Below are 288,358 nucleotides of genomic sequence, written 5' to 3'. Positions count from 1 at the left end.
CTGTGTCTTGTTTGTTCTTGTTCATGGATTGCTTCATTGGATTTTGACCTTTTGCCTGGACTAGATTGTGAGTATAGATTATCCCAAATAAACGGCAAATTGGATCTTTCCCTTGTTTCCAGTGTGTGTGGATCGTGACATTACTACAATGTTACAGGCACACAGCAAAGTCCCCAGTGTTAAATCAACACTGCTCAGAGTACATATAGTCCCAATCTAAAGAGTGTTGAAAGTGTTAAAGTAAATGAGATAATTGATTAATTAAGAGATGATTGAGCATTAGTGATGAACACCCGCTTCAGCCACAGCCTTAGTGTCTGTTTACACCACACCGTTTTCAACTAAAAACGTAAAACTTTTTATAAGTTTTGGCTGTTCGTTTCCACGACAACAAAGAGTCAGTTTGGGTGCCTTAAAATGCAAAGTTTGGAAAACTCAAAGAAAACACTTCTGAGTATTAAGCGTATTGTTGTCGTGTAAATGTAGGGGAGACCGGGGACAGTTGCAACACTTTTGCATTTCTCTCAATTACTCAGAGATTATTGGGTCTAGATCAACCAAATTTGTATATATTAAACTTGCATCTGTCTGCTAATTACCCATATTTAAAGATGATTATATATGACATATCGTTCACAGTATTATTTAAATGGAAGAAGCCAGATGTTGCAACTGACCCTAACCCAGGGGACAGTTGCAACACAACCATGGGACGGTTGCAACATGCTAAAAATACCTTAAATTTCACTAATTAACTTTAGCTTTTTGTCTCAATGAGCATATAGAATTCTGAAAATATCAACTGTTTTAGGCCTACTATAATATTATAGTATTATTATACTATTATTCATATGTTGAATATGTCTACTGTCGTCTTGGTGGGGGGAGGGTCTAAGGGGTCTAACTGTGCATATGCAGTATGAGTGTCATCACTCTAGCTTTTGTCTGATTGGAGAAAAATGACATGTTGCAACCATCCCCTATTGCAACACTCCCCAGTCTCCCCTACCCTAAGATGAATCAACTAAAGATAAAAGAAGACATTACATCTCTCAAGATCTCTGCAGAAGAGGATTAAACTCTGGGGATTTTGCTGTGTACAAAGTTAACTGATTAGTTCAAGCTAGTAATTAGATTAACTAGTTATTTTATTTTAGTCTTTTTATTGTTTTGTTTTTTGCACATTTGTGCAAATTTAAACAACTTTAATAAAAAAAAAAAAAAAAAAAACCATAACTGCTTATTTTCTAAATCAGAGGTTGAAATCTTCATGGTTGGATCCAGTGTCACCTTAGATAAAATCCCTCGACTTGTCACAACAAATTGTTCTGTGGACATCGATCTCATTGGGATCGCCAAGAACAACAATGAAACAAGTATGTGAGATGTGTTTTAATACAACATTTTAAATTTTTAAATTTTTAGAAGATGTATCACTAAACCACATTTAACTAAAGGTTTGTGTTGAATACAAGTTTCTTCTGTTTCTGTCACACAGGATCAGCTGCTGTGGCTTTCATGAGTTATAACACAATGGAGAATCTACTGAAGCCAGACTTCTTCAACACATCAGCTGACACGATTAAAACCATGATGTCCACTGTGATCTCAATTACTCTTCTCAATACCACCAACACTAAACTCACCAAACCAGTCAACATCACCATCAAACACATCAGAGTGAGAGACTGAAATGTGTTTTTGACCATTAGGTCACCTGATGGAGTTTTAGGACACCATTAGGTCACTTGATGGAGTTTTTCGTTTCCTTGCCACTGTTGCCTTTGGCTTGCTCAGTTAGGGATATTTTGGGGATATTTAATTTTATTTTATCAATCAATAAATTCCACTAGAAACAAACCTTGTTGTATTATTTTAATTTAATTCTGTGAAGCTGCTTTGATACAATCTGTATTGTGAAAAGCGCTATACAAATACACTTGACTTGACTTGACTTGTTTTTGTCCAACCTGAGAACTGATGAACATCTGAAAACATTTAATATTCAGTGTTATACTATTTTCTGCATGTTCTTTCTTCTTTTTGCAGAAGTTTGACCCCGACGGTTCTCTGTACTGTGTGTACTGGAATATCAGTGAGTGGATTGTAGATGGTTGTTCTGTTTTAAAGACCAACATCAGCCACACTGTGTGTTCCTGTGTTCATCTGTCCACATTCGCTCTCATCATGCAAACCAACCGAGGTACATCATGCAAACCATCAGAGGTACGAGAATTATAGTACGAGATTTATAGTGAGCATTGAAGAACAGCACAGATTTGGCACTCATGTACTCTGACATGTTTCCTCAGAGCGACTCACTGCTGGACGTGTTGAATTTGGTGTGTGTGATTGTGGGGCTGGTGTTCTTCAGTTTGACCCTGTTGACCTTTGCCCTTTGTCAGTGGAGTCCTGGAGTGAATAATGTGGCTCGAATCAACCTCTGTGTGAGTCTTCTGTTGGCTCACCTTCTGTTCCTGCTCACACAACAGTTCCTGAGCCTCATACGCCGTCATCAGGTGAGAATGATGAAGGAGCCCTACAGCTCAGCACAGTCTCACTGAGAATCATCATAACCATCTCTCATGATCTCCAGGTGTTGTGTGCCGTGATATCAGGTGTGCTGCACTTCCTCTTTCTCTCCGGCTTTGTGTGGATGTTCATTGAAGCTGTGCTGCTCTTCATGTGTGTGAAGAAGCTATCACAGATCAACTCCAAAAGGAGGGGCGTGCTTAGGAGTGGATTCCTGTGTGTGATTGGATATACGGTTGCTCTGGTTGTGGTGGCTGTGTCTGCTGGGGTGCATCCTAAAGGCTACGGAAGTGAAAAGTGAGTTTAGTTTGAATGACTCAGAGATCAACACCTTCATCCTTCATGTTTGTTCATTTTAATTATTTTTCTTCCTCTAAACAGGTGCTGGATTGAAATGGATAAAGGCTTTATCTGGAGTTTTCAGGGACCTGTTTGCGTCATACTAGCAGTAAGCACATTTCTCATCATGACTTTGGATTAAAGGGAAAAGTGATTAAAGATTAATGACTGTTGTTTCTCTTACTGTGCAGTTAAACATGATTCTCTTCATCTACATCATCATCAGTCTGACCTCCACCTTGAAAAATCTGAACGCTGAAGTTTCACATATGAAACGAACCAAGTAACAAACAATATGATTTGAACACTCCATGAAATGTGTATATTGTTATATGCTGCATATTTCTAGACACCTTTAACCTTATTTTGATTCAGGTTAGGTAAAGTCAAATGTGTCCTAAATCATAAGCATCTGAATTTTCATACTCACAATCCATAGGTCAGAAGACTTCTTTGTGGTCTGTTCAGCTCATTTTTTTTAGAAATCAAAAACAGGTTCTCAATACCAAGTACGCAAACTTCGGACTTGAGTCCTTGGTACTTGACAAGTTCGACTCAGGAGAACGAACTCCCGAGGACGGGAGGACGCAAGTCCGATAATTCTGCAAATGGAACAGCGGCGTACTTGATAGCGTCACTCAGCTCGCTCTGGCTACTACGGTTATCTCTTTATATCAAGGCTACAAATAAAACAAAATATGTTATAAACCACCACTCTTCCTCTTATTTTCATTTTCATTTAAAAAAAATCTTAAACATATTGGCCACACAAATGTGGTTCAGGCAGCGCAATTGATTAGCCTGACTTCGTCATACTCATATTCTAGTCAGAATGTGAGTCTGATACTGCTCCATAGAGATTTGATTATGGGGCGTGTCTCAACCGAACCAGGAAAAAAAAATCCTCTGCACTCAATTGGATAGACCTACAACCAATCAGATCAACGCAGTAAATGACGCATGTTCTTCATTCATATTTTCAACCAACAAAATGTCACGGCTCTCTGTTCCTCTTTTAAAATGAATGCGCTGTGGATATCTTGTTCTATAAAAGACGCGATGGCGGAATTTACACATGATGTTTCATAAACAAAGTTTGGGAGGATCACGTACAAATAATCAATCCAATATCAACTTGTCATCAAACAATACCATGTCTAACGTTACAGAGGAAGCATATTCACTCTGTCAACTTACCTAACACTCCTTGACAGTTTTTCAGCATCCCTCCACCACTCGTGTGAACTCGTGAAATCTCATATACGCATTTATTCTATCTGACTTATTTGTAAATGTGAACTTGTGAAATCTCAATTCTCCAGCTGCAGTCGTCTTTGTTGTAAACTAATTCAAATCAAGCGCTCTTTGGTGACGTGGGTGATTACGTAACCGCAGATCATCTGTCCATCATCGATTAAAGCCTGCCCTGGCAATTTGATTGGCTCGGCCTTCTAGGAGCCGAGCATAATTACTCCTCAATGGATCGAGTCCAGACTGAACTTCCCGACCAAAAAATGTTGTGGGCGGGGTTCGGGCTGGCACCCAGGCTAGCAATTGATTATCTTCACTGCATATATTTATAAAAACACAACATATAAAACACAACCCTGACTCTTTTTGTTTTCATTTTAAAAATGATACATAAAAAAACATTATAATATTGATCATTAAAACTAATATTTAGCAAAACGAGACAGGGTTGTGTCATTTTATTTTATTATATGTAGGCCTACAAATAAAATAAAATAAATAAATAAATAAAATCGCCCGTTAGGTATACACAAGACGATTTATATCTCATGTTAAACCACTAGACTAGAGACATCCGAGCCAGCGGCAAACGTCAGCAGCACAAACCGAGGAAAGGCTGTTCTCGGTGGGGTACATGAGCACAGAGCGTCCAATTGCCTGGTTCTCACAACTCAAAAAACGTCAGATCGTTCTGGTGCTATCTTTATAAATAAAATATTTCAGCTTTAAACAACTACATTCTCGCCTGAAATACTCTTAAAACTACATTTCATGACACAATTACAGCAGTATTTTTAAATTACGCGGGGTTTCTCCTCTGCTATAGACGCTTGCTGGTTGGTGTGAGAGGCATTCTGGGATACCTGTTTGTCTCAAGTCCGCACAAGTCACCTCTCGATGCATCCTCGGTAAAAGGGACGGATCAAGAACATATCCGGGGATTTGAACTGGACTTGGCTAGATGTGAACTTTGAATTGAAACAGTACTTGGTCAGCGACTGATGACGTTTCACAAGTCCACAAGAACACAAGTACAGACAAGAATGCATATTGAGAAATGGCAGGCGAAACTTTTGGCAGGCGAGAGTAGCAAAAGAGTTTCTTAGTTTCAATTAAATATAGTTCCCTGAGAACAGGGAACTCGACATTACGTCATTGACGCTTTGGGGAACGCCTCAGGCGTGACAGGTGTCTGAAATCAAATATCAACTCACGGCAATCATGTTGACCGGCGACAGCCTGTGAATCATTAGTGTGAATGATTAACGCGCGACCTGGATGTATAAAGGGGAGCCTTGAAAACATCTTTTTTTGTCTTCAGGGACTGTTTTGTCTGGTTTAACATAAAGCAAAGTTAAAGGCAATTGAGAGAAAATGAAGCGCACACTTAAGGCAAGTCCTAAGTGGCTTCCTCCCCTAGATTTCAACCTCCTCCCATAAATGGAGTTGTTGACCAAGGCCTGCCCCTTTCACTACATTCAGGGGTGAATGAGTAATGCAGGTTGGTAGTTGAGGTATGGTCCTTCGGGCAGGGTAAGGCCATCTTTCGCTCTGCGATGTGATAGTTTGCCAGACCCTGCCGAACAGAGCTAACATATGATTGGGCCTCTAGAGCTGGCTTCACTCAGCCCGTTGAGCTAAACTGCTCAAAGGATGGGTGGAAGTTGGTTGGCTTGCAAGCAAGCCCCCGCTCCCCTAGGCTGGGCGCAGGATAAATCCCTGTCACCCTTTGGAGCCACTTGCAGGCCTGCTCCGTGTCTAAATTTTTCAGGGGCATATGGTTGTTACTCCCCTGTTAACTCAGGGTAGTTTTGAGTACTCCTTTCTCAGCTCTGTATCTATCTACCTCACACCACGATGGCTCCGGTTGAGCGGGGAGTTCCAAACTTATTTCATTCAGGTTTTTGAACTCCACTCCCTTGAAGCCAGAGCATTGCCATGAGCTGACGCCCATGCATATAGTAGGCAGGCCCTTAACCCTCTGGGGTCTGGGCTGTTTTTGGGGCCCTTGAGATGTTCTCTCAGGTGCTAGGAAGGTGGGATGTGTTCACGTTTTTTTAAGGTGATAATTATGTGTAATAATTCATGTTATGTGTAGTAAATCATGTTATGTGTTATGTATGTTGTGCTGCATCTGTTGTCCCGAATGCCCAAGATGAATTTCTCCGCTAGGAGACAATAAAGGCTAATCAAATCAAATGTTCTGACATGCCCTGACATTTGTGCTTTTTTCAGTTGCTTATAAACATATTAATGGCAAAGGTGTAAATTCACTCTATAAAGCACAAACAGGGCTACCATAATATGTGAGCCACGTGTATGTACATGTTTTCATTTTTGAGAGAATAATGTTTATGTATGGTTATTGAAAAAACTAAAAACTAAAATTTCTGAAATAAGGCCACAAAACACATAGTAAATATGTGTCAATAAGACTTTTGACTAATGGATGTCCTCGCCTAGAGTTTTTTCTTCAAAATTATGTGAAAATAGTCTTGCTTTATCGTTCACATAAAACCATACATTGATTTAAATTGATGTAAAACAGGTTTTGTTTGGAAAGCCAATATGCGAGGGGGCGTGAACGAGGAGCGGTTTACACCTTAGAATACAATGTCCCACCCACTCTGCATAATGACTCTGCATAATTAGCCATTCATTCAGGTGTGACACTGACTGAGCCACAATGCAAGGACAAAAGATATATTTAGAAGAAGACTTATATTGACCATTTAAGATTTTGCTTACATCTATCTTGTAAATATGTTTTGCTATTTTATTAAAAAGGTTACAATTACAACAATAATTACAATTTCAACAATATTTCAAGTGTACTCTTTCTTTGTAAAAAAAAAATTATTATAGGCCTACATTTTATCTATGTATTCATTAGTTTGAATATAGTCAACATTGAAACAGCTAACATCTTAGTTGATGACTTTATTTTTGACAAAAATAGTATTTTATATATAGAAATTGCTAAACAAAAGCTTATTTGACGTGGCAGTATTCTACAGTAAAAACTGTACCCAAATCTAGTCAACAAGATGTTGTCTTTCATATTTCGCCTGACTGTAACGTTGTTTTCATGAAATATTAGGGCATATTGTTAATTTGCAGTTTAATACGTTGCTTATACAAAAAGCCTACATTTTATTTCAACATATTTCAGTCGATTTTTACTCATCTCAGTATAGCAATACAGTTTGCTAAAACATCATCATTCATTCACACACGCGATTTAAATTTAAACTGTCTTTGCCAGCTGTGGTAAACAGCGCGCATCTCTGCCGTTCATTCATTCATAAACAGAAACCCACGTGAAGAAATTCACGTGAGAAGGAAAAAACTTACTAGTATTCCTCAGCTCGCTCCTCGATATACCCGCACTTCTGAGGGACATTTTCCATTATTATTATTCCTCACAGCGCTGCAAGACGGTGTAAACAAGTAATGATCTGAATAAACTTGTGTTTTGGTTTTCTCGAGCTGATATGGGGGGCGTTCACAGGTTTGCGTGGATTGCCTCAGCCATTTGCGTTTGAATAGCGTGTGCTCTCTGTGGGTGGAGTCACATTACATCTGAATCAGCTGTAATTAGCTCGACTGGAATCGCTCTCTTTTAATTCAGATTTCACAAGATGAGTATTTATTTTTTATATAAATTACTTAATTTAAAAGAAGAGAATTCAAGCTTCATGCTTGTGTGTCTGTATGCCTGATTGACTGAGTATTCGCTGAGTTATTGTTCATTTTCGAACGCGTTTCAGAATGGACTACACTGGCAGAGAGAAGGCAGAAATCACCTCGTGTTTATTTTTCTTTATTTGGCAAAAAGCACAGCACTTTGTTTTTATTGTGAGTATACAAAAAAATAATACACATTTAACAGAATCGATTGATGTATGAAACTTGTTTTGTAAAATCAAAGTCAAGAGTATTTCGGGTCTCATTTCAACTCCTAAGGAAAAAAGCGAGCAGATCACGCCGGCGTGATTGCCGACCTCTGAGGGTTAATGGGGCCTCCACTAGGCAGAGTGGCGTATGTTGTACTCCCCTGCTATAAGGGTATTGCTTTTTGCTGAGTACGCTGCCTTTGGCAATGTGATTAGATACCAGGATGCTGTAAGCGCTGTAGTAACAGCTTTCTGCCACGAAGGCTGCATGGTTAGGTAGTAGGCTTCAGCAGGCCTCCTTGACCGGGTAGCCCCCAATAGGACTCTTAGGCTAGCTCACCTTTGGTGGTTGGCCTTGGTAGTTCGGGCAGTAGGCTCACTGATGGCTCACTCTAAGTTGGATCCCAACATTGTGGAACTTACACTAGGATAAAACTATAGGAAAGTTTTTTTTTTTTAATAGTATGGTTCCAGCAGTCTTAGTTAAAGTAGCAGAATAGACTCGCTATCAGCTAGTAGGCCTGACCAGGCCTCCCTGTTAGGCGAGTCCCCTGCAGCAGTCACCATGTAGCCCAGTCTGGCGGACCTTAGCAGGCCGCCCTGGGATTGTAATCACCCAGATTTAGAGCTCTTTGAATCCAGCTGTTAGATTGTTTTCAGGTAGTAGGCCTCTTCAGGCCTCCCTGAAGGTGAGCTCCCACATTTTGTGGTGGTCAGCTAGTAGGCCTCACCAGGCCTCCCTGAAGTTGAGCTCCCACATGTCTTGGCTGTCAGATAGTAGGCCTCACCAGTCCTCTCTGAAGGAGAGCTCCCATATAATGTGGTTGTCAGGTAGCAGGCCTCACCAGGCCTCCCTGAAAGATAAGTTGCACATCCCATAAGGCGAGTTTCCAGTTAGGTAGTAGGCCTCTCTAGGCCTCCCTGAGGGTGAGCTCCCACATATTGTGGTTGTCAGGTAGTAGGCCTCACCAGGCCTCCCTAGAAGCGAGCTCCCACATACTGTGAGTTTCCAGGTATGGTGGTTATCAGGTTGTAGGCCTCTCCAGGCCTCCCTGAAGGTAAGCTCCCACACTTTGTGGTTGTTAGGTAGTAGGCCTCACCAGGCCTCCCTGTAAGTGAGCCACCACATACTGTGAGTGTAGGATCACTATCAGGTAGTAGGCCTCTCCAGGCCTCCCTGAAGGTGTGCTCCCACTTATTATGGTTGTCAGGTAGTAGGCCTCACCAGGCCTCCCTGAAGGTGTGCTTCCACATGTTGTGGTTATCAGGTAGTAGGCCTCACCAGAGCTCCCACATACTGTGCGTTTCCACTTAGTATGGTTTTCAGGTAGTAGGCCTCTCCAGGCCTCCCTTAAAGTGAGCTCCCTCATGTCATGGTTGTCAGGTAGTAGGCCTCACCAGGCCTCCCTGGAGGTGAGTTCCAACATATTTTGAGTTTCCACTTAAGGTGGTTTTCTGGTAACAGGTAGTAAGCCTCTCCAGGCCTCTCTGTAAGTGAACTCCCATGTACTATGTTTTATCAGGTAGTAGGCCTCACCAGGCCTCCCTGAAGGTGAGCTCCCACATACTGTGGTTGTCAGGTAGTAGGCCTCTCCAGGTCTCCCTGAGAGTAGTTTCACAGTGGTGCTGGGTTTTGTAAGCTAGTGGCCGCTAACTATCAGTTTAGCAGTCCTTATAAGGTAGCTACCGAAGGTGAGATTGCACCCTGGCTCGACTCAAGTTTTTATTCTCTGTTACGGGTTCCCTCCTGAAACCTCTTTATCCTGCTACAGCCTGGTTGCCTACCAGGTAGATCTCATGCTCCCCTCACTGAGGGTCAATATGATTATGTGGTCTCCTGAGTCTGGTCAGTTGGTCGTAGGCCTCTCATGAGGCCTCCCAGTTAGATCAGTCCTTAGGCCCTCACAGGCCTTCTCAGTGTTTTGAAACACAAACACTGGGAAGATCAATGGATCGAGTAGAGAAACTCCCCTCGCTGGCTAAGGTTGTAAAGCACTATGCTGAGTCATACTCTCCAGGATATCCCGTCTCTGAGATCCGGTTGAGTGGTTCACTGCCTGCTTCGTAATCCCTCGGTTTGGAAGCCTTACCTAAAGGCAAGTGTCCAGAGGCCTGTCTTCAGACAGACAGGAAGTAGCCAGACTGTACTGTCTTATGTAGTGAAACCAGGTCAGGCCTGCCTGGTGGAATTTCAGGTGGCACGTTCCCCTGAATAGTGACTGGCTGGGGTTCCCTCGGGTTCCCTAGCCACATTCCCTAGAAGGGACCCCTTCTAAGTTGAAGTTGTGGTCCTAGGCCCTTGAGCAGGCCCAGGTAGACCTTTCACTAAACTATGTTTGTGGAGGTTTTCTGTGGTATCATATAGCTTGGGCTCTGACCGTAGGGAGTGCTGTCACTGACAGCCCAGTGTGACCTGAGGGTGAGTGGTTCTAGCGTTCATTTGAATTGCTGGTTCTGACAGTTGTCACTGCCTTTGGGCATGCACTCCCCTTAGCATGGTGGCGTGGGTATATCGTTCCCCAAAGCGCCAATGACGTAGTGTCGAGTTCCCTTCGAAAGGGAACGTCTCAGGTTACGATTGTAACCTATGTTCCCTGAGAACAGGGAACGAGACACTACACCTACCTGCCATGCCTCGGGGCCTGCCTACCAACAGTCCCTTCAGACGATAGGATGTTGTCATGTTTTCAAGGCTCCCCTTTATACATCCAGATCGCGCGTTAATCATTCACGCTAATGATTCAAAGGATGTCGCCGAGTTGATATTTGATTTCAGACACCTGTCACACCTGAGGCGTTCCCCAAAGCGTCAATGATGTAGTGTCTCGTTCCCTGTTCTCAGGGAACATAGGTTACAGTTGTAACCTGAGAAATTTAATCTACAGGTTAATTAGTTTACATATAAAGTACTAATATAAAAAACAAGACAAAACAACATCAAGAGTAAACCATTTACAAGCGTTGTAACACCAGAGAGGCCATTAATATTCAGCGTCTGCCTTCATCTTCCCCTTTCAGCCTTTTATAGACCATCTGTTTTCTTGAGGTCATCTTTGGAAATCCCCTCATAAATTATCAGTCTCTTACAGACAATCTATCCAATCCTAACGCCGGTTTCACACTGCACGCATTAGCAGAGTGTAAGCAGTGCATATGGTGAGCAGGAGCAGGACACGAGCGTTTTGCTTTCACACTGGCAGCGTTTGTCACGCGCGCCTGAACCGCAGCGTGTGTATAGACAGAGTACTCTATAATCAGGGTAAGTTGGCATTGCTTTATTTAGTTTTCAAATACATTTAAGAGAAAAGACTTGTCAAGAAGCTTATTTTATTAATCATTTCATTTATAACTTTTGATTCGTCTTTGTTTTTATTGTTCGGGCAAGAAGTTTGTTTTTGGACATTTGTTTTCTTTTTAAATTGCTGTTGGTCATATGAGTGACTGTTTAAAACACAATAGATATCATCAATGTGCTTTTGGGGTAAAACTGCGGTGTATTTTGGCCTTGATCAATGCGTGTCACTTTAATTCAGTGTAAGCGGCGCGTTAAAAATAGACCGGGCGCCGAAACTATCGCGGCACTGCTGTTCCTGCTCTGCTCCTGCTACGCGCCGCTTCTGCATGCGGTGTGAATGCACTCATTGATTAACATGGACGCCGGGAAAAATACGCGCTGCTCACGCGCCGCTGACGCTTGCGGTGTGAAACCGGCGTAAGTCTTGAGGTGTAATGAGTTCTGGGAATTCATTTCGGACCTGTCTTTATAAAGCCTTTCGCCTCTTAGACTTCCTTCTTTAGACTTTTCTTCTTTGTTGCATTCTGCACTTCATCCGCAACACATCCGACGGTAATGCTTGCATTTATCTTCTTTCTTTAGAAAAGCTCTTTCTAATATATGTTTTGTTCCTCTCTATGCTTTTTAATTAATGCTTAAAACATTATGGGCCCTATCTTGCACCCAGCGCAACTGACTTTGTACACCGACGCATGTATCATTCCTATTTTGCACCCGCGCAAAGCGTGCTTTTCCCTCCACAGAAACACGTCGCTAAACTAGGGAATGAACTTGCGCTCCCTGGGCGGTTCAGCGCAAAAAAGGAGGCGTGTTCCGGCGCAAACAATCCCTGGTGCTATTTTGCTGTTCCATAAAACAATTGCTCCACTGACCAGAAAAAAACTAGTCTAAAGTCAGTGGCGCGTTATGCATGTTATTCATATGCTATTTTAAGGGCGCATGCTTGGCCATAATCAATGTAGCGTGTGCACAACGCGCATGCACTTTGTTTCTCTCATCTACACAGAAGCAGCAGTTTTCATTTATGTAAATCATACATTATTACGATAGATAGACAGATATATATGTAACCCGTCTTGTCTGTCTGCGTTGTGTTCTGGGTTGTTCTCAAGTAGACACAGAGGCACGGGCTGTCTCAATGCAGTTTATTATCTGCGGTCATAAACAAAATGACAATGAGTGTTGCGTGACATCAGATTGGCATCCCAGTCAAATCCAGCATTGCTCTGACTGAGGTCAGCCTTGCGCGGCGCAAGTCCCCGATCTGATGACGTCACACGCACGCACTGCACTAAACCGACGCGCAGGCAGAATGAACACAAAACGAAACTCCCAGTAATACAAAAAGAAATATTTTTGGTGGAATTCATAAGTATACAAATAAACCTGCTACATTCACCCCCCCCCCCCCTGAATTCCACCAAAATAATGACACCCCTCCCTGAATTCTATAATAGCACCAAAGATGCATTAATGTAAACACACTCATACCCGGACCAAATAACAATGAGATCTAATCCCAAAGTTCAGTAAAAAACTATCCGTAAAACGGATCAAGGAAAAAAATTAAGGTTGATCAGGCCCTCATCCTCTCAGGAACATAAAGGTGCAGCCTACACCCCTAAACATCTGGTCCCCTGGCTTGAAAAACCCCACAGTACGGTTTCACATTCAAGGAAGAAGAAGAAGAAAAAAAAAATTTAATAAAAAAAAACTGTTTGAAAAGAGAAAAACTTAACGGTGTGCACTCTAAATCAAACTTTCTGAGGCAAGGAAAGGCCCCATTTAACAGGTCTCTGAACCATACTCTCAATAAGTCTATTGACAGACCTAACCACCCTCCCAGTTCTAGTTACAACCCTGCCTTGAATTCTGTTATCAACTACAGCAGTCTGAGTCACAGTAGAGTCAGCAGGTGAGCAGGCTTGAGTGGGGGTTGAGTCAGTCGGAGTCGTATCAACGTCAATAGGTGCATTTGACTGAACAAGGTCTGGGTCAGACAGGGCCGCTTCAGGTGAACTGGCCATGTCTTCATGAGCGTGAGACTCATCCTCAAGTTCTGGAATAGAAACTTCTTCGTCTGCTGAAGCCTCAGCAGCTCGATCTGGGTCTGACAGAACCCATGAGGACGTCCGTGCCAAGGACGACTCTCGCTCCAGATTGCTCAGGCTATCCACATCTCCACAGACACTTGTGCCTTCAACTTCTGATGAGCTGACAAAAGACTGATTCTCCAGGGTGTCTTGGATAGGAAGGAAGCTCACGTCAAGCAAAAGGTTCCTGTGCACAACCTTGGTCTGGCCAGAGACATCGCTGATCTTGTAGATGTGAGTCTTGGGGTTCCGCTCCACTACCGTATACACTGCAGGTTCCCACTTGTCGGCTAACTTTTTTTTTCCTTTCTCTCCCTTGTTCGCGAGCAGCACTCGGGCTCCAACAGGTAAGGAAACCCCTCTGACCTTTTTATTGTACTGACGAGCCTGCTGTTCCTGCTCTTTAGTGGCATGCTGCTGGGCGATGTTGGCTGCCTCAGACAGGTAAGATAGCAGAGTCCTCGAGTAGCTGCTGAAGTCTGTCACAGTGAGGTCGTGCAGAACAGACTGAAAGACAACATCAACTGGGAGCCTTGGAACGCGGCCAAACATTAAGTGGAAGGGTGCATAGCCGGTTGTTTCGTGAGCAGTCGCATTGTATGCAAATGTCAACGTCTGGATCTGCTGTGGCCATTCTTGCTTGGCTCTCAGAGGAAGACTCCGTATCATGTTGCCCAGTGTGCGGTTAAAACGCTCTGTGCCCCCGTTGCCCATTGGGTGATATGCCGTTGTATGAGACTTTGCCACCCCCGACAGCTGCAGCAACTCAGACACCAGCTCACTCTCAAAACTAGGGCCCTGGTCAGAGTGGATGCGCTCAGGGAACCCGTAGACACAAAAGACACAATTCCATAACTTTCTGGCCACTTGTTTGGCAGTCTGGTTCCTGCAAGGAAAGGCAAAAGCCATTTTCGTAAAGTGGTCAGTCGCCACCAGCACATCAACAGAGTTCTTGTTCTTATCCTCTGCTGACCAAAAATCAATGCAGACCAGTTCCATGGCAGCGGAAGTTTTAATACTTTCCAAGGGGGCTCGTGCTGAGGGCTCCGGGGATTTTGCAAGTACACACCTCTCACAGCATCGCACATGCTCTCTCGTATCTCTCTCCATACTGGGCCAGAAGAAACGTTGTCTCGCCAGATGGAGCGTCCTCGCCTGTCCTTGATGCCCTGCCAAGTCATGAACTCCCTTCAAGGCATCACCCTTCAAACTGGCTGGCAGTAGCAACTGGAATCTTTTCATCCTACTCAATGGGTCCTTCGTTTCTCGGTACAAGACACCATTCCGAATGACTAGCCTCTCCCAGTGTTTCAGTAACGCCAACGAACTGGGGCCCATACTGTGCCTTTCTCGTCTAGATGGGCGACGTCTGCGGACCACAAATGGAAGAACCGAAGATATAGTGGGGTCCTGAAGCTGCTTATCTGCCAATTCGCACAGAGTGAGTGAGGGCAGGGTACACTGGCCTGCAGGTTGCAGCTGTTGGACATGTTGGCCAAGACAAAGAGCCCTGTTCTCCACACCACTCCTCCAGGAACTGTGAGAGGCTAGAGCAGCTTTGACTTCAGCTGCACTGTAGGAGCCTGCGGTGCCATGTGGTGGCTCGTGCTGTTGAACCACTTGGAGGTGTTGGACGCCCAGTCTGAATGTCTGTTGCACCTCCTCAGCCTCCGCACCTTCAGCCTCCTGCACTAGGCTACCATATGGCTCTTGGATCAGACGCCTGCTAACTGAAGTGGTAAAGGGATCTCGACTGAGTGCATCTGCTACAACATTTTTTGGGCCTGGGATGTATTTCAGGTCGAAGTTGTATGAAGACAGTTTGGCTACCCATCTCTGTTCGTATGCATCGAGCTTGGGCTTGGTCATGATGTGGGTCAGCGGGTTGTTGTCTGTCCACACGGTAAAGTCATGTCCCTTCAGCCAGTGACTGAACTTCTCAGAGACGCTCCATTTCAGTGCCATAAACTCAAGACGATGAGCGGGATATCTTTGCTGTGACTTGCTGAGGGTCTTACTGGCAAAAGCAATGGGGCGAGCCTTGTCTTCCCCTACTGGCAATTGTGACAACACAGCCCCAAGCCCGTCCAGGGATGCATCAACAGACAGGATGAATGGTCTGGAGAAATCAGGATGGGCCAATACAGCACAGTTGAGCAGATCTGTCTTGAGCTTCTGGAAAGCCTTCTCGCATTCAGGAGTCCAATCCGCTGCAGTCAGTTTCCTGTACATACCCGCACCTCCACCACTCCGACCAGTCCGGCCTCTCCTCTTCTGGCCTGCCGTCAAAGCAAACAGGGGCTTTGCAATGGCTGAGCAGCCAAGAATGAAAGACTGGTAGAAGAACACCATGCCAAGAAATGACTTCAGCCTCTTTACAGATGGGGTATGACCATCCTCCTCCATCAGAGCCTCCTTTGGCATCTTGCAGATGACATCAACTTTGGTGGGATCCACCGCAACCCCACTTTGGTCGATGACGTGACCAAGGAACCTCACTGACCTCATCAGAAGGTGGCATTTCTTGGGGCTCAGCTTGAGGTTGTTGTCTCTGAGCTTACCGAAGACCACTTGGAGCCTGTTTAGTGCTTCCTCTTCAGTGGGCGCAAAGACAAGTAGGTCGTCTAAGTAGCAGAGCAGGCTTGTGAAGTTAAGGCTGCCAAAGATGCTCAGCATCATACGCATGAATGATGCTGGGCTGTTACAAAGCCCCTGCGGCATCCTGTTGTACTCGTACAAACCAACAGGTGTCGTGAAGGCTGTATACTTCTTGTGGTCTTCACACATCGGAACATTATAGAAGCCCGAGGTCAGATCCATTGTACTGAAAACAGCATTACCTCCCAGTGCTGCTAGACAGTCGGCCTGATGAGGCAGAGGGTGAGCATCTTTTAAAGTCTGTGCATTCAGCCACCTGAAGTCTGTGCAGATTCTGAGCCCACCATCTTTCTTCCACACCATGACGAGAGGGGATGCATACTCACTGATGGACTTGCGGATGATCCCCCTCTCCTCCATGTCAGAGAGCACTCGTCGTAGCTGTTGGTAATGTGCAGGAGGGACTCTCCTATATGGCATGCGAAATGGGCGATCGTCTGTCAGGCGAATGCTGTGCACAAACTCTCTCGCCTCGCCACAATCAAGTGAGTGTCTGGAGAAGATGTCTTCATACTCTCCAACCAGTTCGACAAGACGTTTCTTCGCCCAAAAGCTGGCTTGGCATGAGTCAATGTCCAAATCGCTCAACCCCAGGTTGGACAGGCGTTCTTTGAGGTCAGCATCCGTGGCAGGTGAAACCATAACACTCTCTGGCTCCAAGCCCTCCATCTCACACAGACCTTGCTGAACGTTGAAGTCCTCCACAGCAAGACACGGGAACACATCAGCGATGATGGCATTACGTCTCAATGTGATTGGCTTCGGCGAAAGATTCGTCATCTTCAAGGGCACCCACCTGTCAGCCCACATCGCAGTGATGACACGACCCACAAGGACATCCCGTGGACTTGACCTGGAACCACATGGCTCCACAATGACTGTGCTGCCTGGAGACATCGGCACCTTGCTGGACAGCCTACCCCACACCAGGTGTTCGTGCTGCGGTTCCAGTGTGACAGCATGAGGCAGCTTCAAAGGTCCGATCTTGTCTGGGACATCCTCACTCTTCCATCTTGTGGTGCAGGACAGCATATCAAGGAACTGGTCACAGTCTGACGGTACTCTCTTGCCTCCAGCTGATATGAGTCTCCAGTAGTTTTCATCGCTCTTCATGGTACGTGCGAGGTGCTTGAGGACGTTTGAACCGATGATGAGCTCATCACGCTGGCCCGGCACAAGCAGAACAGGAACAGCGCACTTCACTCCATACACAGACAGCGTCAAGTCATACACTCCTTTGGGACGTGTCTGCTTTCCCCCACAACCGACAAGCACAATTCTTTCGGCTGATTCAGGCTCTTTAAGAAGGACTCCCGCCACCTTGAGTAATGCTTCAGCCCCCTCACTCATCGTACAAGCCATGGATCCTGATCAATCATGTCCTTCAGCTTCACCTTGTCATTAACCACAACCTGGACGTAGAATAATTCACTGAAAGCTGGCACCTCTCCAGACCCTTGAACCACGTTAACAGGCATTAACGTAAAGTAGCTCCAAGTCCTCGTCTCCAATGAGGGTGTTGTGTCGATCCCCCACACTGCCCCTCTCCAAGTGTGGGCTCTCTAGTTTCCCGCCGGCGGCCCTCGTCTGGCATCAGCCTGGCCCACCCGCTTCCGTCCATACTTGTCACAGTCCTTCTTCCAGTGACCAGGAGTAAAACACGCGAGACACAGGTTTTCTCTCCTGCAATGTGCGAGCGTGGAATGTCTGACTCTACAACTCCTCCTCTGAAAGGACATTGGAGCATATGACGGCTCTATTGCAGGGGCTTGGACGTTCTGACGCACCACCAAGTGATCTAGAAGACTGATCAGTGCATTCATGCTATTCACACCAACAGTGGCAGTGGCTGGAGTGGCGTGACTGGACTGGGGTGCTTGATAGCATGCTGGTGACTGTGCATATTGTGGAACAGACTGTGCATGGGATGGTTGAGGCAAGTGAACAGCTGGGGAATTGGGCACAAACTGTTCTGCTAAAGGTGAAAGCTGTGATGTTGGTGTCTGAACTGATGCGTTGGCAAACATAGTGGCTTGAGGCGGAACGAACCCCTGGGAAAAAGGCAGCTGAAACTGGGGCTCTGCTGGCGCTGGTTGAGACAGCTCTGGCTCTCGTGACATGGCTGACTGTGTGTGAGTGACTATGTGTCTCTGTGGAGTATGAGAACTGGTCAGCGTGCGCATCCTGAGTTCCCTCTGGTAGGCGTCAATGCGTTCCTGGACCTCGCTCGTGGTCCACTCCTCAGCCGCCTTGAAGCTAAGTCTGTTAGAGAGTATGGGGTCTGGGCAAAACTTGATGAACATCATGCATACCTCCCGTCCCGGATCTTCAACACTTCGTTTCTGTCTCTTTAGGCACTCGTCAGCGATATCAATGGCGTTATTCAACCTGATCCAGTAGTCCATCACCCCTTCGTCTCGCAGTGGCCTGGTGTTGTAAAAGTCAGCCATTGGCATGGATGAGTAGGTCAACTCACTAAAGTGTTGTTTCAGTATGTCATAGACAAAGTCGGGGGTCGCGTCAGTAGAGTTATGTCGTAGAGTAACCCGCACTACATCTCTAGCCTTCCCCCTTAGCTTAGCTAATATCTCCTGTAGCTGCAGGTGTACTGGAACATTACTCTTACGAAAATATGCCCCAACCATTTCCACCCACTCCCGGACAGAACACTTATCACTGCTATCACCCCTATAAATAGGCGGCTCCTTAGCATCAGATTGCATTACTAGCCTAACACCGGACAAATTAAACTCCGTCGGTTGCTGTTCAGGCTGTGAACCCCCCTTTTTTACAGATGTGTCGTGTGCTGTTACATCACTATTACGTTGCAGCTGGTCTGCAATAGACTGGCCAATTTGGCTGGCTAACTCTGTAATAAGGGCTCTTACATCATCACTAGAGGCTGATGTGGTACGCTGCTCACTTGGGGAAAGACTGGGGGGAAACTGGACACGACTGGAACATGCCCTGGGTGTTCTCAACCCTCCCACATCAGGCGACTGAACCTCGTCCTTGAATAACCTCCCCCTCCCAAACCCCACAGTAGCATACATATCTCGATCAAAAACACCCGTACCCACTGGTGTATTTACTGAGTCCATTGTGCAATACTTGGGTGAAACAATGCAGTCCCCACGGCGATCGAAGTGGCGTCGATACTCGAAGAATCCAAAAGGTCACGGCACCAATGTAACCCGTCTTGTCTGTCTGCGTTGTGTTCTGGGTTGTTCTCAAGTAGACACAGAGGCACGGGCTGTCTCAATGCAGTTTATTATCTGCGGTCATAAACAAAATGACAATGAGTGTTGCGTGACATCAGATTGGCATCCCAGTCAAATCCAGCATTGCTCTGACTGAGGTCAGCCTTGCGCGGCGCAAGTCCCCGATCTGATGACGTCACACGCACGCACTGCACTAAAAAGACGCGCAGGCAGAATGAACACAAAACGAAACTCCCAGTAATACAAAAAGAAATATTTTTGGTGGAATTCATAAGTATACAAATAAACCTGCTACAGATAGATACGTTGAAACGTTGCATTTCTTGTTATTTCAGGTTTATTACCTGGTTATCTTTGTGAACCAAAAAATAAATAAACAAACAAATGTGGAATACCGAGTAATATCCTCTTTGTACACTGGGTTGCCCTTTCCGTGGGAATAAAACGGAACAGTAGGGAGACTGTTTCAAATGTTGGCGCGCGGCCGCGGCGAGCGCGCTCATAATGGAAGCAACGTGGTGCGCTAGTTTTTTCAGGCGGGTTTTTCCTTCTCATCTCCAGAAATAGGCTATATCTAGTAGTAAAGATAATGCAAGGGCTAGAAATCAATTAATCATTTGCTGATACTTCTTCGTCGTCATCATTGAGAGCGCAGTTAATAGTTGCATAGCAACGACAGACGTCATGGGCGTGCAAGCGCTTGTAGGAGACAGCGGCACGGCCGCGCTTTCCACAAGTTCTTAGACGCAATATTTGAACGGCCTCTTGCAGAGTTGGCCAATTACAATATTTTTGTCATCCTTGATGAAATACTTCCACACATCTGACGTGTGGTGTCTGTTGGTGACGTTCGCCATTTTTAATTCATTTAATGGACGCTCGAGTAGTCGATTGTTTCCGACAGCATCGACTAGTGGTTGAAGTAGTCGATCTATAGACTACTCGACTAGTCTATGCAAGCCCTAATAGATAGATAGATAGATAGATAGATAGATAGTTTATTAAAGCATTATACAAAGCATTATATTATATTATATAAAGCATTATAGCTTACACATTTACCCAAATTATCATAGGCCTGTTTAACCGAAGTTAATTCGGGTGTGTTTCTCCATCCCCAAAATCACTTCTCTGTGTTTTACGGCCCTGATGAGAAAGTCCGTCTCCTCGGCTGTGAACCGCTCCTGGCAAATCCGCCGTTACGATAGGAATCCGCTATAGAATAAGCGCGCCTGCTCTTAAAGGGAATGTGAGATGACGCTCTGATTGGTTTATTTCACGTTACGCCCAAACCACACCTATGAGTAATGAAGCTACTTCAGACCAACCCCTTTTAGATTTGCGCCAGGCGCAAGAGTCATTTATCCCGCCGGGAAAATAGCAACAGTGCCCAAGACCCGCCCACAAAGTTACTTGCGCTTTGCGCTTGACACTTGTGTTTCAGATCGTTAAAATAGGGCCCTAAGTATGGTATGTTTTTCTTTATAAACCACTTTCTTAATAAACAAGTATCAAATGTGGTTGATTACAATACTTCTTCTTCTACAGACAAAAGTCATACTTATAACAGGACAATTGCAGATTTTCCACAACAATATAATCAATAAATATATATTAACTCTCCATCTTTCTCTGCAGGAATATGACATTTAAAACACTGGCTCAGTTTGTGGTTCTTGGTTGCTCCTGGATTCTGGGTTTCTGGAAGGAGCTGGAGATCCTCTTCGTGATCTTGAACTCCCAGCAGGGAACCTTCATGTTCCTGGTCTATTGTGTCCTCAATAATCAGGTCAGACATCAGTACAGACAATCTACCAGAAAATCATCTCTCACCTACTTTATATTAATGGTTAGTTCCCAAAAATGAAAATTAGCCATGATTTACTCACCCTCAAGTCATCCTAGGTGTATAAGACATTCTTCTTTCAGACGAATAAAATCAGAGATATATTTAAAAATGTCCTGGGCCTGGTTTTTCAAAAGGTTTAATCCGGATAAAATTGATCCGGATTTAGTAATCCTTTTTTTTTTTGCGATCCGTGATCAAGTAATCCAGCTTACTTTTGAGCCAGTTTTTCAAAGCAACATTGGATTGCATCAATCTGATCCGGATAGGAACTTTTCAGGATTACCAAATCCTGTTTACTAGAGCCTTAAATGGAACCAACAGTGTAGCCTACTGGCTTAGCAAAGAACTACAGTTGGCAAAATACTGGTGGCCACAAATAACCATTGTTTATTTTAATTTTAAGAAACAGAAACACTGTAATAAACAGAAACATTTTTACTTTCCTTATTTTGTTATAATGTTAAATTGCAGATTTCTCATCTCATTAGATGTGACATGCTTCATATATGCTTCAAATATGAAGAAATGTATATATCATCAGTAAACATTGATTTTGTGATCATTCACTTAAAAAAAAAACCTCTCTGGTTTTATTTGGTTCGAAAAATCACAACTGAATCCACCCTTCTGATGGGATCAGGATAATCCTATTTTTTTGGATCAAATAGATCCCAAACCGAGTTCAAAGTTCTGAAAAACCCAAAGGGCAGGTTTGATCCAGATCGAATTTAAGATCGGATTACATGATCTGATCTTTGTTCAGAATCCCTCTTTTGCTTTTGAAAAACCCATTTCCAAGATTTGATCCAATCCGTGATCCGAAATCCCACTGGATTACTTTTGAAAAACTGGGCCCTGGCTCTGAGAGAAGGGGCCGGGGAGCAGCTGGCCTGTACGGTTAACTAATCAATGCAATCGGTTGATGTGCGTTTTAACATTGCTAAGAAAATTCCCACTCCTCCGTGAGAGATGCGAGACCGGTGCGTCTCAGTAATGACGCCACCGGCCTCGTGCCGTTCTCCCGCGCCCCTCAGCCTCGTCCTGCTCGCCACAGTAAACATGATGAATGCCGACTGTAGAACGCAAAAGCCGAATTCTGGACATTTTGGGCGATCTCCAAATCCAGGTCAAACTCATCACGGAGACTCGCTAGTAGCTTAGCTTTGTTGTTGTCAACTGCCCTCTCTTACTAGTAGGCGTGGCTTGGGAGTGGCCTCCTAGGGCAGCGAAGCAAGTGCATTCTGGGAGTTGTTGTCTTTCATCGACATAAGCCACATAAAATACATTTTCTGGCTTTTCTTAGTCTAGAAAGCTCCAAATTCAAAAATAATTTCACATTTCTTCTACATAAATGACCTATTTTAAATACACATTCATCTTTCCAGAGGTAAAGTGTCCCTTTAAGTCATCCTAGGTGTATATGACATTCTTCTTTCAGACGAATACAATCAGAGTTATATTAAAAAACGTCCTGGCTCTTCCAAGCTTTATAATGGCAGTGAATGGCCGTTTCGGTGAAAGAGTGACCCTTGACCTGATGCACAACATAATGACGAACACGGGGATAGAGCAAAACAAAACACCAGTCACAAATTACTTTAAAAAGACAATTTTTTTGAGAGAAAATATGAGAGTTGAAAAAATTACGATTTTTGCGTCATTGTGGGAGGAAGTGTTAAGAGGTAAATACGGATTTCTCCCGTCTCAGGGGAAAATGAGAGAGTGTTGCACGACCATTCAATAGTATGACTGGGTTTCTAACAATGCAAAGCTTAATGCAAATGGGTGGAGTGTTCCTTTAAGGGCGAGTAAATCATGGGCTAATTTTCATTTTGGGGTGAACTAACCCTTTAACCCTTTAGAACCGGCTGTGTCGTGGCCGACACATATCAGCAAGCTGTATTCATTTAACCCGTAACCCTTCAACAATTTGCACTATCAAAACCATTCAAATTGCCCCTGACAGTAGACAACATACGTTTTTCGGCAATATACGGCTTGTTACGGTAATTTCATGCTTTCCGTCTGCAAATTACAGCAGCGCGGGAAGGAAGGATTTTAACATAGAGATACGAAGCGCGGCAGGTTAGAGTGTTTTGGATTGCATAAAATAATAAAAGAAATGGACAAATACATGGCGAAAGAAGTATTAGACAGCAGAAGAGGGGAAGTATTTTTAATGAAACTTGGGAAGCGGATGGCCGTTACTCTTTCACGTATCTAAGCATGTAGTGAGTGAATGTGTATGTGTACGTGCCTATGAATGCGTGCATTTGTATGTGTGCGTGTATGAAAAAAAAGTGTCCTAAATTAAAACTGTGCCACCCAATGTCACAAAAAAGACTTGTATGTATTATAGTTCGTTTTTCAACTTTAAAGTGTTAGTTTCTTTCGTTCATGATTTCAGTTTTTTTTCTAAATAAAAATCAGTACATCTATTCTCGTTTTTTTGTCTATTTAAATTCTATTTAAATTCTATTTACAAACTCACCACACACACAATGATGGTCAATAGCTGTAATTTGTTGAAAGCTAATCTTTTTTCTGAAAAAGATGACACCTTGCACATTAAGATTAAGCACATTGTTTTAGAATTGTACAGTCAAAAAATCAAAATATGTGAAAACGTCTCAGGTTACTCATGTAATCATGGTTCCCTGAGAAGGGAACGAGATGCTGCGTCACTATGATGACACTTTGGGGAATCCCTTCAGCGCCTGCATCCCTGAAGTCACATGTACAACTTAGTCCAATCCTGATTGGTGCAATGTCATCCCTTGCGGAAGCTATAAAGGGAGCCGGCATCACAGCTTCTGTCAGCCTTCTGATGACTGAAGCAAGCCGCTCTCAGGTGTAGGGAGGCATGGCAGAGGGACGCAGCGTCTTGTTCCCTTCTCAGGGAACCATGGTTACATGGTTACCTTTCGAGGGAACTCGCGCTGCGTCTCTATGACGACACTTTGGGGAACGATATGCCCACTTCACCATACTAATGGAAGTCTGTCCCGGTGTGAAATGAGGCACACCTCAGGACATGATTGCTTGAGACCCCGGAGTCGCCAGAAGGTCCAAGCTGTAAAATCTTACAAAGGTGTGTGGTGAGGACCACCCCACCGCATCACATACATCTTGGAGTGATGCCCCCGACCACAGAGCCTTTGAAGAAGCCATGCTTCGGGTGAAATGAGCTCTAACTGACAGAGGTGAGGGCAGCCCGCTCACCTCATAAGCCATAGAGATGGCCTCAACGATCCATCTACTTACGGTCGGTTTTGTTACTTCTTAGGGGGCCCGAAGCATACCAAGAGCTGGTCAGTTTTTTTGCCACTGGGATGTCTTCCTAACATACATCTCAAGGGCCCTAACTCGCCAAAGCAACCTGAGCTTCTCTTGTTCCGCCTACACTTAAGGAGGATGGAAGGCCTGAAGGACAACTGGCCAGACCACGTTAGTGGGCACCTTAGGTACATAGCCGGGTCTTCGGTAAAGGATAGCTTTAACTTTTAGACAGGAGGGAGCAACAGACAAAGCCTGTAAATCTCCTATTCTTTTGAGAGATAATATAGCCAGCAGAAACACCATCTTTAATGGTAGGCACTTGTCTGATGCCGTGTCCAGAGGCTCGAAGGGTGCCAAGGATAACCCATCTAAAACTACGGCTAGATCCCACGTGGGGACTCTAACCTGAGCCGGAGGCCTCATCCTCTGAGTACCACGAAGAAAACAAGTAATAAGATAATGCCTTCACAGTGACCTGCCATCCAGAGGGACATGGAAAGCAGCCACTGCTGCCACGTACACCTTTAGTGTAGAGGGGGAAAGGCCGGCCGAGAAACGACCCTGCAGGAACTCCAGCACTGAAGCCACTGGGCAGTTGGTGTTCTGTACACCATGAAATTAATATGAAATTAACTATGAAATTAATTTCAGAGCATATAGTTTCCTTGTGGAGGGAGCTCTAGAGTTTAAGATGGTCTCTCTACTGAGGTAGTGGAGACCAGCATTCAAGAACTGATCCCCCTCAGGGGCCAGACCCACAATTTCCACATCTCTGGCCGGGGGTGAAATATTGTGCCCCCGGCCTGAGTTAGAAGGTCCCTCCTAATGGGAATCTCCCATGGGGGGCCGTCCAGGAGGGCTATCAGGTCTGGGAATTCCCCAAAGTGTCATCATAGCGACGCAGCGCGAGTTCCCTCGAAAGGGAAACACCTATTTTAGCTTCAGGTTCTAAAGGGTTAAGTTAATTTTTCATTTCCCATCCTCTAAAATTAAATTCTTGAAAAATAACCTGGAAATGTTCTGTGTTTTTTTTTTTTTTGTTTGTTTGTTTGTTTTTTAACCAGAGTTTAAAACTATTTCTCTTCTCATTCTTGTCCAGGTCAGGCAGCAGTACAGGAAGTTCTTTAGCTGTCTTTCCTGTGGACTCAAATTAACACCATCAAGAAACATTGAAGACACAAGCATCCATATTCAGCAAAGGAAGTCCCATTATTATAAAATAGATTCTGTCATGACCGACTCAGTTACAAATTTCACTAGTTAACCTGCTATATATTTACAGCGGTCAATGCACTTATGTGAATCTATACATTTCATTAAGTGCAACATTTCTTTGGTAGAGGAACTACCATGATTTTTAGAGGCTTGTATACTGGGTTTCACTTTTAATATGCTAACAAAAATAATAAGATAAAGCAATTGTTTTTCAGCTTAAAGTGTTTTATTAAAGCAGTGTGATATCTGTAACATTTCAAATCTTATTTTCTTTTAAACAATCTATTCAAAACTCAAAACATATTCATAACTCATAATCTCACAATCCAAAAAGATTCCACAGATGTTTCCCACAGAATTTGTGAATAAACAAATTTAGTTCCACAATTAAAAACAATAACATAAATTACCTGTAATAAAACAGAAAAAAGGTTCCATGTGAATTTGCATAAGAAATGAACCACAATATCAGTAGTTTGAATCATTTATTTTAAATAAATCTAGTATTTGTTACAAATTTGTCCTCTATCTGACTTTGAGCTTTTGAGTTTCTCACCATATAACTTTTGCATCAAATGTTGTTTTACATACTTAGAAATGAGAGGATCCAAGCATCACTTTGAGCCACCACTATATTGGAAATGACTTTTAGTGGCATCAGTAAATGGTCACATTAGACCGTATTAGCAGAAAAAGTACAGGCTGCTTTCATAGAAATACTTCCCCGAGGTGTCCAAAGGATCAGGCTGCTGATAAGAAACTATATTATTGTAGTCCCGCAACACCACAACATGCTCTACTGTCCATCTTTGGAATAATAAGTAAACTTAGATGTGTTAGATGTGTGTAGTTGACAACAAAACACTGGCCAAGAGTTCGCAGCTGGAGACTTTCTGCTGGACTTGACCCAAAGGAAACTAAAATGGGGGGAAACTAAAAATTTAGGAAGCGAAAAATGTACATGACAAACACATAAACCAGTCTAGTCCAGCAATGTTTTTGGTTCAGATAGTCTCTCATTGGCAGTACATTACAGAATAACAGTTCGACAACTTCAGCAGCCCCTTATATTTATCCTTTAAATATTATGAAACCAAAAATTCCCAATGGCAATGTCTCCAGCATTGCAGTTTACATGGCTAACGAAGCCGGCAAAACATTAGCAATAGTGTCCTTGGCACTCTGGCTTAATCTTTCAGGAAACTTGACCTCATACTCGACAATCAAGTCCCCACGATGATCTGAGGATTTCGGAAGAGGAAGACTCTCCCCTGGTGACATGCCGTTTCATCCTGGGACAGACAATGTCTTGAGTTGTTAAGTTAACCGTGCGATTATCCAGTGTTGGAACGTTAACTGTGCAACCCAAAGTGCCTGAGAAAGTAGACAAGAACAGGATAAGAAAAATACAGACGGAAGAAAAGAGTTTGTAAGCAAACTCTTAAAATATGAGCCCATCTTACCTCTTTGAGTGTAATTTTTGCAAAATAAATAATGTCCAATCCATCTCTTCTGTACACTGGATATGGCTTATCCTTCACCACAAAGGCGCCTCATCCTCTTCCTTAGGGAAAGTAATATTGGTTCCTTCTTTCCAGCCTTTCTTAACTTCCACTGTAAAGATCTTGTCATCAGTACGCGTTGTTCTTCCATCGGGATTTAGGCGTTTGTGGGAGATCTTCATCTTCTTGGTGCAGCCAGTGAACATGGCTTCTTCTAGACTGACCCTCAGATCGTTGGTCACGGGAGGATCCTGTTTTTTGGCCAGTGCCTTGCTGGGACCTTGCGTATTAAAGGACCGTGGGAAACCACCCATTCCACCCATGCCAAAACTCGCAAATGGGTCATCAGTTTCCATTCCCTCGTCCATGCCACCGTTACGGCAAACGTGTTAGAAAGGGTAAACAAAAAGGGCACATATTAAAAATTATAGACAACTCATAAAAACTGCACCAAGGGACAAAAATGAATGAATTAAGATGAATTTATGAAATGTTTATTATTTTACATGGAACTGTTCATTACCTTAATTACCCAACGACTACACACTCTTCCTAACTCAAATTCACAGAAACTGAACTTTTTTTTTTGGCAAAATATTTTTATTAAGATTTTCTTCATGTAGCCTAAATACAATCACAATCTTGTTAAGACAAATTTGTCCATGTGAACATAATGACTGCATTACATGTATTTAAACCCATTAAAAGGCAGGAATTAAGCAGGAAAGAACTAATACAGTGAACAATGCTTCTTTCTTCAACATAGGTCATTAAGCATAGAAAATAAAAACATAGTATAGCCTAACATATAATCTTATCTCAAATTGTACATTCTTCCTCTTTTATTTAAAGTGGAATTTAAACTTAAGCTTAAATTGTGGAACTACAGGTTTCCTTGTCTCAAAAGTCCAAAAAATAATCTGTCAAATCTAAGTCCTTAATAAAGTCTATGAAAGGTCCCCAAATCCATCGAATAAATGTTGTTTAGATTTCCTAATGTATGTTATAGAGGGAGGCTGGACATCATCTGCTTTAACCACTGGGTGGCGCTGGGTCTGTTCACATTCTTCCAAGACAAAGCTATACATTTCTTTGCAGACAACAAACTTATATTTATAAAAGTACATTCAGTTTTGCTATAATTATGTTTGTTTGGGTATAAAGCTAATAAAAACAATTTTTGGTCCAATACTATGGGGTTATTATTGTTGCAATATTCCAAATAAATAGATTAATATTCACAAATAAATGTAAAGTGATTCACAAAAATGTATCGAATTCACAAATAAATAGATTATGATCCACAAATAAATGTAAAGAGTTTCACAAAAAATATAAAATACACAAATAAATAAAATGAGATTTGCAAATAAATAAAATATTTACAAATGTTTTATTATTTTACAAGCACAACTCTGCCTGGCATTTATTTGTGAACCGCTTTCTGTGCATTTGTAAATCGCTGCACACATTTGTGAATCGGTTCCTGTGCATTTGTGAATCCCCTCAAGCATTTGTGGATTTTGAAACACTTCTAGCCTCCACATGCAGACAAATCCACAAATAAGTGGACTCCACCCACTGCCTACTCAAGCCAATCAGATAACGGCCACATCGAGCTAGCCAATCGTAGCACGTTCTCGCTTCAACCAATCACGTTTGGCTTTACACTCGGGGCGGGAACTGATTCTTGACTGTCTTGAAAGAAGCAGTAGTAGCGCTGAACTGTTTGTGTGGTAAAAACACTCTGTTTTCAAAAGATTGTTGGAGTTTAAGGCCTCTTTATATTTCCATCAGGATACACTCAGGGAATTATGATAATCAGAGATGCCGAGCATCATGAACAGTCTCTACACCGGCAAGAGGCGCGACACAGCGCGTCAAAAGCAAATAGGCACTATCTATTCACTGCTACTGTAACGTTAGCAGTTTCAAATAATGTAACACTAGCACATTTGAACTGTTAACACATATTCCCTATGTGACGTCTGCTTAGCTGCAGACATGTCTGCATAATCGTACTCTTAACGGCTCTGATCGTAGCCTACTTATTGACTAGTGCTGGTTACTTGAAAAATCATATTTCGTGATAGTGTCCTGGACGCGGGGCATTCATTGATAGTAAACGGATGCCTGCACTTCTTCTGATGTAGCGGCTACTTCACACAATTAGGACAAATGTTTTGCACATTCAGTTTGCTCAGTGTAGATAGCCTCGCACGGGGTAGACACGATGCAAGAAATTACAGAACATACGATTTTACCTTTTGAAGCACAATCGCGGTGACAAATAGCAATAGGACATCAATAAATGTCATGTAGAATACCAAATATGAGCCCAAATGACCACCCAATATGTAACAGTACGAGCCTCAGCATCAGCGTGTAGTAGGCTACTGGGGTCGATGCTGCAAATAAAAATCTTGCAATGCAAATTAAAAACTCGTGTAGCTATTTATGGGTTGAAACCAGTTATTCATTAGTCAGCTTGCTTGATGCTTTTCTGTTCTATCTTGAATAACGTGACGCGTCCATAACGCGTTGTTCCCATAACAGAGATGTAAAGTGCTGTTTCTGTGGCTTTTTTCAAGGCTCATAAAAATTGTGGCTTGGCTTGACAAGCAGTCTAATGCTGTAATTCTAACAAAATACAAATTTTAAACATATTTTATGGGCCTTTACGCGTACACATCCTATTTGAGCAAACGAAGATGAATGATGAATGAGCAGTTATTTCAGAGCAAGATCGCCCAGTGTAAAGCCAAACGTGATTGGTTGAAGTGAGAACGTGCTACGATTGGCTAGCTCGATGTGGCTGTTATCTGATTGGCCTGAGTACACGGTGGGTGGAGTCTACTTATTTGTGGATTTGTCTGCATGTGGACGCTAGAACTGTTTCAAAATTCACAAATGCTTGAGGGGATTCACAAATGCAGAGGAACTGATTCACAAATGTGTGCAGCGATTTACAAATGCACAAAAAGCGGTTCACAAATAAATGCCAGGCAGAGTTGTGTTAGTAAAATTATAAAACATTTGTAAATATTTTATTTATTTGCAAATCTCATTTTATTTATTTGTGTATTTTATATTTTTTGTGAAACTCTTTACATTTATTTGTGGATCTTAATCTATTTATTTGTGAATTCGATAAATTTTTAGGAATCTCTTTACATTTATTTGTGAATATTAATCTATTTATTTGGAATATTGCAACAATAATACCCCCATACAATACTATCTGTTTAGAAGTAATTTTTTCAATTAATTTTTTTACCTCCTCCCAGAAGATTTTTATTTGCCTGCATTCCCACATGCAATGTATTAGAGTCCCTCTAGAGCCACACTTTATGCATATATCCGGTATATTATTATTATATTTATTTAATTGTACAGGTGTAATATATACGCGCATGAGCCATTTATATTGTATAAATGGCTAAGATGGCTATTTACAGACATGGTATGGGTTTTAACACAAGCCCTTTCCCACTCCTGCTCTCCAAGCGATAATGACAGATCCACATTCCATGACATAAGTTTATCCCTCAAATTCTCTGCTACAGTGGAGATCAACCATAGGAGATCAACAGATTATAAAAATCAGAAATAATGCCTTTTCTCAATTTATTTTTAACCAACAACTTTTCCAGCGATGTAAGGGGAGGTTTACTTAGATTACTATGATTTACTTTCACGAAACTTCTCAACTGAAGATATTTAAAATAGTGTTTTTTATCAAGCTTAAATTTGGATTGTAACTCTTCAAAGGACATAAATATATCAGACTCTGATGGATAAAGGTCATTAATTGTTTTAAGTCCTACAGATGCCCATCGTTTGAAAGTTGCATCTGCCCTTCCTGGTATAAAAAGCTGGTTGCCCCACATTGGGCTAAATTGTGACAAAATGTTTGATTCTTTGAACGATTTACTTACATCATACCAGACTTTAATCATATTTTTAAGTATTGGATTTCTAGTTTGTTTACGTAGGTTTTTTGCCCTGTCAGAATACATGAATAATGGGAGAGATAATTTTAAATCATGAGACTCCATTTCGACCCAATGTGGATTGTTTTTGCTTGAAAAGTAAAAGATGATAGTCCTTAACTGTGTGGCCCAATAGAAGAATTTAAAGTGGGGACACTTTAGCCCTCCACCATCGAATGGTAAATAGAGTAAGGAAAGACGAATCTTAGGCCTCCCATTATTCCATATAAAGCCCACAGTAATTTTTTTCAACCATATAAAAAATTCAGGAGGAGGTGGCAGCGGAACGTTTTGAAAAAGGTAAAGTAACTTTGGCAGTACATTCATTTTTAGAATATTGACTCTTCCTATTATGGATATAGGCATGGCTGTCCATCTGTTAATTGAATCATTTATTGTTTTCATTAGATTCTCATAGTTAGTTTTAACAACCTGATTCAATACTGGAAAAATCTGGACACCTAAATAGGTAAAATTTCCCACTACTTTAAATTGAGTAATCTCACAAATAGGATTGTTCCTTTCAGCTACATTCAATAAGAGAATGGAGGATTTAGTATTGTTTACTTAATAACCTGATATTTTCCCAAAATCCTGAATCACTTTCACCACCGCCGGGATTGACGTCTTGAGGTTTGTCAAAAATAAGATGACATCATCCGCAAACAAAGAGATTCTGTGCTCCATGGGTCCCACTGTTATTCCCGAAATTTGTGGATGGATGCGAATGGCTGTTGCCAAAGGCTCTATTGCTAGTGTAAATAGCAAGGGAGAGAGCAGACATCCCTGCCTACAACCCTTTGTAGCGACAATGCCTGACATGCGGTCACATGCTGTTCCAATTAGTAATTCCTTGTTTCCAAACACATCCTTCGTTGTCTTTTTAGACAACGGGTCTGTCCACGGGGTCACTAAGTCTGCTTGGACATGTCAAAATGGCAATTTGGGGCTCCCCAGAGGGACATTTTTAGTCACAAAAGGAAACCTGTTCTGGACAATCTCCTCTAAAACCCCCATTTCAGCATGGACTTCCTGTGACTTTTACAGCCTCGTGACATTCCACACACTCACACACACTCGTGGACTTTCAACCAGAAACCCACCACGAGATGCAACTGAAGCACATTTCCATATATGGACTTCCACATAGTAAAATTTCATTTTACCATTCATTACAAATTTAAAATAGAGGTGTGACTTGCTAGAGTAAAATCTTTAATTCTGAAGGTTCATGAAAGAAGTTCCTCAATAGTGTCTTGTGGTAACCCTACCTCAGACCATAAAACCTTGCAACCCAGGAAAACTAACATTCCAGCGAGTCACGTCCCAAACGCACCACACACACACGTCCAGATTTTCCATTGACTTACCCACATAGGACATTACCAAAATGTTGATATGTATTCCTATGTTTCTCAAGTGTCTTCACATGCCATAACGGAAATACTGACCATTTCATTGTGTTTAATCAAACTTTATTTGTGTGTAATTATGCATATAAATGTAACGTTATGTTTCCCCAATCTTTACCTGTCATAATGGATATCTATGCAATCCTCTCCATCTCACGGAGACGAATCTTGACTGCAAAGTACAATAATATGCATTTGTTCCAGGAAATATCATATTTCTAAGTATGAATCCTTTCCCTCATGAAACATATGGTAAAAGGGGGCGTGTTTTTCTTCACACAAAGAAGACGTCTTCCCGCTACAGATCAGAAGTTTTGATTCGCTCTGTCACAAAACAAGGCGTAAACAGATTGTCTGTTAAAAGGAAGAGACCCCCACTCTTCACTCTCTTCTCTCATCGATCCCGCTGATCTCTCCTCTTCTTCCTCCGGTCCCTGACCTCCTCCTCCTTTTCCACATGCAGCGCTGCTCCAGCTGAACGGGCCTGGACTTGGCCTCTGGGACACATGGCCCGCGTCATGTAAAAGCCTGCCGTCGCTGCAACAAAGACTTTAAACCTCTCCCATCCCGGGAGATGAATCTTATTTTCCGGTAACGTTAAATTCAAGTGAGCCTTTACATCGTCTTGCGAAACGACCCAGAAGACGAAGCCAGACGCAAACCAGCCGGACACGCGCACGTGCGCGTCCCCTTTTCCAGCATCGCACTGAAAGAGTACAACAGCTCGCAAGTACTATCTATCAACCTAAAAGTTGATTTCCTGGTCTCTCTCTCTGAGGTCTGTGAATTAAGTTACCCTTCTTCCTCTTCTCTTCTCTTTTTTTTCCCTTTTTCTTTCTTTCATTTCATTCTGATCACTTATGTTATTGTTTGGTTATATGTTGTTTGTTTATTGTTTGCATTTTTACGTACGTTTATATTCGTAGCTCATATAATCTCTAGTTTTGCATTTATTAAAATTCATAAATACTTTTCACTGCCTCTGTGTTTGAAAAATCCACCTTATAAGTCAATGAATCTAAAAAGATCTAAGCTACAAGCTCGATATTAGACTACATCCATTAGTTTTAATTAATAAACTCAGGAAGTTGGATGTCCGTGGCCAGGACATGAAACTCTCCTGAAGTTTGTGAATACCTCTTTTTGACTGTAATGATTTTACATTTGTTTCGCTGGACGAATCAAATGTTGGTCAGATAGTTATAGAACAAGGTAATCTCGATAATTGATAAAATAAATGTACATGCGACTTATGAATTATGACCATGAGTCATAAATATTAATATTCCCAAGATTCCCCATATTCTTGAGCTAATTCATATTTACCCAGAGTCATAAACGCTACACCTTTTTAATTTTAATTGGCTCTAAAAAATAACTTGTTTGACATGATTTCCGCAGTCGGGTTATTACAGAGTATTTCGACCCATTTAATAAAGTTAGTTCCACATCCAAACCTTTCCAGAACATGAAGAAGATAGGGCCATTCGACCCTATCAAAGGCCTTTTCTGCGTCCAACGATAGGAGCGTAGTATCTTGGGTATTTTCCTTAGAGCAAATAATATTCAAAACCCTTCTTACATTATGATAACCTTGTCTTCCGATTATAAACCCATTCCGATCCCTATTTATTATGTCCGGCAGAATTTTTTTAAGCCTTATCGCTAAAAGTTTACAAATGATCTTGAGATCAGAATTTAGTAAACTGATAGGTCTTAAGTTTTCACATTTATCAGGGGGTTTAACAGGCTTTGGCAGCAAAGTAATTAGGGCATGATTCATGGAAGATGGAAATTCGCCTTTTTCAAATGCCTCTGTAAACATATCTAATAGAGGTATTAGCAATTTATCTTTACATTTTTTATAAAGATCAATGGGAATACCATCTGGTCTTGCTTGCTTACCAGAATTCATTCCATCAATTGCCCGTGTTATTTCCACTTTATTTATTCCTATATTTAAATTAACCCTCGAATCATCTGAAATAGCTGGAATATTTAGCGCATTCAAAAAAATGTTTAAGTCGTTACCATCATGATTTTCTTTGGGAATCATATAACTTCTGATAGTAGTCTTTAAATGCATTATTAATATCTCTAGGATCTGTGAGCGTTTTTTCCTGTGTTCTAATAGATGTAATTGGTGTTGATGATTCAAGCTGTTTAATTTGCCAGGCTAATCATTTTCCTGCTTTATATCCTTGTTCATAAAATGACTGTTTTAATCTTAAAAGACTAGACGCAGCCCTAAAACTAGATATGTTTATCATATTCAGCTCTTAGTAACAGCAATTCTTTTTCAAATCTGTGTCATTTGTTTGATAAACCCTTTCCTGAATGGTCCTGATTTTAGTTTCTAATTCCAACCTATCCCTTCTAGCTTTCTTAGATTTGTTGCCCGTGTAGCTAATAATATGCCCCCTAAGAAACGCTTTAAAAGCATCCCATCTCACGCACGCTGACGTTTGATTTGTATTTATTTGAAAAAAGTCTTCAATCTGTTGTCCAATATACTTAAACTCTTCATCCTGCAGCCATTTATGCTGGAAGCGCCATCTAGGTGGTTCACATGTAAGTTTGTCGTCTCTATATATAAGACAACAAGGTGCATGATCTGAGACTACTATGCATGAATAGACTTTGGTTTGTTGGTGCAATTCCCCAAAGATGTCCAGCAATCTAAAATCTTTTATAAAGCTTTGTAAAGTCATCCTACAGTTGTTATGTGATTGGTCTGTTCCTGCGGATCTATCTATGTCTGGGTAAAGGGTACAATTAAAATCCCCTGCAATCACATAGCGCCCTGGCAGTGCTGAAAGTAAAAGGAATAAATCTTGATAAAACCCCGAGTCATCTAGATTAGGACCATATACATTAACCAAGTTTAAGTTCTCTAATAATAAAGATCACTGAACTATTAAATATCTGCCCTTCTTATCTTTAATAACATGTTTTACATGAAATGGAATGGAATCATGTAAACATTAAGCCCCGCCTTCTTTGATTTGATTGGTCATCTCAAACATTTTGACATTGGCGAGCGCTGTTAGACAGCATTTTAAACTTTTCTAATTACATTATGGCCATTTCTAATTATTGCGGGGGACTTATGGTAATTATTATGGTGGTTACGGCATAATTTAAACTACAATAACTGATTGTATTTATGATAAGACAAGTGCAAATTCCAACCAAAGTCCCTTTCAAGTCCCTTTCCAGTTTTTGCATTGAAAGATTGTGGGGTGAGGTATAACTTGATGTAAATATTTGACAACTGATTTACTATAGAAATGTTCAATGGCCGGCAATAGGCAAATATCAGTGATGCAAAAAACTAAAATTTTGTGTAGGGGAGACCGGGGACACTTGCATCAGGGGATGGTTGCAACATGTAATTTTTCTCCAATCAGAAACAAGCTACACAGCAAAAAGTCCAGTGTTAAATTAACTCTCCTGGGAGTTTATATGGCTCTAGAGTCAGTGTTAAAAGATGAGTGTTAAATTAACACTCAAGAGTGTTAAAGGTAATGAGCTCATTAAGTGATTCATTGAGTGATAATTGACCAATATTGAAGACACCTGATGTTAGCAAGCAGAATCACCAAAGGAGAAAATCTAATTTTTTAAGACACCGTTATGGAGATCAGTGTTTGCTTTAGTTGGGCTCTTGACCCATAAAGCTTTAACTTTAAATTTTGGTTTACTGTTGTATCTGAGTTATAACTCTCAGATGAACAAAGAGAAAAGGTGATCAGGTGGTGTTGGTTATGATTTGATAATCATAAATTGACCTGAATATCAACTCTCATTTAGAGAGTCAGATTTACCTTGTTGATTATAGCAGCCTGTGATTCTACAGCAAATGATTTTTATCATTATCAATATAATCCAAAATATTTCTTAAAAATTGTTATTATAAAAATACTTAGAAAATTACTTTATTTAGACACACTGACATCAAGAATCAGCCTGTGAATCTCAACAATGGTGACAATAATAAAGCATGTTGCAGTGCATTCTGGGTGACACCAATCAAAACTCATCCATGGCTCCCATCATGCATTGCGGTATGAATAAATTATGATCTGAATTGTCTTACTAATTTCCTTTTCCTAATTGAATATTCTGTTTGTCACCATAGTTGAGATTCATACACTGATTCTTGATGTCTGTGTGTGCCTAAAAGAGAGATTTTGTTTTATCAGAACAACTTTTAAGAAATCCTTTAGACTAGTTAGAAAAAAATATCTTATGCTGTAGAATCACAGTGATGCTGTAATCAACAATATACATTTAAATCAGAGTTTAGACTCTAAATGAGATCAGTGATTCAGGTCAAATTATGATTAGGCTATGTCAAAACATAACCAACAAAACCTGATCAACTTTCTCTTTGTTCATCTGCGAGTTATAACTCAGATACAACAGGCAAAGACAATCTAATGTTTACAGTTTATGGGCCAAGAGCCCAACTAAAGCAAACACTGATCTACATAACGGTGTCTTAAAAAATTTGATTTTCTCCTTCAGTGATTCTGCTTGTTAACATCAGGTGTCTTCAATAATGCTCAATCATCACTCAATTAATCACTTAATGAGCTCATTAACTTTAACACTCTTGAGTGTTAATTTAACACTCATATTTTAACACTGACTCTGGAGCCATATAAACTCCCAGGAGAGTTAATTTAACACTGGACTTTTTGCTGTGTAGAGTGATAACACTCATACTGCACATGCACAGTTAGACCCTCCCCCCACCAAGTAGACAGTAGACATATTCAACATCTGCTGCTGCATTTATTGAACGTATGAAAGTAATTTTTTTCATTAGATGTAATTTTGTCATAGAGTCCTGACATTTTGTATGAATTAATCAAAACTTAGTTTGAATTATTGTTTTGTTAACTTCTAACCATGTCACTTAGATTCTAAGTGACATGGTTAGCATGTGTCAAAGTCAGTGTGTCATATGATGTCTGTCATGGCTGATAGGGTTGGGGACGGTTGCAACAAGTTATAAATTGCATATTTAATAAAAGTTTGTTGCATTGCAAATTGTTAAATTCTTCCTGTCTGGCACTGAAATATGGAGAGATTGAATAGCATCTGTAACACCTGCACACTGAATATATGCAGGCCTATGTTCTACACATAAACAAACAAAACTCAATAACTGTTATTTGATAAAAATCACTAAATAAATAAATAATAGGCTACAATAATATTATTATAGAAATAAATAATACTATAATATTATAGTAGGCCTAAAACAGTTAATATTTTCAGAACTCTATATGCTCATTGAGACAAAAAGCTAAAGTTAATTAGTGAAATTTAAGGTATTTTTAACATGTTGCAACCATCCCATGGTTGTGTTGCAACTGTCCCCTGGGTTGGGGTCAGTTGCAACATCTGGCTTCTTCCATTTAAATGAATCCTGTGAACGATATGTCATATGTAATCATCTTTAAATGATATGGGTAATTAGCAGACAGATGCAAGTTTAATACAGTATATACAAATTTGGTAACTGAGAGAAAAAAAGTGTTGCAACTGTCCCCGGTCTCCCCTACATATATGACTAATATGAAAAATTTGAAAAATAAAATATTTGCAAAGTTTAAATATTTTTCTTCCCAGAAATTAATTTTAATTCCTTTAATAATAATACCAATAACACTCCCCTCCCACAAAAAAAAATAAAATAAATAAATTAATTAAAATTGATCATGCTTGAGTCACTCACAGACTTCAACATTTAGCATGGAAAATACAACAATGGTAACAATTACATTTTATTTAAAGTAAATGATCAAGTACTCTCAGTTCTTTTTTTAGTTACTAGAACTCTTGTGTAAGTGTACTATTAAAAAATAAGCATGTGTCAGTACAACATGCTATTCCTATTTCACTTGTTGTTGTTTTTTTAAGGCAATCGGTCTAAAATTAGATCTAGCTAAAAGCCTAACTAATTCGATTTAACAGTGTACCTAAAAAGTCTCGGGTTATGCCTGTAACCCTTGTTCCCTGAGAAAGGGAACAAGAACTGTGTTGAATGACACTTTGGGGGAACGCCCCTCAGCGTAGCACCTTTGAAGTATGAATTAAACTAAGCCAATCCTGATTGGTGTTGCGTCATGACGTAATGCTTATGCGGAAGCTACAAAAGGATGCCGGCACAAAACAGAGACAGCTTCTGTGATGATGCAAGCGCTCCCAGGCAGGGTTAGGGTTAGGGGCCCCTGAGAGGAGGGCTCTAGAGGACGCCATGCCTCTGGTAGAGTGAGCCCTCACGGCCAGAGGTGAAGGCAAATTGCGCACCTGGTAGGCCATAGATATAGCTTGGACAGTTGCTAATGGTCTGTTTGGAAGTGGGAAGCCCTTTCTTGGACGACCCGAAACACACTAACAACTGGTCTGACTTCCGCCATGAGGAGGACCTCTGGATATATATTTTGAGAGCTCTGACAGGGCAGAGCAGGTGAAGTCTCTCCTCATCCGCCATCACGTGAGGTGGAGGATGAAAAGCCTGCAGAACCGTAGGCCGTGTCACATTAGATGGCACCTAGGGCAAATAGCCCGGCCTAGGATGTAGGATGGCTATGATGTTGCCTGGAGCAAACTCCAGGCACCCGTTGGATATAGAGAGTGCCTGGAGATCTCCTACCCTCCTCAGAGAAGTAATGGACAACAAGAAAGCCACCTTTAGGGAAGGGTTTTTGGCCTCAGCTGAATCCAGCGGTTCGAAGGGGGCTTCAACCAACCCTTCGAGAACCACCGCCAGGTCCCAAGTGAGAACCCTGGTATGAGCCGCAGGTCTCATCCTCCAATCCCCACGGAGGAAACGTACAACCAACTGCCGTCTCCTCAGAGGCCCATCACTCAGAGGAGCGTGGAAAGCAGAAATGGCAGCCATGTACACCTTGAGAGTGGACAGGGTAAGACCCGCCTCGGCCACGTCTGTACCATGGCATCCAACCCTAGCGGCACTGGATGTTTGAGGGAGGACCACAGTGGACAATGAGTCGTCTCTCGAGACGCGAATAGATCCACTTCCACTGGGCCGAACCTCTGACATATTGACTCCACCACCTCGGGATGGAGTCTCCATTCCCCGGGCCTCAGCCCCTGCCTCGACAGGATGTCTGCTCCCTGATTCTGAATCCCCGGGATGTATGTTGCTCTGAGAGACAACAATTTCCCCTGGGACCACAGGAGAATCTGATGCGCCAGTCTGCATATAGGGCGAGACCTCAGACCCCCCCTGATGGTTTATATAGGCCACCACCGACATATTGTCTGCTCTCACAAGGACGTGATGACCCTTGAGGTCCTGCAGGAAGCTCCTCAAAGCTCGGGACATCGCCAACATTTCCAGGCAGTTTATATGCCAGGAGGAATGATGGTCCTGCCGTAGGCCTCTAATAAAGCGGCTGTCCATGACTGCGCCCCAGCCCGTGAGGGAGGCGTCTGTCGAGTCAGCTTTCCGGCGACATGACGCTCCCAGCACGGGACCTTGGGACAGAAACCAAGCTTTCTTCCACATAGATAGGGAACGAAGGCATCTGTGCGTAACCGTGATCATGCGAAATGGGTTTCCCCCCAGGGAGAACCCCTTGGTTTTCAACCACCACTGCAGGGGCCTCATGTGCAGGAGACCGAATGGAATGATGTTGGATGCTGCTGTCATGAGCCCTAACACTCTCTGAAAATGTGTTTACAGTGATGGGCTGGCCTAGCTTTATCCTGGTCACCATGGCCACACTGTAAAAAAAAATCCCGTAAAAAAACGGTAAATCTCTGGCAGCAAAGTTTCCAGACGGGTTCTGTTAAATTACAGCAAATTACCATTTCACAAAATTACAGGCAAAAACCGTAAAAATACAGAATTGACTTTACGGTCAAAATTAATTAAATTACAGTACATTACTGTTAATAATGGCTTATTAAACCGTGGAAAAACAGATAAATTATGTCAAATTACATAAAAAGAACATTTAACTTTAACCCTCAGAGGTCGGAGATCACGCCGGCGTGATCTGCTCGCTTTTTTCCTTATGAGTTGAATTGAGACCCAAAATACTCTTTTGACTTTGATTTTACAAAACAAGTTTCATACATCAATCGATTCTGTTAAATGTGTATTATTTTTGTGTATACTCACAATAAAAACAAAGTGTTGTGCTTTTTGCCAAATAAAGAAAAATAAACGTGATGCGAGTTCTGCCTTCTATCTGCCAGTGTCGTCCATTCTGAAACGCGTCCGAAAATGAACAATAACTCAGCGAATACTCAGTCAAACAGGCAAACAGACATACAGGCATGAAGCTTGAATTCTCTTCTCTTAAATGAAGTAATTTATATAAAAAACAAATATTCTCATGTTGTGAAATCTGTATTAAAAGAGAGCGATTCCAGTCGACCTCATTAGAGCTAATTCAAATGTAATGTGACTCCGCCTACGGAGAGCGCGCACTATTCAAACGCAAATGAATGAGGCAATCCAAGCAAACCTGTGAACGCCCACATATCAGTTTATTCAGATCATTACTTTAACACCGTCTCAGCAGCGCTGTGAGCAATAACAATAATGAAAAAAGTACCTCAGAAGTGCGGGTATATCGAGGAGCGAGCTGATCGAGGAATACTGTAAGTTTTTTTTTCTTCTCACGTGAATCGGGTTTCTGTTTTTGATGAATGAACGGCAGAGATGCGCGCTGTTTACCACAGCTCGCAAAAAGACAGTTTAAATTTAAATCGCGTGTGTGAATGAATGAGGATGTTTTAGCAAACTGTATTACTATGAGTAAAAATCGACTTAAATATGTTGAAATAAAATGTAGGCTATTTGTACGTAGCAATACGTATTAAACTGCAATTTTATATGCCCTAATATTTCATAAAAACAACGCTACAGTCAGGCGAAATATGAAAGACAACATTTTGTTGACTAGATTTGAGTACAGTTTTTACTGTAGAATATACTGCCACATAAGCTTTTGATGAAAAAAGTAGCCTACCTCAGAAGTGCGGGTATATCGAGGAGCGAGCTGAGGAATACTGTAAGTTTTTTTTTCTTCTCACGTGAATCGGGTTTCTGTTTTTGATGAATGAACGGCAGAGATGCGCGCTGTTTACCACAGCTCGCAAAAAGACAGTTTAAATTTAAATCGCGTGTGTGAATGAATGATGATGTTTTAGCAAACTGTATTACTATACTGAGATGAGTAAAAATCGACTGAAATATGTTGAAATAAAATGTAGGCTATTTGTATAAGCAATACGTATTAAACTGCAAATTAACATTTATATGCCCTAATATTTCATAAAAACAACGTTACAGTCAGGCGAAATATGAAAGACAACATTTTGTTGACTAGATTTGAGTACAGTTTTTACTGTAGAATATACTGAATATATATATCAAATAAGCTTTTGTTTAGCAATTTTTATATATATATATATAAAAAATAAAGTCATCAACTAAGATGTTAGCTGTTCCAATTTTGGCTATATTCAAACTAATGAATACATAGATAGGCCTAAAATGTAGGCCTATAATCTTTTTTTTTTTTACAAAGAAAGAGTACACTTGAAATATTGTTGAAATTTTAATTATTGTTGTAATTGTAACCTTTTTAATAAAATAGCAAAACATATTTACAAGATAGATGTAAGCAAAATCTTAAATGGTCAATATAAGTCTTCTAATTTTTTGTCCTTGCATTGTGGCTCAGTCAGTCAGAGTCACACCTGAATGAATGGCTAATTATGCAGAGTCATTATGCATAATGGGTGGGACATTTTGTATTCCAAGGTGTAAACCACTCCTCGTTCACGCCCACTCGCATAATGGCTTTCCAAGCAAAACATGTTTTACATCAATTTAAATCAATGTATTGTTTTAGCTGAACGATAAAGCAAGACTATTTTCACATAATTTTGAAGCCAGAACTCGAAGGAAGAACATCCATTTCTCAAAAGTCTTATTCATGCATATTTATTATGAGTTTTGAGGTCTTCTTTCAGCAACTTTCATTTTTAATTTTTTCAATAACCACGCATAAGCATTATTCTCTTAAAAATAAAAAAATATACATGCATGGTGATCACATATTTTGGTAGCCCTGTTTGTGCTATATAGAGTGAATTTACACCTTTGCCATTAACATGTTTATAAATAACTGAAAAAAGCACAAATGTCAGAGCATGTCAGAACACCTCCAGTGCCCAGAAAACACCTCAGACTCCAGAGGGTTAAGGTTAAACTGTAAATTTAGGGTTTTATAAAGTTATTTTATAATAATGCTCTGTCTATCTACAGTAATTATCTTTTAATATATAGTTTTTCTGTGTAAAATAACTATGAAGTTATGTATAAAAATGTAATAAGTCCATAAATTCAAATACAAAGTTTGTATATTTACAGTTTTTATTTTTTTGCAGATCCAGTTTCACAACTTTGACCAATCTCTAATTAAGCACTTAATAATAGCAAATGGACAGTCAATTTCTGTTAAATTAACTAAATGTACAAGTACGGAATACCTGCACATTTACAGTATTACTCATTAAACAAACACTGAACATCAAGATACGTGAATGATAGGAAATACAGGCTTAGTATATCATTTAGAACATGTAAAAATATCCACATTAAAAGACTTTATATTTATATTAAGAGAACAATAGAAGCAACAAGTGCAGTGACAAGTCCCAGTTAGTGTAGCACAGTGCACAATTTTTTTTTTTTTTTTAATAAAACAAAGATTTAGTATTATTGGGTCAAGTGTTTATGAAAAGATGGATCTTTAGCAGTTTCTTGAAAATGTGTTGAGTTGGGCAGGTCATCCCACCAGCAGGGAACAGTCCAGGGAAAGGTCAGTGAAAGTGATTTTGTCTCTTTGGAATGATGGCACCACAAGGCGCCGTTCACTTGCAGAATACAAGCTTCTGGAGACACACAGATCTGAAGCAGTGAGTTTAGGTCTTGCTGCAGCATCTGGATCAGTTGTCCAGCATCTGGATCTGGATAGTCAAGTCAAGTCAAGTCAACTTTATTTATATAGCGCTTTTCACAATACAGATTGTATCAAAGCAGCTTCACAGTATTAAATAAAATAGTACATCAGTGTTTGTTTCTGGTGTAAAACATCCACGTTTGGTAATGCAGATCAATAGCACTGTTGAATCGATTAATCAAATTAAGTATCCCCAACTGAGCAAGCCAAAGGCAACAGTGGCAAGGAACCGAAAAACTCCATTAGGTGACCTAATGGAGAAAAAAAAACCTTGGGAGAACCCAGGCTCAGTCGGGGGCCAGTTCTCCTCTGGCGTTTATGAAGTAGAGACCGGATTTAACTGTAAGATTAAAATATTATATGAATGCCTGGCTGAAGAGATGCGTCTTTAATCTAGTTTTAAACTGGGAGAGCGAATCTGAGCAACGAACAGTATCAGGAAGGCTATTCCAGAGTTTTGGTGCTAAATGTGAAAATGCTCTCCCTCCTTTGGTGGATCTGGATATCCTAGGTATGACCAGAAGCCTCGAATTTATTGATCTTAAAGAGCGCGATGGATTATAGGGCGATAGAAGATCCGTTAAATAAACTGGAGCTAAGCCGTTTAGGGCTTTATAAGTCAGTAGCAATACCTTGTAATTAATACGGAACTTTATAGGTAACCAATGTAGTGATGATAAAATTGGTGTTATATGGTCAAACTTTCTTGATCTAGTAAGAACTCTAGCGGCGGCATTTTGGACTAACTGTAGCTTGTTTATTGAGGATGCAGGACAACCAGCTAATAAAGCATTACAGTAATCTAGTCTCGAGGTCATGAATGCATGAACTAGCTTTTCTGCATCAGAGACAGATAGCATGTTACGTAATTTAGCAATATTTCTAAGGTGAAAAAATGCTGTTTTTGTAACATATGAAATATGATTTTCAAAAGACAAGTTACAATCTAATATAACACCCAGGTCTTTTACTGTAGAGGATAAAGTAACAGGACACCCTACTATGTTAAAGTTGTATTGTGAGAGGTTTTGTGGGCGGTTTTTTGAACCGATAAGTATTACCTCTGTCTTATCTGGATTTAATAAAAGAAAATTGTGCGTCATCCAATCTTTTATATCTTTAACACACTCTGTCAATTTGGATAATTTAGCGTTTTCATCCGGCCGTGATGAAATATATAGTTGAGTGTCATCAGCATAACAATGGAAACTAATTCCATGTTTCCTTATAATATTTCCAAGTGGCAGCATATATATTGAGAATAATAGAGGGCCTAACACAGATCCTTGCGGCACTCCATAGTTTACTGGAGTTATGATCGATTTTTCTCCGTTTAAATAGACAAAATGGTAGCGGTCAGATAGGTATGATCTGAACCAGCTTAATGCTTGTCCTTGAACACCGGTATAGTTTTGTAGCCGATCTAAGAGTATTGTGTGATCTATAGTATCGAACGCAGCACTAAGATCAAGTAAAACTAGTATTGAGATACAGCCTTGGTCAGAAGCTAAGAGTAAATCATTTGTGATTTTAACGAGCGCAGTTTCAGTGCTATGATGCGGCCTGAACCCAGACTGAAACTTTTCATAGGTGTCATTTTCTTGCAAGAAAGAGCCCAGTTGGGCAGACACAACTTTTTCTAATATTTTGGACATAAAAGGAAGATTTGAAATGGGTCTATAATTTGCTAGGTTATTTGGGTCTAATTGTGGTTTCTTAATTAGTGGTTTTATAACTGCCAATTTAAATGTTCTTGGAACATGACCTAAAGATAAAGACGAGTTAATAATATTGATGAGAGGCTCTTCCACTATAGGTAACACTTCTTTCAATAGTTTAGTTGGTATGGGATCTAATAAACATGTTGTTGTTTTAGAAGAAATGATAAATTTATTTAACTCTTTTTGTTCTATAGTTGTAAAGCACTGTAATTGTTCTTGCGGGGTGATAATCGAGGCTGAATTATAAGGCGCGATTGAAGATTGAACGTTTACAATTGTGGATCTGATGTTTTCTATTTTCTCAGTGAAAAAATTCATGAAATCATTACTACTAAACTGTAACGGAATATTTTGTTCAGGTGACGCTTGTTTATTTGTTAGTCTAGCCACGGTGTTAAATAAGAACCTAGGATTGTTTTGGTTATTTTCTATTAGTTTGCGGAGATGCTCAGCCCTGGCCGCTTTTAGGGCCTTTTTATAGCGTGACGTACTGTCTTTCCAAGCGATTCTAAAAACCTCTAAATTAGTTTGTTTCCATTTACGCTCTAAATTACGGGTTTCTCTCTTTAGAACACGAGTAGTATTATTGTACCATGGTGCTTTAATTTTCTCTCTGACCTTTTTTAGTCTCATAGGTGCAACAATATCCCATTTTCCAGAGAGAACGGTGTTCATAGTGCTGGTTAGTTCGTCTAGTTCATCTGTTTGTTTAGGTTCAGGCAGCAGCTGAGACAGATCCGATAAGCAATTTGAAAAATTATCTATGGTGGATGGAAGGATTGTTCTGCCTAATCGATAACGCGGCGCAGCATGATATATTACCGGGGTACGTAATATGCAAGTTACCATGTAATGGTCAGTTACATCATCACTTTGCGGAATGATATCTATATCGGTTGGATCGGTTCCATGTGATATAATTAAATCGAGTGTATGATTAAAACGATGAGTTGGTCCGGTAACGTTTTGCTTAACCCCAAAGGAGTTTAATAAGTCTATAAACGCAGCCCCTAACGTATCATTTTGATTATCTACGTGTATGTTAAAATCTCCAACAATTAATATTTTATCGACATTGACCAATAGATCTGAGAGAAAATTTGCAAATTCTTTTAGGAAATCAGCGTAAGGCCCTGGTGGTCTATATACGGTAGCCAAGGCTAAAGATAATAGGGATGTTTTTCTATCATCTAAGAGCGTAACATTTAGTACAAGTACTTCAAATGAAATAAACTTATAACCCGTTTTCTGAGTAACATTGAGAATATCTCTATAGATAGTTGCAATACCGCCGCCACGACCAATCAGACGGGGCTCGTGCTTATAGGAGTATCCTGATGGAGTAGACTCATTTAGACCGAAATAATCATTTGGTTTAAGCCAGGTTTCAGTAAGGCAAAGTACATCTATGCTATTATCTGTGACTATTTCATTTACAATAACTGCCTTAGGTGTGAGTGATCTAATGTTTAAAAGACCTAGCTTTAGAAATTGTTTTTGTTTACTAATAGCAACATTTTCTGTTTTAATAACAATTAGATTTTTCCTAGATCCTGCAGTAGATTTATTATTTGATCGCACTAAACGAGGAATAGGCACAGTTTCTATGCAATGTTCTACACTACTATTTATATCAGTTAATTTGGTGCAGCAGAGACTATGATTTGGACTTTTGGTTACTAGTCAAAAGGTATTTAACATTTTGGAGATGTTATCTGACAGAAGATCCGATCCGAATCTGTTTGGGTGTAAGCCATCAGCACGGTATAGCCTAGGACGCTCCCAAAACAGATTCCAATTATTTACAAAGAGCAGTTTCTGCTCATTGCACCATGACGTTAACCATTCATTTAGCGCGAATAATCTACTAAACTTGTCATGTCCTAGACGGTACGTGGGAAGCGGTCCTGACACAATGATCGTTATATCAGGCGATGTGCTGCGTACCGTATCGATCAGATTCCTGAAGTCTTTCTTCAGAACTTCCGTCTGGCGCAGCCTGATGTCGTTCACTCCCGCGTGCAATACCAAAGTTCCGACGCGCTCGTTATCGTTCAGAATCTCGGGAACGCGAGCAGCGATTTCAGAAACACGAGCACCAGGAAAGCAGTGACTGTGCACCTTATTTTTACCTGATGTAGCATGGACGTGCCGAACAATGGAATCACCGATGATCAAAGCATCGCGTTCTGTTTCGCGAAGAGCGGAGAAGCGGTTTTGTGTGGATAACTCGAAAACCGGGAGGGTCGGAGAGGGTCTTGGTCTAGACCTGACTCGCGTCTTCCGCTGCGGAAATATCCAGGCTTCGTGGTGGCGTGTTGGAGCCGGAGTGAACGAGACCATGGCTGATCGCGACCTTGGCGCTCGGGACCGATGCCGAGTAACGCACGGAGTAGACGAGGTCGGAGTCAGCCGGTTAGTAACATTAATCTCTGATTTGTGAGCATCAGCGCGTGATGTTTCAAGAGCCAAACGCCGGTCTCTCAGCTCGGCCTGTCTCACTAAAAGGTCGTGGATCTGTTTCTCAACAGCTTCCAGCTCAGACTGTACCGCGTGCAGCTCAAATGTGTCCTCACCTGCACCAAAAGGTAGACTACTTGCATCTGATATATTCGCCATTTTAACAGATGGACAGTAAGTTAGCAACGACACTACCAGTGATGCTATCAATTAATACTAATTTCTGACAAGCGTCTTAGATATAATCCGTCTTTTAAGTGGTACGGGTGTAGAGTAGACGCACGATAGGTGAAAAATGTTTGTAAGTGAGTGTTGAGAAGACGCGTTCAGCCGTGATCCCCGGGAGTAACCTATAAGAGTATCCAGCGTAGAATCACTAACAGGCTTGAGACACGTCTGCTCAACAGTCCGCGTTGTAACTATGAGGTTTGAGCAGTAGTGCTTCTCAGTGAGGAAAAGTAGAAAATGTTTGTTGTAAGTAAGTTTAAAGAGTAAAATCAAGAATTATAAATCAAATCGATAGAGCTCCAAAGACAACAAGAGCTAGATAGAACAAGAGCTTAGACAAGGAGTTGTGTGGCTCCGATAGGAAGGGCCGGATCTTTCTGGTGTTGTATGAGGCAAATCAGCAGGATCACACAGCAAGGATGGTTTGGCTGAAACCATAAGCAGTTCTGTCTTGGCAAGGTTGAGTTGAAGGTGAAGGTCATTCATCCAGCAAGAATTTTCCATCAGGTAGGCTGAGATGCGAGCAGCAACCGTCAGATCCTCTGGCAGGAATGAAAGGTAGAGATATATGTCATTAAGTGATAGGAAAAGTCATGTTTCTAAATGACAGAGCCTAGTTACACTACAAAAAAAAAAATTAAATAAATTAAATAGATGGGTGGATTCTAACACAATCGTGGTCTTACTGTAGTAAAACCAAACCTTGTGCAGCTCCAGTGGCCTCACAAGGATCAAATGAATATTCACATGGGAAAATACAGTATAAAACAAATTAAATGTTCTGCCACTTTTAGTGCAATCATATGGAATCAGATGACTCAGCCATAACAATATTTTAAATTACTTCTTCCCATACCTTGTTTGCCATGATCATTCTGCTTTCCACTTGACCTGACATCACAAAAAAAAAAAAAAAAAAAATTAACAACTCAGTATTACATTAACACATGTCAGAATATGTTCCACTGGGACAATGCAAAACCTCAACTGACTATGATCTGGAAGCTGAGCAGGAAAGGCTAATAGTGAAGGTTTGAGCTGAGACACCTAGGGGTGTAAGTTAACTTTCTGTTCATCTGGATCAATGCAATTTTCATAACCAATGATCAAAAGTATCCTATGAAAAAGGCTACTATGATGAACCCAGTTCATCCAAAATGTAGATAAGTTCATTTCTTCATCAGAACACAAACATTCTATCAACTTTTATTTTATAAGCCTAATATATGCACATGTATGCATTCTATAGCTAACGTTACGTGTTGGCAAGCAGATGCAGCCAGAATATGCAATTTATCATGTTGTGTTCATATTCTAGTCTCATGTGCTTTCCTGTATCATCAAGTACAGTATTTACTTAATTCGTTTTCTTAACAGTCTTGATAGCCACGTTAACCCTTACGAAAATTAACTATGGTTTAACCACAAAGAAACAAAAAAACATGGTAGGCCTATTTGTAGTATAACTGTGGTTATTAAAAATAGTAATAAAAATCCGCCAAAAACGTGGTTACTATAATTTTACTATAATTAAAACCAAGGATATTTTTTTAAGAGAAGAGTTTTCAGCTTTCAGGCAGTGTTTCAAAATGTCCCGCCATTTAAGAGATTGATTTACTGACAGAGAGTATCGCGTATTAACGAAGATTTTATATACAATTAAACAGACTTTGATATGTATAAGTTAACAAGTCTCGAAAGCTGGTTTTAGGTCTTTTGAGATGTGGGTTCAACTGATCTTTCTTAAAACAGATGGAAAATGTAAAGACGCATGCTACATTTTTAGTGTTTTGCCCTCCAGCTCTCGCCAGTTAACTGAACATCATTTAAGAATGCTAACGTTAGCTTGAAAACTGTAAACTTAACACAAATGTAATAAAAATATCGTTCACATGTAACTTAGTATAATGAGACTCTTACCTCAGCCGGTGATCGGTTGGCATGATGTCCGCTCGCTGTGACGAACAAGGCTCACTGAAAAGGGCGTTATTTCCGAAGAATCCAAACGGACTGACTAAAGACAGAGCTCCTGCTCACGGCTGCTCTTGACGAATACGATTGATTTGAACCACTGTTGATCTCACAATCCACTTCAAGAGAGTAGACTGAATTCAAATCTCCCGCTTGCCCAAACTCGACTGATCATCAGCTAACGTTAACCGTTGTGGGCGGGAGTAAACAGCGAAATGAATTTGAATCTGCGTCATCGCGCGCGCGCACTCAAACACACACACACACACACACACACACACACACAAACACACAAAGCCCTGAATGTGAAGCAACGGAGATTTGGAAAAATATTCATAAAATATACATGAAATTATGGGAGAATAAGACAATGAAATAATGATCAAAATGAGTATAAAATAAAATGTGAAATAAAAAATAATTCAGGCCTACTGTAGTCTATGTAGGGTACTGTATGTACAAATCATAGTCTATGGTACAAATAGGCCTACTTTTATTTAACCTTAAAAAAAACTCACTTTAGCCCCCACATGCTTAATAATCTGTAAGGAAAACATATTGAATAGATGCTGATTTCCGCAGTTATACCTTCTTTTCTTTGTTTTCTAATTTCACAGAAAAAATCTATAAAATATTACTTAATAATTTCTGTAAAATTACACATAACTCTGTAAAAATACAGACAAGTTCCTTTTAAAAAACGTAAAATTGCTGTAAAACCAAAATACAAGCAATTACCTGTAAATTTAACAATGGACCTTTAAATTACAGCAAATGCCTTTTATTTTACAGATATTTGCTGTATAATGAAAAAACGGTAAAATTCTGTAAAAAAAATACACACAATTACCTGTAAAATTACACTTTTTTTTACAGTGCAGGATGGATTCGATCCGTGCAGGAGACAATTGTGCCCGCATCGTGACCACCACTCTCAGGAACATGATTCTCTGGGCTGGTGCCAACACGCTCTTTTTCGTGTTGAGTCTCAACCCCAGGCTCTGGATGTGGGCAAGGATGACATCTCAAAGCCGAACTGCCAGCTCTTGTGACTGGGCCAGAATCAGCCAGTCGTCTATATATTTGAGGACCCTGATACCCTGAGGCCTCAGCGGTGCTAGAGCTGTGTCCATACATTTTGTAAATGTGTGAGGGGAGAGAGCTTGGCCGAATGGAAGAACCCGATATTGGTACGCTTCGCCCCCGAAAGTGAACCTCAGGAACTTCCTGTGAGATGGAAGGATGGAAATGTGGAAGTATGCGTCCTTCAGATCTATCGTGAAAAACCAACCCTCGGATTGAATTTGGTTCACGATGATGGGAATAATGAGCATCTTGAACCTGAATCTCCTCAGAGACCGATTCAAGTGCCTGAGATCTAATATCGGACGCAACCCCCCATCCTTCTTCGGAACTATGAAGTAGCGTCTGTAAAACCCAGACTCCCTGTCTGGAGGAGAAATACCTTCTATAGCCTCTTTTATCAGCAGCGAGTTTACTTCCTGTTCCAATACCTGACTCTGCTCTGGGTCGACTACAGTCCGGACCACCCCGTTGAACTTTGGTGGGCTGGAACCGAACTGTAGTCTGTACCCCTTTTGAATGGTGCACAGAGCCCGGGGTCTCGAGGCTGGCTTCGGGTATTAATCGGGATTCATTCTTGGCCCCCTGAAGCGGATCTGCGGCAGGGTTCAAACGAAAACGGTTCTCGATGTGCGGACGCGAGTGCTGCCTGGCCGCAAGCCTGTGGGGCAGACAGTGCAGGGCGTGTTCGCTGGAAACTGATGCGTCCCGAAGCGCACTTGTCGGCGGGAAGTCGACATCGATTTCCTGCGGGCTCCGCAGAGGAGGTGACCTAGGCTGGCTAGGACCTCTTTGTCAAAACCTTCTTCGCTTGCTGGACAGCCCTCAGGTCGCCCTGCTTAGGCTGAGGCTTCGGGCTGAGAGGCTTCCTTTTGTGCCTGTCTGTAGGCGGAGGAGCTGGCGGATGGATAATCGGACCAGATAATCACAAGAACGTGCCTCGGCAGTCTCGGGATCCCCCGCCAGATCCATCTGCGAGCCCCATATATATATATATATATATATATGTGTGTGTGTGATTGTGACAATACAACACCAAATAAAACAGACAAGAGACAGAGAGCGCTTTGCTAAAGAACAGAAAGCTATCTCTGTTGTGTGCCGGCATCCTTTTGTAGCTTCCGCATATGCCGTCACATATTACGTCATGACGCAACACCCGTCAGGATTGGCTTAGTTTCATTCATACTTAGGAGGCACTACGCTGAGAGGTGTTCCCCCAAAGTGTAATTCGACGCAGTTTGAGTTCCCTCGAAAGGGAACAATTTAATGCAGTTCAGGCGTTCCGCATCTTCCTCCTGCAGTTTTTTCAATGGCGTTTCAGGCCAGATTGGGGCTTTTTCTGCCACAAGGCTTTTTTATTTATTATTTACTACAAATACTATCCTTTTACCTACTGAAAAACTACAGATCAATCAAATACAAGTTTCTTTTTTCTCAAAATATATGCTCTGTATAAAAAAAAGGTTTCTGCTTTAAATTTTTAAAGGGATAGTTCACTTTGAAATTAAATTTTGGTATGTTTTAGCTTACCTCAAGGGCATCCAAGATGTAGGTGTCTTTTTATCCGCAGTAGTTTCAATTTTTATATTTTTAGGTCAAACCGTTCTTGTCTGTCAGTCATATAATGCAGGTCTATGGTCACGGTCTCAAAGAGCAAGCACAGAGTCCAAATTAAAACAATTCCCCATCGTCCAAATTAAACAATTTCCCATCGTAAGTACACATTGATGGCCTAAGACACGAAACGAGCGGTTGTTGTGAGAAAACGAACAGTATTTAAATCGTTTTTAGCTCTTATGCACAGCCACGTCCAAGTGATCTGAGGGCGTGCGCGCATCCTGGTGTGTGACGTGTACGCAGACTGGTGCATAGATATATACACTAGATGTCGCCTTGAAGACATTCGTTCCAATGAACTGCCGTAGACAAGGTGACATCTAGGGTATATATCTATGCACCAGTCTGCGTACACGTCACACACCAGGATGTTTTAATTTGGATTCTGTGCATGCTCTTTGAGACCGTGACCATAGACCTGCATTATATGACTGACAGACAAGAACGGTTTGACCTAAAAATATAAAAATTGAAACTACTGCGGAAAAAAAGACACCTACATCTTGGATGCCCTTGAGGTAAGCTAAAACATACCAAAATTGAATTTCAAAGTGAACTATCCCTTTAAGTACAATCAACTTGGATGCTTAAGTAATGTCATCTTAAATTACATTAAGCTGACTGAGTTGAATCTTGTATAACTAATAAAAAAGTGGAAAATTGCTTATCTTATTAATATATCTTAGAAATTTTCATTCACCAAAATGACATAAATGTAGTGTGAAAATAATACATTCAACATACAACTATTCACTTTTAATAAGTGAAATTCACACTCAAATCATAAACAGTTCAAATAATATCCCAACTAGGATCATAGGCGAAGAGTTAGACTCTGGGCCTTTTCAAACCCCTCCTAGTATTTGCTGCAAATAAGATTTTTACAATATAGAAACAATAGGTTCATATGAAACTATTCACAATGGGCACAGATATGCTTTATTTTACTACACTAAACACGTAATACGCGTGTGCATGCTGTCAACGTGTCATTTTCACAGATCCACATTTTTAAGTTTACTGTCGTGGAGACGATAACGTTATCGTTTTCAAAAATTTGCTCTTTGAAACCTGTTTTTAAAAGTTTGTTTTCAGTCCCCCAAAATGCATAGCCTACAATTTTGAAATCAGTTTTTTGTTTAAAACAGTGTTGTGTAAACGGTCATAATTAGACCAATAGTGATTTATTTGTGAATGGCTAGTTCTGACAGAAAACACATATTACATGATATTTGAAATATCAGTGAATGATGAGCAGGACGGTATAATTTAATCTCCACCATCAACCAAGGATTTATATCAGTAATATTTTACTGTATTTCACTGGAACTCGTTCCCCGTAAAAAGAGTCTAGCGACGGCCCTGCAATAAACACACACACAAACCTCTTCATTCCCTTTCACAAACAAAAGTAAGATAGAGTAGCTTAATGGCGCCATCGTGTGTCTCTAAATCATTACAGACACTCACTAAAGTCATGCAACAAACTAAAGTCATGCATGAATATCTCGGGTAATTTTTTTTTTCTCTCTCTCTCTCTCTCTCTAAAGTGTAAAGGAAACTCATCATCTGAACTGTTTTTATATAAAGAGAAATACACCGGTGCGACCAAACTGAAAATGGCTTCCTCTCTTCATAAAGGTGAGTATATTATAAAAGTGTTTCACTGCTGCAAAAACATTTATGACAGATGATGAATGTCCTTTTCTCAAACTCAAAATTGCAATTCAATCATATACATTTTCATTAGTTTTTATAGATTTTTTTTCTTCGTATTTCATACGACAGGTTTTATAAGAGCACAGACTATCATCTCCGTTATGCCTTGTACGTCAATAAGCAGTGTTTTTTGCTCATTATTTATCTTTGTGATAATAACACATGTAGGTCCACGTGTTTGGGCTAATTTTATTATGCGTTTCCAATCTGATTAAAACATTTCATCATGTTTAAATCCTCCCCAAGCTCAACACAGAAGATGCTAAATAAGACTTTATAAGATTGGGCCTTCATTGATCTAATGATGTGTGTTTGATGATCTTCGGAGAGCAGCCACTCAAAATGAATCCCTCTTAAAATGTGACACACACTTCTTTCATTGAGATGACTGAGCTGTGACATTATTAATGAGAGTTTAATAGAGTTCACCTAGAATGTTCTGGTTAAAATATTGCATCTTTTGTAACTTGTTGATTAATTTGTGTAGAAATTAATTTGGACCGGTATTACCATATAAATCTCGGGAAATCAATGTGTTTCTGGTGATTAGTCTTTTTTTCTACATTTTTGAAGGATACTGTGTGTGATCGGCTGCTATAATGTTCACTTGTGCTGTGTAACTTGAGCAGTCCTGCTTCCCCTTTATGAGGTAATATTGTGTTAATTGGAAATTAAAATAGATAGTTATGACTAAAGCTACACTTCTGAATAGATTTTATAACAATGACATTTTATTAACAATAACGTAATGATTTCTTAATATATTTTCATAACAGATAATCTATCAGACCCCTGCTACAACTACACTGTGCTGAACGATACGGAGATCCATCAATAATACACATTATTATGTCTATGAGCTGGTTAGAACAACTGTGCGCTATTCAGCATACTGTGCAGATAATTATGTGTTCATGAGCTCTTGGTATTATTTGTGTTTGTTGATTCATTGGTATTAACCATTAGTCATTATTTTTCAGCTGTTACTAACATCATCAGCTCCGATACAACAGTCACACCAGAGACGACCTCAGCTGGTAATGTACTCTGATGTTTCCTCTGTTGGATTGTGTTTTGACTGAATGTTTGTGGATCTGTTGAATTGAACAGATGTGTGAGTGTGTTTGTGTTTCAAGGTATAAAATAGGGGGACAATTATGTTGTCACGTCGACGTTATGTCAAATGTGAGCAACTGAAAGGGAACCTGAATTCTGTAAAATCTTATTGAATCCTGGAAAAAAATTGGTCACAGACAGATCCAGTCTTGCCTTAAAAATCAAGGGTTCATTCAGCAACCAAAAAATGGAATGAAAATGTTCATTCCTTTAAATATGTAAAAAAAAAAAAAAAAAAAATCTTTCCAAATCTTGAATAGATGCTGATATAAAGACGACAATTTTAAAATATCCAAGCACTTAGGGTCCATTAAAAAAAGAGATTTATCTATTCCAAAGTTTCCAACAGTCCTGAGTAAAAACACATCTGGAAAGCTGCACTCCTTCTCTGGAGATGAACCACTCCTTGGTCCCCTTCTTCTTTGGGCAAAAATAAAATACTCCCCAAAAAAGTCAACAAAATCCGCTTGAATCTCGGCCATCAATTTCACTGGAGGATCAATACAAACCAGTTTGCGCCATAAGAGTGAAGCGACCAAATTATTTACAATAAGTGTTCTTCCCCTATAAGACAGGTTGGGTAGAATCCACTTCCAATTGTCTAGACGACCTTTCACTATTTGTAATAAATCATCCCAATTTTTTTTTTGTAAGATATTATCATCTCCTAAAAAAATCTTTGCAACCCTACCTATTTCAACACAGACCTTCAGGAAGAATTGGTTTCCCTTCATTCCAATCCCCTAATAAAAATGACCCACTTTTTTTACAATTTACTTTAGCTGAAGACCATTTTCCAAAGTCTTCTATCAATTTAGATAAAACATATATGTCACTTTGTTTATTAATTATTATAAGGTTGTTGGCATAAGCTGATATACAAAACTTAACATCACAAAGTGGTATCCTAAAATCATCTAAATTCTTCCTAATTGTTTGTAGAAGTGGTTGAATAACAAGAGAATATAACATTCCTGATAATGAACATCCTTGTCTAATACCTCTAATGACCTCGAATGGAGCACATAACAGCAATATTAAACTTAATAACACTCTCAATCTCACATGTTTGAAAACTTTTCATTAAAACCAAAAGCTTCTAAAACATTCCATAGATAAGCGTGCTCAACCTGATCAAACGCTTTCTCTTGGTCTAAAGACAACACAACACAACTGATGGAAGCCTGTATAATATCTCTAATTAAGGATATATTGTCAAAGACTGACCTGTTTGGTACACAATAAGATTGATCTAGATGGATCACCTGTCCTATTACTTTAGTCAATCTATTAGCTAAAGTTTAAAGAGCATCTTGCAGGTAAAAAAAATCTAAATGAATATATATGAAAAGATAATGCAGGATTTAAAATGTTTTAAAACGACATAAGGACACACATTTAGTAGATAAAGTGATCGTTTCTTTGACTGCTAGTACAAACCGCTTTTTTTCAACACCGCGTCATTTTACGTCACACGAGGGAGACGTGTGCTGTGCTCTGCCGCAGCTCAGTGCAGAGTAGGGTGGTATTCAGTAAGAGCGGTCGTGAGTCAGTGTGTTTTCAGTAGTTTTTGTATTTCAATTTATCATCGTCATGGTACATTTATGTGTTTGTGGAGCTTGCAAAAACTCCAGCCTGTCAGGACATCGAGTCCACCGGTTTCCTAACAAGAAAAAGAGACGGTGCTATCTTTCGTGCCTGGGTGCGGGTTGTGCAGGTGAAGAGACGGGATTTCTCTTCCGCGTCGGCTTCGGAAAACCGGGTCATGTGTAGCGTTCACTTCAGATCAGAGGATTATCGTCCCGGCGATATGATGGAGTTCAACATGGGATACCGAAGTAAGAACCGGGTGAGACTCAGAGCTGGTGCGGTTCCTTCAGTGCACGCATCTTCGGGTTCTCCCGCCGGATGTAGGCGCGAGTGTAACTGGTGTGAATTATTCATTGATGTGTTTCTTTTATATATATTTTTTTTCTTTCATTTATTGTCTATATTGTTAATATATAAGTATTCTCTCTACTTTTATATTTAGTTAATGAACATCACAAAATTTTGTTCAGATCGTTGTTCATAAGACGACATAACAGTAAAATAGCAGAACTTTTTCTTTGGGTGTTTGTTGGGGAGGGAGCGTCATCAGTGGAACACCTCTGGGTTTTCCCTCGTGCGATCTGTAATAGCCTCAGTCAACCTGTGCGCGAGGCTCACGAGCACACGCAATGTTGCTTCTCTCCGTGATTATTACTGGTATGGTGATGTTTATTGTCTAAAAGCATAACTATCGCTTAATAAGTGTGATATGAGTGCATTTCATGATCTGAGTGTGTTAGTAGTGATGAGGTGTGTAGCAAAACGATTTTATGAAATTCATCATAGTGCTAACTGATTCATATTTTGCATTCATGCTTAGTTATATGAGAGAAAGAGAGAAGCTGATGTTCCATTGGTCCACTGATGACCTCTATTCGTTACAGGTATGTTTGTAATTAGTTCTGTTTAGTGAAATAATAGAGATCTGGTTTACTGTCAATGTGTACTGTATGAAGAGAATCATGAGGGGAATGAATCAGATTCATTGATTCACGTGTGAAGCACGTGGTGCGGCCTGCTCATGGTATGTTGTTAAATGCATGTTATGCTTTTCTTTTGGATTTATGTGTATAAATAGTATTATAATTGATATCTGTTTCATCATAGCATATGTTATAACATAAATATTTGTAGTAATGCATATGATTATACACTCTAGTATACAATTAATGTACTTTACACCATTGTAGTGTACTAATAACAGAATTGATGTGATGTATCACAAGGAAGATTATGAATGTATGGTAATCAGATTTATTATTTTATTTACATGTTTTATTTATTTTTGTTTAAGTTTTGTAATAGCCTCAGTCAACCTGTGCGCGAGGCTCACGAGCACACGCAATGTTGCTTCTCTCCATGATTATTACTGTTATATGAGAGAAAGAGAGAAGCTGATGTTCCATTGGTCCACTGATGACCTCTATTCGTTACAGATTAACCCTCTGGGGTCTGAGGGGTTTTTGGGGTCCTTGAGATGTTCTGACATGCCCTGACATTTGTGCTTTTTTCAGTTGCTTATAAACATATTAATGGCAAAGGTGTAAATTCACTCTATTTAGCACAAACAGGGCTACCATAATATATGAACAACTTGCATGTACATGTTTGTATTTTTGATAGAATAATGTTTATGCATGGTTTTTTCAAAAACAAAAAACTAAAGTTTCTGAAATAAGGCCATAAAACACATTCTAAATATATGTAAATAAGACTTTTGACAAATGGATGACGTTGCCTAGAATTTTTTCTTCAAAATTATGTGAAAATCATCCTGCCTAATCATTCACATAACACAATACATTGATTTAAATCTTGTAAAACACTTTTTGTTTGGAAAGGCCATATGCGGGTGGGCGTGATTCACACCTGTGGAGTCAATGGGGCCCGCATAATGAGGCTGCATACGTAATGAGCCTTTCATTCAGGTGTGTGAATGAGCCACAAAAATGCAAGGACAATATATAACTGGTTTGTTGTTTTTTTCCACAAATTTTGCTTGCAAATTGTACAATATTCAAGGTAAACATTTCTAGTAATTGTGCAGTTATTTGTTCTCATACTGTATTTTCAGTTTGGAATATATTCTCTTCCCAAATGTGTCACTAATAAAGCATAATAAAATTATTTAAAGAGAAGGCTTATAATGACCTTTTAAGATTTTGTTTACATCTATCCTTATATATATATATATATTTTTTTTTATATACAATTAAGGTTATACAATTACAACAACATTTAAAATTGTAACAATATTTCCAGTGTAATCTTTCTTTGTATTCGCGATTCATATTAAAACAGTATTTTTGCCAGCTGTAGTAGCTCCACAACAGCGCGCATCTGTGCATTCGTTCGTTCATTCATTCATACACAGAAACGCAATTCATATTTAAACAGTATTTTTGCCAGCTGTAGTAGCTCCACAACAGCACGCATCTGTGCGTTCGTTCGTTCATTCATTCATACACAGAAGCGCAATTCATATTTAAACAGTATTTTTGCCAGCTGTAGTAGCTCCACAACAGCACGCATCTTTGCGTTCATTCATTCAAACGCGATTCATATTATTTAAACAGTATTTTTGCCAGCTGTAGTAGCTCCACAACAGCGCGCATCTGTGCGTTCATTCATTCAAATGCGATTCATATTATTTAAACAGTATTTTTGCCAGCTGTAGTAGCTCCACAACAGCACGCATCTGTGCGTTCATTCATTCAGATTAGAACAAAGCAAACAGAACTGACCTAATTCCTCAGCGGGATCCGTTTGCTCCTCGAAATGATACTTCCAGAACTTCTGAGCTAAATTTTTGCAGGATTATTATCAAGATAGTATTATTCCTCACAGCATCGTAAAGAACATAAGTCTGAAAGTGAACTCGCGGTGTGTTATCCAGCTGATGTGGGAGTTTCACAGGTTTGTTTGGATCGCCTCTGACGTGGAAATTCTTTCTCCACTTTAAATAATAATTGGAAGACAGCTGGAGATTTCAAAAGTTATAAAGATCTTTATTTCTTGCAAGAAAGGCAGTTCACACATCAGTCAGAGTCTGATATGGAAGGGCGCTGACTTCTCCTTTTTGCCCAGCTATATACCCTTAACACATCCTGGTCTGTCTCAAAAGATCGCCTTGGTTTACCTTAAAAGGCAACATGTCTCTGTTCGAAATCTCTTCTAGCATAAATTCTATCTAGACAAAGCAATACATGTCTGCAAAAGTTTCCTGTTTTCAGCTGCTGCTCAAATTCACACATTTTGCTTATCTCTATTTCTATCAAAGCTGCGCACATACTTTTCACACTTGAAGTACAACAATAGGTCACTTTGAGTACACATAGTCTCTTTGCTACTAAGTCGTCTATCACCCAGAACATTTTGTTCCTGTAACCTTATATGATTATATTTCTTTAAATGCTTATGAGTAAAAATAAATGTTCAACGTTAACACAAGTTGTACACACAGAAGTAAAAAACACATCTAAATGTAAAATTTCCATAACACCTCACATTTGCGTTTGAATAGCGCGCGCTCTCCGTGGGCGGAGCACATTAAAACTTAATTAGCTGAGATGAGAACGACTGACATCTCTCTCTTTGCATACATATTACATAAACTGTGAATATTTGTTTTTCATAAAAATTACTTCATTTAAAAGAAGAAAATTCAAGCTTCATGCCTGTGTGACTGTATGCCTGTTTGACTGAGTATTCGCTGAGTTACAGTTCATTTTCGGACGCGTTTCAGAATTGACTTCACTGACGGAGAGTAGGCAGAACTCGCATCATGTTTATTTTTCTTTATTTGGCAAAAAGCACAACACTTTGTTTTTATTATGAGCATACACAAAAAAAATACACACTAAACAGGATCGATTGATGTATAACACAAGCATATAAGATAAAAATTATTATTTTTTATTTATTTTTTTTTTGCACTCATACGGAAAAAAAACGAGCCTATCGCGCCGGCGCGACAGCCGACCTCAGGGGGTTAAAAAGAAAACTTTGGATCTCATTGTTGAGTGGTGGTGTGGTCTTTTGATGAGCGAGAGTCCGTTCCAGACTTGCTACATAATTTGGTGCCGTGACCCGGATGCACCAGATCTGCTGCAGCTGATCGCTGGGGTTGGACAACGCAAAATCACAACGCTTCTGGAATCGACGACCAAAGAATCTTCATCGTTGACGTTTTGGTGGTAGTGTCTGGACACTGATAGTATTGAACTCTCGCTTCACACACCACGCACACGCTCATTGGACTGTTGCAGTTTTTTGTTGTTTCCTTTTTGTTTTCTTTACTTGAGAAGAATACAAAAACTGTAAAGTTAATTTTTGTTTATGATCTTCATTGGTGTCATTTTCCATTTCTAAAATGGCCGAAGGGGGATGGAACGAAGACCTGGTAACACCACATATTGGCAGGGGACGAGGATTTTTTGGGGTAGGCGTTCCTAAAGTCGGTAAACCACGTGTGTTGGCCTATGATTCTGTGACTGTTCCAACTGCGCTTCCAAATAACAAGCCGTGTAAACCAGAGTCTTCCACTCCTGCCAATACTGGTTGTGACAATGTTACACAGCAACTACGTGACCTTATTGGTGAGCTTGGAAGCCAGATAGGTGACTCCATTGTCACACGGTTGCTAACAAACCAGACTTCAGCATTATCCGGTTCCGCTCCGTCGTCTGAGCAGCAACCCTCTAGGACAATGCCTCCGTCCCCGAATCTTGATCTGTCCAAATTAAATCTCATAGTCAAAGCTGACATTAAGGAACCACAAGTGTTCAGAGGGGATGGTAGTGATAAGTTCACCATCCTGGAGTGGATTGAGCAGATGGAGGTATATTTGTCCAAAAAGGGTTGCGACAAAGCCGAAAGTGTGGAAGAGATATTGAATCATCTCTGCGGCCGGGCTAAGAGCATTGTTAAGGTCAAGCTGAAAAGCAGCCCGGCCGCAGTACTCTGTCCTGAGGTTGTCTATGAAGTACTACGGCGTTATTTTAGCGAAAGCCCTGGCTCTTGCCAGCCGTTAGCTGATTTTTATGCGACACAGCCAAAGCCTAACGAGCACCCTGTTGATTATTGGGTCAGGCTAAATGAGGCAGCCGAGCTAGCAGATGCTCACCTGCAAAGATGTGGTGGAAAGATGGAAAATATGAGCTCAGAGATTGCAATGATGTTTATCAGGAACTGTCCCAATCCTGACCTTTCCAGTGTTTTTAGGTGCAAGCCCATAAGCAAATGGTCAACTGAGGAGGTCCAAGAGGCTATCGACGAGCATGAGAGAGACTTTAAATCTCGGAGGCTGGTCCAGTCTGCACCTAAAGTTGTTGTGAATCAGGCTGTTGTTGCTGAAAAACCTGTCAGCACTCAGATAGCAGTAGGAAGCGAAAGTATGGGCATAACCTCTGCATCGTGTACTGCAGTCCTGCACCCTAAAACAAGTGAATCCGCAGAATTGGGTAGTTTAGAGCGTGTATTGAAAATGTTAGAAAGGGTGCTGGAGCGCACGACCCTACCTGCTTCAGAACCACATCCCCGAACATCACAGTGGTATCGATCCCCTTCATGTGAAGTATGTGGAGACAGATCTCACTCGACTCGCTCCCACTGTATGAGAGAAAAAAGATGTCTCGCTTGCCTAGAGATTGGGCATCAACGTAGGGAGTGTCGCAAGGTTGCTGGCCGAGCTGTGGCCCAGACTGGTGACGATCAGGGAAACTAGATCACTCACATTGGGGAGGGGGCAATGTGAGTGTTGAAAGTCAGCCTCTCATCAGTGAAGACGATCCAATGGTCATCTATAGCAACCATTGTCAGGTTGAGTCAAGTGACAGTATAAGGACATCGCGAAGCTGGAAAAAGCTGACAGTTTGTTTTATACCGATGTGTTGGTGAATGATACAGTCACTTGCCAAGGCCTGTTAGATACTGGTTCTATGGCATGCACTATTAATGAGGAAACTGAGCGTAAGCTGTTGGATGCATGCGGGACCCTTGAGCCTGTTCAGCCTCCCACTGATGTCTTGCTAGTCGGTTGTGGTGGTGTTCGGGTCAAGCCCAAGTGCATCCATCAGCTAAAGTTGCATGTGTATGGACATTCGGTTATTGTGCCTACCTTGGTCGTACCAGGGCAAAAAGACCAGTTCATTATTGGTACTAATGTGATCAAGTACGTTCTCAGTCAACTTAAACGGTCTCAAAGTTATTGGCGTGTCATGAATCAGCCAAATTCTACAGGGGAACCAGAGATTCAACGGTTTTTGAGTATGCTGTCTGGGCATAACAGATGGGAGGGTGGTAGTATCCCAAACATTGTCGGTACTGTTAAGCTCACTCAGGCTGTTACACTTTTGCCTCAGCACGAACACCTTGTGTGGGGCAGACTCCCAGCAAGTTCCACTATTTCTGTGGGCAGTACTGTCTTAGTTGAGCCGTCTAAGGCACAAACTCACCAGAAAGGTGTTTTAGTCGGGCGTGTTATAGCCACATTACCTGGTGACAGGTGGGTGCCGGTTAAGGTGATCAACCCATCTAGTAAGCCGGTCACTTTGAGGCAGAATGCTAAAATAGCCGATGTATCTCCTGTTTTAGCGGTCGAAGACCTGGACGTGCAACCTGAGTATGATAATGGAGAGACTGTGAGTGTTCAGAGCCAGTCTGTCTCCTCTGGTGTGGATACGGGTAGTTATCCCTTTGATTTTCACAGTGCGATGCAGAAGCTTGGGTTACGTGACCTTGATATCGAGTCTTGCGAAGTAACTCCGTACTGGAAAGAGCAGCTTGTGCAGTTGATTCAGGGATATCAAGATGTATTTTCTAAACACAAGCTAGACTGTGGTAAAGCCAAAGAGTTTGTCCATAGGATTCAGCTATCAGATAACCGTCCGTTCAGACTTCCATACCGGCGTGTTCCTCCAGCTCAGTATCAGGAACTGAGAAAAGTGCTCTCTGAGATGGAAGAGCAAGAGATTATTCGGAAGTCATGTAGTGAGTGGGCGTCTCCGCTGGTCCTGGTATGGAAGAAAAGCGGTGATCTTCGCGTTTGTGTTGATTACCGCTGGCTTAATGCCCGGACCATCAAGGACGCTCACCCCTTACCGCACCAAGCAGACTGTTTGGCGGCCTTGGGCGGAAACGTGATCTTTAGTGCGATGGATCTCACTTCCGGCTTTTATAATATCGCAATGGCGGAGGAAGACAAAAATCTTACGGCCTTCACGACACCGATGGGTCTTTACGAGTTTAATCGCTTACCGCAAGGGTTGTGCAATAGTCCCGCTAGCTTCATGCGCTTGATGACAAATATCTTTGGCAATCAAAACTTCTTGACGTTGCTTTGCTATTTGGATGACCTACTTGTATACGCGCCAGATGAGGGTGAGGCAATCAAGAGACTCGGTATGGTGTTCAGTAGGCTCAGAGAGCATGGGTTAAAGTTAGCCCCTAAAAAATGCCATTTCCTCCGGCGGTGTGTGCGATTCTTGGGGCACATTATTGACGGTTCAGGAGTAGCGACCGACCCAGACAAGGTTAGCGCTATAGGAGCAGTGACGGAGGCTGATTTGATGATGGAAGATGGGGTAACACCATCCCAAAGGAAGATTAAATCCTTCCTTGGAATGGTGTTGTATTACCAGAGGTTCATCCAAAATTGCTCTACCATCGCGAAACCCCTGTTTTCTTTGACAGCCGCGCCGAGGGGCAAGAAGCCTCCTGAGAAGGGTGCTGCTGTGTTCAAGAAGTTGAGTTCTGGTGACTGGAAAGAGGACCACAGTAGGGCCTTCCAGCAGCTAAAAGCCGCTCTGATAAATTCCGTGGTTCTGACACATCCTGATTTTAGCCGCCCATTTATTTTGTACAACGACGCGTCCATGGATGGGGTGGGCGCTGTGTTATCGCAGATCGCAGAGGGTGAGACTAGAGCTCGGCCGATTGCTTTCGCTAGCAAAGCCCTTTCTCGCGCTCAGGCAAAGTATCCTGCTCACCGCTTAGAGTTTTTGGCTTTGAAATGGTCCGTTTGCGACAAATTCAGCCATTGGCTGAAAGGCCATGAATTTGTTGTTTGGACGGACAACAATCCTTTAACTTACATCCTTACAAAGCCTAAACTCGACGCGTGTGAGCAGAGATGGGTTTCCAAGTTGGCGCCTTATCGTTTCAGCATCAAGTACATTCCAGGCAGTAAGAACATAGTGGCCGATGCTTTAAGTCGTCAACCCTTTGTCCACAACAGGGTTAGTCAGCGACTTTTGAATGAGCCTTACACTGCATTGCTTGAGGAAGCAGAACAGTTTGAGAAAGACACCGTGCAGGATGCATTCAGGCTTAGTGCTGGTGCCCAGAGTGCTGAATGTCCTCCTTATGTAACTCCTAGTTGTTGTCCGCTCTCCAGTACTGAGGTGTCTGCAGTGTTGGAGGGTCACAGTGACTGGGAAGCAGGAGTTGAGTCGAGAGCAGTCTCCTGGATCGCACAAGACACCCAGAATTTGTTGCCTCCTGGGCAGTGCCCGTTACCAGTCTTCTCGTTAGATGAACTCCGAGATAGGCAACAGTGTGATCCTTGTCTGTCCAGGGTCCTGTTTTACTTTAATAGAGGCAAGAGAGCCTCACGTCGTGAGCGTGCTGGTGAGACATATAAAGTGCTCAGAGTCTTGAAGCAATGGGACAAGTTGAAGGTACTTGATGGTGTACTGTATCGTACAAGCAAAGACAACCTTGCGGGAAAGAAGCGGTTACAGTATGTTGTCCCATCTTCTTTGATAAAACAAGCGATAACAGGCGTCCACGACGAAGCAGGGCACCAGGGCCAAGGTAGAACTATGCATCTGGCAAGGCAGAGGTTCTTCTGGGTCGGGTTGGAACGCGACATTCGTAGATACGTTAAGTGTTGCAAGCGCTGTGTTGTCAGTAAAACACTCGAACCTGAAGGCAGAGCCCCACTAGAGAGCGTTAAAACGTCAAGCCCAATGGAGCTAGTATGTATTGATTTTTGGACTGCAGAAAGCTCCAAAGGCCGCAATGTGGACGTGTTAGTCGTTACTGATCATTTTTCCCGTATGGCACATGCCTTTCCATGTCGTGACCAATCAGCAAAGCAGGTAGCCCGACAGTTGTGGGATCGATATTTCTGTGTGTACGGCTTTCCTGACAGGATCCACTCGGATCAAGGGGCTAATTTTGAGAGCCAACTGATCCGAGAGTTGCTGCAGGTTGCCGGGGTAAAAAAGTCCAGAACGACTGCCTATCACCCCATGGGTAATGGCCATGTTGAACGGTTCAATAGAACCTTGGGCAACATGGTCAGAGCACTGCCGCCAAGGTCTAAGGAAAAGTGGTCACAGCTGCTTCAGACACTGACTTTTGCGTACAATTGTACGGCGCACGAGTCCACAGGCTACGCTCCATTCTACCTAATGTTTGGTAGAATCCCGAAGCTACCCGTAGATGTGATGTTTGGTAGTGTTGAGAGAGACTGTGACGTTGTTGATTACGACAAATATGTGCAAAGGTTGAGAGATGACCTGAAAGAGGCTCTGACAGTCGCTCAGAGGAACATTGATTCAAGTCAGCAACGCCAGACCGAGTTTTACAACAGGAAGATGAAGGGCTGTAGCATTGACATGGGCGATCAAGTTCTCCTGGCCAACAAAGGTGAACGTGGGAAGAGAAAATTGGCAGACCGGTGGGAGTCCACACCCTATAGGGTAGTTGCGTTGAATCCCCAGTGCCATATTTATCGCATTCGTAACACCAAAACGGGCCAAGAGAAAACCGTTCATCGTAATTTGCTATTGCAAGCTAACTTCTTGCCGCTCGAGTTGGGAGGTCCTGACTCACCTGGGGATGGTGGTGAATCTGTCCTTGGAAGCAGGAGTGCATCATTGGATGACGTTGTTTCTGCATCTGAGATGTGTTCTGTGTCTGATCGAGTTGCTAGTTGGGTGGAAAGAACCACAATTTCTGAGGATCCTCAGCAGAGGTTGTCCTGCAGGTCTGATAGTGCTGCATCATTGGATGTAGTAGTCCCTGAGTCGTTGGGTCAAGAACAGTTGTCGTCAAAAGATGATTGTACCAAAAAGAACAGCAATGTAGTCATTCCAGATGAAGGACTGAGTTGTGATTCTCGCAGTTCGCTTCCTGAGGCGGTTTTCCATGATGGCTGTTGTGTTTCACCTGCTGGAGTTTTAGAGCCACCTCCTGGTCAAGGAGAAATGAGAGTTCGAACCAGAGTGGGTAGGATGGTGAAACCTGTCAATAGATTGATAGAGAACATGACTCAATCTATCAGAACGCTGAATCCAGTTGGGGGGGTTGTAAGATCTTTATTGAAATGAGAATTTATAGTATTAGAACATTGCATTGTATTACAATATTGTTTATCTTTAAGTTGTAAGGTTAAGTCTCTGTGAGTCAGTGCATTTCAGCACATTTGTTGTTCCAGATCCAAGATGAAGTTTCATTTGAGATGAATGGTGTTTAAGGCACCTTTTGCAGGTGATTGCAGTGGGCCTGATCAACCTGCTGTACTCACCTTCCCTGTGAGTGGGAAACATTTTGTTGCACCATGTTCTGGAAAACAGTTGGTCTAATAGCTCCAGTGTATATGATCCCTGTATAAGTCAAAATTTGTGAAGTTCAGGGTGGAGAATGTAACTGGTGTGAATTATTCATTGATGTGTTTCTTTTATATATATATATTTTTTCTTTCATTTATTGTCTATATTGTTAATATATAAGTATTCTCTCTACTTTTATATTTAGTTAATGAACATCACAAAATTTTGTTCAGATCGTTGTTCATAAGACGACATAACAGTAAAATAGCGGAACTTTTTCTTTGGGTGTTTGTTGGGGAGGGAGCGTCATCAGTGGAACACCTCTGGGTTTTCCCTCGTGCGATCTGTAATAGCCTCAGTCAACCTGTGCGCGAGGCTCACGAGCACACGCAATGTTGCTTCTCTCCGTGATTATTACTGGTATGGTGATGTTTATTGTCTAAAAGCATAACTATCGCTTAATAAGTGTGATATGAGTGCATTTCATGATCTGAGTGTGTTAGTAGTGATGAGGTGTGTAGCAAAACGATTTTATGAAATTCATCATAGTGCTAACTGATTCATATTTTGCATTCATGCTTAGTTATATGAGAGAAAGAGAGAAGCTGATGTTCCATTGGTCCACTGATGACCTCTATTCGTTACAGGTATGTTTGTAATTAGTTCTGTTTAGTGAAATAATAGAGATCTGGTTTACTGTCAATGTGTACTGTATGAAGAGAATCATGAGGGGAATGAATCAGATTCACGTGTGAAGCACGTGGTGCGGCCTGCTCATGGTATGTTGTTAAATGCATGTTATGCTTTTCTTTTGGATTTATGTGTATAAATAGTATTATAATTGATATCTGTTTCATCATAGCATATGTTATAACATAAATATTTGTAGTAATGCATATGATTATACACTCTAGTATACAATTAATGTACTTTACACCATTGTAGTGTACTAATAACAGAATTGATGTGATGTATCACAAGGAAGATTATGAATGTATGGTAATCAGATTTATTATTTTATTTACATGTTTTATTTATTTTTGTTTAAGTTTTGTAATAGCCTCAGTCAACCTGTGCGCGAGGCTCACGAGCACACGCAATGTTGCTTCTCTCCGTGATTATTACTGTTATATGAGAGAAAGAGAGAAGCTGATGTTCCATTGGTCCACTGATGACCTCTATTCGTTACAGATTAAAAAGAAAACTTTGGATCTCATTGTTGAGTGGTGGTGTGGTCTTTTGATGAGCGAGAGTCCGTTCCAGACTTGCTACACGAGCACAACATCTACTGGCAAACGCAATGTAAGCGGAACGAAACTGAGCTACTCGTTATTGTGTTTGTGTGGACCGTTTATCAGTTTGGACCAGTGCAGCGCGAGCCTGATCAAGCAACACTGTAACTGCGAGATCCAGTAAAGTAGTAGTTATTACCACTGAAGTAATAACATCGTTGCGAGATCTAGTGAGAAATATTCACATTTCTCCGTTATTAACGGATCAAACAGCGCTGACGTGGAAACCAGGAATAAACATTGTGCAATGAGTGAACGAACTATCCAGTGTCCACAGATCAGCAACATTCACCATGGCTTTACTGTAGTAACACTAACTGCAACCATGGAAGTTTGGCATTTTCCACTAAGGCCCAGTATGCATCCACCTCCCTGCAACACTGACTTTCCTCAGCTGTAAACATTGCCTCGCATTTCCCACACAAGCCCCTATGGAACAAAAAATGTATCAGGAATAAATATCTCTCTGTCTCTCGATGAGAAACCACTAAGTTATATCACGTAACGTTAGTCTGGGCGGATATTAATGAGCATGACAAACGCCTGATCAAAGCTTAGTTTCTGTTATTGTAAGTTCCAATATGTTCTGTCTAACATTGATCCTGGCCTGTCCCTGCTCTCTTGGCAGCCTAGCAGGCTCATAATTGTATGGCTATGGTCCGTCAACAATTTCCTCAGCGTCCGAAATGTCATTGCGATCCATTTTTCCCCGTTGTTTGAATCGACCGCTCTCCCTCGTGCTACGTCACGCCCGTCACGCCCATTTTCAGATGCGGAAGTAAAATTTTCTCACAAAAACGACTCCAGAAGCCACTGTAGCGTATTTATAAGTTTTTTTTTTTTTTTTTTTTTTTTAAATCTGGTTCCTACATTATTTTTCTATACATTGACTTGTTGGGTCTTCTAACCTGCAAGATGCTCTTTAAGAAAGTCATTTATAATCACTGCACAGAAGTGATGCTGGCCTTCAGTTCTTTATCTCATGAGTGTAACTAACTCTAAGGAAAGAGTAAATAAGTAATAATCACTTCTAAACTTTATTTTATTAGTTTCCTCTGTTAATATTATGAGTCCTTTATTTCCGCCTCCATAGTGGAACGTTAATTTCGCATCAAAAAGGGGTGGGACTAGTTAGTGAGACGCACCCACTGAAGTAAGGGGAAAATCTCATGTCACTCTGAAATCGTACAAAGTTTTAAAGAAAAGGAGGAAATATTTAAGCACCTAGCTGGAACGGGAACAAGGTATTGTGTTTAATTTGTTTAATGTTTATGTGCAGTAATATGTAGGTTCATTTATTCAACTTGAAGAAGTGTTTAAATGTGTTATCACCTTTGTCATGTGAAGTTATGTTAACATAAGCTTTTTAGCATTGTTAACAGGATCGATTGATGTATAACACAAGTATGTAAGATCAAAATTAACAGAGTATTTTTTATCACCCTAACTGTATGTATATAGGTTTACCATACATAGGCCTACTACTTTTTATTCTGGACATGGCCGTAAAACATCAGCTGGTCGGGATTTCTAAAATGTCTTGACACACATGAACAGAAGCCGCTGATAATAGACACTTTGACACGGAAGCACGTGAAATGAATCACTTTTAATCACATTTCATGTAAATGTGCTGGATGAGGCTGATAAGAGCTTGTGTTTATTGTCGATGAGACTCACACACCAGCTCAGAACGAGGAGAGAAACCAGCGAACATTTTTACTGAAGTCTATGCAAGCATATTGATCAATGCATTAGAAACGCGACTACAAATTACTCAATGACAAAGTTCATGACTGGTAAATAGTCTGTAGGTGCATTTTGAAATGTTTTAACTAGTAATCTTCTAATGAATGTCATTTCAGTTCTACTTTGAGTATGAATTATCAAATGCATTGAAAGACAACAATATACAAGCACTGTATGAGGTTTTGCCACAAACTCAACTGACTAGCTTTTCTCCTGTATGATTTCACATTAGTCTCTTCAGACCTTACTGTACATGAATTATGAGCTTCCAGAACTTCTGGTTGAGGCTGTGTGTGACGACCTGATTGACCTCCTTTCCACTAATTGAACATAGAAATAAAAACAGGATAAATAATACAAATAAATATAAGTTTTCTCTTAGTCTTATTAAGTGCAAACAATAAGTGCAAGTGCAACCATAATCAAAGTACTCTAGTGCACAGACTCTTAATAATTGTTGTGAAATTGCTGTTTTAAGGCGGTGAGTTCGTAAAAGGCCGGGTAGAGAGAAACGAGCGAGTGAGTTAAGCTGGTGTGATTTTGTACAGTTGTTGAGTTCCAGTTAAAAGTTCAGAAACAGAGCCTCCCTTGTCTTACGTTCTTCAGACGTTACAGTACTCTCTCAATATTCAAAGTGAAAACAGAGGCCAGAGCCACAACTACACAGTCCAGAGACAGGTTTGATATTTTGAGACAGGCTGTTGTATGTATGCAGCCTAATTTGTGCGCATCAGGGAGCTTGTGTTTTACTTTCACTTTGGGATTGGCGATCGCACGTACTCCACGTAGCGGCAGTGCTGAGCGCGCATTCTACAAGATAAGACATTTATCAGATGGTTTAGGCTCTGTTGGGCAACAAATCTTCCACCATCATCCCGCGATCAGTGAACTGTGGTTCGTGCTGCACTGTGTGCGACTGCAACTCGTGCTGGATGAGCAGAGCAGACGTTTACAATGGTGTTTGTGGGTGGGAGACATGACATGCAATTCTACCCGTCCATGATGTCATAACCTAATAAAAATGGGTATTTTTTAAAAATATAAATCTTCATGTTGTTCCTCAGACAAGATATTATTACAGCATACCATAGCTGTAGTTGGTGTATAAAGACCTCTACTTCAAATTTTTATCTAAACATCAAAATTGTCATGTGGTGTGACTGTCCGGGATATGTGTGACCTTACTAATATGACAATATATATCAGCAAAGTATAAATAATTGATAGATTTACAGTTTAAGTAACAGAATTAGGCCATTTCAACAGACACAGAAAGTGTTGATGTCTGTGTATGATTTTAAAGCAAGTTCTGGCCAAATACATTTTGTCCGTAAAATGGGCTTCATATGATGAGACACTGCAATCTATATTTTGAACGGGTAATAATTTGGATATCATTATGATGAAGAGGTCCACACTCAACCAGGAAGTTGCAGTTTCATCTCTGGAGTGGTTTGCAAGGTCAAGAGTTGAGTTCTGGCTTTTTAATTTTTAATTAAAAAGCTCTGTATCTGACATGCTCACTAGTGGTCAATGTTTTGTGTCTTATGGTGTGACATTATTTACATAAAAATGAAACACTTTTATACGAATTTTACTTATTAATTCTTAAAAATCATTCCTGCCATGTGGCAATTTACATGCTAAGTATAAGCTAGCTGTTTTTAGTTAACCAAAAGATTAGCCTAACTGAGCAAAACGTCATATGGTGTGACACTGTATCATATGGTTTGACTGTTTTTCTAAGTCACACCATATGATATTTTTGTCACACAATATTACATAAACCTTTTTTAATGATAAATAAATAACTATTCAAAACATATTCAATGATAATAGTGAATGTTTAATAGTGATCATTAAATTACCTATACAATGAATGTATTTCTTTTCAATTTTATACTTAATTTAATGTTCTTGAAGTGAGATGGTGTTTGATTTACTCATATTTATGAGTTTCTTATAATTTTAAAAGTTTTAAAACAATGTTAGTATGTTTTTTGATTAATGTTAACTGAATTGAATTAATTGAATGTTGAATGCAAATAAAATACAGTTTTTTGCATTGACAAATTGTGGAGTGGTGCAGTTCGTCATATAGCGTGACACTATATAATTTGGTGTGACATTCAGAATTGTGCCAGTAAAAATACTTTCTTAATTATAAATCATAAAAAGGTCAACAGAACACAAGAGAAATAGTATCAGCAAGAGTCACAAGCATTTTCATAGATTTATAACTGGGTTTAACATAATTAATCTAAAATATCTGGAAAGGCTGAGGAGAGATGACTTACTTTGCATGATGATTTAGAAAAACAATACAAAATCTAATGAATCTGCACAAAAGAAATGTTAAATCTTAAGATAGTAATGAAAACTATTTATGTTGAAGTTAGTTAATTAGGGAGAGTATATACCATTTTCATTTTATATAGAATAACTTTTATGTCACACCATATGACAATTTTAGGCACGAATGCAACAAATTGGTGAATAAATCCAATTACAAATACAAAATCTAAAAGACCACATATATTGTGGGAAAAGCAAGAGTCAGTACAACACAACTCAATATTTGTTATGCCTAATATTTGAAGTAAAAAATAAAAACTTTTTTCAGGCTTATATGTCTCCCACCCTTATTTAGAATAGATGAAAACAGTGGAGGCACGTATCTATGTGTGAATGTACTATTCTGTGCTCATTTCACCCTCACGCTCCGTCAGCTTTTAACTCGACGAGAAATCTCGTCACATTTTAGTCTCGCGAGTTCTCGTAGCACGAGATGCAGAGGAGCCATGGATGCATTTACACTGCAATTACAATTGAATAAATAATGTCATGAGATTAATGTTTTAAAGCAACACTAAGTAGGATTTTTTACCTTTAAATAATGTTTCCAAAATCGTTTCAGTGGTTCATCAAGTCGTAACAGGGTGAAAGGCACTTATGCCACCGTTTTGCGTTCCTTTATCTGGTATATCCACGCTATGTAAGATTGCCAGATCGGGTCGCGTTTCTGTAGTTCTAATGAGCCATAAGAAAACTACAAATTTGACTTGCTTTACGGCAAGCGTTACAATTGTTGATTCCAAAGCCGGTGCTGGATAAACAGTGAACGTGCATTTCGAACGTGCGACAGTAGGATGTGGTAGGCTAAATTATTTACGACAGCGGTAATGGACAATTCCGCTTCCAACCTGCAGGGCGACCGCAAAGGAAAAGTTCCTTGGTGTTGCTTTAAATGTAACATTTTTAATATTGAAATATGTAAAAAACAATTAACATGTACTGCTTTAGATTAAACTGAGAAGGGTCACAGCACTTGCATATTGTTGTCCTACTCTTAGTTTCACTGCTTCTGTTGTTCTCATTTGTAAGTCGTTTTGGATAAAAGCATCTGCTAAATGAATAGATGTAAATGAAATGATGGAAACAATGAAATGATGCATTTAAATATTAAACTGAAACAGCAATTCACTGTTTTAAGAAAATGTGGAATTAAGAAATTATTATATTAACATAATGCTATACTTCATTTAGAAATGATAAATTGATCATTAATAAAATATGAAAGTACAATTATTAAACACATTATAGATATGCTTATAAATCAAGAATAAATCATTTATAGCTGTATTTATAAAATGCTTATTAATGTCTATTAATGCTTTATAAATGATGAATTAACTGTTTAGTAATGCTTAACTAATGGTTAATAGCATGCAGTTATTATAAAGTGTTACCTGTAATTTTAAAGCCTGGTACAGTAAAATTGGTTTAGAATAATTAATATTGTTAAACCACTACCTCTAGTACGAAGCCCAAATTTGAGCTTTAAAGCATTATTTACGTGGCCATGAGAAAGAGCGTTGTGAAATGAATTCAACAGTAATAATGTGTGCAGGTTCTAATCATAAAAATAAAAATGTCTAGTTCAAGGGTCCAAAAAAACATTGGTATGGTAAAAACTATTAAAAATATGGATTTCAGTTATATTCAACTGTAACTTGGATACAGTTAATTTCCAGGCTGCACTGCAAAGGATATTTCTGGTTTCATCCACCTTCTCAGATATTTTAAACTGTCCTAAACGCGAACTACTATCTTCGCTCGGCCACTTAAACTTCAGATGTGCATAATCCTGCAAGGCTGCCCTCTAAGCTCTAAACCTACAAGCTCACCATATCCACCTTTCCCCACCGTTCCCGTAGGATCCCATTTGCTTCTCACATTGCCACAGCAGTGTCATCTCCTCCGCTCCCACAGCAGCTCCGTCTCTGCCGTTCCTCTGGTTAAACTTCTTCACTGTCACAGCAGTCCATTCTGCTCCCACTGGAGTCCAGTTTCTCTGGCTAACATTGATTTCACTGCCACAGCAGTGATGTCTCCTCACGCTCCTGCAGGAGCTCAGTTTCTCTAGTTAATGTTCTCCACTGCCGCAGCAGTGATGAAAAATCTGATTTCTCTCCCTGTGGATATCCAACTGTTCACCGACGCAGCTCCCTCTATCGATTTCGGGGGATTCTACCAAGGCCGTTGGTTCAAGTTTACATGGCCCGCCCAGCTGTTAGACTCACCGCAGTCATTAACATCCTCAGCGCTGTTCGAGTTGTATCCTTTAGTGGAAGCAGCTTTCCTGTGGGGTAAAGAATGGTCCTCTAACAGCATCATAGTACACTGCAACAACGAAGCATCCGTGCATTGCATCAACAAGGCTGCTCAAATTTCCCCTGCAGTAATGCCTCTCCTAAGATGCCTCATTTGGATTGCAGCCTGCGATCAGTTCATCATAACTGCAAAACATGTTCCCGGGTCACGTTTTGCTTTCCAGAAATTCAGGTTGCTGGCACCAGACACGGACCCATTCCTAACCTCAGTACCTCACTTCAGAGCTGATATCCACATTAACCACCCATAGAAACCACTTCTTGACGCCTCTCTTAATTCCATTCTTCAAGCCATTTCACCCTAGCCTGGTTCTACCAGACTCTCGTACATTTCATTTGTACAGAGAGTCTGGAATCTCTCCATTGAGAAACGTTTACTTCCTTGTAGGCGGGTTCTCTGTTAAAGTTCAAAACTATTGGATCTGCCCAGAGTCACTCAGGATCTGCCATAGCCAATCGCTAACGTGTGGTCGTGACGTATGTCATGCGCCGAAACCGGCCGGAAACATTTACAAATTCAAAATGTATAAGGACAGTGATGTATTCAGTCAACTGTCGAAGCTGGGTCTAATCATTAACAATACGCCGCTGCGGTCGTTTCGGATCTGCCGCAAATGCTGTACAGTGATCACCGGCTACTGCGTGATACGGAAACAACTTTTCTGCCTCCTTCACTTGGTCCTCCATTAGTGCAACAAGAGGGGAGAAGACAACAACTATCGGCTTTGCATCCCTATCGTTCGCCTTAGCTAACACATTCACCATTAGAACTGCCAGTCATTTTTACCGTTTTGAATTTTATATCTGCAATAACTTTGTTGAAAAAATAAATACAATCCTGCTGGTACCTGACTTTTCCTAAAAGTGTCTGTATTTTCATTTAAAATGTTTTTCATATAAATTACCTATGTAAATTACACATAAAGCAAAAAAAACAAAAAAACAAATGAACATATTTACCTATTTCGGCCATAAACGGTCATATTGACCGCACTGAATTTCGCGGTATTATTATACCAATATACGCAACAATAAAATGTGGTAAAAAATACACTAAACATATTCAACAACAAATCATTTAAATGTAATGATATTCAGAACAGAACAAGAATGAAAAAATAACTAAAGCCAAAATGAAATGCTTTATACGCGAAAGTGAAAGTAAGCGGCGTTGGGCTCACGTAACTCTCTAATTAGAATCAAAATGTTTCAACATTTGCGATGTATTTGGATGCTAAACTATTCTTTATCATATAGGCTTTGAACTTCACTCACGTTCCAATATCGACGGAAAAAATCATCCTCTTCACACGCATAAAATGGTACGAATTGTAGCCTACCAGTACTGAGAAACAGAGCAGTGGAATTTTTATATGTTAGGTTGACTATTTTATTATTATATTTTATTATGGCTATAATGAACATGCTGCAATGCTGGAATATGGTGTGTGTGTCGGCGGGCGCGATCGAACAGTGGAAACATGAAAACATCTCCGTCATTTTGTTCAGGGCATCTACGAATATTATTTATTTATAAATTATAATTAAACTTGTTTAAATGTACAGTTTGGTGTTGTTTTGTTTTTAAAAGACATCCTAATACAATAAATGCATTAATCTCTCAATTGGGGATTTATCATTAAAGATACAGAGTTTTGAATAGCGATCAAAATGACCGCTTGTGGCAGTTCTAGTAGTTATGGAATTCTGGCACTTCTAGTGCTGAGTGAGCTGGAAAATCAAACTTTTCCCGAACCCCGTGGGGAGGAGGGCCACAACATCATGGCCACCAACAAAACTTAGCAAACATTGTTCTTGCTCCGGCTTTAACTTCTGTATATTCGGCAGTTTTGCAACAACGGACCGAATAGCTTTTCTCACATCTTTCTCCGCAGCCATTACTCCAACTCAAACTGACGCACTACATCAACGTCATCGTTCTCAGCCAGCCACTCCCTCTGTTCGCTGATTGGTCCTACAAAAAATTGATTTCTGGAAACCTAAGAATATACAGCAGTCCCAGACGTAGTACTGAAGGAAAATGAAATTGAGCGGAAGTACATAGGAGGGCGGAGCCAGGCTAATTTCACCCAGCACCCTACAATCCTACTTAACCGCATAGAAGCTTTATAAGTCTTTCCATGTCCCATACAACCTGCCTTTTCCCAATTTCTCTGCTCGCCATCACTTCATTCATATCCTATCTCAACAGCATCAAGAACTGCCATGCTCTTCTAGCTGGACCTCCATCATGTGCAACTAAACATCTACAAAGGATTCAGAACACTGCAGCTCATCTTGTCTTCAACGAGCCCAAAGCGCCCACGTCACTCCTCTGTTCATCTCTCTGCACTGGCTACCTCTCGCATCAAGTTTAAGGCATTGACGCTTGCTCACAGATCTATCACAGGCTCAGCTCCCTCCTACTTTTACCCACTCCTACAAGCCTACATCCCTACCAGAAGCCTACGGTCAATCAACGAGGGACGTCTCGTGGTTCCATCACAGAGAGACACAAAATCACTTTCCAGAACATTATCATTCACAGTTCCATGCTGGTGGAATGCTCTCCCCACCCTCATCCGGAATGCAGAATCCCTGGCAACATTCAAAGAAAAATGAAAACCCATCTCTTCCATGAGCAATTAACCTCATAACCCAACCTACTCGCCCAGATGCCAGACAACCAATAACGTTAGACATACTTACTATATGCATCTCCACCCTCCGCCAAGGCTACCACTCCACCAACACTGCCCGCACACTGGACGCAATGTTCATAGTGGCTTTTTTCAGTTTCCTCAGATGCTCAGAACTCACCATCACTTCCAGCTTTAACCCAAAAGTCCACCCCACAATCACAGATCTATCAGTGCTAGACAATGAAACCATCTCCGACTTCATAAAGCAAAGTAAGACAGATCAAATTTTGCTCCATTCAGGCATCCCAGCAGACCACTTTTCCAGCCATTCATTTTGCATAGGCGCAGCAACAGCTGCCCAAAAAAAAGGCCTCTCTCAGCAGCAGATCCAAGCACTTGGCCGCTGGTTAGTGGAGGCTTTCGAGTTACATCCGCTCAAATCGCTTCCATATCAAAGAAGCCTAATGAACCCTCATCAATTCTTTGACAACTTCTCATACACCCAACCCTACAGACCACCACTCCTGCAGGAGCCACGTTCCCCATCCTAACTCGCTTTACTGCCACAGCCGTGCTATTTTCCGCTCCAGCAGGTGCTCAGATCTCTGTCCCACTCACCTTTCGGATCACAGTTTGAAAGCAAGTTGTTTCCAACACCACAACAGCAGCATCATCTCTTCTTCCAACAGGAGCCCATTCTCCACCCAACTGGCTCATCGGACAGTTAAAAGCAAGTCAACCAAGTCTACTACAGCTAACCTACTCCACTCCCGCAGAAGTTCCGTCACTCCGTCCAAACTTATTCCACTTCCGCAGCAATGTCTTGTACTCCGCTCCCACAGGAGCTCCATTACTCCATCCAAACATGCTCTACTGCCGCAGCAGTGTCATCTACTCTACTCCCGCAACCAGCTCCGTTACTCTGTCCAAAATAGTTTGGATATTTAAGAAAGCAAGTTTGGTCCACTGCCGCAGCAGTGTCATCTACTCCGCTCCCGCAGCCAGCTCTGTTACTCCGTCCAAAATAGTTTGGATATTTAAGAAAGCAAGTTTGGTCCACTGCCGCAGCAGTGTCAGCTACTCCGCTCCCTCTGGAGCTTCGTTACTCCGTCCAAACTTGCTCCACTGCCGCAGCAGTGTCATCTACTCCGCTCCCGCAGGAGCTCCGTTACTCCATCCAAACTTGCTCCACTGCCGTAGCAGTGTCATCTACTCCGCTCCCGCAGGAGCTCAGTTCTATATCCAAAATTGTTTTGGATATTTAAAAGCAAGCTTTGGTCCACTGCCGCAGCAGTGTCAGCTACTCCGCTCCCGCAGGAGCTCCGTTACTCCATCCAAATTTGCTCCATTGCTGCGGCAGTAGAGCAAGTTTGGATGGAGTAACGGAGCTCCTGCGGGAGCGGAGTAGATGACACTGCTGCGGCAGTGGACCAAACTTGCTTTTCAACTTGCTTTTAAATATCCAAAACAATTTTGGACATAGAACTGAGCTCCTGCGGGAGCGGAGTAGATGACACTGCCGCGGCAGTGGAGCAAATTTGGATGGAGTAACGGAGCTCCTGCGGGAGCGGAGTGGTCATCTACACCACTCCCGCAGGAGCTCAATTCTATGTCAAATTGTTTTGGATATTGAAAAGCAAGTTGAAAGCAAGTTTGGTCCACTGCCACAGCAGTGTCATCTACTCCGCTCCCTCAGGAGCTCCGTTACTCCGTCCAAACTTGCTCCACTGCGGCAGCAGTGTCATCTACTCCACTCCAGGAGGAGCTCAGTTCTATGTTCAAATTGTTTTGGATATTTAAAAGCAAGTTGAAAGCAAGTTTGGTCCACTGCCGCAGCAGTGTCATCTACTCCGCACCTGCAGGAGTTCCGTTACTCCGTCCAAACTTGCTCCACTGCCGCAGCAGTGTCATCTACTCCACTCCCGCAGGAGCTCAGTTCTATGTCCAAATTGTTTAATATTTAAAAGCAAGTTGAAAAGCAAGTTTGGTACATTGCCGCAGCATTGTCATCTCCTCCGCTCCCGCAGGAGCTCCGTTTCTCCATCCAACTCGCTTTCACTGCCGCAGCAGTGTTTCCTCTTCCGTTCCCACAAGTACTCAATTCTCCATCCTTCTGCATCAGATAGTTGGAAAGCAAGTCGAAATCAAGTTTGATCCACTGCCGCAGCAGTGTCATCTCCTCCGCTCCTGCAGGAACTAATTCACATCACACTTGCTCCATCACACTGCAGCGGTTATACCATTTTCTTCCGCAAAAGTACGTACCATCCCTAGCCTACTACCGGAGAGGCACAACCATCCAACGTCATGACAACCAACTCCCATCCGATGTTACAAGAAGCCTTCCAGCGACTAACCCTTTCCCACTTCTGATACCTTAAGCTTTGCACTCTGCAAGTTTTTGGGGGGTCATCAACATCAACATCATTCTGGTGGCTGTCCGGCATTTATTTGCAGCTTTTGGGGGGAGTACTCTGGGTTCGGGCCACATACCGAGCCCGGAGCCCTCTCCTCGGACAGCACGCCAAATACGCATTTATTCTATCTGACTTATTTGTAAGTGTGAACTCGTGAAATGATGTTTTATTAACAAAGTTCGGGAGGAGCACGTTCAAATAATCAATCAATCAATCAACTCATCAAACAAGTACCATGTCTACCCTATCAGCATGAGAGGAAGCATATATATATTCACTCTGTCAAATCACCTAACTTCCTTGACAGTTTTCAGCATCCCTCCACCACACCGACTCCTCACTTTTGGCTTGTTCTTTCACAGCCAGGAATACGGGGGGAGTACTCTGGGTTCGGGCCAAATACCGAGCCCGGAGCCCTCTCCTCGGACAGCACGCCAAATACGCATTTATTCTATCTGACTTATTTGTAAGTGTGAACTTGTGAATTTATTTTAAACTCAAATTCACGTAGAGCTGGAATATTTCTTCTCATGTTGCTCCATCAAGTCATGGTTTAGTCTGTAGTTGCAGCACAGTTTGTGTCTCCAGGAGCTTTTGTTCTGCTTTTGCACACGTTTCTCCTCCAGCGGCTCCTGGAAAACATCCACAGCACTGCAAGTGTTTGTCCGCGCAGGTTTTTATCTATTTATTAAAATGATCATCTGTAAAGATGCCTAACTTTAAAGTCTGGATTACAACAAAGCTTGTGCTCTTATTGCTTTGGAGAAAAGATGCTGTTCATTTCACACATTTGACCGCTGTGTTGTGATGAACACAATGATCTGTCATGAACTTCAGCATCAACTCTAGAGAAATGTGTCCAGTAGAGGAACATCTGTGACTGTTGTAGTTGAGAGAGTGTTTGGCATCATTGAGCTGATAGGAAAGAAACACACAGGACACATGAACTCTAGAGAGAGCGTAAGTCAGACGGGCCGCAAATGAAAGATCGATCGGACCGTTGAATCGATCAGACCGTTGAATCTCCAGACGGGCTTTTTTAAAATCAGTATTTGACATTGACAACACATTCACAACGCCACACTGAGAGCTCAAGCCCGTCACAGTGAGAATAGTGTGTGTGTTTATTCTGATCATTACACTAATCTGAAGACCAGTGGCGTAACTTTGTTTTAAAAAGTGGGTGGGACGTTTTTTTTTTTTTTAAACGGGGGGGGGGGGGGGGGTTATGAATGCTGAATCATAAATCGATGTATGTACAATAACATTACGATGTCCAGCAATCGATTGAAATAGTGCATGGGTTTAATTTGTCGTTTAATGAGGTTAGATATGTTGGTGTGAGTAAATCCATAACATAAACATGTATATTGAAATTGTCCAGTGGTAGAATTTTTGCCAAGCGTGTCAGAGGTTGTGGGTTCTAATCCACACTCGTATAGTTTTTTTTTTTTCTCTTCTCATTAAAACCGATTATGTTTATCAGTGGTTGTATATCAGGCAAGCATACGTTTGTATGCATTTTGTTTGGTAATTTCACCGGAACGAATAGAGAGTATCCACAACGGATTGAAGCGCGCGTCCGAGTGAAGACTGTGCGCGAGCCACAAGAGAACACAGTATCAGCGCCACTGATCGCAGCGGCAACGAGCACTTTGACCACTTGATTTCAAAAACAACACATTTCAGCGGTAGATCGCCTCTTACAAACGAACTAAATGAATGCTCTGCTAGTTAACTGGAGATGTTTTATTTATTTGTATTGGTACATTCGTGCCGCGAGATGTTTCAAAAGTGGTGGGGACAATATCGACCTTAGCAAAAAGTGGTGGGGACATGTCCCACCCGTCCCACCCGCAAATTACGCCTATGCTGAAGACAGAGCAGAAAGACGGCTTTCTGAATGTTAATAAATGCATTGATCTCCTTCATTTGTGTAACTATGGCGACTGACAGTATCGTTTATATAATTACACACTGTGTAGAGCTCTTATTATAGCATTGATCTTTACATTAGTTTCTATTTTACATTATTTCAACTGAATTTCAGTGTTTGGAGATTAACTCTAGACAACTAGAGTTATTGAGGAAATGTTTAGCACTTTATAGCAGGTTTTTGCAGGTCTTTTATGTGTCCTCTATTGAAGCGTAATAAACCAACAGTTGGAGAGTCTTTGTCCTATTCAACGTGTGCGGATCCTTTTCCTACTTTAGGACTTTTTTGGGCTGGATTTACGCACCCAGTGAAGGTTTGTGACGTTGGACTGTAAATACATTCTCTACACCAGTTTCTTCATCATTGTATTTAAGTGAACATTTATTTGGAGAAAGGAGAATGATTGATGTGAACTGAAATGATGGTGTTTTATCCTTTATTAGATCTCCACGAGCTTTACATGACAGGAGCGACACACACACACACACACACACACACACACACACACACACACACACACACACACACACCCACCAGCCTCTGTGCCTCAGCTCACACTGAAATATCTCTATAATGAACATGACAAAGTCAAGATCATATTTGTGTGTGTTTATAATCAAAGACACACAGAAGGTGTTCATGGTCACTATGACAGACTGAAGTGTGTGAAATATTTCTGATCGTATCGAATCCTCCTCAGATTAGACAGAATCATCTGGAAGGAAGACATCAGATATCAGCGAGTGTTTGTTTCAATCTCAACAAGCTTTGATTCTCAGTAGAGACTGTAGTTTCAGACTTGGCCTTATTTAGTCTTTCTTGGATTATGAGGCATTAGTGTTTTTCATTCTCTCAGTTATTAATTGTGTCTGTGCTGCTCTTTATTTCAGTGAATGGAGACAAAATGTCTCAGGTTACGTATGTAACCCTGGTTCCCTGAGAGGGAACGAGACACTGTGTTGAGACGCGGTGGGAACGCCCTGCGTGATTGTGTCGTGAAGCATGTGTATAATCAGTCCTATGGAAAGACGAGACTTCATAGGCGGGTGACATCATCGACCAGGAAACTATAAAGCACCCCTGATACCAGACCGCGCTAGCTTCTGAAAAGTAGGGGTTGAACCTACTTTTCAGAAACTAGGGGTTGAACGACTTGTCGACCTTAATGCAATGCTGTGACGCTTTAAGCTTAACGTCGACTAGTCGCGTTGATCATATGACACTATGATTATTTGTCACCATCAAGTGTGTGGAAAAGATTAAGCTTGTAAAAATGTCACTTGGAAAGTAAGTCTGTCCTAAAGTACAACAAAAGTACAAGTGCAATGCACACTCATCTGAAAAGGCATCCGCTAACGTTAAGTGAGGAATGCAAATCATCTCGACAGCAGTCAATTTACCCTTCTACCCAGTGAGTTTGATTGACAGGCGATCTGACCAATTATAATCCGCCGAATCCGCCATTTCTGTCCGACAAAGCAGTCAGGAGAGTTAGTAGATAAACGCTGGAGGATTTGAACTTGAATAACGACGTGTACTGACGTCTTTCCGCAGTTAAAACAACACTCCTTCTTATGTTCATTCATGTTTATTTGATGCTATAAATTAACTAGAAGGAAGAGATGATCGGTTCACGAGCAGCTTTAACTGAGACTATACAGCGATCTGTCACGACACATTAAAGAGCCACAAAACGGTATTGTTTAAATTTCTTTATAAAATGACCAAATATGAAAGTTGAGACTTTGTTTCATATTAAAAGTAGCCTGCCCTGTCCTGTCTGTCAGCACGTTGTCAGTGTCCTCTCTGCTCCGCGATGTATATTTAACTGTGTCGGACATAGCAACAGTAACTAAAGGGGGAGGGTCTTTGCGAACGGTCAGTTAGAAACTTCACTAAACATGCAAACCATGATTGAAAAGTAAAAACTGTGAATGAGCAGGACTGTGACAGTGAGTAGGCTTACAGCCTATCTTGCATAAATGACATTGCTATGCCAACATAATGCACTAAAAAATCTTTGCACTAAAACGGGAGTTATTGTTGCATTGTTACCATTAAGTTGCAACATATTATGAACTGTCTGTCAGCATCTGTATCATTTTCTGCTAATAAATTGCAAATTGGGGCATGCTGCAAAGCAGTCCATATCTCTTGTGTTTTTATGAATGATGTGAGTGACTAGTCAAAGTCGACTCGACTTTGATGTCATAACAGTCGACTTCAAAAAATCTGAAGTCGTTCAACCCCTACTGAAAAGCCGAAGCAAGTTGATCACAGGCATGCAGGGAGTATGGCAAGGCGACGCAGCGTCTCATTCCCTCTCAGGGAACCAGGGTTACATACGTAACCTGAGACGTTCCCTTTCAAGGGAACTCGAGCTGCGTCGAGACGCGGTGGGAACCCTATACCCACGACGCCATATGACAAATGTCTGTTCTGTATGAAGACCATGCACACTAGGAAACAAGCACCCTAGACCCTGGAGTGGAGCCTAGGTCCAAGTCATAAAATCACACAAATGTAAGCGGTGAGGACCAGCCTGCCGCATTACAGATGTCATAGAGTGAAACTCCTGATAAATAAAGCCTTCCTGGTAGAATGGTAGCTTCCTCAACTACTCACTTGCTCATTAGATGCAGGGCAACCTATCTTAGGGTGTATTCACACCAGGAAAGTCCGATAGTTCACTTGCTTTGGTCCGGACCAAATAGAATGTTGATTTTTTTTGTTTGGTACGGTTCGCTTTCACACTGCTCTTTTTGCAAGTGAACCAAAATGTGTAAACAAAACCACACGTGTGCTAAGGTCGTCCATTCATTGGACAGGAATTCTCAAGCAGGGAAAAGCAGGAAGTGCACAAACAGGCTCAGTATGGAGATATTTCGTAATGTAATATTTGTTATTTTACTGATTTGGTGTTATTCTCTACAAACGCAATATGAAGAAACTATATGGTATAGATAAAAGCCCGGCCGCACTGACAATTGATTGCTTGGGTCGTTACATGCGCTTCGTGAGGCACACTAGCGCGCGCACACACACACACACACACACACACACACACAAGGTCTCTCGCTCCCTCTCTCTGCCGTGCGCGCGCTCTAGCTCGCTCGCTTTAGACACCATTATGCCAAAATGTCAGTTTTGTTAAGTATCCTCATAAGAGCAGTCAAATAAAAAGGCGCAGTTTTCTGCAATTGGGGCGGTTCATGTTCACACCGTAAACAAACCATACCAGAGTTCGTTTGGAACCGTACCGAGACCACCTCTTCAGCTGGGTCTCGGTTCGATTGTTTGGTCCGCACCCGAGTTCGATTGCTGTATTCACACCTGCCCAAAAGGTCCGCACCAAGGGGGGAAACGAACTAGAGTTCGATTCAATCGAACCAAACGAGGCAGGTGTGAATACACCATTAGGTAACCCGAAGCAGACAAATAACTGCTCTTATATATATATGCCACAGGGCAGCTCTGTGGACATAAGCATCCAAAGGCCGGACAGGGCAAAACAGATTAAGTTTTTCCTGATCTGGGGTATTAAGGTGGAGGACAGAAGGCCTGCAGCACAAATGACCCGCAAATTTAGTAGGGACCTAGGAATACAACGAGGACGAGGAACCAAGGTTCTTCCACATGACCGAGGCACGTAGGCATAGCCGCATGACCTTGATCATGCGAAAACGGATTTCCCCTCGGAGAAAACCCCTTTGTCCTGAGCCACCACTGCAGGGGTCTCATGTACAGAAGGCCAAAAGTAATTACATTGGACGCAGCTGCCATGAGACCCAACAGTCTGAAACTGTTCCACAGTGAGTAAATGGCCTAGTTTTACCCCATTTACGGCGAAGCCGCAACCCAAACATCTTTAAATGAGACAGAACAACATCTCGATGCCGAACTGCTATCTGCTCAGATTGAGCTAGGATCAACCAATCGTCGATTAAGTATAATATGCGAATGCCCTGGAGTCTCAGAGGAGCCAGAGCTGCATCCACGCATATTGTAAAGGTGCGGGGTGATAAAACTAGGCCGAATGGAAGGACCCGATACTGGTATGCTTCGTCCCCGAAAGCGAACCTCGGGAACCTCCTGTGATGAGGATGGATAGATAAGTAAGCGTCCTTCAAGTCTATTGTGACAAACCAGTCCTCGGACTGAATCTGTGACACAATCATATTAGCAGGGGCGTAGCACCAAATTCTGGGCCCAGTATACTCTCAATGTCAGTGGGCCCCCTACACATGCCATTGTACGATGCGGGTTAGCAAAATGAAAATTCAATTTTGAATGAATTTTTTTTTTTTATTATTTGAATATAAACAAGTATAAATAGTGTTTAAATCTATAATCAAATCAGATTATAGTAATGACTGGTTCTTTCATTCACCACCTGAATTGATGCATTTGGCCTACTTGTGCTCAAATTCCTTTAAACCTTAGGCTACATCGGGTTTGTGTACTAACATTTTGATCCATGATACTGATGCAAGTTTTAAATTAAAAACATTTATTTTTGAACAGGAGAACACGAGACAACTGTACCCTCAGAAACCAATCAAATAAGCTAAGCCTGCCATAATGAAAAAAAAAAGTAAACTATAAAAAAATAAATAAAAGTCAAATGAGATGTAATCTACATCCCAGTAAATCCCCACTGACGAGTCTTTTTGTTTGCGAAATCAGTGATGAGATCTTTAAAGTCCAACTGTTTGGCCAATTGGCTTTCAATTGACAGAATGGCGAAGCTGTTTAGTCTATCCTGGCCCATTGTTGATCTCAGGTAGTTTTTTACCAGTTTTAACTTGCTGAAAGCCCGTAGTCACCGTAGACTGCCACAGTCACCTCCTGCAACTGTGACAGGAAGTGTGCAGAAAATCCTTAAAACAATGCAAAGCTCTCCAAAAAATGCTCTGCAGCTGCATCTTCCAGATGGCATTGAGGAGCTCAAGAGAGGACAGAGTTTTTGAAAATGTAGCATCAATAATGGTGCGGAAGTGTAGCACTTCATTTTCAAATTTTTCTGAGAGATCCGTGTCATACATTTTTGCCAGTGTCTGGCATGCTTCTTTTATCTGCTCTGCAGTCATATCTGTCAGCTTCAGAATGTCAAGTCAAATTTTTAGTCAAGTCAAATTTTATTTCTATAGCACATTTAAAAACAACAGAGTTGCGCCAAAGTGCTGTACAGAGCTACAGTGTGCAAATAAAAAGCATTAGAATAGACAAGACAAAATACAATTATAGACACGATTACACCCAATATAATCCATTTAATAGATCATATAAAATCAATCAAAAGAGACTTAATTAAAAGCCAGAGAGAATAAATAAGTTTTAAGAGCCGATTTAAAACTGGATAATGGCGGGGCAGACCTCACAGCGAAGGGCAAACTGTTCCAGAGTTTAGGTGCCGCAGCAGAGAAGGCCCGACCACCCTTGGTTTTGCAGCGAAAGCGCGGGACAGTTAAAAGAAGCTGATTACAAGACCTGAGAGTTCCTTGGGGAGTGTACAAAGTAAGAAGGTCAGATAGGTATTTTGGTGCAACACCGGATAACGCCTTGTACACAAAAACTGCTATTTTAAAATCGATTCTGAACTTCACCGGAAGCCAATGTAAAGTTTCTAGGATAGGTGAAATGTGATCTCTCTTTTTTGTACCGGTCAGAAGTCTCGCTGCAGCATTTTGAACAATTTGCAGGCGAGAGATTGTTGTTTGAGGCAGACCACAGTACAGGGAATTACAGTAGTCCAGCCGTGATGTAATGAAGGCGTGGATTACAATCTCTAAATCTTTCTGAGACAAGAAATGTTTTACCTTTGCAATCGATCTCAAGTGAAAGAAACTGCCTTTTACCACTGAGCTGACTTGTTTATCAAAGTTAAGTGCCGAATCAAATGTAAATCCGAGATTCCTTACATGAGGTCGAGCACTGACAGGGATCGAACCAGAATTAGAAGTAGATGAGAAGCTAGAGGGGCCTAAAGTCAAAATTTCGCTCTTACTTTCATTTAATTGTAAGAAATTATTTGCCATCCAACATTTGATCTCCTCAAAACAGTCACACAGTGCTTCCAGGGGATAAGACATATCAGTTTTTGCCGGTAGATAAAACTGTGTATCGTCAGCGTAACAGTGATAGGATATCCTATGTTTCTCAAAAATGGCACCCAGTGGCAACATATAGAGTGAAAAGAGGTTTCTTAAAATCGGGCTTAAAATGGACCCTTGGGGCACACCACAAATGAGGGGAACAGATGTAGAAGTAAACTTCCCCATATTTACTGAGAAGGTTCTGTTTTTGAGATACGAGGCTAACCACTGCAAGGCAACACCCTGAATGCCCACCACTTTTTCCAAACGATGCAGCAAGATACTATGGTCGATCGTATCAAAAGCAGCACTTAAATCTAATAAGACAAGCACTGCGTGCGATCCGGTGTCGAGGATTTGCAAAAGGTCATTGTTGACCTTCAACAAAGCAGTTTCTGTACTGTGCATAGATCTAAAACCAGACTGAAAAGTATCAGAAATATTGGATGTACTGAGATAGGCATTCAACTGGCTATGCACAACTCTCTCTAAAAGTTTAGAAATAAAAGGCAACTTAGATATAGGTCTAAAATTATTGAGGAGAGATGGATCCAAATGGGGTTTCTTAAGCAGAGGGTGAACTACAGTATGTTTAAAACTAGCAGGGACAATTCCGGTCGCTAGAGAACTATTAATAATATCTGTTACAGCTGGGCACAAAGTTTCGAACACTTCCTTAAAGAGACGAGTAGGAACAACATCAGACTCACAACTGGAACATTTTGCCCTAGAAACAATATCAGCCAGCTGAGAAGAGGAAACAGGGTGAAAACAAGTTAGTGAATCGATTGGTGAGCAGGTCAGAGGTGGAGTATATATTACTGGCTTAATGGAACCCTTGATCGTCAAAACTTTTTCATTAAAAAACTGTGAAAAGTTCTCACATGTTTCTCGAGATAGAACAAGAGTAGGGGCTGGTAATGGTTTTAGCACAGAATCAATTGTCTTAAACAGCATTCTCGGCCGGTTTGCATTTTCTGTGATGAGTTTTGAGAGGAATTTGGATTTTTCCTCTTTCACTGATTTTTGGTAAGTGATTAAGCATGCAGTTAAACATTCATATGAAATTTGAAGTTTATCTTTCTTCCACTTGCGCTCTGCCTTACGACACTCTTGTCTAAGAGAGCGAGTAAAATCATTTAACCAAGGCTGTGAGGGGCCCTTTCCCTTAGCTTTCCTGGGCTTAACCCTCTGGGCTTCTTCGCCCGAAAACGGGCGAAAACTTGAACGTTTCGAATTGTTTAATTTTTTTGCTTCATCGGATGGGGGTGAAACTTGGTGACTTTTCTTTTATTACCTATATGAACACACAAAAAAATCAAGGAGATGATTCTGATATGTTAAAGGGTCGTAAAAAAAAAAGTCACACTTAGCTTCCTCCCGCCCGAAAACGGGCGACATAGGAAATGAATGGGAAATACGAAAAAATAGGAAAACTCAGAGAAACTTTTGGTGGTACAAGCTACAGATCAGCCACTGTGCTGAAAAAAAGTGTACAGCAATGAAGGGGTGACACTCTAAAACATCAAGAGTGCAAAAAAGACACCCTCCCCCCCCCCCCACACACACACCCACACCCACACACACACACAAACACACACACACACACAGAGAAATGAACTGGTAAGACTGAAACAGCAAATTTTGCCCCAAACTATATAAAAATTATATAATCATAATAACTCCAAAACTATAGCAAGGAGAGTCAAAAGGTAGGTATCGTTTGAAAGAACTCTTTTTAAATTTTTTGAAAATATAAATTACATTACATTTGGACATTGTCCTGCCAAGAAACAGCGGATAAAAGACAATATATATATATAATTTTTATTATGATTTTGCATATCTTTCATATTTGTCATGGAATAACTCAGGAAGGAAATAAGGTAGGAGGAAAATTCTTTTTTAGTGAAGTCCCCCTACATGTTAGCTGCATCTGGATAAAAAAATAATAAATTTTGGATAAAGGAATCAAAAATTACAGCATTTTGAAAAGAGATAGCCTTTTTGTACAGTCTTTCACACCCCCTCATGGGCAATTTTTTCTCCATGAAGAATATCTTGTCATAAAAGCAATAGATTATGTTAATTTTGGGCTCATTTTAATTGTAATAATATGCTGTAAAAAATGAAGTGCCATTTTCAATTATCTGAGAATGTTTCATGAGCTGTATGATGTTTTTGACACATTGCAGTACATTATTTTATAGATTATGAAAAAAAGAGAAATTCTATGTATCAGCAAATAACTCAGCAATACTTAAGAGTTTTTCAAAGTGGATACATTCACTGTAAAGTTCAGACTCTAAGCTTTCAAATGACATCAACTTTGTGTTTATCAAGGCAAGATTTTTGAAAAATATGGTAATAAATATTTTCGCAGCTAGGTGGCGCCTGCTGGCGGCACACTTGGTTTTAGAGGGATTACTCAGCACTCGTTAGGAATTAATACATTTAATTAGATGCATTAAAAAGCTGAGATTCTAAGCTTTAAAATGATATATAATTTGTGTTGTTCCATTCAGTGGTTGATTAGTAATAAATTGTTTTCTTTCCGAATGGGAATAAATCAAATAAATAAATAAAAAAGCTATAGGCCGCCTATGGGCGGTTATAGGACATGACACAAATTAATACATTTTGAAGCCACTAGGTGGCGCTCTTCTCACTTGAAATATTTTTTTTTTTTAGGCCTGCACTCTAATTTGATGTGAAATGTTGCATTTATTGAAAAATAAAATAAAATAAATAAAATAAAAATATATATATTAATTCTAATGGAAAAAATAGCTCATAAAAATTACATAATTAATGCAAAGTATCATAAAAAATTCTAAAAATTCTATATAATAATCAGAAAACATTATAGAACAAAACAATATTTGATTGGTTATCCTAGGACAAAGTTAAGTACAATTTTAAGGCTTCGCCCGTTTTCGGGCGGGAGGAAGCTAAGTGTGACCCAATTATGAAGAAGCCCAGAGGGTTAAGGGGAGCAACAACGTCTAAAGAAATGGAGCAGGCTTTAGTAAAAACCTCCACCATCTCTTCAGTATTTAATTCGTCAGATGGGATGACATTCGCAAGGTTGGCCTGATAGTACTCAGAAAATAAGCTGGCAGTAGAAGGTTGGATAAAACGAGAGTAGTTCAAAGACTTTGAGCGAGTTGAGGTGGGAACAACACAAGCAGATTCAAACACAATTGGCATATGGTCTGAGATAGCAGCATCAACTACTCTCAGATTTGTTACGGGAAAACCATGTGACAACACCAGATCTAAAATGTGACCCAGATTATGAGTAGGGCTAAAGACTGATTGTGACAGGTTAAAAGATTCAATAAGACAAGAAAATTCTTTCACCAAAGGTTTAGATGGACAACAGATATGAATGTTAAAGTCTCCTAGAATCAACAGCCTATCACAACAGGATACAATATTAGAAAGAAACTCAGAGAATTGTTGGATGAAATCTTTGTTAAATTTAGGAGGCCTGTAAATCAATGCACATAATACAGGACTCCCTATGTTAATTCTCATTAACTGTACTTCAAAGCTTGAGTACACATCCGTTTGCAGTTGATTGTTTTTAAAATGATTTTTAAAAACAGTAGCAACACCCCCACCCTGACCGGAAAGTCTTGGGGTGGTAAAAAAGGCACAATCCGGGGGAGAAAGTTCACCAAGAGATGAGAATTCATCGGGTTTCAGCCAGGTTTCAGTCACAAATAGAAAGTCCAGTGAGTTTGTAGTGAAAAAGTCATTTAAAATGAACGATTTATTAGATAATGACCTCGCGTTTATCAAGGCCATCCTCAGTGTCTGAGATTCTGCTATTTCATGATTTGGAGATGAAATCTTGATAGAACAAAGATTTAGCAGGTTTACTGACCGTAACTTTGCGACTGGCTTGGAGGAAGACCGACAGGATGAAATTACTGGAATGACGTCATTTGCCAGAGAAGTGAACTGTGCGTCTTTATAGAAACTGCGCCGGGATCCTCGGTGGACATAACGAGGACGGCGCACAATTTTCAAGTGAGCACAGTAATTATAAATGTCCACAGGCAGACGATATGTTGAGTTTAGTTTATGCAGATCCAGGGATGAGTAGAAGATAGCCATACTTGTATGATAATCAAGAGTCGGAACAGCAGTGTAGAAAAGTACATTAAAACAGCTGTGACATGCCAGAACAGTGAGCAGGAAGGACAGCATCCTCTGAAGCGCCACCATCACCAGGTCTAAGTCCTAACACACGTCAGTGAAGCCGCTGTTGTAATAGATGGCCGGCGAGTAAATCGAGCAATATCCACATCAATACGATCCTCCGGCCGAAAGGCAGTAGCATCCCAGTCCGCAGCAGGACCGTCCGAGCGCAGAGCTGAGTCTATGCGACTCTTCCGCGACAGGCCGATGGTATAGATGAAGAGTATGCAGGTGGATCGGAAAATCCCGCGATTTACAGCCGATCATCCGGCGGAGACGGCCGATTCAATATTGCACTCACAAGACAAAGTCTTCCACGGCAAGCCAATGTTTATGGAGATGAAGTGTTGGCAGGAAGTTCGGGCGAACCCCGCGATTAACAGCTGATCGTCCAGCCGAGAGTAGTCGATCACACTCGCCAAAATCCTTCCTACACCAGCCAGTAAGAGCCAATCCTCATCAGAGGAAATATAATTTTAGCGGACGAAAGGCCTTCAAGTAGACAGGCGCTCCCTTGAATCCAAAACGGATAACTCAAAATTAAAATATAAGTTCACGCAAGAAAACTGAGCTGGTAGAGCAGCGGCAGTCAGACACGCCAGCGTGCGCTCCAACCGGAAGTGCGAATATGTATGGTGCAAATAGGTGCAAATGTTTCACATATCTTTGCTGTGGTCTGAAATCTGGCACTCAATGCACTGATGATGCTATCCATTACAACAAAAAATATTTTGTTCCTGAATGCATTTTCTGCACTTTCTTCAGTAGTTGCATCTTCTTGTGTCATCTCATCAGGCATGCGTTTCCTTTTGCGCTTCCGTCTCTCTTCAGTCCGAAAATGATCAGGGACACCCATTGTTTGCGCTACTAGGGAGGCCTCTGCAAGCAGTGAGTCCCATCTATCACGAAGAGCCTGCATTTCCTCTTGTAGTGCCTTGATGTTTGCAGCCTGAACATCCAGAGAAATATCTCCTGCCTGAAGAATTACATTTCGGTTTTCAATGCACTACAAAATCTTTACCCACACAGTGAGCAGGACGATAGCGTCAAAGGTCTTGGAATAACTTATCAAACCATTTGCCTCAGACTTGGCTTCACTTGCTAAACTGCAGGTGGCTAAGACACATTCCAGTGCCTCAAGGATGGAGGGCAAGTGCACTGCCACAACTTGCCACAATTGCACTGCAGCAATGCGGGCACTCCATCGAGTGTCAGAGAGACGATGAAGAGAGAACCCTGTCTTTTCTTTCAGGATTGCCCATCGCTCTGGGCTAGCACTGAAAAAAGATTATAGAGACGGTTTACAGAGCCAAAAAATGTTGCAACCTCTGGACATGACTCAGCTGCATGGACACCAACCAGGTTGAGGGTGTGGGAAGCACAGGGAGAGAATGTAGCAAGCGGATTGACTTTTAAAATCTGAGCTTGTACTCCTTTCACCTTTCCAGACATGTTAGCTCCATTATCATAGCCTTGTCCTCTACAGTCTTGTAAAGGTATGCCATTGGACTGCAACACTTCTAGAATCATTTCAGAAATTTCCTGGCCTGTCTTTTTGTGAAAATCTTTGAATTCAATAAACCTCTCAACTATCTTCCAAACACCGCTGTCTTCTTTGTCTTGATGTACTTATCGTATTAATAGCACATTCTGTTCTGTATGAGATATGTCTGGTGTTGAGTCACATATGACAGAGTAATATATTGCATCTTCTCTTTCTTTCAGGATAGTGTTGAGCACTCTCTTGCCACAGATCTCAATGAACTCGTTCTGGGTGTCTGGACTTAGGTAGTGAGTTAAACGTGACCCTTTCTTTTTTTGCCTTACTTTTTCTAAGTGTTCTTGTAAGAGGGGATCATAACGGGCCAACAACTCAAGTGTTCCAAGAAAATTGCCATTATGTACATCATCCAAATGTGAGGTTTTGCCTCTGAATGCAAGATTTCTTGAAGCTAAATAAAGAGTTACATCTAAAAGCCTCTCTAAGATCTTGGTATGCTTCTCTGCTTCTGCCTGGAACTGTTTTTGAAGGTGCCCATCAACTCCTGTAGCTACCAATAATGAGTGCTGAAGGCTTTTCCATTTTACATAGCACTGCTTATGGGGAGTGTGTGTCTCATGTTCAGGGAACTTTCTATACATTTTTTGCCATTTGATGTCTGCCAACTTAAGTCCATCCTTGCTGTTCAGTGCACTTTTAGATGGCATAGTCTGCTCATGTGAGAACAGAAGGCATGGGATACAGAATAGAGCATTTGCACTGTCACTGTGAATCAGCCAGTCCCTCCTAATCTTCTCCCGCCCATTGGCCGACTTAACGTATTGAAGATAGCTAGGGAATGCTTTGCCGTCCTTGTCTTTGGGTACCACTTTGGTCAGGTCTACACTTTGACACTACAGTCTGCAAACTATAGTATGTCTCTGCTGAGCAGTTAGCTTCCCTGGCCACAGTCCTGGGTCCTCTGACAACTCCTCTTCATTTCCCTCACTTTTCCTTTCCTTTTCTCTCTCCCCAGCCTCTTCATTTCCCTCACTTTGCCCTTCCTGTTCTCTCTCCCCAGCCTCCTCACTACTCTCAAATACATCTACAAGCATGAAATATACATTATTCATGTTAGCCTCAACCTTATTGTAGTCTCACATGTAATAATTCATCCTACTTGATAATAGTACTATAATAGTAGTATAATAATAGTAGTAGTATGTAATAGTATGATAGTAGTATGTAGGGCTGCAACTAACGATTATTTTGATAATCGATTAATCGGACGATTATTTTTTCGGTTAATCGATTAATCGGATAGGGGGTTTTTTTTATTCAATTTGATTTTTGTTTATAACTAAATAAAACCCTAAATCAGGGTATTTATGTGTAAAAGTGTACTTTAAAAAGTGCAAAAGCCACACATTGAGTTTTACTAATATAATCTTTAATTTTTACATTTTAAACCCCAAACACAAAAGTTTGTCCAGTTTTTAAACAGTAAAACTTCTTTAAATATCCAAAATATAAATAAACAAAACAAAATATTGAGTTGCGCTGCTCATATAAACTTCACATTATGAAATTAGGACACAAACATGTTTGTAATAAGATATTAAGCAGCAGATTTTGAATTCCAATGTAGAATGCGATCTGTTATTTCTTGATAACAGACCGCTGCGAAGTAAACACACCAGAAAAACAGAGCGTTGCTATGGACGCAGGATTCTAACCGTAGAGACGGAACGGACTATTTTCTTTAGCGGAAGCAATACAATCATTTTTAAATCAATAAACTCCTTTTTAAATCAATATTTTGTGTAAAATTATTGATTTATTTGGTGGGTAGCCATGTAATAAGCGGGATTATCCCTTACATAGTAGACAAATGCTATAAAAAGAGAGCGGAATGGAGCAGCTGACAACAGGCTTGATTAAAAGTACAGGAAAAATTATGTATTACTGCACAAGCATTCGCTGAAAACCACTGACTACTACAGTGACTAAAAAACAATATTTTACTGCTGCTGTTATTAACTGCCTTTATATTTAGTGCTTCACTTTGTAAACACCATTTAATTTAACCTATTTCTGCGGTAGCGCTATTTTAATCCATCACTTATGTTGCGAGCGACCTGATTGCGCAACCTGATGCTCGATTCAAAATAGATCTAGTGTGACTGTCCCGAAGTTAGTAAACAAAGCTGTTTACACAGTAGTATTGAATTAAACTAGACTATACCATTTTCACATCTTCATATAATGAGAATATACAGTTTTTGCTTGCCGTGCTGATGTTTCTCTCCGATTACTCTCTGCCATTTCGCGTGACTGCGTTGTCATGAAAGTGACGTCATCAGTAACGCTCCCCGTCACGTGAGCAGACCAACTAATCGACAATGACATTCGTTGACAACGATTTTCATAATCGATTATTATCGATTTTATCGATTAGTTGTTGCAGCCCTAGTAGTATGATAATAGTAGACTGCTGCTCATTTCAGTTGAAACTGCTACAGCACATGATTGCTGGTAATAACTTAAAGTTGCCTCTATGAGCTCACCTTCTCTCACATCATCAGACTCGCACCCTGCCTTGTCTTCTGCATCAAGTGCAGAACTATCTACATCAACAAGGACAACAAATAGGTATTAGCCTCTTAACGTACAAAAAAAACAACCTACTTGTTAAAGCAAGCTCACTTTGTATTCCAAGAGCCATTTCAGTGCAAGATAAAGCGCTAAAAATAATTAAACGTGATTAAGCATTGCGTATTATGTTGACAGTTTGGACTAAGCTTTAGGCTGTCAACCAAGTGTCCAAGTACCCACAATAGTACTTGGCGCTTAACAGAGCTTGAAATCTACCATTACGAACAAGTACAAAGATAACATAACTATTAATTGGCTTTGATAACATCATGAATTTATTGAGCATGCATTGACCATAGCTTTTAAGCACAGCACTGTGCTGCAATGCTAGGGCTTTTCACCAAACAAAAATGATAATTTGCTTTATTGCTCAAATCAATATTACCTGTGTGCACTTGAAAACACAGTGCTAGTGGTAGGCACATCTACATGTGCAGAAATATAGGCAGATAATTTATTAAGGAGTTTGAGAATATATCACATTATAAGCAAAAGTAGGGCTAGTAACTTTACACTGTGCTGCTACTCTTTCCACCACTCCAATAGCACTAGGCAATAGCACACACATTGAATCAAAGAGTGTCTGGAGTGTCTGGCACTGAGTTCATTCTTTCAGTTGGTGTTATCAATATATTTTGAAATGAATAATGACATCAATTGGAGGGCCCAATTAATTCGAATAAGGCTACAAAAAAAAAAAAAAATTGATGGGATTTCAAAGGGCCCTCTCCCTAGACGGGGCCCTGGGTAGTCAGATCCACTTTTCCCCCCACTACCACGCCCATGCATATTAGCGTAAGCATACTTTGAACTTGAGATTCTGAAACCTGCTGTTTAATTGACGCAGGTCTAGAATGGGACACAATCCCTCATCCTCTTTCGGAACAATGAAGTAACGACTGTAAAACCCTGACTGTCTGCTGGGAGGAGGAACCCCTTCTATAGCTCCTTTTGCAGAAGTGTCAGTACTTCCTGCTCCATAACCAGAGCCTGCTCTGGGTCCACCACTGTGGGGAGGACCCCTAGAAATCTGGGCGGACGAGAACCGAACTGAATTCTGAAACCCTTTTCTATAGTGTGCAGGACCCACTGAGAAATATATGGCAGTAGTTTCCACGCCAGGGGAACCAGTCTCTCGAGACTGGCCTCTGGATTTGGTTGAACAGTCACCTCGGTGCCCTGAACGGAGAACCGGCAGGGAACAACTGAACTGGCAGCGCTGCGACCCTCCTCAGAGAGTCACACCCCGGAGGGTGCCGAGGAGAATCGATTTCTCAAAACCGTCCCTGCCCCGGAGGAACCTTCAGAAGCCTGATAGCCTCAGCGTCAAGACTTCTTGTCTAAGCTTTATTAGAGATAACAACAGTCCTCAGACCTTGCCTACCTCTAACTATCCATCCTCTGAGGATCGTTGGAAAAAGCAGGCACCTCGGTGCCCTGAAACGGCAAACCGGCAGGGAAACCGAACTGACTGCTCTACGACCCTCCTCGGAGGATTGTTTGGGGACGCTGACACCTCTGTGTCCTGAAACGGCGAACTGGCAGGAAAACCGAACTGGCAGCATTGCCGGGAAACCGAACTGACTGCTCTACGACCCTCCTCGGAGGATTGTTTGGGGACGCTGACACCTCTGTGTCCTGAAACGGCGAACTGGCAGGAAAACCGAACTGGCAGCATTGCCACCCTTCTCAGAGAGTCGCACCCTAGAGGGCGCCGAGGAGAAACGATTTCTCAAAACCTTCCCTACCCCAGAGGGGACCACCCTCAGAAGCCTGCAGCCTCGGCATAAGGGCTTCTTCTTCCAAAGATATTTTAGAGATAAAACAGTCCTCAGATCTTGCACTGGCTAGACTGCGACCACCACCCAGGTCCCCCTCGATTGTGGATGAGCCCGAATGGCGAATCTCTGTTTTGCCACACTCTATGCTGCGAGGAGCTTTAGTAGGCTGAGACTACTCCCGCCCAGCAGTCTCAGGAACATTAGATCGGTGAGGAAGAAACCTCTGGAACGCCGCTGAAGAGTTTATTTCTTCTTTTTTTTAAAAGCAGAGCGTCCAGAAGAACAGACATATTTTATCTTTATTTTTCTTTACATCAAAAAAATTAAAAAATTAAAATAAATAAATAAATAAATATATATATATATATATATATATATATATATATATATATATATATATTGTCACGGGGTGAAGAATCACACGACAAGGCAGGTTTAGTGCAAAGGCCCCGGAGGGTGGATTTTATTTACAGTGAAATAAAAGGTGCAGGAAGACGGTGATCCGGTGCGTGATGGCTGGTGCTCCAAGTGCTCTTCAGTGTTTAATCCAAACGAAAGTGGGTGTCCAAACGTGCTCCAAAAGTGATGGGCTGTCGGTCACTCGCTGCTTTCTGGAGGAAAACGAGAGAAAGGTTAGACCAGCAATTCATTCAGCTCGAGACCAGAGTCTGTCTGTCTGCTCAGCGCGTGCTGCTTTTGTAGCAGTTAATTAATGAGCTGCAGCTGTGACCGATCAGCCCGCTGTGAGGATGTGCAGGTGTTCGGTGTTTGTTACCAGGGCGACGCTGATTTCCTTGAGGACGCTCGTCACATTCCCCCCACCTAAGCGTCGCTCTGGTCCTGTGAACGTATGGAGATAGTAGGAGTGAAATAAGGGGAGGGTGGGGAATGACCCCTGACAGACCTGCATAAGCTGTCCATATCCGTGAGAGGCCATCAGCGTTCGCGTTGGCGGCCCCGGCCCGATGTCGTACCTCGAAGTGGAAGTCCTGGAGTGCTAGGAACCAGCGAGTCACCCTGGCGTTGGTGTCCTTGGCGCGGGCCATCCACTGGAGAGGCTCATGGTCGGTGACCAGGGTGAACTTGCGGCCTAGGAGGTAGTACCGGAGCTCCAGGACTGCCCACTTGATGGCCAGGGCCTCCCTCTCGACGGCGGCGTACTTCCTCTCGGCCGGGGACAGCTTCCTGCTGATGTAGATGATCGGATGCTCCTCACCTTCCTGGACCTGGGACAGGACGGCTCCCAGTCCCGTGTCGGAGGCATCCGTCTGCAGCAGGAAGGGGCAGCTAAAGTCTGGAGCGCGGAGTACCGGTGACGACGTCAGTGCTTCTTTGACCCGGGCGAAGGCCTCCTCCACCTCTGGGGTCCAGCATACTTTCTCCGGCTGCCCCTTCCTTGTCAGGTCTGTCAGAGGGGCGGCTAAAGAGGAGAAGTTGGGGATAAAACACCGGTAATACCCTGCCAACCCCAAGAAAGCTCGTACCTGGGTCTTTGTCTGGGGTCTCGGGGCGGAGTGGATGGCCTCTACTTTCTTTTCCTGGGGTTGTATCAGGCCCCGTCCGACACGGAAACCCAGGTACTTGGCTTCAGAGAGAGCTAGATGACATTTTCGGGGGTTGGCGGTGAGTCCAGCCCGCCGGAGCTCCGAAAGCACCCTCCGCAGACGCTCCAGATGTTCTCCCCATGCCTCGGAGTGGATCACAACGTCATCGATGTAGGCGGCTGCGTAGGCTTGATGGGGCCGCAGGATGATGTCCATCATTCTTTGGAAGGTTGCGGGGGCCCCGTGCAGGCCGAAGGGAAGGGTCCGGTATTGCCAGTGGCCACTGGGGGTTGAGAAAGCAGTTTTGGGTTTAGCATTTTCAGAGAGTGGTACCTGCCAATAGCCTTTGGTGAGGTCCAAGGTGCTGATGTACCGGGCCCTTCCCAAACGGTCCAGCAGCTCATCGACCCGAGGCATGGGGTACCCGTCGAATTCGGAGACTTTGTTCAGGCGGCGGAAGTCGTTCCTTCTGGGCAGCCGAAAGATGGGGGTTGACGTCTACAACCACGGGATCGGTGAGACTGAGGGCCGCCACTTGGTCCCGGGTCCCCACCCACTTCTTTAGGAGGTTGATATGGTAGAGTTGCTCTGTCTGGCGTCGGCCAGGTTGCCTTAGACGGTAGGTGACTGGCCCGATTCTTTCTAACACCGTGTATGGACCCTTCCAAGAAGCCAGGAACTTGCAGGCAGAGCTGGGGACCAGGACCATGACGCGGTCTCCCGGCTGGAACTCCCGTGGTTGGGCTGCCCGGTCGTAATGGCGTTGCTGGGCTTGTTGGGCTTTACTGAGGTGTTCCCGGACTAATGGCATCACTCGATCGATTCTCTCTCTCATTTGTCGTACATGCTCGATGACGGTGCGATGAGGGGCAGGCTGCTGCTCCCAAGCTTCCCTGGCGATGTCGAGGAGCCCACGTGGTTGCCGGCCGAACAGGAGCTCAAAGGGGGTGAAGCCAGTTGAGGCCTGGGGTACTTCGCGGATCCCGAAGAGTACATAGGGAATCATAAGGTCCCAATCCCGCTTATCCTCCGCCGCCACGCGTCTCAGCATCTGCTTAAGGGTCTGGTTGAACCTCTCCACGAGCCCGTCCGTCTGGGGATGATAGACCGTGGTCCTCAACTGCTTCACCCGCAGCAGCCTGCAGAGATCTGCCATTAGCCGGGACATGAACGGTGTTCCCTGGTCAGTCAGTATCTCCGCGGGGATGCCGACTCGGCTGGCCAACAGAAACAGCTCCTGGGCGATGGACTTCGCGGTGGCTTTGCGTAAGGGAACTGCTTCTGGGTACCGGGTGGCATAGTCGACGATCACCAGGATGTGCTCGTGTCCCCGGGCAGACTTTGGCAACGGCCCCACTATGTCCATTCCGATCCGCTCGAAGGGCACCTCGATGATGGGCAGCGGGATGAGCGGGCTGGGGGGAGGAGTCCTGGGCGACGTGACCTGGCAGGTCGGGCAGGCTTGACAAAATCGTTTCACTTCGGCCTCCAGGCCAGGCCAGAGGAAACGGTCACGGATGCGCTGGGTGGTGTTGGCTGCCCCGAGGTGTCCTGCCATGGGGTGGGAATGGGCCAGCTCCAGGATGGTTTCGGTCTTGGCTCGGGGAACCACCAGTAGTTTTTTCTCTTCCCCCCTCCGCTGTGCGACACAGTACAGCAGGCCATTCTCGACGACAAAATGCGGGAGAGGATGGGGCCGTGGGAGGACGTCGTTTCCATCACCAATCCGGACCTGGGACCAACAGTGCTTCAAACGTTCGTCCTCCCGTTGTTCCTTGGCGAATGAGCCCCCTCCCGCAGCCTGTTGGTACACATCAAATAAAGGATTAGAAGATTGGGAGGGGGACTCACCATCTCTCCCGCTGTCGGAGGCAAGAAGGGCTGATCTGTGGCGAGGTCCACACGGCCGCTTCCGTCTTCGACGGTTTCCCTCTGGGCTGGCAGGCTGAGTAGCGGCGGTGAGCAGTCGTTCGAAGCCCGGCCAGTCTCTCCCAAGCAGTACGGCCACCGGCAGGTCCTTCATCAAGCCAGCCTCCACCGGCCAGGTGCCTTGTCGTGACGCTATGGTGATTCTGCGGGCCGGTACTTGGCGAGTGTCTCCGTGTACACAGGTAATCGGCAGAAAACTCTTCTCACCGCCTCGAAGGGGACACACCCGGGACTGGATAAGGGTGACCGCACTGCCTGAGTCCAGTAAGGCCCGGAAACGTCTCCCTTCCACCACCACGTCCGCTTCAGGGGCTCCCGATGGTACACGCTGATGGACGATGCAGCCTGCCAGCCACGCACGCGGTGGAGTTACGGGTTCGGCGCTGGGCATGGGCTCGTCTCGCGGCGGGGAAACCGTCGGCCTGCTGACTGGACGTGAGGTGCCTTCGAGCGGGCGCCGCTCCTGGACCACCCTCCGGGGAAACGGCAACGCTCGATCCCCAGCCTCGCGGTGATGGATGGCATCCGCCAGCTCGATCGCCTCCACTAGTTCCAGAGTGTTGCAGGGATTTCTCATTCCAACCGCTTGACGAATCGGACGGGGAAGAGCACGGAGGAAGCGATCGACCACCACCCGTTCCGCTACCTGAGCAGCCGAGGGATTTCCTTCGAATAGCCAGTGATGCGCGATGCGGCTGAGTTTAGCGGCTTGGGCACGGGCTGGCAAGCGGGACTTGAATTCCCACTCGTGAAACTGTTGGGCGGCACAGATGGATGAGAGGCCGAGTCTCGCCAGGATTTCACGCTTGACTTCATTATAATCTTCGGCGATCTCATGAGGAAGTGAAAAATAAGCCCGTTGGGCTTCTCCAGTTAGAAGAGGTGCCAGCGCGCATGCCCAATCGTCCTCTGGCCATGCTTCACATCGGGCTGTAGTTTCAAAGACTTGCAGAAAAACTTCTACATCATCATCAGCCGTCATCTTCGGCAGCAGGCGGGTGGCTTGAGCTCGAGGGTCAGGTAGCGGAACGCGCTGGGCGGCGGAGGCACGGATGGCGGTTAGTTCTTCCTACGTCCTACCCTGGCGGGTGGCGAGATGTTCCACAATTTGTTGCTGGCGGATGCTCACCTCCGCGAGGCGTTGTAGAACCTCCTCCATGACGGGGATCAAGCGTGACGCTTTCCGTGTCCTGCAGTGCACAAAGGGGAAAAAAAAAGAAAAAATTAGGGTATTGGGGCGGTTAGAAAGGTTAGACCAGCAATTCATTCAGCTCGAGACCAGAGTCTGTCTGTCTGCTCAGCGCGTGCTGCTTTTGTAGCAGTTAATTAATGAGCTGCAGCTGTGACCGATCAGCCCGCTGTGAGGATGTGCAGGTGTTCGGTGTTTGTTACCAGGGCGACGCTGATTTCCTTGAGGACGCTCGTCACAATATATATATCACTCCGTGGCCACCAGCAGGAAAACAACTGAACTGGCAGCGCCATGACCCTCCTCAGAGAGTCGCCCCCCAGAGGACGCCGAGGAGACAAGATTTCTCGAAACCGTCCCTCCCCGGTATAGTATATCTGTTGCGCAACGCAATTCTCGAAAAGCGTCAGTGGTGACATCCTCACATTCATCCATGTCCTTATATACGTTACCCACCAGTGCTGCCTAATAATATTTATCAATTATTTATGATGGCTGTTGGGTAACGTCAGGGTTATGATGATGCATACATTATCATTTACATTACCATAGTAGTAGTTTAGGGATTAAACACATAAATAGAAACCGGTTTATTCCACACTGTTAACCCTTGCTGTAAAAAAAGGCCAAATTCTGACAATATCATACCATTTTCCATTAAAACAGTAATATACCGTAGAAAACAAAACTAGCCTACAGGAATATACTGTGAATTAACATTGCTCAAAGTCAACACTGAGAGGCTGTTTTCACAATCACACCCTATACCCTCATTCACTATTCCCTACATTAGTTCAATAATAAAGTCCTCTTGACAAAGTGAATGAAAAGAAGTGAGTGAATTGAGAAACTGATGAACACCTGATAAGCAGAATCACTGAAGGACAGAGAAACAAGAACAGAAAAAAGAGAAACACAAGAACTACAATTGACTTCCAGGAACACTGAGTGTGAAACCAGTTTACGATTATTTCTTTCATACATGTACAAAAGTTCTTGTTGAGAATTAACAGAGATTTAGTTAATAATAAAGTTTGTTGTCACCATGATGGAGATCAGTATTTGCTTTAGTTGGTCACTTGTCCCTTCACTTCTTATCATTCATCTCTCTCTCTGACTGCTGTAACAGAGTTTATAAAACACAATTGTTATGGCAAGAAAAGCCAAGAGAAAGATGATCAGGTGTTTTTGGCTTTTGTGATAATGTCACAATCATCCTGGACATGTCTGATTCTCTGATCTTTTCTGTATTTATTCTTTGAATTTATGGGTATTCCATATTTAGCATATATCTGTAAATCTACAACATAAAATCAATACTATAATAAGGTCTTATGAAGAATATTATAATCAGATCAGTGCATTAAAACATTTTGCACTCCTGCTTGACTCAGACACATGAATCACTTGAATCAGCACATGAATCTCAACAATGGTGACAATCAAAAGTTTCATGTCGCAATGCATGCTGGGTTCCAGGATAATATAAAACTCCCAGCTTGCACTGCTGCATGAATAAAAAAATATATATTGCCACCGTTGTTGAGATTCATGTGCTAAATTGTGATATCTCTGTGTTTCTAAAAGACAGTGTAGCTCTGTTTCTCTGGTTATGCATGATGTGTTAAAAAATGAATCATTGTAATTTATTGTTGTGGTTTCACAGTGGTGGTAATGTAACACTTTTGATTGAGGATTAAACTCTGAATGAGTCAGAATGAATATCTTAGTGAATGAAGAGGCAATATGATGATTTTGTCATCATAATCATTATAACTGTAATCATGCATAAACTGTGGGTGTGCACAAGTGTGACTTGCAAAAACACAGCTCAAGCAGCAAAAGAAAATCTAGTGTTTTAGCATCAGCATCCCAACTAAAGCAAGCACTGATCTCTATAACGGTAACTTCAAACCAAACATTTTCAATTAAACATCTCAATAACAACTTCTGTAGATGTATGAAAGAAATAAAGTCATACTGGTTAATAATAAGTGTAATAATGTGTAATGGCTGGAAGTCAGTCATAGTTATTGTGTTTCTCTATTTTCTGTTCTAACAGCAGGTGTTCATCACTAATGCTCAACAATCACTTACATATCCCCTTAATTATCTCACTGCAACACTGTCTCAATGTTACTTTTACTCTTTGTAGTGTGGATTTCCCTGTGGGGTTGAAAGGGTTAACAGTGTAAGATAAAAAGTCACACCCACAAAATGTATTTTAACAGTAATAAACTGTAAGTTATAAAACAGGTATATACTGGCAACACTGTTGCCAGTAGTTTACTGTAAAATGTATTTTGTGGGTCACCATTGTGCAGAAGAGTAGAGCCTGTGCTTCAGTCCAGGAGAAGATCAACAAACATTGATGATTTGCTGCATGTTGCTTTATTTAACAGGCGGTGACTGTGTAGTTGCTGGTCCAGTGGAAATCTCTTTATTTACAAAAGTTTTGTTGTGGTTTCAAATGAAAATAAGTTCACAGTAATACTTTGCTCACGTTGTTAATGCATTATAAATTTTAGTTAATACATTTAAATGACAGTTGGTCAATTTAAGGCAGTCGGTTTCTGCAAGTGAAATTAGTTAACTCGAGTTTTAGTGCATTTTTACAGTAAAGAACTGCACAATGACTGGCAACAGTGTTGCCAGTATTTTACTGTAAAAAAACCCGGTAAGGTCTAACAGTGCACGATATCGACACCTCAGTGTGGAGATAGGGAAAAAACGGCATTCCCCGACAAGGAGGCTGAGATATAGAGTTTTCCTTATATTTTCAGAGTTTTCATTTGCGATCCCCAAGATGCGTGTCGACGCCGTGCCTCGGCAGCAGCGGAACCCGAGCCTCGGGGAGCGCGCACCGAACCATCCTCCTCGAAGAACGGCCGGCGGGAGCGGAGCGTCCTCACGGACAGTTTCTCGCAATGCTCACAGTCAGCCCCCTCGAGAACTGACTGTTGGCATGCTCCACCCCCAAACAAGCAACACAAAGCTGAAGTGTGTCCCCACCCATGATATAACGTGGGCAGGGAACAACACAACGCTTGCTTGCTCTCTTTTGCATAATATATATATATATATATATATATATATATATATATATATATATATATATATATATATATTGCAACTTTAACAGACAACAATAAATATGACAAGGACAGAATACACAGATCGCTTGAAGGCACAGAAGCTAGCGCAGTCTGGTATCAGGGGTGCTTTATGGTTTACTGGTCGATGATGTCACCCACCTATGACGTCTCGTCTTTCCATTGGACTGATTATACACGTGCTTCACGACGCAATCACGCAGGGCGTTCCCACCGCGTCTCGACTCAGCTCGAGTTCCCTTGAAAGGGAACCATTAAACGTCGATCACTCAGCGCTCACAAAGGGAGTCTGACAGGAGCTTTTCTGAGGGAAACTTTATCACTAACTGTGACAACTGACTTTCATGACGTTATGAACATATGAGAGAGTAATGGCATCATTTTTTGGTGTAGGTGGATAAAAATAAGAGTAAAGCTCTGGTAATGTGCGATTATTGAGATTTATATATTCTATATGAGCACACACTGGACTGTCCTGTTTAACACACAAGGTCCGTATAATTGACAATGAACAAAACGATTTAATGTAAAACACTTTTCAAATGATTCTTCCACCTTTAATTCTCTGCAGGAACAAGACAACCAATATCTGATGGAAACATTAATAACACAGAATCGTAGGTGAAATTCACAACATTGTATGTCACATGATGTCATTTCTGGAGAAACCTGAATCGATTAGAAGACCATATTTCCAGGGGCGGATCTAGAAAAATATTTATGGGGTGGCGAGAGGGGGGCAGGAATTTTTGAGGGGTGGCAACAAATGGCAGAAGTATATTGTAATGAGGACGCTGATGCAGCATTAGAATCCATATGCAGAAGTTTATTGCAAATATCAAACAAACACGTGGAAACGGGCAGAGGGTCGATAACAGCAAAGCAGTCCGATCTTTCAACAATCCAAGGGATAATCCAAGAGACGTTAGTGAGAAACCAGGCAGAGAAGTCAAACCTTGAGATCAGTCCACACAAGCAAACAATCCAGAAAGGGAAATCCGTAGAATCAATGGTCAGAGAACGAGTCAGAATCATACACATGCAGAAAATCAGAATATCAGGAAAAACGCTTGGTAAGGCAGGGTTAACTGGCAATACTTCGCGATGAGAAAGCACATGGTCCCAGCTTAAGTAGTCCCAAACAGGAAGTGAATGTAGAAGCAGCAGAGGGAGCGCTCAGTCAGTACTCGGGTGATGGCTCCCTCTGCTGGCTTGGCATTACAGAACCCCTCCCTCTAGGAGCGACTCCTGGAGCTCGGCGAGGACGTCCCCGCGGTCGGGGTGCTGGACGGTCAGGTCTGGCTCGATGGAATTCCTCCGTGAGCGATGGATCCAGAATGTCGTTGGCGGCCACCCATGACCTCTCCTCAGGTCCATAGCCTTCCCAGTCCACCAGATATTGGAGCTGACCCCCTCTACGCCGAGAGTCCAGTAACTCTTTTACCTGGTAGGCGGGCATACCACCTACATCCAGGGGTGGCGGTGGTTCTGGGATCATCTGGCCGGGGTCAGCCTCCGGGTGGACCGGTTTGAGAAGGGACACATGGAAAGAGGGAGAGATACGGTAGTTAGCAGGAAGCTCCAGCTGGTACGTTACCTCATTAATTCGTCTGAGAATCTTGAAAGGGCCTACGTACCTTGGGCTGAGCTTCCTGCTGGGCAGCCGCAGCTTGATGTCCCTCGTAGAGAGCCAGACCCGCTGTCCAGGTTCGTAGGGAGGGTGTGGACGTCGGCGTCTGTTGGCCTGGATCTCCTGATTCCTTACGGCCCGTTGAAGACGCACATGAGCACTGTCCCACACCCTCTCACTACGTTTAATCCAGTCGTCTACTGCCGGAACCGAGGAAGGTTCACCCGACCACGGGAACATAGGGGGCTGATACCCCAGGACACACTGGAAGGGGGTGAGGCCTGTAGATGCATGAGTGAGTGAATTCTGGGCATATTCGGCCCAGGGAAGAAACTCTGACCACCTATGTTGTTCCCTACTACAATAGGTTCGTAGATAACGGCCAATCTCCTGGTTGAGTCTCTCCACCTGGCCGTTGCTCTGAGGATGGTATCCAGATGTGAGGCTAACGTTAATATCCAATTGTTTGCAGAACGTTTTCCAGACTTGCGAGGTGAATTGTGTTCCTCTGTCGCTGACAATGTCCTCAGGTAAGCCATACATGCGGAATACATGGTTGAAGAGAGCTAAAGCTGTTTCCATGGCTGTAGGTAATCCCTTTAATGGAATTAACCGGCATGACTTTGAGAATCTGTCGATGATGACTAGAATGGTTGTGAATCCGTCAGATGGTGGCAGGTCAGTGATGAAGTCAATAGAGAGATGAGACCATGGTCGTTGTGGGATGGGTAATGGTTGAAGTAGGCCTGAGGGTAATTCCTTGGGGGTCTTGGATTGAGCACAGATCTGACAGGATTTGATGAAGATGGTTGTGTCTTTGGTCATTGAAGGCCACCAAAATGAGTTCTTTAACAGATGGAGGGTGCGTGATATACCTGGATGTCCTGAGCTGATGGATGTATGAACCCATTGGAGTACTTGGTGACGCATGTCTTGGGGTACGTATTGTTTGTTTGGTGGGCATTGTGGTGGTGGCGGATCTTGTTCTTGTCTGCGTTGAATTTCCTCCATGATGTCCCATGAGACTGGAGCCAGAATGACAGTGGGTGGTAGAATGGTTTCGGGTTTGAAATCCTCTATAGGAGGGTCATGCTTACGGGAGAGTGCGTCTGCCTTACTGTTCTTGCTGCCTGGTCAATAAGTAACGGTGAAATCAAAATGAGTGAAGAAGAGGGCCCATCGAGCTTGGCGAGGATTAAGTCTTTTTGCTCCCTTTATATAATCAAGGTTCTTGTGGTCGGTGATGACTTGGAATGGGTAGCGAGCGCCCTCTAGCCAATGTCTCCACTCCTCAATGGCTGCTTTCATGGATAATAATTCCTTATTACCAACATCGTAGTTCTTTTCTGCACTCGTGAGTTTTCTGGAGTAAAATGCACATGGATGAAGCTTGCCTGGTTGTCCATGACGTTGGGAGAGAACAGCTCCTATACCGCAGTCTGATGCATCCACTTCCAAGACAAACGGTAGATCAGGATCAGGATGTTTCAGGATGGGAGCTGAGGTGAAACTTGACTTGAGGGTGGCAAAAGCATGGCTTGTTTCTTCATTCCAACCGAGTTTCTTGGGTTTGTCCTTCAAGAGTGAGGTGAGAGGAGAGGCGATTGTGCTGTAATCTCTGATGAAACGGCGGTAGAAGTTGGCAAAGCCTAGAAATCTCTGAAGCTCCTTAATGGTAGTAGGTTGAGGCCAATCCGTGACTGCTTGAACTTTGATTGAGTCCATCCTCACTCCCTGGTGACTGACTTGATAGCCAAGAAAAGATGTCTGATGGACATGGAACTCACATTTCTCAGTTTTGACATAGAGTTGGTTCTCCAGTAGACGTGATAATACTGCACGCACATGAGTAACATGTTCAGTCTCTGTCTTGGAATAAATCAAAATGTCGTCGATGTAGGCAATAACAAATTTGTTCATGAAGTCCTTGAAAATTTCATTTATAAAGGATTGAAAGACAGCTGGGGAGTTAGCTAACCCATAGGGCATTACCTGGTACTCGAAGTGCCCCCTAGTGGTGAGAAATGCAGGAGATGTGGATGGACGAATGAACCCTGAGTCTAAAGCCTCCTCAATGTATTCCTCCATAGCCTGATCCTCAATCCTGGACAATGGGTAAACTCTGCTTTTGGGAGGCATGGCATTGGCAAGCAAATCAATGGCGCAATCCCATGGACGATGTGGAGGAAGTTGTGTGGCCTTAGTCTTGCTGAAAACTTCAGACAAATCTTGATATTGATTGGGGATGGATACTTTTACCTGGGTTTCGGGACTCTCAATGCTTGTGGTGAGACATGGTTGTGGCTGAATTGAAAGGCAGTTCATCAAACAGAAGGGAGACCAGTGAGTTAACTCCCCTTGGAACCAGGAAATGGAAGGATCGTGGATGGTGAGCCAAGGAAATCCTAAGATGACTTCGTATTTGGGTGAGTCAACGACATACAAGGTGATGTTTTCTTGATGGAACAAACCGGTTTGAAGTTTCAAGGTTTTTGTTTGACATTGGATACCTTGATTGATGAGAGTGTCGTCGATAGCTTTGATTTGAATGGGTGGAATGCATGGTTGGGTAGGAATATTAAACTTCTGAATTATGTCCTTGTTGATGATATTCAGAGCTGCTCCAGAGTCAATCAGCGCTGTGAGATCAAGAGACAGAGTATCAGTTCTTATGGTGACAGGTAGTGTAAGCGACTTATTTTTAAGGACAGAGAAATTGTGAATATTTACCCCTGTTGAAGACTTGGCCTTGAGTGGGCAACCGATACTGCGATGGCCTGGTTCACCGCAGTAGAAGCACAGATGATTTTGTCGACGTCTTGCTAGTTCCTCTTCCGTGATGGTGAGATTAACAAGTTCTGAAAATGATAACTCCTCTCTACGACAGGCGAGTTCAGTTTGCAGATCAACATTGAGGCTGTTGTAAAAGGTAGCTTTAAGAGAGACATCATTCCATCCACTCTGAGCTGCCAGTGTGCGAAACTCAATAGCATAATCAGCTGCGGTGCGGTTACCTTGTTTTGCATTAATAAGTTGTGTTGAAATATCCCTGCCCCCTGCGGGATATTCAAAAACTTCTTGAAGTTGAAGTAAAAAATACTCAGTGGATCTCCTGAGTTGTGTATCGCTATCCCACACCGCTGAAGCCCAATCGAGGGCTTTTCCCGTAAGCAAAGTCATGAGAAATGCACATCTCTTCTTCTCAGATTCAAATCGATCTTGTTGGAACTCAAAATATAGCTTTACTTGTCGAATGAATCCCTTGCATTGTTCAGCAGAGCCATCAAACTTATTAGGAAGAGCAAAGCTTACCGTTGAAGGCGTGGGAGGAGGAAGAGATCGTACGTAGTGCGTTAGGTGTTCGTTGATTGATTGTAGCTTTGCAAGTTGTTCCTGATAATTCTTCAGAACCTCGCTTTGGTAAGCGAATGCGGCTTGTAAGTTGGAAACCTCCGCTGGATTCACGGTAGGCGAAGTATTCTGTAATGAGGACGCTGATGCAGCATTAGAATCCATATGCAGAAGTTTATTGCAAATATCAAACAAACACGTGGAAACGGGCAGAGGGTCGATAACAGCAAAGCAGTCCGATCTTTCAACAATCCAAGGGATAATCCAAGAGACGTTAGTGAGAAACCAGGCAGAGAAGTCAAACCTTGAGATCAGTCCACACAAGCAAACAATCCAGAAAGGGAAATCCGTAGAATCAATGGTCAGAGAACGAGTCAGAATCATACACATGCAGACAATCAGAATATCAGGAAAAACGCTTGGTAAGGCAGGGTTAACTGGCAATACTTCGCGATGAGAAAGCACATGGTCCCAGCTTAAGTAGTCCCAAACAGGAAGTGAATGTAGAAGCAGCAGAGGGAGCGCTCAGTCAGTACTCGGGTGATGGCTCCCTCTGCTGGCTTGGTATTACATATATATACTGAATTTAAATCGCAGTTAAATTGGCCATAACTTTTAATTCGCTGCTGCCAATAGGGATGGGTATCGTTAAGGTTTTAACGGTATTTCTACTCTTACCAATACTCCTTATCGATCCGGTACTTTAACGGTATTCTTATCGGTTCTTTTTGTTATTTAAAAAAAAAAGGGGGGGGGGGAACTATTATGAACACATTTAATATTGCTTTATATTTTGAAATGTAAAATAAATATCTATAGCAAAAGAAAAAGCAATGCTTTAACAAAACAAATAAAACATGCATGTTGGGTGCAGGCTTTTGTGTTTTATATTCAGAAGACATAGGACACCAAAAACAAAGTACACACATGGTCAAACAAAAAAAGTATACAATTAAACAAATATACAAATTATATACCCAGTGCTTTAACTTCAGTAATGTCGGCAATACTGTTCAGGAGTAATATGGGCTAAAAAGACATCTAATAAAGTCAGATTTAAAATAACACTGCATAGGTTATCATAGATTAAAGTTATAAAAGCCAAAATTATTCATTCAAGAGCTGCGACAGATTTTCTCTTTGCCTTTTGTTGTTTGATTCACATTAATGGAGCAATCGTCAGCAGGTTTATTAGACTGCTGCCCCTTTAAGACCAAATGCAGATCTAATCATTATTACGCATCATATTTTCTCCCAACTATTAACGCCCATTTAAGACATAAACTGTATTTGTGAATAAACTGTTTAAGTGAATCTCCAAGACAGCCATTTTGACATATTTGATCGTTTAGATGTGCACACGAAGCCCAAAATATACGTTGCTTGTCTCGGTAGTTGAACTTTTCTATTGTAAAACAGTCAAATATAAAACAAAAAATTCTACTTACATTTTACCAGGCATTCGTTAACTTATTTAATCATTTTGACATTGATGAGCTAAACCGCTGAACTTTTAGTCTTCCTAACAACAAACAGAGCGTTGCGTAATGTAGTGCATCAGAGCAGCATCAATAATAATATCAAGTGAATCTCTTATTTGCATCTTAAGTTTATTGCCAATAATAATGACAGGTTTGCGAACGTGAACCTGACGTGAACTCGGTGAGCTCGCGCAAAACACATCTTCAGCACAGCGACTCATTTAAACGCCTCTGATTGGCCGATGTGATCAACAGACATGTCTGTGATTGGCTACAATGCTCAACGCTTCAAAGGCACGTTAAAAGTACCTTCAATGCAAAGGGAAAAATATAAATAAAAATGTAATATGCACTGGTCATGATTAGGTAATCGCGGCCGCTGTAATCTTATTCACATTTGTTTTTCTGATTAATTGCTTTGCTCTGTGAGAAAGACAATTGAACACCATATTCGGGGCTTTACTAAAAACATTCGGGGCTTAAGCCCCCTTAGCCCAGCCCTAGCGCTGCCCCTCAATATTTTATATTTTTTATTAAGCTGTTCTTGTCTTTACTAAAATCAAAATTAGGCTAATCAAAGGGAAGATTCCTCTTACAAATCACGAGGGAGCGATTTGACCGCTGATTTTGGCTAACGTAATAGACTCGCTGTTTTTGCTGATGCCGAATCGTCTTTAGCATACAATACATTCATTACAAAAGTAACTTTAAGTTAAACGTGTGTTTAAACTACACCTGGGGAAACTCACTTCACCTTCAGAGGCTCTGTCAGGGGCAGCTCAGTCTAGTCGGGTTGCAGGACCACCGCACTGCAGCAGACTCGCTGTCGCTGTGTGTGTGAGCCAGACTGAGCGCGAACGCCGCTCTGCACGTTTGAATCAGGGACGTAACTATTTGAGGGGCAGGGGGAGGGGCGAATAATACATTTAAAATTAAAAATTAAATTGTTCACTTTTGGTAAATGTATTGGACATAGTGGTGGGTTGTTTTTGTAAGTACAGTTTTTGGATCATCAAAGTTAGGGGGGCAGCTGGGGGGGCAAGGCTCTAGAGTGGGGGGGCACCTGCCCCCCTTGTCCCACTGTAGATCCGCCCATGCATATTTCAGACTCATAAGAATCAACACAAATGTCTGAAATTGAGCTTCTCCAAACACTGAATCAACTGAACTAATAGTTTGACAGAATGATCCGATTTCGTTCCTGATTAATCAAATACGTGTGTGTTTGTTCAGAGGAAAAAGACTTGAAGATAAAGAAGACCAAAGCAGAGAAGTGCAGTGATGAAGAAATGCATTTAAAGAGAATCCGTTACATTCAGACTGTGATTCATATGGACATTTCTGTGTAATGTCATTGATCTTAACTTGACTTATAATATTATGGCCAATATTTCTGGATAATTGAAGGTCTGAGAATGCTACTTCTCTTGAGTTTATAGAAAGCAGAAGACTTTACTGACTGACTGAATTCACAAACTCTCTACTTGTTATAGGTGGGGATTTCAGTGTTGTGGTTGACAGCGCTCTTGATAAATGATTGACAGGCCGTCTCTCATCACTTAATTCAGAATATAAACCATTCCTGGAGAGACTTGATGTGACTGATGTCTGGAGGACCAAATTCACTGATACTAAAGCTTTTACCTGGAGAAACAAGACCACTTCTCATTCCTCTCATATAGACTTTTAGCTGATCTCTGAATCTATTGATATTCACAATATTTTAGTTGATATTCTTCACTTCTCCTAACTGACTGTAAGGCTATCTATATAAAGACTAAGCTCTCTGTAAGCACTTCATATTGAAAGGTAAATATCTGTCTTATATAATACCATAAGCTTAAAGTTATATCATTTCTTAACCAGTATTGTAAAAAATCTGTAATGGAACGCTCTTTTAGTAATAATTGGGAGTTAGTAAAATATGATATTGGTAAATTAACTAGAAACTAAGTGAGTAAAACTGAGTAAAAGGCAGTAATTAATGAAACTTCTGCTCTTATAATCACAGACCCCTGGAAATCTCTCAGATGATCAAACTGTTCGCTTCATAAATGACAAAACCAGCTTGATGATATTTACAGATGTAAAGCTGAAGATGCTTCTGTGCAATCAGAGCAAGATGAACAAAACTCTGCATTATTCTTCAGGTCATGCCCGTTATTATAGCATTTCTTAACTTAGAGATTGAGGAAGTCGTACACTCCAGTATACAGTAGGAGGCACTAAACATCCTTCACGATATAACTAAATCCGCCAGAAAACTAAATGAAGAAGAAGAGAGATGGTTGGGGTTTATTGTTGATATCTGAGCCCTCTGGGCATGCGCATTCAGAAACTGAAAGTAACGGAAACTAAAGAAGATCCTTAGGAAATTATTCACCTTCAGAAGTCTTGAAACATACATAAATATCACATCACGGTATGTTCATTTATCTGTTTCAAATATCATGCCATATTATTGCACAATATTTTTGCGTCGCTATCATATTAAAATAATCTTCAATCTTTAACTAATCTTCAAGTATTAGCATATGTTAATACTCATTTTATGGTGTTGTGACGCATGTAAAAGTGAACAAGTTCATCTTCAGGATTATAATAATATCGAATTCTAGGGATTCTGCTTTTTGATCCTGAGATTCTTTACAATCTGAAATATACAGAGGTGGAAAGTAAACATGTAAAACTGAACACTTCATGGTTACTGTAGCCCAGGCGTCGACTCACAGACGATCAGCTTTAGCAAAGAACTTATATTGACAAGAAGTGAAAGCCAAGAACGTTCCATTGCAACACCAGCGCCCAGCAGCAGCGCTACACTTCCGCCGTTTTGGGGTGAAAGCGACTCTGCAGTCCACTAGCTTCTCGCTATCGCTATGGCAAAAAAAAAAAAAAAAAAAGTAGGCTGAAATCCAACCTGAATGATGACAACACCAAATAACGTACAACCACTTTGACTAGTGATCATCAAATTCTTTTAACAGTTTATTTGATAGATGTTATTTTTAAGTCTACCACTTTTTTCACAAAACCTTTGCTCTCTATAAACCATGTCAGTTTGGGTTGAAATTCTTTGAAGTTCAAGTATTAGCATTATAAACACTGAATTAATACTACCATATGAAATTAAATTAAGAACATGCATCAGAAAAATGATGAATGTTGGACAATAAATAACAGGAATTAACAGCTTGACAGTAAACTGTTTTTGCAGGATGTCTTCTATTAATGTCCATTAAAGCAACATTATTTTAAAAAAAAAGTAAAAAAAAAGAAGCCAATTCGGGAATAACAGACACGCTGTGAGCCAGAGCTTCACGTCAGTCCTGCCGAGCCAGAGCTTCACGTCAGTCCTGCCGATCCAGAGACTGTTCACGTCACGTCTGCCGATCCAGAGACTGTTCACGTCACGTCTGCCGATCCAGAGACTGTTCACGCCACGTCCGCCGATCCAGAGTCTGTTCAAGTCACGTCCACCGAGCCAGTTTTTTCCAGACAAGATGGCTGCCGCCGAGCCAGTTTTTTCCGGACAAGATGGCCGCCGCCGAGCCAGTGTCTCCGGACAAGATGGCCGCTGCCAAGTCGCGTGAGCCCTCAGCAGAGATGGCCGCCGACATGCCTGAACCTGAGCCCTCAGCAGAGATTGCCGCCGCCACACCTGAACCCTCAGCAGAGATGTCCGCTGACACGTCTGAACCTGAGCCTTCAGCAGAGATGGCCGCTGCCACGCCTGAACCTGAGCTCTCAGCAGAGATGGCCGCTGCCACGGTGTCTGTTCCTGTTCCTGAGCCGGTGTCTGTTCCTGTTCCTGAACTGGTGTCTGTTCCTGTGCCCTGGCCACCTGAAGGGTCGTCTCCGCCCTGGCCGCCTGAAGGGTCGTCTCCGCCCTGGTCGCCTGCTCCGCCCTGGTCGCCTGCACCGCCTGCTCCGCCCTGGTCGCCTGCACCGCTTGCTCCGCCCTGGTTGCCTGCTCCGCCCTTGTCGCCTGCACCGCCTGCTCCGTCCTGGTCACCTGCACCGCCTGCTCCGCCCTGGCCCCCCGTCTTGCCGCAGTCTCCAGGTCCTCTTCCGCTCCATGGGCCTGGCCCTCCATCCCGCCCCCGGGTCTGCCTCCGCTCCACATCCCTCCTGGACAATTATTTTTTAGAGCGTCTGGAAGCCGCTCCTTTGAGGGGGGGCTATGTCTGTCTACCTGTGTTTTGACCCATTGCCTGTAGTTTGGATTACGCCTTTGGATTGCCCATAATTAACAAAAGCTGCATTTGGATCTCACCTTCGAGTCTCGGAGCAGTTTGTGACATTGTGAAACATGATGGCTGAAATCTGAGTTGTTGTGATTCATAGTTGGGTGATTCTTAGACTGTGGGCACTTGTTACACTTATGTTCTTTGGTCATATTTTTAAAAATGCATATCATTTTGGACAAATTCCTCTTTCTTTGGCAAACTAACAATAGAACCATTTTAAAAAAACGTTTTACTACCTTTCTATTATGATTTATTTTTTTCATACTTTTCAACATCTTTATAAGTGTCAAAATCACTGTTTTCTCCTTGTTACACAACCAGACTTTTTAACTTCAACAATGAAAATACAGTTTTAAAATTTTCAACAACAAATGAAGAAAAATCAAGGTAAATACTGCTTGATCACTTAATATATTTATTCTACGTCATTTCCAAACATGCTGTACCTTCAAGGGTGTTTTTTAAAAGCTAAAAATTTTAAGTTAAAAAAAGAGTATTTTGCATACATGAAATGTTAAGTATTAATTCAAAGCTAATCAGTGAAGCTATCTTCCATTTTTTGTGAGTTTACGAGAGTAGATATGTGTAATACTTTTTATATTATAATATATTACAATACTTTTTATATTTATATTATGCTATTATTTTTATTTCTAAATTATACTTTTATATTAATTTATTTAATTTATCTATTTTTAAGTTGCCAGACAACAATTTATATGACAGGTAATGGGATAAGACAACAAAAGGTCAGAGGCCTATAGGGACAAAAAAAAAAAGGCTGAAATAATATGAAGAGAGACTTAAAAGAGACAGGGAGATATGCCACCGGAGTGTAGTGAACACACTTGAACTTGGACGGGTGCCGGACGAACTGAATCGTATAGCCAAGTCTGATGATATGGAGGAGTCAGCTGGACAGACTTGGAAGCGCTTTCCAGGCTTCCACAAACTAAGCCAGAAGACACGGGGCACCACAGATGTACCCGGCCCGCGGTGGGGCAGCGAGGTGGAAGACAGGGACTCGACTCGGAAGGCCCGGGGGCAGCCCAAAGCAGGATCTGAGTGTGCGGTGGGGCACTTACCTGTCTCCACGGGTCGGCAGGGGGTGGGTGAGAAGGTGTAGTTGGGTCCTTGAACCACACCTGGCTGCCGGCTGACGATACAAGAGGTGGCTGAGGGTGGCAAGGCATTGCAGGGTCACACACTGCCAGCCTGGCCCTCTTGGGACCCAGAGATAGTGAAGCTGCTCTTACTGAGAATTTGGGTACTGCTGACTGAGACGCCAGCGGTGGAACAGAATTGATTCAACAAAAAATTCTCTGGCCTGGCCCTCTCCAGGGAAGAGCAGCTGACTCTGGGTCGCCCGTCTCAGGGCTGCTGAGACGGGTGGTGCCGTCTTCCTGCGAAGGCTCGATGTAACAATAGAGCTGGCTGTGGTGGAGCATCCTCAGCATCCATCTCGACGACTGCAAGCAGATCGCGCGCGCGGTTATGAGGATTTTTTTTTTTTAAACTGAAAGTAGCCTAGGTAACGTTATAGATCCTGGGAGGGCGTGGCGCGTGGGCACAAATAAACTGATGTGTATTTCAAATAATTTTATCAACTTGAAATACAGGAATATTTTTGTAGATGTGTTCCTAAAAATATGCATATATTTTTTATACGTTTTACGTTTGCATGTGAGTGTTTTAAACCCTGTTTAGACCCGTGTTTCCCCCGTGTCCGACCCGACCCGCACCCGTATCCGACACAGTTGGATATTTTTCACCCGTTTGAGCAAAATTTGCGGGTCACCCGCAATCATCATCGTCACGGGTACCCGAACCCGTGCAGGACTCTAGTGTCAGTTATTTACAGTATGCACTGTAACCATTCATCTGTGAGACAAATCAGTTTTATACATCAAACTCGGCACTACACTAGAGTGTTTAATGACTTTGTGAATTGAGTTTAATGAAATGGAATGTCATTTCCACCACCACACACATTTTTAAAAAATATTTAAAAACTTCTCATCACACATTAAAAATGTATAAACAATTTATGAGATCATGGTCTACTTAATATAAAAATTAAAGTTATTTAATATAAAAATTAAAGTTATTTCTTTTCTAATAAGCTCTTACCCAAACCGATATTACATTTCAGAGTGTGACAGGTGTACAGTTCAGCATTTGGTCCTTGGGGCAGTTAATTTATCATATTGACAAATGTATAATTATTATACATTGTGGAAAAACTGATCAAATAAGTTACAAAATGTTATTCTGTTTTTAAATAACAGCTGTATATTGAGATGTGGTGGAAATGACATTCGTTCATTGCAGGTCGGAAAAAAACTACTAACAATTTCTCTTATAAGTTTGTCCTCTTACAGACCTTAAAACTAGACAAATTAATTAGACTTATGAGACTGTGTTACGTGACTTTTGAAGTTTTTTTTTATTCAACTTCACAAGGCTAAAAGTGCCCCTAGTTGAAGAAATGCCCAGTTATTGTATTTCTTGTATCTGATTATTTAACTGCATGAAAACGAATTATTGTGGAGGTTAAAAGTGTAACAGGCTCCATGTCGAAGCGTTCAGAGAGTTATTCATTAATGGTTTAGGTCAATCAGTTAGTGTGATATGAGCTCTAACACAGAGAAGCTGTCAGTGAGTCTCTCTACAGCAGCAGAAACACATGAACCTTCTGAACAGAGAGAGATTCAGGCTTGTCCTCCTGCTGTTTAAGTTCAATGTTCAATGAGACTCAAGAGCCACTGACGGTGGGTAATGGAGACTGAATCACTGATCCAGTTCATCTCAGAGGTTCAGATCTGGCCTTTGTGCAGTCAGACCAGTTCTTCCACAGTAAACCAGTACTTTATGGACTTCAGAAGAAAAGGATCCTCCACAATCTGCTGCAACTACACAGTTGGAAGCACATAAATCTCTAGAGAGTCATTGTGTGTGTGGTATTGGGATTTGATAGTACTGTACTGGCATAGTCTAAATGTTATGTATGATTTTCTTTTTCTCAGTGTTTTCAGGTGCAGGTCTGAAGTCAGTTTCTCATTATGGAGAACAGAGAGAGCAGGAAGAAATCTTCATCTCCAGATCCCAGCTGTGTGTCTGTGAAGAGTGATGATTCAATGACTTATCCTCCTAAATTCAGCGATGAACCAGTGACCTCTGACCCCAGTGATGAAGCAGTGACCTCTGACCCCAGTGATAAAGAAGTGACCTCTGACCCCAGGTGAGTGTAAACCATTAGTGGTGAATTAACTGTTTTATGGGAGTCACAAACAAACTGAATTCACACAGAGATATGAGATTTGCAGTAGGGCTGCAACTAATGATTATTTTGATTATGGATTAATTTGTTGATTTATTTTTTCAATGAATCAGATGAAAAATCCCCAAAAAATAAAATTAATTTGAATTCTTGAAGATGTATTTTATTTTATTTTTTTATTTAACCCCCTGGGGCCGGCGCGATAGGCTCGCTTTTTTTCTTATCAAAGCAAAAGAGACTCAAAATACTCTGTTGACTTTGATCTTGCATACAAGTTTCATACATCAATCGATCCTGTTAAGTGTGTATTTTTTTTGTGTATACTCACAATAAAAACAAAGTGTTGTGCTTTTCACCAAATAAAGCCTTCTCTCTGTCAGTGAAGTCCATTCTGAAACGCTTCCGAAAATGAACTGTAACTCAGCGAATACTCAGTCAAACAGTCACACGGGCACACAGGCATGAAGCTTGAATTCTCTTCTTTTAAAGCTCCAATATGTAGGAATTTTGTAATAAAATTTCCGAAAATAACTTGCACAGTGTGATATATTTCCTCCAGTTGTGTACTTACAATATCTTAAAAGTCTCCAAAGATTTTTTATTTCAGAGAAATTCCGATTTTAAATAACTGGCCGTCCCGGAAAAGAAATGTCGCACCTCAGTGACGCAATGTCCGCTCTATCCTTTTTTCCGGTGTGGACCATGTGATAGGATATTCCACCACACCGGATTTTTTTTTTACAACAACTTTATTGAGTTTTTTTTTTTCTTATCACAATAAACAATAAAGACGTCTGACAAAGAATAAAAAAAGAATAAAATAAAAAATATGACCCACCACACCGGAATATCGCATGGTCAAATGCGGAAGTGGTGGTTAAAGCATTATAGCCATAGTATGGTTATAGCTGTTATGGATCACAAACTCTTTGGCGAGTATTGAAGTGCCAACAAAACGAAAGCGTCCATATTCGGATACACGTGGAGTCGCGGACTGTGTGACAAACGGAGCAATAAAACCCGGATAAATATCGGCCAGGCGTTTTCGAGATGGAGAGAGCTGCGCGATAATCTTGGACTTGACAGAGACTCTGCTCTCGCGAGTGTATTGATAGACAGGTAAGACATGCAACTGTCAATAATAGCACTTATAAACAAAGTTATATTGCTCTTTGTACTTTGGTAAGGCTTTTTATCACGTGTGGTGACCGAGATTATGGCAGTACAATTAAATACAATCGGATATGTGTTGTTAAAAAAATATATTTAGTCATTACTTGCAAATTCGTTCAAATTTACTTTTAGATATTGGTTTGAACACGTTAAACAACACGGCATTAACCATAAAAACGTAAAACTGCACAACATTAACCAAACAAATCATTTGACAAATAGCTGCATGTTGTAACGGGATAATATAGCATAACATTTCACGTTCCTTGCAGTTCATTAATTATGATGACATAAAATAATACGATCAGACATACAGGTAATACAAAAACGAATAAAATTACCTCATCCGTGATCATGATTCATTAATTCCATGTAGATATATCGCTAGATGGTGAAAACGCATTATAAACGACATCTCCCATCGTCACCTCCTTCATAGCGTCATCAAGCTTCGCCTTTGTTATTGTTGGAAACTGCGCCCTCTTGTGGTCAAATACCAAAGTCGCATACTGGAGCTTTAAATGAAGTAATTTTTATAAAAAACAAATATTCTCAGTTTATGTAATATGTATGAAAAGAGAGAGATGACAGTCGTTCTCATCTCAGCTCATTATGTTTTAATGTGACCCCGCCCACGGAGAGCGCGCTAGGCAATTCATACAAACTTGTGAACGCCCACATCAGCTGGATAACACACACAGCAAGTAATCAGACTCATGTACTTTACGACGCTGTGAGGAATAATACTATCTTAGGCCCCGTTTACACGATGGGAAAACGCAGATATTTCCCTGCGTTTTGGCCTGTCATTTACACGAAAATGCAGATTTTATCCCAGAAAACGATTATTTCTAAAAACTCCGGCCAAAGTGGAGATTTCTGAAAACGCCGGTTATGTGTTGCCGTGTCAACTGGGAGAAACGGGGTTTTAGGTTCTCAAACGTCACATTATGCGCCAGAAAATGCTTACGTCATGTTAGCGCCCTATGTTTAGAGTTTGTTTGGCTACTATTTAATCATGGATGCTGTTAAAGTGGTACTCATTTTTACTTTTGTGCAAACGCTTTTGGCCTGTTTGCATTTGCTTCGCTGTCTGTCCACACGAACGAACCTCGCGCCATGTCTGTTGTTTTGAAAGGAACAGGAAGTCGCTCGTGCTATTCGTTGTTGTTGATTTTGAGGATTCTAATTGGCTTGCATGGCTTTATCCTTCTCCCTACACTGCCGCCCATTGTATTTATGCGGGTTGATGTAAACGACAACTTTTTTTGAAAACGATGTTGTGTGCACAATGTTATTTTTGAAAACGGAGGGGGAGAAATATTCGTTTCTCTAAATACCCGGCTATGTGTAAATGTGGCCTTAATAATAATCCTGGAAAATTTTAAAATTTAAAATTTAAAAATTGACTACAAAAATCGAATAGATTATAAAGTTTTTACTGTAAAATACTGCCACATCAAATAAGCTTATAATGTTGCCAAGTTCTGCTCATGTTAAATATATATATATATATATATATATATATATATATATATATATATATATATATATATATATATATATATATATATATATATTATGTTTTGTCAAAAATAAAGTAATCAACTAAGATGCTATTATAGTGTTTGTTTCAATGTAGGCTATATTCAAACTAATGAATCCTTAACTTTGAAATACGGATGATAAAATGTATACTTTAGTTTTTACAAAGAAAGATTACACTGGAAATATTCTTAAAATTTGAATTGTTGTTTTAATTGTATAACCTTTTTAATAAAATAGCAAAAAATATATATATATATACAAGGATAGATGTAAACAAATTCTTAAAAGGTCAATATAAACCTTCTCTTTAAATAATTTTTATTGTGTTTTATTAGTGACACATTTGGGTAGAGAATATATTCCAAAACTTTCTGAAAATACAGTATGAGAACAATTAACTGCACAATTACTAGAAATGTTTACCTGGGATATTATACAATTTGCAAGCACAATTTGTGAAAAAACAACAACAACTGTGTTTCCACCTGTGAACCAATTTTGTATATATATATTGTCCTTGCATTCTTTCCTGTGGCTCAGTGACACACCTGAATGAAAGGCTCATTATGCAAGTCGTTGTCTTCTCAGGTGTGAACCACTCAATTTTCATGATGGTGTTGGATTCACGCCCCTACGCATATTGCCTTTCCAAACAAAAAGTGTCTTACAAAATTTTAATCAATATATTGTTTTATGTGAATGATTAGGCAGGATGATTTTCACATCATTTTGAAGAATAAACTCTAGGCGACAAAATGCATTATTCAGAAGTCTTGTGGACACATATTTAGTATGTTTTGTGGCCTTATTTCAGAAACTTTCATTTTTAGTTTTTTTCAATAACCATGCACAAACATTATTCTCTCAAAAATACAAACATGTACATACATGTTGCTCACATATTATGGTAGCCCTGTTTGTGCTAAATAGAGTGTAATTACACCTTTGCCATTAATATGTTTATAAGCAACTGAAAAAAGCACAAATGTCAGGGCATGTCAGAACATCTCAAGGACCCCAAAAACACCTTAGGCCCCAGAGGGTTAAATCTACTATTTAAAAAAATGTTGTTCCACATCCTGCTCAATGTTGTCCTCCAAACATTGTGTAATATAAAGGCTATGTAAACAAATATATAGTGAATGAATCTTTGTAGGCTATGCTGTACATTATGTGCACAAAAAAAACGTTAAAATACAGAAATTAAGTTCTAAAAAAAAAAAAATACTGAAGTTGAAATGACAAAATTTATCCTAAAACAAAACATGATACTATGCTATCAGAAAGCATAGGCTATGAGAAACACATTCACTCATCTGAACAGTAATTATATTGCATTAATAGGTTATTCCAACAGTATCCCTGCTTTCATAAAAATATGATTACTTGTGTTACATGAAGAAAGTCTTGTGTTACGACTGTAATCCTCGTTACCTAACCCTAACCCTCACCCTTAGAAGGGAGCGAGACACGACACATTGGGAAACGCCTTCAGCGTGACGCGCTTGAAGCCTGTATGAAACTGCGTCATTAAGTCACTTGTGATCGCATCGCCGGATCACAACAGCATCAGCTTCTGATAGGTCGAAGCAAGTCGTTCTCAGGAGCACAGGAAGTGTGGAGTGATGCAGCATCACAGGAACGACTGTAATGAGGGTTACAGTCGTAACCCGAGATGTTCCCTCGTCGAGAATAAACACATCCTTGATCACTATTTTTCTCTGACTCGGTGCTCCCAACACAGGGCCTTGGGACAGGAACCATGGTTTCTTCCACATGACCAAAGAACGAAGGCATCCGAAGGCATTACTTTGATTGTGTGAAATGGGTTCCCCTTTGGGGAAAAGTCAAGTCAAGTCACCTTCATTTATACAGGGCTTTTAACAATATAGATTGTTTCAAAGCAGCTTTACAGTGATAATAGGAAATTAAAGTAACAGAGATTGTTTTAGCTTTAAAGCAGCTCTAGAATAAAGTTATTGTCTTTATTGAAAGTTACTTCCGTCGCAACGATCATTAGTTATTAACTTAGGGGCCGCTAAAATGACACCGTTCTAACAGAAAACTCCTAATGCGATCCGGCCGCTCATTTGCACAAAACAGTGCCTGGTGGCTTGAGAACGCAAACCATGAAATAGTTTCCAAGGTACAAGCCTTGAAAAATGTAGTAGACGGTTGCATAGTTATAATTGTCTCCCTGATATTATTAATCTTGTAAGTAAAGAAGTTTGTAAGAACTGATTTTCCTGCTAAGACAAAAGCTGAGATAAAACTCACCATAAAGCAATAAAACGCACCCTGGACACAAGATCGCAAAGAAAGATCACAGGACATTGTCTTGTCCAAACTTTTCTCCTTCCTTATCTCTGCATCCCCCTCTCCCTCCACCCTTCCTCTCCCCCTGAGTCAAGTCACCAAAAGTTCACTAAGAATGTCTATTTATCACATATAATGTGCCTTGTGGATCTATTGTTTTTCCTTTTCATGTTTGGTATCATTTTAAATGTCTCAGTGCAATTGGTAAAATGGTCTTAATTTCATTGCAGTCATTTGTATAATGAGAAAGATTGAGAACTTAGGAGAATCCTGTTCTCCTCTTTGGGTGATGTCTCTTCAAGATATCTCCCCTCTCCCCCGAAACCAGGTGCTACCTTTTGAATTGACCCAAAACAACTATACCAAATACCACTACCAAAATATTGGTATAACCCTTTTGTTCTGGTCTGGGTATTTAAGGGTTGGTGACAGAGCAGTCGGGGGAATCTGTAACCAGGATCATCCCCCATACAGTGCTGTTTCCCATTGGAAAACACTCACACACTGCTGTGTGTCTCTGTCAGGAATGCATTGCTTACTTTTAGAGTAATCTTTGAGTAATTTATGTCATGTATTTATTATTTCTGAATTGGCTTTTAATCATTTACTTGTGTAATTGGCACAATACATTTTTACCTGAAAATGAATTGTTATATTTGAATTATTCTGCAGTTTTCTGAAATCATTATTCCTAGTAGATTAACCAAAGGCACTAATGAATGGAGCATGGAGCACCTCATTAATTTGGCCACTGCCCTGGTCACAACCTCCAGCAGCTCCTCGAAAGCAGGAGAATGGGGTGGCAAATCTGCACATTCTCCTACCTCGATGCTCAAAATATCTAACTCCTCAGAGCCAGATAATTCACGCATCAGCACTCATTCATGTTGTCAAGTTTATGCAAAATGGAAATAACATTTCCTAACATTTCTAACTTTCTAACATTTACAGATAAAGATGTAGCTGTAAAATTATGCACTGAAAAAAGAAAATCTCAAAGGTAATAAACAGCACACACATCTGTCAAAGCACAACAGTGCTAGCCGCGATAAACACTTATGCTTTTGTTTGAAGTTGAAAGTTGACATAAGGGGCCCTATCTTGCACCCAGCGCAATTGACTTTGTACACCGACGCATGTATCATTCCTATTTTGCACCCTCGCAAAGCGGACTTTTCCCTCCACAGATGCACGTTGGTTAACTAAGAAATACACTTGCGCTGCCCGGGGCGGTTCAGCGCAAAGAGGAGGCGTGTTCCGGCGCAAACGTTCCCTCATGCTATTTTACAGGTTTAGAAAACAATTGCGCCACTGACCGAAAAAAAAAAAAGGTTAAATTCAGTGGCGCGTTGCGCATGTTATTCATATGCTATTTTAAGGGCGCATGCTTGGCCTTAATCAATGTAGCGTGTGCACAACGCGCATACACTTTGATTCTCTCATCTACACACAGATGCAGCAGTTATCATTTTTGCAAATCATACATTATTACGATAGATGGATGGATGGATGGATAGATAGACATTTTATTATTAAAGCATACATCTAGCTTACACATTTACCCAAATTATCATACGCCTGTTTAACCGAAGTTAATTTGGGTGTGTTTCTCCATCCCCAATGTCCCTGACGAGAACGTCGGTCTCCTCGCCTGTGAACCGCTCCTGTCGTGCGGCTGGCAAATCCGCCGTTATAATAGGAATCCGCTGTAGAATACGGGTGCCTGCTATTAAAGGGAATGTGATATGTCGCTCTGATTGGTTTATTTCACGTTACGCCCAAACCACACCTATGAATAATGAAGCTACTTCAGACCAACCCCTTTTAGATTTGCGCCAGGCGCAAGAGTCATTTATCCCGCCGGGAAAATAGCAACAGCGCCAAGACCCACCCTCAAAGTTACTTGCGCTTTGCGCTTTGACACTTGCGTTTCAGATCGTTAAAATAGGGCGCAAGATCTCTCTGTGTCCTCCGCTAATTTCCATATGTGTTTGATCCACAGCTATTCACTACTATAAAACGACAAGACTGGCTGATGGTTTCTGTGCACATTGTGCAGATGCGACTAATCCATAATAATCAAATTCATCATCAATTATTTTCATTATCTATTATCATCCATTTTATCAATTAGTTATTGCAGCCTAATTAAAATAAATGAAACGGCAGACAGGAAGAATTATTTCTTTGTGTTTTCTCAGGATCTGGAGTCAGAGAGCTATGCAATGCAAAAAGTGTTGAACTAAAACTGAAATGAAACGCATTAATTGTACAGAAAATACAAGATTGACAAGATTGAGTAGATTTAGATTTTAATTTATGTTATTTTTCATGTTCTTAAATCTCAGCAGAGTTTATAGAGATGATCAGACTGGAGACCAGGATTCTCCTCAACCAGTGAATGACAAACTACAGAGAGTCAAAGAGCAGCACAAAACCAGCATGAAGAACAAGTATTAGATATTATTTGAGGGACTGAAACTCCAAGAGAATGAAACCCTCCTGAACAGAATCTACACACAGCTCTACATCATAGAGGGAGAGAGTGAAGGAGTGAATAAACAACATGAGGTTTTACAGATGGAGAAAACAGCCAGAACACAACAATCACAAGACACTCCAATCTACTGCAATGACATCTTTAAAGCCTCTCCTGAACCAGGATGTGAGGAGAAAGACCAAATCAAGACTGTTCTTACTAAAGGCATGGCTGGAATTGGGAAAACCGTCTCTGTGCAGAAGTTCATTCTGGACTGGGCCGAGGGAAAAGACAATCAGGATGTAGATTTCATGTTTGTGCTTCCATTTCGAGAGCTGAACTTGATCCGAGATCATCAGTACAGTCTTCACAGACTTCTGCAGGACTTTCATCCTGAACTTCAAGATCTGGACTCAAAGATTTATGAGGAGTGTAAAGTTGTGTTCATCTTTGATGGTCTGGATGAAAGCAGAATCACACTGATGTTTTCAGACGCTCAGGAAGTTTCTGATGTGACTGAGACTTCATCAGTGGGTGTGTTGATGTCAAAGCTCATGGAAGGAGATCTGCTTCCCCCGGCTCTCATCTGGATCACCTCCAGACCAGCAGCAGCCAATCAGATCCCCTCCAAATACATCCACCGTCTGACAGAGATTCAGGGATTCAATGAGCCTCAGAAGGAGGAATATTTCAGGAAGAGAATCAGTGACGAGCATCAAGCCAGCAGAATCATCTCACACATTAGAAGAGCAAGAAGCCTCCACATCATGTGCCACATACCCGTCTTCTGCTGGATCTCCTCCACTGTGCTCCAGAAGCTCCTGGAAGAAGATCTGAGTGCAGAAATCCCTCAAACTCTGACTGAAATGTACATCCACTTCCTGCTGATTCAGATCAACATGAGGAATCAGAAGTATGAAGAGAGAGATCCAGAGAAACTCCTGCAGTCCAACAGAGAAGTGATTGTGAAACTTGCTGAAGTGGCTTTCCATCAGCTGATGAAGGGCAATGTGATGTTCTATGAGGAGGACCTGATTGAGAGCGGCATAGACGTCACTGACGCCTCAGTGTATTCTGGGATTTGCACTGAGATCTTTAAGGAGGAATCTGTGATTCATCAGAGGAAAGTCTACAGCTTCATTCATCTGAGCGTTCAGGAGTTTCTCGCTGCTTTCTATGTGTTTTACTGCTATTTAATCAAGAACAAGAAACCACTGCGGCTTCTGGGTGTATTCAGGTCTGATGAAGTCTCTCTGTGTGATCTACTAGCATCAGCAGTAAATAAAGCCCTCAAGAGTAAGAATGGACGGCTGGATCTGTTCCTGCGGTTCCTGCTGGGCGTCTCACTGGAGTCCAATCAGAGACTCTTACAGGATCTACTGACACACACAGAGAACAGCTCAGAGAGCATCAGAGAAACCGTACAGGACATTAAAGACATGATCAAAGATAAGCAGAATATTAATCGTCTCTCAGCTGATCAATCCATCAATCTCTTCCTCTGTCTGCTGGAAGTGAAAGATCAGACTCTGTCCAGAGAGATTCAGGAGTTTGTGAAATCAGGCAAACACTCAGAGGACCTTCTCTCTAATGCTCACTGCTCAACAATCTCCTACATGCTTCAGATCTCAGAGGAGGTGCTGGATGAACTGAACCTCAAGAAATACAACACATCAGCTGAGGGTAGAAGAAGATTGGTACCAGCTGTGATCAACTGCAGAAAAGCTCTGTGAGTGTTTAATCATTAATTGCTAAAGAATCCTTTTTAATAATGCAACTCACATCTTTACAGGGGTCATGACATGGATTTTTTTTACATTGTTTTAATATATTCCTCAAGGTTCACGTATACTAGGGGAGCCAAACTCAGTTCCCTAGAGCACAGGTTTTCAAACCCTGGATCGCCAGGATGATTTAAGGAAAATGTAGTTCCCTTTCGTTGTCACTCCGAGTTACGTTGGATGGCGACGAATGGGGTTTCGCTTAGAAATCCTATCATCTTCGAGTATATAAACCGAGCCAATGGCAGTGAAATGCCATGGGTCTGCGGAATTTGCATAGCGTAACTCCGCCCCACCCTGGGGGTATATAAGGAAGTGCGCTGGCAACATGCAGATATGTTTTCGCTTCGGAGCCAAGTTGATGTACTTCACTCCACAGCCAATCCTGAGATTCATCTCTTCACTTCTCTTCGAGACGAGCCTCTCTCCAAGTGTTGGTGTGACAGCGAGTTCCAGCGAGTGCACATTCCCTGCTTATCTGTGCAGTGATTTGCCAGTGTTTGTGTGTTCTCTCCCTGGTCGCTTCAGCATTTGTGGAGAAATCTCCTTTCTAAAAGAGCTTGCACGCGGCACGTCTTTTCAAAGATGCCTCGCCGTGCACTTCTGGTTGCGGTCTTCTCGTTTCGGACTCTGATGGGCACAATCGCTGTCTTGTGTGTCTGGGCTTAGAGCACGCTAAGGCAGCGTTTGTGTATGAGTCATGTTCCCATTGCGGGAACATGCCCATCGCACGGTTACGGTCGAGACTCAATGACCTTCATGGTAGAGTCCCCTCATCCGCACCCCGATCTACGGGCTCCGCGAGAGCTAGTACTTCGGCTGGCGGCCAGGGTGACCTGAGGATTACGGTGTGGGACAAAGCGCCGACTATTCCACGCTCCACACCGTCCTCTAGCGCCGTGCAACCCGCGAGTGTTTCAAATGAGCCCGCAGTACAGTCCTCTGACTTGCCGCGGGTCTCATTTGGCGCTACAGAGGAAGATTCGATGTCGATCGCTGCATCACAGGGTGGGCAAGAGTCCTTGGGAAGTGAGGATTCAGCTGTGCTGCCACCTTCGGGTGTGCCAGCATTGCCTGAGTCTGATCCCGAGATGACTGAAATGCTTTCCCGGGCAGCCGCGGCCATTGGGTTTGAGTGGTCCCCGCCACCTGGTCCGGTGCGCTCGCAGCTGGATGATTGGTTTTTGGGTGCCGCCGCTGATCCTCATCAGCGTGCGACCCCATTGCCTTTCTTCCCGGATGTGCATGAGGAGGTCACGAGGTCCTGGAAGGCAACATTGTCTTCTCGTGATCGCTCAGCGATCTCCTCCGGCCTGCCTCCTCTCGATCAGGTGGCCGCCAAAGGGTACACTGGGGTTCCCCAGGTTGAACGCTCTGTTGCGATGCAACTGTGTCATCAGAGTGCTTCTTCCCGCGGTGACCCAAAGCACCCCTCCAAAGCCTGTAGGTTCTCCTCCACCCTTATGGCGAAGGCCTATAGAGCTGCGGGGCTGGCGGCCTCCTCACTGCATGACATGGCGACACTCCGGGTCTACCAGGCCCAGATGTTGCTTGACATGCACGAGGGGAGGACTGACCAAGGACTCTTTGATGAGCTGCGTGCCGCCACCGACCTTGCTCTCCGAGCGACGAAGGTGACCGCACGCTCCCTGGGTCAGGTGATGTCCACTTGCGTGGTCCAGGAGAGACATCTGTGGCTCAACCTGGCCGATATGCGTGAGGCCGAGCGAACCCGTTTCCTCGACACTCCCATATCCCAGGCTGGCCTCTTCGGCGGGGCGGTTGAGGACTTTGCCCAGCAGTTCTCGACCGCCCAGAAGCAGACTGAGGCTCTCAAACACGTCCTGCCCCGACGGCCAGCTGCTGCCTCCACCCAGCCGTCGGCACAGGTGCCTCAGTCTGCTCGCCGCCGAGGGCGCCCTTCTATGGCTCCCGCCCCACCCGCACGGCCCCAGCAGCAGCCTCCATCCGGGTCACGTCGTGGAGGACGCCGTAGGAAGGCGCCACAGCCCTCTCCCGCCCCATGCCCCGCTAAACGCCAGGCCAAGCGGCGCTCCTGAGACGGGCTGCTCAGAGATGGCGTTGAGTTCTTCCCAGGAGACGGTAGCAGGGCCGCTCCTTCCACCGGTGGAGGGCCGGGGGAGAATCCTTGGTTTTCCCCACCCCGCAGCTCGTCCCACGACGGGCAGCACCCTAATGTGGTTAAAGAAAGAACTCACTCCCCCATCTCTGAGCACACAGAGTGTCCGGATGACAGTGCGCGCCGCTCACGAGCCTCGCCACTCTCGTCCCCCTCTGTCGCCAGATCCCTGCCAGAGCACGCCCCAGTGGGACGCTGGTCCTCCCCTGGCCTCCTCTGGCAGGACGCGGCTAATGACCGTGCCCCCGCACCGGGCCGCTATGCCACCCACGCCTGGGCCGGTTATTCCGCCTCGCTGCACCACAGAGGGTACGTCTGTGGTCCGTATGACCCCGCTGGTACAGTTCCTGGAAGCCTGGTTAGAGCTTCCCAGGCTGTCCCGCTGGGTCGCGAGGACCATCAGGCTCGGCTACGCGATTCAGTTCGCGCAGTCTCCTCCCAGCTTCAGGGGAGTCCACTTCACTATGGTCGGTGGCAATGCCCCAGTTATGAGAGTGGAGGTCGCTACCTTACTGGCGAAGGGTGCGATCGAGACTGTCCCTCCAGCCGAAATGAGGTCCGGCTTTTACAGCCCTTACTTCATTGTACCGAAGAAATCCGGTGGGTTACGGCCAATCCTCGACTTGCGCGTCTTGAACCGCTCCCTTCACAGGATGCCGTTCAAGATGCTCACGGCCAAGCGCATTTTCGAGTGCATACGGCCGCAGGATTGGTTTGCAGCGATCGACCTGAAGGACGCCTACTTTCATTTCTCCATTCTTCCTCGACACAGACCGTTTCTACGGTTTGCTTTCGAGGGGCAGGCATACCAGTACGCGGTTCTCCCTTTCGGGCTAGCCCTGTCTCCTCGCGTCTTTACGAAGGTCGTCGAGGCAGCCCTGGTTCCCCTTCGGGAACACGGGGTTCGCATCCTAAACTATCTCGACGACTGGCTGATCCTAGCTCACTCTCGAGACCAGGTTTGCGAACACAGGGACCTTGTGCTCCGGCACCTAGCTCGTCTGGGCCTTCGGGTAAACTGGGAGAAGAGCAAACTCTGTCCCGTGCAGAGGATTTCTTTCTCGGTATGGAGATCGACTCGGTCGCCATGTGCGCGCAGCTTACGAGCGAGCGCACGCAATCACTGCTGACTTGCCTTCGTCAGTTCGAGGGCAAGAGTGTGGTCCCACTGAAACTATTTCAGAGGCTCCTGGGGCATATGGCATCCGCAGCGGCTGTCACGCCGCTCGGGTTGCTTCATATGAGACCACTTCAGCTTTGGCTTCGCGATCGAGTCCCGAGGTGGGCATGGCACCACGGCACGCTCCGAGTTCCAGTGACTCCGACCTGCCGTCAGGCCTTCACCCGTGGTCGAACCTCAGTTTTCTTCGGGCCGGAGTGCCCTTGGAACGAGTGTCCAGGCATGTTGTTGTGTCAACAGATGCCTCCACCACGGGCTGGGGCGCCATGTGCGATGGACATGCTGCCGCACGCTCCTGGACAGGACCCCAGCGCCTTTGGCATGTCAATTGCCTCGAGTTGTTGGCTGTACGTCTTGCCCTGCACCGCTTCCATGCGTTGCTCAGGGGTCAACACGTACTAGTCCGATCGGACAATACCGCGACTGTAGCGTATATCAACTGTCAAGGTGGTCTGCGCTCCCATCGTATGTCACAACTCGCCCGCCACCTCCTCATATGGAGTCAGAAGCATCTGAGGTCGCTTCGTGCCATTTATATCCCGGGAGACCTGAACCAGGTGGCCGACGAGCTGTCTCGGCTTTGGCCTCTCACTGGAGATTGGCGACTCCATCCCCAGACGGTTCAGCTGATTTGGGATCAGTTCGGGGACGCTCAGGTAGACCTGTTTGCCTCCCACGACTCGTCCCACTGCGACCTGTATTATTCCCTGACCGAGGGCACGCTCGGCACGGATGCACTGGCGCACAGCTGGCCGCGGGGCCTCCGCAAGTATGCGTTTCCCCCAGTGAGCCTTCTTGCGCAGACCTTGCGCAAGATCAGGGAGGACGAGGAGCAGGTAATTTTGGTTGCCCCGTATTGGCCCAACCGCACCTGGTTCTCAGAACTAGTACTCCTTGCGACAGCACCTCCCTGGCCAATTCCTCTGAGGAAGGACCTGCTTTCTCAGGGACGGGCACCTTATGGCACCCTCGTCCCGATCTTTGGAACCTCCACGTGTGGCTCCTGGATGGGATGAGGCATGTTTGAGTACCCTACCACCAGCGGTGGTGGCTACCATCACTTCCGCTAGAGCATTGTCCAAGAGACATGCCTATGCGTTGAAGTGGAACCTCTTCGTCAACTGGTGTTCTTCTAAAAATCTAGAACCCACGAAATGCCCCATCAGTGTCGTGCTTTCCTTCCTGCAAGAAGGGTTGGAGCGAAGGCTGTCTCCCTCCACCCTGAAAGTGTATGTTGCCGCCATTGCCGCACATCACGACGCAGTTGATAGTAAGTCCTTAGGGAAGCACGACCTGATCGTCAGGTTCCCCTCGTACCCTCTTGGGACCTCTCAGTGGTTTTAACTGCCCTGCAGAGTGCTCCCTTTGAGCCTCTGCAATCAGTGGAGCTTAAGTTCCTGTCAATGAAGACAGCGCTCCTGGTTGCATTGGCCTCCATCAAGAGGGTAGGGGACCTGCAGGCATTTTCGGTTGACGAAGCGTGCCTGGAATTCGGACCGGCTAACTCTCACGTGATCCTGAGACCCCGGCCTGGATATGTGCCCAAGGTTCCCACCACTCCCTTTCGAGACCAGGTGGTGAACCTGCAAGCGCTGCCTTTGGAGGAGGCAGACCCAGCCTTGGCACTGCTCTGTCCAGTTTGCGCACTCCGTGCTTCAGGACGTGCTTCAGGACCTCAGACCAGCTCTTTGTCTGTCATTGTGGGAAGCTGAAGGGAAAGGCTCTCTCCAAGCAAAGGTTGTCTCACTGGATAGTGGACGCCATTGCTTTGGCATACCAGCAGCAAGGTCGACCATGCCCCCTTGGTGTGACGGCCCACTCTACCCGGAGTGTGGCATCCTTTTGGGCTCTAGCGCATGGCGCCTCGCTAACAGACATCTGCAGAGCTGCAGGCTGGGCGACACCTAACACATTCGCAAGATTCTATAATTTCCGAGTGGAGCCAGTTTCTTCTTATGTACTCGATTCAACTAGCCGGTAAGAGATTCTGCTCAGGTGTCTTCGCTTGCTCGCCATTCCTCTCCACGGATGGGATACGTGCGATATTTTCCTCAGGTGAGCCTAATAAGCCCTGAGTCTCCTCCAGCACTGAAGACGTCAACGCTAGAGTTATGTCATCGGCAGCTTTCGCACTTGGCTAGGTGCCTCCATGTGCATGGTTCCCCTCTGGGTGACCCCCACATGTGTATTTCCACTGTAAGCCTCTTGAGCATGTGTCTTTCCCTTGGCAAGCCACCTTGCCACCCCTGGGGTTCAAATATTCCACCTGCGGCTGGACACCCCAGTGTTATTCCGTATGCAGCCCTTCGGGGTCATATGTGTATTCCAAGTCCCCCCCTTCGGGTTGGGCATGATTGCATATTTCCACTGGATATGCTTCCCAGTGTACCTTGGTATTCCTGTGTTAAGTAGGACTCCTTCATCCGTGCTAGTCTCACGACAGGGAGCTCAGACTTACGCAGGGCACTGGAAGACAGTCGAGAGGTGGCGTGATTACACTGGGAACCCCATTCGTCGTCATCCGACGTAACTCGGAGTGACAACGAAAGGGAACGTCTCGGTTACGTATGTAACCCTCGTTCCCTGAGTAGGGAACGGAGACGTTACGTCTCCCTGCCACTTCCGCTGTACCGCTGGAGTTCAGTCTCGGCTCCTCAGCGAAGACATATCTGCATGTTGCCAGCGCACTTCCTTATATACCCCCAGGGTGGGGCGGAATTACGCTATGCAAATTCCGCAGACACATGGCATTTCATTGCCATTGGCTCGTTTTATATACTCGAAGATGATAGGATTTCTAAGCGAAACCCCATTCGTCGTCATCCGACGTAACGTCTCCATTCCCTACTCAGGGAACGAGGGTTACATACGTAACCGAGACGTTACATTTAAATTTAAAATAATAATTTGTTTAAAAAAAAATCATAGTCTATAAGCCTGTATAACAGAAATAAGTGTGCTATATATATTTGATTTAAATAATTAACAGATTAACAAAACAAAAGAAAAAAATGCTTGGTTTATTTTTGTGAGGTAATTTCACAAACAAGTTGACTGTAAGGAAACCGAGACGTCAGAAAACGCCTGTTTGTTTTATTTATCTTACAAAAGCACAATGTTCTTTTTTATTTTGAGTGTACTAGGGCTATGCAATTTGGAAAAAAATATGTAATTGCCATTTTTCTGACAGATATTGCAATTTAATTTGCGATACAATTTTGGAAAGTCAAGCTTCAGCTCAATATTCCCAATAGTGTGCAGCACACACTCTAAATTAAAGGAGTACACCATGCCTTTAACTTTAGACCCCTCCACTACCTTGTAGTCTAGCAGATGCAGTATGCCTTTCTATTAGTGTTCATTTTGTACTTTATCAGAATTTACTTTTTAGTTGTTATTATATTTTATCAACCACGTCCTGTATTTGTTTAGTCTAGTTTTCGCCATGCTGCATAATGGTTAAATTGAAAATCCCAATTATTTTGCTCAAAATTAAAATCATAACATTTGAAAAATGTATTTCATCAGAAGTATTGCACTTTCACCTTTAAACAGAAATCAAGGGAATGTCAACACATACACATGATTTATTTTACCTCATCTATTTTTCCTGGTTTATTATAGGGTATACGCCTACTGGTAAAACAAAAACAAAAAAAATCTCTCAAAAATTAAAACAGTGAAATTACTAGTAGTAATCCAATAAATCCAAATTACCTTAATGTTTTTCTATTAAAACAATAGCAAAAAAGACTTATTGTCAAACAGAGCTGCATACATGCAGTTATTCAGAAACCACAATCAATAGGCTATAGTTTAGTTGAGATCCATGTTTGGATTTATTGCAGTTCATCACAGAGAAGGCTTGATCGCAGATTTAGTCGCAGAAAACAGTGCAAGCAGCTCGTGACAGAACAGAGATGGAGATCGATCGCTAAACTGCAGGTTACTTGTTTGTCTGTGTTTTCAGATCATCCACTCTTCTTCAGCAGTGTAGAGAGAGTGCGTGCGCAGGGTTGCCAGATTGCAAAGATTAAGTAAAACTAAACCGGGTAGAAAGTGTGTTCTTTTACAGATGGTGGACAACCAGAATGAGACTTTTATCGCCACCGTTCCCGCGGCGGCAAAATTGGGATGTGTATTTGCTGGCTTTTACCGCTGAGTGGCGCTGTAATCACAGAATTTGAAAGGTGTCAGTTTATTCTCTTTATGACGTAATCTGCCGCGGCAGTAATCTGAGCTGAGGTCACAGATAAATTCAAGATAAATATTGTGGTTAAACGAATTCAAATTCATTAAATTTAAACAAAGTAGACACACGTTAACATTGTGTGCCCAGTTTTTCTATAATTTAGAAAGGCTATGTCAATAGGTTACTTGTCATTTACTTCGTGTTATTTTAATGTGTTTGTAGATTTATTAACTGAAACATAACAGTGAAATGAATTAAAATAATTTACCGTAAAATTAAAACATTTTCAGGACTTGCAGTTACTAACCGATGTTAGTCGGTTTAAGCATTCTTTGTTATATTCAGAATTAAATAGGCTTACATATTGTTATGATTATCAATTGAATTCTTTAATAAATAATCAACCACAATGCCTATTACTGCCGCAGCAAAAATAAACCAGTCGAATTTCAAAGTTGTTCGCGAAATGACTAGGCTATACCAGGTGGCGCAAGTGACAGGGCAAAACAGCAGCAACTGCGGCATTTTAAAAGGTAAGTTTCCTATCTGTTTATTAACCCTTTCACGCATAGTGGTCACTACAGTGGACAGCTATTAAAAATGCATTTTCTTGAATTTGCACGGGTTTTTATGGCAAAGTTGCACATCAATCTCTTCATTGGACCCTTGTGCATCATCCTATAAATTGCAACCAAGTGGCAAGCCTTTGTGTTTCGATTTTTTCCCCCTCCAAACCAAGATGGCCAAGGGTCAGTCAGACATGCCAAGTTGCTCCGGAATATCCACCCATTCCTTCTATCCTAGGAGACTCTTGTAGGTAAAAAAAATATTGCAGCATCAAGCAATATCTAATGAGTCATATCACAGTAAAATTTTCCAAGTTTTGATTTTAGATTGAGAGAAAGCTCTGATTAATCACATGTCCACTGTAGTGGACGTCATGCATCAACTGCAATATTTCAGCTACAATTCATAATTATAAAGTGAATATTGTTTTTGAAATTTAAAACATAAAAACTTAATCTGCAGTGACTTTTTTTACTGTAAATGTATTTGTATTATTAGAAAGTAATTTTCATTGACATCGAAAAAAGTCATGTGATTACATAATGTATGACACTTGTAATGCATTACTTTATTTGTTAGATCAAAAAGTAATCTGATTTCGTAATGCACGTTATTGTAATGCGTTTTTTTACTCATAACATCACAACGTAATCTGATTACGTAATGCATGTTACTTGTAATGCGTTTCTTTACTCATAACATCAAAAAGTAATCTGATTACATAATGCATGTTACTTGTAATGAGTTTCCTTACTCATAACATCAAAAAGTAATCTGATTATGTAATATGCGTTATTGTAATGCGTTTCTTTACTCATAACATCACAAAGTAATCTGATTAGGTAATGCATGTTACTGGTAACACATTACTTTACTTGTCACATCAAAAAAGTAATCTGAATGGGTTATGCATGTTACTTGTAATGCGTTACCCCCAACACTGATCTTTTCAGATGAGATTGAAAAAAACGTATCGCTAGGTTTTCTCAGAGGAGGGCTATGATAGAAATGTGCATGTCCATCTTGAACATAATCAGAATTATCAGCTAATAAGGGTAAATCTGTCATGATCTGGGTTCCTTCTTTCTCTGTCTCCCTCTTGTGGCCACATCTCACTTTTTCACTACACCATCACCCTGGTCTCATCAGTACCAGCTGTTCCCATTTATCCTTAATCTCCGCTCATTCATCTCACCTGTTTCCCCTTTCCCCCTGATGTTTCCTGCTATTTCTAACACTCTCTTTCTCTGCCTCTTTGTCAGTTTATTCAGATCTATCTAATGCTGAAGACGCTTCTCTTACCTCTCTTGTCAACGTATCGAGTCCTGTCCTGTCCTGTCGTGTCAAGTCCTGTGTGGTTCGTGAGGAGGCTTGTCCTCGAGACAGTTATCTCTTCCTTTCTCTTGCTGGCTCACTGTACTCTGCCCTGCCAATTCAGATGCTGAGTTCCTGATCTAGACGCGGTATCCAGCCTACGGTACCATCTCTCTCGGCGGACTTCGCCTCTCACTACAGTCTACTCGGTGCTCTACTTCGCCTGACGCCTCGCTGCGCATCCTGAGTTCCAGTAATTTCTGCCACCAGCGGTTAATGTTGATTTCTACAAAGCGAAGTTTTCCGTTGACTGTTTCCTGAGAATCCTGAGAAGATTTATGTTCTTTACTGTTTCAGTGATTCGCTTCTCATTTCCATTAAAGACTGTATAATTGTCAATCTCGCTTTTTGGTCCTCTATCTCTCATTATAACAGAATAAACTGACCAATTATGGACCAAGCGAGCAGCCATCCCTTTCAAGCGGCAGTCGAGCTTCAAGGTGCCATGTTGGGGAAACACGAGCAGGAGATATCCACCGCTCGCCAGGCTGTAGACTCCCTCGCTAGCCAGATGGCTGACCTCACACAGCGGGTTCATCAGATTCGGCACGAGCCGCCCGCCTCTGAGATCCGTGAAGTTTCCGAACCTCGTGTCAATAATCCTCCTGTGTACTCCGGTGAGCCTGCTCAGTGCCGTTCCTTCCTTACCCAGTGTGAGGTGGTTTTCTCGTTACAGCCTGCCACTTACGCTCGGGACCGAGCCAAGGTCGCCTACGTAATCTCCCTCCTCGCAGGACGAGCTCGGGAATGGGGTACGGCTCACTGGGAGGCAGAAGGTGAATGCGTCTTCGACTTCACAGTCTTCAAACAAGAGATGATCCGTGTCTTTGACCGGTCAGCCCACGGTGAGGAGGCTTCACGACTCCTTTCGTCTCTTCGCCAGGGAAGGCGTACTGTTACTGACTTTTCTATAGAGTTCCGCACCCTTTCCACTTCCTGCGGGTGGAACGAGCCGGCGCTGGTTGCGCGCTTTCTAGAGGCGTTGAATCCTGATCTCAAGGACGAAATTTTCATGCGCGAGGTGCCTGCTCGACTCGATGCCCTCATCGATCTGGCGATCCGAATTGAAAAGCGGTTTGACCTGTGCCACAGAGTCAAGTCAAGTCAAGTCAAGTTTATTTATATAGCGCTTTTCACAACATAGGTTGTATCAAAGCAGCTTCACAGTAATAAATTAAAACAATACATCAATGTTTGTTTCTAATGGAACGTCCATGTTTGGTAATGCTGATCAATAGTATCGTTGATTGATTAGTTAAATTAAATATCCAAAAATCCCCAACTGAGCAAGCCAAAGGCAACAGAGCACAGAGCACAGAGCACCGAGGTCTCTCGCTTTCCCACTTCTTCCTCTGCCATTTCTCCTCATGCTTCTGACACGGACTCTGAGCCCATGCAACTTGGTGGTCTTCGAATTTCCTCTGCAAACCACTTTGTCACTCATTGTCCGGTAAAAGCCAGAGCTCGTCAGTAGGCGGAGGGGTTACTGGCGAGCGCGGTGTCAAGGAACTCTCCATCCAGGTCCTGTACTACCCTTCCTGCACTTCTTCGGTGGCCCGTCTCATCTGTCTCCTGCATGGCTCTGGTTGACTCGGGGGCGGAGGGGAATTTCCTCGATGAGTTGTGGGCTCGGAAGCAAGGTATTCCCCTCATAGACTTAAAAGACTCCACCCCTCTCTATGCCCTTGATGGTAGCGTCCTTCCTAGAATAAAGCAGAAGACTGTGCCTCTGACGCTTACCGTCTCGGGAAATCATAAAGAGACAATTTCTTTTTTTATTTTTCATTCCCCCTTTACCCCTGTGGTACTCGGTCATCCTTGGCTAGTACTACACAATCCCCAGATTAACTGGTCTGATGGCTCTATTTTGTCGTGGAAATTGTCTTGTCATGTTGAGTGTTTAACCTCTGCTGTTCCACCTGTTTCATCTGTATCTGTTTTTCAGGAAGAACCCGGTGATTTGTCTGGAGTCCCGGAGGTTTATCACGATCTGCGGGAGGTCTTTAGTCGAGCCCGGGCCACTTCTCTCCCCCCCCATCGTCCTTACGATTGTAGTATCGACCTTCTCCCGGGGACCACGCCCCCGCGCGGCAGATTATATTCTCTATCGTCTCCTGAACGGGAGGCGCTGGAGAATTATCTGTCAGATTCCCTCAACGCCGGTACCATTGTGCACTCCTCGTCACCTGCCGGTGCAGGGTTCTTTTTTGTCAAAAAGAAAGACGGTTCGTTACGTCCCTGTATCGATTACCGAGGGCTGAACGAGATTACTGTCAAGAACCGTTATCCCTTGCCTTTAATGTCGTCAGCCTTTGAGATCCTACAGGGAGCTAAAGTCTTTACCAAACTCGATCTTCGTAACGCCTATCATTTAGTCCGCATCAAAGAGGGTGACGAATGGAAAACCGCCTTTAACACGCCCCTCGGTCACTTTGAATATAGGGTCCTCCCCTTCGGGCTGGTCAACGCCCCCGCCGTGTTCCAAGCTCTTATCAATGATGTCTTACGAGATATGCTAAATATTTTTGTCTTTGTCTATCTCGATGACATTCTCATTTTCTCTCCCTCACTCCAAGTCCATGTCCAACACGTTCGTCGTGTTCTCCAACGTCTGTTAGAAAATCGACTCTTTGTCAAAGCTGAGAAATGTTCGTTTCATGTTCCGTCGGTCACGTTTTTGGGCTCAGTCATCTCTGCAGAAGGAGTTAGTATGGACCCGGCTAAAGTCAGGGCGGTCACCGATTGGCCCATACCTGATTCTCGTGTTGCGCTTCAACGCTTTCTTGGCTTTGCCAACTTTTATCGTCGCTTCATACGAAATTCTAGCCAAGTTGCCGCCCCCCTCACTGCACTGACATCTGTCAAGTCCCGCTTTAGATGGTCAGAGACAGCTCAAGCTGCTTTTGATCAGCTAAAGACTCTTTTCACTTCCGCTCCTATCTTACTTTCTCCTGACGTCTCGAAACAATTTATTGTCGAAGTCGATGCCTCGGAGGTCGGGGTCGGGGCCGTACTTTCTCAACGCTCTTCTTCAGACGGGAAGGTACATCCCTGCGCCTTTTACTCTCACCGTCTCGCGCCCGCCGAACGAAATTACGATGTAGGCAATCGTGAACTGCTCGCCATCCGGTTGGCGCTCGGCGAATGGAGACATTGGTTAGAAGGCGCTTCCGTTCCTTTTATCGTATGGACGGATCATCGAAATTTAGAATACATACGTTCGGCTAAAAGACTCAACGCCCGCCAAGCCCGTTGGGCTCTGTTTTTTACACGTTTTGATTTTTCCATCTCTTTTCGCCCCGGTTCTAAAAATGTAAAGCCTGATGCTCTCTCTCGCCTCTTCGACTCCCCCACCACAGCCGTAACCCCTGAGGTTATTTTTCCTCCCGGTCGTGTTGTGGGAGCTACCGTGTGGGGAATCGAGAGGTTGGTCAGACGTGCATTATCTCAGGTTTCTGTGCCACGTAACTGCCCTAAGAGTCTCCTTTTTGTGCCCACGTCCGTTCGCCGCGCTGTCCTCCAGTGGGGACACTCATCCAAATTGTCTGCCCATCCCGGCGTGCGGGGCTCTCTTGCTTTCATTCGTCAACGTTTCTGGTGGCCCACTATTGAACGCGATACGCGTCGCTTTATCGCCTCGTGTGTTACTTGCGCACAAACCAAGACCGGCAACTCCCCTCCGGCTGGGTTACTTCGACCATTGCCTGTGCCAGCTCGCCCCTGGTCTCATATCGCGCTTGATTTTATTACCGGGCTTCCTTCGTCGGCTGGCAATACGGTCATTCTAACAGTTGTCGATCGTTTTTCTAAATCTGCTCGATTCATTCCTCTCGCTAAACTTCCTTCTGCCAAGGAGACCGCCCAAATTATGGTAGATCATGTTTTTAAGATACATGGTCTTCCCACTGACGTGGTTTCTGATAGAGGTCCGCAATTCTCCGCCTTTTTTTGGAAAGAGTTTTGCCGTCTAATTGGAGCTACCGCCAGTCTCTCGTCGGGTTTTCACCCTCAAACCAACGGGCAAGCCGAGCGTGCCAATCAAATTGTCGCCCGCATTCTTCGCAGCCTTGCTCACCGTTGTCCCGCTTCGTGGTCTGAGCAACTGGCCTGGGCAGAGTATGCACACAATTCCCTCCCATCCTCTGCTACAGGTCTTTCGCCTTTCCACTGCTGTCTCGGCTATCAACCTCCTTTGTTTTCGTCTCAGGAGGCTGTATCTAATTCATCGTCAGTTCAAGCCTATATTAACCGCTGTAAGCGCACTTGGAGGAGAGTGAGAATTGCACTTCGCCGCTCGAACACTCGCATGAGCATCACTGCCAATAAGCGTCGAGTCAAGAGTCCGCGCTACCTTCGTGGGCAGCGCGTTTGGCTTTCCACCGCAAATTTACCCTTACATTCCGATTCCCGCAAGTTGGCACCTCGCTTTATCGGGCCATTTCGTATTATTAAGGTCATTAATCCTGTCGCGGTACGCCTTCGCCTCCCATCCTATCTTCGTCGAGTCCATCCAGTTTTCCATGTTTCGCATATTAAGCCCGTCGTGCGTGTGCCTTCTCGTCCTGTCTGTCCGCCGGTTCGTATTGATAATTCTCCTGTCTACAGGGTTCGTCGTATCCTTGACATGCGCCGCCGGGGTCGTGGTCACCAATACTTAGTCGATTGGGAGGGGTATGGGCCGGAGGAGAGAAGCTGGATTCCCTCCCGGGACGTCCTGGACCCCTCGCTCATTGATGATTTCCTCCGCTCTCGCCAGCTCTCCTCCTCGGGGGGGGGGGGGGGGGTACTGTCATGATCTGGGTTCCTTCTTTCTCTGTCTCCCTCTTGTGGCCACATCTCACTTTTTCACTACACCATCACCCTGGTCTCATCAGTACCAGCTGTTCCCATTTATCCTTAATCTCCGCTCATTCATCTCACCTGTTTCCCCTTTCCCCCTGATGTTTCCTGCTATTTCTAACACTCTCTTTCTCTGCCTCTTTGTCAGTTTATTCAGATCTATCTAATGCTGAAGACGCTTCTCTTACCTCTCTTGTCAACGTATCGAGTCCTGTCCTGTCCTGTCCTGTCGTGTCAAGTCCTGTGTGGTTCGTGAGGAGGCTTGTCCTCGAGACAGTTATCTCTTCCTTTCTCTTGCTGGCTCACTGTACTCTGCCCTGCCAATTCAGACGCTGAGTTCCTGATCTAGACGCGGTATCCAGCCTACGGTACCATCTCTCTCGGCGGACTTCGCCTCTCACTACAGTCTACTCTGTGCTCTACTTCGCTTGACGCCTCGCTGCGCATCCTGAGTTCCAGTAATTTCTGCCACCAGCGGTTAATGTTGATTTCTACAAAGCGAAGTTTTCCGTTGACTGTTTCCTGAGAATCCTGAGAAGATTTATGTTCTTTACTGTTTCAGTGATTCGCTTCTCATTTCCATTAAAGACTGTATAATTGTCAATCTCGCTTTTTGGTCCTCTATCTCTCATTATAACAAAATCTCCATACTCTGGTGCACTGGAGGAAGCATCTGAGTGGTTTCCACAGTTGTACCTTGACAGGCTGTAGAAAATTCTGATGGAATCACGTCCTCATGTTCTGATATCATAGATACGCGAAGTGCAACTTGTATGAAGTTGTATGAAGCCTTTGCAATATTTTGCATTTATATTTTTTGTATATATTTTATAGTTTTCACATGATTTGATATAATTGTATTGATTAGTTCGTTAAATTCACATACTTTATCTTTTTGATTATTGTCTTATTTAATACAGTATATCTTCAGTTTAAACCATAAACGCTTGAAAAATTTGTAAAAAAATAAAATAAAAATCAATTCTTGTTTTTCATGCCCTAAGAGCAATAAAAACACATAGGGAAAAATCCTGACTGAGGATATCATAATTCATGCATGAAAGGGTAAAAAAAAAAAAAAACCATGGCGCAAGATCTTGTAAAAAAAAAAAAAAAAAAAAAAAAAAAAAAATTCATTATTTGAACAAAAATGAGACTGCTTGAATATGTAAAAATATAAACAAACAAAGTAGAGAATAAAACAAACTTTTAGGGAAAAAATATAGGCCTATTATGCTACAACAGAATTGGTTAACATTAACGAAAGCAAAATATGTAAAAATACATTTCAAACAAAATAAAACAAAACAAATATGGGCTACTTTTTTATTTTTAATGCAGAGAGATTTGATAGTTCTAAAATATTGCTACACCATATTGTTTTTTTTCTCCTATAGCCTATATTAAATATTTTATATTTATAAAATAAAATTACCATTCATTTCCATTTTACATTAGGGACAATTTTTATCCAACAGAATGGCTGAATTAACATCTGCATAATAATAATAACAACAACAGCAACAACAATAATAATAATAATAATAATAATAATAAATAAATAAACAGCACAATGTCTTGTAAAAACACTTTTTTTTCGATACATAATTTCGAGACAGTAAATAGCCAATGTAAAAAAAATAAAAAATAAAAAATAATAATAATAATATAAGAAACTTTTAAAACAGAGAAAATAGTAGACCTAGGCTATTCAGACGATAGCTCTGTGGTCAATGCATTAACTATAGCCTCTCGGAGCTTCAAACGATCTGAGATCGAATCTCAGTGTAGCCAACAGTGTTTATGTTTTTCCGTTCTTGATGCTTAAATATGCATCTGTTTATTAAAGTCAATCATCTTGTTTAATTATCAATTGTACATTACAACATACATTTGCTACATTCCAGTTGAGCCGCTGCAAAGACGACACATCTGATGAAGGAAGACTGTCAGCCGATTGCACCAGAAAATGAAGATGATGAAGCTCGTCTTTAATCTGCTAAATTATTTTTTTTTGTGTGTGTGAATCATTCACGAGATTGAGATGACTGACAGTGATACCCGGCCATAGCAACGGAAGACATTTTTCAAAACAGATCGAACAAATCAGAAAAATACTTTCAATACAGTATTGCTTTCAATTAAAAAATAAACAATGAAAATGTAAAAGAAAAAGAAAATTAATTAAGTTTGAAAACCCATCGCACATTTCAAGGTATGAATAAAGTGTCAGGACAGTTTATTTATTTAAACAGGGTTGCATCGATAGAGTTTATTCCCTTTGTGATGCAAAATAAGAAACACAGAATCTTATTCTTGCAACATTTTAAATTTCTATTGTCAAAGAAATTGCAGCTAAATTAAAAAAATAAAACGGTACAAAACGAAAAAAGTTCAAAGCAACATAAATTAAGAACAGGCGTTTTTCTTTGCCTCTCTCGCGCTGGTATTTTTTTTGTAAGTTTGGTCTCCCTCACTGCGCGTGGCGGGTCTTTCTCGAAATTAAGCATTTCAGCGTAAAAAAACACCATACAGCTGATAATACTGTATATGTCGCTGTGTGTCATCCACACAAATCACGAAAGAAAAAACTGTAACAAATAGCTTTTGTTCCTTCAAAGATACAACATGCTTTGCTGAATTCACCTTACAATAAAACGAGGTGGGTCGCGAATTAAAGAGCTCTGTATCTGCTAAATTGAAATTGTGTGTGGAAAACCTTTAAATACAATCAATAAAACTACAATATATAATTTAATAAGATATACAGATGGTGGTCAACCAGAATGAGACTTTTACCGCCGCCGTTCCCGCGGCGGCAAAATTGGGATGTGTATTTGCTGCCTTTTACCGCTGAGTGGCGCTGTAATCACAGACTTTGAAAAGTGTCAGTTTATTCTCTTTATGACGTAATCTGCCGCGGCAGTAATTTGAGCTGAGGTCACAGATAAATTCAAGATAAATATTGTAGTTAAATGAATTCAAATTCATTAAATTTAAACAAAGTAGACACACGTTAACATTGTGTGCCCAGTTTTTCTATAATTTAGAAAGGCTATGTCAATAGGTTACTTGTCATTTTCTTCGTGTTATTTTAATGTGTTTGTAGATTTATTAACTGAAACATAACAGTGAAATAACTTAAAATAATTTACCGTGAAATTAAAACATTTTCAGGACTTGCAGCTCCTAACCGATGTAGTCGGTTTAAGCATTCTTTGTTATATTCAGAACTAAATAGCCTTACATGTTACAAACTTTTAAAACAGAGAAAATAGTAGACGTTGGCGATTCAGACGGTAGCTCTGTGGTCAAAGCATTATCAATAGCCTCTCGAAGCTTCAAACGATCTGAGATCGAATCTCAGTGTAGCCGACAGTGTTTATGTTTTTCCGTTCTTGATGCTTAAATATGCATCTGTTTATTAAAGTCAATCATCTTGTTTAATTATCAATTGTACATTACAACATAAATTTGCTACATTCCCGCTGCAAAGACGACACATCTGATGAAGGAAGACTGTCAGCCGATTGCACCAGAAAATGAAGATGATTCGTCTTTAATCTGCTAAATAATTTTTTTGTGTGTGTGTGAATCATTCACGAGATTGAGATGACTGACAGTGAATTAAAAAATAAACAATGAAAATGTAAAAGAAAAATAAAATTAATTAAGTTTGAAAACCCATCGCACATTTTAAGATATGAATAAAGTGTCGGGACAGTTTATTTATTTAAACAGGGTTGCATCGATAGAGTTTATTCCCTTTGTGATGCAAAATAAGAAACACAGAATCTTAGGCCTATTCTTGCAACATTTTAAATTTCTATTGTCAAAGAAATTGCAGCTAAATTAAAAAATTAAAACGGTACAAAACGGAAAAAGTTCAAAGCAACATAAATTAAGAACAGGCGTTTTTCTTTGCCTCTCTCGCGATGGATATTTTTTTTGTAAGTTTGGTCTCCCTCACTGCGCGCGGCGGGTCTTTCTCGAAATTAAGCATTTCAGCGTAAAAAAACACCATACAGCTGATAATACTGTATATGTCGCTGTGTGTCATCCACACAAATCACGAAAGAAAAAACTGTAACAAATAGCTTTTGTTCCTTCAAAGATACAACATGCCTTGCTGAATTCACCTCACAATAAAACGAGGTGGGTCGCCAATAAAAGAGCTCTGTATCTGCTAAATTTAAATTGTTTGTGGAAAACCTATACAATCAATAAAACTACAATATATAATTTAATAAGATATAGGGCCTACTGTACATAGGCTATGGACTTTTGGAGATTTTGAGATTAATCCTTAAAAGAATTTTGCCTTTGCCTCATCAGGCTGGCTCCGACACTCTCCATATGAAAGACGGAACATTAACACCTCTGTCCTGCACCCCCACGATAAAGCAAAGTATTGCCTTCTCCAAACCCCCCACAGGCTAGCTGAGTTTGCAAAACAAAACAAAGAGTTTGCCACTCGTCGTGCCAAACAAATTATAAACTTCAATATTTAATTCAAAACAATCTCAAAACGCTTTGAGACATTTTGAAAAGCCGTGGATGCATTACTGCCACTGGAACCATGAACGCAACAGAATACTGGTTCTGATTTTATTGTTTGTCGTTTAAACGTCATATATATGAATTATTATAGGCTACAGAAGTAAAGTCATTGTATAATATTTGTTCCTTAGTGTAAAATGGAAATGCATGGCGATTTTATTTTGTAAATAGGCAAAAAAAAAAAGTTTTAGAAGACAAATCTCTCTGCATCAACAATAGACTATAAAATGCATTAATAGGCTAATATAAAAACACCAGTAGTCCAAGTTAGTTCGGGATTCGAACCCATGTCATCTAAATGATCGTAACGTACGTTCAACCACTCGGCCACTATTCACTCGTTGCGATACGGCCTAACGTTCCAGTGTGTGTTCGCTCGCACGAGCGAGAAACGCTCTTCATTCAAATGAACGCGCCGCCGCATTTGTTGAACACTAATTCAACATGCCAGAATAAAACCTGGCTTTAGAACAATGCATAGTGCCACTCGTCGTGGTGTGCCAAAAATTACAATAATTTAGTTTAATTTATTTCAGTGTTAATGTTTGAGTTAAAAAATCCTCTACAAATTAAATTAACCCAAAGTCGGCTATAAGAGTCCTTTAGGCTACGTAAAAAGCAAAGGGCTTACAGTCTTAACATTTAGGCTACTTTGCTTAAATTCGATACATTTATTTTCAGTAGGGCCTAATACATTTGTAGGGATGTAATTTCAGTATGCTTTACCAACGCTATGTATTCAATTAAAGTTCCAAGAGGTCTGGGGTGCATTTCCCGAAAGCATCGTTGGCCAACTATGGTCGCAAGTTCATCGCAATGTCCATTGAACTCTATTGGTAACGACGGAACTTGCGACCATAGTTGGCCAACGATGCTTTCGGGAAACGCACCCCTGGTCTCTATATTTCCTTCCCAGCTGACACTTATATGCAAGTGCACAGCAAAAATCACAACTTGTGTTTGCTGCGAACGCAGGTTATTTAAGGTGTCTCAACTGTACACAGTCTACCCTACAGTGTGAATTCGTTACAAGGTTTCATTTAATTACATTAACGTGCAGCAATTTGTACAAATAGAGTCTATAGGCCTACTGTTGTAGACATTAAATAATCTCATTTAGTATCATATTTGTTAAAATATTATAATGTTGTTTTTTCAATCTATGTTGAATATGAAAAGTGAACAGCATGAGTAAGATAAGATGCATTATATCGAGAAATGGATATGGAGTGGGTCAGACATGATTTTGACCACTTCATTAAGTTTTGTTTAGTAGAAACCTTTTTTTAAAGTGAATTTCGTTTTCTATAAATTGTATCTTAATTTTAATCATTTTTCATCGCCCAATTGTCTGGATTCAATAAGAGAAGCAAACAGACACTAATCATAGAGGCACCCGTGAGGTCACTTGCATTGCACGTCAGCTGGAGCGCATCTCATCCTCCTAACTTAACGAAACTCAGCGTATGCCTCACACAGACATGATAAATACATCAAATACACAAAGCTTGAAATGTCTTCAAACGAAATAATTCAAAACGAAAAAGAAAAAGGCTACTCTCTGATTATGTCTTTGTGCATTTCTCTCTAGGTGCGTTCACTACAAATATGGCGATCGTCAACTTCATCTTTGCAGTCGACACTGTCAGAAAACACTAGTTCATTGATAAAAATCATATGAAGACAAGGCATATATTAAGTTATTTTAGCTGTTATGAGAAAAATAAATCTAACAAAACCTAAAATCTAAATCTAATAAAAAAAAAAAAAAAATATTAACGCCAATTCAACATGCCAGAATAAAACCTGATTTTTGAACAATGCGTAACGCCACTCGGCCTGGTGTGCCAAAACACTACATTTTAAACTTCAATGTTTAATTCAAAACAATCTCAAAACGAGTTGTGATTTTTTTTTTAAAGCCTAGCCTATATACATTAAGGGCATTGAAACCAGGATCTTAACCAAAACGTGTTCCGCGTAATCTCTCAAAAATTATGCCACACTACTCCATGTAATTTTTTTTTTTTTAAGGACTGCTTTTGAAATCACTATAAATTGTATCGCTCACGAGAGCTCTTCGTTTATCTAATTCCTCAATAGAATAGTAAAAATATTCAGCATCATTGCTCCTAACATCGTCTCTATTTTTAACTTTTGATTCTATTTTTTCAGCTGTAAAATTGATTCTATCTTTGGTTCTATTCTGTTGTAGCCTAATAGGCCTATTTATATAAATGAAAAATATGCCTATTATTTAACCCACTTACATTTTAAAATACGGCAATTGCTGCTGTTTTGCACAATGTCCCTTTGCGCCACCTGGCGGTCATTTCGGGAACGACTTTGAAATGCGGCTGGTTTATTTTCGCCGCGGTAATTTCGCCGCGGCGGCTGGCGCGGCGGTAATAGGCATTCTGGTTGACCACCATCTGTAGGGCCTACTGTACATAGGCTATGGACTTTTGGAGATTTTGAGATTAATCCTTACAAGAATTTTGCCTTTGCCTGCTCATCAGGCTGGCTCCGACACTCTCCATATGAAAGACGGAACATTAACCCTCAGAGGTCGGCAATCACGCCGGCGTGATCTGCTCGCTTTTTTCCTTATGAGTTGAATTGAGACCCAAAATACTCTTTTGACTTTGATTTTACAAAACAAGTTTCATACATCAATCGATTCTGTTAAATGTGTATTATTTTTGTGTATACTCACAATAAAAACAAAGTGTTGTGCTTTTTGCCAAATAAAGAAAAATAAACGTGATGCGAGTTCTGCCTTCTCTCTGTCAGTGAAGTCCATTCTGAAACGCATCCGAAAATGAACAATAACTCAGCAAATACTCAGTCAAACAGGCATACAGACGCACAGGCATGAAGCTTGAATTCTCTTCTTTTAAATGAAGTAATTTATATAAAAAACAAATATTCTCATCTTGTGAAATCTGTATTAAAAGAGAGCGATTCTAGTCAAGCTTATTACAGCTGATTCAGATGTAATGTGACTCCGCCCACGGAGAGCATGCGCTATTCAAACGCAAATGGCTGAGGCAATCCACGCAATCCTGTGAACGCCCCCATATCAGCTCGAGAAAACACACAAGTTTATTCAGATCATTACTTGTTTACGCCGTCTTGCAGCTGTGAGGAATAATAATAATAATGGAAAATGTCCCTCAGAAGTGCGGGTATATCGAGGAGCGAGCTGAGGAATACTAGTAAGTTTTTTCCTTCTCACGTGAATTTCTTCACGTGGGTTTCTGTTTATGAATGAATGAACGGCAGAGATGCGTGCTGTTTACCACAGCTGGCAAAGACAGTTTAAATTTAAATTGCGTGTGTGAATGAATGATGATGTTTCAGCAAACTGTATTGCTATACTGAGATGAGTAAAAATCGACTGAAATATGTTGAAATAAAATGTAGGCTATTTGTATAAGCAACGTATTAAACTGCAAATTAACAATATGCCCTAATATTTCATGAAAACAACGTTACAGTCAGGCGAAATATGAAAGTAATGAATACATAGATAAAATGTAGGCCTATAATCATTTTTTTTTTTACAAAGAAAGAGTACACTTGAAATATTGTTGAAATTGTAATTATTGTTGTAATTGTAACCTTTTTAATAAAATAGCAAAACATATTTACAAGATAGATGTAAGCAAAATCTTAAATGGTCAATATAAGTCTTCTTCTAAATATATCTTTTGTCCTTGCATTGTGGCTCAGTCAGTGTCACACCTGAATGAATGGCTAATTATGCAGAGTCATTATGCAGAGTGGGTGGGACATTGTATTCTAAGGTGTAAACCACTCCTCGTTCACGCCCCCTCGCATATTGGCGATAATTTTGAAGAAAAAACATGGTGATGACATCCATTAGTCAAAAGTCTTATTGACACATATTTACTATGTGTTTTGTGGCCATATTTCAGAAATTTTAGTTTTTAGTTTTTTCAATAACCATGCCTAAACATTATAAAATGAAAACATGTACATACACGTGGCTCACATATTATGGTAGCCCTGTTTGTGCTATATAGAGTGAATTTACACCTTTGCCATTGATATGTTTATGAGCAAAAAAAAAAAGCACAGGGCATGTCAGAACATCTCAAGGGCCCCAAAAAAAGCCCAGACCCCAGAGGGTTAACACCTCTGTCCTGCACCCCCACGATAAAGCATTTAAAACAGATAAAACTATTGCCTTCTCCAAACCCCCCACAGGCTAGCTGAGTTTGCAAAACAAAACAAAGAGTTTGCCACTCGTCGTGGTGTGCCAAAACACTTAATTATAAACTTCAATATTTCATTCAAAACAATCTCAAAACGCTTTGTGACATTTTGAAAAGCCGTGGATGCATTACTGCCACTGGAACCATGAACGCAACAGAATACTGGTTCTGATTTTATTGTTTGTCGTTTAAACGTCATATATATATATATATATATATATATATATATATATATATATATATATATATATATATATATATATATATTTTTTTTTTTTTTTAATAGAACTGCTTTTGAGATTACGATTGGAATTATTATAGGCTACAGAAGTACAGTCATTGTATAATATTTGTTCCTTAGTGTAAAATGGAAATGCATGGTGATTTTATTTTGTAAATTGCTATAAGCAAAAAAAATATGTTTTAGAACTAGACAAATCTCTCATAACAAAAATCACAACTTGTGCTTGCTGCGAACGCAAGTTATTTAAGGTGTCTCAACTGTACACAGTCTACCCTACAGTGTTAATTTGTTACAAGGTTTCATTTAATTAAATTAATGTGCAGCAATTTGTACAAATAGAGTCTATATGCCTACTATACTGTTGTAGCCATTAAATAATCTCATTTAGTATCATATTTGTTAAAATATTATAATGTTATTTTTTTCCATCTATGTTGAATATGAAAAGTGAACAGCACGAGTAAGATAGGATGCATTATATCGAGAGATGGGTATGGAGTGGGACAGACATGATTTTGACCACTTCATTAAGTTTTGTTTAGTAGAAAACCTTTCTTTAAAGTGAATTTCGTTTTCTATAAATTGTATCTTAATTTTAATCAATTTTTCATCAACCAATTGCCTGGATTTAATAAGTAAGAGAAGCAAATATAACAGACACTAATCATGGAGTCGCCCGCGTGGTCACTTGCATTGCACGTCAGCTGGAGCGCATCTCATCCTCCTAACTTAACGAAACTCAGCGTATGCCTCACACAGACATGATAAATACATCAAATACACAAAGCTTGAAATGTCTTCAAACGAAATAATTCAAAACGAAAAGAAAAAGGCTACTCTCTGATTATGTCTTTATGTGCATTTATCTCTAGGTGCGTTCACTACAAATATGGCGATCGTCAACTTCATCTTTGCAGTCGACACTGTCAGAAAACACTAGTTTATTGATAAAAATCAATGTACGCATCACCAGATTTACAAATACACATCTTGCTTGTTGCACGCACACATATTATGTCGAAAAAACGAAATATTATGTTGAAATAACATTATTATTAATAATACATCTTTTAGAATATTTGATTAAATGCTGATTGTTGCGCTTGTTGAATTTAATAAACTTAAAACTTTAATTGTGATAATTAAAATAATTGAAAATTAAATATTTAGTGGCCAAGTTTAGCTAATTTATTATATAGGCTATTATATGCCTATTGCCTATATTAAGTAGGTCATATTAAGACAAGGCATATATTAAGTTATTTTAGCTGTTATGAGAAAAATAAATCTAACGAAATCTAAAATCTAAATCTAATAAATCTAAAAAAAAATTCTAACGCCAATTCAACATGCCAGAATAAAACCTGATTTTTGAACAATGCGTAACGCCATTCGGCCTGGTGTGCCAAAACACTACATTTTAAACTTCAATGTTTAATTCAAAACAATCTCAAAACGCTTTGTGACATTTTTTTAAAGCAGTAGCCTAGCCTATATACATTAAGGGCATTAAAACCAGGATCTTAACTAAAAAACATTCCGCGTAGGCTAATCTCTCAAAAATTATGCCACACTACTCCATGTTTTTTTTTTTTTTTTTTTTTTAAGGACTGCTTTTGAAATCACTATAAATTACTATGCAATTGTATCGCTCACGAGAGCTCTTCATTTATCTAATTCCTCAATAGAATAGTAATAATATTTAGCGTCATTGCTCCTAATATCGTCTTATTTTTAACTTTTGATTCTTTTTTTTCAGTACTAAAATTTATTCTATCTTTGGTTCTATTCTCTTGTAGCGTAATAGGCCTATTTATATATATGAAAAATATGCCTATTAGGCTTAGGGTTTTATATTTAACCCACTTACATTTTAAAATACGGCAATTGCTGCTGTTTTGCACAATGTCCCTTTGCGCCACCTGGCGGTCATTTCGGGAACAACTTTGAAATGCGGCTGGTTTATTTTCGCTGCGGTGATTTCGCCGCGGCAGCTGGCACGGCGGTAACAGGCATTCTGGTTGTCCACCATCTGTAAACAGAAAAGCTCTGATTGGGGTACTTAAATAGTTGAAATCTGGCAATTGCAAGCATGAATGCTCGTAGCGTTCATGCAACAAAAACAAAGACGTTTTTTTTTTTTAACTACATTTAATCTCATCTTTTTTGTCAACGATATTGCATGTTTATTTAGTCACAGTTATCATTTAATGAAGTTGGTGTTGCCTCATCTTCGTTGCGTCTTTGTTATTAGGGAAAAAAAGGTCGTCAATGAACATTTTTCGCCACATTAACGAAATAAACACTACTTTCTATCCAGTAGATGGTTAGCTTCTTTGGGGTGGAATGGAGGTGCGCTCACTCAGAGTAAGACCGCCAAACAAAGAGGGCAATCATGCTTTTGCTCTGGGACATATTCATATTGCATTCACATCGCAGCCTTTCGCGATTAGCTAATCGCAATGTTTCAAATCGCGATTTCGAATAAAATTAAATACTTAGTCGTTTCGAACAATCCTACTCTTATCTGTATGACCAAAATGACGGAGTATGTTTTTATGTTCGATCGTGTGCACGTGACCGGCCTTCATTTAGCTTTACATTGTGTGGGTAGATGAACGAGACTGGGCAACAGAAATTACTCAGGCCAGATTTTATTCTGCATGAATAAAAAGACAAATTAATCAAAACAAGCTTGAGTCTGTGGCCTTCTCTCGCATTTGTAACATCAGCCTCTCTTCATTCGCGCTTACCGGAACTGCAACACATTTACAGTTTTCATGTTTCTTATATTAATCAAAATCAATGGTGTTCAACATATTTAATCAAAAAAATTAAATGAAGCATTTTTTTCATAAATTCAAAAAATTATTAACAGAAGCATGAATGGGATCATACCTGCATGACTAAAAAGACAAATGAATCAAAACAAGTTCAAATCTGTGGCCTTCTCTTGCCATTGTAATATCAGCCTGTCAGTGATTATTTTAGTAAGGCATTATTTTAGCCAAAGCTTGCACACTCATGCTTAATGAACTCTCTTCAAAAATATATGCTTCACATCCTTTACACAAACTTCATACATATTTGAATAAGATTAAAGTGTATTAAACAACAAAATTACACGTTTTAGGACAATAAACAAAACTCAAATCAACTTTTTAGACGGAGCTTCAGCACAACTCGCCTCTCTTCAGTCACGCTTATCTGAACCGAAGGAGAACAACCAGAACCGGAACTTAAGTATTAAAGGAGCCACGCACTATATTTAACAATACTGAAAAAATATAAATCCATATAAGCATAGAAACATGACATCTCAAAGTAAAGAAATCAATATTAAAAGAATAAATTAAATGAAATATTAATAAAATAATTTCCAGAATAATAAATAATTATATAAAGAGGTAATAACAAAAGGAGAGATTTTGAGTGAAATTAATAAATAGAACCAAAAGAACCAAGGCCCAAGACAAAGCCCCCCGCTTCATTGGCTTCCTCAGGCCTGGGGAGAAGGCAGGTAGGGAGGACAGATGTTTAGGGATCCTAGGTACGGCAGAGGACTGGGAGATGAGAGTTGACCTCGGAAGGCAACTCAAGTTTCCAGAGGAGATTGCCGTAACCAGCCTCCGACCAGATATCATGCTCTGGTCCCAGGCAACAAGACAGATGGCCCTAATAGAGCTGACGGTACCCTGGGAGGAAAGGATCGAGGAGACACATGAAGGCAAGCAAGGGAAGTATAAGTCGCTCATCTCTGAGAGCCAGCAGAGGGGTTGGAGAGCCTGGAACCTACCGGTGGAGGTGGTTCCCGGGACAGTCACTTTGGAGAGCATTGGGGACTCTTGGGGTTAGAGGGGCAACCCGCAAGAATCTGGTGAACAATATATCAAAGCAGGCAGAGGCAGCATTCAGATGGCTGTGGTTGAAGAGGAGGGAGCGGTGGCTAAATGTGCAGAGGATTATTTTTCTGTCGATATTTGAATGCAAGTGCAGTACAAAGCCTATAATAAATAATAGTTTAGCATCCAGTTCTGAGGACGACATTTTAAACTATGAAACTTGCAGGATGTTTCAATGGTACAAAGACCTCTTATATGTCAAAAGAATTAGGAAAAATGTTGTTCAGTCTAATCACCTTCTCAATGGCATGTCTCCGGTCTGATTCGCCTGTTTTCTTTGTGCGTTGTCTGCGTGATTGTTGCCTTGGAGAACATGGCTTTGTTTTGACAGTTCGCTGTGTGCTCCACTGTCATTGTGGTTGATTTGTTTCCCCACCCTCTCGTTCGTTACTGCTCTGTCCCCGCACCTGTTATTAACCCTCTGGAGTCTGAGCTGTTTTCTGGGCCCTGGAGGTGTTCTGACATGCTCTGACATTTGTGCTTTTTTCAGTTATTTATAAACATATTAATGGCAAAGGTGTAAATTCACTCTATATAGCACAAACAGGGCTACCAAAATATCTGATCAACATGCATGTATATGTTTGAATTTTTAAGAGAATAATGTTTATGCGTGGTTATTGGAAAAAATAAAAATGAAAGTTGCAGAAATAAGACCTCAAAACACAAACTAAATATGTGTAAATAAGACTTTTGACTAATGAATTGTGTAGCTTTGAGTTCTGGCTTCAAAATGGCGTGAAAATCATCCTGCCTTATCGTTCTCATAAAACAGTACATTGATTTGAACTTTCTAAAACAGTTTTTTTGTCAGAAGAGGTTTATGCATCGGAGGGGTGGCCCATCAATATTAATGGGCCAATGGCCATCAATATTAATGAGATTCAGACCAGGGGTGTGACATACACTCTTTCAGTGGCTAATGGGCCATCAAGTGCCTGAACAAAGAAGACGAGATTCAAAGGTTTTGTTTTTCAATCTGTTTTATTGTAATTCCTCTATGTGGAGGAACTAAATGTTCTAAATTTGCTCTAAGCAAAATAAATGTGAGCAAAATTTATTAATCAGTCTGCTATAAAAAAAAACAACTGTGAGCGAAAAACAAAAGTAAAGGCAGGTATCTCACAGTAAATTCCTGTGCCCCGTTTATGCGGGCTACAAGTAATTCAAATGTGAGCAAAATAAAGAATCCTGAAAAAACTATCACAGGTTATAAAAAAAATATATTAAGCAGCACAACAGTTTCCAACATTGATTTAAAAAAATAGTCATCATATCAGAATGATTTCTGAAGGCTGATGGTTAGTGGAAGGTGGTCAGTAGAGCACACACATCTGAACACAGTCACACATCTTTATGCCACTCCTGAAAACAGTTCCCGTTTAACTGAAGACATAAGTGAACATTGCATGCCTTGCATTTCCATGGTGTTAACTGCTTTTTACCACACACTGCTTTGCAATGAACACATGAGCGGCGACCAACTGTGGCAACATCCCTGTCATCTGATGCCAGCTCAGCTCCTGGAACTGGCACATGGTCACTATTGGTCCGTTTTGGTGCCGTTTTCAGTGACACACCACATAGCTCTGTTATAAGCTGCTCCATAAACTCTTTATGGGACAAGTTACCATGTAGCTCTTTGTGCACAATGAAATGTGTCCCATGTGTTTGTTGTAGGCAGTCACAGGTGCAGGACATGGAAATGTCTTTGTCCTCCATGTATCTTGTGTTTTCACCCTCCTCTGTGCAGTGTCTCCTGAATAAGCAGGATGGATAGTAGAACAGACAGATACCTCTCGTGTGTCCATCCACTTTACAAATACAAGAGGTCCATCCCGAATCCACCTGATGGATCCCCTGGCAGATTTTTTAGAGAGTGAATTAGCTGCATTCCGAGGGCAGTCCTTCCTGTTGTCCCTGTAAGTCCCACATGCACCAAACTTCATTGCAAACAGGTCTTTGAGGAGCTTTGGACTTGTATAAAAATTGTCCATGTACACATGGTACCCAGAACCCAAAAATGTCTGGTCTAAAAGAGATGTTACAGCATCATATGACAGTCCATGGCCTGTGGGGAAATTGTTCTTTCCTGTGTACACAGAAAAGTCCACAGTGTATCCATTCAATGAGTCTGCAAGAACAAACAACTTGAAACCCCATCTGGTTGGCTTAGCTTTCATGTACTGTGTCATGCCTGTGTGTGCTTTGCATGCCACCATTCTTTCATCCACAGCTAAGTTTCTTCTAGGATGATAGATGGCTTTACAAGCCTGACGAATAGTGTCCATGAGAGGTTTGACCCCGAAGAGACGGTCATGTTCACGTGTGCCCCTCTTTCTGTCATTATCCATATCTGCATCTGGGTGACTCATGTGCACATTCCATGAAATGGTGCGGTATCTGTCCCGGGACATAACTGTAGCTGGAAAGGGTACAGAGAAAACACTGCTTTGCCGCCAGTAGTCGCTGATGGAGCTCACCTTCACCATGGCCATGTAGAACAGCAACCCAATGTAACGGTACATCTCACTGATGCTGATATCTGTCCATTTATATTTGCAGCCCTTTGCAGTTGCCTTGGCAGCTTGAGCATTTGTGTTGTGGCACAGAGTTGACACAGCACTTTCTGAAAAAAATTGTTTGAATAGACTCATAGGCGAATGTGAGTCAACAGAACTCGGTTGCGGTCCAGTTTCTCGTGCAGGACGGAATCGCACAGTCTGTGGAACCATGTCAACATCAGTCTCTGTTTTCCATGCCAGAGTGGACTGCCTGTTGCTTGTCTGCTGGTTAGCCTTGGCTCTCTTTGGGACAGGTGCTTGGACATGTTCATTGTCACATCTGTAAAAAACAAAACAAAACACACTGTGAGTATACTGATAACACAATCAAAGACACTGTATTATTATCATTATCGATCACTAATGGCCATGGGTAAAAAAAGACAACAGTTTTTGTAATATCACACAAGAATATGTACTTTTATATTATGATGATGTAAACAATTATATTTCCTCTGTAAATATTACGTCTGTGGACTTACTCGGGAAGATTCTCCATCACACTGAGAACTGAACTGCGTGCCCCTCTATGGGGTGCTGGAGAAGGAGAGCAAGCTGCAGCCATATTCCTAAAAAACAACAACAACAACAACAAAAACTGTTAGCATACATTATCCAAAGCAAACTGATGGGCAATTAATTGTTATGGACGCACAATCTATACATGTATATATCTGTTGATGGTCCATAGGACAGAGAAATATCACTGTGTCACCGCGAGTATCTGTTGATGAGCCATTTAGACCGCACGCATTTAGTGATGCTCGCAATGAACGGATCGTTCGCGAACGACACATCACTACATTTCAAACATTTACACCTGTATTCACAAACATGAAACATCTGTGCATAAGGCAGTACTGAAGCATGATAAGCAGTGTCATAGTCTAACCAAAACTATATATATATATATATATATATATATATATATATATATATATATATATATATATATATATATATATATATATATATATATTATACTAAATCACATATATCATATATATATTTAGACTAAATCACATTACACTTAAGCAGATATTCACAAATAAGGTACATAAGACATACGGCAGTAACGTTATTTCTGCATGATAATCAGTGTTATAAGCTAATCAAAACTGAGTGAAATATATTTAATATACAAATATGTTTAGAGAGTAATAGCCTATCACATTGAAAAAGTTTACACTTGAGCATATACACGAATGTTAAGGGATATTGTTATGCAATCTTTCATGTAAGATGCCAAAAGCTAGCCAACACTAAGCAGATATAGTCTGATATATCAGAAAAATAATTATATAACAGTAAAACTTACTCTGAAATTGTGTCCTCGGCGGGATCAATTCGCTCTTCAAAATGCTGCCGTTCGTCGTCCGAGTCTTCATCTTCCTCGGAGGAAAAGGTGCATTCTTCCTCGCTGTCCTGAATCATCTGAAGGGCGTCTTTACCGGAGAAACGAGCCATACTCAAAACGCGATGAACTATCAGTAAGTCTCATGAAGAAACTGTGTTTTTATGGCATTGATCGAGGGGCGTATGCGATGCATACTAGATCATCTAACTATTTACATGTGAATCGCGCCGAGGGCGGGGCGGCCGCAGCTGATTATAGAGCTAATGAGGGGAGAAGGAAAAACGGTACCTCTCCTTGCTTTCAGACAGATTACATGAGTTGAAAACATTTGTTTTTTATATAAATTACTTCATTTAAAAGAAGAGGTTTCAAGCTTCATAAAGACATAACTCACGTGTCTGTGTGAGAAGTGTTCGCTGAGTTATGATTCATTTTCGGACGCGTTTCAGAATGGACTACACGGACAGAGTGAAGGCAGAACTCGCTTCGTGTTTATTTTTCTTTATTTGGCGAAAAGCACAACACTTTGTTTTTATTGTGAGTATACACAAAAATAATACACATTTAACAGAATCGATTGATGTATGAAACTTGCTTGTAATATCAAAGTCCACAGAGCAAAATTAATTTCTTTTGAACTGAACTGAAAAAAAGTGAGCTGGTATCGCCGGCGATACCGTCGACCTGAGGGGGTTAATTACCACCCTCTCATTCATCATCACTGCTCAGCCCTGCACCTGTTATTGATTACCATCCTTGTTTATTTCCCTAATTATTTCTTGTGTCGTCTGTCTTGTGCCAGATCATTGTGTATGCTTCGACCTAGCCAGTTGATAGTTCTACAGTCGTGTCTTGTTCAGTCCTATTTTGAGGCTCCAGTGCTGTTTATTTTCCCTGTTTTTTTTTTTTGTGTGTGTGCATCTGTCAATCTCCCCCGGCCTTCTCTCTGCTGCCGGCCGGGTTCAGCCCTCTCATCACGTCTTCCTGCTCCAGTCGTTTGCCTCATCGGCGTGCGATTTCTCCGCTGCCTCAGTTGACTCGTGATACTCAAAGTTTAACTGCAGGTCACAAATATAATTTGATGTGGTACATTTGCAGATCAGAGTTCATTGCAATGCAAGTTAAACTCAGTTTTAAACTTGCAGTTTAGCAAAAGGAACTAGATTGCATTTAGTGTGCAAAAACTGCTATTGTAATTGTGGCAGTTTTCATATTGCATTGAACTGTACTTGCCAAGAGAACTGTGTGTCTGTTACCATTTTTCGCCACCGCTGCTGGCACAACATAATAAATCATATTTGGGGGCAAGGAATTGATCACTCCTTTTACAGCTTTGTTTTTGTAGACAAACGCACGCCTCAAAGAGTGGATGACTTGTTTATTCGGTTTTAGGCTGCGACCATATTCATCTGTATAAATTTCAAAACATATTTTTCTTCTCTTCAATTTGTCCTTCCATCTACACTGAGACAGTGTTTTTGTTCAGCAAAAACAGCTTTTAGAATATGTTCTTGCAAGTGGATAAACATTTACATGTTTAAAAATATCTTGTGGGTTAATGTACATCTAATTCTTGATAACAGGGAAATCCCAGGAAATTTGGTAATAATTTGCATTTTGATCTGGCACCATATTATTGAGCTTTTATGTCGTTTTATGCTGGTGCTGTAAAGGGGTTTAATTATTTGTAAATGATTTAGTGTAGACTGACAATTTTTAGAAACCGCTAGTGTGGACTGAGAACATATTGAAATGTAAATGCTGTTTTCAAATTGTGGCTTTTTCTATTTGACCACTGTCGGACATACAGTGTATTTTGACTAAAATAGGATTACTTTATGAATGTTATAATTCCATATCTATAAATCCGTAATGTTACTGTGAGTTGACCCCATCTTTGACCTCACGGCCCAACTCCATGTGAATACAGATTCAATCTACATTATATCTTGGCAATCTTTTATTTACTTGAAATTTAGATTTATTTATTTTGTTTATATTTACTTTTTTGTTATAAATACTACCTGAGTTTGTAATAACTATGCTATGGACAAGGGAACCCTATGGACAGTGAGTGCCAAGCTGTTCAGCCACCAATGTGGACTACTTCTCCACAACGACCACATATTTTACAATATTTGACTTTATTTTGTCTTTATATTGGCAACTATTTATTCATCAATTTTTTTCTAGTTTTTAAGGTGCTACTGCAACCCCTTTAAATAAAAATAGCCTGAACCCCAACTTACTGTGCTGTATTTACTCTCTTCTAGTCTTGTTGGCTGTAATCTCACTGGTCAGGATTGTGAAATTGTGTCATCAGCTCTACAATCCTCAAACTGTGTCCTAAGAGAGCTCGATCTGAGTAAAAATGACCTGAAGGATTCAGGAGTGAAGCTGCTTTCTGAAGGACTGAAAAACCCAAAATGTCAACTGCAGATACTGAGGTATTTAAGAACATATGAGAGATTATTTACAGTCTGCCAGTCATGTCAGTGTGTGTTTTTGTCAATGATCTGACTGACTGACTGACTGTGTGTGTGTGTGTGTGTGTGTGTGTGTGTGTGTGTGTGTGTGTGTGTGTGTGTGTGTGTGTGTGTGTGTGTGTGGCTGTGTCTGTGTCTGTAGGTTGTCTGGCTGTATGGTGACAGAGGAAGGCTGTGGTTATGTGTGTTCAGCTCTGAGTTCAAACCCCTCACACCTGAGAGAGCTGGATCTGAGTAACAATGACCTGCAAGATTCAGGAGTGAAGATTATTTCTGCAGGACTGAAGAGGGCAAACTGCCAGCTGCACATACTGAAGTATTAAGAACATATAAGAGATAATTTACAGTCTGCCATTCATAATGTAAATGTGTGTTTGTGGATGGTCTGACTGTGTGTGTCTGTAGGTTGTCTGGCTGTAAGGTGACAGAGGAAGGCTGTGGTTATGTTTCTTCAGCTCTGAGTTCAAACCCCTCACACCTGAGAGAGCTGAACCTGAGTAACAATGACCTGCAGGATTCAGGAGTGAAGATTATTTCTGAAGGACTGCAGAGGCCAAACTGTCAGCTGCAGATTCTGAGGTATTTAAGAACATATAAGAGATTCACCACACCATTACAGAAAAGATACAAAGCGACAGGTGCTAGCTGTTGGAGATTACGTGGGAAAAGGGAATCTAACCATTATCATATTTTTGGGGAGTGTCCGAAATTAACCCAGATTTGGCAAGGGATTGAAGGAAATTTGGAAGCTGTTTTTGAGGTGACGATTTCTTGTAATTGTGAATGTTTATATCTGGCTAATAGTTATTTTGATGGGTGAAATAACATCGATAAGAGACTGATGTTAATTCTTCTGGCAGCCAGTAAAAAAGTAATTACAAAGAAATGGCTAAAATCAGAGCCACTTACAGTTGATGATTGGATTGACATATTACACTATTGTAGCAACAATGGGTTGTACATTAATATTAGCTCAAATGATCTATAGGGAATTTTAATAATTAATCATGAATATGATTAATATTTTGTATGTTACAGTTACATTAATTTATCGCAGCTGAACTAGATTGATATATGAACGATTACCATAACGTGTTATGGTTCGTCATTAATACATCAATAGTTCTTATTTCATCTCGAAGTTATGGGATAACTTTAATGGAATTAATTTAGTTATCAAACAATCTGTTTGTCCAGCAAACATTGAACATAAGATTAACTTAACTCTCAAGGAAAATTATCCTTCTTACAAACACAAGAAAGAGTATCTTTTCCAGGCTTGGAAAGACATCTTTCTGTGTAAAATTAGGTTACTTAAATCGTACCAAGATAAAGCATATAGCTAAGATCGAACATTTCAGGGACTAAGTAACATGGGCAATTAAAACAGAGTCAGTCAAGGACATATGGAATTTAATAATTGGACTAATACATCGAACTAAGGAATATATCAAACTACGCAATACACACGGATTATATGTCTATGTACATAAAATACAGTTACACAGTTGCGTGTCGTCTGAGGGGAGGCGTGCGCGTGCTGTGTCTTCCATGCGAGCGCGAGCGCGGGAGGTTCAAAGAGTCTCTTCCTTTGAGGTAAAGTTGCCGGGAATGATTCAGGCTAAGTTCATTCAGCTCGTGAATGAACAGAGGCGAATGGGAAAACGAATAATATATAAACGAATATAACTAGACTATAGAAAAACATAAAAAGAAATAAAAGAGAAGAAAAGAGAAGCAGGCCGAAGCCGGTCCGGACTTGGGTTTCCAAAGTTTTTGAGGAGGGAGAAGAGGTAGGAATGAGAGTGAGAAGAAGGAGGGTTTGGACTTTTTATCAGTGTCCTGTGTACGCCTCCTTTTTCGTGGATGACGAATCAGTTTAGAGCATTCCGAGCAGGAAGATCGTCTGGGTGTGTTAATGCTTCCCGACCCTCTTGTGGAATCACGAGGGGGCAAAATATGATATTATGCTCGGGGAATTAGCATGGAACCATAACGTTTATCACAGTCTCTTATCAAAAATCTTCTTCCTTGTGCAAAGGGAATTTAAACAATACTAAGGACGAATATTGACAAAGATAGCAACATAGAGATACATTATTTTGTTGAACAAAGGCACTTAAAGATTACATTACTGTAATTCAAAAACACAACTATTCTAATATCACACTGGTGAACATGCAAATCACCTGGAACACTCTTTGTACATTTGTAATAGTTAGTAAAATGAAATTTTACTGGTGGAAGTCCATATATGTAAATGTGTGTGTGTATATCTGTGAGGTCGGCATCTGTTGCATCTCGTGGTGTATACCACGTGAGTGGTTGGGGGCTATTTGAGAATGTGTTACTCGGCAAAAACAAAGGTAGTTCTGTGGGCAGACTAACTTGACAGCCTGAGGCGTCATATAATTTTGCTGAGAGAAGCAAAATAGTCCTAGTTGTCCCAAAACAACTGAATGGGGTACGTCTTGTAATTTGCCTTCAGTACACAAAGAACAAACGTTAGACACAGTAAGGGAATTGTGGTCGCAGCACGTGATAGTTTGAGAAACAATCCGGGTTCTGTTCGTTGATTTCATTAAATCGTGTGAAACATTAACCAGGCCCTCCTTGTAGACACTTGTAGTCATTGTGTCAGAAAGCTAGTCATTTAGGGCTTGTATATGCTCATATGCGTTTTAGCATGAGAGAAACAATCAGGATTCGCTAATTCAGAGCATCTGGCCGGATGGACTGTCAGTGTCGTTACACTATATATATATATATATATATATATATATATATATGTGTGTGTGTGTGTGTGTGTGTGTGTGTGTGTGTGATGGAAAAGCTAACCCAGTTAGAATACATTTGTTCAATATGGAAAAAAAAATAAAGGGAATCTAACTAGCCTGGATGCCAGCCGAACTTAGCCCCGCCCACAACTTTTTTAGGTCGGGAAGTTCGGTCTGGACTTGATCCGCTGAGGAGCTATTATGCCCGAACAAAAGCTGTTCAGACCAAACAAATTGTCAGGACGGGCTTTATACGATGATAGACAGATGTTCAACAGTAACGTAATCATCCACGTCACCAACGAGCGATTGGGTTGAATTCGTTTACAACAAAGATGACTGCCGCTGGAGAATTGAGATTTCACGAGTTCACACTTAGAAATAAGTCAGATAGAATAAATGCATATTTGGCGTGTTGTCTGAGGAGAGGCTCCGGGCTCGGTATTCGGCCCGAACCCAAAGAACTCCCCCCGTATTCCAGGCTGTGGAAGAACAGGCCTAGAGTGAGTGGAGGGATGCTGAAAACTGTCAAGGAATGTTAGGTGAGTTGACAGAGTGAATATATATATATTCTTCCTCTCATGCTAATAGGGTAGACATGGTAATTGTTTGATGACAAGTTGATTGGATTGATAATTTGAACGTGCTCCTCCCGAACTTTGTTTATAAAACATCATGTGTAGATTCCGCCGTCGTGTCTGTTATAGAAGATATCGACAGCGCATTAATTTTAAAAGAGGAACAGAGAACCGCGATCAAGGAATTTGTCGATCGGAAACATGAATGAAGAGCATACGTCACTTACTCCGTTGCTCTGATTGGTTGTAGGTCTATCCAATTGAGTGCAGAGGCATTTTCTTTCATGGTTCGTTTGAAACACGCCCCATAATCACAGCCCAATGGAGCAGTATCAGACTCACATTCTGACTAGAATCTGAGTATGACGACATCAGGCTAGAATCTAACCATTATCATATTTTTGGGGAGTTTCAGAAATTAAGTTTTGGCAAGGGATTGAAAGAAATTTGGAAGCTGTTTTTGAGGTGACGATTCGTTTTAATTGAGAAAGTTTATATCTGGCTAATATTTCTTTTGATGAGTGGAATAACATCGATAAGAAACTGATGTTAATTTTTTCTGGCAGCCAGTAAAAAAGTAATTAGAAAGAAATGTCTAAAATCAGAGCCACCTACAGTTGATGATTGGATTCACATATTACACTATATATATATATACATACATATATATATATCGTTAGCCTCATAGCATAATTGCCTAAGTCATATTTCAATGTCTTTGGAAAACCAGAAGAAACAAAAAATGACTTAGGCAATTATGCTATATATATATATATATATATATATATATATATATATATATATATATATATATATATATATATATATAATTATGCGCTTCAGCCGCTTTCATTCATAAAAAAAAACTCTGTGCTGTCGTCATGACAGCGATACACAAAACAACGTCCCTCAGGGCTTTAGCTCAAAAAGGTGCATAAAAGGTGCATAAAAGGTGATGGAAAAGCTTTCCTTTTCTTTAAGAACCCAGATAGAATATATTTGTTCAATATGAAAAAAAATGACTGATTATAAAACCAATTCGCCCAGACTTTTCTTGTAGCATAAATGGTCTGCAAGGTAATGTTTTTTAAGAATGATAATAGCTCCCCTTGTTCTTGTACATAGTTGCTGTCAAAAAAAGGAAAACACAAAACATCCGTATAAGCTTGAGTATTTTTCCATGACCATTGGCAGACATGATGGGTTGTAATGCTGTCTCTGTATTGACGTATACGTTTTTGTCTTATTGTAAAGAAGCATTTCTGAAATGGAAAAAAAGTGCATATTAGAGATTATTGACAGTCTGCCAATCATTTGTGTTTTTGTAGAGGATCTGACTGTGTGTGTCTGTAGGTTGTCTGGCTGTATGGTGACAGAGGAAGGCTGTGGTTATGTGTCTTCAGCTCTGAGTTTAAACCCATCACACCTGAGAGAGCTGGATCTGAGCTACAATCACCCAGGAGAATCGGGAGTCAGGCTGCTCTCTTGCAAACTGAAGGATCCAAACTGCTCACTGCAGATACTCAAGTATGTGGGACAATAAGAGGCCTGGTTTACACCTGGTATGTAGATCTGCCTCAGGTGATCTGACCACAAGTCTGTTACTCTCATTTGGATGTAGAGCAAATCCAGCATTATGGACGTGATATTTACAGACAAAACTTGAAATATAAATTTTCATTGAATGTATTCATTGCCAATATATTGAATAGGGCTGTCAAGCAGTTAAAATGTTTAATCGAATTAATTACATGATGTGGCGATTAATTAATATATAGCACATCAAATTTATATACAAGCAAATGAGGAAAATTAAAGGAGCTGTATGTAAGAAATGTATTTCAATTAATAACAATAATAATAATAATAATATATTTTATTTATAACGCACTTTTCATTCCGAAGAATCTCAAAGTGCTACACAAAAGAACAACAACAATAATAACTACAGAATACTAAAAACCATAAAAACAATAAAACAATCAGCACATAAAAGCCTTTTTAAATAAAAAAGTCTTCAGTTCTTCCTTGAAAGTGTCCAAGCTCTGTACTTCTCTCAGCTCACTCGGGAGATGGTTCCAAAGCCGCGGTGCAGATGAACAGAAAGCTCGGTCCCCCATAGTACGAAGTCTGGTGGTCGGGACCTGAAGAAATAGGTGGCCTAAAGATGATCTGAAAGTGCGGGAGGAGGATTTCAAGGTGATGAGTTCTTGTAGATAAGGTGGTGCATGTCCAGTGATACATTTGTGTGTGTACAGCAGAATTTTGAAGTCGATCCGGAATGAAACAGGGAGCCAGTGGAGTGAGTGTAAGATGGGAGTTATGTGATCATATTTTCGGACTCTCATGAGGACTCTGGCAGCACTATTTTGGATGTATTGTAGCTTCTGCATGTTTCTGGCAGAAATCCCAATGAAGAGTCCGTTGCAATAATCCAACCTGGTGGAAATAAAAGCATGAACAAGTTTCTCTGCATTCGGAAGAGTTAAAAAAGGACGTAGTTTGGAGATATTTCGAAGATGGTGGAAGGAAGATTGCAAATATATTTAATGTGTTCGTTGAAGGTCAGCTGCGGGTCAAAGCTAACCCCTAGGTTTGTAACTGAGGAGGAGAAAGTGATAGCTTGGTCGTCCAAGATGAACTGAGATACGGGAGAGGAGTGGATCTGGTGCGGGGTTCCAACAAGTAGTGCCTCAGTTTTACCGGAGTTTAGCTGGAGGAAGTTGCTTTTCATCCATTCCTTTATCTCCAGAAGACATGTGTTGAGTCGCGACAAGGTTGTGGAGGGGCTTGGAGCAGTTTTAATATAAAGTTGCAAATCGTCCGCATAACAGTGGAAGGATAGTCCATGTCTGCTGATGACAGAACCGAGGGGAAGCAGGTATAGAATAAATAGGATAGGGCCGAGAACCGACCCCTGCGGAACACCACATGTAACAGGGAGCAACCTGGACTCACATTCTCCTAATATAACTCGTTCAGTCCTGCCAGAAAGGTAGGACTGAAACCACTGCAGTGCTGTTCCCGATAGTCCAATTGTATTGTGGACGCGGTCCTGAAGGATGGTATGGTCCACTGTGTCGAATGCGGCTGTTAGGTCGAGTAGAATGAGCAGCGATGGTGATCCTGAATCAGCTGCCATGAGAAGGTCATTTGTCACCCTTAGCAGAGCTGTTTCGGTGCTGTGGGCCGAACGAAAGCCTGATTGAAATACCTCATATAGGTTATTGTGTTCTAGATGGTTGTGAAACTGAATGGCGACTTTCTTCTCTAGAACCTTTGACAAAAAGGTGAGGTTGGAGATTGGCCTGTAATTTCCAAGGACCTCTGGGTCTAGGGTTGGTTTCTTAAGTATCGGACGAATGACAGCAGCTTTAAGGGCAGGAGGGACAACGCCTGTTTTTAGTGAGAGATTAATAAACTCAGTGATGATTGGGCTGACACTGGGAATGAGTGACTTGAGCAAAACAGTCGGGGTGGGATCCAAGATGCAGGCAGACGGCTTAATTTTATTGATGGTTTCCTCAACATGGCTCTGCTGAACCTCTGTAAAGTACGGAAGAATTGTCAATCCACCGGACAGGGGGTTGGAGGACGGTGGAGACAGTGATGGAGAGCCAGATATTGAAGAGCGGATGTTATTGACTTTAGATTTAAAAAAGTCAATCAAGCTGTTGCATCGCTCCACTGTGGTTTCAGTGGATAACGATGATTTCGGCTTCAGGAGATTGTTTAATGTAGATAAAAGCTGTTTAGAATTTCCAGTGTTCTTATTGATCAGGTTGGAATAAAATGTTGAGCGTGCACCCTTCAAGGACTTAAGATAAGCCTTTTGATGGTCGCGGAATGCAAGATTGTGAACAGTTAGACCAGTCTGTTTACAGCGGCGTTCCAGGATACGGCCCTTAGTTTTCATTTGCCGCAGTTCCTGTGTGAACCAGGGGGCAGAGCGTTCAAAGTTGACTTCCCGTGTCCTGACAGGGGCATGGAGGTCAAAAACACTGCTCAATGATGTATTGTAGTGATCCACTAGTCTGTCTACTGTTCTAGAGACTGGGCAGTTTATATTGGATTGAAGGTCTACAGTGAAGAAAGTTGGGTTTATTTGTTTCCAGCTCCGGAAAGATATTTGGCGCATAGGTCTGATGATGGGCAGTGAGAATGTAAGGGCCATAGAGACCAACTTGTGATCAGACACACCAAGATCTTTTACCTCCAGGCTGTTTATGGGGGCCGCGTCAGTAATGACAAGATCTAAGGTGTGGCCCTTGGTGTGCGTAGGAGCCTTCACATGTTGCTGGAGACCAAGACAATCAATTAGACTCATGAACTCTGTTGCAAGATGACAGGAGGGTTTGTCAATATGGATATTAAAATCACCAAGAATAACAATCCTTGTTGACATGGAACAGAGTGATGTGAGTAGATCATGTATTTCAGGGAGAAATGAGGAGTGTGGTTTGGGGGGACGGTATATGAGAAGCACTGTCATGGAGTATGGAGGTTTACATTTGAAGGCTAAGCATTCCACTGAGGTAAGATCAGGCAGTGGCAGAGGAGAGAGTTTCAGTTCATCTCGATGGATGACGGCCAAACCACCCCCACGTCCAGAGCTGCGTGATTTTTCCATATAGACATAACCCTCGGGGGACCTGTTTTGTGCCAAGTTTCCACTAGGCACATGAAGTCTAATCCTCTTTCCAGAATATGGTCATGGATAAGCAGGGATTTATTGGTAAGGATTGTGTGTTGAATAATTCCATAGTGGCAGGAGACAGAGCTGATGGTGAAAGTCTCTGTAAGCTCCGCAGTACACTGTGGTCCACTCCGTGTTTTATATATCTTCCACCGCTAGAGGCTCTCAGGAGCGGTGTAGGGTTACTACATACTCCAAGCTCTGCAGTGTTCTGATGACGCCGTTGTAGCGTGACACGCGCAGCTGAAGACCAGATGGAGGGGATCGTCGATGCAGCATGTAGGAGGTAAACAAAGTCTTTCTGAGCACTTCTGTGGCAGTACCAGGGTCGGCGCAAAAGTCCAAGCTGTCTTATGGCTGTGATGCAAGGTGGAGTAGTGTTCCAGTTGAGACTCAGCAGTTGAGAAATGGAATATTTCAACATCATGCCGGACGCTGGTGGCATTAGCACAGTGTTTACACTGAAGAGCAACAGCAGCAGGAACGTTGCTAAAGCACCCGGTCAGAAAATTGTTGCGGTACACAGAGGAAACTTGCAAGGGGCATAAAATAGTCCTAAAAACCACTCTCTTAAAATATGCTAAATTAATATCAGAAGTGGAGAAGCGGCGAACAGACAGCGCCAGCGTCCTCTCCCACCCCATAATCATAAAATGACCCTGATATGTCACTAGACATTAAGAAATCATGTTCATTTCAAATACTTATATCACTGACAACAGTAGTCCGGCCAGGATATTGTCATTTAAAAAGTGAAGTTGCAGCCCTCAACTGATGTTGATGTTGTCATCTTGTGTTTTGGCCTGATGCTCCACCCTCCACCTATCTACTAATCACGAAGTCAGTAGTGTTTCGGCATCCGGGTTGACAGCTCTGCTCTAGTTACCACAGCTACGTAGCAGCCGACTTTCCTGCTGGATCCTGCAGCCTATCTGGCAACCTCGAGTCAGGGGGGAGGGGGAGGGGATACACCACTCTACAGTAATTTGAAAGTGATTGCAGTACCAGTTTTGGCCACAATCTTACATATGGCTCCTTTAACAACACACACTTAAACTAAATTAGAACTAATCAGATAGGATGACAACTAACTCAACAGTGAAACTAACTAACTATCATTCACTCATTCATACACCGACAGCGGTGTCAGCCATGCAAGGCGCCATCTAGCTCGTCGGGAGCAGCTGGGGTTAGGTGTCTTGCTCATGGACACCTCGACACTTGGTCAGGTGGAACCGGGGATTGAACCACCAACCTTTCCAGTTTGTAGACAACCTACATGAACCACTGAGAAACTAGTGTTTTATGAGTCCAGGTCGGCTGCAAAGATGAAGCTGGTGACACTGACTCTGCAGTGGATGCGCCTTTAGAGAGAAATGCAACTTTCATATATGGATTACATAATCAGGGAGTATTTGATTTTGATTTAGATTGTTTTGTTTAAAATTTTACATTTCAAGCTTCCTATAGACATATTTCTCATGTCGGTGAAGCAAGCATATGGTGTTTGTAAGTGAAACACCATCCAATCCGTCCGGAGTCATTCAGTGTCACACGCAGATAAGGGTTACAGAAAGTAGCACGAGCCGACAGCGTCTTCAAAGCCTCCAAAGTCTGCTAAGCCTGCTGCAACACCTCCACGCCTTGTACCACTATTAAAATATAACATTAGGTTTAGGAAGTGATTGTCTCGTTAGCTTTGGCATAAGAAAAATGCATCACATACCTGCGGTAAATAACTCACGCCGTGCAATGCACTCGAGGACGTGCTAATAAAAGGCTCGCAATGATAAGCGTTCACTCCACGTTCTCCTCAGCCACACTGCAAGTTAAGCGAGTCCCAAATTACCCTTCCTGATCCAAACATTCAAGATGCACTTGCCACCAAAAGCCCTTACCTCCTGAACCTAAACCGGCGCCCCAGAATGATGTCACTTCCCGGACCCGGAATAGCACGCTTGCCTAGATGTCTGTCGCATCTCTTTTTATACTCGCGGAACACCATATTTGGGAATTAACCCTATGATGGCTGATTACATCACCACACAAATATGAAAGACAGGGAAAAACTGCACTCTGATGGAAGACAGACAGAAAGTGCAAGCTAGGATTTTTTGGTTGAACTAAAATTTGGTGAATTAATTAGCCCCCTTCCCTGTTTGTTTGCACATTTAGAGTGGCATGAAAACATCAGGCAATGCATGCCTGATGTTTTCCCGTTTAATTCAATACCACAGTCTTCATTCTAGCAGAAAAAGTGAGCTCACTACAACCTCTCATAATGATGTTTTATTAACCCTCTGAGGTCTGAGCTGTTTTCTGGGCCCTGGAGGTGTTCTGACATGCTCTGACATTTCTGGTTATTTCTGTTACTTGTGACATTTTCATGGCTAAGGTCTAATTACACCGTATTCAGCACAAACTCTGCTACAATAATATATCAGCAGCATGTATGTAAAAGTTTGTAGTTTTGAGATAATGACATTTATGCGTGGTTTGTGAAAATACAAAAAAAAAATTCTCACTGAAATAAGGTCATGAAACCCCTACTGATTATTTCTTCTCAAGACTTTTGAAAATCGTATGACGTAGCATAGAATATTTGCTGCAAAACTATGTGAAAATCACCCTGACTGCTCATTCAGATAAGACAATATATTGATTTAAAAATTTTACGACGTGTTTTGTGTGAAAAAGCTTTATGCGGGAGCTCATTAATATGTAAGCTTTTTACACCTGAGAAAGACAAAGAACCTCCCCTAACGGCCCTATTAGGAGCTATCAGGCCCTGTCATTCTGAGCAACCTTGCACAATACTGTAAATGAGGAGATTTAAAAAAGAATGGCTTTTAAATTGTTTGGATTTATTTACAACACAACATAATCCAAAGACACAAAACAAATGCCAAAAAAGCACTTCAAAGACAGAGACCTTTGTGACATTCCTAAAAACATTGTACATACCTTTCATTTCCAAGATTTTCACTTTACCATGTTCACGTACAGAGACTCATGTGAATGTTGAAGTCCTCAGTGGCATCTTGGCCCTGACAAAAAAAAGTGAACATACTGATATCAAGAGAAAGGCCTGCACGATTTTGTAAATAAATATTAGATTTTTCTTGTTAACCTTCTGACATGCTTTGACATTTGTGCTTTTTTCAGTTGCTTATAAACATATTAATGGCAAAGGTGTAAATTCACTCTATTTAGCACAAACAGGGCTACCATAATATGTGAACAACTTGCATGTACATGTTTGTATTTTTGATAGAATAATGTTTATGCATGGTTTTTTCAAAAACAAAAAACTAAAGTTTCTGAAATAAGGCCATAAAACACATTCTAAATATATGTAAATAAGACTTTTGACTAATGGATGACGTTCCCTAGAATTATTTCTTCAAAATTATGTGAAAATAGTCTTGCTTTATCGTTCACATAAAACCATACATTGATTCAAATTGATGTAAAACAGGTTTTGCTTGGAAAGCCAATATGCGAGGGGGAGTGGTTTTCACCTTAGATTACATTGTCCCACCTACTCTGCATAATGACTCTGCATAATTAGCCATTCATTCAGGTGTGAAACTGACTGAGCCACAATGCAATGACAAAAGATATATTTAGAAGAAGACTTATATTGACCATTTAAGATTTTGCTTACATCTATCTTGTAAATATGTTTTGTCTTTTTTATTAAAAAGGTTACAATTACAACAATAATTACAATTTCAACAATATTTCAAGTGTACTCTTTCTTTGTAAAAAGAAATGATTATAGGCCTACATTTTATCCATGTATTCATATTTCAGTCGATTTTACTCATCTCAGTAGCAATACAGTTTGCTAAAACATCATCATTCATTCACACACGCGATTTAAATTTAACTTCTGGCAAAGATGCAGTTGATGATAGGCTTTTGACTCGCGATCTTCGCAGTAGGCTAGTGAACGCACCGGAGAAATGCACATTTATTAGGCTACATAGTTTTTTTGTTTTGGATGGTTTTGTTTAGAACCAGCTTTCTGTAAATATATTTCAATTTATTTTTAGACATGTGAGGCGAGTAGGCTACGGCTCATGCTGATCTCCAGTTCAGAACTTATGTTGTGATTGCTAGCATATATATATTTAAAATCCAGGAAATTTGTAAATGAAAAAATTATTAAAATTAAGATACAATTGATACAAAACGAAATTCGTTTTAAAGAAAGGATTTGTAATTTGTTTTGAGGTCTCTGTGAATGTTTGAAAGTCTTTTAGTGCTTAGAGCGCTCGCGTCCATAATGGAGAACTGTCATAATATTGTTTTTTTCCTCATAAATGCGAACACGAAAAATAAAAGACAAAAGACTTTTAAGTAAAACTTACTCCGAAATTGAGTCCTCGGCGGAATTCGCTCTTCAAAATGCTGCCGTTCGTCGTCTGTTATAATCTTACATTACATACGGGGGGCGTATGCGATGATCACCTAAACTATTTACATGTGAATCGCGCCGGGGGCGGGGCGGACGCAGCTGATTATAAAGATAATGAGGCAGAAGGAAAAACGGTACCTCTCCTTGCTTTGAAACGGATTACATGAGTGTAACCCCCTGAGGTCGACGGTATCGCCGGCGATACCAGCTCGCTTTTTTTTTATCAGTGTAAAAGAAACTCATGAATACTCTGTTGACTTTGATTTTCCATAGGAGTTCCATACATCAATCGATTCTGTTAAATGTGTATTATTTTTGTGTATACTCACAATAAAAACATAGTGTTGTGCTTTTCGACAAATAAAGAAAAATAAACACGAAGCGAGTTCTGCCTTCTCTCTGTCCGTGTAGTCCATTCTGAAACGCGTCCGAAAATGAACCATAACTCATTGAATACTTCTCACACATACACGTGATATATGTCTTTATGAAGCTTGAAATCTCTTCTTTTAAATGAAGTAATTTATATAAAAAAACAAATATTCTCATCTTGTGAAATCTGTATTAAAAGAGAGCGATTCCAGTCGACCTAATTAGAGCTAATTCAAATGTAATGTGACTCCGCCCACGGAGAGCGCACGCTATTCAAACGCAAATGGCTGAGGTAATCCGCGCAATCCTGTGAACGCCCCCCCCCCCCCCCCCCCTTATCAGCTCGAGAAAACCAAAACACAAGTTTATTCAGAACATTACTTGCTTACACCGTCTGGCAGCGTTGTGAGGAATAATGAGGAATACGAGCTGAGGAATACTAGTAAGTTTTTCCTTCTCGGGTTTCTGTTTATGAATGAATGAACGGCACAGATGCGCGCTGTTTACCACAGCTGGCAAAAAACAATATTACGTGACAGTTCTCCATTATGGACGCGAGCTCTAAAAAAAAACACTAAAAGACTTTCAAACTTTCACAGAGACCTCAAAACAGAAAGTACAAATCCTTTCTTTAAAACGAATTTCGTTTTGTATCAATTGTATCTTAATTTTAATAATTTTTTCATTAACAAATTTCCTGGATTTAAAGTAAATAAGCCTATCGTCAACGAATGATGATGTTTTAGCAAACTGTATTGCTATACTGAGATGAGTAAAAATCGACTGAAATATGTTGAAATAAAATGTAGGCTATTTGTATAAGCAACGTAAACTGCAAATTAACATTTATATGCCCTAATATTTCATGAAAACAACTTTACAGTCAGGCGAAATATGAAAGACAACATTTTGTTTAGTAGATTTGGGTACAGTTTTTACTGTAAAATATACTGCCTCGTCAAATAAGCTTTTGTTTAGCAATTTCTAAAATAGCCTAATATTTTTGTCAAAAATAAAGTCATCAACTAAGATGTTCGCTGTTCCAATGTTGGCTATATTCAAAGTAATGAATACATTGATTAAATGTAGGCCTATAATCTTTCCTTTTTTTTACAAAGAAAGAGTACACTTGAAATATTGTTGAAATTGTAATTATTGTTGTAATTGTAACCTTTTTAATAAAATAGCACAACATATGTACAAGATAGATGTAAGCAAAATCTTAAATGGTCAATATAAGTCTTCTTCTAAATATCCTTTGTCCTTGCATTGTGGCTCAGCCAGTTTCACACCTGTGTGAATGGCTCATCATTATGCAGAGTGGGTGGTAATTCAGGTGTAAACCACTCCTCGTTAACGCCCCCTCGCATATTGGCTTTCCAAGCAAAACCTGTTTTACATCAATTTAAATCAATGTATGGTTTTATTTGAACGATAAAGCAAGACTATTTTCACATAATTTTGAAGAAAAAACTATAGGCGACGACATCCATTGGTCAAAAGTCTTATTGACACATATTTGCTATGTGTTTTGTGGCCTTATTTCAGAAATTTTAGTTTTTAGTTTTTTCAATATCCACGCATAAACATTATTCTCTCAAAAATTAAAACATGTACATACACGTGGCTCACATATTATGGTAGCCCTGTTTGTGCTTTATAGAGTGAATTTACACCTTAGCCATTAATATGTTTATAAGCAACTGAAAAAAGCACAAATGTCAGGGCATGTCAGAACATCTCAAGGGCCCAGAAAACCGCTCAGACTCCAGAGGGTTTACCTGTTAAGCTGCAACGCCACTTTTGAAAAATCCCCAGAAATGACATACCCAAACTAAAACAGATACAGTTCATGAACCCTTTGTACTAAAAGCACAAGTATGATCTCGTTTGAAAGCTGACACCTGGCAGTTTATTGTAAATGTAGAAATAATTATTGTCGTAATGACAAAAAATGTTATAAATAGCTTCAAAGTTTTGTAAAGTTATTAGAAATTATTTTTTATGAAACATCCTCATGAAAATAAAATTGAAATTGGCACTGGAGCAATCTAGAAATGCACTACAGCTAAAGCCACATGTCTAAACATTTTATGTTTAAAATCTGAAGATAATAAGCCCAAAACTCTGTATTTAGTTAAATGTTTTTCAAGACCATGTCATGTGACTAACAGTTAGGGCTAGCTAGCATGTTAGCTTAGCACACCATCAATACACGACAATATATGAGATTAAAACCATATTTATGCTCAAAACGTACTTTATAACTAAAGCCGAATGTTTTAAATAATCTTCTGTGATCTAATTTAGCTTCAGATAAAAAAATCAGACAGAAAATATATTATTTGATAGTATTATGCACAATGATGAAGTCTATATAGATTAGCATTACATTATAAATATAATCTATTATTATAAAAATACCTGGCATGGCTTGAAGAACACAGGCAAATCAGATATCATTGCAATCATGTTTATTGTCTTCAAAACATCTTTTATCTGCATGATTACAGCCAATCTCTGTTAGCTGTGTGTGTGTTCGAGGCTTCCTGGAATGTCACATGATCATGGCTCTTCTTCATGTGCCATATATGGACTATATTACTGTGCATATAGCGCCCTCAGGCTATTGGTATGAATTGAAAACACTGTGAATTAGAATACCAAACGCTCATAAAGATTACATTGACGCATTTGGGTATAAATTCAATAAATATTATTCCTGTCTATAGAAATATGATGTGAATCTAAAAGAATCTATCAATATTTCTCCAAATCTGCACATTTTTGAGCAGTAGCGTAGCCAGGAATCACAATGTGGGTGGGCCCAGAGAAAATCAGGTGGGCACAGCCTAAAATGCATCTGTTATCAAAATAGGCCAACACAACTACACCTGCTTGAATACACCACAGTTTAATCAGAGCACAAGCATGTAAGTCATCATAAGCAGTGTTAATAAAGAACAGAACGATAAGAACAGCATTTCCACTGCGCGCGGCCAGGCCACACCACACACACACGCGCATCTGACAGATGCGAAACAACATCATCAAATCAGCAGCAGGACAGTAGTGGACAGTGTGTAAAAACCAAAAACAATGCTTGGTCATAGTCTGGCTCAGCGGCCACATAAACCACGTTATATAAACAACATTGACTAGGCAACTACATAAACGTAGATTGGCTTACTTTTGATGACTAGCTTATAACAGGAGACGACGGGGCTGGGGGTCGCACACAGTTTTAAATTCGAACACATTATTCTCTGAGTGTACACACACCGGCGGTGTCTGTCCGCTGCGCCCAGCAACGGCTCAGGACCTTGTTCAAAATCTTGCCGCGTCACAGAGCGCTATTTACATAGTTTTATATTAAATTTACATTTATTTGTCTCAAATCGTAGTTAATGAATCTGACTTCACCCTGGGCTGCAATATACGTTTAGTTTTATATTCATGTACAGAAATCAGCTGCTTGAATTAAATTTGCTGACATTATCGGATTTTCAGGTGAGAGTTGTCCTAGACGCGGCGCTGCGCGTCCAGTGTGCGACCCCCTTAAGAGTTGAACACTGCAATGATTTCGTTATAGTCCAACGATTCAGTCAATTCTCCTGAACATCTGCATTATCTTCCTCCTGTGGTGGCTGGTGGCCGTGGTCTTTTTGACACAAACTTGTTGCTCTGTTTCATTTTAGTTTAACATAACGTTCCTTAGCTAAACTTCAGTGTCCCTCTGTGAAATGTGCTCGTCGTTGTGAAGGGGGGATGGGCTGTTCGCAATCATCCGAGTCTGCGCGCTACGCGGGCATTTCGTCATCACCATGACAACCAAACAAGAATCAAGAAACATTAAGATTTATTTTTATAGGTCAAAATTGTTATAATCGCAACATAATTTCCTAGGCTACCTTGTGAGGCCACTGAGTGACTAGATGGGCCTGACTGACAGGTGGGTGGGCCCAGGCCCACCCAGGCCCACCCGTAGCTACGCGAGTGTTTTTGAGCTAAAGCCCTGAGGGACGTTGTTTTGTGTATCGCTGTCATGACGACAGCACAGAGTTTTTTTATGAATGGGAGCGGCTAACGCGCATAATTCATATTAAAGGTATCGACTCATTTTTTCATTTCATAACTCCTGACACAAATTAAGACATAACTGTCACTATGAGTTTCTCAGAATACAATAGTGGTCAAATACTGAAACTTGAGTCTTATATATTTTTAATGATGTATAGTTTGTCAAGGTATAACATTAAATCTGATAGTAATTTTGAATTAAATAAATAAAAAACGCTTCAGTGCGCCGACGCACTGGTGAAGCTTAACAGGTTAAAACATTTGTTTTTTATATAAATTACTTCATTCAAAAGAAGAGATTTCAAGCTTCATAAAGACATATCTCACGTGCCTGTGTGAGAAGTATTCGCTGAGTTATGATTCATTTTCGGACGCGTTTCAGAATGGACTACACGGAGAGAGAGAAGGCAGAACTCGCTTCGTGTTTATTTTTCTTTATTTGGCGAAAAGCACAACACTTTGTTTTTATTGTGAGTATACACAAAAATAATACACATTTAACAGAATCGATTGATGTATGAAACTCCTATGGAAAATCAAAGTCAACAGAGTATTCATGAGTTTCTTTTACACTGATAAAAAAAAGCGAGCTGGTATCGCCGGCGATACCGTCGACCTCAGGGGGTTAAAATTGCTTTTTAAAATTCCTTTTTAAAATTCACAGAATACACACACACACACACACAAAAATGTTTCCAACAATATATAATATAATGAACACCAGGTTTGTTGTGCCTTGTAGGCATAAGGTATATGCGCAGTGCCGGATAAAATAATAATAACAATAAATAACCTATAGCAGTATAAATCTTCCAAAAGATTTCAATAACAACAACTAAGCTTGAGAAAAATATATTGATTATCATGTTACTTCAAATGTTTCCATCCGTTATGATGATATGAAATGAGATAATAAAAACATGAAGCCGTTTGGTGCGTTTTGCTTTCATCCAAAATATGATACAGTACATTCAAAAGCGATCGTGCTGCAAAATATGATACATTCAAATGCGACCGCGCTGCAAAATATGATACATTCAAACGCGATCGTGCTCAAATATAAAACATTATGGTTACCATATACATATCTACGTTTGAGCAGATATCCACAAACAAAGTAACAGTAAACATGGGTCTAAATATTATAATATTCCCCATGTATCTAGCAACAGTTCAACTGCAACGTGACATTTATGCAACAATAACAAACTAATATGTAAGAATTTTTTACCTTACATCTTTCTTGTCTTCATATCGCGTTCTTCTTCTTCTGAGGTAGCCTAAATCCAATGTAAGCTCAGGCGAGTCTTTCAAACTCGACGAAAAGTGAAGTGAAGTGTTTTGTTGTTGAGGTAATGAGCGAGTCCGCGTTCCATGTGGAGATTTGCATGTGAATATCTTTTGCACGAGTGGGCGGGGCCAAATTAACTGTAATGAGCAAGCGTTTGAGAAGCTGGACATCTTGTTGGTTTTATACAAATTACTTAAACAGAGAATATTTGTTTTCGTTTTGAATCCGATCATTTAAAGTACACACTTAAATGTTTATAAAGGTATATGGCTCATAAATGTGTGACAAGTATTCGCTGAGTTTTGTTTCAGTTTACAGACGTGCTCAAGAAAAAAAAGTTCACCTCGACGGAGAGGCAGAACGCACTCCCTATTTATTTTCTTTATTTTACAAAAGCACAATGTTTTGATTTGATTGTAAGTGGACACATACAAAAGGATAAATATCACAGATTCTTTTTTTATATTTCTTTTTTCTGTATAACCATAAATAACGGAGTAATTTAAGTTTATAGTGCTACAATGTGGAGAAAATCCAGCAAAACGCGCCCGCGCGTTTGTCGACCTCAGAGGGTTAACAAGGTTCGGGAGGAGCACGTTCAGATAATTAACACAAGTGGAGAGCACTCAGCAATCAATGGTAAGAGGTGTATATATACTCAGCAGTCTCACCTCATTCCATTGACAGTTTTTGCAGCATGTAGCCCGACAGTATCGTCCTAACAGGTCCGAATCGAGCAATTCCCGTCCGATGAATAATCTCTCGTCTTTGAGGAACCTCTGCCGCAATCGTCTGACCAATATCGCGGGCGTCAGGCTTAACAAACGGGATCATAACTGCGGGAGAAACATCCGCGATCTCCTTCCGCACATTTCTCTACACCGGTCCATACAATAATTCCCGCCATAGAGAAATGGTTAGTAAGGCAATGCCGCCCTCTTCACGCGTGGGAAAGGGTCTTCCTCCTTCTCAGGCCGCCACAGCAGGCCTTAAAGTGCGCCGCGCCGCACCGCGCCGCAGATTCAGTCCCGGACAGTCCATATTCAACGTTTGCCGGGTCAACTCAGTGAGTGCTCAGCTCGCCCTTCTCGAGTCTGTCTTGGTTGAGCTTGGCATTGCTTCAGTTGTTTGAGTCACGAGCCAGTCATGCCATCTGTATACAATTGTTGATCGGGGGAATGCACGTTTTAAATTGTTTCTGTACAAATGATTTACCGTCATACATAAACAGTAGGTCGCACGTTACGTACAGATTGCTCACAGAATCATTAAGAACCTATCGTTAACACTGTCCTGCAATTTATCTTCAAAATCGCGTAAAATCTATATATATTAAAAAAAAAAAGTGGATACAAGCAGTGTGTTTCATGCCAAGAGTTTAGTAATCCTTAATTGAAACACAGTTAAATAAATACAAGATGCCTATACATTTATGCAAGCTTCGTCTTTTACCAAAAACCGTCTCTTTTGTACTTAACTAAATAAACTTCAGACAATCAAAATTGTTCTAAACGCAAACTGTTATCTTTGCTCGGTCATTTAAACTTCAATGTGAATAATCCTGCAAGGATTTCATTTCGCCTCCTTTTCCTTGTGTCTTTAATCTAAAGCACAAGAAGACGAGCATCGGCCTGCTAAGCCCCACTCTCCTTCTCCCTTTGTTCAGCCACACACTGCAGGAGCTCAGTTTCTCCAGGTAAGTTTATCCACTGTTGCAGCAGTGATGTCTCCTCTGGTCCTGGAGGAGCTCAATTTCTCTGGCTAAGTTTTCTCTAATATTGCAGCAGTAATGTCTCCTCCGCTCCCACTGGAGCTCTGTTTCTCTGGCTAATCTTCTCCACTGTCGCAGCAGTGATGTCTCCTATGCTCCCACTGGAGCTCTTTTACTCTGGCTAATCTTCTCCACTGTCGCAGCAGTGATGTCTCCTCTGGTCCTGGAGGAGCTCAATTTCTCTGGCTAAGTTTTTTCTAATATTGCAAAATTAATGTCTCCTCCGCTCCCACTAGAGCTCTGTTTCTCTAGCTAATGTCTCCACTGTCACAGCAGTGATGTCTCATTTGCTCCCACTGGAGCTCTTTTACTCTGGCTAATCTTCTCCACTGTCGCAGCAGTGATGTCTCCTATGCTCCCACTGGAGCTCTTTTACTCTGGCTAATGTCTCCACTGCCACAGCAGTGATGTCTCCTATGCTCCTACTGGAGCTCTTTTACTCTGGCTAATGTCTCCACTGTCACAGCAGTGATGTCTCCTATGCTCCAGCAGGAGCTCTTTTACTCTGGCTAATCTTCTCCACTGTCGCAGCAGTGATGTCTCCTATGCTCCTACTGGAGCTCTTTTACTCTGGCTAATCTTCTCCACTGCCACAGCAGTGATGTCTCCTATGCTCCCACTGCAGCTCTTTTACTCTGGCTAATCTTCTCCACTGCAGCAGCAGTGATGTCTCCTCTGCTCCCACTGGAACTATTTTACTCTGACCAATCTTTTCCACTGCCGCAGCAGCGATGTCTCCTATGCTCCCACTGCAGCTCTTTTACTCTGGCTAATCTTCTCCACTGCCACAGCAGTGATGTCTCCTATGCTCCAGCAGGAGCTCTTTTACTCTGGCTAATCTTCTCCACTGCCACAGCAGTGATGTCTCCGATGCTCCCACAGCAGCTCTTTTACTCTGGCTAATCTTCTCCACTGCCACAGCAGTGATGTCTCCTATGCTCCCACTGCAGCTCTTTTACTCTGGCTAATTTTCTCCACTGCTACAGCAGTGATGTCTCCCATGCTCCCACTGGAGCTCTTTTACTCTGGCTATTCTTCTCCACTGCCACAGCAGTGATGTCTCCCATGCTCCCACTGGAGCTCTTTTACTCTGGCTAATATTCTCCACTGCTACAGCAGTGATGTCTCCCATGCTCCCACTGGAGCTCTTTTACTCCAGCTATTCTTCTCCACTGCCGCAGCAGTGATGTCTCCTCTGCTCCCACTGGAGCTCTTTTACTCTGGCTAATCTTCTCCACTGCCACAGCAGTGATGTCTCCTATGCTCCCACAGCAGCTCTTTTACTCTGGCTAATCTTCTCCACTGCCACAGCAGTGATGTCTCCTATGCTCCAGCAGGAGCTCTTTTACTCTGGCTAATCTTCTCCACTGCCGCAGCAGTGATGTCTCCTATGCTCCCACTGCAGCTCTTTTACTCTGGCTAATCTTCTCCACTGCCGCAGCTGTGATGTCTCCTCTACTCCTACTGGAGCTCTTTTACTCTGGCTAATCTTCTCCACTGTCACAGCAGTGATGTCTCCTCTGCTCCCACAGGAGCTCTGTTTCTCCAGCAAATTTTTTCTACTGCCACAGCAGTGATGTCTCTTCTGAAGTACTTCTCTATTCATAATTAAAGAGCACTCAATCTCCTCTTTCTCCTCTTTCCTGTATCCTCTTTCTGTCCAGCGAGTATTAGTCTCACAGCGGATGGAGTGAGAAGTTTTCCAGTAGAGCACTTACGTTTTCTCTTTCATCCAGCGATGCAGTGTGAGAAAATCTCCTGGGCAAGCACTCATTTTCCTGTTTCCTTTCCGTCCAGTGAGCATTGGTCTCACAGCGGACGGAGTGAGAACCTTCCCGGTAGAGCACTTATGTTTTCTCTTTCATCCAGCGATGCAGTGTGAGAAAATCTCCCGGGCAAGCGCTCATTTTTTCCGCTTCCTCTTTCCGTCCAGCGAGCATTGGTCTCCCAGTGGACGGAGTGAGAACTTTCCCGGTAGAGCACTTACGTTTTCTCTTTCATCCAGCGATGCAGTGTGAGAAAATCTCCCGGGCAAGCGCTCATTTTTTCCGCTTCCTCTTTCCGTCCAGCGAGCATTGGTCTCCCAGTGGACGGAGTGAGAACTTTCCCGGTAGAGCACTTACATTTTCTCTTTCATCCAGCGAGCATTTGGTCTCACAGCGGATGCAGTGTGAGAAAATCTCTCGGGAGAGCACTAATTTTTCCTCCTTTCTGTTTCCTCTCTGTCCAGCGAGCATTTGGGCTTAGCGGAAAAGCGCAAATCCTCCCGATCGGTCACTGTAAACTACAACCGCTCCTCGTTCGCAGACCAACAGGGGCCGTCAGTCCAGGCAGTGAGCCACCATTACGGGCCTTACGGGCCCCGGGCACCATTACGGGCCCCGGTCAAGCATCCAGGCCCCTTCTTGAGATGCCAGTCCGCCAAACTCGGCACTCATTTGGGGGGTCTTTAGTCCGGCGGCTGTCCTCTGCTCTTTAGCCTTTGGGGAGAGTACTCTGGGTTCGGGCCGAACTCTGAGCTCGGAGCCCTCCCTCCGGACAGCACGCCAAATACGCATTAAACTTTACCCCTTCAAATTATATGTAAGTGTGAACTCGTGAAATGATGTTTTATTAACAAGGTTCTGGAGGAGCACGTTCAGATAATTAACACAAGTGGAAAGCACTCAGCAATCAATGGTGAGAGGTATAAATACTCAGCAGTCTCACCTCATTCCATTGACAGTTTTTGCAGCATCCCTCCACCACCCATTCTCCACGCTTCTAGTCCTAAACACTTACATACGGGGGGAGTACTCTGGGTTCGGGCCGAACTCCGAGCTCGGAGCCCTCCCTCCGGACAGCACGCCAAATATGCATTAAACTTTACCCCTTCAAATTATATGTAAGTGTGAACTTGTCAAGTCAAGTCAAGTCAACTTTATTTATATAGCGCTTTTCACAATACAGATTGTATCAAAGCAGCTTCACAGTATTAAATAAAATAGTACATCAGTGTTTGTTTCTGGTGTAAAACATCCATGTTTGGTAATGCAGATCAATAGCACTGGTGAATCGATTAATCAATTTAAGCATCCCCAACTGAGCAAGCCAAAGGCAACAGTGGCAAGGAACCGAAAAACTCCATTAGGTGACCTAATGGAGAAAAAAAAACCTTGGGAGAACCCAGGCTCAGTCGGGGGCCAGTTCTCCTCTGGCGTTTATGAAGTAGAGACCGGATTTAACTGTAAGATTAAAATATTATATGAATGAATTTTGGTGCTAAATGTGAAAATGCTCTCCCTCCTTTGGTGGATCTGGATATCCTAGGTATGACCAGAAGCCTCGAATTTAGTGATCTTAAAGAGCGCGATGGATTATAGGGCGATAGAAGATCCGTTAAATAAACTGGAGCTAAGCCGTTTAGGGCTTTATAAGTCAGTAGCAATACCTTGTAATTAATACGGAACTTTATAGATAACCAATGTAGTGATGATAAAATTGGTGTTATATGGTCAAACTTTCTTGATCTAGTAAGAACTCTAGCGGCGGCATTTTGGACTAACTGTAGCTTGTTTATTGAGGATGCAGGACAACCAGCTAATAAAGCATTACAGTAATCTAGTCTCGAGGTCATGAATGCATGAACTAGCTTTTCTGCATCAGAAACAGATAGCATGTTACGTAATTTAGCAATATTTCTAAGGTGAAAAAATGCTGTTTTTGTAACATATGAAATATGATTTTCAAAAGACAAGTTACAATCTAATATAACACCCAGGTCTTTTACTGTAGAGGATAAAGTAACAGGACACCCTACTATGTTAAAGTTGTATTGTAAGAGGTTTTGTGGGCGGTTTTTTGAACCGATAAGTATTACCTCTGTCTTATCTGGATTTAATAAAAGAAAATTGTGCGTCATCCAATCTTTTATATCTTTAACACACTCTGTCAATTTGGATAATTTAGCGTTTTCATCCGGCCGTGATGAAATATATAGTTGAGTGTCATCAGCATAACAATGGAAACTAATTCCATGTTTCCTTATAATATTTCCAAGTGGCAGCATATATATTGAGAATAATAGAGGGCCTAACACAGATCCTTGCGGCACTCCATAGTTTACTGGAGTTATGATCGATTTTTCTCCGTTTAAATAGACAAAATGGTAGCGTTCAGATAGGTATGATCTGAACCAGCTTAATGCTTGTCCTTGAACACCGGTATAGTTTTGTAGCCGATCTAAGAGTATTGTGTGATCTATAGTATCGAACGCAGCACTAAGATCAAGTAAAACTAGTATTGAGATACAGCCTTGGTCAGAAGCTAAGAGTAAATCATTTGTGATTTTAACGAGCGCAGTTTCAGTGCTATGATGCGGCCTGAACCCAGACTGAAACTTTTCATAGGTGTCATTTTCTTGCAAGAAAGAGCCCAGTTGGGCAGACACAACTTTTTCTAATATTTTGGACATAAAAGGAAGATTTGAAATGGGTCTATAATTTGCTAGGTTATTTGGGTCTAATTGTGGTTTCTTAATGAGAGGTTTTATAACTGCCAATTTAAATGTTCTTGGAACATGACCTAAAGATAAAGACGAGTTAATAATATTGAATACAACGAACTTGTGAATACAACGAAGTGAAATCGCGGTCAACCCGCGATAAATTTCTAACGCGTTTAATGTTTCAAATTAACCTAACAGAAATGATTAAACATGTTAAGTTTGACAGCACTAAATGGCACGATAATTTTCATAATCGTGATGCATGTTGATAGCTGACTATGCAATTCGCTAAGATAGGGATAAAGGCAGCCTATTATAATGTGTCCTGCTACTGGCACTTACCTGGACCTCTTGCTGATGTGAAGTTAACTCTGTTGTCTGTCCCTCATCATGACCAGGCTGTGGATGCTCAGGCTCAGCTTCCACTTGCTGGTCCTCTACACTCTGGCTAAGTGATGCAGTGCTGCTGGCAGTTGCACTGCATGAGCTTTTTACATTTTGCTGCATCAGTCTCGAGAGACTTGGCCCTCTTTCTTTTACTTTTTCCCATCCACCTTTCTCTTTACGTCTTCTGCTAGCCATTCTGCCGGCGATTTGATTTCGCCCTGCAACTCAGGCTGGAAAACTGTAAATTTTTCTAACCTGACCTGCTGCTTCCATTACAAAACTGCGACTGCGGACGGGGACCAATCACAAACTGGCTAGAAGGCCGACTCTTCTTCCTCATTTGTTTTTTTAAACAAAGCATACAAGTGATCATATTAGTGCCTCTGCTGTTGGCTGTTCGTATTGCTTTATTAGACTTTTTTTGTGCCGACGGCCCTCGGCTGGATGGCCGTTCAGGACTTTTCCCGAACGCACAGATTGTCAGTCCGTCCCTGGCTATAATCTATTAATTAATCTAAATAATATCTAAAAGTGTAATAATTATCTGTCTGACAAACTCTGATAATTTGTGAAATATTATACTAATAGATTATCTAAATAATATAAAAAAACAATAGCTTCTATACCTTTAGAAGCACAGATGTGCTTTAAATCAGACAGTCTGAGCAAATGAAATGTTTCTCTGTAAAGTGTTCATCATTAGTTACTGGACAGACCCATTTATTCCTTTTCCTCATTCAGCCCTAAATCTGGAGAGACTCTAGCGTTCAAAGGGAGGATGATGACACACACACACACTCGTCGTGATCTCAACATGTTTTCAACAAACCGCACAGGTTCAATAGCGCAGGTTTAACAGCGCATGTTCTCAAGACTCCGTCGCTATGGAAACAAAGACGCTAAAATGCAATCATACGCAAATGAGCTTCTCTACTACTTATTGTAAAATTGATTTCATTATATTTGCTATTAGTATTATCTATACTGCAAAATCCTAATGTGTTTATTCACCTGTGTGAGTGTAATGTAAAATACAGGACAAATCCGACAAACCCATATTGATTTGATTCAGGATGCTTTATTTTACCTTATACGGGACGATCTAGTATTTTACGGAACGGATGTCAACCCTAGTCACAGAACAGATTGTGTGTGTGTGTTTCTTTCTTGTATTTCCTTTAGAAATGAATATGAATCATGTTTGTGTTTTATAGTGTGGATCATTGTGGAGAGTTCAGAATGACAGCAGGATTACGCAAATGTAGGTCTACACACAAAATCATTTAGTGATTTATTGTTGATTGTGTCATTTAGTGAAATGTTTCTCTTCTTGTGTTCAGATGCCTGTGATCTCACACTGGATCCAAACACAGCACACGCTCAGCTCATTCTGTCTGATGAGAACAGGACAGTGAAGAGTGTGTATGAGCATCAGTCGTATCCTGATCATCCAGAGAGATTTGATGTGTATGAACAGGTTCTGTGTGGAGAGAGTCTGACTGGACGCTGTTACTGGGAGGCTGAATGGAGCAGGAGAGGTGCTGATATATCAGTGACATATAAAGGAATCAGCAGGAAAGGAGAGAGTGACTGTGTGTTTGGATTCAATGACAAATCCTGGAGTCTGCTCTGCTCTGATAACAGATTCACTGTCCGTCACAATAATAACAGAACTGTTATTCCTCCTGTCCATTCAGCCTCTAAGAGAGCAGGAGTGTATGTGGATGTGTCGGCTGGCACTCTGTCCTTCTACAGCGTCTCTGACACACACACACTCACACACTTACACACACTGAACACCACATTCACTGAACCCGTTTATGCTGGATTTAGACTTTATTATAACTCCTCAGTGTCTCTGTGTGACATTAAACAGCGTTCTGAGAGAAACAACAGTGATACACACACAACCGGGTGAGTGAAATATACTGTGTCTTAGTGAAGAATTTTTCCAGACTGTGAATAATAGTTCAATCCTCTATTCCCTTTCAGTCGAGAACGTCAGACGTAGTTGAAGTCAACTGAATGGGATCACGCTAGGAAGCCCGTCTTCTTCGAGTACTATCGAATGAGCCAATGCAAATTGGCGTGCGTGATTCGTATCACACACTCCGCCCCCGCGGCACAGATATAAATACGGAAGTGGATGCATGCACTAGTTGCTTTTTGCTTCGGAGCCGATAGTTTTTGATGTCTCTGAAGAGTATTGTTGTATACAACGAGCAAATGTGTCGTTGTTCTTCTGGAAAAGACTCTCCCAGTGCTGGTGATTTCTACAGCGCAGTGCAGCGGTCGCAAGCTTTTGAACTCTCAACTGCTTATTTAACAGCATCAAATATCTGTGTTTGTTGACGGCTGGTTAGAGGGCGGAAAAATTTGTGCTTCACTGTTTCAGTTCACTGTACAGGTCATTACCCTATTTGCTCCGGCACAGGTGATGAGTCCCATTTCCTGAAAGAGCAACATGGGTGCGTTTGCATCTTTTTCAAGATGCCATTCCACCCGTGCATTTCTGGATGCAATCGTTCCCTGTCCTCCCAAATGAACGGTCACAATGGTTGTATCACGTGTTTGTAGAATGTATATATATATATATATATATATATATATATATATATATATATATATATATATATATATACATATGTATATACAGTACCAGTCAAAAGTTTGGAAACATTACTATTTTTAATGTTTTTAAAAGAAGTCTCTTATGCTCATCAAGCTTGCAGTTAAAACAAAACAAAAAAAAAACAGTAATATTATTACAATTTAAAATAATGGTTCTCTTTTTTAATATACTTTAAAATGTAATTTATTTTTGTGATGCAAAGCTGAATATTCATCAGCAAGTACTCCAGTCTTTGGTGTCTTATGATCCTTCAGATATCATTCTAATATGCTGATTTATGATCAATGTTGGAAATAGTTGTGCTGCTTAATATTTTTTTTTTATAACCTGAGATACTTTTTTCAGGATTATTTGATGAATAAAAAGTTAAAAAGAACTGTATTTATTTAGAATAGAAATATTTTGTAACAATATACACTACCGTTCAAAAGTTTGGGAACAATAACTTTTTTTTTTTTTAAGAAATTAGTACTTTAATTCAACAAGGATGCGTTGAATTGATAAAAGGTGATGGTAACGATTTATATTGTTAGAAATGTTTTTATTTTGAATAAATGCTGTTTTTATGAATAAATGCTGTTAACGTTTTACTCAATGAATCCTGAAAAAAGTATTCCAAAAAATATATTAAACAGCACAACTGTTTCCATCATTGATTATAACTGAGTATCAAATCATCATATTAGAAAGATTTCTGAAGGATCATAAGACACCAAAGACTGGAGTACTTGCTGATGAAAATTCAGCTTTGCATCACAAAAATAAATTACATTCTAAAATATATAAAAAAAGCGAACCATTATTTTAAATTGTAATAATATTTATTTATTATTATTTTTTTAACTGCAGGCTTGATGAGCATAAGAGACTTCTTTCAAAAACCTTAAAAATAGTAATGTTTCCAAACTTTTTACTGGTACTGTATGTATAATATATATGTGTATATAATGTATGTGTATATATGCAGCATGCTGAAGCAGCTTTTGTGGATAGTTCATGTTCTCATTGTGAGGATATGACTATTGTGGTGTTGAGATCGAGACTTGCCTTCATGCGTGAAGGTGGAGTCCCCATTACCACGCCCCGCTATGGCGCCGTGTGGGATGGGTGATCAGAGGATCATTGTGAGGCTTCCCCGCCCGGTAACCAATCCCTGTGGGCCCGTCACTCCTCTATCACATTGCAGCCGGTGGAGCCCCCCGTTGAGGGCGCTGGTCCCTCTGTAATGGACTGACCAGCCGTTTCATTCGGGCCTCTACAGGGGAGGGTGAGTTGACCTCTGAAAATGATGACTCGGCTGTGTTATCTCCCTCTGGGAGTGTAACTTTGCCCGAGTCAGATCCAGAAACGTTAGCTATGCTGAAGGTTTGGTTCCTGGTCTCCCCAATTTCCCAGGTTGGGCTGGTCGTTGATGCAGAGGAGAACTGCACCCATCAGTTTTCTGCCGCCCAAGTGCAGACTGAGGCCATTCGGCACATCCTGCCCCTGCAGCCCGCTGCTGCCACCCCGCCGCCGATGGCAGTTCCTTCACCTGCTTGTCTCTGAGGGTGTTCCCCTGCCGCTGCTCACGATGCCCAGCCTGACCCCAATCGGTACCTTCAGACTCGGCTTGCGATTCATTTAACTCGGCTGCCGCCCAGGCTCAAAGATATTCATCATACCTAGGTGTTGAGCAGAGATGCTCCTAAAAAATTTGTGAGGTTCATCAAACCTAGGTGTTGAGCAGAGCTCCTGTCCTGTGTGTGTATGCCGCAGTCTTACTGGTGAAGGATAGTGAAGGCTAGCCGTTCCCTCCAGCCGTTATGAAGTCTGGCTTACAAGAGCCCGTACTACATTGTACCCTTAATGTGTGGTGGGTTACGACCATCTTGGATCTGTGTCAACTGAAACTGGCCCTTTTTTGAAAGCCTCCGTTCACTTGAACACAGAATTGCATTTTCAATGCCCCGTCCCCAAGCTTCGTCTGCAGCGTTTGACCTGAAGACGTGTACTTCAGATCTCTATCCTTCCGCTCCACAGGCCTCCTGTGTCCACTAATGTCGGCTGAGGGGCCACAAATAAAGGGCATGCAGTAAAAGAGGTCTGGGCGCCCTCTGACTGCATTGTCATTCATTGCCTCGAATTGCTTACAGTTTCCTCACTTCGAGACACCACTGCTCAGCGAGCATGTACTGTTCTGACAACATTGAGTCCGTCGAGCTGCACTCCCCTCGCATGTTGCAACTCACCCGCCTCCTCCTCTTTGGAGTCAGAAGCTTCTAAGATCGCTCCATTCCACTTATTTCTGATGGCTTGCTCAATCGTGCCACTGACAAGCCTCACGCAACCTCTGGTTCAGATACAGTGGAGACTCCGTCCCCAGCTGGCCAGCTGTTTGGGACCACTTCGGGGCCGCACAGCCACGTCTGTTGCCCCTCCGGACTTATCCCTCCGCCAGTTGTTTCTTCTCCGTCTGAGTGGATATCCCTCAACACAGAAAGAACTCCCACGCAGAAATGCGTTCCTCAGTGAGTCTTGCACTACGGTGCTAAAATCAGGAAGAGATGGAGCAGGTCTTGCTAGTTGCCCCTTATTGGCCCAACCAACCTCTCCTCTCGACAGCCTTCCTGACTCCTTCCTCTGAGCACCTTCTCACCCGCGTCTAGACCTTGGAGAGTTCCAGGTCTGGTTCTAAAAAGAATGGGACGCGGAGGTTCTGGTTACTACCGCAATAACTTTTATGCCATAGAGACCATCACTTCTGTGAGAGCACCCTCTCAAAAAGAGGCTCGCTCCCCCTTCTCTCCGTGAGGAGATCCCAAAGGTGTTCGATCACTTCAGTGCTTCCTTCCTGCTAATGGTTGGAGTGAGGCTGTCTCTTCCACCTCAAAATGTTGTGGCCTCTGTACTGACGCACATCATGATGCAGTGCCTTGGGGAGTGCAAATTGATCGTCAGGTCCCTAAGGCGAGCAAGGGGAAAAAACTGAAATCTCTTTACCCTATTGGGACTTATCTCTGGTACTACTGCACTGCAGAGACCTCCCTTGAGCCCTACAGGCAGTGAGTTAAAAATTCTGTTCTTAAAGAAACAGTTCTCCTGCTTGTTTGGTCTCTTTCTAGAGGGTAGGGCATTTTCAGTCAACGAATCGTGCCTGGAATTCGGGCTGGCTAACTCTCATTACCATGAGACCCCGGCCTGGACATGTGCCCAAAGTTCCTACCTCTCCTACGGGACAAGGTGGTGAGCCTGCAAGCGTAAGCCTGCAAACCCCGGAGGAGGCAGACCCAGCCCTGGCTTTTCTCTGTCCGACAACTTCAGTACGGTTATACGTGATCAGAATGCAAAGCCTAGACCTTAGACCAGCTCTGTCTGTTACAAAAACCAGCAGAAGGGAAGGCTGTTTCCAAGCAGAGGTTGGCCCACTACAAGTGGTTGCCTTTGTCTTGGTGAGAAAGTTTCCCAAGTTGCACGTGCCCACCTGGGCGGTGAGCTCCTCCTAAGCGAGGGTATTGCTCCCCCCTAGGCGTTGACACAGAGTGCCTCACTGAACAGATGTTAAATAGAGTTTGGGGCTGGGTGACACCTAAATACTTTTGCTAGAGAACTAGCCTATGTGTCGAACCGTTGCTTCCCGTGGGCTCCCTTCACATAAAGCCAGTTTCAATGTAAGCACGGTTCGAAGTGTCATTCCCCTCCTATGGACTGGATATGTGTAGCCTGGCTAACATCAGACCTCTTCTCATTGACACGTGGTCTGGGAACCACATGTTCATTTTCTCGTATTTGAGGCGTGTTTTACGAATGCCCAGAGCCATTTATTGCGCCTGCACGTAGTTCATAGCCTATCGTTTCAATTATACCAGATGACGTATGTAGAGCGACATAAATTTGACGAGAAAGAAGACGAAATAAACTTGCGATAAACACTAGATAAACACTATCTAAGGCTGCATCTTTGCAGGTTTGCAGATGGTTGCAGCTCTAGATGGCGCTTTCCATAGTGGATCCCATTCAGTCGACTACGTCTGATGTTCTCGACTGAAAGGGAACGTCCTGGTTGCGTATGCAACCCACCATTCCCTGAAGGAGGGAACGGAGGACGTAGTCCCTTTAGCCACTATAGCTGGACCACCGCAGTTACTCTAGGCTCCTACTCTCAGCGTAAAGCAACTAGTGCGTGCATCCACTTCCGTATTTATACCCGTGCCGCGGGGGCTGAGTGTGTGATGTGAATCATGCACGCCAATTTGCATTGGCTCGTTCAATGGTACTCGGCTCTTTAGAGTGATCCCATTCAGTCGACGTCGACTACGTCCTCCGTTCCCTCCTTGAACACGCAACCAGGACGTTCTTCATACATCACTAAACACTAGAGATGCACCATATTGGATTTTTGCTGATAATCGTTATGCTGATATTTTACAACATAATGTATTTTGGCCAATACCAATATATAGATATTTTTGTTTTTCTTTGTTTATGTAACCAGAGCGGGATTTTAGTTATAATTAAATCCAAATAACAACGCCACCCTGGGATTTGCACCCAAGGAAATACAAGGAGGAACACAGTGGTGCAATGAAAAGACAGAGACATGTTGTCCAATTTATCAAATGAATAATTTTATTCAAAAAAATACATAAATAACTAGAATCATCTTAATCATGATATAAATCACTAGCAAGTTTATTATAACAATAATGTTAAAAATCACAACATTAAAAGAACATTTCTCCAGACATCCGTAATGCGGAGGCCAAATCAAGTCAAACCAACCTCACAAAACAAAAGAAAACACTATACCTTCCCCACCAAAAAATATAAAACAAAAATAGTTAATTTACCAAAAAGAAAGAAACTGTAAAGCTAGCTGGAAGAAATTCCGGCTAGCCCTAAGGGGGCGGGCATGACAAAGCCTACTTTCTAGTGCCTCCTGTCTAGGCAAGGCAAGGCAAGACAAGTTTATTTATATAGCACATTTCATACACAATGGCAATTCAAAGTGCTTTACATAGAAGAAATTAAAATAATAAAAATAAATAAGAATAATTAAAACAGTTCAGAAAAATAAAAAATAACATACAGTACAGTACAAACATTTGGCCGAACATTGGCACAGTGCTCATTCAGTAAATGCATAATTAAACAGATGTGTTTTGAGTCTGGATTTGAATGTGACTACAGTAGGAGCACATCTGATCTCCTCTGGAAGCTGGTTCCAGCTGCGGCTGGCATAATAGTTAAAAGCGGACTCGCCATGCTTTGAGTGAACCCTTGGTATTTCTAGCTGATATGATCCCACTGATCTGAGTGATCGGTTGGGTTTATATTCAGTGAGCATATCTGCAATGTATTGAGGTCCTAGGCCATTCAATGATTTATATACCAGTAATAATACTTTAAAATCAATCCTAAATTTAACTGGGAGCCAGTGTAAAGACCTGAGGACTGGTGTGATATGTTCATATTTTCTAGTTCTGCTCAGAATCCTGGCGGCAGCATTCTGTATGAGCTGCAATTGTCTTATGGTCTTTTTGGGAAGGCCAGTGAGGAGTCCGTTACAATAATCCACCCTGCTGGTGATGAAAGCATGCACAAGTTTCTCTAAGTCTTGTCTGGAAACAAAGCATCTAATTCTTGCAATATTTTTCAGATGATAGTATGCTGATTTAGTTATTGCTTTGACATGACTACTGAAACTAAGGTCTGACTCTAGTGTCACACCAAGATTCCTGGCTTGATTTTTAGTTGTTTGACCCCTAGTGTGAAGGTATGCATTCACCTTGAGAACTTCATCTTTGTTTCCAAATACAATGACTTTGTATTTGGAAACAGTTTTGTCTTTGTTTAACTGAAGAAAGATTTGACACATCCAACTGTTGACTTCATCAATGCATTGACGCAAGGTGTCAATGGGGCTGTAATCGTTAGGCGATAGGGCTAAGTAGAGCTGTGTGTCGTCTGCATAGCTGTGGTAAGCAATTTGGTTCTTTCTCATTATTTGGCTCATTGGGAGCATATACAGGTTGAACAGGAGTGGCGCAAGAATTGAGCCTTGAGGGACTCCGCATGTCATGGATGTCCACTCAGACTTATGATCTCCTATACTCACATAATAACCTCTCCCATCTAAGTATGACCTGAACCATTTTAGGACTATCCCAGAAAGCCCCACCCAGTTTTCCAGCCTGTCAAGAAGTATGTTATGATTGACAGTGTCAAATGCAGCACTGAGGTCGAGTAGTACCAGCACTGATAATTTGCCTGAATCAGTATTTAAGCGAATATCGTTTATTATCTTTATGAGCGCTGTCTCTGTGCTGTGGTGCGGTCGGAAACCAGATTGAAAATTGTCAAAATATCTATTCGAGCATAAGAATTTTTTCAGCTGATTGAAGACAACTTTTTCAATGATCTTGCCTATGAAAGGAAGATTTGAGATCGGTCTATAGTCGCTTAATATGGTCTTATCCAGATTGTTCTTTTTCAGGAGGGGCTTGACAACTGCAGTTTTCAGGGAGTTTGGAAAACTCCCAGAGAGAAGTGAGGCATTTACCACTTTTAGAAGATCTGCTTCTAAACTGTTTAACACACTTTTGAAAAATGATGTGGGAAGTGTGTCAAGAGCGCAGGTTGATGTTTTAAGGTGCTGTACGGTTTCTTCCAAAATTTTGCCATCAATTACTTTGAAGTCAGACATAGCAACTACTTTCTCAGGTGATCTGATCTGTCTGACCTCAGTGCAACTCAAGGATGTGCTGATCACCTTTCTGATATTATTGATTTTCTCATAAAAGAAAGAAGCAAACTCATTGTACTTGTTCTCTGAGAGCATTTCACTGGGAATCTGGCTTGGGGGGGTTGTCAGTCTCTCTACAGTAGCAAAAAGAGTGCGTGTGCTGTTTAAATTACTGTTTATAATATTTGAGAAGAAAGTCTTTCTAGCTTTGCCTAGTTCCATATTGAAAGCATAGATGCTGTCTTTGTAGATGTTATAATGGACTACAAGTTTTGTCTTCTGCCACATGCGCTCTGCTTTTCTGCATTGTCTTTTCATATTTTGCACTGCTGTTGAGTTTCTCCAAGGTGTTTTTTGTCTGCCACTCTTCTTCCTGACTTTAACAGGAGCAATATCATCAATTACACTTTTAACTTTTGAGTTAAAAGAATCAAGGAGAAAATCAACAGAGTCTGCAGATATGCTTGGTGTTAAGGATATAGCCTTCATAAATAGTACACTAGTGTTCTCATTTAAGCATCTCTTCTTGACAGACACAGATCTAGCTTCAGTGGCAGGAGAGATCAATATATCAAAGAAAATACAGAAATGATCAGACAGCGCTACATCCTTAATAACAATCGATGAAATGTTTAGACCCTTACTGATAAGTAAATGCACCAGCCCACGATTGTGTGTGGGTCCATGTACATGCTGAGTCAGATCAAAAGTTTTTAAAACACTTTTGATTTCTTTTGCCATATTGTTCTCTGCACTATCTATGTGGATGTTAAAATCTCCAGCAATGCCAAAAGAGTCAAACTCTGAAGTAATTGTTTATAACAGTTCTGTAAAGTCCTCAGTAAAGGCTGGAGAGTATTTTGGAGGCCTGTGAATAATGAAAAGTAAAATGCGTGGAGCACCTTTTAACACAATACCCAGATATTCGAAAGACAAGTAATTTCCAAATGATATTTGCTTACATTGATAGATATCTTTAAAAAGAGCAGCTAGACCCCCACCTCTCTTAACAGCTCTGCAGACACTCATAAAAGTAAAGTTAGGAGGGGCTGCTTCACTGAGGATTGTTGCACTGAAGCTGTCTTCTAGCCAGGTTTCATTTAGAAGCATAAAATCCAGGTTGTTTGTGGTTATTAAGTCGTTGACTAGAAGTGATTTATTTTTAAGTGAGCGGATGTTAAATAGTGCTAACTTAACAGACTTACTTTTCCCCACAGCAATATTAGTTTGATGTGTAATAGGCACCAGATTAGTTAGGTTTGCTGTACGGCAATTGAAGGCCTTAGACTTTCTATCATGTAATAGAACAGCAATAGAGAAAGATACAGGCACACTGGGTTCCCGCTTGTTCTGTAAACATTTGAGAAAGTTACTGTTATCAAAACGGGGACCCGACACATATCACTGAGAGCTGGTATCAGTTGTTTTTGGTTCACCTCGAGCAGATGAAGGAGGGTGTGGGCCCTGGCGTTGTGGCAGAGGCCGACGAGCAGCAAAGAGAGGCCTTCTGGAGGAGATTGGTCTGCACAAGTACCCCGTGATCCTGATACTCCTTGACGTCACCGCCAATGACGGGCAAAGAATCGGGACACTTATTGACCTGGCGTCTGACACGAATTATATAACTCATAAAGCTGCAAGCAAACTGAACCTCCGCAGTGAAGATGTCACACTGGTCTACATGGCGTCAGAGGGATGAAGGTGTCTGTTGCAACCAAACACTACCTCCTCAAGATCCGTATCAGCACGTTAAGAGGGACCCTCAAGTCTCATCTACTGATCTGCTACGGACTTGACAAAATTGCAGAAGTGCACCGACATGTTCCACCGAATAAGTTGCAGGAGATCTTCCCTGATGTTCCCCTCAAAGACCTCATTAGACCCAGAGAGATCCAGCTTCTGATCAGCCACAAAGAAGGCCAGCTGGTGCCCCAAAAAGTCCGCTCTATTGGCGACCTGGTGCTCTGGGATGGTCCACTCGGCAAGACAGTCGGGGGCACGAATCCAGATCTCTTCTAGGAAGTCATCCTGATGGCCCACATGTCCAAGACTCACTTCGCGAGATCTATGAGAACTGCAGCAGTCAAGTATCGAGAGTTTGCAACAGACCCAGGTCCCTGCCAGTATCCAGACCACTCCGAAGCTCAGTCTAGCACAGCCACCAGCAGCAGAGACTTTCTGAAGTGGTGGAGGTGGGAAAGTATTGGAGCTGCTTGCCAGCCGAGATGTGGAGGGTGTCGCTGCGGGAACTGCCAGCCAGGGGGTAAAGAAATGACGCTCGCAGAAGAAAGGGAGATGGAGATCGTGAGAAATGGTTTGACATACACAACTGGAGATGATCACAGCACTGAACCACACTGGCACGCTAAGTATCCGTGGACAGAAGATCCAGCAACTCTACCAAACAAAAAGAAAGCAGTAGAAGCAACATTCCTCAGAACTGAGAAGCAGCTGTCTAAAGAACCTGAGTGGAAGACGGCCTATACTGCGCAAATTCATGAGATGGTGAACAACAGAGCTGCACTAAAGCTGTCCAAAGACGTCCTGCAGAGTTGGACCGGGCCAGTGTGGTACATAAGCCATCTCATCGCGCCGAATCCACACTCAGTCTCCACCCCAGTCAGACTAGTGTGGAACAGCAGCCAAAAGTACAGAGGTCTCAGTCTGAACGACATCCTCATCAAAGGTCCTGACGTCCTGAACCCGATCAGAGCTGTCCTGCTGAGGTTCCGAACTGGTGTCTATGCTGCCCTTGGTGACATCCGCAAGATGTATAACTCCATCTGGCTGGAAGAACGAGAGGTCCACCTGCACAGATTCCTGTGGCATAACAGTGAAGATACTAAAATAGAGGATTATGCCATCACAAGAGTCAACATTGAAGACAAACCTGCTGGTTGCATAGCCCAAGTCGCCATGCGAGAGACTGCAAACTTGCCTTCATTCAGTCACTTCAAAGAAGAGAGACGTGTGCTGGAAGAAGATGCCTGCGTCGACAACATTCTGACTTCGCACAACAACCTTGACCATCTGAAATGCCTCACAGCCAACATCGAGCACATCCTGAAAGCTGGAGGATTCTACATGAAGCCCTGGGTCTACTCTTTTCGAAGTGGGAGGAAAGATCCCAAGAGTGAAATGCCCAGAACAGAGCCAAAGACTATGATTCTGCCAAACCAGCTGATGGAAGATGACAACAAAGCCCTTGGCCTTGGTTACACCATCGATGATGACAAGCTTCATGTCATGGTTGCAGTGAATTTTTCGAAGAAAAAGAGGAAGATGCGCCTTGGTCAAAACCTGCTGAGAGAAGAAGTTAGAAATAAAAATTTCTGATCCACTCACTAGAAGAGAGCTTCTAAGCCAAGTTTCTGGCCTGTACGACCCACTCGGCCTTGTGACTCCTGTAAAGCAAAAAGGTGCCATTCTGGTCAGGAGAGCTTTCCAAGAAGCTAAAGTAAGGTACTGCTTAAAAGACACGTGGGACGGTGCCTTGTCTGAAGGTCTCCGAAAAGACGCCACAAAGCTATTAGAAGAATATGCCGACCTGAGCCAACTTCGCTTCGCCAGATCCCTGACTCCACCAGATCACTGCGCAAAGCCCAGTGCCATCACGTTCTCTGATGGCAGCGAACACGCATACGGCGCAGTGATGTATCTTCGCTGGAGCTGCAGCCATGGTGTTGTTGTGAGACTGGTCGAATCCAAAGCCAAGCTGACCCCTCTCGACCACAGAGGCGATCCTGTGAAAGCTGAGATGTGCGGAGCCGTATTGTCAACAGAAAGCTTTCTGCTTACCTACCAGAAGTTAACCGCTGTCTGAGGCCATCCCCGGATCTGGTCTGATCCTGGTACTCCAGCTAGCTGCCAATCTTGCTAATGAGAGGCCCATCGACACCAGAGTTCAGAGCCGAGAAGAGCGCATCCAGTACATCACGCCGAACAACTTGTTGCTTGGTCGAGCCACACAAAGTGGAGACTTCAAAACTGTGGACTACACCATTTATCCATTTGAAAGACTCAAAGAAGTACAAACTATAGTCAACAATTTCTGGAAGTCCTGGAGCCAACTCGCTGGTCCGAACCTGTTCATTCGCAGTAAGTGGAATACTGCTGAAAGGAACGTTGCCGTTGGAGACATAGTTTGGCTCTGTGACCAAAACGCACTGAGAGGGCAGTTCAGACTTGCAAGAGTCGTCGGCGTGAATTCTGATTCCAGAAGTGTTGTTCGAGATGTTTATGTGAGGGTCTCTCTAAGCTCCAGCATTTCGGTGAGAAATCCAAAACCGGGTGCCAGAGATCCCGAATTGAATACCATTCTGTATCGGGACGTCCGGCGCCTTGTGGTCCTCGTACCGGTGGAAGATCAGGTCGGAGACCAGCCCACTTGAGTGCGATCTTTCCGGGCATCGCCACGTAAAAGATCGAGTGGGAGGTGTCGCGCTAACCCGGTGGAGGTGTGGCTGTCTTCCGTGTACCTGTCATTTCTTTCTCCTGCATGCCGCCTCCCCTGCGCTCGCTCTGCATGCCAGCCCGCACGTGACTGTGGTGCAGGCTCAACCAGGTGAATTGAATTGGGGAAATTAGAAGCTCGTGCCTAGTTCAGTGTTTCAAATACGCGCATTAATCATTTGACTGGAGGACGACGGACAAAGAGGTCGGTAGAGGCACAAACTCATTCACTGTGAGGAACTGGGACTTTTTGATTATGACGGGCTATCGGTGAGCTCACGTGGACTCTTCTTTCACAGACTCTCATTTAAATCCTTTGTCTGTTTTGATATTTAATGTGGTAAATGTGTTAATGTTACAGGTGAAGTTTGAAAGTAATTATTACTGCATGCTTTAAAGAGATACTGATAAACTGATAAGACCAAATGCTTAGACTGGTATAGTGTTGCTTGTAAAATGCAGAGTAAAAGACCAAGCTGTGTTGCCTGTAAAAATGCATTTGACCTTTCCTGTGTTAGGAAAATACCTGTTTATTTAAAATGTTTGTGTTTTCTTTTTTCTTTTATTTATTTAAAGGTTTTTCCCCTGTTCCATCTGATCCTACTACATTGCTACATCAACTGATCAAAATAAATATTATTCTGAGTGAAATCCCAAGTCTGGTCCTTTTCAAGTGTGGGCACCTCACAGTTAAAATACACTTGACAATTACAATCAAGCACAATTAACTGTAGACAGTTGTGTTGTAAGCAGTAAAACAGTCCAGTTCTTTATAATCAAACTCATTTATTATGTTTGATAATTAACATTTCTGTCCACCCCAGACTGCTGATGGTCTTTATATGTCCACCTCTGTGAAAATATCCAAAGTTTAAAACACTGATTTATAGAAGACTTGACACATTATTCAGCTTGAGCTTATTGATGGAGAAAATAGAGTTCATTTAGGCTAGTTAAGCATAAACATAACTGGACAATTATGTGCAAATTAAACTCATTATAGTATATATTTGTTTGTTATATGAGATTGTTTGTTATTAGTCAGTGACATCACAAGTGTCAGTCGCAGCATTATATACTAGCTTTATATTTTCTCTCTGTCAAACTGCCTGTCAAATTTTTTTATTTTTTTTTTATTGTAGACTTACAATATTTATAGACTGTTATTATAATTGTTGGTTGTGGCGAGGGGGGCGTGGTTTTGCGGAGTCTGTAGCGGGAGAGAGAGGACGGAGCAGAGCGGAGCGTAAGTAGGTCAAGTGCAGATGATGAACACCTGTGTCTGATTTCAGTAATTGCCGTGGAGAGACCGGATATAAGCCGGAGCGCGACAGAGAGAGAGAGAGAGAGAGAGAGAGAGAGAGAGAGAGAGAGAGAGAGAGAGACGAGCTGGGACCTCGTTGCGTGCTACTGGAAGCTGAGAAAACGACCAAAGAGAATTCTGAGTTATTGAATGTTTGTTGCTGTGCATGTGCACGGTGAACGCGTTTTGTGCGCACCTTTTGTTTATTTTTGAGAAACGTGAATAAAACGAGCGTCCCAGCTCAAGCCGACCCCTGTCTTCTTCCTTCCTTATTAATATTGAACTGAACCTCATCACACTGGTGCTGTAACCCGGGAAGGAAGAAGATCGCCGCCGCCATGCAGTCCCCGCCAGGTACACCATTTGCGGACATCATCCAGTCGCTCGCCGGTCTTCACCAAGAGCAACACCAACATCTGCTGGCGATCAAGGAGGAGCAGGATAAACGCTTCGAGGAGCTCCTCCGATCCCAGCATGAAGACCGCGAGCTGTTCCGGAGCTGGGTAGACCGGGAGGTTCGGGCCATCCCCTCATCTAAGGACAGTACATCTCCTCTGCCGCTCAACAAGATGGGGCCTCATGATGATCCGGAGGCCTTCCTGGATTTATTCGAGAAATCGGCAGAGGCTCTGGGATGGCCCACCGGGGACTGGCCAATGCGGCTGATCCCCCTGCTGTCAGGAGAAGCGCAGGTAGCCGCACACCAACTGCCAGTCCAAAACCTCCTGGTCTACCAGGACCTCAAATGTGCCATCCTCCAGCGGGTCGGTCGGACGCCGGAGCAACATCGCTAGCGGTTCAGGACCCTTACCCTGGAAGAGTCCGGCCGACCCTTCGTGATGGCACAGCAGATCCGGGACTCCTGCCGCAAATGGTTAATGGCCGACAGTAGCGACGTCGAGGATATGAACGATCGTGTGGTACTGGAGCAGTTCGTGGCCAGGCTGCCTAGGAAGACTGCGCAGTGGGTCCAGTGCCACCGCCCGACGTCGCTGAACCAGGCCATCCAGCTGGCGGAAGACCAGATGATGGCGTGCCCAGGGGTTGGTGACCCTCTACCATCCGCATCTCTCTCTCTCTCTCTCTCTCCCCCTCCCCTCTCTCTCTCCAAACCTGTTCCCCTTCCTAGGTCCCGTGGAGGGCTCCTGCCGAAGCCAGCGCCCAGGTGGAGAACGGGTTACTCGGCGGAGCCAACAGCTGCACCCAGGGTTCCTCCCAGGGGAGGGAGTTCGACCTCGGGATTCTTCACACCGCCCACTCCATCACCGCTCTCTCCACGCCAATCGCTTGACCCGCTTCCTGCCGCCAGGGCCGGCCTGTTGGCGTTGTGGGGATCCATGACATTTTATTGACAGATGTCCAGTGATGGAGGTGGGGATACTGATCCGGGTCCCCGACGCGCCACAGGCTGCCCTCGATCAAGCTGGCCAATACCAAATACCAGTGAGTATCAAGGGGGGTACATATCAGGCTCTGGTGGATTCAGGATGTAACCAATCCTCCATCCATCAAAGTCTGATTCAACCTAGGGCATTGGATAATAGCCGCATGGTTAAAGTTCGGTGTGTGCACGGGGAAGTGGTGAATTATTCTATTTTGCCTGTGGATATTCAGGGGAGAAAAGCATAGAATAGTCAAGTCAAGTCAAGTCAAGTTTATTTATATAGCGCTTTTCACAACATAGGTTGTATCAAAGCAGCTTCACAGTAATAAATTAAAACAATACATCAATGTTTGTTTCTAATGGAACGTCCATGTTTGGTAATGCTGATCAATAGTATCGTTGATTGATTAGTTAAATTAAATATCCAAATATCCCCAACTGAGCAAGCCAAAGGCAACAGTGGCAAGGAACCGAAAAACTCCATCAGGTGACCTAATGGAGAAAAAAAAACCTTGGGAGAACCCGGGCTCAGTCGGGGGCCAGTTCTCCTCTGGCGTTTATGAACTAGAGACCGGATTTAACTGTAAGATTAAAAGTATTATATGAATGCCTGGCTGAAGAGATGCGTCTTTAATCTAGTTTTAAACTGGGAGAGCGAGTCTGAGCAACGAACAGTATCCGGAAGACTATTCCAGAGTTTTGGAGCTAAATGTGAAAATGCTCTCCCTCCTTTGGTGAATCTGGATATCCTAGGTATGACCAAAAGCCTCGAATTTAGTGACCTTAAAGAGCGCGATGGATTATAGGGCGATAGAAGATCGGTTAAATAGACTGGAGCTAAGCCGTTTAGGGCTTTATAAGTCAGTAGCAATACCTTGTAATTAATACGGGACTTTATAGGTAACCAATGTAGTGATGATAAAATTGGTGTTATATGATCATATTTTCTTGATCTAGTTAGAACTCTAGCGGCGGCATTTTGGACTAACTGTAGCTTGTTTATTGAGGATGCAGGACAACCAGCTAATAAAGCATTACAGTAATCTAGTCTCGAGGTCATGAATGCATGAACTAACTTTTCTGCGTCAGAAACTGATAGCATATTACGTAGCTTAGCAATGTTTCTAAGGTGGAAAAAGGCTGTTTTTGTAACATATGAAATATGATTTTCAGAAGACAGGTTGCAGTCAAGTATAACACCCAGGTCTTTTACTGTAGAGGATGAAGTAACAGGACATCCTACTATGTTAAAGTTGTATTGTGAGAGGTTTTGTGGGTGGTTTTTACGATAAGTATTACCTCTGTCTTATCTGGATTTAATAAAAGAAAATTGCGCGTCATCCAATCTTTTATATCTTTAACACACTCTGTCAATTTGGATAATTTAGCGTTTTCATCTGGCCGTGATGAAATATAGATTTGAGTGTCATCAGCATAACAATGGAAACTAATTCCATGTTTCCTTATAATATTTCCAAGTGGCAGCATATATATTGAGAATAACAGAGGGCCTAACACAGATCCCTGCGGCACTCCATAGTTTACTGGAGTTATGATCGATTTTTCTCCATTTAAATAAACAAAATGGTAGCGGTCAGATAAATACGATCTTAACCAGCTTAATGCTTGTCCTTGAACACCAGTATAATTTTGTAGTCGATCTAAGAGTATTGTATGATCTATAGTATCGAACGCAGCACTAAGATCAAGTAAAACTAGTATTGAGATACAGCCTTGGTCAGAAGCTAAAAGTAAATCATTTGTGATTTTAACGAGCGCAGTTTCAGTGCTATGATGCGGCCTGAACCCAGACTGAAACTTTTCATAGGTGTCATTTTCTTGCAAGAAGGAGCCCAATTGAGCGGACACAACTTTTTCTAGTATTTTAGACATAAAAGGTAGATTTGAAATGGGTCTATAATTTGCTAGATTATGTGGATCTAATTGTGGTTTCTTAATGAGAGGTTTTATAACTGCCAGTTTAAATGTTCTTGGAACATAACCTAATGATAAAGACGAGTTAATAATATTGAGGAGAGGCTCTTCCACTACAGGTAACACTTCTTTCAATAGTTTAGTTGGTATAGGATCTAGTAAACATGTTGTTGTTTTAGATGAAGTGATAAGTTTATTTAACTCTTTTTGTTCTATAGTTGTAAAGCACTGTAATTGTTCTTGCGGGGTGATAGTTGAGGCTGAATTATAAGGCACGATTGAGGATTGAACGTTTACAATTGTGGTTCTGATGTTTTCTATTTTCTCAGTGAAGAACTTAATGAAATCATTACTACTAAACTCTAACGGAATATTTTGTTCAGGAGACATCTGTTTATTTGTTAGTCTAGCCACGGTGTTAAATAAGAACCTAGGATTGTTATGGTTGTTTTCTATTAGTTTGCGGAGATGCTCAGCTCTGGCCTCTTTTAGGGCCTTTTTATAACGTGATATACTGTCTTTCCACGCGATTCTAAAGACCTCTAAGTTAGTTTTTTTCCATTTACGCTCTAAATTACGGGTTTCTCTCTTTAGAACATGCGTAGTATTGTTGTACCATGGTGCTTTACTTTTCTCTCTGACCTTTTTTAGTCTAATGGGTGCAACAATATCCAATTTTCCAGAGAGAATGGTGCTCATAATGCTAGTTAATTCCTCAAGTTCATCTGTTTGTTTGGGTTCAGGCAGCAGCTGAGACAGATCAGATAAGCTATTTGAAAAATTATCTATGGTGGATGGAAGGATTGTTCTACCTAATCGATAACGCGGCGCAGCATGATATATTACAGGGGTACGTAATATGCAAGTTACCATGTAATGGTCAGTGACATCGTCACTTTGTGGAATGATATCTATATCGGTTGGATCGGTTCCATGTGATATAATTAAATCGAGTGTATGATTAAAACGATGAGTTGGTCCGGTAACGTTTTGCTTAACCCCAAAGGAGTTTAATAAATCTGTAAACGCAGCCCCTAGCGCATCATTTGAATTATCTATGTGGATATTAAAGTCTCCAACAATTAATGCTTTATCGAAATTAACTAATAGGTTTGAGAGAAAATCTGCAAACTCTTTTAGGAAATCAGCGTAAGGCCCAGGCGGTCTATATATGGTAGCCAAGGCTAGAGATAATAGGGATGTTTTTCTAACATCTAAGAGCGTAACATTTAGTACAAGTACTTCAAAGGAAATAAACTTATAGCCCGTTTTCTGAGTAACATTGAGAATATCTCTATAGATTGTTGCAACACCGCCGCCACGACCAATCAGACGGGGTTCGTGCTTATAGGAGTATCCTGATGGAGTAGACTCATTTAGACCGAAGTAATCATTTGGTTTAAGCCAGGTTTCAGTAAGGCAAAGTACATCGAAGCTATTATCTGTGACTATTTCATTTACAATAACTGCCTTAGGTGTGAGTGATCTAATGTTTAGAAGACCTAGCTTTAGAAATTGTTTTTGATTACTAATAGCAACATTCTCTGGTTTAATAACAATTAGATTTTTTCTAGATCCTGCAGTAGATTTATTATTTGATCTCACTAAACGAGGAATAGACACAGTTTCTATGCAATGTTCAACACTATTTATATCAGTTAAATTGGTGCAGCAGAGACTATGATTTGGACTTTTGGTTACTAGTCAAAAGGTATTTAACATTTTGGAGATGTTATCTAACAGAAGATCCGATCCGAATCTGCTTGGGTGTAAGCCATCAGCACGGTAAAGCCTAGGACGCTCCCAAAACAGATTCCAATTATTTACAAAGAGCAGTTTCTGCTCACTGCACCATGACATTAACCATTCATTTAGCGCGAATAATCTACTAAACTTTTCATGACCTAGTCGGTACGTGGGAAGCGGTCCTGACACAATGATCGTTATATCAGGCGATGTGCTGCGTACCGTATCGATCAGATTCCTGAAGTCTTTCTTCAGAACCTCCGTCTGGCGCAGCCTGATGTCGTTCACTCCTGCGTGCAAGACCACAGTTCCGACGCGCTCGTTCAGAATCTCGGGAACGCGAGCGGCGATTTCAGAAACACGAGCACCAGGAAAGCAGTGACTATGCACCTTATTTTTGTTTAACGTAGCGTGTACGTGTCGAATGATGGAATCGCCGATGATCACAGCATCGCGTTCTGTTTCGCGAAGAGGGGAGAAGCGGTTTTGTGTGGATATCTCGAAAACCGGGAGGGTCGGAGACAGTTTTCTTGGTCTAGACCTGACTCGCGTCTTCCGCTGCGGAAATATCCAGGCTTCGTGGTAGCATGTTGGAGCCGGAGTGAACGAGACCATGGCTGATCGCGACCTCGGCGCGCGGGACCGATGCTGAGTAACGCACGGAGTAGACGAGGTCGGAGTCAGCGGGTTAGTAACGTTAATCACTGATTTGTGTGCATCGGCGCGTGATGTTTCAAGAGCCAAACGCCGGTCTATCAGCTCGGCTTGTCTCACTAAAAGGTCGTGGATCTGTTTCTCAACAGCTTCCAGCTCGGACTGCACCGCGTGCAGCTCAAATGTGTCTTCACCTGCACCAAAAGGTAGACTACTTACATCTGATATATTCGCCATTTTAACAGATGGACAGTACGTTAAGTTAGCAACGACGCTACCAGTGATGCTATCTATGGTACGGGTGTAGAGTAGACGCACGATAGACGAAAAAATGTTTGTTTGTAAATGAGTGCGGAGAAGACGCGTTCAGCCGTGATCCACGGACGTAACCTATAAGAGTATCCAGCGTTGGATCACTAGGCTTGAGACGCGTCTGCTCAACAGTCCGCGTTGTAACTATGAGGTGAGGAAAAGTAGAAAATGTTCGTTGTAAGTGAGTTTAAAGAGAAAGCAAGAATTATAAATCAATCGATGGAGCTCCAAAGACAACAACGTGTTCAGACGCGACGCATGCGCATGCGAAACAATGTGGTCCAATGTGGTCCAATACAGAATAGAGGTGGCAGTTAATCCGCACCTCCAGTATCCGATAATTTTGGGTACTAATTGGCCCTCATTCAATAAATTATTGGGATATTTATGTTTGGATGCCTCTTGGGGGAAAAGAGAGAAGAGTAGAATAGCGGTTGCACAGTTGGGAGAAGCTAAACCGGAACCTCCGGAGCCTGTTTCAGGGGAACAGAGTGCTCTGGAGCAAAACATCCTCCCTGAGCATGATGATTTTCCCCTGGAACAGTCACGGGCTGAAACGCTGAAAAATGCCTTTGATCAAGTTCGTTCTATCGACGGTCAGCTCCTTCGTCCTGAACAACCGCTCTCCTATCCTTATTTTTCAATTTTAAAAGATAAGTTGTATCAGGTGACCCAAGACGCCCAGACAAAGCAAGATACAACCCAGTTACTGATACTAAGAAGCCGTCGGGAAATGCTTTTCCAGGCGGCTCATTGTAATCCAATGGCCGGGCATTTAGGACAAACGGCTACACTAAACCGTCTCATGGCCCGGTTCTTTTGGCCGGGCATTCACGAGAACGTGCGCAGGTGGTGCGCGTCTTGTCGTGAATGTCAGTTGGTGAATCCACCGGCCACCCCAAAAGCACCATTGTGCCCCCTACCATTAATGCAGGTCCTCTTCGAACGAATTGGTATCGACCTCATCAGGCCATTAGAATGGTCAGCGCGAGGACACCACTTTGCATTAGTTCTGGTGGATTATGCAACGCGGTATCCTGAAGCAGTGCCTCTCCGCACTATTTCTGCTAAGAGTGTGGCGAGCGCACTGTTTCAATTAATCTCCCGGGTGGGGATTCCAAAAGAAATCCTCACCGATCAGGGCACGGCGTTTATGTCACGTACTATTCGCGAGCTTTACGAATTGTTGGGCATTAAATCGATTCGAACAAGTGTTTATCACCCACAGACAGACGGGCTGGTCGAACGGTTTAACCGCACGTTAAAATCCATGATTCGTAAGTTCGTACAGGAAGACGCCAAAAATTGGGATAAGTGGTTAGAACCCCTCTTGTTCGCTGTACGGGAGGTCCCGCAAGCCTCCACGGGGTTTTCCCCCTTCGAGCTTCTCTATGGACGTCAGCCCCATGGGGTGTTAGATGTCCTTAGAGAGACTTGGGAGGACGGACCTTCTAATAGCAAAAATGAAATTCAATATGTCATGGGCCTGAGAACAAAACTCCACACTTTGGGGCGGCTATCAATGGAGAATTTGTTACAGGCACAGGACAAGCAGAGTCGGTTGTACAACAGGGGGGCTAGACTACGTCAATTCGCACCGGGAGATAAAGTGCTTGTATTACTCCCTACTTCTAGTTCAAAATTACTCGCGAAGTGGCAAGGATTCTTCGAGGTTACACGGCGAGTTGGTGATCTCAACTTTGAGGTAGCTCGAACGGATAGGGGCGGAGCACATCAAATATATCACCTCAACCTGCTTAAAAAATGGTCTGAGGCGGAGTCAGTGATGCTGGTGACGGTAGTGAGTGGGGAGGAGGATCTCCATCCAGAAGTGAGTTCAAAGTCCCAATCTCTCACTCTGGCCCCCTGGAGGAGACCACCTCTCACCCTTGCAGCTCACTGACATAAAATCAATACAAGCAGATTTTGCTGATGTGTTTTCACCCTTGCCTGGTCGAACGAATCTCATTCAGCACCATGTTGAGACTGAGCCGGGCGTGGTTGTTCGCAGCCGGCCGTATAGATTACCAGAACACAAGAAAAAAGTGGTTCAAAGTGAATTAGAAGCGATGCTAGAAATGGGAGTAATAGAGGAATCCAGCAGTGACTGGGCGAGCCCGATAGTTTTAGTTCCTAAAACGGACGGCTCAGTACGGTTCTGTGTGGATTACAGAAAGGTGAATGCTGTGTCGAAATTCGACGCATATCCAATGCCTAGGGTTGACGAATTGCTTGATCGACTAGGCACTGCTCGTTTTTATTCGACACTGGACTTAACTAAGGGTTATTGGCAGATCCCCTTATCTCCCATGACCAAAGAAAAAACAGCTTTCACAACGCCGTTCGGATTACACCAATTTGTTACTCTTCCGCTCAGGCTGTTCGGGGCTCCGGCCACCTTTCAGCGTCTGATGGACAGAATTCTCCGGCCGCATGCTGCATATGCCGCTGCATACCTGGATGATATCATCATTTATAGTGGTGATTGGCACCGACATATGCAGCATTTGCGAGCTGTCCTGAAGACGCTGAGAAGAGCTGGGCTCACGGCCAATCCGAAGAAGTGTGCAATCGGGCGGGTGGAAGTAAGATATCTGGGTTTCCACTTGGGTCATGGACAGGTGCGTCCACAAATTGACAAGACGGCAGCAGTTGCGACCAAGACCCAAGACCAAAAAGGAGGTTAGACAGTTCCTGGTGCTGGCAGGTTATTATAGAAGGTTTGTACCTAATTTTTCGGAACCTGCCAGCCCCCTGACTGATTTAACTAAAAAGGAAGCACCAGATAGGGTCCAGTGGACGGAGCAGTGTCAGCAGGCTTTCACCCAGATAAAGGCTGCTCTGTGTGGCGGTCCGCTCTTAAATGCTCCTGACTTTTCTCTCCCCTTTATCCTACAGACAGACGCGTCGGACAGTGGGTTGGGCGCTGTCCTGTCCCAGGAGGTGGAGGGTGAAGAGCGGCCAGTGCTGTACATCAGTCAAAAGCTCTCTAAGAGAGAGACGATGTACAGCACCATAGAGAAGGAGTGTTTGGCCATCAGATGGGTCGTTCTCACCCTCCGCTATTACCTCCTGGGGCGGCAGTTCACCCTCTGTTCGGACCACGCTCCCCTGCAGTGGCTCCACCGCATGAAGGATACCAACGCACGGATCACTCGTTCGTATCTAGCTTTACAGCCTTTTTTCAGGTGATCCACAGGCCGGGTGTACAGATGGCTGTGGCTGACTTTCTCTCCAGGAGGAGGAGGGGGGGAGGCTGCAGACCGGATGGCTCCCCAGCCTAAATCGGGCGGTGGGGTTATGTGGCGAGGGGGGCGTGGTTTTGCAGAGTCTGTAGCGGGAGAGAGAGGACGGAGCAGAGCGGAGCGTAAGTAGGTCAAGTGCAGATGATGAACACCTGTGTCTGATTTCAGTAATTGGCGTAGAGAGACCGAATATAAGCCGGAGTGCGACATAGAGAGAGAGAGAGAGAGAGAGACGAGCTGGGACCTCGTTGCGTGCTACTGGAAGCTGAGAAAACGCCCAAAGAGAATTCTGAGTTATTGAATGTTTGTTGCTGTGCATGTGCACGGTGAACGCGCTTTGTGCGCATCTTTTGTTTATTTTTGAGAAACATGAATAAAACGAGCGTCCCAGCTCAAGCCGACCAGTGTCTTCTTCCTTCCTTATTAATATTGAACTGAACCTCATCACATTGGTAATACATTACAATAAGGTCCCATTAGTTAACATTCGTTAATGCTTTAACTGTATTTGTTAACGTTAGTTAGTCAACTGTTCATTGTTAGTTCATGTTAGTTCAGGTCCATTAAATAATATTGACAGATACAACTTTTGATTTTAATAATGTATTAATAAACGTTGAAATTAACATTAACTGCGACCTCACGCTATCTCCCGACCCGGATTTCTGGACACAGATCTGCAGAAATACCTTTACTATGACCACCAACACCAATTTACAACTCATACAATATAAAACCATCCACAGAACCCACATCACTCAGAGCAAACTATTTAAAATGGGATTATCTGACACGGACACCTGCTCACAGTGCACCTTTGGGAGCAAGGACACCTATCTCCACGCCACCTGGCTCTGCCAGCCTGTTCACTCTCTCTGGACCACATTAACCAACACACTATCTTCGATCCTGGACTGCAGAGTCCCACTGTCTCCTGCACTCTGTCTCCTAGGAGATACTTCAGATACCCCCATCCCTTCTAAATACAAAACCCCAGTCCTTGTTTTTCTAGCAATCGCTAAAAAAATAATCTTTCAAAACTGGAAATCAAAATCATCTTGCCATTTCACCAATTGGACTAACCTAATCACAGAATTCATTTTGACAGAAGAAACCATAGCTCATAAAAAGAACAATATATCTGCCTTTAAAGAAACCTGTCCCCTCATAACCTTTCTACAAATTCAATAGTTAATGTAAGCCACATGCTTTCCCATTCACCCCCCCCCCCCATGCAAACATATGCTCTGTTTTTTTTTTTTTAGTTTTTTTGTTTTTTTTTTCATCTTGTGCACCGGGATAAGGGCACTCGGAGCTACTTCAGTCCTTCTTTTCTTTCTAAAACCGTTATATGAATAAAATTAAAGTTGACCTCCGAAGACAAGAAGGTGGTGGTTGAAAAAAAAAAAAGAAAATAACATTAACTGAGATTAATAAACACTTTAGTGTTTTTCATGGTTAGTTCATGCTAACTAACATAGTTAAAGTCACCGGCAAGTTTTATGTATTAGTTTATTTAACAGTTAATTTTGTTTGTGCATAAAAATCAGCTGACTCATTGCTTCTGCCTTCTTCTGATTCTTCACAGGTTCTCTCAGCCCAAACCTTCTGGGCTCGATATTCACCCGCTGCTGAACTGTCAGTCTTGTGTCCATATTGCTGATTCTGATCAGTGGCTTCAGATTGAGCCGTCGGCTTGTACAGATGAAGGAGGGTCAAAGTTCAGGGTCAGCACTGACCCAGGCCGTTACGAGTGTGTCAGGACCAGAATGCGATGGGTCTGTGACTGTGTCGTCACCCTTCAGTACCGTACCGTAGACGGACTCTTCCTCAACGCAGAGCTGGAGAGGCTGCAGTGCAACCGGATCGGTCCAGTGATTGACGTGACGGTGATCTCAGGGAAACTGGAGGAAGTTCATCTGCCCCATTACGCCTGTTTAGGAGAGTCTGACCCCTCTCTCAAAGATGCTGTGAAAGTCCTCACCGTAAAAGATGAGGGAATAACCACAGAACCTGTGCAGTTGACCCGATTCCATGCTAAGATTGTCCAACCATCCTTCTCTATTACAACATTAATTATAAGTTGGATAATGGGATGGGACGCACATTGTGATCTTCTTCTCTACATGTGTACTAAAGATCCTCTCATTCTACATCTCTACTTTTTTCCACTTGATGACTGTGCAAGAAAAAAAGTTGAGGAAACTGAAAAATCATTTTCATCATGCATCATCAGGCATCCCAGACCTGGCAGGCCATTTCGGATGAAAACGCCACACATTCTTGATGTTCCTGGTGCCTCCACTATCAATCCTGAAGAAGGGATCACACTCACAAGAGAAACTCCCCCAAACTACTTCAAGGTCAACACAAGTCTGGAGAATGATCTTCAAATGACTCTTATCAGAGAAGAGGATCAGAAGACTGTCTGGACTGCAACAATTAAGAAAAATGAACTTGATCAGATTCGTCCTAAGAGAGACGAGCCGCGTCTTAATAGTGATCAGATTCGTCCTAAGAGAGACAAGCCGCGTCTGAATAGTGAGGCAGATAAAGCAAGATATTTCGATGACCATTGGCCAGATCTCATTCAGGAGGTTACAAATGCTGGGATCATTGCAGATAAACTGCGTCAGCAAGAGCTAATTCATGAGGAACAATATTCAGAAATCACACAGAGTTTAACCAGTCAGGAGAGCATGAGAAAGATCTGTGATATGATACGAAAACACAGAGATCCTGTGAAAGCTGAATTCATCTCAGTTCTTCAGGAAGAGAAGATTTACCACTTTTGAACATTAGTCTGATTCTTGATCTGATATGGGTTTATCTAAACTTATCAAAATATACTCCTTTCTAAATATTCATTCATAGTAACATTACAAATAAATTAAAGTTTTTGCTTTGCTCTTTTTGCTCTTTACATTGTAAATATTCTACAGGGAAATAGATGTAAGTTTTTGCACATCTAAGTAAATGTTCCACAGGGAATGTAAAACGAGTTCAATGTTAAAGTAAATGTATACCAGCATTTATATTTAGGTTTGTCTAACTGTATTTCATACTTGTTGGTGAATTGCTGATTTTACATTTTTATAGATTAGCCATAAACTATGAAATGTTGTAGTTTATTAAAAAGGATAGAATTCAGCTTTTTTTTCTGTGATTATATTCCTCTGCAAACACACAAAGTTTTATTGAACTGTAAAGAGGAACATTTAATATTTTCTTTATCTAATAAAGGCTCTTTTTTCTCACTTTTCTAACTTTTTGTTGTGTCATAATTTAACACTGGGATATTTTGGATATTTCAGTGCATGGAAATATTCTTAATGAATAGACATTCTGAATAATGTGCTGTAAAGTAAGACTGTCATGGGATAATGCACAAAAAAAAACTAATATTTAATTTATTTATTTTAAACTCAAATTCCCCAGTGACAACATACTGCTCATGGTGATCATCTGGAGCAAAACACATGGAGGGGAGGTTTGTCGTTGCCATCGGAGCACCTGATTACCCCGGAGGCTTTAGCGGACGAGTGGCGGGAACGATCCGTTGGCGTGTTGGTGTCGACTGACGGTCAACCATCGATGGATTCGCGGACGGTAGAGCCGGTGGGGATTTACTCTGTGTCAAAGACGGCACCTTCTCAGGTCGCGGTCGGAGGCAGTGACTATTTGCACGCAAGTTCAAGTGATATGGTGTTGAACGATAAACTTGATGAACATGATACTAAGAAGCCCACTGCGCAATGTGACGTCGTAGTGACGTCATTTTCATGTAATTTTTGGACGTCCAAATTTGGTCCATTGAAGGGGTTGTTTTATAACGCCAGGCGATGTCTTTTTTCGACGTCTTCCGCACGTCTAATGTTGACGTCCGTCCACAAAAGTTTGTTTGTGGGAAGAAGGAAGGAGACGGGGTCGGCTTGCTGTGGATTGTGTGTTTTATTAGATACGTCTTTTTCAAACAATAATCGCGCTCAGTGCGCTCAAACAAAACAGTGGCTTCTCCTCCACACACACACACACACACACACACACACACACACACACACACACACACACACACACACACACACACACACACCTTGATTTACCTGGGAATCGAACTCGTGATCTTATGTTCCAAGCGCCAACGCTCTACTGTTTGAGCTACAGCATCAGACGTTTGTAGGCGTCTCCAGTTATCCAACTAATCCATTCACACCGACAGCGGAACTATCAACAAATCCATACGCACAGACAGCGGAACTATCAACACATCCATCTAAGTCGTCACTCGAACAGACGGCGTGTACTGTAAAAAATAAGGCCGTAAGACATTCAATAACTACACCCAATCAAACAACATGCAGTGTACACTCAAAAATTTTAAATGTTGCAATCACTAAAAACAGGAAATTGAATATATTCCAGACTGTCAATCACTCAAGAATAATCTGGGACCCCAAATTAAAGCCAAGGGGTATTTTAGGAGGGCACTTAAATATAAGAAGTTTTCAATCTAAAAGTGATCAAATCCATCACCTTTTATTAGACTCTAATCTGGATTTCTTGTGTTTAACGGAGACCTGGCTTAATGAAAATTCATCTTCATCAGCTTTACATGTTCCTGGTTATACGGTGCATAGAAAAGATAGAGTGGGCTCAAAAGGAGGGGGAGTTTTAATTTTTGTAAAAGATCGCTTTCAGTGCCATGAGGTACAGTGGTCATGTAATGAATTGGAGTGTATTGGACTTAACATAACTTTATCTCCATCTATGTCCTTCTCACTTATTACACTATATCGCCCTCCATCTTCTAAGAGTATATTTTATGAACATTTTGAAAATATGTTGAAGGAATGTAATTTTAATAAGGAGGTGATTATTATGGGAGACTTCAACATCAATTGGGAAGACAAAGCGTCAAGGAAAACATTAAAACAGATCACTGACGACTGTGATCTTACACAGGTGATAAATGGGCCTACCAGAGTAACAAATTCTACAAGAACACAAATAGACCTAATATTTAGCAATAGGCCAAAGCGAATTGTTAAATCTTTTAATATGCTGACTGGACTATCAGACCACAATATGATCCTAATAGCCAGGAAGCTAACTAACAAGCGTTTCACTCCATTTGTCCAAGAACAAGAATCTTTAAATATCCCCAAAAATATGCAGGGTCAGTTTATAAGTGCCATCCAGAGCATCAACTGGGATAACATACTTTTTGGAAGATCGTTGGAAGAAGACAGTCAAAGATTTACACAACAACTGCAGAGATCAATAGATACATTTACACGCACACAACGACATAGGAAAAAAAAGAACACCATTCCTTGGATAACCACAAATATTTTAAATTTAATGAAAAAACGGGATATGGCTTTAAAATCTGCCATTAAATCTAAAGCAAGCAGTGATCGACATATTTTTACTATGTTACGGAATAGAGTAGTCAAAGAGATAAGGATAGCCAAAGCAAACTTCTTTTTGACCATAATTGAAAAAGCAGGAGGTAATACTAAAACTATTTGGAGCCAGTTAAGAAAATTAATGGGACATGATGTTAACAATGCCAAATCAATTGAACTTGTTGTTGGTGGAAAAGTAAAAGATAAGCCAGCTGAAGTAGCTGATGCTCTCAATAATTATTTCATTGATTCAGTAGAAAATATCATCAAGTGTTTTTCTTCTGAATATAAGAACACTCCTTGTCAAGCCGAACAAACAGAGCCAGCTTTCAACATAGAATATATCACTGAGGCAGATGTTTTGAGAGTGATTAGATCTCTGAGGCCATCTCGAGCGAAAGATGTCATTGGAATGAACACTGTTATGTTGAAAGAGCTCTCTGAATCATTAGTATACCCAATTACGAAAATTGTTAATCTTTCAATTGCTCAGGGATTGTTCCCAAATGTGTGGAAGTTGGCTGCAGTCTTTCCGGTATTTAAAGGAGGTGATCGTTTGTCCATCTGCAACTATAGACCTATTAGTATCCTGCCGGTGGTTTGCAAGGTGGCCGAAAAACTTGTCTTAGAACAAATGATAAATAATTTAAATACCAGTTCCTATTCTTTACATCCACATCAATTCGGCTTCCGTATTAATCATTCAACAGAAACAGCCAATTGCTATTTCGTTGACAAAGTCAAGTCACAGTTGGATCGAGGAGGGGTTGTTGGTGCTGTTTTTCTAGATTTAAAAAAAGCGTTTGACACCATTAATCATGGAGTTCTTCTATCTAAATTACAAACTTTTAATTTCGATACAGGCACTATCAATTGGGTAGAATCTTATTTAACACATCGGACTCAGTTCGTAAGGGTTAGGAATCATCGATCAGGTGTTATTTCCTTATCTGCAGGTGTCCCACAGGGCTCTATTTTGGGTCCACTTTTATTTTCTTTGTATGTAAATGATTTGCCAAATGTTTGTCCTAATGCCAACATCCAAATGTTTGCAGATGACACAGTAATCTTTGTACATGCTAACAGTGCTGCTCAAGCTGCTGATCTGCTATCAAACTCAATGCAAAAGATTACAGAATGGTTAAATCACAACTGCCTTCAACTAAATTTATCCAAAACTGTATGTATGTTTTTTAGTAAATCTAAAAGCCGCTGTGTAGAACCTGATGTAGTCGTAGCAGGAGAGAGATTACAAGTCGTCTCAGATTTTAAATACCTTGGAGTATATATAGATAATAATCTTACTTTTAAATTACACATTAAGAAGGTTTGTAATCGCATTAAGTACAACCTGGCAAATTTTAGATATGTCCGTAGCTGCGTGTCAAAAAGGGCCGCTATGATGTTCATGCATTCAATGATTTTATCTCATATAACCTATTGTTTGACAACCTGGTCACAAGCTAGCAACACTTCTCTCAAACCACTACTCTCCCTATATAAGAAAACCATTAAAGTACTTGATAGGAAATCTATATATTATCATCACTGTCATGTTTTAAAAAAATATAGTCTATTGAATTTCGAAAACTTGATTATATATGCAGATCTCTGTCTTGTGTACAAAATTTTGCATGGACTGGCTCCTCCTGTATTGTGCCAGTTTGTGAGAACAGCGCCAAATGCTTGCAGATCTACAAGGAGTGCAGCAAGAGGTGACTGCATTGTCCCGTTTAGGAAGAGTGCACTTGGTCAAACAGCTTTTTCAGTCAGGGCTGCTCGTGAATGGAACCTGATTCCAATTCACATTAGGAATTTTAAAACGTACGCTTCTTTTAAAATTAACTTAAAGAAGTGGCTAACAGGTAGTCAGGACTGTCAACATTATATTTGACATGAAATCTTGTTGCTCCCCTGTCTTCTCTGTCCTGTCTGTTTTGTTTGTTTGTGCTTCTTGTGCTATGCCGATGAGGTTGGCTGGCTCAAACATGTACTGTATGTGATATTTTAATCTTTTTGTTTACTTTTTTTTTTTTTTGGGTCTGAGATCTTAAGATCTGTCCAGGGACAGCAGATGTAAAATAGCCTTTGGGCTAATTCTGGCACTCTGTACATTTAATTATGTATTATTAGTGTGCATTGTCCCTGTTAAATAAACCTGAAATAAATAAATAAATAAATCAGTCTAAACATGTTGAACAATGATTATTAAATCAAACAACAAAATTGTTGATAAATGTGTTCACACCAAACACGAAGAGCGTCTGATGTAAAGACGCGTTTACACGCATCTGGAGGCCATGCGGCGCGAATGTGGCGAATTGAGCGTCTGGCGCGAGTCATTTGAGGGTGAGAGAGTGATATAATTTCTGATTATCGCGTTTAGGCTAAAAATAGGTTCGGCGCTTATCGCGGTTTGGAAAGAAACTGCATCTTGCAGTAGGCTACATTTTAAATATAACGATTTGGAAACGTGGATGGAGCAGTGAATAGGTTCAGTACACAGCAAAATGACATGACAAACTCGCGTTTTGGAAAAGAGCTCTTCATTTGTAAATTAAAAAAATATTAATAATCATGTAAATTTTCTGCACCTGTCATAGACGTCCAAATGACGTCCAAAAAAATTACCCAGTTCAGGTCCAATGTTGAACGTAAATATGACTTCCAAGTTGGGTCATGGTTGGACGTCCAAATAGTGGACCTAGTTTGGACGTCGAAAAAAATGACCCAGTTCAAAGGTCCAATGTTGAACGTCAATATGACGTCCAAGTTGGGTCATGGTTGGACGTCCAAATAGTGGACCTAGTTTGGACGTCGAATAGATGTCCAGAATTGGTCATGGACCGACGGACCCAATATAGACATGATCTGCACGTCTATCCGACGTCCAATGTTTAGTGGGAGAAGCGTGTAGTGGTCAACAGAGCAATACAAAAGAATCGGAAATTTAAAATTTTTCAAACGGTAAATAACTCTAGATTTATTTGGGATCTAAATGTAAAACCGAAGGGTATATTAGGTGGACACCTAAATATACGAAGTTTAAAATCAAAAAGTGATCAGATTAATCATATACTATTAGAATCTAATTTAGTCTACCTCTGTTTATCTGAAACCTGGCTTCATGACAATTCTCCATCAGCTGCTCTAAATATCCCGGGTTATAATTTCTATAGGAAGGATCGAATTGAAAGGAAAGGAGGTGGCGTAATGATTTATGTGAGAGACACTATTTGTTGTAATGAGATTATATGGCAAAATCCGATTGATTTAGAATGTATAGGTTTAAATGTGATTCTATCACCTCAGATGTCTTTTACACTTATAGTTATTTACCGAGCACCTGCTTTAAATAACAGTTTTTATGATGAACTTAAGAACGTCTTATGTCAATGTGATTTTAAGAAGGAAGTTATTGTTATGGGTGATTTTAATTTAAATTGGGAAGACACATCTATAAGGAAGAAGCTCAAACAAGTCGTTGATGGTTTTAATTTAGTCCAACTGATCAAAGGTTCAACACGAATAACAAACAGCACTAGCACTCAGATTGACCTGATATTTAGTAACAGACCGGAGAGAATTATAAAGTCATATAATATGATCACAGGGTTGTCAGACCATAATATGGTGCTTATTTCTAGAAAATTAACAAGCAAACGATTTACTACACATGCCAGTAATAAGAGAGTGTTCGGTATTCCAAAAAATAAGCAAAATGAGTTTAAATCAGCAATTGACAATATGAATTGGGAAGATTTGGTATCATCTAATATAGATTTAGAAATATCTAGTCAGATCTTTACAGAAAAGCTGCAATCTACAATTAGTGATTTTTCAATCAAGACGAAATACAAGTACAAGAAACAGTCCCTCCCCTGGGTTAACGACAATATTAAAAAATTAATGAAGGAACGGGATACTGCTTTAAAATTAGCGATAAGATCAAAGATGGTCCATGATAGAAATAAATTTGTAATGTTAAGAAATAAGGTAATAAGAGCATTAAGGAAAGCAAAGGCAGATTTTTTTATCATAATTATTGAAAACGCTCATGGTAACTCAAAAATAATATGGAGACAGATTAAAAAATTGACTGGTCAAAAGAATATTAAAACAAGTCTAACTGAATTAAAGATTAATGATACAGTTCTACAGAGCCCGATTGATGTGGCACAGGCCCTTAATCACTATTTTGTTGAGTCAGTGGATAAAATAGCCCAAAGTTTTATTGTACAACATCCCTATATACAAACAATTAATGAAAGTGACACAGCATTAGTATTAAGACCAGTAACTAAGTTAGAGGTTGAAAGAGTGGTCATGTCTCTGAGGACCTCAAGGGCTAAGGATATTTATGGTATGGACACACTCTTATTGAAACAAATTATTTCCTCAATAGTCAACACTCTAACACATATCATTAATAGTTCATTAGATCAAGGGATATTCCCTAGTTCTTGGAAACCAGCGGTTGTGGCTCCTATATTTAAGGGAGGCGACACTCGCTTACCTTGTAATTATAGGCCCATCAGTGTCCTACCTACAATATCAAAAGTTTTTGAAAAACTAGTGGCCAAACAAATTATTGATCATCTTAATAATAGTTCTTTCCAATTACATCCGATGCAATTTGGTTTTAGGGCAAATCACTCAACAGAAACTGCAATATGTTACTTTACAGAAAAGGTAAAAGCATTAATGGATAAAGGTGGAGTGGTAGGGGCTGTATTTCTTGATTTACAGAAAGCATTTGATACTCTAAACCATAATAACCTTTTGCATAAACTGTATGATTTTAATTTTTCTATACATTTTGTAAATTTAATCAAATCTTACCTTTCTTCCCGTTCTCAATTAGTAAAAATTGATAATTTTAAATCGAATTTAATAGACCTATCAACTGGTGTTCCACAAGGGTCCATACTGGGCCCAATTCTTTTTAGCTTGTATATTAATGATTTACCTAAGGAGTGTGGACAATGTAATATTCTAATGTATGCTGACGATACAGTCATTTTTACACATGGTAAAAATGCAGAAGAGGTTGCAAAAAAGTTGACAGACGTTATGGTAAAAGTTACATCCTGGCTAAATCAGAGTTTTTTGAGGTTAAATGTGTCAAAAACAGTCTGTATGTTCTTTTCTAAAGGACATAGGCCTGATACAAAGCAGGACATTTTTATTTCAGGAGAAAGATTACAGGTTGTTTCAGAATGTAAATATCTAGGGGTTCATCTGGACTCCTGTCTTGGTTTTAAAACTCACATAAAAAAAGTTTGCAAAAAGATTAAATTTAACTTGGTTAACTTTAGGTTTATTAGAAATTGTTTATCAAATGAGGCAGCAAAGATATATTTCCACTCTATGATTCTTTCTCATGTCACATATTGTTTGACAAGTTGGTCAAATACACATTCTACAGTCCTAAAACCATTAGAATCAATATACAAACAAGCACTTAAAATTTTAGATAAAAAACAATTCAGCTTTCATCATTGTCACATTTTAAATAAGTATAACTTGTTTAACTGGGAAATTCTAATCAACTTTAAAAATGTTTGTTTAGTTTATAAGATCATGCATGGTTTGGCTCCTCCTCCTTTGGCTGATTTTATTAAATTTAAATCTATTGAAAACAGAATTACAAGAGGAGCAATTAGAGCGGATTGTATAATTCCACGTAGGAAAACATCGTTTGGCCAAGCTGTTTTCTCATACAGAGCTTCACATCAGTGGAATACTGTACCTCACTCAATTAGAGAGTGCTCAACATTTAACTCTTATGAAGAAGCCATTTCTTAAGATTAAACTTAAAAGAGTTAAATGTTGAGCACTCTCTAATTGAGTGAGGTACAGTATTCCACTGATGTGAAGCTCTGTTTTCTCATACAGAGCTTCACATCAGTGGAATACTGTACCTCACTCAATTAGAGAGTGCTCAACATTTAACTCTTTTAAGTTTAATCTTAAGAAATGGCTTCTTCATAACCAACAATGTGAACATTAATGCTGCTCTATTATTATTATTAAACTTATTATTAATTTTATTATAAACCTGATTAGTCATATTAACTCATAACAATTTTTTCTATTGTGTGTATATTGTCTTTTTGTATAATGCTCTTAATTGTATTTTATAGAGGTGTTTACAAGTTCTAGATTTATGATTGTTGTAGTGTATTGTTGTAATGTTTAACCTTTTTATTTTTTTCTAGTTTAGAGCCTAATAACATCTGGCAAAGGGACTACCAATGAAAACTAGCCTTCGGGCTAATTTGGGTACATTTACATTTATGAATGTTAATTAATGTACATTGTCCCTTTTCTAAATAAATAAATAAATAAATAAATAAATACTTTACCCCTAAAGCCTGTTTTATACTTCTGCGTCGAACTGCCGTCGAAGCTACGTCGTAGGCTGTGTGTAGCGCGCGTACCCTACGGCGTACCCTGACGTGCACCTCTCCAAAAATGTAACAACGCGTCAATTCTACGCGGACACAAGCGCGGTGATTGGTCTGCCAGAACCCCTCCCTCGGGGTTTCACATGCTCCCTAGGTGCGCGTCAACGCGGACAACGACACAGAAGTATAAATTAAAACCAACACGTTGCCTACGGTGTATAGGCTCCGGCGTAGGTCCGACGCAGAAGTATAATGAGGCCTTAATGGTGGGTAAGTTGAGCCACTTCTGTGTCACTAGCTCTATTTCTGTGTCCTTATGATCCTTTCCTTTATTTGTCCTGATGGAAGACAGCTGAAATATGATTTGTTGTATAATAATGCTGAAGCACAGATATTTGGCAGTGAAGAATATGTTCTCTGAGCTTCATGTCCTCTACAACAGTCTCAGCCTTCCTCCAACGTCAGGACACCTGAACGAAGCTCCACAAAATCTGTCCGATTAAACATTATTCAGCTGGAGTGTCTAAATCACTTCAACAGAGAGCAGAAAGAAGTGTCCAGTGATGCTCTTCCCATGAAAGCAGCTGAGCGTTCTGATGCTGTAGAAGCAGAATGTGAGATTCGTCACGTAGAGCTGGAATATTTCTTCTCATGTTGCTCCATCAAGTCATGGTTTAGTCTGTAGTTGCAGCACAGTTTGTGTCTCCAGGAGCTTTTGTTCTGCTTTTGCACACGTTTCTCCTCCAGCGGCTCCTGGAAAACATCCACAGCACTGCAAGTGTTTGTCAGCGCAGGTTTTTATCTATTTATTAAAATGATCATCTGTAAAGATGCCTAACTTTAAAGTCTGGACTACAACAAAGCTTGTGCTCTTATTGCTTTGGAGAAAAGATGCTGTTGGGTCATTCTATGAAAATGGTGGCTTTTTGAACAGACAACTTTTTAAAAATGTAATTCTTTTTTTTATACCAAAACTTATAGTCAGATAATAGTTAACCTCTTAAAATTATAAATCAACTTAAATGACAGCTTAATGTATTTTTATATTTTTACCACATTACATTAAAAAATGCTTGTGCTGCTTTTTTGTCACTGGTGTTACCTATATTTTAGATGACAATTCAGGCTTCCCAGAATGTAATTTGACTATTTAATTTGCATACATAATCAAAGACAGAAAAATTTAATGTAATATTAAGAAACTGTCTTGATTAGTAATAATTTACTTTAAACAGGCATGTGTAAAGTTCTATTGTGTGGCATTTTTCTATTTCTACCACTGTGTTTTTTGTTGTAACATTAGAAATAATTGAGGTTGAGTGATCAAAATTGAATGATCATATCCTTATAATGCTTGCTAATGAATGCAGCAACAGTTAGGTAGATACAAAAAACATATTCTATGAAACTGTGAACTTAGAATGCCAGAAAACCAATATGCCATGTGGCGGTAACACCAGTGACGCAATGTAACACCAGTGACGCAATGTAACACCAGTGACGCAAAGTGAAACCAATGACAAAACATAAGATTTTTTCAAACAATTTTTTATACATTTATTATGAAATGCTAACAAGTCTTTATTAATATAATTGTTGAGGCTTTTATAAAACCTTATGTTGAGAAAAAAGTTAGTGGTGTTATCGTCATGTCACTGGTGTTATCGTCATGTCACTGGTGTAACCAGCAGCAACAGTAACACCAGTGACGATAACACCAGTGACAAATCTGCAGACAAAATGGCATATCTAAGATGGCGGCCACAGTAGCTCAAACCACACTTCTTAAATTGTAAATAAATCACTTAATCATACAATTTGAAAAAATATATTTATAAAATTTAATTTCCCCTTACTATAAACTGTAGAACACCAGTGACACATCTTAAGGCCTCGCATAAAATTATCAAATTATTTATCAAATTGCTAAAAGATGAAGAGAGAGTGCACACTCTCCATGTGCTTTTCAAAACAGCCACGCCTACAATAGACCTTTGACCCAGAAAGAAGTTGGCAAGGATGTTGATTTTTTTCAAAGTGGTGGTTTTTATAAATTGTAACACCAGTGACATGAAATTGAGGGACAGGTATTCCCTGAAAATTATTTATAATATTTAGTTGATATTTTAGTTTTTTAAGTAGTCCACTAAATAACTATACTACTTCCCTTTGTATTATGACATTTAAAGGGGGAGAAAAATATATTTTTTAACTCAAAATATGTCACTAAACCACGACTCCTGACCCGAGGGACAAGCCAATTTCATGGTACTGACCGTGTTCTACAATATATATAAAAAATGGTTTGCAATATAACTGTCTTAGATATGTTTTATTAACAATAAAACACTTAAATTAAAACAAAAAACATAAATTTTGTGTCATTATCTGACACTTTTAAGTGTTTTTCCTGGTGGTTGAGGCCGGGACAGGAAAGCCACCATTTTCGTAGAATGACCCTGTTCATTCCACAAATTTGACCGCTGTGTTGTGATGAACACAATGATCTGTCATGAACGTCTCTTGTTACTTGACTGTAACCTTGTTCCCTGAGAAAGCGGAACGAGATGCTGCGCTGCTCAGCGCATTGGGAACATATTTTATTGTGACCAGCTGTGAATATTGTGTATAACACGTCAATGAAATTGACCCGGAGGTAATATAGCCTCGGTCGGTGACGTCAACGGCGCGCCCCCGCGACACGAGGCTATAAGTAGATGAGCCACAGGTGCATCGTCAAGATATTTTGTCTGAAGAGCAGTCTTGGGACATCTTCAGCACGGCAAAGTAGCGCAGCATCTCGTTCCGCTTTCTCAGGGAACAAGGTTACAGTCAAGTAACCGGAGATGTTCCCTTTCGAAAGCTACAATCGATGCTGCGCTGCTCAGCTCATTGGGAACGAGAATACCCACGCCGCCGTGCTTGAAAATGTCTGGACCCCCACGGTTGTGCAGGTGTGTTTCACAAGAACGCAAGAAGGCCTAGACATTAGCTTGTGATGTCGACTCAAGGACGTGAAAGCCCGGAGTGGCATGAACATCCAAACTATAAAATCTTATGAATGTGTGCGGAGAGGACCAACCTGCCGCATCACAAACAAACTGCAAGGGGCACCTCTTGCCAAGGCAGCAGAGGAGGCGACCCCTCTGGTGGAGTGAGCCCTTAAACCCGTTGGCGAAACTTGGTGAGCGGCGCACGCCTCATAGGCAAGAGCAATAGCATCCCTGACCCAATGTGACATGGTCTGCTTAGTGGCGGCAGCCATCGGTTGCGGCCCCCATAACAGACGAAAAGTCGCTCTGACTTACGCCACTAGCTAGTGCGGTGGATGTAGGCCTGAAGAGCACAGACTGGACATAGTCTATGAGATCTCTCCTGTTCTGGCATCGTGAACGACGGAGAGCAGAAGGCCTCAAGTGTGATAGGATGCATAGCCGAAAAATGCACCTTAGGCAGGTAATCAGGATGAGGATGCAAAATCACTTTCACCCTTCCTGGGGCAAAGTCTAAGCAGGGTGGCGAAATCGACAGAGCCTGCATATCCCCAATTCTTTTAAAAGAAGTTATTGCCATAAGAAAAACCATCTTAGAGTCAAAAGTTTGTCAGACGCTAATTCTATAGGTTCAAAAGGAATCTCAACCAGACCCTCTAGGACTAAAGCTAAGTCCCATGATAGGATCTTGGTTTTATGAGAGGCCTCAGTTGTCTGCCCCATGAATGAAATGAACGAACAGAGGATGTCTCCCGAGTGGCACCCCGTCAACCAAGGCATGGCAAGCCGAAAGAGCGGCCACATAAACCTTGAGAGTGGCGGCGCATGTGCCTGATGATAATATATCCTGCAGGAATTCCAGAACTGAAGCAATCTGGCAGTTGACCGGATCTGCATTATTTATGACACACAACCTTTCAAAGACACTCCATTTGTTGACATAACTTTTTCTATTGGAGGAAGCACTAGCACTGAGAATGGTCTCAGCAACAACAGGCGAAAAGCCCAGTGCCCCTCAGTTGGTACCCATCAGTGGCCAAACATGAAGGTTCCAGAGGTTGGGCCTGGGATGGAATATTGTGTGCTCTGTCTGAGACAGACAGTCCTTCCTCTCCGGAATCGTCCAAGGCGAGCCGTTGAGGAGAGATATTATCTCGGAGAACCAAACTCTGTCTAGAACACCTGGGAGCAAAGAAACTGGAGGAAAACGCATACATGCACATTCTAGGCCATGTGTGCGCCATCGCATCCAGACCCAGGGGCTGGGAGATTCAGAGATAAGTAGAGAGAACATTGTGCTTTCTGATAAGAGGCGAAGAGGTCCACCTCCGCTTCGTATCCAAATCTGTTTGACTACTTCTGGGTGAAGTTTCCATTCCCCTCTCAGTAGTTTCTGTCTGGACAGTAAATCCGCTCCCATATTCAGGTGCCCTGAGATGTACACTGCCCTGAGTGACAGGAACTTTCCTGTGCCCAGAGAAAGATGTGCTCCGCTATTCTGTTCAGATTGCGTGAGCACAAACCTCCCTGGTGATTATGTGAGAGACTGCCGCTGTGCCGCACCAGGACATGACAGTCTCTCAACTGAGGGAGAGAGTATTTCAGGGCCAGAAATACAGTCATCAGCTTGAAGCAGTTAATGTCTCTCATTCCCCTTGAGCTGGATGACCACTTAACCTGTTAACCGTTGCCAGTGTGCGGGCGCACTGAAGCGTTTTTCAAAGTTACTATCAGATTTAATGTTATACCTTGACAAACTATACATCATTAAAAAGATATAAGACTCAAGTTTCAGTATTTGACCACTATTGTATTCTGAGAAACTTATAGCGACAGTTATTTTTTAAATTTGTGTCAGGAGTCATGACATGAAAAAATGAGTCGATACCTTTAATATGAATTATGCGCGTCAGCCGCGTTCATTCATAAAAAACTCCCGTGCTGTCGTCATGACAGCGATTCACAAAACAACGTCCCTCAGTGCTTTAGCTCAAATATGTGCAGATTTGGAGAAATATTTATATATTTTCATAGGTTTACATCAGGGGCCTGTACCATGAAGGTAGCTGAACAAACTCGGGGTTACAGTATTAGTTTTGAGTTGACAAAACCAAACCGATGCAATCATGCTTTATTGGTACCATGATGCAGCTCATCAACTTTCTCTGTCAACTCAGGCTTTGATCCTCAAGCTATGATTACTCTACGCGCGCGTGCACATAAAAGAGTGACGTCGACATTGAACAACCAATCGCAGGTGGAGCGAGAGCGATATATTTTTCCGCGGAGGAGCAAGAGATAATCATTCATAATTACGATGAATTTAAATATGTATTTCAAGCTCGAAACAATACGGTCTCTGCTGCCAAAGCAAGAGAAGATTGTTGGAGAAAGATTGCTGATTGTTAATGTGTAAGTTAAACAAATACGTTCTATATTTATAAAACTAAGTATGTATGTGTAGCCTATATGTGTAATATAGCCTATAGCCTATTTTTATAATATATAAAAATGTGCATGTACAAAGAAAGATTAATATTCATAGATTTTTAGATGCAACCCCAACTCCAAATGTTCTTGGCAGCAGATAAAGACAAAATATAAAAATATAATTCAAAGTGGTGAGTATTTACCACAACCTTTTATTACTTTTGTGAACATTTTATCACAAACACTTGTTTGCAGCAAACAGAAATAAAGAATTAAATTCAGAAAACCAGAATACACTGGCGGAGGAGTTGGCTCTGAGTAGGCAATAAGGGCCGGCCGATTATGGATGGGATTACAGGTGCTGTACAATCTGACCCTGGTGCTGGCTCCTCTAAGCAAGTAACACTGGGTACGTGTGCAATACATTAATACTTTTAAGTTTTAAATATGGCTGACTGTATGTTCTGCAGTAGAGGGAAATACAGTGTCCCTGTTGAAGCCAGCACACACACACACACACACACAGTCTCCCACACAGAGGTCAGTATGCAGCAGACAGAATTGGCCTATTTTTATTTATTAGGGTGGAGGAAATGAAGACACTCTGTCTGTGTGTTCTCAGACAGTTGCTGAGGTGAATGCACTGGGCTTTTTATTATGGCAAACATTTGAATGTGTGGCCCTGACCTAGCCAGATGTTGCTTAGGGTGTTAAAATTGGTCCTGACATGGGGGGCGCTCGAGAGCACCGAATGGAGTAGACGTAGTTGTGAGGAGCTCCAGCATTAACCTCGAAAAAACTAGTTTCATTTAATCATAATCAAAACAAAACAATATCATTTGAAGCCTGAAGTCAAGATGACGAAACCTAAAACTAAGAAATGTGACCAATCGGCCAATGTAGACGAACAGTCAATGGAGAAGCAAACACTGGCTGAACAAGCGGCTAGTGCTACTGTCAACGACGAGACCGCGGCCTTATCCCCAATTTTGGCAGCAATCCAAGCGTCTATCCAAGCTATGGATAAGTCGATGAACGACAGATTTAACTCCATCGAAAATACCTTGTCGCAAATGCAGGCATCGCTTACCGAAACTAACTCCCGTTTCTCCGATCTCGAGGGCGCGAGAGTCGAGCATGACAGTCGCATTTCCGAGTTGGAGGCTCTCTGCAAGGATATTGTTGCCGCCAATAAAGCCCTACACGTCAAGCTTGATGACCTGGAGGGCCGCTCCCGTCGGCAAAATATTAAAATTGCGGGGCTACAAGAGAAAGTGGAAAATGGTCGCCCAACGGAATTTGTGGAGAAGCTGATACCGGCCATCCTGGGAGACCAAAATTTCCCATCTGGAGTAAAAGTGGATCGCGCACATCGCATTGGACCCCTGCCAGCCAAAGGAGGGTGCCCCCGGATGCTAATAGCAAGAATCCACCATTACCCAGTGAAAGAATTAATCCTGAGGTTGTCCAGACAACAGTCACCTCTACAGTTTGAGGGTACTCGGATCTCTATATATCCTGATTTGACAGCGGAGGTTTTGTCGCAGCGCCGAAACTTTGACGGAGTTAAGAAGAAGTTGAAGGAGGCTGGTGTCAGATATGGACTACTGTTCCCCGCGTGTCTGATTGTCACTCAGGGATCGGAAAAGAGAATCTTCAATTCAGTCGAGGACGCCGAAGCATTTGCCAATTCAATTATCACAGCTTCTTGACTTCTTCCTACGCACGTACACTTGACAATTTCCTCAATTTTTCTAAGTGCGTCAAGCCTGTGAGTATGGTCTTGTTTATCAGCCGCTATACTGAGCGGTGACCCGGGCTCTCGGATGTAGGAAGCCGGTGACTTCCTCAGATGCGCGCGCCCGTGCTCACTAGTATAACCAAGACTTTTGACTACATTGAAACTCCACGGTTCATATGGGGTTTGTATTTTGTATTCCACTTCGTTTGGGGAAGCGGATGAAAGAGAGGGAGGGGGGGAGGGCGCTGGGGGTTCTCTTTTTTCACGAGTGTGTGTTAAGTGTTATATGTTTTGTACTGTTTACTGTAATAACTCCAGTTCCATACAGTTATCTTAAAATTGAAGTTCAATTGTACTGCCATATAATATGCAATCCTTAAATTGTAATGTTACCTTAGCCAGCTGGAATGTACGAGGCATTAATAACCGGGTTAAAAGGTTCAAAGTCTTCTCTTATTTGAAGTCAATATCTGCTGATATCATATTCTTGCAAGAGACACATATCAAGCATAACGAACAAAGACTGCTTAGGTGTAACTGGGTTTCGCAGGTGTTCCAGTCTACCTTTTCATGCAGGGCTAGAGGAGTGGCCATTCTGTTCCGCAGAACAATACCTTTTAAGCATATATCCACCATTAGTGATCCAAATGGTCGATATGTGATAGTCTCGGGTTTCATTTTTTCTGTACATATTACACTATTGAATCTATATGGACCAAATTATGACGACCCATCCTTTTTCCGTAAAGTTTTTAATCTCCTCCCCAACTTGTCTAACACACATTTAATAATTGGTGGTGACTTTAATCTGGTTCTAGATCCCACTCTGGACAGGACTCCTGCCTGTTCTGTGAGTCATTTGCCCAACTCCACTTCCACCTTAAATGAATTAATTAACTCATATGATTTAGTTGATATTTGGAGGCTGAACCACCCAACTGATACACAATATACGTTTTTCTCTAATGTTCATAGCTCATATTCCAGAATAGATTTTTTCCTGGCCGACTTCAAGGTTGCCTCATGTGTAACTGCAATTAAGCATCACAACAGAATAATCTCAGACCACTCTGCAGTGACCATTTCTCTTGACCTTTTTGAAATTAAGCCCAGCTATAGCTGGCGATTTAATCCTAAATTACTCTTTGATTCTCATTTTCCCAACGTGTAACAGAATGGTTAGATGAGTATCTTATGTTTAACGATACAGGGAAAGTATCTGATTCAACACTGTGGGAGTCACTTAAGGCGGTATTAAGGGGATACATAATTTCATATGAATCCAGCCTAAAAAAACAAAGACAAAAATGCCTGTCAGTAATTGAAGCTCGTATTAATCAACTTGAACATTTACATGTAGACTCAGCAGATCCTGAGGTTCTCAAAGAGATTGTAGCATTAAAATTAGAGTATAATACAATTTTTTCCAAACAAATTAGTAATATGCTATTAAAAATAAAGCAAAAGCAATTTGAGCTAGGAGACAAACCAGATAGGCTGCACGCGCGTCAATTAAGAAGTATTCAAGCTAATAGAGCTATTCACCAAATTAGGAAAAAGGATGAAACCCTAACAACAAACCCCAGTGACATCAACAAATGTTTTAAGGAATTTTATGAGGCTTTACATGAATCTCGATCCCCCACTGTTCCTACAACCCTTTCCCACTTTCTTCAATCACTACATCTCCCCAAATTAGATGAAGCAGATCGAGACGCCCTTAATGCAAAGATAACATTAAATGAAATACTCAAAGCCATTGCATCTTTTCCCAATGGTAAGGCTGCCGGACCTGACGGATTCAGAATTGAATTTTATAAGAAACATGCTCAAACACTTGCTCCTCTGATGCTCAGATTATTTAATCATTCTATTGATGATCAGTAATTTCCACAGTCAATGTACGACGCAAATATTTCTCTAATTTCCTGCTCGGCTACTGTTCGGACGCTCTTGCTTACTGCTCCGCGCTTTGCTCTATCGCTTTTACATTTTATCTCCTATATTTTATATTTTATTTCCTTTTATCATCTAATTTTAACTTCAGCAAACAGCACAGTGCTCAGACAACAAAGTTTGGATTACTACAAAAACACAGAATTATTTTTCCCGACCAGCTTACATTCCGGGAAAAGAAAACACAACTGCCTACATTCATACGGATAAGAGAAAATGCCTCTTCAGGTTCAAGAATCTACTTGCTGCACTAACTGCCACAAACTTTTACAAAGGATTGCAGTTCTCGAAACAAAGTTACTTACGGGACCACCAAACCAGACGGAGCACACAACAGAGCTTCGTCATGGACACCCTCAGCATACCGGTGAGTCCCATGAAACTAGTGCTCCTCGACAGGTAGAGAAACAAGCCGATCGACTTACTAATCGATGGCACAAACAGGGAGCTAGACCCAAAGGCACTCGAGACATCAGATTGTCACGAGCATCACATATTGCCGCAATAGCATCCTCTACCCCAGATACAGCTCTGACAAAGATTGCAAACATTGGTCTTCTACCACCGCCTATACATCTTGAGAACAGATTTGAAGTACTAATGAATGTAAATGAGGAATCCCCAAATGTGATGAATATGATCGAACACAGACTGAATGGGCCAGTAGCTAACACTGATGCTAACTGGCGCTCAAGGTCGAGCAGACAGCGGCACTCAGCTCAGAGCGCAGCCGAGCCCAGGACTCTGATAGTGGGGGACTCCATAATCAGAAACATTAGCGGCAGGGATACAACTACATGCTGCCTTCCACAAGCAACAACTTCTGATGTAAACAGGGAACTTCAGAACATTCTGATGAAACATAAGCCTGCAAATCGACTCATCATACATGTGGGGAAGAATGATATTCATAAAGAGCAGTCAGAACTCCTTAAGAAGGATTTCAATGAACTTTTTGAAACACTTAAAAGACTGAAAGTTCAAACATTCATCAGTGGACCACTCCCAGCAAGAGGAACAAACAGGTTTTCACGGTTGCTTGGGCTTAATACATGGCTGCGAAAAACCTGCAATATAAAAGGAGTAAACTTCATTGACAATTTCAATCTATTCTGGAGTCAGAGACAACTTTTTCATCGGGATGGCCATCACCCAAACAAACTTGGTTCAAGAGTGTTAAAGGACAATTTCTACTTCTCCCTCAATCATCCTTCTGCAATTTGTGCCAATCCACTAAATCTGAACGGCACACACACACACATGGACACAGTATGAATAACCACGGGACTTCACTTCAGCAGCAAAATGGACATGCGGTTGACATATCACACAAGGACAATGATAACACCACTCCGCCACAACAACCTCTGCTCACGGACACAATCTCAGCTGAGCCCTGCCCACAGAGAGACATATCAGAACTGCTTGAAGATTCAACACCCAAGGACGACTTCCTGGAAAACAGCCAGGGAAGCCAGGACAGCATATCACAACCTCCTATAACACCAGAGCAACAGCCCCTTTCACCAGTGAATCTTTCACCAGACACGCTATCCCTCTCTCCAGCATCGCCACTACTGTGTTTCTCACAGAAAATGGAAGAACTGGTGTATGCTGGAACCAGACTATCCCACTCTTTTGCTGCAAGCCCCCAGATACCAACCAAAAAACGACAGGCACCATTACCACCCGCACCAAAGCCTGCGGGCCCAGCTCGCCCTCCCCCTCCTGTGAGAGCTCTTCGGCCTCTGCCACAACGCCAGGGCCCACATACTCCTCCATCTGCTCGAGGTGAACTAAAAACAACTGATACCAGCTCTCAGTGATGTGTTTTGGGTCCCCGCTCTGATAACAGTAACTTTCTCAAATGTTTACAGAACAAGCGGGAACCCAGTGTGCCTGTATCTTTCTCTATTGCTGTTCTATTACAAGATAGAAAGTCTAAGGCCTTCAATAGCAGTGCAGTAAACCTAACTAATCTGGTGCCTATTACACGTCAAAGTAAGATTGATGTGGGGACAAAAAGTAAGACTGTTAAGTTAGCACTTTTAAACATTCGTTCATTTAAAAATAAATCACTTCTAGTCAATGATTTAATAACCACAAACAACCTGGATTTTATGCTTCTGTAACGATCACCAGCTGGAGTGCCCTTGAGAGCCACCAGAGGGCACTCCACACTAGACTCTCCTAATCACTCACAAACTACATTTCCCATAACTCACTGCCTGGACTCATCACTCATCACTGATCACATTCACCTGTACCTCATTCACTGATTGCATTCACCTGTCTCATCCTCCTGTTAGCCTGTCTATTTATACCATGTTTATTCATTCACTCACCGCGAAGTCTTGTATATGTAGCACTGCATCTCTGAGCATTTCCTTGTTGTCATTGTTATTCCTGGTTCTTGAACTCTGCCCGTGTCCTGGTTTTCCTGTTTCTGCCTCACCCTCTGGATTTGTCTGTTTGTTGGATTGCCTGCCTGTGTATGACCTTTGCCTGGATTTTGATTACGATTCTGAATAACACTTTAAATAAACTGCATTTGGATCCTCAACCTTCGTGTCTCGGAGCAGTACGTAACAGAAGACTTCGCCAACATGGATCCAGCAGTTTGTCTCTTCAACCTCCACCAAGGTAACCGTCCAATTGAGGATTTTGTCAAGGAATTTTGTAAGCTTAGCCATGGGGTTAACTTTAATGATGCTGTCTTAAAGGACATTTTTCACCATGGACTTAATGACATTCTTAATTACCTCATGCCTGACAATACCCCTCACTGGACTCTAGTACAATATATAGACCTTGCCCTTTTGCTGAGCAGCTCATCATTTACTGTGGGCTTTACGGATGTGGAGCCCTGCAAGCTCACAGTAATACCTAAGCCAGAGCTTCACGTCAGTCCTGCCGAGCCAGAGCTTCACGTCAGTCCTGCCGAGCCAGAGCTTCACGTCAGTCCAGCCAAGCCCGCACTTCACGCCAGATCTGCCGAAGCCAAGGCAGTATGCGTCGTGCCCGCCGCCCCTGAGACAGCAAGCGACATGCCCACCGATCCAGAGCCCTTTTCACCGCTGGTCCCGTCCAGCACGGAGCCTTCACCGCTGGTCCCGTCCAGCACAGAGCCTTCTTCACCGCTGGTTCCGTCCAGTTCAGAGCCCTCTTCACCGCTGGTCCTGCCCAGCTCAAAGCCCTCTTCGCCGCTGGTCCTGCCCAGCTCAAAGCCCTCTTCGCCGCTGGTCCTACCCAGCTCAAAGCCCTCTTCGCCGCTGGTCCTGCCCAGCTCAAAGCCCTCTTCGCCGCTGGTCCTGCCCAGCTCAAAGCCCTCTTCGCCGCTGGTCCTGCCCAGCTCAAAGCCCTCTTCGCCGCTGGTCCTACCCAGCTCAAAGCCCTCTTCGCCGCTGGTCCTGCCCAGCTCAAAGCCCTCTTCGCCGCTGGTTCCGTCCAGTTCAGAGCCCTGTTCATCGCTGGTCCTACCCAGCTCAAAGCCCTCGCTGCTGCTGGTCACGTCTGCCGATCCAGAGACTGTTCACGTCACTTCTGCCGATCCAGAGACTGTTCACGTCACTTTTGCCGATCCAGAGACTGTTCACGTAACGTCTGCCCGTCAGGAGTCTCGTCCTACTGAGCCTGAATCTGTTCCTCTTCTCTCCTCGCCTGTGTCTTCGGACAAGATGGCCGACTCCACGCCTGTGTCTTCGGACAAGATGGCCGACTCCACGCCTGTGTCTTCGGACAAGATGGCCGACTCCACGCCTGTGTCTTCGGACAAGATGGCCGACTCCACGCCTGTGTCTTCGGACAAGATGGCCGACTCCACGCCTGTGTCTTCGGACAAGATGGCCGACTCCACGCCTGTGTCTTCGGACAAGATGGCCGACTCCACGCCTGTGTCTTCGGACAAGATGGCCAACTACACGCCTGTGTTTTCGGACAAGATGGCCACCGCCGCTGAACAAGTGTCTCAGGACAAAATGTTCTCCGCCGAACCAGTGTCTCCGGACAAGATGGTCGCCGCCACCGAGCAAGTGTCTCGGGACAAGATGGTCTCCGCCGAGCCAGTGTCCTCAGCAGAGTTACCCTCAGCAGAGATGGCCGCCGACATGCCTTTCCCTGAGCCGGTGTCTGTTCCAGTTCCTGAGCCGGAGCCAGTGTCTGTGTCTGTTCCAGTTCCTGAGCCGGAGCCAGTGTCTGTGTCTGTTCCAGTTCCTGAGCCGGAGCCAGTGTCTGTGTCTGTTCCTGAACCTGAGTCGGTGGTTCCAGTGCCAGTTCCGGTGGTACCAGTTCCAGTGCCTGAGCAGTTGGTGCCAGTTCCAGTTCCTGAGCCGTTGGTGTCTGTTCCAGTTTCACCGCCGTGGCCGCCCGAGGGGTCTTCATCGCCGTGGCCGCCCGAGGGGTCTTCACCGCCGTTGTCGCCCGAGGAGTCTTCACCGCCGTGGCCGCCCGAGGGGTCTTCACCGCCGTGGCCGCCCCAGAGGTCTCCACTGCCGTGGCTGCCCGAGGGAAAGTCTCCGCTCTGGTCGCCCAACGGACTGTTGTCTCTGCCTTGGTCGTCCGATGGACTGTTGACTCCGCCCTGGTCGCCCGAAGGTTCGTCTCCTCCCTGGCCGCCTGAAGGGTTGTCTCCCCCCTGGTCGCCTGCACAGCCTGCTCCACCCTGGTCGCCTGCACAGCCTGCTCCACAGCCTGATCCGCCCTGGTCGCCTGCACAGCCTGATCCGCCCTGGCCTCCCATCCTGCTGCAGTCTCCAGGTCCTCTGCCGCTCCACGGGCCTGGCCCTCCATCCCGCCCCCGGGTCCGCCTCCGCTCCACCTCCCTCCTGGACAATCTTAGGAGCGTCTGGAATCCGCTCCTTAGAGGGGGGGCTATGTAACGATCACCAGCTGGAGTGCCCTTGAGAGCCACCAGAGGGCACTCCACACTAGACTCTCCTAATCACTCACAAACTACATTTCCCATAACTCACTGCCTGGACTCATCACTCATCACTGATCACATTCACCTGTACCTCATTCACTGATTGCATTCACCTGTCTCATCCTCCTGTTAGCCTGTCTATTTATACCATGTTCATTCATTCACTCACCGCGAAGTCTTGTATGTGTAGCACTGCATCTCTGAGCATTTCCTTGTTGTCATTGTTATTCCTGGTTCTTGATCTCTGCCCGTGTCCTGGTTTTCCTGTTTCTGCCTCACCCTCTGGATTTGTCTGTTTGTTGGATTGCCTGCCTGTGTATGACCTTTGCCTGGATTTTGATTACGATTCTGAATAACACTTTAAATAAACTGCATTTGGATCCTCAACCTTCGTGTCTCGGAGCAGTACGTAACAGCTTCTAAATGAAATCTGGCTAGAAGACAGCTGCAGTGCAACAGTCCTAAATGAAACAGCCCCTCCGAACTTTACTTTTATGAGTGTCTGCAGAGCTGTTAAGAGAGGTGGGGGTCTAGCTGCTCTTTTTATAGATATCTATCAATGTAAGCAAATATCATTTGGGAATTACCCTTCTTTCGAATATCTGGGTATTGTGTTGAAAGGTGCTCCACGCATTTTACTTATCATTATTTACAGGCCTCCAAAATACTCTCCAGCCTTTGCTGAGGACTTTACAGAACTGTTATCAGCAATTACCTCAGAGTTTGACTGTTTTGCCATTGCAGGAGATTTTAACATTCACATAGATAATGCAGAAAACAATATGGCAAAAGAAATCAAAACTGTTTTAAAAACTTTTGATCTGACTCAACATGTACATGGACCCACACACAATCGTGGACACACTCTAGATTTACTTATCAGTAAGGGTCTAAACATTTCATCGATTGTCATTAAGGATGTAGCACTGTCTGATCATTTCTGTATTTTCTTTGATATATTGATCTCTCCTGCCATTGAAGCTAGATCTGTGTCTGTCAAGAAGAGATGCTTAAATGAGAACACCAGTGTACTATTTATGTAGGCTATATCCTTAACACCAAACATATCTGCTGACTCTGTTGATTTTCTCCTTGATTCTTTTAACTCAAAAGTTAAAGGTATAATTGATGATATTGCTCCTGTTAAAGTCAGGAAGAAGAGTGGCAGACAAAAAGCACCTTGGAGAAACTCAACAGCAGTGCAAAATATGAAAAGACAATGCAGAAAAGCAGAGCGCATGTGGCAGAAGACAAAACTTGTAGTCCATTATAACATCTACAAAGACAGCCTTCATGCTTTCAATATGGAACTAGGCAAAGCTAGACAGACTTTCTTCTCAAATATTATAAACAGCAATTTAAACAACACACGCACTCTTTTTGCTACTGTAGAGAGACTGACAAACCCTCCAAGCCAGATTCCCAGTGAATTGCTCTCAGTGAAAAAGTGTAGTGAGTTTGCTTCGTTCTTCTCTGAGAAAATCAGTAATATCAGAAAGGTGATCAGCACACCCTTGAGTTGCACTGAGGTCAGACAGATCAAACCACCTGAGAAAGTAGTTACTATGTCTGATTTCAAAGAAATTGATGGCAAAATTTTGGAAGAAACTGTACAGCACCTTAAAACATCAACATGCGCTCTTGACACACTTCCCACATCATTTTTCAAAAGTGTGTTAAACAGTTTAGAAGCAGATCTCCTAGAAGTGGTAAATGTCTCACTTCGCTCTGGGAGTTTTCCATACTCCCTGAAAACTGCAGTTGTCAAGCCCCTCCTGAAAAAGAGCAATCTGGATAAGACCATATTAAGCAACTATAGGCCGATCTCAAATCTTCCTTTCATAGGCAAGATCATTGAAAAAGTTGTCTTCAATCAGCTGAACAAATTCTTGAGCTTGAATGGATACTTTGACAATTTTCAATCTGGTTTCCGACCGCACCACAGCACAGAGACAGCGCTCATAAAGATAATAAACGATATTCACTTAAATACAGATTCAGGCAAATTATCAGTGCTGGTACTACTCGACCTCAGTGCTGCATTTGACACTGTCAATCATAACATACTTCTTGACAGGCTGGAAAATTGGGTGGGGCTTTCTGGGATAGTCCTAAAATGGTTCAGGTCATACTTAGATGGGAGAGGTTATTATGTGAGTATAGGAGATCATAAGTATGAGTGGACATCCATGACATGCGGAGTCCCTCAAGGCTTAATTCTTGCGCCACTCCTGTTCAACCTGTATATGCTCCCAATGAGCCAAATAATGAGAAAGAACCAAATTGCTTACCACAGCTATGCAGACGACACACAGCTCTACTTAGCCCTATCGCCTAACGATTACAGCCCCATTGACTCCCTGTGCCAATGCATTGACGAAGTCAACAGTTGGATGTGTCAAAACTTTCTTCAGTTAAACAAACACAAAACTGAAGTCATTGCGTTTGGAAACAAAGATGAAGTTCTCAAGGTGAACGCATACCTTCACTCTAGGGGTCAAACAACTAAAAATCAAGTCAGGAATCTCGGTGTGCCCCTTGAGTCAGACCTTAGTTTCAGTAGTCATGTCAAAGCAATAACTAAATCAGCATACTATCATCTGAAAAATATTGCAAGAATTAGATGCTTTGTTTCCAGACAAGACTTAGAGAAACTTGTGCATGCTTTCATCACCAGCAGGGTGGATTATTGTAACGGACTCCTCACTGGCCTTCCCAAAAAGACCATAAGACAGTTGCAGCTCATACAGAACGCTGCCGCCAGGATTCTGAGCAGAACCAGAAAATATCAACATATCACACCAGTCCTCAGGTCTTTACACTGGCTCCCAGTTAGATTTAGGATTGATTTTAAAGTATTATTACTGGTATATAACTCACTCAATGGCCTAGGACCTCAATACATTGCAGATATGCTCACTGAATATAAACCCAACAGATCACTCAGATCACTAGGATCATATCAGCTAGAAATACCAAGGGTTCACTCTAAGCATGGCGAGTCCGCTTTTAGCTATTATGCCAGCCGCAGCTGGAACCAGCTTCCAGAAGAGATCAGATGTGCTCCTACTGTAGTCACATTCAAATCCAGACTCAAAACACTTCTGTTTAGCTGTGCATTTACTGAATGAGCACTGTGCCAATGTTCGTCCAACTGTTTGTACTGTATTTTATTTTATTTTTCTAAACTGTTTTAATTATTCTTATTTCTTTTATTATTTTAATTTCTTCTATGTAAAGCACTTTGAATTGCCATTGTGTATGAAATGTGCTATATAAATAAACTTGCCTTGCCTTGCCTTGCCTAATTCTTAAAAAAGGAAAAGATGAAACAGATCCGACATCATATCGTCCCATAGCCCTTTTAAATTCAGATCTGAAAATTTTTCCTAAGATCCTTGCAAACAGATTAAATAAATGTATAGCAAAAATTATTCATCCTGATCAGACCGGTTTCATCCCTGGGCGCTTTTCCTTCTTTAATGTGAGACGCTTAATGAACATTTTATACTCAAAACAAGATTCTGCTTCAAATGTCGCCATCTTATCTCTGGATGCCGAAAAGGCGTTTGACCAAATTGAATGGAGTTATATTATTGCAGTGCTCCAGGAATTTGATCTAGGAGAGTCGTTCTCCTGCTGGGTGAAAATGCTTTATGCCAAACCTAGGGCTTCGGTGCTCACCAATTTTGATAAGTCTTCACAATTCGCATTGCATAGAGGCACTAGACAGGGATGCCCACTCTCACCCCTGCTTTTTGCCATAGCTATAGAACCACTTGCGACTGCTATTAGAAATAACCCACTTATTTTTTCACCCAAGATAGGCCAATTAGACCATCACATATCTCTCTACGCCGACGATGTTATTCTCTACCTACTCGATCCAGAACGATCCATCCCACCCCTATTAGATTTACTGAAGACTTTTGGAAAGTTCTCTGGTTACTCTGTAAATTGGCAAAAGAGTGAACTCATGCTCGTGACTAACAAGACTGACCCAAGCTTTATACAAAACCTACCTTTTAAAATTGCAGCAGATAGTTTGAAATACTTGGGGGTCACCATTCCGAAAAATGCAAAGGATATCTATGAATTAAATTATTTAGTTATGTTAGAGAGCTTAAAGCTTAATATAGAAAGTTGGAGGACCTTTCCGCTGTCTATGGTAGGGCGCATGAATGCAATCAAGATGGTGATATTGCCAAGATTTCTATATCTTTTCCAAAACCTGCCAATCTTTTTGCCCAAATTTTTTTTTCAAACTCTGGATTCAATCGTGTTACCATTTGTGTGGGGCTTTAAAGCGCACCGTATCTCTAAACTACATGTATGTAAACCAAGGTCGCAGGGTGGACTGGGCCTGCCAAACTTCCAGTATTATTACTGGGCTGCAAACTGCAGAGCCTTATCATATTGGAAAAAATCTTATCCAACGGGGTCTTCAGGTGACATTCCTTCTTGGCTCGCCATCGAACAAAGTGTTACAAATTACTCTCTTTCCTCTCTGCTTTTTACGGCGCCTGTACCATCCACAAAAGTGGTCAACACAAACTTTATAATAAGCAGCTCTCTCAAAATATGGTGTCAGGTCCGGAAGGCATTTAAGTTGCCATCAACCTCATTGTCCACCCCTATTGCTTATAACCACGCCTTTAAGCCATCACTCATTGACTCCACATTTTCGATTTGGTCCAGTAAAGGAATGGTCACTGTCAGAGACTTGTACATGGATGGTAAATTTGCCACATTCCCTCAGCTGAAACAGAAATTTGATCTTTTACCATCACATTTTTTTAGATATCTACAGCTGAGAAACTATGTTCGTACATCTATCTCCCACTTTGAACTATTAGCAGATGAACATGATATATATAAATTACTTTCTGCCTCCCCTGATGCCTCTAATTTGATTTCTCATTTTATGGATGTTTTTATTGGTCAGTTAGACATATCTACCCTGTATTTGAAAGATTCCTGGGAAAAGGATTTAGGTATTCAAATTACTAATGAGGATTGGAAAAAGTCTATCAAGGTCATAAATAAATGCTCTATTAACTCAAGACACCAACTTATCCAATATAAAGTAGTACATCGGCTTCATTATTCTCGGGTTAAGCTTAACAAATTCTACCCCTCCATCTCCTCTAACTGTAACAAATGTGAATCTGCAGAGGGATCCTTGGGACATCTTTTCTGGTCATGCCCAAAACTTTATGAGTTTTGGAGCGATATTTTCAGATTCTACTCTAAGGCTTATTCTTGTATCCTTGCCCCTGATCCAGCAATTGCTGTTTTTGGTTGGTCTGACTCACTTCGTGGGTTCAGTCATCAAATTAAAAAAGCAGTCCAATATGGAATGGTGATAGCTAAAAAAATTATTCTTTGTCTATGGAAAAAGGCATCAAAACCACTTTTTAAATCCTGGCTTTCTTAACTCTCTAGCACTTTGCATTTAGAGAGACTTAGACACAGTTTTTCTGATAGCATTGCTGGCTTCGAATCCATTTTCGAATCCATCCTTTTTTAATTACCTGTCAAATGTCAAGGATAACAGTTTGAAGTTATGACCTTTTCATTGTTTGTGAGATCATCATATTGCCTGTGCCCACTGGCCCAGAAATATATGTGTAACATAGTAACCTACGTATAAAACTGGAGGAACTGATGTAACAATGGTTTCAAAATCCTTTTTTTTTTTTTCCTTCTTTGTCCTTATAAGTTGTTGTTGCTTTTTTGTATTGTTCTGTGTTGGTCAAAATAAAAATAAAAATATAATATTCAAAAAAAAAATTGGTCCTGACATGAGCGGGAGACAACTATGCCCGATGGTGACAGAGTCCCATTAAACCCCAAACATGTTACCCTCAGGGTGGGAGAGAGTACGCCCTTGGCGTTGACCTCAGCCCCTTAGAGATAACATGGCTAGGGCGAATGGAAGGACCCAATATTGATAAGCTTTGCCCCCAAAAGCAAACTTGGGAACCTCCTGTGTTGTGGCAATATTCCATGTGAAAATATACGTCCTTCAGATCAATCATGACAAATCAAACGTGATGTTGAATTTACAACACGAACGTCTTTACAGTTAACATCTTGAACTTGAGTGCTTTAACTGTACGGTTTAAGCCTTGAAGATCGAAGATTGGATGCAACCCCCATCCTTCTTGGGAACCAGGGAGTATCTGCTGTAATAGCCTGACTCTCTCTCTGGAAGAGGAACATGTTCTATGGCCTCTTTGTTCAGCAGAGATTGTAGCTCTTGTGACAGTACATGCGCCAGTTCCGGTCTCACGGAAGTGAATACCACGCCGTTGAAACGCAGAGGACGATTAATAAATTGGATTCTATCCTATTTGTACTGTACTTAATACCCACGCAGAAAAACCTGGCAGAAGTTTCCACGCTGCCAGACTCTCTGTGAGTGGTATCAACTTAACATTTCCTTTTGAGGGGATGTTAGATGTTCCGTGTCCTGGATGACAGCAGAAAAGCAACAGAACATCTAACATTTCGCTGGAAACCGCTGCTCCCCGAATCACCAGAGGTGGCGAGGAAGTACAGTGATTTCGTGAGGGTGTAAGCTCCAATCACCGGCCCAACGACGGTGTCCGGTGTCTTGGTCGAAGGCAATGCAGCGTGTATGTCTTTTCGGGCACTTCTGGAAAATTCAATTTATTTTTTAAACAGTTGATTTCCACTTTTAATTCTGACTCCATGAATAATTTAATCTGACTCCAAATTTAAGTGACTCTTTGTTTTTATTGATTTTCTCTCTTAACAGCTGATCAAAAGATGAATTGTGATTTAATTTAGATCTTTTATTATTCTTGACCTTCCATACTTTCAGTTATTAATTAATTATGGACCCAATGCCGCATAGAGATCACGTCGGCCGGATCGTGTTTCTCACGGACACAAACTTGCTAATTCTGATTTTAGTCAGTGGATGTAGGGTTAGCTAATACCTCTTAAGTCAGTTGCCTACTGCTCACTCGAACAAGAGAGTGTAGTTTATTTTAGCCATTTCCATACAACTTGCTAAATCAGTGATAGACAGAAATCAAAAGGTCTCCAGATGACTTGCCTACTGCTCCGTTCATACATGCGCCTTTAGTTTGACCTACCTTAACTAAGATTTGCGGTAGCACCAGCCTCCTTAATATACTAAAATAATGATTTCAGAATACTTCAGAATAAATCAAGATGTAACATTTATTTTGCCAGGCAGGATTAAGCATCAATTAAAAAGGATTAAACAGAATACACAATACATAACTGATCAGCATAAAATACAAACATAATTCAAAATGCAATATCAAAAATAGTTTAAAAGAGTCAGCATACCTGGCAATAGAGACACACAGCAACAGTGTGGGAAGTTCTGTTTACAGATGCTTCCTTGAGTGGTTTGCCAATCCCCTTTAAATACCCAAGTGGAACAAAAGAACAATAAACATCTAGCACCCAAATATTTAATCAGCTTTTGCTGGACCCTTTCACGTGCCCAAGTGGTCACGCCTGAGTTTGGGGGATAAATACAAATGTTATCAACGATCTTTATTAGGGCATCTCCCACAACAGAAGAACAGGCATTGTTTTCTTTGTTCTGACTGTTCTGCTGCTGCGGGAATGAAACTTCTTTACCATTCGCACCAAAAGTATTTACTTTGACCTCTCATAAAACAACTGGAGACAGTAGGTGTGTGTGTTTTGCATGACTGAATGAGACCTGGAGGGGAGAAGATAGTGTGAGGAGTCAGGATCTCAGCATGGGGGGAAGAGACGAGATTGGAGTTGTGTTGTGCTCTCTGTCCCATAGATCTCTTCTTCAGATTAGTGAGTTTTATTGTTTTATTGCAGGTTAGGATTCTTGAATTCAGTCTTAGTAAAAGTCCATCCTTACAAGGGTGTCAGGTAGGAGCTGTTTGATTTACATGTCTCATCCCGTAGGGGCACATCCCCACAGACCTGGGACAAAACAACCCTCAAGATTTTGTCTTAGGTCTATTATGCAGCTGCTGAGTGCAATGAGCAGGTCCCCAGTTTTTTTATTTATAGACAGTGTTTTATGGGACTCTTTTTGTTGTAATCAGATTAATCTAACCACATGACTGTTTATCATAACGGGAGAAACGCTCGGAGGCGACAAACCCACGAGATTCAATGTCCTCTGCCGGAGCCGAAGAAGCGCAGAGGCACGCTTCGGTAGTCAGGCAAAAGGACATTGCGATCTGGAGAGAGAGCGAGCGATAGGGATGCACCGTCTCTCGCTTCTCAGCCAGATCGCACGCGAGCCCCACAATCATTATGGGCGCTACCCCTTTGAAATAAGCAAAGCAAACCCGAAGCACTTTAAATGTGAAAATTCCACTGTGCTCGCAAACACTATGCTCAAATACAAGGGCAGCATGTTCTTTCCCAAACAATCAAAGCAGTAAGTGTGTGTATCCAGTTCTGACATGGGGCGGGAACATGGAGGAAATAAATACTTATTGTTTTGTTGGCTCATTTCTCCTTTTTGTTTTTCTTTTTTTTTTTTTTTTACTTTTAAAACTCTTTGATGTACAAGAGAGAAAAAGGCTTGAGAAATGAGAAATTTTCTGCACACTGCCTGAATAAGCTAACTCCTAGCCAGGCCCGGAGTGGGTAATCGGGAGAATCGGGAGAATTCCCGGTGGGCCGCTTCACTTTTGGGCCGGTCGAAGAAAGGTTTTTTTTTTTTTTTTTTTTTTTTTTTCACATTTCAATGTCACGTTAGTTAGCTACACACGTTTCACATTCTGACACCGCAGCGCGCAGCCTCTGCATGGCCTGTACCATGTGAGGGAGTTCTCCCCTCCCCTCCTATAGAGTTGGTTGGGTCCATAGTCCGTCTTTTCCAAAATGTTTTCTCAGGTGGGCTACCGCGGCACCGCCGGCGCCTACCGATAGCTGGGCTGGCTCTACCGTAAACGGTACATGTCAGGGAGGATGGATGGGAGAAAGAGGCCAGGAGGTATGGAAGCTTTGTTTCCGCCACAGAATAAAACATTTTAAAAGGTAATTGCGACTTTATTTCTCAGAATTGCGAGATATAAAGTCAAAATTGCGTGAAATAGTCCCAATTGCGTGTTATAAAGTCAGAATGAGAGATATAAAGTCAGAATCGCATGATATAAAGTCGCAATTGTGTGTTATAAAGTCAGAATTGCGAGATATAAATTCAGAATTGTTTGAAATAAAGTCGCAATTGCTTCTTATAAAGTCAGAATTGCGTGATATAAAGTCGCAATTGCTTCTTATAAAGTCAGAATTGCAAGATATAAAGTCAGAACTGCGTGAAATAGTCGCAATTGCTTATAAAGTCAGAATTGCAAGATATATAGTCAGAATTGTGTGATATAATGTCGCAATTGTGTGTTATGAAGTCAGAATTGCGAGATAAAAGTCAGAATTGTGTGAAATAAAGTCGCAATTGCTTCTTATAAAGTCAGAATTGCAAGATATAAAGTCAGAACTGCGTGAAATAAAGTTGCAGTTGCTTATAAAGTCAGAACTGCAAGATATAGAGTCAGAATTGTGATATAAAGTCGCGTTATAAAGTCAGAATTGCGAAATATAAAGTCCGAATTGTATGAAATAAAGTCGCAATTGCTTCTTATAAAGTCTAAGTGAATTATTATTTAACCTTTACATTATTTGTTATTAATACAAACTACACAATAGTAAGAGCTGAACTGTTGCTTCATTTATCCAATTTAGAAAAAGTGCTAATTTAGAATTCCACCATGGAAAAAGTGGGCTGGTCTTGGGCCTGAAACTCCCGGGCTGAAAAGTGGCCCCACTCCGGCCCTGCTCCTAGCAGAGATCTGTAGAGAGAAAGATAGAGTTTTGACGTTCACACATGCACAGTAATGGTCTGAAGACAAAAGACCTGACCAGGGCCGGCTCTAGCCCTTTGGTTGCCCTAGGCAAGATTGAGTTTTTTGCCCCCCCCCCTCCCCCTCCCCCTCCCCCTCCCCCTCCCCCCTCCCCCCTTTTTTATCTTCTTCCTTTCTCCGTTTTCGTCCCTGTGCACCAGAGGTTTAGACCGCTTCATTTTCGATCAACGCGCCAGCAGCTGAGCACTTCCCTAACGTAACGTAACGCAACCCTCCCGCCCCCCGCCAATCCAGAAATGGTCGACAAAAATCATAAATTCAATCTAATAATCAGGTTGACATGTAATTAAACGTGTGGTTGAGGGGGCGCCCTTTGCCCTTTGATCATGTTTAATAAACATGTTTTATTTCGCGTTTCGTTCTAATTTTATGATTAAAATGGGAAGTAGATAGGGCGACACTAGAGTGCGTCCGCGCCGGCGATGACGTAACCGACCGAGGCTATATTACCTCCGGGTCAATTTCATTGACGTGCTCAAGCGTGCCGCACAAGCCCTGAAAAGTGAAGCCAAAACGTCTCGATCGCCCCCCGGTGACTGGTCCTAGTATAGGTCATAAGTCCCGCCTCCCCGTGTTATTCAACGGGACGTGAGACCAACTAAACAATTAAATTACACTTCAAATATCTTTTTTCCAAAGGTGGTTTCTTTCATTTGCTGTTGTTTTTATCACGCTGATGTAAGTTCAAGTGTCTGTTTCAAAAATAAGTTGGTTTTTAGTTACGTGATGCGGTGGTGTAACGTCATGATTGACAGCTGTGATTGACAGGTTCTCTGAGCGAAGTAGTCACTGAAGCACCAACGGACATTTTTTTCGGGATCTTCGGAGGACTGAGGAGATTGTATTTACTTTATTTTAACAAGCCTCTTGTCGTACTGCAATCAATTTTTTTAAAAAGTGTGCAGAATGCACTCTCCCTGCAAGAGTGAGGGCGGAGCGTTGATTTTGCGGCTTTACTTCCTGCTCACTACTGCACAGGTCTGGTCCCGAGATCGCTACTGCGCAGGTCTGGTCCCGAGATCGCTACTGCGCAGGTCTGGTCCCGAGATCGCTACTGCGCAGGTCTGGTCCCGAGATCGCTACTGCGCAGGTCTGGTCCCGAGATCGCTACTGCGCAGGTCTGGTCCCGAGAACGCTACTGCGCAGGTCTGGTCCCGAGATCGCTACTGCGCAGGTCTGGTCCCGAGATCGCTACTGCGCAGGTCTGGTCTCGAGATCGCTACTGCGCAGGTCTGGTCCCGAGATCGCTACTGCGCAGGTCTGGTCCCGAGATCGCTACTGCGCAGGTCTGGTCCCGAGATCGCTACTGCGCAGGTCTGGTCCCGAGATCGCTACTGCGCAGGTCTGGTCCCGAGATCGCTACTGCGCAGGTCTGGTCCCGAGATCGCTACTGCGCAGGTCTGGTCCCGAGATCGCTACTGCACAGGTCTGGTCCCGAGATCGCTACTGCGCAGGTCTGGTCCCGAGATCGCTACTGCGCAGGTCTGGTCCCGAGATCGCTACTGCACAGGTCTGGTCCCGAGATCGCTACTGCGCAGACTCAAGTTCCAATATGTCAGCGCCATATCGGGACGCTTGCGGCTTCAGTTCTCATCAATGGAAGAGAGCAAAGGGGCGTCGTCCATCTTTTTTTACAGTCTATGGACGTGCTATACACAATATTCACAGCTGGTCACGATAAAATATGTTCCCAATGCGCTGAGCAGCGCAGCATCGATTGTAGCTTTCGAAAGGGAACTTCAGCATCAACATGCTGAGAGAGCGTAAGTCAGACGGGCCGCAAATGAAAGATCGATCAGACCGGCGGATAATAATAAAAGTAAAGCTCTGGTAATGTGTCGATTACTGAGATTTATATATTCTATATGAGCGCACACTGGACTGTCCTGTTTAACACACGAGGGCTGTATAATTGACTATGAACAAAACGATTTAATGTAAAACACTTTTCAAAAGATCATTTTTTTCCATTCCTTGAGAGACTTGATGTGACTGATGTCTGATTAACAATGGAAAAAGATAGTCTCGATTTTAAAGAGTAAACAGTATTTTAATTCTCTAATATGCCTATTATGAGCCACTTTAAACCTGTGTAGGCTACAAGTAAAATTCATTAATATATCCTATATATGTTATCAAATATCTCTTTACCCAGATTCCTTATTGAATCACTAACTTAAGAGCTGTATAATAGAAGAAACAATACACACAGCACACTTGTCTTTGGTGTTATTGTATTAATTAATATTGTTGTACAAAACCATTTTTTAACAGTTGAATCTTTTTTATTTAAAAATTGAATAATGATGAACAAGTAGCAACACATAAAGCACATTTTTAAAAGAGTTCAAGATATATTCTTTAAATCATTAACTATTAAATCCTTACATGTAATACCAAACTGATTCAGTTATGTAAGCTTTTAAAAAACACATAACAAATTGATGTATTTCATGGATCAGCATTTCGACGGCCCGCCACTCTCTTTGCCTCTCCACTGCACTAACTGGTGCCATTGGAATCTGTTTGAATTTCATTGATTACTCATTATTATGCAAATATACAGTTATAAACATTTGTTCTTTTTTTATAAACAAAACACAACTTAAAATGCAGCTCATCTTTGTCGCAGACAAAAGAGAGATTTGTATCTATCATTTATGAGTGTTTGCAGCATCAAAATTAAATTGAATCTGAATTGAAATTAGGCGTTTATTCAAAATAAATAAATAAACAAATGTTAGCAGAAGTCAACAAATTCATCTGCAATGAAACAAGAAGATTACCTGTGGTATTCACAAACAAGCAATGTATCAGGCCCCGTCACAGAATGTCAGGCCCTGTCACAGTGAAATGTGACAGAGCCTGACGTGACAGGGCCTGACAGTCAGACATTTTAACAGCTATAACTCAGCTATTTAGCATGCTAGCATAAAAACTGACAAAATTTCAGAGAGTATTTACACAAAAGATTTAATTTGTTCCAAATCTAAACCTATTGACATACATTTTCTGGGACATTATTGCGTGACAGGAACTGACGTAGTAGCTCGACCTCAGGTAAAAACATGCAGAAAGGCTTAAAATTACAAAATTCAAGGACAGAAATTACCTCTGGTTGGTGTCAGTGTGTGATGAGAGGCAAATGAGGTCACTTCCTGTGATTTGGGACCTTAAAGACATATCACACACTTTTCTTGGAATCTTTTATGCAAGTGTGACAGGGCATGACAGAAACTCGGGGACATTTCTAAAAAAATCAATTTATTTATTATTAATTCATTCTACTGAAGATTTTAATTGAATAATACAAATTATAACATCTTAAATGTGCTATGGTATTGTTTTTTCTATGAATTTCAAATGTGTTATTAATTATCATTTATATGATGTATAGAATTGAGATTTGACCTGGGACAGTACATTTTAGGGGTTCTTAATTTTAAAAACTGTTTTTTAAACAAAAATAAAAAACAATTTAATCAAATACATAACATATTCTGTTGTAAAACCCTCTAAATTAATTCACTGTATGACAGTTTTGGGAAATATGTGGATTACACCAGTTTTATAATACAATAGTAGTGCCAGGACAGCAAATGTACGTTTCTGGTAGAATGTCCCATGGACTTGTGACGCATGTAAAAGTGAACAAGTTCATCTTCAGAATTATAATAATATCGAGCTCTAGGGATTCTGGGATTTTTTACAATCTGAATTATAGCCTACAGAGGTGGAAATTAAACATGTAAAACTGAACACTTCCGGTCTTCTAGGCGTCGACTCACAGGCGATCAGCTTTAGTGAGAAGATTGATTATGACAAACTGATGTTCTGACCGCTACAGAAAATCTATACTCTCCAATTAAAGTGTCTGGATTGTGATATTTAAAGGAAGAAGCTACACTAAATAATGTGATAAATTATGCCCGATTTATTGTTTTTATTTCACAAATGTTAAAAATAATAATAATAAAGAATAAGCAACAATGTGCATTTTGGAAAAAATACAATGGATTTCATTGGACCCTAATAGACATTTTAAGTAATTTTACAATTTGTGAGTGTTGGAAACATGATGGCTGAAATCTGAGTTGTTGTGATTTATAGTTGGGTGATTCTTAGACAGGCTCTTGTTCTTTCTTTGGTCATATTTTTAAAAAATACTTTTAACTTTGGATTCAAACAAATTCAACAAATTCCTCTTTCTTTGTCAAACTAACAGTAAGGCCACTTTACATTTGTATACTACCTTTCTATTATGTTTTTTGTTCTTTATGTGTCAAAATCACTGATTTCTCCTTGTTACACAACCAGACTTTTTAACTTCAACAATGATAATACAGTTTAAAAATATGACTTGTATTAATTTACCTGAATTAAGCACTTGTAAAATAATACTATAGTATTTACTGTGAGACCACTATCAATACATTTTTATTATAAAAAATATAGCCTAGCTGTTCCACAGTATTGGTGTCATTTTTACCACAACACTGTAATGTCCCTTTAAAAAGTTTGTGTGAAAGATTGTTTTGGTGGTTTCTGTGGAAATGTTCAGTGACATCAGAGCACATGTTGAACATGGAGTGAATGAAGAACAACAAATGAAGAAAAATCAAGGTAAAAACTGCTTGATCACTTATTACTTATATTTATTCTAGGACTATTTATTGTCAGAAATGCAGACTAACAGTACAACAAGACTTCGCAATGAGTGAATGTGAAAACCAGGTATTTATGGTGTGAGTGAAACAAGGTGATGAGAAACAGGTGAAAGAGATGAGTGCTGATGAGTCCAGGCAGTGCATTATGGGAAATGTAGTGTTTGAAGGAGTGATCACAGTCTAGTGTGGAGTGGCCTCTGGTGGCTCTCGAAGGCACTCCAGCTGGTGACCGTTACAATATCTATATTATATTTTTTTTTTAGTTGTGTACTTATATTATCCCAACTGTTTCCAAGAACTTTCAAACCAGGAGAAATTTGTAATTTAATTCGAAGACACGTCCTGTTTCTTTATTTCCGTTTTTTCGCAGTCAATGGCGTCATTATATCCGCGTTCTCCGCTTAGACAGTAAACTGGACACAGCGACCCCATTGGATTCAACGCAGACAAGTGAAGTCAATTAGAAGCACTAACTTCCTGATGGTCGAGCGTACTGCGCAGACTCACACTGAGCTTGATGACGTAGATAAGATGTGAGAAACCCATCTGTCTTCTAGTAGCTGTGCCAAGAGAAATCTCAATCATTCCCTTCCGAAACGAGCGTGAGTAGGAGCTGTCCATGAGCTAGGAGCAACTCTTGCTAAGTATTCTGATTAATTATTTTGTCACTTTGCCTACACGTCCCCCCGATTGCCCGCGAGCTTCTCCTCCTGTCCATTCGGTAATCTCTCTACTGTGCGACAGAGAGTCGCGTGGTTGTGACGCAATCGTTAGCCTATTTTTACAAAAACTGCTTCTACGGGGCCATAACGTAAGATACAAGCCTTTTATACATTTTCGTGTTTCTTTAGAAATAAATAATGGACAAATGGAGTCTTTAAACGCCTCAGATGTAAAGTTATTCGCTGTCAAAGTGACGCCAAAATGAATGGGAGTCAATGGGATGCTAACAGCAGGTGATGGTCCGGTAGCCAATGGCGGCGCCCGGGGAAGCTTCAACATAATATGAAACCATGCCCCCGTGGTTCTCCCTGATTTCCAATCGTACTGCCATAGCAACCAGAGCCCTCTGATAGTAACCAAGGCGACAGACGTGGACAACTGTGTAGTTCGTAATGTCTATCTGCACGCTGTTGTTGTTTCGTTCAAACATTATGGACCATGGCAAGCAGACTTTGGATAAAAAAGGAGATCTAAAACGAGAATCAACATCAGCGCGGTGTTTTCGAGATGCCTAGAGCTCCCATAGACAGTATATAAACGAGAGCTCCACGTCCGAGACTTCGACCGCTCCTACATGTTCTTTATTAAACAGGTGAGCACATTTACATAAAACTAATCAATGTTATATAGTTAAACAATGATAAAATGTTAGAATACGATCTGTATGTTATTCTAATGTTGATCTAGCTTACTGCTAGTCTCAAACAGACAAACTAACACATAGAATAACATAAATTTCAACACATTCAAATGCAGTTTAGTGTGCTACTGTAATGTTAGACCAAGTGAAACAGCGCTGCGTTACCTCACAAGTTTAATTTGTCTAATAAACTGACCTGTGAGTAGTAATTCTGCACTTGCGTGTAGTTCGGTAGAATGAAATGTTCATATTCCTTTTATATCCGCGGGACTCGCGTCGCGTGTGGAGCTGATAGCTGTCTCTTAGCAATCCCGAACTGCTTCATATCACAGTCATGATAAAAGCATCGATGTATTCAGTCATCCATAAACATTATTAGATCCGTCGGCTTGACGTTGACGACAAGATCCATAATTCTTAGCAAATGTTGCGTCATCAAACTACGCCTTTGTTATTGTAAAGAGGTTAGCGACCCCTAGTGGAGAAAAAAAATACATACTGTACATTTAAATAAGAATATTTTGCATACAGTGAAGCTATCTTCCATTTTTTCACAAAAAAATACAGAAATGTAATTTCTACCACAGTCATTTATGGTTAAAAAAGTGCAACTAATATGGATTGCGAGAGTAGATATGTGTAATACTTTTTATATTATAACATATTACAATATAATTTTATATTTATATAATGATATTATTTTTTTATTTCTAAATTATACTTTTATATTAATTAATTTAATTTGTATCTATTTTTAAGATGCCAGACAGCAATTTATATGACAATAATGACAATAGTAATGGGCTAAGACAACAAAAGGTCACAGGCCTATAGGGACTAAATAAAAGCTGACATTATATAATATGAAGAGAGACTTAAAAGAGACAGGAGAGATGCCTGAAGAAAAAAGAAAAAGTAAATTTTTTGGGTGGAGACATAAAAGTATGCGTCCTTCAGGTCGATCACTGCAAACCAATCTCAGGGAAGGATGCATTCGAAAATGTATCTCTGTGTTAGCATCTTGAGCGAGGGCTAAACTAGGGCCGATTCAGAACTCGCAGGTCCAAGATTGGCCGTAACACACCGCCTTTCTTGGGTACAATGAAGTACGCGCTGTAGAAGCCATTCTTCGTATCGGCTGGAGGAACTGCGACTGCGATCTCCGCCCGCATGACAGGGGCCCGTTCGCTCAACAACGGAGTGTAGTGAACACACTTGAACTTGGGTGGGTCCCGGACAAACTAAATCATATAGCCGAGTCTGATGGTACGGAGGAATCAGCTGGACAGACTTAGGCTTCCACAGACTAAGCCAGGGATGACTGTGGTGGAGTTTTGTTTTTTTATCGCAGGGGACTGACACCCTTGGCGATGAGCAGACTAGCACATCGGGACAAATGCACATTATTGCACAAATGCATAATTAATGATGTTTTATAAACAAAGTTCGGGAGGAGCACGTTTAGATAATCAATCCAATCTACTTGTCATCAAACAAAATTGTTTGATTTTACATCTACCCTAATCAGCATGACAAGTATCCACTCTGTCAACTCACCTAACATTCCTTGACAGTTTTCCAGCATCCCTCCACCACCCCGACTCCTCACTCTTGGCTTGTTCTTTCACAGCCAGGAATACAGGGGGAGTACTCTGGGTTCGCTTTTATTCCATCTGACTTATTTGTAAGTGTGAACTCGTGAATTGTACTTGTGGAAAAATTGGTAAATGAGTTACAAAAATGTTATTCTGTTTTTAAATAACAGCTGTTTAAACAACACACGCACTCTTTTTGCTACTGTAGAGAGACTGACAAACCCTCCAAGCCAGATTCCCAGTGAAATGCTCTCAGTGAACAAGTGTAGTGAGTTTGCTTCGTTCTTCTCTGAGAAAATCAGTAATATCAGAAAGGTGATCAGCACATCCTTGAGTTGCCCTGGGGTCAGACAGATCAAACCACCTGAGAAAGTAGTTACTATGTCTGACTTCAAAGAAATTGATGGCAAAATTTTGGAAGAAACCGTACAGCACATTAAAACATCAACATGCGCTCTTGACACGCTTCCCACATCATTTTTCAAAAGTGTGTTAAACAGTTTAGAAGCAGATCTCCTAGAAGTGGTAAATGTCTCACTTCGCTCTGGGAGTTTTCCATACTCCCTGAAAACTGCAGTTGTCAAGCCCCTCCTGAAAAAGAGCAATCTGGATAAGACCATATTAAGCAACTATAGACCGATCTCAAATCTTCCTTTCATAGGCAAGATCATTGAAAAAGTTGTCTTCAATCAGCTGAACAAATTCTTGAGCTTGAATGGATACTTTGACAATTTTCAATCTGGTTTCCGACCGCACCACAGCACAGAGACAGCGCTCATAAAGATAATAAACGATATTCGCTTAAATACTGATTCAGGCAAATTATCAGTGCTGGTACTACTCGACCTCAGTGCTGCATTTGACACTGTCGATCACAACATACTTCTGGACAGGCTGGAAAACTGGGTGGGGCTTTCTGGGATAGTCCTAAAATGGTTCAGGTCATACTTAGATGGGAGAGGTTATTATGTGAGTATAGGAGATCATAAGTATGAGTGGACATCCATGACATGCGGAGTCCCTCAAGGCTCAATTCTTGCGCCACTCCTGTTCAACCTGTATATGCTCCCAATGAGCCAAATAATGAGAAAGAACCAAATTGCTTACCACAGCTATGCAGACGACACACAGATCTACTTAGCCCTATCGCCTAACGATTACAGCCCCATTGACTCCCTGTGCCAATGCATTGACGAAGTCAACAGTTGGATGTGTCAAAACTTTCTTCAGTTAAACAAAGACAAAACTGAAGTCATTGCGTTTGGAAACAAAGATGAAGTTCTCAAGGTGAACGCATACCTTCACTCTAGGGGTCAAACAACTAAAAATCAAGTCAGGAATCTCGGTGTGTCCCTAGAGTCAGACCTTAGTTTCAGTAGTCATGTCAAAGCAATAACTAAATCAGCATACTATCATCTGAAAAATATTGCAAGAATTAGATGCTTTGTTTCCAGACAAGACTTAGAGAAACTTGTGCATGCTTTCATCACCAGCAGGGTGGATTATTGTAACGGACTCCTCACTGGCCTTCCCAAAAAGACCATAAGACAGTTGCAGCTCATACAGAATGCTGCCGCCAGGATTCTGAGCAGAACCAGAAAACATGAACACATCACACCAGTCCTCAGGTCTTTACACTGGCTCCCAGTTAAATTTAGGATCGATTTTAAAATATTATTACTGGTATATAAATCATTCAATGGCCTAGGACCTCAATACATTGCAGATATGCTTACTGAATATAAACCCAACAGAACACTCAGATCACTAGGATCATATCAGCTAGAAATACCAAGGGTTCACTCTAAGCATGGCGAGTCCGCTTTTAGCTATTATGCCAGCCGCAGCTGGAACCAGCTTCCAGAGGAGATCAGATGTGCTCCTACTGTAGTCACATTCAAATCCAGACTCAAAACACTTCTGTTTAGCTATGCATTTACTGAATGAGCACTGTGCCAATGTTCGTCCGACTGTTTGTACTGTATTTTATTTTATTTTTTTAAACTGTTTTAATTATTCCTATTTCTTCTATGTAAAGCACTTTGAATTGCCATTGTGTATGAAATGTGCTATATAAATAAACCTGCCTTGCCTTGCCTTGCCTGTATATTGAGATGTGCTGGAAATGATATTTGTTCATTGCAGGTCGGAAAAAAATTTAAACTGTTAACAATTTCTCTTGTAATCTAAGTTTGTCCTCTTACAGACCTTAAAACTAGACAAATTATTTAAACTTATGAGTCTGTTACTTGACTTTTGAACAGGTTTTTTATCCAACTTCACAAGGCTAAAAGTGCCCCTAGTTGAAGAAATGCCCAGATATTGTATTTCTTGTATCTGATTATTTAACTTCATGAAAACTCATTATTGTGGAGGGAGAACAACTATTAATCATTAGAAAAGCGTAACCGGCTCCATGTCGAAGTGTTCATGTCGAAGTGTTCAGAGAGTTATTGATCAAATGTGCTGATCAGTCAGTGTGATATGAGCTCTGACACAGAGAAGCTGTCAGTGAGTCTCTCTACAGCAGCAGAAACACATGAAGCTTCTGAACAGAGAGAGATTCAGGCTCTTCCTCCTGCTGTTGAAGTGTTCAGTGAGACTCAAGAGCATCAGTGAGACACGGACGGTGAGTAATGGAGACTGAAGCACTGATCCACTTCATCTCAGAGGTTCAGATCTGGCCTTTGTGCAGTCAGACCAGTTCTTCCACAGTAAACCAGTACTTTATAGACTTCAGAAGAAAAGGGTCCTCCACAATCTGCTGCAACTACTCAGTCTGAACGCACAGAAATCTCTAGAGAGTTAATGTGTGTGTAGTGTTGGGATTTGATCTTACTGGAATAATCTAAATGTTATGTGTGTTTCCAGGTGCAGATCTGAAGTCAGTTTCTCATTATGGAGAACAGAGAGAAGAGGAAGAGATCTTCATCTCCAGATCCCAGCTGTGTGTCTGTGAAGAGTGACATGCCATTGCCGGATACTCCTAAATTCAGTGATGAACCAGTGACCTCTGACCCCAGGTGAGTGTAAACCTGTAGTGGTGAATTAACTGTTTTATGGGAGTAAAAATCACACTGAATTCACACAGAGAGATGAGATTTGTAATAGGGCTGCAACTAACGATTATTTTGATAATGGGTTAATTTGTTGATTTATTTTTTCAATGAATCAGATGAAAAATCCCAAAATTAAAATGAATATGAATTCACTATTTAAAAAAAATGTTGTTCCACATCCTGCCCAATGCTGTCCTCCAAACAATGTGTAATATAAAGGCTATGCAAACAAATATAGTGAATTAATCTATGCTGTATATTATGTGCACAAAAAAAAAAAAAAAAAAAAAACGTTAAAATACAGGCATTACGTTCTTAACCAAAAAACAAGTGAAGTTGAAATGACAAAATTTAAAAATGATAATAATCCCAAACAAAAGCATGAGGTTGGCTATGAGAAACACATTCTCTCATCTGAACAGTAATTATATTGCATTAACCCTCTGGGGTCGGCAAACGCATCTTTTTTTCACATAGCAGCAAAATAGACTTAAAATACTCCGTCATTTATGGTCATACAGACTTAAGAAATATGAAAAAATAAACTGTTAAATGTCTTTTTTATGTGTCCACTTACAATCGAAACAAAGCATTGTGCTTTTGTAAAATAAAGAAAATAAACAGGGTGTGCTTTCTGCCTCTCCGTCTCCGTGAACTTTTTTTCTGGAGCACGTCTCTAAACTTAAAGAAAACTCAGCGAATACTAGTCACCCAGGCATGAGCAATATATCTTTATAATCATTTAAGTGTGTGCTTTTAAATGATCTAATTTAAAACAAAAACAAATATTCTCTGTTTATGTAATCTGTATGAAAAGAGAGAGATGTCAGTCGTTCTCATTTCAGCTCATTACAGCTCATTATCTGCTAATGTGAACACAGTTACGGAGAGCGCGCGCTTTTCAAACGCAAATGATCTGAGGCGATCCGTGCAAACCTGTGAACGCTCACATCAATTCGATAAAACACATTAAATTTAGTCCGATTCATGCACTTTACGTCGTCTTGCGATGCTATGAGGAATAATACTATCGTAAAAATAATTCTGGAAAATTTACCTCAGAAGTGCTGGTTTAGTTTCATTTCGAGGAGCAATGGATCCAGCTGATGATTGTGAATAGTAGCCTAAGTTCTTTATTCTTAAAGGAGAACTCCGGTCAATTTTAACATTGAGCTAATTTTTTTGTACATTTGGAGTGCTGTCAGTACAGAGAACAACGAAAAAAATCGGTGCTGCCTACACCGTGTTATCCTCTTTTTAAAATTTGCACCCTGTTGACTTCAATGGGGCAAGTACTAAACCTGCTTTTAGCCTCTTAACATCCTTGATGTGTCATTACAAGTGCACAGGTCATGTGAGTGATTCCTTCAGAGTGAACACGGGTAAATCTGACTGCAGTAGATGTGAAAGATATTAATAAAAATGAAGTTAATTCAGCCAGCGCTCATACCTGTATTTACATCCTGTTTTCGGTAGAAGTCCAAAGTAGTCCATTGTCGAGTTCACGCGCGTGATAATAGGTAACTATAGGTAGGTAATAGGTAACTTTCACATCTACTGCAGTCAGATCCACTCGTGTTCACTCTGAAGGAATCACTCACATGACCTGTGCACTTATAATGACACATCAAGGATGTTAAGAGCCTAAAAGCAGGTTTAGTACTTGCCCCATTGAAGGTGCAAATTTTAAAAAGAGAATAACTGGGTGTAGGCAACACCGATTTTTGTCGTTGTTCTCTGTATTGACAGCACTCCAAATGTACAAAAAAATGAGCTCAATGTTAAAATTGACCGGAGTTCTCCTTTAAGTGCTTGTTCTAATCACGATGTGGAATTGTGTCTGTAAACCGCAAAAAGACTGTTTATATATGAATCGCTTGTCTGTGTGTGAATGAACGGCACAGATGCGCGCTGTTGTTTACAGGTACTTACATTAGCAAACATGTTATTTTTACATGAACATATCTACTAGTTTAGCTTTTACCAAACTATATTGCTATACTGAGATGAGTAAAAATCTACTGAAATATGTTGAAATAAAATGTCTTTGTGTAAGCAACGTGTTAAACTGCAAATTAACATTTATATGCCCTAATACAACGGTTTTCAAACCCTGGGTCGCGAGACTTAAAAAATGGGTCGCAAGGATGGTTTAAGGAAAATATAATTAAATTAAAAAACAAAATTTGTTTTCTTAAAGGTCCCATGACATGAAATTTTCACTTTCTGAGGTTTTTTAACATTAATATGAGTTCCCCTAGCCTGTATATGGTCCCCAAGTTTCTAGAAATTTCAATCGGTGTAAATCGAGCTTTTGCTATCTTTCTCTGCCTTTGAGAAAATGGAAGCTCAATCGCGCTGATCTTGAATCTCCTCCTTGTGACGTTATAAGGAGGAATGTTACCTCCCCTGTCTCTGCTTTGCCCGCCCAGAGAATATTTCTCGCCCATGAGAAAATGAGCTAGGAAGGAAGTAACTTAGGAACACGCGCGCGCGATTTTAGTTTGTCCACGAGAGATATCATGGCTTTTGAGCGAGCGAAGCATAACACTTGCTCAATAATTGGATGTACAAATGAACACCGAAGGGTTAATACAGAGCTGGGCTTGCTGAACGTCTGAAACTAAAGTCTGGATCACTCTCTTTGGCTCAGCTACACACCTCGGAACAGTAAGTCAACTAATGATATATAAGTGTGTTGCTTTACTGTTTATGTTTGCCTAGACTGTTACACGTAGAATGTGGCTGTCACATTAGCTATGCAGCCATGCAGTTTATGTGTGTGAATACACACACTGTAACGCGAGTGTTGTACACTTCTTTGTTATTTGGATAACCGTTTTCCTGTTGGTTATACGGCGCGCGCGATATCCGCATTTCAAGATCGCAGAGCTTGATGATGTAATTGTAATAAGATAAATTACAGATGTTACAGATCTCTCATGAAAAGGCAACAGTAGGTTCGCGTTAGCTACATGATAATAACTGTAAACCATCCGAATAAAGTACCGTATCCAGACATAATATTTTAAACTAACCATTCGGAAATGTCCTGCTGGAACCGCTGAGTTGTTGCTTCTCCATCCGGATCAGATTCTGGGTCAAACTGAAATGCTTGAACGACTGCGTGTCTCCGTGCCATTGCAATATATCCAATGTAAACATGCATGGTCTACCGTTGCCGCAGATGGTCAAGGCCACACCCACCCTCCACCTTGCGCCGCCTTTCTCCTCCTTATTAGTATTTAAAGCTACAGACACCGAAACGGCCCGTCTGAAGGAAGCTCATTCTGGGACTGGCTTATAGTGGCTATAATTCTGCACTGAGACTGAATTTTTGAAAAGAGATTTCAGATACAGTACTAGGGACCACTAAGGCCTATATTAAAGCCTACAAAAAATAGCATGTCATGGGACCTTTAAAATCATAGTCTATAGGCCTATATAAAAGAAACACGTGAAATATGGCTATTTAAACAATTATAGTGTTTTTCAATTGCTAAGAAGCGTTTGCCAATTTTTAAAATACTTTTCTTAACTCTTAACACAGCAACACACCTACATCACACAATTAACCAAATAGTTAATTTTCTTACCAAAACCACAGTTTGTTGAATAAATACAAACTCTACATTTCAAAACGCTAAAAAACTTTTTCAATATACACTAACTCTATCAAAACACTGCAAACTCGTTTCAAAATCGAATCATTCGGTCAAAACTTTAGCATTCGTTTTCTATCCAACATGAACACATAGTCAATCATAGCGTAATAAATCAAAATACTAACAGTTGGTGGCATTACAAAAACTGCATTACTTGTCATGTTTCAGTTCTTTCTGTATAGAACATACAGTATGAACATGGCCGTAACCAGGGTTTGAAAATTAGTGAGGTCCGGGGTGAGGTGCAGGGCCGGATTAAGAATTCGGAGGCCCCTGGGCACAATGTGTTGTAGGCCCCCCTTAGGCAGGCCAAATGTATAGTTTGTCGAAGGATATTTGAATTTTGCATTAACAGTTTTAGTTTACTGACTTAAAAGGAACTTTGTTGTACTATGCTGGAGTAAATTTCATAAATGATCGTTCTTTCCCATAGGATTTTGTAAAACTATGATGGGTGGACCTCTGTCCCTCTAGGGGGGTTCGGGGGCATGCTCCCCCGTAAGAAAATTTTGTACATTTTAAGGCTAAATGCATCAATCTGGTGCTCTTTGAGAGCTCAAAATTAAGAGCTTCAACGGGCTTCAACCCATGAACTGTGCAAAAAGAAAAAACATTGACTTGTACCTGGACATTAAAGGGGGCTCAAACTTATTTTTTAGTTATGATATAGAGTTTGTCTACATTACATTATCACTGGTGTTTTAGTATGCCAAACAATTAGTGATATATATATATATATATATATATATATATATATTATATGTATATATATATATACTGTATAAGAATATGACACATAGGCCTACTGATGATGAATAAAGTATAAGGCTATTAAATAGCAGTTCCAAAATAGTTTTTGTAAATACAAATAAGTTGGTATGTCAGACCACAATCATTTAGAAATATAGTGCAAAAACACAGTGAAAATAAGTGGCATTTTTGGGTTAAGGAAACAACAGTAACCATGGTAAATACACAATACTAACATGAGCTGTTAATGAACATGACCACTGATCCTGATGAATAGAATGAAAATTGAATGAACATAAACCTGCATGTAAATCATTCCAAACATGAAGTAAGTTGCGGAATTTATTGGCACTTTTTGGTAATTTCATGACTTACAAATTGACATCAACTACGATGTTGTTGCATCATGCTTGTAGTTTCTTTTGCGCTTTATTTATAATAAAGTGACATAAAGCGCTCTGCCGCATTTGCGCGTGTAATTGAAGAGGACGCGCAACGAGACTGACGGGACAGGAAAGTACGTTTTTTTTAGGTGAGAGACTTTTTATTTCGTAACAAGTTACAAATAACGTTAGAATAATGATACAGATCTGTATTATGCTATTGTTTTTGATAGTGTTGTAGCCTACATTTCTTACAGATAATCATGATCATTGCGTTTGTCTTACCGAATTTGGTATCTTCCTGTCAGCAATTACAGTTTGTCTAAGCTTCTTCTTTTTATTAATGCCACGAAAAACATTAAAAAAAAAACAAAAAAATAATAATAATGAGAAAAAAGTTCAAAGCTTGTGTTTTGGAAAAGAAAATTAATATATCACTAGCCCTAACATTCAACTTTCCACTTTATTAACGTCCTAAAGTGTCACAATAAATGGGAAAAACGAGTCCAAAAGACGTATAATAGGTGGATCTGGCAACACAGAGGCTGCACCCGCGCCCTCACTCACAACCATAGACTGTAAGCTCACAACGCGCTCTCAAGCCCCGTTCACTGTTCCTTCTCTCAGCGACATGAATTGCAAACACACATATGACGTAGCTTAAACGGCTAATTAATCATTCAGAGAGCTTGAAATTTTATTTTTGAATATAAAAAAATGACCGAGGTCCGGACCTCGGTGACCTCATAGCTGGCTACGGCCATGAGTATGAAATCTTTTTTTTTTTTTCATTCAGCTGTGTGTGTGTGAGAGAGAATTCATGGTGCATTAGATGTGTACAACATAATATATAAATGTTAAGGAGTCATCAATACTTTATAGAATGTACAACTGGAAAAAAGTAATTAGCAATATGAAATTGCTGTCAAAATTGAGTGATCAAAACGAAACAAGGACAAACATACATGGCCTTTGATTTAAAGTGTGCAAAAATAGAACAAAATGACAGAAAAAAAGTCCCCCCCCCCCCCCTAAAAAAAAAAGTCCTGTTCAATCTATACGATCTTCAGCATTTGGCCACATGTTCTCATCTACATCACATCTTATGTTGTCTCTCGCTATACACCTTGGATAGAAACGCTTGGCATGCCTTATCCACCCCTGACAGTCTTCAGCTGAGATGTCTCTGCAGCCAGCATCCATGGCAGGAGGGACATTTGGTCATGTGGCCATGTGGCCGATGATCATAAACTTTCCACCTTCAAGCAGAAAAAAATTCTTCAATGGGGTTGAGGAAAGGAGAGTACATAAATAAAAAGGGAAATCACTCTTGGATGTGCTGCAAACCAGTTTGTGATTGCATGTAAATGGTGGAATGCTACATTGTCCCATGTAATCACATATGTCCTCATGTTTCCTCCCACCTGTTCTGCTTCTGGCACAAGTTGTTGGTGGAGGTCATCTAAAAACAAAAGAAGTCGCTCTGTGTTGTAGCGACCAATCTGGCTTTTCTGCAGGACCAAACCAGCACTTGAAATTGCAGCACACATTGTGATATTTGCTCCTCTCTGACCCGGCACATCAACGGTGGCCCTTTTCCCAATTACATTTCTTCCTCGTCTACGGGTTTTTGCCAGGTTAAACCCTGCCTCGTCTACATAAATGAATTCATGTAGTGTCTGATTAGCCTCCAACTCCATAATTCTCTGAAAGAAAAATCAAACACAATTTTTACATAAATATTTTAGAGTAGCAATAGAGAATAGTGAAAAAAGTGTTTACTGTAATAGTCACTGTAGAATAAGACATGGGGCCCTATCTTGCACCCAGCGCAATTTACTTTGTACACCGACGCATGTATCATTCCTATTTTGCACCCACGCAAAGCGGACTTTTCCCTCCACAGACACACGTCGGTTAACTAAGACATACACTTGCGCTCCCCGGGGCGGTTCAGCGCAAAGAGGAGGCGTGTTCCGGCGCTAACGTTACCTGATGCTATTTTTCAGGTTTAGAAAACAATTGCGCCACTAACCAGTAAAAAAGTCAGTGGCGCGTTGCGCATGTTATTCATATGCTATTTTAAGGGCGCATGCTTGGCCATAATCAATGTAGCGTGTGCACAACATTATTACAATAGATAGATAGATAGACAATTTATTGTAAAAGCATACATCTAGCTTACACATTTACCCAAATTATTATACGCCTGTTTAACCGAAGTTAATTTGGGTGGGTTTCTCCATTTCAATTAGAGTTGTTCCGATTCCGATACCAGTATCGGAAATGCCGCCGATACCAATCAAAATGCTGGCATCGGTATCGGCGAGTACTTGTACCCATGTACCGATCCGATACCATTTTCTTAAACAATAACATTACCTAGTTAAGCACGGTAGATTTGCTTAACGCGGCAAATCGGAGATCAATTCTTCTTCGCTGCTCTAAACAGTGGTTGCTTGTGGCAACGCAGAAAGTTGTGCTGTTGCCACAAGCAACCACTGTTTAGAGCAGCGAAGAAGAAATGAAAGCATGCGCTAACAGTATGTCCGCTGTTTGGCAGTATTTCAGACTAGACCAACCAGCCAGTAAAACGGCGACATTGCCATACTGCAATTTCGAGGGGTGGCACAAGAAGAAGCAACTTCAACACGAGTAACTTAATAAAGCATTTAAAGACGCGTCATCCAGCAGAACACAACGGTTACATAAACGCAAGGGCAGGGAAGGATGAGCCGCGCCAGAATCAACAATCGCTGGAAGCTTCGTTCAAACGAAGAGAAACATTTTCAAAAGACAGCCAACGAGCGATACATTTATCCGACAAAATTATCAAGTTTATTGTTCTGGATGACCAGCCGCTGTCAGTCATTGAAAACGATTGTTTTCGCCGCTTAATTGAGCATTTGGAGCTCCGGTACAGTTTGCCTGGTCGCAAATACATCTCTGAAACAGCGTTCCCTAAGCTATTCGAGAAAGTGCGTGAACACATTTCATGTAAACTAAAAGTAGGGGTGCACCGATCCGATATTAGGATCGGATATCGGCCGCGATACTGATAAAATAGCTGGATCGGGGATCGGAAAAAATAACAGATCCACGGGCCGATCCAGGTTTTTTTTTTTTTTTTTTTTTCGTCGTCGCAGCAGAACCTACGTCATTCGTCAGCTTCACGCGTGTCACATGCTAGAAGCAACATGGAGCGAGCCAGAGGCCGTTTCTCAATACCGAGTACGCAAACTTCGGACTTGCGTCCTCCTTGGTAGTTCGGACTTGCCAAGTTCGACTCAGGAGAACGAACTCCCGAGGACGAGAGGACGCGAGTCCAGTTATTCTGCAAATGGAACAGCAGCGTTCTTGATCGCGTCACTCAGCTCGCTCTGGCTACTCCGGTAATCTCTTTATGTATATTTTAGCCAACAATAAAACGAAGTATGTTATAAAACACCACTCTGCCTCTTTTCATTTAAAAAAAAAAAATCTTAAACATATTAATGGCCACATAAATGTGGTTCAGGCAAACGCGTACATTGATTATCTTTACTGCATATTTAGAACAACACGAAATATAAAACACAACCCTGCTTCTTTTTGTTTTCATTTTTAAAAATATGAAACATAATGATCATTAAAACTGACATTTAAATTTGCCATTGCTGATTAAGTGAGCATTCAGGTCATGTTTGTGATGGTGGTGTGACACGTTTGACCAATACACAGTTTTTTTGTTTCCACCGCTACATTTTAATTTTATTTTTTTTACATTTATTTAAAGAAGTTTGATTATATTCTATTTTCGATTTGAATGCACAATTGTTTTTTAAATAAATAAGAATACAACACATTACATACATCTGTTACTTTGTCTTAGTTATGTTTAGTTAGTAAAGTCTGGTGCCTTTAGTCTCTTCAAGGAAGGTATAAGGTGGAAGGTATACAGTTTATTATTAATTCAACTATAGTATCGGATCGGTATCGGGTATCGACAGATACACAAAGCCCAGGCATCGGTATCGGTATCGGGACTGAAAAAGTCGGATCGGTGCACCCCTAACTAAAAGATGTGAAAACAATCAGCTTTAAACAATCTTTAGTTGAGGCTTATTTATACTCTATTACTCAAGTCTCTTATTTCACTACACTGTGGCTACACTTAGTTTAATCCTTAATAAAAAATAAACAAATACATACAGTGAACTAGAGTATTTTTATTATCTGACAAACAATTTCACAGCAATAGCCTATATTATTTATTTTTCTTAAGTGAAAAAGAACTTCAAATGCAGCCACACATCTAATACTGTAAACTGAAAAGGGTATTTTAGTTTTACAATATAACTCTATAAAAAAACAGTGCAACAAATAAATCTAGGAATCTAAAAAAATAAATATGAATAATATAGGAAAAATAATCTCTTTATAACTTGAAGTCCAGAAACAATTGTGTTAAATAAACGGCATTTCATTTTTGAAATACATAAGTAAAAAAAAAAAAAAAAAGTACAACTGTAACTTATACTCAATAGTCCTTTAGTCTGAAGCACACCATAAAATAATTCTATCAGTTCATACAGGGCTAGTATGAATTGCAGCTGTAGATAGATACACACCCAGGTATCGGATCAGTACTCTGTATCGGCCGATACCCTGAGTCCAGGTATCGGAATCGGTATCAGGAAGGGAAAAAGGGTATCGGAACATCTCTAATTTCAATGTAACTTCTCTCTCTTTTACGGCCGTGACAAGAGCGTTGCTCTCCTCGGCTGTGAACCGCTCCTGGCGCGCGCCTGGCAAATCCGCCGTTACAATAGCAATTCGCTATGGAAAAAGCGCGTCTGCTCTTAAAGGGAATGTGAGATGACTCTCTGATTGGTTTATTTCACGTTAAGCCCAAACCACACCTATGAATAATGAAGCTACTTCAGACCAACCCCTTTTAGATTTGCGCCGGGCGCAAGAGTCATTTATCCCGCCGGGAAAATAGCAACAGCGCCCAAGATCCGCCCACAAAGTTACTTGCGCTTTGCGCTTGACACTTGCGTTTCATATTGTTAAAATAGGGCCCATGGTGTATAGACACCATACCTGGACGTATTGGTGCCGGAGTTCCTTGACCCGATCACTGTTTCTCTCAAATGGAACCGTGTACAACTGTTTCATTCAAATTCTGTGTTTGGTCAGAGTGCGAGCAATGGTAGCCAGGCTGATGCTTTCCACGTTTTGAAAACCAGGTTGTCCTCTACAATTCTGGTCTGAATTTCTCTCAGTTTTATTGCATTGTCAGCAATGAGCCATCCTACAATGGTATGTTCTTGGTTTTCACTGAGAAGCTTTCTTCTTCCCCCAGAGCGAGGAAGTCGTTGTGTCCTTTAGAAGAACTAAAATGCAACATATTTGTATTTGTAGCTTCTGGTGGCCTGCAGTTACTGTAATACAGTAAATAGCAACTGCATTGATAGCTCTAATGAAATGTATGACTTACCTGTTGGTTTGTTGAAAAATCCGGATAATGGAAGCAACGGTTGACCGTCTGAGATTAGGCTGGACTCTTTGGCCAGCCTCTCTCAATGATAGACCATGGTTTATCACATGTTCTATGATGGTGGCTCTGATTTCATCCGTGACAACAGCTCTTACTCTCCCTTGAACAGCACCACGCATTCTTAATCCTCTTCCCCTACCTCTCCTTCTCCCTTGTCCTGGTCCATCTTGTCCTCTCCCTCGACCATCTAGACCTCTCCCTGGTCCATCTTGTCCTCTCCCTCGACCATCTAGACCTCTCCCTGGTCCATCTTGTCCTCTCCCTCGACCATCTAGTCCTCTCCCTGGTCCATCTCTTCCTCTCACTGGTCCATCTCTTCCTCTCCCTGGTCCATCTCTTCCTCTCCCTGGTCCATCTTGTCCTCTCCCTGGTCCATCTAGTCCTCTCCCTCGACCATCTAGTCCTCTCCTTCGTCTCCCTCGTGCAGACATTTTCTTTCTTTTTCTGCTTCTCTGTGTTGTTATTTTTTATTTATTTATTTATTTATTTATTTTTGATAGGGACAATGCACATTAATGAACATCTGCATTGAAACAACAAAAACAGACGTAAACATGCCAGATTGTAGCCACAGGGCTAATTTACATCCGTAGTCCCTTGGCAAGTTACAGAAATACAAAACTTGTAACATACAAAATGACAAAAATGAATAAGTAAATTCAAACAAGCAAAGTAAAATAAAAGTCACTTAATGGTCACAAGACTGGTTTGCTTTAAGCCACACTTTGAGTTTGGTTTTAAATATAGGAAATGTGGAACATTCCCTGACAGTGATGGGGATACTGTTCCATAACTTAAAAGCCTTCACAGACAGAGCATTTTGTCCAAAGGCTGTTCTTCTGAAAGGCACCTCACAGTCACCTCTAGCGGAGGCCCGTGTCCTGGCACCACTGTGAGTCTTTGATTTAAAAAAGTCCGACATGGGAGATGGGGCTAATCCATTTAACACTTTGTAAACAAAACAGGCATATTTAAAATGTTTAAAATTCTCTAGACTTAATAGATTGTTTTTGTAAAATATTACAAATATGGAAGGACATTGTTTTTTTATCAAAGACTTTTAAGGCATTTTTATAGAGTGATTCTATTGATTTGAGTGTGTTCATACCAGTCAATGTCCAACTTGTACAACAATATTCAATATATGATAAAATCATAGAATGTAAAAAACCTTTGGCAGCCTCAAATGGTATAAATTGACGGATTTGTTTAAAATTTCGTAGATTAAATTTTACTGTACTCGATATTCTTTTTACATGTTTTTTAAAACTTAATGTGGAATCAAGGGTCACACCAAGGTACTTAAATTCTGAGACGATTTCTAATTCTTCTCCTCTTAAAAATACACCAGATTGTTTTATGTTGCTTTGAACAAAACCAATCCAAAGACTGCCTTTTTATTGTGTATGTCCATGTAATGGAAAGTCTTTCACAACTGGCTATGTCTCTGATTGAGATTGGAATCAGCTATTGCTTACTCTAATTATCAGTAATTTAAAAATGCTTATCAGCTGTATGAATATTTTTTTTAAATATTTGTTTCAATATTTTTGAGCTGATATTGTTGCAGAAGTAGAGGCTTTATAATCTATCTATGGTTTGGAACAATAGGTCTTTATTTCTGGCATGCTGCGTTTAAGCATTTGTAAAAAACACTATAAAGATCCATGATTTTGGTATTGGGTATGCTTATATGTAAAGAAAATGTAGGCATTCTAGAAACATGTTAATTGACTGCATTTTGTGTGAAAACAACATGAATTTGGTTAATGGTAGGGCTGGGCGATAAAACGATAACGATAATTATCGCGATATAATTTTTCTCGATAAAACGATATCAAGAGTTCGATAAATGTTCGATAATGTTTATGCGCCAAAAGCGGAACGAAACTCATTTGAACCGCGCGCCACACGGACCGTTTATCCGCTCGGCTCAAAGTCCAAACGGCAGCGCAGCGCGAGCTCACTAGAGCCGATGCGTTTACTCTGATCGGTCTTGGTCACGAGATCCAGTGAGAAGCGCTTGAATTCAGCAAAGAACACAAATGTCTCAGTGATTTAAACCAGTTTAAAGGCAGATGAAACAGCGCTGACAAACAGAAGAAACACTGTGTGCAAGGATACAGTCTGAAGGCTTTTCCATCTACAAATTCCCATCATTTACCATGGATTTACTGTAACGTTACCCTAGTAATATAATTAAATATAATTAGGTAATTAATATACATATTGAATTGTATTATATTATTAATGTAGACAATGTATTAAAGGACTAATGGAATATAATTACAGTATTTAATAATGTATTTAGGCTACTGTTTTGCACACAAATACCATAGAAACCATAAAGTTACATTTTGCCATGATAGTGAGGTGCTACAGTCTATGCCTGGTTTCATCTGTGGTTATCATCTAAATGCATGATACTGGATGACCAGTGGTTAAGTTTAATAAAACTCAAACAGTCAGAATATTACATTTTACCAAATAAAAATTAGCACAACTAACTAGAAACTAAGCAATTAATTGTCCAATAAAGATATTTATTTTGTTAAGGAAAAATGACAAATGTTTGAATGTTCCACCTCAGATTTGGGAAATGTTCACCTGTTTTGGCAAGAGTTTTTGTCATGATATGTTCTGACAATAAAGAGTAGTTTAAAACCACAATTAACGCTCTGGTTTCTACAACTTTCTCTTAGGAGCAAAAATCTGCCTTTAAACTTGAAAGAAATAAAGATCGTTATAATTATCGATATCGACTGATATAAAAAAAAATTATCGTGATATTTTTTTTTGGCCATATCGCCCAGCCCTAGTTAATGGTATGGCCACAACAGACCGATGTTGTGCTAATTGTGTTTAGAGTTTTGAAAATGTGATTACAAATTGGACAAAAGGATGTTAGCAATTGAAAAAAACTGTAATACAACCTCAAATCAGAAAAAGTTGGGACACTGTACAAATTGTGAATAAAAACAGAATGCAATTATGTGGAAGTTTCAAATTTCAATATTTTATTCAGAATACAACATAGATGACATATCAAATGTTTAAACTGACTAAATGTATCATTTTAAGGGAAAAATAAGTTGATTTTAAATTTCATGGCATCTACACATCTCAAAAAAGTTGGGACAAGGTCATGTTTACCACTGTGTGGCATCCCCTCTTCTTTTTATAACAGTCTGCAAACGTCTGGGGACTAAGGAGACAAGTTGCTCAAGTTTAGGAATAGGAATGTTGTCCCATTCTTGTCTAATACTGGCTTCTAGTTGCTCAACTGTCTTAGGTCTTCTTTGCCGCATCTTCCTCTTTATGATGCACCAGATGTTTTCTATGGGTGAAAGATCTGGACTGCAGGCTGGCCATTTCAGTACCCGGATCCTTCTTCTACGCAGCCATGATATTGTAATTGATGCAGTATGTGGTCTGGCATTGTCATGTTGGAAAATGCAAGGTCTTCCCTAAAAGAGACGACGTCTGGATGGGAGCATATGTTGTTCTAGAACGTGGAAATAGCTTTCAGCATTGATGGTGCCTTTACAGATGTGTAAGCTGCCCATGCCACACGCCCTCATGCAACCCCATACCATCAGAGATGCAGGCTTCTGAACTGAGCGCTGATAACAATTTGGGTTGTCCTTGTCCTCTTTAGTCTGGATGACTTGGCATCCCAGTTTTCCAAAAAGAACTTCAAATTTTGATTCGTCTGACCACAGAACAGTTTTCCACTTTGCCACAGTCCATTTTTAAAGTGGTCATATAATGCCATTTTTGTACAAGCTAATATGATTCTTTAGGGTCTAAATTAAAAGTTTGTAATATACTTTAATTAAAAATTCTCATTAGTATTGTAAGAAAACACTAATTCCACCTGCTCAAAAACAGCTCTGTTTTCAGCACGCCGTTTCAGTGCATGTGTCTTTAAATGATAATGAGCTTTGCTCACCCCGCCCCTCTGTTCTGTGCGTACACCGTTTCTAACACAATAAACACGCGTTGTTCATTATAAACGTGGGATTATGAATTATATTGAGAACGTCGTACATAGAAAACATGCCGTAATGTACCCGGAGTGTAAACCTTAGATGCATTCATCATGAAGCGTGCAGCAAGGTTTGCAAATTTGCAAAGATTAATATAAATATTAATATAAAGGTTAATAAAACATCACACTCACTTCTGGAGGTTCAGCAGGAACACGTTGGTACCGATCCGTTTTTTCTCGTTTGTAAAGCTGTCTGGTGTGAAATGATTCACACAGGAAAGCGCAGAAGATCGTGGGGAATCCCCGTGAGGGAATCCCCGCGTCAATCCTTTGGGCATATCGCTTCAAAAACAAAACTCAGCCACTGCATCTTCAACGGCTCGGATTTAGGAACATCCAAATGACTGCTGTGTTCCTTATTACACCGAAGAACAATCGCAGACGCCATTCTGCTCATAGACAGCCTCCAGTGAGGGTATCAACAATGACGTGCGGACTATGATTGACAGCTCGCTCATGAGCGAGGGGCGGGTCTGTGTTAAAACGCTGCAGCTGTCAATCACAATCGTGGGAGGGGCGTCCGACCGTGTGACGTCACACGGTCGAACGGCTTGATTTCAGAGAGGGTCAAACATATAAGGAGATTAAAAAAAAAAACCACTGGATGGATTTTTATCATTTTATGATGGTTGTGTACAGGCACTGCCAACACACATTTCAGTACAATCAACTTGTAAAAGTGCATGTACCATTATATGACCCCTTTAATGAGCCTTGGCCCAGAGAAAACGCCTGCGCTTCTGGATCCTGTTTAGATATGGCTTCTTTTTTGACCTATAGAGTTTTAGCTGGCAACGGCGAATGGCACGGTGGATTGTGTTCACCGGCAATGTTTTCTGGAAGTATTCCTGAGCCCATGTTGTGATTTCCATTACAGTAGCATTCCTGTATGTGATGCAGTGCCGTCTAAGGGCCCCGAAGATCACAGGCATCCAGTATGGTTTTCCGGCCTTGACCCCTTACGCACAGAGATTGTTCCAGATTCTCTGAATCTTTGGATGATATTATGCACTGTAGATGATGATAACTTCAAACTCTTTGCAATTTTTCTCTGAGAAACTCCTTTCTGATATTGCTCCACTATTTTTCGCCGCAGCATTGGTGGAATTGGTGAACTTCTGCCCATCTTGACTTCTGAGAGACACTGCCACTCTGGGAGGCTCTTTTTATACCCAATCATGTTGCCAATTGACCTAATAAGTTGCAAATTGGTCCTCCAGCTTTTACTTATATGTACATTTAACTTTTCCGGCCTCTTATTGTTACCTGTCCCAACTTTTTTGGAATGTTTAGCTCTCATGAAATCCAAAATGAGCCAATATTTGGCATGACATTTCAAAATGTCTCACTTTCAACATTTGATATGTTATCTATATTCTATTGTAAATAAAATATAAGTTTATGAGATTTGTAAAATTATTCCATTCCTTTTTTACTCACAATTTGTACAGTGTCCCAACTTTTTCTGATTTGGGGTTGTAGATTAATATATTTTTAAGATTCCATCGCGCCGACGCCTCACACACACACACACACACACACACACAAAACATATTCCAGCATTGCAATCTTGACATCGCAGCCGGTTCATTATCAAAATAAAATAGTCAACCTAACATAAAAATTACACTGCTCTGTTTAAATAGTCAGTAGGACAATTCATGCCATTCAGCGTAAGCGCCGCTCCACTGTGATGTTTCCAAGCACATTTTTGCACATGTGAAGAGGGTGATTTTTTTTTTAAGAGGGATCGATATTGGAATGTGAGTGAAGTACAAAGAAGCCCACGGGCGTAATTTCCAATGGGGACAGGGAACTGTCCACTGCCCTCTTTTCAAAATCCAAAATCCCGTTTGCTATTTATTTATATAGTGTGCACGCAATGTTTCTGGACGTGGACGCACGCATTGACATAGGCTCGGTCCTGCTCCTCCGTGGTATCGTGGTTGCGGCACAGGCGATGAAACGCCAGAAACAACAAGATATAGTTATATGATCCCACTCTTATTCATGCAAATGCTTTTAAACCATTCATGCGCAACAAGACAAAAGAGAACGCGCTGACAGTGAATGTCCTCCTGACACACACACACACACACACACACACACACACACGACCTACAGATAGACACACGCCAGTATCAAGTTCTCTTTCGCACTAGAACGAACAACATACATGTATACCAAAATGTCCGTTTTGTTGAGTATCCTCACAAGATCGGTCTTAAATGGGTTAAATAAAATCTTAAATGAAAGTGAAGATTAGTGAGAGAATGGGATGCGTGAGATCGTCAGCAGCGGCTGGTCCTAAAGTGCCGCCTGGCGTTCCCAGACACCCTTACCTGTCGATTGTAATAATCTATAAGGGAGTGGTCCAGCATGTCCCTAGCAGGAACCCAACTTCTCTCCTTCGGACCGTAACCTTCCCAGTCCACCAAGTACTGGAATCCGCGTCCCCTCCGCCTTGAGTCTAGTATACGATTCACCGAATAAGTAGGTTCCCCATCTACGAGTCGCGGCGGGGGGGGGGGGGGAACTGGGGCAGGCGGATTAATGTGAGAACGAAATACGGGCTTTATTTTGGACACATGAAAGACGGGATGAATCCTCCTGTACGCTGGAGGGAGGTTGAGGCAGAACTGCCACCGGACTAATGATCTTGGTGACAGTAAACGGGCCAATGAATTTGGGAGCAAGTTTATTAGAAACGGAGCGGAGAGGAATGTTGAGAGGAATGTCTTTAGCCTTGGTGCGCGCCCCCACCTGGAGTAGAGTCTCACGGGCTCTAGTCCATGTGCGGTGACACCTCTGGACGAAGGCGTGAGCGGAGGAGATCGCGACTTCGGATTCCAGACTGGGAAAAATTGGTGGCTGGTAACCTACACTACATTCAAACGGAGATAGGCCTGTGGATGACACTGGTAACGTATTGTGTGTGTACTCCACCATTGAAAGTTGCTGACTCCAGGAGGAAGGATTCTTGGAGACCAAACATCATAACACCCTTTCCAAATCTTGGTTGGCTCTCTCGGTTTGACCATTGCTCTGGGGGTGAAACCCTGAGGACAGACTGACAGTCGCTCCCAGTAACTTACAAAACTCTCGGCAAAATTTGGACACAAACTGGGGTCCTCTGTCAGAAACCACGTCTATCGGGAGGCCATGTAAGCGAAAGACGTGATCAACAACGGTCAACGCTGTCTCCTTGGCTGAGGGTAATTTGGGCAAGGGAATAAAATAAGCCTCCTTCGAGAACCACAGTCAAAATGGCTGTATTGCCCTGAGAGAGTGGGAGGGCGGTGATAAAATCTAGCGCTATGTGGGGCCAGGGTCTCGAAGGGACAGGCAGCAGTTGGAGTAACCCATCTGGGGGTCGATTGGAAGTCTTACCAGTGGCACAAACCGAGCAAGCCAAAAGAAAACTGTGAATGTCACGAGCCATCAGTGGCCACCAGAACCGTTGATTGACTAAAAAAACTAGTGCGATTAACTCCTGGATGGCAAGCTACGTTGGAACAATAACCCCACTGAATAACGTCGGACCGTAATCCCTCCGGCACAAACAAACGATTCGGTGGGCAACCGGGCGGAGGCGTTACTCCTTCTAAGGCCGATTTGACCTTCGACTCAACCTCCCATGTGAGTGTGGAGACAAATAGGGTCTCGGGTAAAATGCACTCGGGAGTAGACGGGCAATCAGAATGGTCAAAAATACGCGATAAAGAGTCGGGTTTGATGTTTTTGGAACCCGGGCGGTACGAGAGAGAAAAATCTAAACGACCGGAAAAAAGTGCCCACCGAGCCTGCCTGGAGTTCAATCTTTTGGCGGTTCTGATATATTCCAGGTTCTTATGATCGGTCCAGACGATAAAAGGTACCCCCGACCCTTCTAACCAATGACGCCATTCTTCCAACACTAACTTTACTGCCAACAACTCTCTGTTACCAATGTCGTAGTTACGTTCGGCAGGCGATAAACGACGGGACAAAACCGCGCAGGGATGCATCTTGTCGTCTGTGGGAGAACGCTGGGATAGCACTGCCCCTACCCTCACCTCTGACGCATCGACCTCCACCACAAACTGACGTGATGGATCAGGGGCTATAAGGATGAGGGCTGAAACGAAGCGGCCTTTCAGTTTAGCAAACACAGCCTCAGCTGTGTCTAACCAACCGGAACGCCGTTCTGGGGGAGGTCAAGGCAGTCAGAGGTGCGGCTAGTTGGCTGAAGTTGCGAATAAAATGCCGGTAGAAATTGGCAAACCCCAAAAACCTCTGTAGGGCCTTACGGGAATCTGGGCTTGGCCACTCCACCACAGCCTTAACCTTCTCAGGATCCATTCGTACTCCCTCAGATGAAATGATGTACCCTAGGAAAGGAACAGACTGTGCATGAAAAGCGCATTTCTCCGCCTTAACAAAAAGCCCATTCTCAAGCAACCTCTGAAGCACTCGTCTGACGTGTTGAACCTGCTCCTGGAGAGACGAAGAAAAAATCAATATGTCATCCAGGTAAACATATATGAACTGGTCTACCATGTCTCTCAACACATCATTGACGAGTGCCTGGAAGACCGCTGGGGAGTTGGAAAGCCCGAACGGCATAACCAAATATTCAAAGTGCCCCCTGGGGGTGTTGAACGCGGTCTTCCATTCATCCCCCTTCCTGATGCGAACCAAATGATATGCATTACGTAAATCTAATTTTGTGAAGATTGATGCTCCCTGCAACCTCTCGAAGGCTGAAGACATCAACAGCAAAGGATAAGTATTCTTTACCGTGATGCTATTCAACCCTCGGTAATCAATACAAGGTCGCAGAGAGCCATCCTTCTTCCCCACAAAAAAGAATCCCGCCCCCGCTGGAGAAGAGGAAGGGAGGATGAATCCAGTTGCTAGAGAATCAGAAATATATTTCTCCATAGCCTCCCTTTCTGGAAGAGAAAGCGAATATAACTTGCCCTTAGGTGGAGACATACCTGGCAGTAGATCTATAGCATACTCATAGGGACAATGCGGAGGAAGAGAAGCAGCCCGGGACTTACTGAACACTTCCTTCAGGTCGAGATACTCTGGTGGCACGTTAGACAGATTCACTGGTTCCTCCTGCAACACAGAACAAGAAACAGACGGAACAGCAGACGAAAGACATGGGGCATAACATTGATTCTGACCCCACTCTATCCTGGGTCCGTGTTTCACCAACCACGGATGACCCAGGACAATGGGAGCGTGAGGTGACTGTGTGAGGTAGAGTGAGATCCTCTCAGTGTGGTTACCCGAAGTGATAAGTGTGATGGATCCAGTGGTGTGGGTGATGCCCGGAAGTTCCTCTCCATTAAGTGCGTGGATGGTGATACTGTGCTCCAGAGGTGTGATGGGGATGTGAAGTTTCTGAGCCAAAGAAAAGTCCATCAGATTCCCCTCCGCTCCCAAATCCACCAGCGCCTGGCCGATGAAGGCGTGGCCTGCCCACTGGAGTCTCACAGGGAGGAGGGTGGCGTTCGAGGGTCTGGCCATGGATATCCCGCCCGACAGTAGCCTCCGTCCTACCGCCGGGCTTGGCCTTTTAAAGGACAGGTGGAGATGAAGTGGCCGGCCTCTCCACAGTAGAGACACAGACCTCTCGAACGGCGATGTTCTCTCTCCCTCCGGGAGAGCCGAGCTCGACCTACCTGCATGGGTTCAGGATCGTTCGAGGGGCTGACCGTGTTCACTCCCCTGAGACTGGGAAACTCAGCGAAATCCCCCACTGGAGTCTGGAACGATCGATTAGCTCTCTGTTGTAATCGTGCATCGACTAGTGCCAGTTCAACCAGTTCATCAAGAGTCTTGGGTAAATCCAACGTGTAGATCTCCTTTTGAACATGGTCAGCCAACCCATGCAGGAACAAGTCCCACTGCGCCTCCTCGTTCTATTTGCACTCGGCGGCCAACGTCCGGAACTGGATGGAATAGTCGGAAACCGAGTTGTTGTTCTGTCGGAGATCGGCAAGTTGGCGAGCCGTCTCGCGTCCGGCGACCGCACGATCGAACACACAGCTCATCTCTTGCTCGAGTGCTTGGAACGAGGAGCAGCATGCGTGTTGATTCTTCCACACCGCTGTTCCCCACAGAGCTGCGCGTCCAGATAACAGCGTCATCACTAGTGCCACTTTACTCTCCTCAGAGGAAAACGTCACAGGCTGAAGAGAGAAGTAAATCGAACATTTGGTTAGAAAAGTTCGGCACATATTCGGTTCTCCAGAATATCTCTCGGGGGTGGGGATGCGCGGCTCCGGTCGGTTGATGTTGAGATTTTCCAGGGGAACAGGCGGGGGCGGTGCTGGTGCAGTGGGACCTCTCAGATGTTGTACTTGAGAGGTGAGCTCGGACACCTGCGTTACCAGAGCCTGTATCACCCGACCCGAGGCACCGATCTGTTCATCCTGACGGTCCATGCGGGCGTGATTACCGGCATACATCTGCTCAAAGGTGGCTGCACTCGCTGAATCCATGGTCTGGTCAGATGGTTCTGTCATGGCTCGAAGGAAAAATCAAGGATTCAATAGCAAGTGAATACTGGTGTTTATTAACACAATAATAAGAGGTAGTGCAGGTTGAGATATCAGGCAACAGTAGAATAACAGGCTCGGCAACACAGGAACACTGAACCTCTACAACCATCTGACAAAGACAAGATGAGGTGACAAACAATATATAGGACATCCTCATTCAAAACAGCTGGCGCTGATCAGCTCATCATCGATAACGAGCCGTGCTGATGAGCCGCGCCCATTCATACAACACGCACACACATAGCAAGGGCGAGTCAATGAATCCATGAACCGTGACAGTCAGGGCATGTCAAAACATCTCAAGGACCCCAAAAACACCTTAGACCCCAGAGGGTTAATAAGTTATTCCAACAGTATCCCTGCATTCATAAAAATATGTTTACTTGTGTTTAGGGGTGACCCCGATTAGTCGAAGATTCGATGCTTTGATTGGAGGAGCCTGATTCGACTACCAATCTCAAGGTCGAATCTTCGCCCAAAAAAATAAAATAAAATTGGACTAGGCCTACCAGTTTTCTGTCAATACGTTAATATTCAGCCTATTATGATAATGCTATATATAAAAATGTGCAAAGAAAGAAGCTTTTAATAAATATTTTTTAAGGTGCGTGAATAAATTCAAACACCTCGTGACAGATTTAAGTTCCACTTTCAATCCGTGACCGACAGAGGAGCATCTTGGCGGCAAGGATTTAAATCTTTAACAATGTCTTGGATAAGAAAATCTAAATGTACACCATCAGAAAGGATATTCTCCAAAATGTATATTATGCGCTGTGAAAAACACATCTCAAAGGTAATAAACAGCACACACATCTGTCAAAGCACAACAGTGTTAGCTGTGGTAAACGCTTATGCTTTTGTTTAAAAGAGCTTAAAAATATAAAACATTCTCATGTTTTGGACAACTTGAGTCCTGCACCTTTCCCGCAGAAGATCACTCTGTGTCCTCCGCTAATTTCCATATGCGTTTTATTGAGGTAAAGAATTATTTCTTTGTGTTTTCTCAGGATCTGGAGTCAGAGAGCTGAACAATACGCAATGTAAAAAGTGTTGAACTGTTGAACTTTTGAAATGAAAGACATTAATTGTACAGAACATATAAAATTGACTAGATTTTGTAGATATAGATTTTAATTTGTTATTTATCATGTTATTAAAACTGTGTAAACTTGTTTTTCTCAGCAGTGTGAATATAGATGATCAGACTGGAGACCATGATTCTCCTCAACCAGTGAATGACAAACTACAGAGAGTCAAAGACCAGCACAAAACCAGCATGAAGGAAAAGTATGAGAGATCATTTGAGGGACTGAAACTCCAAGAGAAGGAAACCCTCCTGAACAGGATCTACACACAGCTCTACATCATAGAGGGAGAGAGTGAAGGAGTGAATGAAGAACATGAGGTTTTACAGATGGAGAAAGATTCATTTCATGATTTCATTTCGAGAGCTGTGTTCTCAGCTGTGTTCTCAGCTTTCATTTCCCTGTGTTCTCAGCTGACTGGGGATGGAGTCTCCATTCTCCAGCGAGAGGCCGAAGCCGAGACAGCTCGTCGGCCACCTGGTTCTGGTCTCCCGGGATATAAATGGCTCGAAGCGACCTCAGATGCTTCTGACTCCATATGAGGAGGTGGTGAGCGAGTTGCGACATACGGCGGGAGCGTAGACCACCTTGACGATTGATGTACGCTACTGTTGCAATATTGTCTGATCGGACTAATAGGTGCTGACCCTTGAGCAGCGCATGGAAGCGGTGCAGGGCGAGACGTACAGACAGCAACTCGAGGCAATTGACATGCCAAAGGCGCTGGGGTCCTGTTCAGGAGCCCGCGGCAGCATGTCCATTGCACATGGCACCCCAGCCCGTGGTGGAGGCATCTGTTGAGACAAGAACATGCAGGGAAACTCGTTCTAAGGGCACTCCGGCCCGTAGAAAACTGAGGTTCGTCCACGGGGTGAAGGTCTGACGGCAGGCTGGAGTCACTGGGACTTGGAGCGTGCCGTGTTGCCATGCCCACCTCGGGACTCAATCGCGAAGCCAAAGCTGAAGCGGTCTCATATGAAGCAATCCGAGCGCCGTTACTGCGGCTGTGGATGCCATATGCCCCAGGAGCCTCTGAAATAGTTTCAGTGGAACTGCACTCTTGCCTTCGAACTGACGAAGACATGTCAGCGGTGACTGTACGCGCTCGCTCGTAAGCTGCGCGCACATGGCGACCGAGTCGATCTCCATACCGAGAAAAGAGATCACCTGCACGGGGCAGAGTTTGCTCTTCTCCCAGTTGACCCGAAGGCCCAGACGAGCTAGGTGCCGGAGCACTAGGTCCCTGTGTTCGCAAATCTGGTCTCGAGAGTGAGCTAGGATTAGCCATTTGTCGAGATAATTCAGGATGCGAACCCCGTGTTACCGGAGGGGAACAAGGGCTGCCTCGACGACCTTCGCGAAGACACGAGGAGACAGGGCTAGCCCTAATGGGAAAACTGCGTACTGGTATGCCCGCCCCTCGAAAGCAAACCGTAGAAACGGTCTGTGTCGAGGTAAAATGGAGACATGGAAGTAGGCGTCCTTCAGGTCGATCGCTGCAAACCAATCCTGGATTGGCAGTAACCCACCCGATTTCTTCGGTACAATGAAGTAAGGGCTGTAGAAGCCGGACTTCATCTCGGCTGGAGGGACAGTCTCGATCGCACCCTTCGCCAGTAGGGTGGCGACCTCCGCTCTTATGACAGGACTCCCCTGAGGCAGGGAGGAGGCCGCGCAAACTGAATCGCATAGCCGAGCCTGATGGTTCTCGTGACCCAGCGGGACAGTCCGGGAAGTTCTAGCCAGGCCTCCAGAAACTGCGCCAGCTCTGTGCGGGGGCACGGTCATTAACCGCGTCCTGCCAGAGGAGGCCAGGGGAGGACCAGCGTCCCACGGGGGCGTGCTCTGGCAGGGGTCTGGCGACAGAGGGGGATGAGAGGAGCGTGGCCCGTGGGCGGCGCGTGCTGTCATCCACAGCCTCTTGGGGCTCAGAGAAAGAGCATCAGTTCTTTTGTAACAAGATTCTCCCCCAGCCCTCCACCGGGGGAAGGAGTGGTCCTGCTAACAGCTCCTGAAAGAACTGAACCCTAACTCCAAGCTGCCTGTCTCAGGAGAGCTGCTCAGCAAGGTGTTAGCCGGCTAAGGGGCAGAGACAGGTGGTGCCAGCCTCCAGCGACCTCCTCGTGCTCGGGCCGGTGAAGGCTCGAGGGGAGGAGCTGCATGGAGGCGGTGTCGGCAGGAAGCAGACTAAGCAGACACACCCACGGATGACCGTCAGTGCAGAAGCCTCAGTCCGCTTCTGGAGTGATCGAAGACTGTTGGGTGCAGTCCTCAACCACCCTGCTGACCAGGCTGCTCGTCTCAGGGGTGCTGCTTAGGCTGGCATGGCAGTCTAAGGGGCGGAGACGGTCAGCACCGCCCTCCTGCGACTTCCTCCTGCTCAGGTCCGGTGAAGGCCCGATGGGAGCAGCCGCATGGAGGGGAGCTTGGCTACTTTTGCGAACTAGTCTCTTGTTTTTCGCCTGATCGGAACCAAACCAGTCTATGACAATTCTCTGCACTCTCTAGATCAATAATTATCGAAAAAAAGTTGAACTTTGGCATTTGGGTGGCTGTAACAGGGTCATTTAGAAAAGGGGTGTGACAAAATACCCTCAAAAGCCTATAAATCCCAAAGGAAAACTCAGAGCTTCACAAAAATGTATGAGCATATGTGTCAGAACATGGTTAGGAAGCATGCAGAGTTTCATGGAGATCGGACCATAGGTGGCGCTATAACTGGCAAAAAGCCTTCATTCTTATTAGGGGTTCAAGCATGAAATGCTGAAACTCTATTGTAATTGTAAGGATTTTTAAAACTGATCGGGCAGGCCAAACCGTAAGGCCTAGAGACTTGAAACCTGGCCAGATGGTAGGCCTCAATTTGGGGACAACCTATCAGAGTATGACCCCGATTGGCCCATAGGTGGCACTACAGCAAACAAAAGTTCAAGATCGCTTATAACTCTTAGACCGTTTGTCCCAGGCTCAAGTGTCTTATATCGTTGGAATCCTTGGCTCAAGGTGGACAAAATGCATGTCTCAGATTTGCTCGCCCTTCAGGCGCCAATTTCGAGTAAATTGAGTTTTTTTGAAAAACCTACTTTTATGAACTACTCTTAGGATTTTAGCCTGATTGGAACCAAAACAACGGCAGAAATATTCTCTGGACAGTGACTATCAATAATCATTGAAAAAAATCTTAATTTAAATTCACGGTTGCTAAGGGGAACCAAAATGTTTGAAGGCAACAGGGCCACTTTTAGTAAAACAATTATAACTTGTGTCCCGAGTTTAGCAAAAATGTCTCTTTCCGTTTACATGTTCATGAGCTCATGTCCAAAAATTTATTGGCCCAATGATTGGCCACTTGGTGGCGCTATAACAGGGAAAAAAAGTCATAAAAATAGCTATAAATGCACTCAACCATTAGTCCGTTGAAATCCTGAATCCTTCCCGAGTCCAACGATACCAAACATGCCAGGTTTCGCCTTATGGTTTGGGTATCATTGTCATTTAGCGCTTAAAAAACTTGCAATTATCTTCGAAACCATTAGTTCGATTGAGACAAAAACACCACAGGAAATTTGAAAACATAGGTCAATAGCTAAACAATAACGCCCAAATGTCAAAATTATGATAGGAACTAAAAAAATATAAAAATCCAATCGATGGCTGCATTCAAAACCGCATACTTCCCTACTATATAGTAGGAGAAAAAGAGTAGCCGAGAAAAAATGTACGAATGAAAAAGAGTAGGCGAGAATTACCTAGGTAACGTACTAATTATCGCGAGATTCAGACGTAGGTATACTTAAAGTGCGTTCGAATTTGCCTACTTTCCTCCTATATAGTAGGCGAAAACAGTACGTGAAAGAAAAAGTATGTTCGAAACATAAGTATTCTTGAAAGAATAGGCGAGAATTTCCGGATGGCTTACTGCTTCCGGCCAGATTTTTGAGTGCTCAACCGATGGATACTTTTCTATCCCAGGAGGCCATGTGAGAGGATACGTCATAATCAAACAACGCAGAGATCAGCGACGTGGGCGAACCCTAACCCTGACGTGGGTGCTTTCAAATGTGAGTAAACACGGTACTTGTGTTAAAATTGCATGTGTTGAACTACTGTAGAGTAAACTGTTGAATTGTTGAAGGTCTAAAGACGTTAAACATTATAGTATTGTTGTGAATCTTGACCCCAACGATCCTAGATATTTTAGACCCATTTCTAAATTATCTCTTATTTCTAAAATCCTGGAAAAAGCAGTTTTCCTGCAGATTCCCTCTTTCCTGACTAGTTTTAACATATTGGATAAATTCCAATCTGGTTTCAGAGCCCTCCACAGCACAGAATCAGCACTACTTAAAGTTTATAATGACATCCTTCTTACCATTGACTCTGGATCATGTGCATTACTTATCCTCCTTGACCTCAGCGCTGCCTTTGACACTATCGATCATGGTATTCTTATTGATCGCCTGGAAAATAGTGTCGGACTACAGGGCCCTGTCTTACACTGGTTTAAATCCTACCTGACAAAGAGAACATTCTCTGTCAAACTGGGAGCTAAATCATCCCCTCCAGTGGATATTAAATATGGCGTCCCTCAAGGACACTTCTTGCCCCCCTGTTATTCTCCCTATACATGCTGCCCCTTGGCTCTATCCTTGAAAAGCACAATTTAAGATACCACTGCTATGCTGATGATACACTATTGTATTTTCCCATCTCCCCTGGTTGCACTTCATCTATTGAAACTAGGGATGCACCGATCCACATTTTTTCACTTCCGATCCGATCCCGATACCTGAATTTGGATATCGGCCGATACCGATACTATTCCGATACCAGAGCTGTGTTTGCTTTAATATTATTATTATTATCATTATTGTTTATTTTATATGATGCTGAAATAAACTTCTCTCAACAAGCAAGTAATGATATGTTATGTAAGTTACGTAGGCTATGTATGCATGCATGCATGTATGTCCCAAAAGGCAACTTGAGGTAAGTATAAGGTCAGAAAAGGAAGTCAGAAAAACAGGAAATTCTGTTAACAGGAAAAATCCCATTCTGAAAACAAATATGCAACTGGGGTTTCAGATTGATTGTCATGTCAATATTTATTACATTCCCAAAATGTCAAATAACGTTACTTGCGTCTTGAAATATAAGAAAAGTGCAAGTGTAACGTTAAACATATTACACACACACTATCTGAAGGGTGATCCTCGCTCCGATGCAGTAAATGCTCGATCAACATCAGCATCGTGCAAACAAACAAGCGGATTTTGCTTCAGACGCGCGTCAATTTCGCTTCAAACTTTTGCTTTTTACGCACGTCAATTTTTCTCTGGACGCGCGAATGGATTCAAAATATTCAAGCGGTAGACGCGAATTTGACGCGCTATTCGCATTTGGTGTGAACGCACAGTAACGTGATGCTTTTTTAAATGTTTGATTGCGTTCATTGTGTTGTACGACGCGAGGGAGCTTCAAAAGACTCTGAATAGGCCTTTATCTCATTTCCTGGTTTCGGAACGTTCGAAATCGCCAAGCAGTGTACTCGCACTTCCGTTGGTTACTTAGTTACACATTTAGATGAAAAGTAGGTCAGTAAACTTAAATAAAATCGCGATATAGACCAGTGTCTGTCAATATTAAACCGCATAAAGACTATTTAAATAGGAATCGTGCATGTTCTGCGTGTCTCTGTGAATGAATGGCACCGACGCGTTTCATTTACCACACACACACACACACACACACACACACACACACACACACTGAGGCACACATGACGCTCGCGATTTTTTTCAGCCTTAGCCTACGTATTAACATTAATGCACTTCATCAACACAGCCGCTCTGAGAGTCACTTGAGCAGCATTTTAGCCTTATTTGAGAGAAACTACCATCATAAAACACAGAGAGACTCAAAGGTCTACACGGCAACCCGTCAAAATAAAAGTTTGGTTTAACCTTTGAAGAAATGTTTGCTTAAATCATTACATTTTAAACAATTGGTTATAACAATTTAATTAAACCATTCAACAACAAAAAAATGAAACTTTTGGGAGACGCGAGAGCGAAGTAGCCCAGTGATAATTAACATGCAGCCATGGTGATTGCAATAACCGGAAGACGCTGTACACTGCTTCGCGGCTACTTCCGGCGTTCTATTGTGTTGTGATAAAGGCCTATTACAGCTTTGCAAACATTACATTTTGCTGTCTTGCTCTGCGGTGTTTCCAGTGTGAAGTATTTCCACTCAGCGGACGTTGTTGGCTAGCCGCAAACTGCGGAATGGATTTCCTGAGCGGGGGCGTGTCTCATAACTCTCTGTCTCATTGAGCCGCGCCTCCGTTCAGGAAATCCATTCCACAGTTTGCAGCCAGCTAGCAGACTAGCCGGCGGGAATCACTTTTGGAGTCATTTCAGCAGACGTTAAAGCGAGCGCAGACCAGTGGCGTAGGCAGAAATTGTATTTTGGGCGGGCCAGTGAAAAAGTGAGTGGGCCAATAGTTTTTCCTAGAAAAAAAATTACTTAAATAATAATTAATAAGTAAATAATAATAATATATTAATAAGCATGGTTTGAAATGAATAACAACACACTCCCCAATTTCTGTTAAATCAACCATATACAATGCAGCCTGGTGGAAATTAAGCTTTTGTGCCAAAAAAATTGCAACTAATTTAAACTAAACAATGTACAGTAGGATAGCCTATAAGGCATTCAGCTATACAGTACACAACACACCAGTAACTTAAGGCAAGACAGGTGAATAGGGTAACATTTTAAAATAATAGATATTACCATAAAACTTCCTCAGTTATTCTGGAGAATGACAAACAACTAATTTTGAGAAAACAGCATTTAAAGATTTGTAATGTAAAAAATCATACTTTTTAGCAGAAACAACTATTTACAGACACAATATCTTATCAAATCATCAGCAACAACAATACAAACCACCTAAAACACATCAAAACTTATAACACAGCATTTATGGCCAACAACTGAACAGAACCCCAGTCAAAAACAGTCAAAAACACACATCAAAATGTCAGAGCACGTCACGTGATGCATCTGAACGAATCACATTGTCAGAAATTGATATCAGCCAATGAGATTTCGCTTTTAGAGTTAAATGCCCCATTGTACTTTCACGATTGGTTGCTGATTAAAGGAATTTACCATATTTGGTTCCGACAGCATTGTGTACAGGAGAAAGTAGAGAGCTTTTCAACGGTGTTTGTGTTATGACAGGTGCAGAAAGCGATCGCGGTGCAGCATATTGATTAACAACGCCAACTTTTGTTGAATTTAGGAGAAATATACAGACGCAAATAGACAAAATGT

General features: G+C 41.7%; 2 protein-coding genes and 1 pseudogene across 3 annotated transcripts in view; 2 read left to right on the top strand and 1 right to left on the bottom strand.

Annotated features, from left to right (window-relative positions):
* LOC308687562 (adhesion G protein-coupled receptor E3-like) overlaps nt 1-26,154 on the top strand; it is a 46,810-nt gene extending 20,656 nt beyond the window's left edge. Inside the window, exons 8-16 of the mRNA XM_081360175.1 lie at nt 1,257-1,376; nt 1,499-1,680; nt 2,050-2,226; nt 2,313-2,519; nt 2,597-2,829; nt 2,914-2,980; nt 3,063-3,154; nt 20,924-21,074; nt 25,513-26,154. Coding sequence (XP_081216301.1) covers nt 1,257-1,376; nt 1,499-1,680; nt 2,050-2,226; nt 2,313-2,519; nt 2,597-2,829; nt 2,914-2,980; nt 3,063-3,154; nt 20,924-21,074; nt 25,513-25,677 — 1,394 coding nt within the window. The 3' untranslated portion in view covers nt 25,678-26,154. The remainder of the gene's footprint in view (nt 1-1,256; nt 1,377-1,498; nt 1,681-2,049; nt 2,227-2,312; nt 2,520-2,596; nt 2,830-2,913; nt 2,981-3,062; nt 3,155-20,923; nt 21,075-25,512) is intronic.
* Nucleotides 26,155-26,759: 605 nt separating this feature from the next.
* LOC308688894 (dnaJ homolog subfamily B member 1-like) lies at nt 26,760-27,513 on the bottom strand (annotated as a pseudogene). Its single transcript has 2 exons — nt 27,092-27,513; nt 26,760-27,002 (listed from the first exon to the last, which is right to left on the bottom strand). The product of its transcript is annotated as a dnaJ homolog subfamily B member 1-like (transcript).
* Nucleotides 27,514-115,061: 87,548 nt separating this feature from the next.
* Nucleotides 115,062-215,766, top strand: LOC308687555 (uncharacterized protein). Its single transcript, XM_081360161.1, has 10 exons — nt 115,062-115,213; nt 120,068-120,282; nt 127,707-129,566; nt 163,052-163,225; nt 163,407-163,580; nt 163,670-163,843; nt 167,973-168,146; nt 189,340-189,386; nt 189,466-190,039; nt 214,098-215,766. The coding sequence occupies exons 3-10, from the start codon at nt 127,939-127,941 to the stop codon at nt 215,302-215,304; spliced, it is 4,152 nt and encodes a 1,383-aa protein (XP_081216287.1). The 5' UTR covers nt 115,062-115,213; nt 120,068-120,282; nt 127,707-127,938; the 3' UTR covers nt 215,305-215,766.
* Nucleotides 215,767-288,358: the final 72,592 nt, after the last annotated feature.

Source organism: Scardinius erythrophthalmus, assembly GCF_964197995.2.
Source record: "Scardinius erythrophthalmus genome assembly, chromosome: 3".
NCBI classification, from domain to species: Eukaryota; Metazoa; Chordata; class Actinopteri; order Cypriniformes; family Leuciscidae; genus Scardinius; species Scardinius erythrophthalmus.
This window is presented reverse-complemented; position numbering and strand designations above follow the sequence as displayed.

Bases quoted from the DNA above. Each gene is read 5' to 3' on its own strand.
- LOC308687555 (XM_081360161.1), top strand. From the start codon at position 127,939: ATGGAGAAAACAGCCAGAACACAACAATCACAAGACACTCCAATCTAC. The intron at 129,567-163,051 runs GTGAGTGTTTAA...ACTCTCTTCTAG, and splicing joins ATCAACTGCAGAAAAGCTCT to TCTTGTTGGCTGTAATCTCA. The intron at 163,844-167,972 runs GTATTTAAGAAC...GTGTGTCTGTAG, and splicing joins TGTCAGCTGCAGATTCTGAG to GTTGTCTGGCTGTATGGTGA.